General features: G+C 38.2%; 4 protein-coding genes across 4 annotated transcripts; 3 read left to right on the forward strand and 1 right to left on the reverse strand.

The window, feature by feature from the left end:
- Nucleotides 1-20,830: 20,830 nt before the first annotated feature.
- On the forward strand, nucleotides 20,831-67,089 carry LOC139709490 (integrin beta-1-like). Its single transcript, XM_071621451.1, has 22 exons — nucleotides 20,831-20,916; nucleotides 24,370-24,465; nucleotides 31,495-31,579; nucleotides 41,314-41,445; nucleotides 43,061-43,157; nucleotides 44,002-44,086; nucleotides 45,220-45,306; nucleotides 47,442-47,525; nucleotides 48,108-48,188; nucleotides 49,461-49,556; nucleotides 50,574-50,663; nucleotides 50,895-51,082; nucleotides 51,857-51,941; nucleotides 52,714-52,859; nucleotides 53,472-53,544; nucleotides 53,980-54,061; nucleotides 55,424-55,551; nucleotides 56,657-56,749; nucleotides 58,208-58,340; nucleotides 59,296-59,409; nucleotides 62,836-63,026; nucleotides 63,717-67,089. The coding sequence occupies exons 3-22, from the start codon at nucleotides 31,558-31,560 to the stop codon at nucleotides 63,777-63,779; spliced, it is 2,070 nt and encodes a 689-aa protein (XP_071477552.1). The 5' UTR covers nucleotides 20,831-20,916; nucleotides 24,370-24,465; nucleotides 31,495-31,557; the 3' UTR covers nucleotides 63,780-67,089.
- Nucleotides 67,090-71,691: 4,602 nt separating this feature from the next.
- Nucleotides 71,692-221,543, forward strand: LOC139709491 (integrin beta-1-like). Its single transcript, XM_071621452.1, has 24 exons — nucleotides 71,692-71,925; nucleotides 133,380-133,641; nucleotides 177,851-177,942; nucleotides 181,633-181,728; nucleotides 192,599-192,683; nucleotides 194,775-194,906; nucleotides 197,216-197,312; nucleotides 198,164-198,248; nucleotides 199,212-199,298; nucleotides 201,244-201,327; nucleotides 201,910-201,990; nucleotides 203,263-203,358; nucleotides 204,375-204,464; nucleotides 204,696-204,883; nucleotides 205,658-205,742; nucleotides 206,515-206,660; nucleotides 207,281-207,353; nucleotides 207,789-207,870; nucleotides 209,241-209,368; nucleotides 210,475-210,567; nucleotides 212,221-212,353; nucleotides 213,312-213,425; nucleotides 219,501-219,691; nucleotides 220,659-221,543. Exons 2-24 carry the CDS (start codon nucleotides 133,530-133,532, stop codon nucleotides 220,719-220,721), a joined length of 2,433 nt encoding a protein of 810 aa, XP_071477553.1. The 5' UTR covers nucleotides 71,692-71,925; nucleotides 133,380-133,529; the 3' UTR covers nucleotides 220,722-221,543.
- Nucleotides 140,430-143,125, reverse strand: LOC139709495 (uncharacterized). The gene is made up of 2 exons (XM_071621456.1): nucleotides 142,581-143,125; nucleotides 140,430-142,541 (listed from the first exon to the last, which is right to left on the reverse strand). Exons 1-2 carry the CDS (start codon nucleotides 142,686-142,688, stop codon nucleotides 140,430-140,432), a joined length of 2,220 nt encoding a protein of 739 aa, XP_071477557.1. The 5' UTR covers nucleotides 142,689-143,125.
- Nucleotides 144,385-146,026, forward strand: LOC139709496 (uncharacterized). Its single transcript, XM_071621457.1, has 3 exons — nucleotides 144,385-144,891; nucleotides 145,308-145,553; nucleotides 145,971-146,026. Exons 1-2 carry the CDS (start codon nucleotides 144,608-144,610, stop codon nucleotides 145,477-145,479), a joined length of 456 nt encoding a protein of 151 aa, XP_071477558.1. The 5' UTR covers nucleotides 144,385-144,607; the 3' UTR covers nucleotides 145,480-145,553; nucleotides 145,971-146,026.
- Nucleotides 221,544-261,373: the final 39,830 nt, after the last annotated feature.

Below are 261,373 nucleotides of genomic sequence, written 5' to 3' on the forward strand. Positions count from 1 at the left end.
GGCTACAAGTTTTAGAGCTCAATGGGGAAGCAAGGCTGTCATAGCAGAAGTCAGAGTCATAGAATTACTGTATATGTATGATTGATAAGCCTCTAATGTAGCAGCGATAAAAATATACAGAGCCAGCCAGCCCGGCTGGCTGGCTGGTACGTGGTCTCAGTTGGTAACTGTTAGACCCCATATGCCCATACTAGTACTACGTGGTAGAATCGATAGCTACACGCAGGTACCGATGTAACTGTGTTGTAGTGAATGTTTTACTAATTTTTTAGGTCTAGTCTAGTAATGTAACGTTAGAGGTGTTCACTTCATAGTACATTTAATGAGCACACAACTTGACTACATTAAAATCCCTCCGTGATCTTAATTTTACCGACATTGAGTGATGTTCCACTCAAAACGCTATAGACGGAGCTTATCAACCTATCGAAACCGTGAAACTGTCAGTAATAGTAGTGATATAGCAATTATAGGCCGACCAGACGCCGTGCGAACCCTGTCGCGATTATACAGCGCCTGGGCTGTGTATAGTTACGGTACATGTACGATAGCTACTGTATAAGACTCAAGAGTCGTCTACAGTGGCAAAACATACTTGCTTTCTCTCCAGCTTCAGAACTGCTGATCCACTTTGTTTTTCAGCTCCCTGACGATGAGTTTGGCTTCCATTTCCCAGCTTGATAACAGGGATAGCTATGGGCTGCAGGATCCTCTTTTTGGGCGCAAATCCTAGCCGAGTATACAGCCCTTCCTCTACTACTTAGCTCCACTACAAGCGATCACTGCATACGAGGCTGTACAACCTTGTACGTAGTACTGTACATGTACATCGTACTAGTAGAAGGGACCATCTATCCCACTGCACTGGACTCGCGTCAGCATGAAGCAAATGATTCTCAACGAACCCAATTTTTTTGAGTGGCGTCATCTTTAGGGAAGTTGTGCAGACTTACACCCATCTTTTGTGTCTTTGCTGCGGTGACGACACACTTCCTCGGCATTTTCTTGAAATACTTTCTCCAACTTTCCTACAAATACACATGATCCCCTGCACTGTGAAGTACGGTTTGAATAGGCGAGGCAGTCGCACTATGAGTTCCTGTTGGTACGTCACAGTGTCAGCTGACAAGGCACGTGACCGGTCCTTGCTTTTTCTGGGGGCGTTCCCGACTACCCGAAAAATGAGCGATTTAGGCGATTTCAACTGAGTTTTTTGAAGTTCACAGATCTCGTTGAAGAAAAGTATATGCGATTTCTAATATAGGTTTTCCCGGTCAATTTCATACTTTTGTCATTCAAGTTCCTATTCCGAGCATTCGACTTCACGCATTCCACGCTCGCAGCACTGAATCAGCAATCACATTCAAAATCCGGTCATTCGAATTCACTATCCGAGCATTCAAATTCACTCTCGGAGCATTCAAATTCACTATCGGAGCATTCAAATTCACTATCGGAACATTCAAATTCACTATCGGAGCATTCTAATTTAAGAGAGGAGCACGCATTTCATCAAAGAGCATTCAAATTCATGTCAAGCTGGCGACGGAATCTCGTCGGTCATTCAAATTCGTGAATAGGCAACCATGTTCCAAATAACTGCATTCAATTTAAAAGAAGTCCTAAATTTAGTTAGTTTGGGGCCGTGTATGCATTTGTTTCTCACTTGGCTTTCAATATATTGGGATTTATGATGATTATTTATTTTGCAGTAGAGGTCCACCTGTTAATTGACAATTTTGAACTCGCGCTTAGCAAATAGGAATATACAGGCACATTTCCCTGGGATTGGACATAAAATAAAGGTCCCACGTGTAAAAGAGTCACAACTCATGCACGTAAAAGATCCCACTTCATTTATTCATCGCAAAGAGCAAAACATCTAACTGGACCCCAAATGGAAGACCAGCTTTTGCAGCTGAATATGGGTTATCCAGCCATCTTCTTTGATAGAAAAATAAACAAACAAACAAAAATTAGGCACTGTATAGGCCTACAGACGAGCATAATACGGAGGATTGGTTGACACTTTCGAGGAAAAAGAAAACCAATTTCGACTATATTGAAACTGATACATGAGCATTTTATACGTGTTGTCTGTTGTGTATTGCTGCCTTATTGATTTAATTTTGCGGGACTATGTGAGATTAGTGTGTGTCAGTTTGTCTTAAATTGATGAATTTTTATTATATGGTCGGTGTTGGGGCGTTGTCAGCATGCAGTATCATCAAGAAACATGATTACTAGTCGTTGTGTTGTTCGGATGCACTGCTGATTGGACATTGCAATTTGAAATTTATTGAGATGAAAAACAAAGAATACATGAACAGAGAACAATGTAGAACATGTAAACAATCCTAATTACACTATGTGCAAGCATTCATTGGTTGTGTTGGCCCTTTTTCCTTTCTTAAAAGTCTCCTCCATTTTCCTCGTTAAATTGATTGCACGAAGTAGGAACTTGATCGCCTAAAAATGAATTTGAACGCTCCAAACAAGCTCATTGGGACTATCACGTGACTATCATATGAATTTGAATGCACGAGTAAGAAAGTCGATGCTCGCATTTTGAAATTGAATGCCCAATCGTGAATTTGATTTCACGAAAACGAAATAGAACGCTCATAAATGAAATTGATCGCTCGGATTCTGAATTTGAATGCCTTAATATTTTCGCGTGCGTGCGCTGCGTGAATTTGAATGCACATTAATGAATTTGAGTGACAAAAGTATGAAATTGAACGGGAAAACCTATAGTATTGACACTGTATTTTCATATGATCATGCATTATAAAATTAAAAGACCCGGCCTTTAAGGAAGTATGTCAGCTGCTCTTTTAGTATGTTGGAAATATGAAAATATTTCATCTCTCTCTCTCTCTCTCTTTCTCTCTCTCTCTCTCTATATATATATGTATATATGTGACCGTGCACCTCAAAACGAACATAAAGTCGCACACACTGATTTTGCGTGAGGACTGAAAATAAGTGAAATGGGTCAACCTAGCCGAACTTGACTTTTTTATATTTTCTGAAAGAGCTGGTCTTCTTTTACACTATGCTAAAATTTGGTATCATAAAATGGGCAGGAAAGTGTGTTTTTTTAGCAGTTTATCTCGAACATTTTTGGTAGAATAGTGTGATTAGGTTTGTCTTTAGAATCCCTTTTTCATTTCTGAAAAACCTTGTCCACACTCTTCACTTTCAACTCTAATAACTTTTGAAAGAATAGTGCTACTGCTTTGAAAGTTGGCATTAATTATGGACAGAATGTGTTAATGAGGCATGCTTAATTTCAGTTTAATCTAATAATCTCTTCATTGTTGTTACTCTGGTGGTTTACTTCCTGTTTTTTGTTCCATTCATCGCACAGCCAGTACGGTTTGGTAAAGATTAAGCGCTTGAATAGACACTGTACTTCAGAGCCTCTTTACTCAGTTCACACTTTTCCTGAGTTTGTGCTTTCTTTCCAATATTTAGATAGGTTAGGAGAGTCCATTTGATTTGAGTTATACATCATTTTAAAGCTTAAAGTCTGCTCTTTCAGGATATGGTCTTAACTAAAATTTCATGTCTGGCGACTTTTTGTTTGTTTTGAGGTGCAGGGTCACATATATATATACAATACTTATTTCTGTATGTATATTGGATACATTTCGCTTTCGTACTGTAAATAAGATTAAAAGGCATCATATACATACATTTATATATTTGGGTGGGAATTTTGAACGATGTACAATTGCCAATTTTCGTACCTTATGACATTCTTTCCCTTAGAACACGCCAGGATGATCTAAGAAACCAGATTCTTTCATGTCATCTCAAAGATTGGTAAATTTCCTTTCAGGAAATATATGGTTTAGTTGACTCTTGCCTGATATTTTTCATTTCACAAGGACTTAAAGCGTAAAAATACGGTAAAAACGCTATATTCACAATATTTTTTGTTTTTCAAACTAATGATGTGCATTTTTAATGGTTCGTGGCATGTAATATCTGACCATGTTCTGGATCTGACATATCATGGGTATGTACCACAAAATTATAAGAACTTTATGAGCACGTATGAAATTACAGAGAACAATTAAAATATCAAAGTCCTAAACAGACGAACGTCCGTGATGCTTTTATTTCTATCGCTGCTGCAAATTCTACTTTGTTGTCCCAACTCTAACGTATACGAAAATTTGGTGTTCCACCTAAAGAACATATCCTGCAAAAATTGTACGTCTGCTTGCTGTACATGGGACGTAATATTCTTTTATGCAAAATTATACTCAGTTTTCGTCACGGACGTGCTTCCGCTATTTTCTAATAAAGATCGTAGCCCATGAAACGTTATTGGCGATATTGTTCTGAGTTGTAATCAACTAAGATCTAGCAACACGATAATATGTTTGTTTTGAGTTTCTGTCCGTCCTTTGTCAAATAGGAACCGAAATTATATTTTTAGACGAACCTCCTAGAAAAAAAAAAGAACGTCCGTGATGATTAAAACGTTTTCGAGTGGGACACCATCTTGCTTTGATGGCGAAGGTGCATTCTACCTTTGGCTCTCTAGCCGAGGAGCTGCATGCCATTTTTGGAGCGGACTGAGGTTCGTCCGCAGTTTTTTGACCATGCAATTCACCAAAAACCAAGCAAATAATTAATATTTTCTCTGAAAATTCACCTCCTGATCCCCCTCTGAGCAATACATATGTTGTAAGGATGTCAAATTTCTTATAATTTGCATTGACAATACCTTTTCAAACTTTTGAAAGAGTTAGGAAGGCTAGGTACTCTCTGCCGATTAGTTATCCGTCCTGGAACATGACCCTAGTAGTAGAACGAACGTCCGTGATAATTCCAGCGAACGTCCGTGACGTATGCAATCCGTCCGATAGGGATAACTTGTCCCGAAAGTGTCCTGTATTCTTTAAAACTTTTGGCTCGAATAGCGACAAATAAAGTTTTACAAAATAAACAATGAGTTTAGAGCAGTAGTTTCAGAATTTTTAAGGCGGTATATGATTATGACGAACACGCCAGCTCAAAATTTACTCGCAATTTTACGCTTGTTCTCCTTCTAATTATACAAAAAAACAGCTAAACACTTAAAACAAAGTTATAGGAAAATGGAATTTTGCGTAATCTGTAATTTCTTTGCGTTTAAATTTCTTTCTGAGGTTCTGGAGACAATTTGTACTGTTACAGGTTCTGAAAGTTTCGCTCACGGACGTTCTGTCCGAGAAAGGAAATTTCTGACCATTACAAATATATCACTGCACATAAGACTAATGTTATTTGAAAATAATCATTACCAAATCACCGAGCCGCTCATACCCGAAAGTGAATAGCGTTCAGTACTCAATTTACCTGTAATAACAAACGGAAAACGTTTTTTTTTTTTTTTTTTTTTTCACGGATGTTCGTTGGTTGAATAAGTCAATGGATTACATAGTAGGAGAAAGAGGATCAGTGCCACTTTTTAGTGACAGGTGCTCTAAGTGTTTATCTTTTGAGTATGGTAGCTGCCGTCTCAAACAGAACACATCCAGTTTTGGTCTCCATAACGGACGTTCGCTGTAATTGTCATGATATTAAATGCCTTAATTCATTCTTATTTTTCTCTTCATGACGATTTTTCTCTCATTCCCTCAATAGCCTGAACATGCTGCGACCAAACAGAAAACAAAAACAAAACAAAACAAATCCGAAAAGTGCTACGCAATCACATTCAGGATAATGACGGAAGAAGTCTGTAATGAGAATGTGTTGAATAAGATACGGAAAAGTTTCAAAAGGACGTAGAAGCAGTTGAATGAAAATGACTGAGAAATAGAGAAGAGATCGAGCTCCAACACACAGAGAAAAGAATTGCCAGTGCACTCTCGTTATACCAAATTCCTCTGGAGAAGTTTTTGTTTGTTTGTTTATGTTTTTTATTCATCGAAATGCCGTCACAAGCGAACAAAAATCATGCAGTATACAATTATTGTCAGATGAAAACACACAAATCCTCCGCTTATCATCACATGGTGTTGTTTTATACTCATCAATGAAAAGCAATATTCATTTGTAATTTTTTCCAAGATTTTTTTTTTCATTTTACATTAAGAGACAGAGAGATCGTCAATTTGTTTGTGCTTTTGTGCTTACTTTGAAAACACATGTTAAAAAAGTACTGATTAAGAATAGCTTTAAGGTTGCACTTTGATACGTTGGCTCTTCCAAAGATTCGTTACTCCGATGTCCAAAGGTTTGTTATTCCAAAATGAAAAAAAAAATGTGACCTTTTGCGACAGAGCTCCATGCGGAACTCGAACTAGTTCCTAATCCTGCTTTGTTTAGTTTCCTGTGTGAATCCTTGCAGCTTAAAAAGATGGTACCGTATTGGTGAAGATGAGTATTGGGCTTGTATAACTTTTTGCGAGATACCAAGAAAACACATATGATATAGTACAGAGCATACCATTTTAAGAGGAATTCAAAGTTTATTTGATGAAAATCGGGTTTGGAATGACTGAAACATCCAAAAACAAAGCAAAACAAAGCGATCGTAATAAAGTGTAGGTCCCACATTTTATTAGAATCGCTCTCTTTTGGATATCTCAGCCATTTCAAAACCAATTTTCATCAAATAAACATTTAATTCCTCGTCGAATTACATGCTCTTTCATATTTCATAAGAGGTTTCTCATTATCTCACCAAAAAATGTTAGAAACCTGAAATTAGGTCTCAACCAAAACTGTACGATCCCTTTAATACACCTCCCTGCTTATGTAAGCTTGAACAAAAACATAGACAGATTTTAAAACATGTAAGTATACGTAACGCGTTCGTGATTACACGCACGTATAACAGTTCTGCAGTCTGGTGCACTGTTTATTTAACTAAACTTAGAATCCTGTCCAACTCCGTGGCGTGGACTGCTTTGCCATAATCAATATATGGAGGTAGCTCCATGATCAGTGCTTACATCGTGCATGCCAACACCACGTTGTTAAAGAGATGGTACAGTTTCTGTTTAGATGGGGCTTGAACTTTCCAACTTTTTTGATGATTTTTTTTAAGGCAATGAGAAACTTCTTCCGAAATATTATGGAAGAAGATAATAAGGATTCTAAGAGAAATTCAAAGTTTATTTGATGAAAATTGGTTTTGAAATGGCTGAACTATCCAAAACAAAGCGATCGTAATTACAAGTGGGACCCAACGGGTCCTGTTATCAGGATCGCTTTGTTTCACTTTTGTGTGTATATATCTCGGCCATTGCGAATCAGATTTTCATCAAGTAAAACTGCCTTGCTATATCATTGGCGTGGCCTTTGGTTGTTTATACCAGCCACAAGGATATACATTTCAAGGATAAGTAACACAAGTTTCTACATAATACGGGCAACGTGAAGGCCTTCTTTCAATTCAATTTTTTCAATTCAATTCAATTCAATTCAATAGTTTATTTATTTCCATCATCACAGAGAAAAGAAAAGAAAAAGTTGGCATAATCCAAAGTGATACATTTTTTTTTCATTTCTCTTACACTCGTCCGATAAAGGATTTTTTCAATACAATATAAAGTATATTATACACGAATGATGTCGTAAAAAAGAAACAATGCACTTTGTCATGGCAACAAAAATAGTAAATAATCATAATGATGGAAAACAGTGTTCCACTAAAAAAGCCACGCTTGTAAAACGTGGAACACAGGAACAAAACAACAACAGCACCAATTTGTTATACCAATAAGACATATTCATTTTAAATTCTTCTATATACTATTGTACATTTTACTCATTGATATAATAATGTTGATACTATGAACAATACATTACTAGGATTTTAGGATGCAAACGTATAAACTATATAACATATCACATTTGTGGCACAGACACTATGGGGCCAGGTGTGCCAGGAAAATTGAACGGAAAGGAAGATATGCAATCGGCCACAAAAAACATAACGACGACAACAACAACAACAATAACACAATACACAGAAATAACAGAATTTGAGGAAATGCACTCACACAGGTACTGGACAACGAAGAACGAGGAAAAAGGAGCAGGGAAGAATAGAGAAGGAAAAGGAGAGGGATGGAAAAGGTCTGTGGACACACTACAAAATCTCAAGGAAAAGTGAAACATGACTGGTTTTTTCATTAAACAGAATTAACTGGTATATTTAGAAAACAAATATTTTTTGAGTTTATACTTAAATGTAATTAACTTCACAGATTCTTTTAGATCATTATCTAAGCTATTCCAAAATCTGGGTCCGGTATAAACAAATGTATTTTGAGTGTGTACAGTTCTAACTAAGGGAAGATGAAATTCTTTAGATTGTCTAGTGGGATAATTATGTACGTGGCTGTTACGGTGAAATAAAGAGTAAAATATTTTGGGTAGATGATTGCAGTTGTAATTAAACATAAATTGACCAAGTTGAAACAAATACAACTCTTCTATTTTCAGAATTTTGTGCTCAAGGAAAAGCTTGTCAGTATGTGCTCGGATATGAAGGTTAAAAACGATTCTGAGCGCCATCTTTTGCAGAAGAAAAAGTTTATCTAACAATGTCGAATATGTATTCCCCCAAGCAAGAATTCCGTAATTCCAGTACGGCAATACCAAACTTGAATAAAGCGTAATCAAAGCCGAAGAAGGAAGATAATATTTCAATCTATTCATTATACCTATGTTACGTGCAATTACTTTACAAATATTGTTTATGTGACACTTCCATGATAACTTATTATCAACACAAACACCTAAGAATTTAATAGACGAAACCTCTTCTAGAGGAGTAGTGTCAAATATAACATTACCTGGTAATCTGTCTAAAGAATTACTGAAAAACATACACTTTGTCTTCTCAATATTCAGTGACAATTTATTTGCATATATCCATTGTGAGACATTCTTCAATTCATCATTCACTGTACTAATCAAAGTATTAGGGTCAGGGTGGGAATAAAAAAGATTGGAATCATCCGCGAATAATATGAAAGAGAGTTTATCTGAAGATCTATAAAAATCATTAATGTAAACTATAAATAACAGTGGACCTAACAAACTTCCTTGCGGAACACCACATTCTATTTGCTTCATAGAAGAATCAAAACTGTTCACATGTACATATTGAAATCTGTCAGATAAATAACTCGTAAACCATTGCAAGGCTTTTCCGCGAATACCATAATGGGATAATTTAGAAAGAAGTATACCGTGATTAATCGTATCAAAAGCCTTTGAAAAGTCCAGGAAGATGCCTATTGTATGCGAAAATGTATCAAGTGCATGTGTAATCTTTTCCACAAAGGTAAGTAAAGCGTGGGTGGTGTTGTGATTTTCTCTGAATCCAAATTGAAAATTCGTATATATATTACTCATGTTGAAAAATTTTACAGTTCGGATATATACTATTCTTTCCAAAATTTTAGAAATTGAAGTTAATAACGATACTGGTCTGTAATTATTGACATCATTTTTCTCCCCTTTCTTATATGTGACCGTGCACCTCAAAACGAGCATAAAGTCGCACACACTGATTTTGCGTGAGGACTGAAAATAAGTGAAATGGGTCAACCTAGCCGAACTTGACTTTTTCATATTTTCTGAAAGAGCGGGTCTTCTTTTACATTATGCTGAAATTTGGATGGACAGAATGTGTTAATGAGGCATATTTGATTTCAGTTTAATCTGATAATCCCTTCATTGTTGTTGCTCTGGTGGTTTTACTTCCTGTTTTTTGTCCCATTCATCGCAAAGCCAGCACGGTTTGGTAAAGATTAAGCGCTTGTATAGACACTGTACTTCAGAGCCTCTTTTCTCAGTTCACACTTTTCCTTAGTTTGTGCTTTCTTTCCAATATTTAGATAGGTTAGGAGAGTCCATTTGATTTGAGTTATACCTCATTTTAAAGCTTAAAGTCTGCTCTTTCAGAATATGGTCTTAACTAAAAATTCATGTCTGGCGACTTTTTGTTTGTTTTGAGGTGCAGGGTCACATATATAGGTATAACTTTGGCAGTCTTCATTTGACTTGGTACAAGCCCAGTACTAAGTGATAAATTAATAATATATACTAAAGGATCTATTATTTGAAGAATTATATTTTTCAACAAATAATTATCGATTCCATCACAACCTGGGCTTTTCCCTTCTTCCAAATTATGAATAATATCAATAACTTCTTCATTATACGTAGGGTCCAAAAATATAGTTTTAGGATTAGGTATATCTAAAAAATCATAAAACACTTTATTAGATGAAGGGATACTTTGTGATAAATTTTTCCCAATCGATGCAAAAAAATCATTAAAAATTTCGGCCATACCAGCAGGTACATTGCTTGAGGTATTACCCCATCGTACTTCTGAAATACTAGATACATCATTAGATGTATTCATAACATCTTTTATTGTTTTCCAAATATTCTTAATATCATTTTTATACTTCATTATCTGGTTGACATAAAATTTTCTCTTTTGTAAACGCAATAAATTAGTAAGCGTGTTTTTATAAGTCACATATTTTTGTCTGTTTTTATCCGTAGGGTTACTCCTGTATTTATAAAACAAATTATTTTTTCTATTAATCGATCTTAAAAGTGATTGGGTTATCCACGGGAGTCTTGGAGTTCTTTTATAAGAACTTTTCCTTGTGCAAAACGGAATATGTTCATCAATTTTAGAAGTGATAGTTTTCATAAAATAATCATAACACAAATCAAGATCGGTATTGTTGTATACAAAAAACCAATCAATATCTTTTAAACTATTTTGCAAATTAATAAGATTATTGGCCGTAATCTTACGACGTCTCTGATAATTATTTTGCCTAGGAGATAACTTAATTGGCACTTGTGTAAAGATTGGATAATGATCAGAGATGTCAGATAAAACAATACCAGACTCGGGAATTGGGAGAATATTACAAAAAAATATTATCAATTAAAGTGGCAGATCGGTCAGTAACACGGGTCGGCTTAGAAATTAACGGTAATAAAGAAACAGACATTAAGGTTTCTACAAATTCTTGCGAAATATGTTGGGAGTTACATTTCATAAGATCAATATTGAAATCACCCATTAAATATACATGTTTATTTGTAAAAATAGAGTTCTGCATTAAATTTTGTATATACAACAAAAAATCATTCGGATTCGATCCAGGGGGTCTGTAAACAACTCCAATCAGTATATTTTTCCCATTCGGGTTTACCATTTCAACAAAAAGAGATTCAACTACATCAGTCATGACATTCAATTCTTCGTGGATAGAATATTCAAATTTGTTGGGGATGTATAAACCCACGCCACCACCCATTCTTTCTTTTCTATTTCTGTACACGAAATCAAAGCCGGATATAGAAAATAAATGACTTATATTGGGAGTCAACCATGTTTCGGTCAGACCTATAGCAGAACAGTTATTACCAGAGTTTTCTAAAAATAATCGCAACTTATCAAAATTTCTACTTATGCTTCGTATATTTCATATTCGTCTTCAAAAGCTTTGACTTCATATCAAACAACGGGGTGTTAATATGGCTTTCTTAGACAGGAATGAGGACCAGAAGGAGGAAAAAGCTGATAGCTAGATTTTTTTTCTCAAAGTATATTACCTGAGAGCATGTGGTTCATCCAACGAAGCGTTACCAAAAATTGCACATTATTTTTGTGAAGCGACAACGCATTGTATATCTATCAATAAAAGGTGCATTGCAGCATGGGGGTAAGTTTGTGTCAAAAGCAAATGAGAAGACTCGTTTTTCATCTATCAAAGATGACTCGCTGGCTGAAAACTGGCCTAAAATTACTGATCTTTATTTTGATTACGCACTTTTATTACCATTAGGATGAAGACAGATATATTTCCCTCAAAAGTCTAATCGTTAAGCATTAGGCCCATCTTATCTGTCACACTTTCTTTACTAGTGGGGGTACAATGGGTGGGGTTGACTTGCATACATATGTGTTTTCATGCGTATTTTGTTGTTGTTTTACTGAGGGAATTCGGTGATAATTTGAGTTGAGTTAGACTTGACTGACTCTATTACCACTCTCTTCATCACTTTGATAAATCATATACACAGAGTGTAAAACATTTTTCAACGATACAAATAAATACCCTACATTATAATTCATCCTATATGCTACTGCTCACTGTGCAGTTTGTGTAACAATGGTCGTGTATGGTGGACGAACGTAATATGAACAGCAAAGAGTGGTATCCTGAAAAAAGGACTGTAAAGTCAGACATGAATAACGCGTATTAAGAGAATATTAGGAAAAAGAAAACAAAAGGGAAGAAGCGGCCGATGGGTGTAAAAAACAGTAACCGGAAAGTTGCTGGTTGTTTATCACAGATAATGTGACCTCTATACGAAAACTATCCTCCTGCTATAGCTCCGCGCGTGAGCGCCGAAAAGGTGGCGGAGATAATCTCGAGCATCACTCAACCTTGAACTGGGGGATGATGGCTCACGGGCCGTCATGCATACAAATAGTAAAAGAACGCCTGACTGGGAGGAAAAGATGGGAAGCCGGATCGACGAAAGACACATTGGGAGGACAAGATGGGAAGCCGGATCGACGAAAGACACATCCTTTGATTTGAGTTTTAGAGCTTTATCTTTATTTCCCACCCCCCTTTTTTTGTTAAGGATGGGGATTGTGGTAGGTGGTTCTCCTTTTTGCGAGAGGATATAGTACACACGGGACAGAATATTGTGTTGATGGGGTACGGGGAGCTTGTCACAGTACAGACAGAAGGAAAAAAGATGACCCCTTCATTTGCTGAGGCATCTAGGATGATCAACGGCGCATCATGAAGTCCATGAGGGACACGACACAGTCATTTTCGGATCCATTAATCCCCATCTATTACTTACTTCATTCATACGTGCCCAGTTGGAAGGGGTAGGGGTATCAGCTATAGTATTACTATCAAGTGCCTTGATTTAAAAAGAAAAAAAAAGTTGGACAGACTTCGTAGACTGGTTTCTGGATGTTTGTTCTAAATCCTCTATTTTACATTTAGCTGTAAAAAGGGAAAGTGGTTTTATAGAAATTTTCGTGAAAGGATGGACGTCATTATCACTTGAAAGGGTCACTTGTTCGGGGATACATTCCAAGAGACTAATGCAAGGTACAAATGAGATATGCGAAAGTTCGACCGAAAGAAAAAGTACATACCAAAACTTGTACTCTAAGTGTGCATCCTTGTATGTCTTGTTTTGGTGGCACAATACTGTCACCACTTGCGGATAACCTTATTTAGTAGTTCTCAGTTACGGAAACAAGACTCAATAGATATTTTAAACTCTTCTTCTATAATGGTTTGTAACGAATTGTAGATTTTTTCCCCCTCGAGAGACCCGCCCAAAATCAAGTATGTTTTTTTTTTTCATTTCTTTCTTCATTTCCATTTTCATCAATGCATATAAGTGTACAAAGCATATCATTGTAAAAACAAAACAAAAAAAAGTATCTGAATTTGATAATCAAAATATAGTATCCATCACTCAATAGATGTCTGGCGACTTTTTGTTTGTTTTGAGGTGCAGGGTCACATATATCGATTATGCACGTATTCTCATCGTGTCTGGATCGCGTTTTTTTTTTCTTTCGATATGCCCTTGCCTTGAAGTTCTATCTAAACTTACTTATGCTCATAGATTGACATTGTGATGACATTGTATTTAAATCTATGTACATGTAGGCCCTACAATGAAACATGATCAATCCACTTTATATACGTAAAGTCGCTATAAACTTGCTAATACTTTAATCGGTGAATTGACAAAAGAGTAACTCTTTTATACTCTGCGTAGTGAGGGTGTTAAGCGCAAACGACCAACCTCAGGAAGTGACTTGAGTCCATCTTGACCCGGTCTAGGTCCGGGGAGAAAATAATATAACAGTTGCAGGACTGACTTCATTTCGGACAAGCGAGGAGGACGGTCTGGATTAGACATTATTGAGAAGCAAGGGCCAATCGATCTAATTGCCAAATGACCAAGCTCCGACTGACCTCACTCCGAGCAAAACTTACACACAAAAAATTACCCGAGTCAGTTTACTCATTTTAGGTCGAATCTACTGAGTCATTGCTGTTGTGACACATCTTTTAAGTTCTTCTGAGTAAAAAGACTCGTTTTACCGAATCTAACGAGTAAAATGACGCACACCGAATTACAATAATGAGTCACGAAATCGATGACTCATATTGCATCATCTCTATTTGACTCAGTAACTGTTATAAATGAGTCAACCGACTCTTTTATGTGGCATGTGAGTCCAATGAGACGATTATAATCGATCATGTAATAACTTCAAGCAAAAAATGAACTATTTTTCAGAAAATATTTTCTGAAATGTATTTCTGATTTTGTCGCGGATGGTAAATTGCATAATTTTCAAATATTTATGATTTCATATAATTTATGAAATATTCAGCGCTGTTATCAGAAGATAAGTCTTGAATAAATGAATATAAAATCTACTTCAAAACAGTAACCACATACATAAATACAATTTTACGACATGGGTATATATTAGAAGCATTGTCTCGTGATGTGTAGTTAGGCGTATCCGGGCACTTACCCCCTGGGTAACTACCCTCCGGATAACTACCACCCGGATAATTACCCCCCAGGTCTATTCCCCCTTAGGGCGACTACCCCCCGGACAACTACCCTCCTAGGGCAATCACCCTCCAGGGCCATTACCCCCTAGGACAACTACCACCCGGTCATCTACCCTCCTAGGGCAACTACCCCCAAGGGCAATTACCCCTAGGACATCTACCCCCCGGATAACTACCCTCTGGGTAACTACCCCCTGGATGACTACCCCCCGGATAACTACCCCCCAGATAACTACCCCCTGGATAACTACCCCCTGGATAACTACCCCTTGGGTAACTACCCCCCCCCCCGGAGATCTACCCCCCGGATAACTACCCCCCGGATAACTACCCCCCTAACTACCCCCCGGATAACTACCACCCGGATAATTACCCCCCGGATAACTACCCCCAGGATAACTACCACCCGGATTACTACCCCCCCCCCCCCCCCCATTAACCATACCCCGAACCCCCCCCCCCGCCCCCTCCTAATACTTACCTACTGGACAAACCCTCCCTCCCCGCCCCCCGAAAGTTACCACCCGTCGTATATTTTCCATAAGTTCATAACACCATATCAGAAGATGCACCTTTCTCTTACACTGTCATCACTCTTTTGGCTTGTCATTTATTTTCTACCGTTATAACACATGATAGACGATAAACATAAGAAAAGGAGAGTTGATTTCACTGCAATTCATATTCCCTTAACATTAGCGAGGGACTCTTCGATATAAAGCCGTAATTTCTGATAGGATCCGGGCACGGTTTTATGAAAGTTATCAGTCCTGACAAGCTGTCAGTTCCACACAATTACCAATCGCTGTAGGTCGATCAAAGCAGGTCCATGGTAACAAGTCAGTGACTCGAGCTTATCAATCAAGCAGAACCCATGGTTTTATTGAAATTATTAGAGACTAACAAGATATCATAACTGGCAACTTTTATCAAAAGGTGTCCTAATCTGTCCTGAGAGTAAAATTACAGCTTGTTTTACAAACAAGTAGAATTGTGCTAGTTTTCAAATTAAATGTTCTCGACACTTTAAGAGGAAATCCAGTTCAAATATAAGTTAGTGTCATTAGAAAGAGTAAAATATTACGAGTTTAACGGTATTTCTTTCTTCTTTTTTTTTACAAAACACCCCTAGTTGTTAACGAAGTCTTTTGTCCTGCACCCTCTTTTTGAATAGATCTAGGGAGAGTTGTAGTTGACAGAATCCTTTTTACATTATAGGGCTGCTCTGTTTTATCCCGGCCATTTCAAGAGTTTTTTTTTTTCAAAAAATTGAATCCTTCTTGGAATAACATGCTCTTTAATATTTCGTAAGGGGTTTCTAATTATCTCACCCAAAAGATGTTTAAAACCTGAAGTTAGGTCTCGACCAAAACCAGACGATATGAAAAAATGTTGTTTTTTTTTTCAATTCAAATAGCAAACGTGTTCGAAAATAACAATGAGAGACGTAATTTTCTGGGGGAGAGTTATTGTAAGAGGGGTGATTGTTTGGAGCCTAATTTTAATAAGGAGTAATTGTCAAGGGAGGTAATGCTCTGCAGTGATCATACCAAGGAGGTGACAATCTCTTCCCACATCCTTGATATACTAGTTGTTAATATGCCCAATAATGCAGTAGGGCAATTCTGAAATGAGCGTTAACGGTATAACAGTAAAATAGTTACAAAATTGATGAAACAATGCAAAGAAAGCAAATTAAGACAGAGACGAAGTACACAAATAAAGATACAGTGCACTCCCGTTACAACGAACACGGTTATAACGAAATTTCGTTATAACGAAGCAAAACTTCTGGTCCCAAAATTATCGCCATTAAAGTCTATGGTACAAAATTCGCTTATATGAAGACGGTTATAACAAAATTTTCGTTATCACGAAGTCTTTTCTGAGCGCCACTGACAAAGAAAAACAAAAGAAATGCGCTCCGTTATAACGAAATGCGGATCGCATTCGAAAATGCGTAGCGGAACAAGCATTATTAAAGCGTCTCTGCATGAGCGAACGCATCATTGAATGTTCACTCCGTGTATCACGCAAAGTTTCCGAGGGAACTTGCGTTGTTGTAATAAAATAATTTGAATTCAGGTAAGGTTTGTTTCATTGTTCCGAAGTCCTTTAATACAAAACACACAGATTCTGATAAAACTAAATGTCCGTTATTTCGGAAATGAAAGAGGGTTTGTTATTAAGCACATTTTGGCGTTATTCCAAAGGTTCGTTAATTCGATAATAAAATATGGTCCTTATTCTTATTCTTATACGGTTCGTTAGTCCGAAAATGATAGGAATTCAAAACGTTCGTTAATCGGAACATTACAAAAATTATCGTTAATCCATGGTAGAAAAAGGAGAGTACACTAACAAAACTTAAGAATTGCAATCTTTATAATCGTCTTAAGATAAATAAATCTTCGAAATAACTAACCTTTCTCATTTTTTTTTTCATTAACAAAATTTCTTCGGAATAACGAACCTCATTTCATTTTCGGATGAAAAAGCCTTCGGAACAACAGACTTTCTGACTAGTGAACCTTTTTCTTTTTTTGATTTATAAACATTCAGAATGACGAACCTCATTTCATTTTCAGATCAACGAACCTTCGGAAAATGAACAATATATTATTTTGATCTAAATTATGAACTTTCGGAATAATGATTCTGCGGAAATGCGAACCTTCACATAAACAAACCATCGGAATCCCGGGAATGGCGAAACTTCGGAATAAGGAGTCTTCGGAGTAACGTACTTTAGTAACGAAAAGAACCTTTGGAATAGCGAACTGTAACCAAATCCTACACCGTCATTGTTCTACACATGTGTGACAACACAAACAACTTTATGCTCTTTTTAAAATGTAATATTTAAACGAAATTAAAAAGGTATTCTCCCATTTCACATAGCTTTCCAGCGTATGATGAGGATTCAACAAACAGAATTTTTTATGCGTGATTTCCTTCTTTTCGTATACATTGCATATTATATTTGTCGGTTACAACGAAATTTCGTTAAAACGAAAAAAAAAAAAACTGCCGGTCCTGAGCATTTCGTTTTAACGGGAGTGCACTGCACATGAACACACACGAGATAAATCCCTTGTAATGAGAGAAAGAGGAAAGGTGAGTTATGAATGACAGGAATAGACTACCTTCACGGTGGACAGAGAAAAGCGAGAGGGAAGAGGAAGATGATGGGTCAAAACCAGGGCACGTGAGGCATGAGATATAAGCTCCTCAAAATAAAGAAGTGTTACATGGAGTTGTGGTAAACGATAGACAATTGTGGTTAAAAAAATATTGCAAAAAGTTTAACTCATTCTGAAGAGTAACAGTTCTTCAAAATGTCTTTAGTTCAATGGTAAAGGCATTCAAACTTAAAACTCTTTTATACTATACTATCAAGAGAAATCCGAAATTTCGGAACAGTAAAAGAAAATACAGATTTAGCGAAAATAGTTTGGTTAAAGGCATTGACATTTACTGGATTACCGGGTAGGATATGAAGGGACAGCTTCCTTTTTTTTTATGAACATAGAGTCAAAATACAGAGGGAGAAATTAAGCTTTTACATAAATTGTCCTAAGTGCAAACGATACAAATCGTAAATCTTTAAGATGTTGTTTTCATAAAATGATGTATCAGTATGGCATCTCCGTGATTCCTGGCAAATAATACAAAGAACTTCGTTTCCTGTAGTAATGATATTCTTTTTATTAAAGGTAAGATGGGGGGGGGCAATGACCCGGGAGGGTAGTTACCCAGGGGGTAATTGGCGTGGTGCACTGTCCTGGGGTAATTTTCGTCTTGATAGTTATAGGGGAGGGGGAGTTGTAGGCTTGCTTATCCGGGGTAATCATCCATGGGAAGTTATCGAAGGGTGTAGTTATCGGGTGGAAGTTATCTTGGGTCTAGTTATCGGAGGAGGGGGTAATTAACCTGGGGATAATTATCCTAGTAGTAATTATCGGGGGGGGGGGTGGGTAGTTATCCGGAGGGTAATTATCCGGGGGGGGGGGGTGATTATCCGGGGGTAATTATCCGGGGGGTAATTATCCAAGGGGTAATTATCCGGGGGGTAGTTATAAGGGGGGTAGTTATCGGGGGTAGTTATCCTGGGGGTAGTTACCCAGGGGGTAGTTCTCCGGGGGGTAGTTACCCAGGGGGTAGTTCTCCGGGGGTAGTTATCCAGGGGTAGTTTTCCTAAGGGGAAATTGCCCTGGGGGGTGATTGCCCTAGGAGGGTAGTTGTCCGGGGGGTAGTTGTCCTAGGGGGTAATTACCCTGGAGGGTAATTGCCCTTGGAGGGTAGTTGTCCGGGGGGTAGTTGCCCTAGGGGGAATTGTCCTGGGGGGTAATTATCCGGGTGGTAGTTATCCGGAGGGTGGTTTTCCAGGGGGTACTGTTCCTAGAACCGTAGTTAGGTACTAGGAATAAGTTAAGAGTAGGTTAGGAATAGGTTAGGGATAGGATTGTAGGCTACCACAAGATATAGGATCTGATTCCCTACCCCCGTCTACGGTCGTGCTGCATGCGTAGGTCAGCGACTGGATCAGCATGCTGAACAAGAGACGTTTCAATCATTTTGCGTTTCGATTCTCACACAGTAAGTCACTTGACTCAGCATACTGAGTCACTTGACTCATTTAGTGACTTTACTGAGTAAAAAGACTCAATATTTGGCAAAAGTGTGTCACCACACGGACAAACTGAAGACTCACGCAAATGAGTCATTTGACTCAGCTGTTTGACTCAACTGTTTCACTACTGAGTCAAGTGACTCAGTTTTTTTTTTTTGAGTCAAGTGACTCAGTAAGCGTGAGTGAAAAGACTCAATGATTGGAAAAAGTATGTCGCCTCACGGACAAACCTGAAAACTCACGCAAATGAGTCATTTGATTCAGATTTTTGTGTGTGTGTAGATTGATGATTTCGTTAATTCGTCGGGCGAGGCGTGACGTGAGTTTGACGTCTGTTGCATGGATTGTTGTTTTATTTTTGGAAGGTTTAAAAGATTTGACAGCGAAAACATCATGAACAACAAGGCATATATGCGACCGTGCACCTCAAAACGAACATAGAGTCGCACACACTGATTTTGCGTGAGGACTACAAATAAAGTGAAATGGGTCAACCTAGCCGAACTTGACTTTTTCATATTTTCTGAAAGGGCGGGTCTTCTTTTACATTATGCTAAAATTTGGTATCATAAAAAGGGCAGGAAAGTGTGTTTTTAGCAGTTTATCTCGAACATTTTTGATAGAATATAGTGTGATTAGGTGTGTCTTTAGGATCCCTTTTTCATTTCTGAAAAACCTTGTCCACACTCTTCATTTTCAACTCTAATAACTTTTGAAAGGATAGTGTTACTGCTTTGAAAGTTGGCATTAATTATGGACAGAATATGGTCTTAACTAAAAATTCATGTGTGGCGACTTTTTGTTTGTTTTGAGGTGCAGGGTCACATATAAAGAAAAAAAAACTTATCAAGTAAACAGTCCATAAGGAGATAACTTTACTACGCGACAGCAAAGCTGATAATGGATATCTACCGCACGAATGACATATTATTTGTACATGGTATAAACTGACTGGCGGAGCACAGAAGACATTGGATATTCCATCAGGAGAAAATACTGGCATGATATTCGGGGAGCGAGGTTATTTGTCCCGACGTGGCATTGATCCACTCGAAACCTACTCGAAACAAAGCTTTTCAAATCATGAAGTTCGAACTTTTAAACAACTGTCAAAGTAGGCGTATATATACAAGTTATCGGTCATATGGTTATTGTTGGCGTTCGTTAGGTATTTCCTTACACAATGTTGTTATTCCGTTAGAGAACATAAGAATTATTGTGCACATGTTAGCAAATAATATAGGTACCTGTACTTGCTGCATACATAAATTTTTTGTATGATATATCCCGTTATCACGTCGCCATGTTTATCCCAGCGATGGCTGAGGTATAATGTTGCTAATTTATATCAAGATAATTATCAAAGGTGATGTGGACTGGTACTTCCGTGGAACATTACGTGATAGTGTATTCACCAGCCGTGTAATCAGCCAGTGCAGTAGTTCCTTAGGGGTTAGAGATTTGAATTGTAATGACATCATGTTTAATATTAACAATTTATACTTCAGTATGTCTTTTAATTCTCCTTTTTGATGTTCCTTTCCCTTCCCAGCGGCAGAAGAGCTCAGTTCCATATGTCAAGGAGCTCAAGACTGTGGGGCTTGTATTTCAGTTAACCCAAACTGTGCTTGGTGTACGACAGACGTAAGTAAATATTTTTTGGTCTGATATTTTTTTTTCTCTCTGTAATATTGTACTCTAGTGCTTTCTGTATATTTCTGGTACTTTTCCCACTTCTTCTTCCGGAATGGATATAGCTACAGTTATCAGCCTTGTACCGGTTTGATTGCGGAATAGGTCACACAACAGCTTTCACTTTCTCCCAGCATGGAAATTCTAGATTTTGTTAGATTTAGTTTTCTTATTTTTGGTGGGAATTTCACTGGGCTAATCATTCGTAATGGATATTGTGGCGACTGATATGACAACTGCTGCCAGGGATTGTTCCGAGATTGCTGGTTGACATAAACTTCTCACGACTATTGAAGTCAATAATTCATGTTCTCAGATTATTGATTTTGGTGTTGATAGTACACACACACACACAAAAAAAAATCTGAGTCAAATGACTCATTTGCGTGAGTCTTCAGTTTGTCCGTGAGGTGACACACTTTTGCCAAATATTGAGTCTTTTTACTCACGCTTACTGAGTCACTTGGCCCAGTAGTGAAACAGCTGAGTCAAACAGCTGAGTCAAATGACTCATTTGCGTGAGTCTTCAGTTTGTCCGTGTGGTGACACACTTTTGCCAAATATTGAGTCTTTTTACTCAGTAAAGTCACTAAATGAGTCAAGTGACTCAGTATGCTGAGTCAAGCGACTCACTGTGCGAGAATCGAAACGCAAAATGATTGAAACGTCTCTTGTTCAGCATACTGATCCAGTCGCTGACCTACGCATGCAGCACGACCGTAGACGGAGTATAGGAATCAGATGCTATATCTTGTGGTAGCCTATAATCCTACTCGTAACTAGCTATTCCTAACCTACTCTTAACTTAATCCTAACACCTAACTACACATCACGAGACAATGCTTCTAATATATACCCATGTCGTAAAATTGTATTTATGTATGTGGTTACTGTTTTGAAATATATTTTCTATCAATTTATTCAAGACTTCTGTTCTGATAACAGAGCTGAATATTTCATAAATTATATGAAATTATAAATATTTAAAAATTATGCAATTTACCATCCGCGACAAAATCAGAAATTTCAGAAAACATTTTCTGAAAAATAGTTAATTCTTTTGCTTGAAGTTATTACATGATCGATTATAATCGATTATAACTGGACTCACATGTCACATAAAATGAGTCGGTTGACTCATTTATAACAGTTACTGAGTCAAATAGAGATGATGCAATATGAGTCATCGATTTCGTGGCTCATTATTGTAATTCGGTGTGCGTCATTTTACTCGTTAGATTCGGGAAAACGAGTCTTTTTACTCAGAAGAACTTAAAAGGTGTGTCACAACAGCAATGACTCAGTAGATTTGACCTAAAATGAGTCAAGTGACTTGGGTAATTTTTTGTGTGTAATTATGATTATAATGCCTATTTACTATTTATTATAAAATGGGTTCAAGAACATACATGTGTAGCCAATAGGAAGCGCTGAAATGAGTCACGTGGGCTTAGATTACTTTAGTACCATTGCACTGCAGTACCAGTGCGCACTCAATCAGTTGTTACAAGTGCGTCGCGCGCTACTATACGCGCTGTCAATCCTGTAAACAACTTCTAGTTCGGGCTGCCGGCCGGCCTTTCTTGTGTGCATAACATGTGTGGCGTACGTATTAACGATACTCTTATACGTACAGTACTTATATATGTGCGGGATTTCCGAGTGTACAAAATAGCGGGATGACGATCGCGATCCACATCTCGAGTTTTTTTGCGAGCGTCCACACGTACCAAATTATTCCGCTAACTGCCGATAGAGATAACAGCAAAGCCTGCAAACTGGGTCACACAGCGCCCTTCTCTATCACTGCCTGCGCGCACTTACCTTTGTCCATTGTCTTTTACGCGTCAGTGGTGTGGTTCGCGCGCTGTTGTTGTTGTACTCCAAAGAGGTGAAGGACCTCTTCGCAGAGGCCTCGCTGTTGTGATGTGCGCATTACATGATGGGATGTAAAAACTCGAGATTCTAATCCCGACCGTTCACACGTACCAGCGCGGGGCCCGCTAATTGACGAACCAGCGCAAGATTTCTTGGGATTAGCATCGCGATGATTATCCCGCTAATTTTCGGGTTTTTTCTGTCCACACGTGCAAAAAACTCGGGATGACGATCGCAATGCAAATCTCAAGATTTGTATCCCGCTAATTGGTGTACGTGTGAACCCGGCTATTAGCCGGGTTCACACGTACAAAATAGCGGGATGACGATCGCGATGCACATCCCAAGTTTTTTTTGCGAGCGGCTCCAAAGAGGTGAAGGACATCTTCGCAGAGGCCTCGCTGTTATGATGTGTGCATTGCATGATGGGATATAAAAACTCGAGATTCTAATCCCGACCGTTCACACGTACCAGCGCGGGGCCAATTATCCCGCTAATTGACGAACCAGCGCAAGATTTCTTGGGATTAGCATCGCGATGCTCATCCCGCTAATTTTTGGGGGTTTTCTGTCCACACGAGCAAAAAACTCGGGATGACGATCGCGATGCAAATCTCGAGATTTGTATCCCGCTAATTGGTGTACGTGTGAACCCGGCTATTATGTGGCGTACGTATACAGTATGACCAAGCGTTGTGGGACCGGACGCGTACATGGAGTCACTTTGAAGGGGAAATCCAACGATTTAGCAGGTTAATTCTCACGCCGTTTTCAGAGTATGTTGTCTAGTATATGAGGAGTCTATATGAAGTCTTTGAGGTAAAGGGTGCATATTCTATGTAAAATAGGTAAGTTTTCATGCGCGAACTCAAGTGTCCGGAAACCCAACCCCCATCATACTCTTATACGTACAGTACTTACATGTGCGGGATTTCCGAGTGCGACGTGCTTGACTCGACTCTCTCGAGCGAGTGCTACATGTAGCTGACTGGTATTGACCCACAAAGGTACGTGAAAAATGCTGTTAGTTTTCGACCCATTTTATAAAACAAATGATGCACAGGATTATTTCGTGGCGTTAGTGGAGATGCAGCGCACTCGAGGGTATTTACAATTGTGAAACCCTCCACTAACGCACTCTATCCTGTGCATCATTTGTATACTATAGGTATTATAATTAATGTTTGTATTGATGCTGGCATTGATATCGATGATTCATTGTTCACCAAAAAAAAAAAAAAAAACCAACAACAACAACAATGAACAAACAAGTAAGCAAACAAATACCATGATGGCAATTTGCTTTCTACCAACATAACAGTGCGACATAATCGTCAAGATTACGCTGTTCGTAGTCTGATTCAATTTGAAGAAATTTTACATTGTTTACAGGAATCAGCGGTAAATGGGCACTGACAAAGGGCATGGAAGCCACACTATTACTTAAAATACATCAATAGGCACGTGTTTATGTAACCATGGTAACCCAAATTATCTCTTCTCTCTGTTTTATTTTACTTATTGCAGGTCTTCACTGGTCGCCAATGTGATACACTTCAACAGTTACAAAGTGGAGGATGCACAAATATAACAAACCCAGAAACCGTTAAAGAAACTCCACGGGTAACGTTATAGTTATTGTTGCTATCATTGTTTTTCTATCGATGTTGTTATCATTATGACAATAATGCATGATGATGATGATGATGATGACTATGATGATGATGATTATTATTCTTATTTTTATTTTAATTTTCATTATCATCCTTATCATCATCATTATAGAAGTAGTAGTAGTAGTAGTAGTAGAAGTAGAAGTAGTATTAGTATTAGTATTATTATTATTATTATTAGTAGTAGTAGTAGTAGTAGTAGCAGTAGTAGTAGTTGTAATGAGTGTTCATTGGAATAGTTCATTAATCACAACTTCAGTCTGGAAACAAAGACTAGCAATGACATTGAGATGACCTTGAATGCACACAACAAGTAATGATGAGCTACACTTTGTAGTATGTATGTATGTGTATATAAAATTTGTGTATACATCATGTGCTGCACATTAATGTTACACCTTCATTGTCTTGGACACATACAAGGACACACAAAGAGGCCAGATGAAGATGATGGCTGTTGTATCTTCACACCTAAGTTACTTTGTGGAAGAAAACTTCATCAGTTTCTTGCATTTTTAATGCCTTTGAGTTGAAGAACCTGTGAAGGAGGCAAAGAGGTTTGTTACTAAGAGTTTACTGTGTTATTTTGTGATGTACTACGTGTATGCAGAAAATGAGATCAGTATTGTTGAACTTGAACACACATTTCTCCAGAAAGTCACTACATTTCTACTGTCTGTGAAAGTTGCACGATTCAAGTTGCCATTGCATGCACTCTGAATAGGGTCAAATGACAGTTGCTCAGTAACTATTGTGTATATGTAGCATACAGATGCATTGCTAGAACTGAGTACCGAAGTTGTTTTACAGTGCATAAGGCTGCCTGGTTGATTGTAACTGATTGCATACTGTGATTAGTGATATGTTGTTTGGAGACTTTTTGTGTGAAATCTTCAGATACTTAACAATAGTTACATGCAAAGAGTAATTGTATTGATGGATCGAAGTATTTGTACTGTAGGCCCAGGGCTACACTAAAGGGTAAAGTAGCTAGTAGAATTTCTACTAGGTTCTGTGTATGATGTGTTATACCTGTATGAATATGAAGAGGCATTCTTAATGATTAATAGCACGGAGAATGTAATTGTTGCTTGCATGAATAGCTCCTGCCAAGGCTTCTGCTTCTGAAGGTTAAGAGAATGATTAGTTACACACAAGTGAATGTTTGAGTACTGGCTAATCAAAGGAATATCACATTGCATCAGTATTGCACACAGTGAGAAAGTTATAGGCATAAGTCTACACGTATCTCAGTATCTGTAAACGAAGCAGTGTTGTAGGCATGTACAGTGTTTCACTTATGTGTTAATATTTTGCATAGCATAATTCATATGCAATAATTGCAGTTGTTGTGTTTGCTTTTGAAATTCCAGTTTTCACGGAATGTAACACCGAATGAGTACCAAGGTAACAGAGTGTACGAGGAGTACAACAGAAAGAGTGACAGAATAGAAGGAATTACACACATTGTTACCAGACGGAACGAAGGATAGGGAAAGAAGAGAGAGAGAGAGAGAGAGGAAGGTGTGTCTGATTGCGATCCCTAATAAAGTACATTGCGACATTCCCGTAAAAACATTTGTCTGCTTGGAATTCTTGCAATCGACCACAACTATACTTACAGTAGTAGTAGTAGTAGTAGTACGCTCTGGATGAAATTTTTCAGAGCATTTACATAGTGCCGGGTACTGATACCAGAAAGTAGATAATTTATATGAATGTTTATGACGTAAAGGGATTGTGATAGTATTGGTGTGGATGAGGAATGAGCATTTAACTTTTAGCAAGATACTGAGAAACCACTTATGAAATATTACAGAGCATACCATTCTAAGAGTCATTCAAAGTTTATTTGATAAAAAGCGGTTTTGAAATGGCTGAGATATCCATAAAATGAAGTGAAACAAAGATATACTAACAAAAGGTAGGTCCCACCTTATATCGCTTGTTTTGGATATCTCAGCCATCTCAAGACAATTTTCTTCAAATAAACATTGAATTTCTTTGAAATTACATGCTCTGTCATGTTTCCCATAATCTCACACACACAAAAAGTTAGAAATCTGAAACCAGGTCTCAACCAAAACTATGCCGTCCCTTTAAGGTCTTGGTCTTGTTAACTTGTATAACGTTACACGAGTTTGAGAAAGTATATTCCATCCCTTGGCTGCTTAGCTTTCCTCACTGAAAACAGGACAGACTTGCAGGCACTCCCTAAAATAATAATTCTTTAGATTGAGATGAGAGAGAAATCCCAAATAAGAGTGGAAAATCTCAATCTAGTAGATTTAGAAGTCAATCTTTTTTCCCATTGCAATTTTGGATTGGTCCCTCATCACGATCTTATAGATTGATTTCCAATTTATAGGGAATTTCGACAGCAGGAGGACACGTGGGCATCACGTACGAAGAGGCAAAACTTTGTTGATAAATCGAGTGATCGAGAGCGTGCGCAAAATATTATGCTGAAGCACATTCATGCGTCCACCAAAGTAGCACTTGACCGAAGTAACCCAATGAATGGGCAAGGGAGTCACACCTGTTTTTGAAGTGATTGTTGTTGGACGCTTAACACATCGAAAGCGTTAGTAAGCTTACACTCAAGTGGCACTATGTTTTTAGCGAAATTGAATTTCTCTTTTTCCCTTCCTTCCTTTCACTTTCCATCTGTCGTATGTCTCTCTCTCTCTCTCTCTCTCTCTCTCTCTCTCTCTCATCTCTCTCTATACACACATATATATAATATATACAGATAGATATAGATACACAGATAGATAGATAAACGAGTATATCTGTATGTGTTCGTGTGTGTGTTTGTGTGAATGAAAGAGAGGAGAAAAATACATAAACAGAGATAGATAGATAGATAGATAGATAGAAAAGGAGATAAAAAGTGCGAGAACGGAATAGAGGAAAAAACCAAACAGCAACAGTAACGCAAAGGGGAGATAACTGCAGGTGACAAACCCTCGAAGACCCAGTGATGGCGACGACAACCAGAGTTTTTTTTTTTTGTCCCGCCTCTTACGGCTGATAGATGGACGCTGATATTGGCACCTCGGTTTGGCACGGCAAAAATATACCTCCGTCGGTGATGGATTAATCCACGCAGCTCGAGCGTCAAACCCTTGCGAAAGAGACGCAGGTGTGAGGGAAGAAGATAAAGATGCAGTCCCGAACGAGCGCTTCCTGAGCACAGAGCTTGCGAGTCCTTCTTGAGACTGTAAGAACACTCGGATATGCTCGGATATACATGTATATGCAACAAAACGAAGGCATAGCCAGCCCACTGCTAATGCGAATAAATCCTCGAGGTGTGAACAGTGTCCGTCGTGAAATAAAGAGCGCGCGTGCTGATGAAATCGAAGATATATACGAGATGAAATCTGAGAAGTAAAGAAATAACGAGATGTTGTTTACACTGCTATAATATCTCCTGGTCATAATGCACCAGTTACTGCTTATACCAAGGAGATAGGCTTACTAGACGAGCCTTGCCTTGTACCTCCTTGTTTTTATATTATTGTTATACTACTACCATTACTATTACTGCTACTGCAAGGCCTACTACTTCTACTGCTGATGCCACTACTACTACTACTACTACTACTACTAGGCATACTATTTTTACTTCTACTGCTGATGCCACAATAGTACTATATCCTACTACTACTGTTACTGCAAGGCCTATTACTTCTACTTCTACTGCTGATGCCACTACTACTACTATACTGTTACTACTGCTACTACTAGGCCTACTATTTTTACTTCTACTGCTGATGCCACAACGTATGTATATTACTATATCCTACTACTACTACTACTACTACTACTACTACTACTACTACTACTACTACTACTACTACTGTACTGCTACAGTACAACACTAACACCTTTCGTGATCAATACTCCATAATCATAATCCCTGTAATTGTATTGAGCGCAGATGTAATTTTGTTACAATGGATGCTAATAATGTGGGAATTAAACACGCTACGGTTTTTCCTCATCTTACGTAAAAGCCATACACATTGCAAAACAGAGAGTGTAAAGTGTAGAAAAGGTCAATCATGCCATTTTTAGAGCGGGGTGGGGAATGGAAAACAAACATTGCGACGAAATTCCGCCATCACGGGCCAACGTCAACGATATGTTTTCGCAGCACGGGGATAACAGAACGACCTGTTACAGCTGACGATAGTTGAGCAAGATCTCACCCGGTTATAAGTGATGGCGACGATGTGCGGGGTGGTTGCGGGCTGTTTGGACAGCGGCGTGTTGCGGAGGGGGGATCCGATTGGCAAATGGGGGACACTGGAGGGGTGAGGGGATTGCTATGACGCAGGGGAATGCTTTAAAAATGTGATGCGAGCTCGATCGAAAGAATAATACAAAAACAAAATGGAGACAAAAAGGGAGGAAGCGAAAAGGCCAAGCTTCCTTGCACGTGTTGGCTTAAGGTTTTGTTATTCCTCTCAGCACACACACAGTTGCGGTGGATAAAAGGGGGCTGCTTATGTGATAATCTTTCATCGCGTTCAAGACATACCCACAGGATGTGTACCACGTGCGGATGTTGGGATTGGTCTTGTTATTGTTTTCGATTGCGGTGTTACGAACGCACATCTCTTCCGTACATCGTATGTGCATATTCTCTGTGCACCTGTTCGCGTGCATTATAAATTAAGGAGACAAGAAGAGAATCGGGAGAGGGGAAGGAGGAGATAGAGGATTCCTCCTCCTGCTCATTATCACAAAATGAAGCAAATCTGATTTTCTATCTATTTTTGGTGTTTCGTGTTTCAGGGCAGAATTTAAGGATGCAATATTCTCAATGCGCCCAGACAATTGCGCTAATCAGCCCGGTAATCAGCCCATTAAACTGAGGCGGCATTTGCGGATCTACGTTCGCAATATGTAATCACTGTCATTTTTCTTAATCTAAACAATCCCTTAGCATCAAACAAGAGCATTGTACAAGGCAGAATGAATTGCAATATTTTCTGTCCCTTAAACTGACATTGAGCAATAATGTTAGTCTTTATCTTGCAGCGCATCTTTGCGATGACGTATATTATGAATCATGCCGTGTCAAACAAAAGAACAATGCCTGATTCTTGTATTGCGACGCCGCGAACGATCCTAGTGCATTCCCGCCAATTTCACCGTCATGAAATTCGCATCAGAATAGCAATTTGTTGCATGTTTGCCGTGTACGTCATTCTCAACCGTAGCATCGAGTGTACGCTTTCCTTTGTCCAACCATTTCCCGCCGTCTCTCCCTTAAAAAAAAAAAAAGTCTGTGCAATCAGCTACAAGATGCAGTCTCCCGTTACTATGACAACTACATCCTCGGATGCATTCATCCCTGTGTGCCGTGCATTGTGTTGATCACGAAATGCCCGATTCCATATGCTGTGTTTGCTCCGACTATATGGAATACTAGCGCGGTAGCGGCCTTGTTTGTGTATCCGACGTTGTTCGTAGATTCGTATCTTTCGTATTGCTACTAAGCACTTGTCTTTTGGCTTTCCAAGAAAATTATCGTCATTTGTTCGATGTCAGTGTGGCAATATCTACCCCACCCCCTCTATCTCCCTCCTTCTCCTCCTCTTTCTCTACTGCTCTTTCCCTTTTTCCCCCTCTCTTTGTTTCTTCACACTCACTCGTTCGATCTATCTATCTATCTATCTATCGATCGATCGATCTATCGATCTATCTATCTATCGATCAGTCTATCTATCTATCTATCTATCTATCTATCTATCTATCTATCTATCTGTCTATCTATCTATCTATCTACCTACCTATTTATCTCTCCCTCTTTCTCTTTCCTTCCTCTACAATTTTGATCCCTCTCTCAGTTTTCTCATTTTCTTTTTCTCCGTTCTCCATCTTAACATAATCATCACTCTTCGTACATCAGTTTATGTCACTTCTTATGGTAGTATCGCACCAGATGAAGATATGATATTCCGTCTTTGATTGAATCAATTTTCTTCAGATGCTAACCACCCCTCTCAAATCTGATAACTCTCTCTTCTAACTCAATCCACATGATTGCTGGCTGTTAGTCGTGCGAATAATACGTCAGTGCTGTTAATGTTTTATCCAATTCGACTTTCCGCGAAAGCTAACAGTAACTGATATGTAGCGCCTGCCCACATATCCGCTCCTTCTTCATTCCGACCCTCACCTATTCTTTTATACGATCCCTGCCTCTTTTTTTTTTTTTTTGCCTTCCCGTGGGTATTAAGGTACATACGAATTACCTTTCTGTTGAAATTTGCGGAAGAGATGTTCCGTTGATTCAACAGTAAAAAAGAAATGCGTAGATGAATGCTTTGTGCAATTTCGACACACGCACAAAAGATATCCTATCATTTGGCACACACCATCTGTATGTGTGTATGTGTCTCAGTGTGCGACCGTGTGTTATTCAAATTGTCGCTTGAGGGTTGTGCATGCGTGAGTGGAAAAAGGGCATCTTTTCGACAAAATGGCGGTGTTCTTCGAGAAGCTAACCCTTTTGCCGAAGTCGTCGTCTCCTCATTAGAGAGCTTTAGATTTGCAACGCGGACGCTTGAGACGATTGCGTTGACTGTTCTCCTCTTCCCTGCGTCGTGCTGAAAAGTAGCTTTAGATTACGCCGCGAGAACGCAACATATAAAAAATCAACACGGAGCCCCATAAATTTGATCAATGCATCAATTAGCTCTCTACGTCGTGAATTGAGCGGACGTAGAAATAGCCCACAACGCGTAGTGAAAACTAAGACGACGGGAGCTATTGAAAAGATCAATTTTGACAAGCAATTTTGCGCATGCTCAAAACAGGTATTTTTTTGTGTTTTTTCCACTTTGTTTTTTCCGCGTCAGCGAAAATCCAAATCTCCCTATTACGAATGCATTACGTCTCTGGACAGCACAAGCCATAACACTGATTCTAATCGTTCTCCTCTCACTGTATCTTCCCACAGGATCTCCCGTTGAGTAACACCGGAGCGCCGCTGAATGAGATCGTCCAGGTCAAGCCTCAAGAGATGAGAATCAAAGTCAGACCAAGTAAGTCGCGGTCGATACAGACCGCTAGAATAATTTTGAATAGCGAATGACATGATTTTTTTTTTTTCGCTGGCTTGCCGAATGCATTTGAACGCGATGTCCTTGTCTGTTGTCTCCATCATGTGCCGCAGTTACTGTTCACCACTGAAGCAATAATATTTTGGAATTAAATGATTTCTGAAGCCGCGAGAGATTATTCAAGTAAAACAAAATTTGATTTCACACAGGGGCGTATCCGGGCAATTACCCCCAGAGGGCAATTACCCCCCGGCTAAATACTGATTAGTGGTAAGGTTAGAGTAAACATTAGGGTTAGGGTTAGGTTTAGGGTTAGGTCTTTGTGTTAGGGCTATGATTAGGTTTAGGATTAGGATTAGGGCCAGGGGAAGGGTACGGGGTAATTGCCCAGGGGGTAATTGCCCTAGACCCCATAGGGTGAAAGATACCAGTAAACGGATGGATAGAGATTTAAAAAAGAAATACAGATAAAAACGCAACTGTCTTAGATATTGAGTTTGTTAAATGTTTTACCATTCTCGATGTATCGTTTTTAGAACAAAATGAGACGAAAATACGTTGCTTTGGTACCCTGATGTACATACAAAGCACGTGACGATATTATGTGATAAATGCATTTCATGAAACGTGTGAAACAAATGAGTGAGAATATTATGTGATATTCATTAATACACACGTCTAAATAGGGGCAATTGAGCGGGTATTTGTAGGATCATAGGATATGAACTTCTACCGTCCCGGAGATCAAAGTGCGCAATTCTTCATGAGGGCGCTATTCAGCCGCAGCTGCTGGACACTTGATGGGATAGTGGTTCTCTTGTGTAAATCAGTGGGCGGGGTATGATTGCAACACTTACCGTAGTTTACAACACGCTGTTTCCGCTAATTATCACCACGAAGTTATCAGCACAAAATATCATGATTACATGAGCATGCATACATCTATATACGTATGGCATTCATGGAGTAATAATGGCGAAGTGGAATCAAAATGAGATCTTTGATTTACTGTAATCCTGTGGGGTGAAAATTATTGCTTCATGACTGTTTGTTTAATGCTCACTTTAAAATTGCAGCTGCAATGCATTTGTTTTTTTCTTGAGTGAATAACGTTAGATCAGACATTTTGCATGCCTACGTGCAGCCCCTTGTGACACAACTAACCCTTAGAAGTAAGAAAGTCAACATCCTTGAACATTTCTATTCTATGTAAAGGTCGAGACACATATCTTTTTGGCAAAGCAAGGAGGGGAAATTGTATTACTTCAAGCGCATCAGAAGCCCTTCGCAGCGCATCGGAATCATTGTGTTTGCGCTTTATAAATTTTAGATTATCTCATCTATCTTTTGTAGCCTTCGTGTCTGGCTGAGTTAAATCCTGAGTTATGGCAGACGTTATGAGCATTGGGTCGTGTAAAGTTCTCGGTCTGCGCTGAGACAAATGACTACAGGCTACTATGATGGGTGTAAAATGTTGATTTACGACCAATTTAGTAATCACTTTTGTGTGCGAGGGGGAGGGGAGATAGAGGCAAGGAAAGCCGCGTGCTTGCTATCAGACTGAATAGGTGTTTCTAGTATGGCAAACTGCGTGCAGAATAGAATGAACATGGTGCTTGAATATTGGTTGAATACTCGCTCCTTATCAACTGCCACACAAGATCTCCATGGTAACGTTCAAATCGATTGGAAATCGCGCCCACTGTAGGTATGGTTGCGCGGATCTGTCACGACCCAGCGATCCGGGATTCGACGTTCCTTCGATGTCCCAGGGTCCCCTCCTTCCCCCCTCCCCCTCCTTCCCCACCCCTATTCGGATTACCGGAAACCTTGCTATAGCAGTGGAGCGAGGCGAAAGCAGAGCGTGTAGGTCCCTTAACTCTTCTGGCCTCCAGTCGGGGTGATTAGGGCGATGAGATGAAGGCAAGACCTCTAGCAAGACGATTGAAAGAGCGCTCTTTCGGCAGTGATCAAGACGTTTGATTTTCTTGTACATCCTCCCAAAATTCTCAAATTCACTCGCGACTAGTCAAAAGTATAAGGAAATTTGTAAATAAAACCAATGGCAAAGAAACGTCGAGAACAAAATTGATACGTAGAGTAGTACCTACAAAGCAATTTTAGGCCTACTCATTGCTTACTGGAACCAAGCGTATCATGTATGGACTTTATTGGACATAGCAATATCTATAGCGGAAAGGGTTAAAGTATAAAACCATTACTCTTTGAGCTACCCTATTCCAGAAGGCAGAGGTACGCTGGGAGAGAGTAAAACAAAAGAGATAATATATACCAATAGTGTGCCCAAAACAAAAACGCTTTTGCGCACTGTAAGGAAAAGTTGATTCCCCCACCGGTTGCTGGAAATAAGGAAGTGTTGGTGCAGTTTCATTCAGAAAATTATTATGGGATACCAACAGTAACCCCGGATCTTTGTTTGTTTTTCTTTCACTTTGTTTGGTTTCTTTCGGTTTTGGTTTCACCTTTCTTTTCTTAAAGGGATCGTATAGTTTTGGTTGAGACCTAATTTCAGGTTTCTAATATTTTTTGTTGAGATAATGAGAAACCTTATATCAAATATGAAAGAGCATGTAATTCCATGAGTAATTCAACGTTTATTTTATGAAAATTTGTTTTGAAATGGCTGAGATATCCAAAACAGAGCGATTCTAACAAAGTGTGGGACCCACACTTTCTTACGATCGCTTTGTTTTACATTGTTTTTGGATGTTTCAGTTATTCCAAACCCAATTTTCATTTAATAAACTTTGGATTCCTCTTAAAATGTTATGCTCTGTACTATTTCATAAGTGTTTTCTTGGCATCTCGCAGAAAGTTAAAAGCCCAATTCTCATCTCCACCAATACTGTACCATCCCTTTAACTTTGTAAGGGACAATGATACTCGCATGCGCGGCTTTGTTTAGACTGCCATGTATGGGATAGTTCGTGTGTATTTGTGCTGTTCCTGTCTTTTTTTTTATTCTTGAAATCCAAGCTTTTGTTTCCTCATTTGTATGTGCTTGTTTTCCGGAAAAAGTTGAAAATACCACAACGACGTAGGTGATATACCAAGTCAGAAAGAAACTGGATATGCACCAAGGTGCCAATTAAAACAGTGTTGTGGGAGGTTTCGATCATAAACTGGATGATCTTAACTTCATGAACTTGAGTGTTCTGGCGTATCACAAGAATATAGGTATAGAAATATGAAAGTAGTGCTATATTGAGGAAGAAAGATTTGCGGTGACACCATGTGTATGTAGTCCTTAATCGGATCGCTGTTTGGCAGAAGAGCCTAGAAAGAGGAGAAACGAAGAGGGAAGCGACATATGGGGGTTGTGAGGAGGGCAGAAAGTGAAGAGTGGGAGACAGTAATGGGCTAGAGGTTGAAGTTGCACTAGTGGAGACGGTAGAGAAAGGAACACAGAGAGTGGTAAGGAAGAATAGTGTGAGAATCAAGTAGGATGTTCGGACATCGTTAGAAGGGGAAAGATGAAATAGAAGGGAAGAGGAAGAGGAAGGAGTTGAATGTTGGAGAATCATGGAGATAGGAGAGAGCAGTAAAGATTCATCAAACCAAGAGAAGAAAAACGAAGTCGGCGAACAGTGTGACTATGGAATGCGGAATCAATGGAGAAAGGACGAATAATCCCTCGAAGGAAGGGTAAGTAGAGGAGAGATGAGAATATGTTGATAGAAGGGAGAGAGAGAGAGAGAGAGAGAGAGAGAGAGAGAGAGGCGGGGGGGGGGGACAAAGAAAAGAAGTAGAAAAGAACAAATTGAAATTCAATACGTAAATCAGAGGGAGCTAGTATGGATCCTAGAATGAAATGCTGCTGAGAGGGAGAAAAAAAAAATTCAATTTGTTCTTTTCTACTTCTTTTCTTTGTCCCCCCCCCCCCGCCTCTCTCTCTCTCTCTCTCTATCTCCCTTCTATCAACATATTCTCATCTCTCCTCTACTTACCCTTCCTTCGAGGGATTATTCGTCCTTTCTCCATTGATTCCGCATTCCATAGTCACACTGTTCGCCGACTTCGTTTTTCTTCTCTTGGTTTGATGAATCTTTACTGCTCTCTCCTATCTCCATGATTCTCCAACATTCAACTCCTTCCTCTTCCTCTTCCCTTCTATTTCATCTTTCCCCTTCTAACGATGTCCGAACATCCTACTTGATTCTCACACTATTCTTCCTTACCACTCTCTGTGTTCCTTTCTCTACCGTCTCCACTAGTGCAACTTCAACCTCTAGCCCATTACTGTCTCCCACTCTTTAGTCTAGTGGGATTTGGGGAAAATATGACTGTTAGAGGCATTTTTTAGTAAAAGTTGGGAACCGGTCTATTTTGTATAATTCAAGTACGCTGAATCCAAAAATTCCGGTTCCCAAGCGGAATTTAGAGTCTAAGAGCATCTAATTTGCATAAACAAAATGGCCGCCAATTCATTGCTTTTTAAGGTGTTTCGATGATCTAATTTTCATAAAATCTCCCTAGACATGAGGAAATAGTAATAATTTCAGAAATTAAGGTGCAAAGACAATAGCTAGGTCATCAGTTGCTCATGACTTTCACTTATATATGCAAATTAAGAAGTGAAATATGCAAATTAGGAGTTGCCGCTGATACAGCAATGCATTACCGCATATATATGCACATGTATAATATACCTACGTGTTCACTTCTGTTTTTAATCGCTTTAACAAGTTATCGGGCAAACAAAAGGTACTTAGTGTCACCAGAGTCGAATAAAAATTAATCAATTCAAAAGAATTCAATCAATTCAAAAGAATTGAATCTCACTTATGCAAATATCTATGCAAATTGGTACACACGAGGATACATAACTGGCAGGATTAGATTCTACAACGCGTTATATGGATCTGAATCATGATTCTGATGATAGTTATCATTGTATCAAGACCGGTTCACGATTCCCAGTGTGATAAAGAGATACAAGAACCAACTTTAAGTATTAGAATAAAACATGCATCTCATTTGCATAATAAATTATGCAAATATTTTCCCATTTTCTCAACATATTTTCCCCTAAAACAAAGTTTTGCTATCAAAATCTACCTTGGCGTAGTGAAAAAATAGATATGCTATCGGTCAAACAAAGTGTACATGGTGACATCTGAGCCCGAGGAAAATCAAGTACTGGAATCAACCAATTCAGAATAAAAAAAATGAATAACAATATTTGCAATAACGTATGCAAATTGGTATGCAAGAGGCTACACTACAACAGGCTTTCAGATTCTACAACATATTGCCGCGATATATGAATCTGAATCATTATAGTTATAATATCAAGACCTAAGCTGATGATTCTTTTGTGATAAGGAGATACAGGAAAAAAAAAACAGCTATTATAGAAATACCCTAATAATCTAATTTGCTTATAAATTATACAAATAGTTGGCCATTTCTATGGATATATTCCGTAAAACATCAAAAGTTATCAGGTTAAGTTATCAGGCTAAAACAAGTCGCACATTATGATGTCGTCAGAGTCCGAAGTAAATCAAGTACTGGAATCAATCAATAAAGGAGAACTGAATGACACTAAAAGGAAATATGTTTGCAAATTGATATTCAAGAGGCCGTAGACCAGGCAGGTTTCGAGAGTTTACAACGCACTGCCGCAATATATGGATATGTTTCATAACAGCTTTAACATCAAGACCTGTTAATGATTCCTGGTGTGATTAAGAGATGCAAAAATTAACTGCAAGTATACTAAACAACACACGTCTATTATCTCATTTGCATAATAAGTTATGCAAATATTCACCCATTTTCTATGCATATTTACCACCAAAACAAGGTTTTGCCATCAAAGTTATTGGGCAATCACATCACTATACACTACTCTATGGATTAGTGAAAGGTCACTTTATCCTTCCCTATACTTTGTCGTTTTCATTGGATAGATTGGTTTATAATTATTTTCAATCTGTTGAATTTAAAATCAAGTGGCAACTTTCATAAATCTCGTCATAATCGGGGGGGGGGATTATCTATCTCCTCACCCACTCTGCAGGCTCAAGCAAAAAAAAAATTGTAAGAAAAATCCTGGTATCTCGGACAGTGTCGGAAACAGAAACGAAGGATGAACTTTGTAATTCTAGTCATCAACACCTTTATATTTTGGCTTAAAAGAAAAAAAAAGGCAACTTTGCAGGGTTGGAGCTAGATACATCAGTTGTACAGGCTGTAGACCAGATCAAAACGTTCCCACCCATTGTCTACTGGTGAAGAAAGATCAGGTCTGGCACAGTGAGCAGGATTTTCTTCTTTTTATAATCTTTTTTTGATACAGGAGTATTGTCGTTGAACTGCTTCCGCGAGCGTTCAGTATACTTTTGTCGGTAAAATGACGCAACATACATTGTGCCAAACGAGCTTGTGTGATGCATCTTTTGAATGGAATATAAGTTTATTCTTGTAAAGACGACTGATAACAACCATGTTCTTGGAACCCTTTAGTTTTCTTCTCGTACAAGCAGCATCCTTGACGATTGTGAGTCATTGATCACTTGCTTTAATAAGAGTGCTACTGTCAGTATCAGTCTGGCAGAAAAAGCACAACTACAGTATCTATACGGAAGAAGGCCTCTTTAAGGTCGCTATTGGATGGATGTTATCTCTCAAGGGAACAAAAGTAACTTTATGTTTGCAAGGTGGTGGAAAACACAGGTCCTCCATGAAAAGATCCATATCCTAATTCTTGGGCAGAAATTCAAATGAAACGTGGATATTAAAAAACTATACTTGATAAAGCATAATGAGAGGCAAAATGGCGACCATTTACGTCTGATATGAAGTGTAATCTTCTGTATGTATTAGCATGGTTTCTAATGAGTATTCATTATTCTTTAGTTCTTACAATCCACTGGCCCTTAAAGCTAGAGGCCTGTTAGCTGAGAGTGTCATTTCTATGATCTGAATCACACCTGGTGAGATATAATCATAAGTCAGACAGACAAGGGAGCGTGGCATCGTCCAGTTATGAATAAATTGAAATGCATCATACTTGGTGGTTATCACTGGCGTCATGTTATCCACGTATATTGAAAACAAAAATAAAAAAGAACAGGCAGGGGTAAACCCCTTATTTCGCAGATTGCATTGGCCGAGGCAATTTCAGAGTTCAAACTGTCTTGGAAGTTGACTAAGTTACCTTCTTATAACAGATGTAGAAGAATCAAATATAGGTAGATGTGTGCCACACGTCTTTTTTTTTCATTTCTTCTCCCTTACTGCTATTCTAACATCGTTACTTAAGTTTATCATGATAAGGCGCTGTCAGAGTGGCAAAAGATCGCAAAGTTTAAGATCGCGAAGTCTTCACGGTCTTCACGATCACACTGGCAAGAGATCGAGAAGTTTGGCATTATAGCATTATAGCATTACAGCATTATAAAATGAAATATCCCTAGGTGTAGTGGGAAGTTTCGCGGAAAGTTTGTAGTCACACGCACTTGAAAAACTTCAAGATCTTAAAGATTGCGATCTGAAACTTTTCGATAATTTGCCAATTTAGCCGCGCCTTTTGAGATCTTGGAGATCGCGATCTTAAACTTCTTGATCCTTTGCCAGTGCTATTCTACAAGCTTAACTTTCCAGTGGATCCTTCTCCAGTCTTAAATATATATATATATATATATATAAAGATAGATTGATAGATAGATAATTTTCATCTAACGAACTTACAACATAATCTTGTTTATTCATTGGGGCATCGGTAACGTTTGTTGTGACATTAAAGGTATTGTTTGTCGACTTTCAAGAAAAGTAAAACGCTTCAAGAGAAAATAGAATAAAACCACCTATCCCATTTCAACCTATAGACGAATGTTTGCTATATAAATGCTCTGGTTAACTGGGAAATAGAATTTCCGTGCTAATGCTACAGATTTGCATATTGGAACAATACAATAATGGATGTTGCATAATATGGCATTGATCGATGGCATTCCCCCCCCCCCTCCCCCTTAAAAAGTTGAGTCATGATCCGCGTAGAGAGAGTTTTCATCAATTCGTTTTGCGAATATCGATGTACTACAAATATTTTTTCATGGAATTAACAATTTTATGGCAATAATGCAGCTATTTTGTATGTATTATGCAAATTAGATGTTAAAGTTTATTCGCTTGAAAAAGACCATTTCTTTATTTTGTTGTTTGTTTTTGTTTGTTTGTTTTTTGCCCAAGCGCAATCAATTTTTGTCAAGAACTTGAATTCTTTTAAAAAAATCCAAAAGGACCTTTTTAGAGGATTTGAAAAAATAATATTTTACCAGGTTATATAGGTTATTGAATGAAATGCATGCACATAAAACTCATAAAACCTACATATAATTTGCATACCAATATTTGCATTTATTTTGATACCACTGAGAAGGGATCCTGGTTTTATGTAACCCATAGAACCTTAAAGTCTATTATATCTAGTGTTTTTAACTTCCCTCTGAAGAAAAAAAAATATATAAAATCTTCCAGTGTTAATATATGATCTACATATTTCAGTTCAGTGTTACATAATCATGAAAGAGATATACTATTTGCCACCTGCGAAACGTTTATCCGTCAAGTTGCTTATTCCATTCTATGTACATAGATTTCAAATCACTTTTTTCCAGCTCGTTTACCGAAAAAGAAAAATCTAGAAAATGCGTGTCTGAAACTCACAATTTCTGTGACTGGGCAGCCATTTTGTTTATGCAAATTAGATTGTCAAAATCAGTGAATTTCGCTTGGGAACCGGAGTTTTCGTTACCCTCGAAACCTTAAAGTCTACAGATTTAGTGTTTAACTTGCCTCTCAAAAAATTGTAATGATTACTCTTCCGGTGTAAATATATATTTATCTGCATATTTCAATACTAATTTGCATGATTATGAATAGAATATACTATTTACCCTCTGAGAAAAGTTTATCCCTCAAATTGCTACTTCTATTCTATGTACAAAATATCAAATCACTTTTTTTTTCCAGCTCGTTTGCAAAGAATTTCTAGAAAATGCGTGTCCGAATCTGACAATTTCTGTGGCTGGGCATCCATTTTGTTTATGCAAATTAGATGGTCAAGATCGGTGAATTTCGCTTGGGAACCGGATTTTTCGGATTCAGCGTACTCAAATTAGGTAAAAGAGACCGGTTCCCAACTTTTACTAAAAAATGCCTCTAACACCATTTTAGAGAGCCCTTTTTCAGAAATCCCACTAGACTATCTTCACTTTCTGCCCTCCTCACAACCCCCATATGTCGCTTCCCTCTTCGTTTCTCCTCTTTCTAGGCTCTTCTGCCAAACAGCGATCCGATTAAGGACTACATACACATGGTGTCACCGCAAATCTTTCTTCCTCATTTACTTCACCATGCAAACCTTCAAACAACACATAGTGCTATATTGGTTTTTACAAGATTGTACAAGATGCTATGAGAAGTCAACGTGCCACTGGGAGTGGCAAGACAATAAAGTATTGCTGTCCTTACCATTACAGATTGTTTGAATTATGCCATACTTTTGATGGTCTGTGCCGTATCTAGGTGAATCATGTCAAAACTTTGGCGAATTAAGTCAACATTTTGGCGGACTTGCTTAAGAAAAGAACGACGGTCATTTAGCTCATGTAACTCTGGTCTTCTTTCTTTGACGTGTGTAGAAACTGATGAATCGTATAAATTTTCCTCTTTTGCTTGGACAGCGGAGAAGACGACCATCAAGCTGTACGTTCGTCAGGCCGAGGACTACCCGGTGGACCTCTACTACACTATGGATCTCAGCCATTCCATGAGCGACGATCTGGGTAAACTCAAAGAACTCGGCAGCATCCTGGGTAGGTATAGATGGCGCCGTGTGAGCACATGTCACGGACATTGATGCAAATTTCTTATTCTTTGTCTCCTCCTCCTCTTCTCCTCCTCCTTCTCCTTCTCCTTCTCTTTCATTCCACTTCTTCATTCTCCTGCTCGACCTGTCTTCTTCTTCCTCCCCCTTCTCCTCCTTCTCATCTTCTTCGTCTTCTGTTTTTTCTCCTCCCTTTTCTTCCTCTCCGTCGATTCTTCTTTCTGTTCTTCATTGCAGTGCCCTCTTTTTGCCCATTTTCTTCTCTCATCATTCTCTTTCATTTCCTCCTCCAACTATTTCTGCGTTATTATCAAAATCTGGTGCTGCCTATACTTCTCTTCGCTTTCTTCATCCTTCTTTTTTTCATTCCCGTCACATTTCCATTTTCCCTTTCCTGTTCTTTATTCTTCCTGCTGTCTTTCTCCTTGCGTCACTAGTATTTTACTCGTAGTGTTCGTGATCCAAGTCACTGTTTTCCATGTAGCAAGCTGTTAATGATCTACTTCCGGTTCAATGTTTTCCGAAGTGGTCTAAAATACCGAAAAAACATTCTGCCATTGAAAGGAAATGGCACAGACGCACAGAGATAGGATGGATAACTCCCTGTCCCCCCCCCCTCTCTCTCTCTCTCTCTCTGATAAAGTCAAAATAAAAACAGATAAAACATTAATGACACAGTATTTCCGGGTGTCATTCAGAATCTTGTTATATCAGCATTATATGGAAAATCGAAGCCTCAAAAAGGCATCAGATTTGGTTGTTTGGTTTTGAATCGCGGAATGGACTTCCTCACTTGAAGACCACCATCCGAGAAATGAGAATGAAACTCAGCAGGTAGACCAAGGTTATCATAGCCGGATTGAATCTCCTCTCCACATCCGATTCGACTGAAATATCTGCTTTTTAGGCTCTAGACCCCGGGGAAAAAGAAATCAAGAAACACCAAAAACAACATAATAGAGACATGGAAATATCACGCGTCCAAATATGGGCTAACAGCCGGCTCGGCTGGCCTTCATTCGCGATGATTATTTTCATCAGATGTGCTTGTTTAAGTGATTGTGTATTAAAGTCTAACAGTGGTCCCAATCTCTTGTATCTCGTCCCAATGCCAGCTGGATGATGACGTCACGGGTTCGCATCACATCTATCACGATACGTCCATCGGCAGTAAGGTGTTCATGAAGCCTTATAGTCATGGTAGTAACAGTGTGAAAAACAGGAATTGGATTACTAGTACTAGTATCACATCGACGTAATGAAATTCTGAACGCTGATTAGCTGTGGCCATGGTAGTAGGATTTAGTGTTGTTTGGCTATCACAGTGAGAAATCAACACATGGAGGGGGCGGGTACAAGTTCAAGTGAGGCGACTTGATACAATTCTGAAAGTTTAATCTGTTTTGGTCGAGAATTGCAAATTATTTCTAACTTGGGGGGAGGGGGAGAAGGACTCCATGCACTTTTCCAAGACAAAAGTGCCGCTTCCGAATAAAAAAAAAATTATGTTAATAACTCCAAACGCGCCGACTAAAACAAAATAATGACCATTTGATTATTACACTCAACATCACTTACATGATTTTGTTCTGCCGTCCTTGCAGCGGAGGCTCTTGGAGGAATCACCCGAGACTACCGGCTTGGCTTCGGGTCCTTCGTCGATAAGACTGTTCTTCCATACGTCAACACACTTCCAGCTAAGTAAGTTCTTGACTTGATCCCATTGTTGTTGTTGTTGACGATATCCCATTGTTGTTGTTGTTGTTGACGATGATGTGCTATTTTTTTTTCTGACATCAAGTCGTAGCTTTCCTAGCTTTCAATCAGCTCCACTTTCGGCTCTCCATGAACCTGCATTTTCACTGATTTCCAATGCGAGAGCTTTTATGACATACAGAGGACAAACCTTGGAACTTTGAAATAACGAAAATCCTAATCCTTAAGAGTTTGTTTGTCGGGTCGTTCTCTTTGGGGATGATACTTCTTCCGTGTCTAAACTGACACGGGCGATAATGTAAGACATCCATTCTCCTCGTTGTGTCATCAAGTTGAGTCTTTCATCTTATTGGGCTCTTTCTGACACGGTTCAGCAGATGACAATGACAACAGTAATGTCAACTAAAAAGGAAGAGTATCGTTATATTTTCTTACTTGAGCAGAAGTCAGGCTTACGTGTCAGCAAATACATGAAATAAGAATTAAAGTACAGTATGGATTGAGTAAGTTCACATTATCTTTTTATAACATTATAATGGTTCACGTCCGCCAATCTATGTCAGTCTGTCATATTGAAGTCTGATACCAGCAGAACCACCCCCCAAAAAAAGCAAAACAAACAAACAAACAAACAAACAAACAAACAAACAAACACACACACACAATACAAACTTGTGTGCAAGTCTGATCATGGATGGACGAGATGAGTTGACTCATTGAATTGTCGTCGTTACTGTTACGTGCAACTAACGTAGGCTGATGACCTTTGAGGCATAATATTTCGAAAGATCTGAAATCATAATTTCCTCGACTTCTTTTTTCCTTACAGGTTGTTATCACCGTGCTCCGGTTGTGCCAAACCTCATGGCTTTCACAACGTCTTGCCTCTCAACGGGGACCCCACTCTCTTCGCGGTAATTTCACGTTCCGTTTTGTTCTTCCGTTACAGCTTTTAGAGCTAGTTATGGTAGTAAGCAAGTTGATAGTAACGATGATAATGATAACAACAATGATAATCCGACATGTTTGTTAATTTACAGATCAGCAGTTGCGATCTTAACAAATTTAATTTGTAGAGGGAGACAAATTTAAGAAACTCACACCTGAACCTTCACCCTATCTTTCTTTCATTTAACAATATAAATAAATATGTAATGTCAGTCACGCGTCCTCTTCTTTTATTCTCCTTAATCATCGATTCCGAATTTCCTTTTATTTTTATTATAATTCTTATTACGCGTATACTTTTCCTCTTACTCTGTCTCATATCTCTCTCCTTCTTCGGTGTTTTGTTGTTTCCTCTTTTTCCGAGTCTTCTTTTCCTCCTCCTTCATCTGCTTCTGCTCCTAATTTCTGTTCTCCTCCCTCTTCTTTAAATGTTTCTCCTGTTTTCTCTTTCACCTTCATTTCGTTTCTCTCTCCCCTTTCCCTCTCCATCTCAGCTCTCTCTCCTATCTCTCACTCGCCATCGTTGTGTGTACCATTAATCTCTTGTTACCGGTACTGGATTTTCCGGTAAACTGTGCGCTTAGAGACATCCGTATTAAGCACTTAATAAATGTGTTATTATTATTATTATTATTACCATTATTATTATTATTATTATTATTACCATTATTATTAGTATTGTTATAATTATTATCATTGTTATTATTATTATTATTATTACCATTATTATTATCATTGTTATAATTATTATCATTATTATTATCATTATTGATATTATTATTATTATTATTATTATTATTATTATTATTATTACCATTATTATTAGTATTGTTATAATTATTATCATTGTTATTATTATTATTATTATTATTATTATTATCATCATTATTATTATCATTATTATTATTATTATTATTATTGTTATTATTATTATTATTATTATTATTATTATTATTATTATTATTATATTATGTTATTATTATTATTATTATTATTATTATTCATTATGATTGTTGTTATTATTATTATCATTATTGATATTATTATTATTATCATCACTGTTGTTATTATTATTATCTCTCACCCCTTTTCCTCCCAGTCCAAGTTGAATGACACCATCGTATCGGGGAACCGGGACACCCCCGAGGGAGGCTTCGACGCTCTCATGCAGATCGCTGTGTGTCAGGTGAGTTGGCGTTACCTATTACACGTTCTCCTCCTCCTCCTCCTCCTCCTTCTTCTTCTTCTCCTCCTCCTCCTCCTCCTCCTCATCCTATTCATACTCCCTCCTGAAATTTCTAAACAAGGTCGCAGTATGTTTTCCCTGTGTGTGTGTGTGTGTGTGTGTGTGTGTGTGTGTGTGTGTGTGTGTGTGTGTGTGTGTGTGTGTGTGTGTGTGTGTGTGTGTGTGTTGATGGGGGACCAAGGGTACCTTGTCCCTCATGCTTTGAATTTTCACGACACCGCGTTTCCATCTTCAATATAATCATTTTGTTTTGACTATAATAAGATAATCTTGTGTCCTATCTATAATCAATCCCTTTCTGAAATCGTACAGTATTTGCGTCATTAAACAGTATTACATAGAAATCTCGAATGGGGGTGCAGCTGCCCTTGCTGCCCCCCCCCCCCCCTCCTGTGTAGATTGTTCATATGACAATTATCTTTCCAAACAACTGTGAGCGCGCTGAAGAGAAAACAGAGATGCAAAAAGTGAGTGCCGACGAAAATAATTTTTATGCATTTTTTTCCTTTCTATTGAATTATTCCGATTTCATTACCACACATGGCAGCCAGCGGCTCGCTCCACATTTTCCACATACACGCCGCTTCCTCAGCTCTTGAAATGCTATACTTGGATATTCGAGATAGAGGGTTGTTAGAAGATCTATCAAAAACACCAACAACCACCATTTCGTCGTTGCCATGGCGACAAATACGTCAGGTCTACCGAAACATGTTTGTCAGACAATGTGACCGGTAGGAAAAAATCCCCCAGGTGAACTGTCTGCATGCGAGTTTTACCATGGTTGTGTGCATAGACGTGTATTATAAACAGCTCTAAGGTTGTTTTGTAAGCCCACGTGGCTAGACGGCTGTTTTCTCTCGTACTGGTACACTATCGCGCGCAGAAATAGCTGAATTTGTTGTCGGAGCATCATATCTGTTGGCTCTCTGTAAACCGTTTCCCTCGACCCCCGCTAGGCGTGCTCAGCTGTGATCATGTGAGGATATTGAATATGGATTTTCAGCAAACGCTATCTCTTGTCGTCGTCCAATTCTCCCCAAATTGAGGTTGCCATGGTGAAATGTATTTCTCTTTTTTTTTCCCCTATGAGAGAGATTATTTGCTCCTTTCGCCAAAGACAGCATCGGTCCATATGCGAAATCAAAATGATGAATACTATTTATGAGAGCTTGTTTCGCCGCGTTATTCAATACCATGTATTGCCAAGATATTATTCGAGACCTTCCTGCTCCCTCTATCTTTCACACACAAGCACACAGACAGACAGACACACACACACATACACACACGCACACACACACACACACACACACACACACGATGCAAAGCCCTGTTCTTGCCTGTTGAGTGTGCTACATCACGATTCTGTCGTCAAGTGCTGATTAAATTATAAGTTATTACCAGAATAGCAGTACGTTAACACAAGGTGAGAAGAATAATTTATGTTTCACCCTGAATTGACATAGGCATGTAGACGAAATACCGCGTGTAGAATGGAGAGCCTTGTCTACAGGTTATTGATATATTGCATAAGCTAAATATGAAAAAAAAAGAAATATCCACTTTAACATCGATAAGAAAGATGGGAGTGTCAGTTCAATTTTTCTGCTGCCTAAACTTCAGAGATTCACAGTACAGTATAAAATGTGTTACACCTCACAGTTGTAGCACTGTGTATACATATTGAAAGAAGTGCTTCCTCAATAACGTTATCAAGACGACTCCACAAACTTAGCATAAGATTTGCCTTATGGCTTGGCAACAGCTCAGATGTGCAGGAGTAATGTCAGCTCACAGAAAGAACGTGTAGAGACGTTAACGACATGAGAAGTTCTCGCCAATCACTGGAAGAGAAAATGTGCTGTTGATTGGACATTTGAAGAAGGTACACTTGTGTCGTCATGCGTAGAATGTGCGCACGGCTACTCCTCAGTTAAAAAGAAACAAAAAGAAAGCAAGCCAACATTCATAACATGATCCGTTATTATTATTGTTAAGTGTTATTCCCGAAAACTAGATTGCACAACAGCAGTAAAGTTTGAATACACTATGATTTTTACTCCCACCCACAGCAAGACATCGGGTGGCGGCCCAAGGCCCGGCATCTCGTCATCTTCACCACCGATGCCTCCTTCCACTTCGCCGGGGACGGCAGGGTAAGCGTTTCACCTCAACATCCTATCTGTTTAGGTTTCTTTCCTCAGTAGGACTGGTAATTCCCTAAAAATACTTTAATCTCATGCATACCTCTTTGATATAAATGGGTAATCCTGACTACCAGACAGATAACTTGTGTGTGGCTTACCCGAAATATGTGTTGAAAATGAAATAAAACGAAATGAAATGAAATGAAATCAAAACTCATGTGTGTAAAGTGGATTCTCAGTATTCAGTCTGGTATTGAATGATATTTCTTTCCAGAGGAAGAGGTGAATTTAAAAGGTCACTACTAGGTCCTTAAGGGAAATAATGTCCATGAATTTGAATATTTCACTTGACCGATGTAAACGTCGTTGAAATCATTGCCGGCTGCTATATTTTGCTTCATCACCAATAAATTATTGTCATTAAAAGCTGCTATCTCTATGGATCGTTCTCGAGAGCATGGTGTCTGCAATATGGAATGATATTTACTTGTCAACGATGTGAATGGATGTAAAGTGAGGCTGATGTCTTCGGGAGAAATCTTGATCTTATGTTTGTTTTTACGTTTAATTGTTTTCCTGAATGCTGTGTAGCTTGGTGGTATCGTTGAGCCCAATGATGGCCAGTGTCATATGGATCCTGTTGCCAACTTGTACACATGGAGCACACGTCAGGTAAACCTTTCCGCTGACAACTACAATGCAATCATAACCAAAATGTAATGACGACATTGTCTTATCACCCAGGGTAGCATCTTCAGATCTAGTACTGTTCGCTTCATATGATCATTATTACCAAAATATGCTGGTCATCCATTTGAGCACCTGGGTTAGGAGGGACATGGTGCGTAAAGATAGTGTCTTTGCACCAAGAAGGATTTGAACCTATGATCTGTTTGCTTCTGTGTCCACAGCCCTTACCACTTGACCACAGTATCCCCATTTGCTCACATCACATTTGCATTTACTCTCACAGTAAAAATATATCTTTACCACATTGACCTTTTTACGTTTCATAACACGACAGGTAATGGAGGAGGTGGATTTATATGAGAAGCACAAGAAAGCTCGTGGGAACTGATCACTGAAGATAATGAGCAAGAAACAGAATGTCCAAACATAGAATGAATACTGCATAGTAATGCCTTCAAGACCGAGAAGAAAACTAATGTCTGTCATTAATTTGTAATTCTCTTTCATCTTTACCTTGCCTTTGCTTTGCGATGTTGCATGCATGCACTTCTAGACGGCTGTAAATACGTATTTATTTATTGCAGTATGTCAGTTTTCACAGTGGATGGGGCCAATTTGAATTATTATTACGATATGATGATAATGGATAACAGCGAATTAAAAAATGATTGAACATCCAGTTAGAAATGTCCTTTTCGTGGCAATAGACACGCTGGCTCTAAATTCATGATGATTAAGCTGAAGATTACTTACGTGAATGCTCCGCAGCTCGTAGATATAATGACAGCATAATGACTCTAGTCGTGTTGTCACGTATTAGTTTCATCAGTGAGTTCGCCTACTACTATGTTGCCCAAGATGAATATGATGATAACCATGACGATGGCGATAAAAATAATGCCGACAATAATGATGATGATGAGAATGATATAGGCGATGAAGAAGCCGATACTATCAACGGCAATAATGATGATGATAAAAGTCATAATGAATAGATTAATGAAGGCATGATGATGATGGTGGTGATGATGATGACGATGATGATTGTGATGATGATGATGATGGTGATGGTGATGATGTTGATGATGATGATGATAATGATATAGGTAATGATTAAAATGACGATGTTGATGAAAACTACGGAGAGAATGAAACCGTTGCTGCTGCCCATGACCATGTCGATGACTTTAGTCAAACATGGACGACTTATTTCACATGGTGTCACTCTGTTATCGTCTTTGTACCTTTGTACAGGATTACCCATCGATTGGTCATCTGAGTGCCAAGCTACGAGAAAACAATGTCATTCCAATCTTCGCTGTTACACGCGACCAAACATCTCTATATTCCGTAAGTCCTCCTCTAGATTTCTATTCTGAGGAAACTGTTAGAATCTGTCATTATATAGGAATTGTCCGTAGATGTATACGCTTCAGATGTGACGCTCATACAATGTTTGATCCATCGTTGTGACATTCTACCGCCATTTTGAAAACTCGATCATCTACGAAAATCTGGTTTGTAGGGGAAATTGTAGCATACACGAGGAAATAGCAAGTGCCTATTTCTTTTTTTTTTTATTAGGTAGCAGAGCCGCCGAGTCTCCTTGGTTCTAATGAAGCTCCTTTTGGGGAAAACAAATATAATTTCTTATCATCCTCACAAAAGACTACGAGAGCTTTCCTGATTACAGAATGGTGTTTGCCTATTGACGGACTGAGATTCAAGTAAAATATAGTTAGCTCCTTGGTATCTGGTTTGGTTAGAACCTTTACTGATTTTCATGTGTGAATGATGAAAGTTATGATTTTGAGCGTGATATGTACAGATCAACTGGAGGATGAAATATTTGTAACGGAATTCTCCATAATGTTAAAGTGCAACACATTTTGTAGAATATGGTTTTCAAATCGAGAACTGAAAATTGTGGATTAAATGCAGGGAAATTGATAATTTCAATGCTCGATGAGAGAAGTGGCAGGGACAGCACAGAAGTGTATAAAAAGTGAAATAAAAAAGGAGTCGAATTAAACGCGAAGCAAATACACTGTACATTATTTCACGTTTCCAATTTGAACGAGCAATAGCGTACGTAACTCCCAAAGATTAAGGGTGGATCCGATATATGATTGCTTAGGTGGCATGTGGCTGTATACCTTTGATTCCCTGAAAATTGATATGTAGGCCTACATTTTGTTCTACCAGCGTCTTAATCAATGTTGTTATTGAGTTACGACCTGTTTTTTTTTTTCGGTCAGTCTGTCAATGTTATGAGTACCTGATGCTAATGATTATCATTACCATCACTATCCACAACAATTATCATCAACTCATCATCCTTATCAATATTATTCATTCGCCATCTAGAGTCTAGAGACGTACATCGAAGGGGCGACAGTAGGAGAACTGGATGCCGACTCGGGCAACGTGGTGTCCCTGATGAGAGACAACTATGAGGTAAATAGCGCCATCATGCGACATTTTTTGTTCTCACTTGGCTTCTCGTTTACACTAGTTATTGAAAATGCATGCATATACTGTTCATGTATTGTAATTGCAAGTGTGAAACAGGATTAGAAAATTAGAATAATAGATTAGTATATCCAGTTTTCAGATGTTAAGTCCCGCTATTTCATCTACATGATCTTTTTTTTTTCTATTTTCCCACTGTCTTACACCTTCGAATAGCTTATTACGTCACAAGTGAAGCTGACGTCAACCGCTCCGGATGACGTCAGGTTATCCTTCACGGCCAATTGCCTTGACAACGAAGTGACTGAAGACTCCAACGAGTGTCAGGGACTCTCACTCGGCGATACTGTATCGTTCGATATCGGAATCACGGCAGAGCGGTGTATCGAAGGCGGTCAAACAAGGTAGAATAAATGCATGGAGCATGCTTATCCTCTAAAATGTTTCCAGCACATCGTTCTTTGCAGATGTCGCACATGATACTGTGTTGGCACTATGGCATAGTGGGTAAGACTCTTGACTTTCAATCAGAGTACCCGAGTTCAAATCCAGTCCAGTGCTTACGTTATTGGACAAGATATTTTACCTGCCATGTTCCCTCTCAACCCACAAGTGTATAAATGGGTACCTGAAAAACGATGGGGTAATGAAAATGACAGGGCCCTCTAGTAGAGCAGTGGCAACACTGAAGACGAGAGGTACCCTGGATAAAGAAGACCGTATTGGTTGATTAATTAATGTTTGCACACACGCACTGAGCAATATGTCACTTTTAACAGTAGTAGTGCCAAATACGTTGTTTTATACCCAGCAGACAGAATGGCAGTGTTTAATATGTTATCAGCCGTCAATTCTTTAAGATACCAGTGTGTACTAGTATATATAAACACATTTTTTTGATGATGGTGGTATTATTATATATACTATATATTTGCGGGGTTTTTTTTGTGTGAAACATTTCTTAATTGCTTGCTAGGTCTCTTCCATACCTATACACTGGACATGCTTAAGTAGAGTATACTCAAGGCTTATGCTCCATACATCGGATTTCAATATGTGCCAGCAGAGCCTTGCATAACAACGAAATGCCCATTTATAGAAAAGCAATTCATTTGCTAGTTAGTTACACCGTGAGTTGAGTATTTGCAACACCTGTGTTTTTCTTTTCTGTCTGTCAGTTTCACCGTGGGTCCCGTCGGCTTCAACGAGGAACTTCTCATACACCTAGAGGTGGTGTGTTCATGTGACTGCCAAGAGCAAGGGGTAAGTGTAATGTGTTCAGTGTAGTGTATTCAGCATAGGGTGTTTGGTGTTACATTGAAAGTGTTGTAGAGTGATTTATGGAGTATAGTCAGAATGTTGGAGTGTAGTAGGTGAGGTTGTTCAGGGGAGCTGATGTATGATAGGTGGAGGAGGTGGGATAAGCCAGTATGCCACATTGGATGGACAAATTGGTGTCACGGTGACACCATTGCCTAAGGTGAATGATTCGGTGTCATCTAAGGATTATGGTTGAAGCTAGTATATCAGGAATACATGCAGAGTTGCCGTCAATCTTCTTGATTCTGCCGGAGACTCCCTGAAAATCAAGATATCTGCTCATATCCTAACAAAAGTTTAAACTCGGCCTCCATGATTTTTTCCCCGCTGATAAGTAGGTAGCACACAAGAATATCCCTGATTTATCTCTTTTTTTTTCAGAAATGCTGAGCGGCTAGCTTTCCCTGACTGTGATTCACGTGTACGTGTGTCTGCATATGTTTGTGTTTGTGTTTGTGTGTGATATCATGCAAGAAAAAATGGTGAATGAATGAGGTCCGGGGTTGATGTATCTCTCCTATAAAGGCAATTTGCAGCTGCAGTAATCAAATCTCTGTTCATGATAACAATAAGAAATGAGAGATTGTTAGCTGCGGAATGAGGGATGGATATCAAAAGCACACAAAAAGTATAGTGATGCTGTCTACTAACTGCTCTATACAAAACTACATCGATATCTAAATTGTTTTCCATTTTTCCTATTCGTTCATTCTAGGAGGCAAACAGTACGTCATGCAGTAACGGAAACGGAACGCTGGTCTGTGGCGAGTGTGCATGCAACGAGGGTCGATATGGCAGCAAGTGCGAGTGTAGTGGGAACGAGATCAACGCGGAGAGCGCGGACCAATCGCCATGCAGAACGTACGTACGAATAAAACGTCACAACAAACATTCGACCAATCAACGTTCGATGTGTAGATCCATTGTTTGTTCCATGAACAAATGCGTCTCGAACGTTACATCAAGTAACGGTGTTATAATGTAAACCTTGTCCTCCCCCTCCTGATTTCGTTTACAATTAAATCGAATATGATTGCATGTCCGCTTTCAGTGATGATTAATATTTTACGAGAATGGTCGAGTGTCAACAAATGAACGCTTTGAATATCGCTCGATTTAGTTTCTGTAGACCGGCATAATCCTTTTCTTGTGACCATTTTCACGTCATTTCGAAAATTTGCAGTTCTGTTCAGTGCAACTTTATTCCTAATGTAAACAAATAAAACCAAAGAAGAATAGCTTGAAATTATAGGGAAATATTATCCTCATTATCACGACGCCTCATTTTCCGAGTCTTTCAAGCTGGTTACAAACAATTCGATCTGAAAGCTGTTACATTTTGTGAGAGAGCAAACTTTCCCCCAGCACAAAACCTGATAGCTGGTTGATGGGGTCATTCGAGAATGGGTCATATACGTCAGTTGCTATGTCATTTTCATTAAAAGCCAATTTTTCCCCTGTGCTCCTATGCAGTGATAACACCACGGTCATCTGCTCTGGCCGCGGCGAGTGTATCTGTGGCAAGTGTGTGTGCGACAAGACAGGAGTAAGTGCGGGCGTTCGCTCTCGTTTTGTTTTGTTTTGTTTTGCTTTGATGTTGTTTTTGTCTTATGAATTATCAGAAAACAAACAAACAAAAAGACAAACAGGAAACGCTATCACATTATATTGGTGATTCAATGTACATGACGAGTTTTGTTTTTTCAAGCGTGTAGGGGTGAATAATTATTTGGCCTGCGAACATTGTTGATAGCCTCATGGCCTCATAGTCTCATGGTCTGTAAATGCTTTGTAGGTGCATAGCGTAATTACATAACATAAATGGTACTATATTGTAGGAAACGACATGTCTTTTTTTGTTAGTGTCAGATAATAAGCAATTATGGCAGAAAAATTTATTTTCACATAAGACCCTGTTTACAACTTCATACTACACCAAGGTCACCGTTGTCCCTTTTTTCATTGTTTTTTTTTTTATCAGAATGAAGATGAAGTAATCTCGGGGTTGTTCTGCGAGTGCGACAATTTCAACTGCCCATATAGCAGGGGGCTACGCTGCGGAGGTAAGTCATGGGTTAAGGCCCATAGAAGTTGGAAAGGGGAAGGGGATGAGATGTAGCAGTGGTAATGTTACAAATAATGCACGCCGTGCTAGCCGCACAAGTCGCCCGCATGTTTGAGTGGTCTTGCATTTCATTTTGACCGGAATTTTGTGGCGGAAATCTTCGTCGAGACTTCGTAGTAATCATGTTACTGCCTAACCGTAATTATACCAGTGTATACAGTGAATATTGCGAGAGAAGCGCCCTCTAAACCCCAACCACCGCCAGCGTTACATGAACCACCGCAGATAACCTTGTAATCGTTTAAACTCATTGTGATATACTTGATATTGTGTAAGGAAAAAGTTTATGTTTCACCTGCACAGTGAATGAACCCCCCCCCCCCCCCCCCCCCCCCCCCCCCGTTGACTCTGGGGATATTGGAATGATTTCAACAATCAGTTTGGTTTTCGTGAGGAATACAATTGACAGGCAGTGTAATCAACGATTCATGACCATATGTAATTTCGACTATTTGGTGCAGATCAATACAACCAATTTCATCAGTTATGATAAGCTAGTCTCCATTTTAAGCTCCCCGTATATTTGCTTACTTGATTCATAATTATCAATTGTCTAGGTAATAGAGTATAATCACTTCGTGTTTTTTTTTTTTTTTATTCCATACCTAGAACCGCTATGGCATCACATTAGTTCTAGCAAACTTCACGCATGTATTCAATCAAGAAAACACAATGAGCTGCCAAAAGACTGAGAAGAGTTTCATTGTGCTGGTATTACAATTTACACTCTGTTGTTACCGACCTTGTTCGAACCATCGTAGCCTCTAGGAATGAGATGACTTGACCTCAATGCTCAGATTCCTCACGGATACGACCCGTTTGATAATATGCGGATGGCAGGAGGAGTGTACATATCTGGCTGCATGCCTAGCCCGTTCAGAAACATACATTTTCTCCTTAGTGTGTTATGAAGTAATAACGATTGTAATGATCTTAATGTTCAGTGTGAGGATAATGACGCTGATGAGTATTCTTGTCCTTAATTATCAGTCTGATTCTTCTCCTCCTCCTCCTCCGTTTATTTCTTCTTTCTTCTTCTTCCTCTTCTTCTTCTTCTTCTTATTATTATTATTATCATTATTATTATTATTATTATTATCATTATTATTATTATTAGTAGTAGTATTAGCCTAGTATTAGTATCATCATCATCATTATTATTATTATTATTATTATTATTATTATTATGAGCCTGAAGAATATAAAGGGTTTGACAGTTAAGTATTTCAACATTGACATATCTGAAGTTTGAAAGATATCCATAACGTGCGATGTTTGTCTCTTGTCTGATACCCTGCAGGACCGGAAAGGGGATTGTGCGTGTGTGACGTAGCGAGCAGACAACCGAAATGTCAATGTAAGGCAGGGTACGAGGGAGACAGTTGCGACTGCCCGACACGGACGGACACGTGTCGATCTAGTAACGGGGTGAGTGACGGCGGGTGGAGATGGACCAACTTATTGTGACATCATGCGCAGTGCAATTTAGTCTTCAATCAGACTTGACAGAGACGTTAAAATTTTATCATTATTTTGTAATTGTCTGTGTTTGGTTTCCATTGCTATAGTAAACATATCCAAGGCAAGGCATTCGACACACACTCCTCATTTTGGCTGGCCAACCATATTGTGGCATCACACATCATGAAGTTCTGACTAATCTGATAATCCTTCAACGACTTTAACAGTACTAGATACAATGTATATGAGTTCAACTCTGTCTGTGACACTGCCAAAACGAGTCGTCTTGTTCAATAACGGCGCACCAATTTGTAGTCACAGCATTAGGTTGTGAAAGAAAACCTACTATCAAGGTTTTAAATGTTGTTTTACGACCATCTTGTATAGCTCATGCTAGGGCACAAATTATTTTGTATGCACTATGGTTATTTTGTAAAAGGAAATCTTTGCGTTTTTTTTTTCAGTTTGTACAACATTCTTGTATCCAGTCAACCAATACGTATTCACTTCATAAGATTGTGGAATAGCACTTTCGTATGATTTTGTTTTCTTCTTCGTTAAAGGAGACCTCCGGATGATTTTCAGCTTCTTACATTTGAACAACTATGAATTAGTTCTACTGAGGACAAAGTTTCAGAATTTGTAATAATTGGGATGAAGAATAAGAATATTTTCAAAATTGAGAACAAAATATATTGCAATTAACAAGGATGATGACATGGCAGAGTCACCATAAGAATGCATGAGCGCTGGGGCTCAAGGAAGCAGAACAAAAGAAGAAGGCATGCATAGATTATACACAGGTGAACTCGCAAGCAAGCGGTATTGTAATGAAATTACACTGCTACATTTCTGAAATGTGTGAACCTCCTATGTCATCATCCTTGTTCAGTGTAATTTGTTTAAGGTTTTTCAAAGTATTCTTTCTCTGCTCAAGAACCACAATAAATTTCATAAATATATACATAGAGTTGTTGATTTATATACTACATTCTGTGAAATTATGAAAATCGTCTGGAATGTCCCTTTAACGACTTTCTCATTCTTCCTTATCTCTACCTTCTTTCCTCAGTTGGAGTGCAACGCGCACGGCAAGTGTAGGTGCGGTGTGTGCGAGTGCGACGCGGACTCGCAGTTCCAGGGAAACACGTGCGAAAAATGCGCCGTGAGTCACGTGTTTTATTGTTTCCCGTGATACCTGACCATGCTTTGTGTGTGTGTGTGTATTTTCGTTTTCTTTTTCTTCTTCTAATTGGGGGGGGGGGGGGGGCATTTCATGAAGCGTTTTGTCAGATGTTTTCTCTGACAAACTGTTATAAGCTACTGAAATCTTTGCATCTGATTGGCTGAGAGGAAATTTGTCAGAAAAATATATCAGACAAAACTCTTCATGAAATGCCCTCTGCGTTGGAAATACCAGACAACATTTTTCTTAGTTGTATTGTATTGATGTTGTTATGACAGCTATTAACCCTAACCAGGCCGGGCTTTTTGGCCTGTTCTGTGGCCAGGGAGGGTTGATTCAAACCCCCTCCCCCCCCCCCCCCCCCCCCCATCTCGGCCGTCGATCGCGCAATCGTCCTGAAAATTGGCACATGCATTACTTGTCACGTAATCTACCAAACTATGAAACAAAAAATTGAGTTTTTCATTTTTTTAATATTTTATATTAATTAATATGCGTGAAATCATAAATTTTGCTCTAATTCAGAAAATAAAGCTAATGGCATCCTAATTGTTAGTGACATTATTCCTTGTAGCATTCCCAACAATGTACTTGAAAAAAATCTGGTATCAAACTTAATTTCTTGTGTATTCTATTGTTTTATGAATTTTTCATGTCTTTCCTTGTTTTTCGACCTTCGCTTTTTTCGTTTTTTTCCACAAAATTTATTACAGAACCTATTTTAAGCATAATTATACTAAAATTAATTAATTTTAGCCATTGAAAGTGAAAATAATCATATCTTTTTGAATTAAGTGAGAAAACTCTATTTGCATAGACTTTGTACACAAAATCACGTTTTTGAGCCATTTTCGGTCTGACAAGCATGTATAAGAGGTCGTGCAGCGTCGTAACGGTATGTCCGATTTTCGCTAAAATGGTGTCATAAGATGTCCGAGACTTGAAAGTAAAAAGTCAGCCAGCGGCGCGGTCAAAAAAATTCGCGCCAGAATGGTCGTGGAAAATGTCGGGGAGTAGGAGAAGTAGAAGTAGCAGAATTACACCTCATATCATTACTCTTATTTGAATTATCATCCTTACGGGCGTTAGCAGTTTAATACAAATAAATTATTAATTGTTTTGGGGTGTTTTTTTTTTTTGGTCAATTTGTGCTTTCACACCATTATCGTCATCATACAACATAAACATTTCCTGTTTGATTATTAAGTGAGACTATGCAACCAATTCGTCTCCGAAAGAAAAAAATGAGAATCTATGAAGTGAGGCTATGCAGGATCAAGGGTCCGCTACAACATGTCTGTTTGACCCTTTGGTTCCAACTTTGTTTGTTTGTTTGTTTGTTTATTTCTCTGTTTGTGAGTTGTTCTTGTTGTTGTTGTTTTGTTTATTGTTTATAATCTCCTCTATTCTGCTGCCCGCCCTCTACGTCTTCTTTAGACCTGTCCCATGGGTGATTGCCACATTCACAGAGACTGCGTGCAATGCAAGATGTTCGGCACCGGACGTCTGACAGACGAACAGTGCGATATGTGTAACATTGACATCGTCAACGTCACTGACGTCACGCCATGTGAGTACGATGAACACTCATCATAAGATTATTTAGCATTCAATGAGTTCCGTTTAAACTTCAGCAAATTTTAAAGGGATGGTACAGTATTGGTGGAGATGAGAATTGGGCTTTTAATTTTTTGCAAGATACCAAGAAAACACTTAAGAAATAGTACAGTGCATACCATTTTAATAGGAATTCAAAGTTTATTCGATGAAAATCGGGTTTGGAATGACTGAAACATCCAAAAACAAAGTAAAACAAAGCGATCGTAATAAAGTGTGGGTCCCACACTTTACTAGAATCGCTCTGTTTTGGATATCTCAGCCATTTCAAAACAAATTTTCATCAAATGAATGTTGAATTCCTCGTGGAATTACGCGCTCTTTCATATTCCACAAGAGGTTTCTCATTATCTCACCAAAAAAGGTTAGAAACCTAAAATTAGGTCTCAACCAAGACTATACGATCCCTTTAAATGCAGTGAGTTTTAACCCTTATGGTGCTATCTGCAACTACAGCGAAAAGTACTATACAGTGTAAAAAATGTCTGGAATGGGAAATTCTTGGTACTTGGAGATTTTAATAATTAAAATCACATCGCTTCAGACATTGTAACTCTCTAGTACTGATATGGTGTGGAGGGGATAATTTTAGCAGTGTGAAAAGGTGACGTGAATCCAATAATTACAATGAAATGAATTGCATTAGCTGACACTCATTGTAGTCCTCAACCATTTTGATTTCGGCTCTATAGCATTTTTTTTTCCACCATCAACTTGAAAAACAAAACAAAAATTTACTTTTAAATAGATATCTAAGTTATGACATTTAAATCTGTTATTACTGTTCTTTGTCATTTCCAAGTGCCGTGACCATTGTGGTAGCCTTGGTTTGTTGTTGTTCTTTTAATCATATCTTTAAAATTCCTTGTTTAGTAAGTTTACACTGTTTGTGTATCAAATTGTCGCAGTCATTCAGGATATCCCGGCATGCACGTTCCCCGAAGAGAACAACACGTGTACCTTCACCTTTGCCTTATTCTACGAGAATGAAACACTCACTGTATACGTGGAAACAGAGCAAAGTGAGTAGAATATCTTTTTTTTTTTAATAATTTGTGTTCACTTCCATTTAGCTAATACCAAACGCTGGTAATTTAGTGTGATATTACATGTACTTTACAAATGTTCTTAATTGATCACAATAAATAAAACAGTTTCTTACGTGTGTAATACTTTGCACTTTGGAAATAGAAATTGACAAATGAAATGATTGAAACAGCAATTTCATATTTCATTGTAACAAGTGGAATGAAAGTAGTACAGCAAAATTACAATAAGAAGTGAATGTTACATTTGCAACTAACAAGCCCATCCCCCAACTCTCCCTAGCCACTTTTCCTAACCCCATAATACGTGCCCCAAACTGTCCAAAACGACAAAAACGACTAAAACTCACTTGATTATTATCATAACTTTATTGAGAGTGGGAATGAGTTAACGAATAAATGACTGAATGAACTAACTGACTTGAATTGAATTGAATTGAATTGAATTTATTCATTCAGTATAAAAACAACAGAGAAAGACATTGATGAACAATCATGACAGACACAGAGAAAAGACAGAACTTTGGAATACATAAAGCTGAAGGGAAGCAGCCAACGAGAAATTAAGTTTCCTTAAAATCTGGCCGACCCAGAAAATCAATTTAAAAAAATGCATTGGTGGTAAATTATTTCATATTTATAAAAAAAAAAAAAAAAATGAGATAAACAGATCTACCGTTGCAAGAACAAAACATAAAGCAATACAGCATGGTACACAATACACTATTATTTACATTACGAAGACAATACGAACAGAGTGAGTTACAATCATTTGATAGAATACATGTAATGCCAGCCAAGCATGTCAAAAACTTAGGAATGATAATTTTGTATAAAATTCTCGTAAGTTTATGTTTGAATACATTAAAAGAGGTAACTTTACGAATATCATCTGGTATTGAATTCCATATAAGCGGACCTTGATTAAAAACACAGATTTCTGAAATAACGATGTTCTTACTTTTGGCATGTGAAAAATTCTCAGCGTTTCTGGTATAATATGAATGAATATTGCAATTTAAGGTGAAATAATGCATCAGAGAATTGGGTACAAGCTTTCTATGCCATAAAAACATAAGATTTCCTAAGATATACTTATATCTGTCATACAACTTTAAAATCTTTTGGGAATTAAAAATTGGTGAAGTGTGAGCTAAATAAGTTGAATGGTTAATAACCCTTATTGCACGTCTTTGTAGTTTAAAAAGTCTGTCCATGTATATATTTGCAGCACAACCCCAAACAGAAAGACCATATTAAAAAAGGTGCAATAATTGCATTATATATCTTTTTAAGAGCAACAGTGGGTAAAAAAGTTAAGTCGAAAAGTATCCCAATATTTTTTGAAATTTTGTTGCATATAATACTTATGTGATCTTTCCAAGTCAATTTATTCTCAGTTGTGATTCCTAAAAATTGCAAAGACACTTCATGCTTAATTTCAGATCCTGCTAAATGTATACTAATGTCCTTGACATCAACATTTCTATTGGTGAATGTCATAAAATGTGTTTTACTTGTATTTACTGATAATTTATTCATATATAACCATTCAGAAATTTTACATAGCTCATTATTGACTATCATTATTGTAATGCTTGGGGATCATTATGATATATAAAAATACTGATGTCGTCAGCAAACAATATATATCTAAAAACCCCAGATGCATTACATAAGTCATTCATATATAAAAAAAAACAAAATATGTCCCAAGATTGACCCTTCAGTTCTTTAGATTTAGAGTGAAAACCATCCACAACAACATATTGCACTCTGTCGGATAAATAACTGCGGAACAAATCTAAAACAACTTCTCTTATACCATACAAATACATCTTACTAAGTAAAATATCATGATCAAGACTATCAAAGGCCTTGCTCAAATCCAAAAATATGGCGATTAAAATTTCCTCATTTTCTATTGCACACATCACATTTTGAATAAAATTGATTAGAGCATGAGAAGTGGAGTGCCTCTCCCTAAAACCATATTGGTTAGACATGAATATGTTGCACTCTTTGATAAAGGATGATAAACGAACATAAATGCATTTCTCAAAAGTTTTTGAAAAAAAGAAATAAAACAGATATCGGGCGGTAGTTACTTAAATTCTTTTGTGAAACTTTTTTAAAAACACGTATTACACGTGCTATTTTCAGTTTATCTGGGAAGACACCAGCATCTAAACACTTATCAAATATTGCACACAGAGGTTCACATATATAATTAATAACTCTTTCAAAACACAAATTGCAATTCCATCTGAACCTGGGCTAGTATCATTCTTAAAATTCTTCACAATATCAACAATTTCATCAGGAGATATTGGTTTAAAAAATGCAGATTTCTCATTTTTAATAATACATTTTACATTAATAGGTGACTTCTTATCATCATCAAACGTACATTTCAAATCATAACCAACATTAGCAAAATACTCATTAAAAAAACATCAGGAATTATATTCTTATCTGAAATCAATTTCTTATCAACAATAATCTCATCAACACAGGATTTCTTTTTATATTTTCCCAAAGCCCTATTAATAACTTTCCACGTTTTACTACTGTCACCATGTGCAGCTTGAAATTGAATCTTATAATACATTTTTTTTTGCCTGCTTGATTTTATCAACAACTTTGTTTCTAATTTCTTTATACACCCTTTTTCTATAATCAGTTGGATTTTGTAAATGTAACTTATACAAACGATTTTTATTTTTTATAATCTTTCGAATTTCATCATTAAACCAAGGTGCACTTTTATTACTTTTACATACCTTTAAATCAATACGTTTTAAAGGAAGATATACATCATAATAATCTGAAAGTACATTTATGAATTCATTATAACAATCATTGGCACTAAGAAATGTGATATTCCATTGGAAACTATTCAGATGCTGCGCAAATCTAATTATATTCATCTCACTGATTTCACGTTTATAAATATACTTAATAAATGAATGAGTGAATGAATTCATTTATTTATTAATGAATGAATGAACAAATCAATTATCAGTTCATAGATTGACGAATTGTGAAATTATTACAGTTCCATAGATGACAAAATAATTAGACAGATAAAGATGAGATTAAAGTCACCTAAATAAGTGTTCAGAAAATCAAGTAGAGCGTTAGTCATGTGATCAGAAGAATCAGAAGTGATTCTCTAATCTACGAGATACTGACCGCCTGTCTCTCAAAAGTATGCTGGTTTCTCGGCGTAGCTGAAGAATAGCATACTTTTGAGAGATAGGCGGCCAGTTGTATATTGAGTGTAGATACATTGTATACTATTAATAGAATGAGTGCAGAAGTGAAAAAGTGAATAAGAATAATTGATTTAGTATAGTCACTGTCATAATTATGTCGTTTTTCTTCTCTCGCTGTGTATAGAATGCGCTGATGCCAGCCGAAAAAAGATCTTGACCGAGGCGGAGATACGCTGGATCGTCATCGGCATCATCCTCAGCGTGGTGCTCATCGGCATGATCCTGGTCTTCGCCTGGAGGATCTACACATACCTTGAGGACCGGAAGGAGCTCGCCCAGTGGGAGAAGGAGTGTAAGAAGGCCAACTGGGATAAGGTGAGGAGAGGGTCATCGAATTGAGGCATAGAAAAAAAAAATGCTTACGAAACTTAGAAGCAACAAAAATATCAGCTCCTTGATTTTTTGATATTTAAAATCAGAAGCGGAACAGCAGCACCACTACCAAAAGATGAAGAACAATCCCTCCCTCTTTCTCTTATCTATTTTACTGTCTGTCTATCTATCTATCTATCTGAGTTTGTCTGTCTATCTATCCATCCATCTATTCTTCTATCTATCTATTTCTATCTATTTATCTATCTGTCTATCTACACGTATGATTTTATTTTGCCTTTCTAACTCCATATGTTTATTCATGTATTCATTTATTACAATCTACCTCTTTATCTCTGCATTCAACTGCTAGTTTTTCCATCACTCTGTTTGTTTATTTATTTATTTATTCATTCATTCATTCATTCATTCATCTGTCTATCTGTCTATCTCGTTATCTGTCTTTAGTCACGATTATCAAAAACGTTTATTTAGAAGTTCATCAAGTGGGTGGTCAAGTTAGTCCATTCTCCACACACATACTCCCTTACATTGTATAACCCCCTCATGCAGATATGAGGTAATTCATGAAATACATTTTGATGAAGAATTCCAATAGGAAAGCACTTGAAATAAATTTGCACTTCAACGTACTCATAACAACCTTTTTGCTCCTTGTTTGCTTTTTTGCAGATGGACAACCCGATCTACAAACCGTCAACAACAACGTTCGCAAATCCTGTCTATGGAAAATAACGCCACGTCTTCATGAAGTTTGTATTTACCTACTGGACTGCAATCGCGTGTTCCGAAAGCTGAACCAATTGTTCTCAACGGGTAGCCCGAACTGACACCGTGTCGGTGCGTCGCGTAGTGTGCGCATGCGCCAAATGGTGACTAATGCTAAACAGTACGAATTTGCAATCTTGGGCCTATTTTACGCCGCAAGCTGGCTTAGACTAGCTGCCTTAAAAGTCACTCTAGCAAAAATTCCAGACTTTTAGGGACTTTGATTTTTTGTCCGCGATACATCCACTAAATGGATGGAATGATAATGTCCGAATTTACTATCTGCTTTATTGACTACAAAAAAGACGGTTAATATTCTGCAATGCCATTATGCAACCCAGCACAGCTGAAGAATCAAGTTGAGCTGTTTGCTATATGTTCATGTGAGTAAAACCATGGGGTGTATTGATGTAAGACTGTCGACTAGGTTGAATATTTTTTATCATGAACAATCTGATGTGAGGGATCTGCCTTGCCTTCTGTAGTTGAACCAAGGAGCTCGCCTGATACTTCTTGGTTGAACGAATGGTGTCTTCGTAATGTAGATGTATCGTAGACAAGGGTTCATGCATGATAGCTCTATCTGTAGTTGCAAAATTAATGAGAAAGACTTTGAGCCAAATTTTCCATTTTTCATGTACTTGGCGTTAATCTTTCTCTGCACAATGTGTATACTATACGTCTTTAGAAGAAATTGACTGTGAAAAAAAAAAAATGAAGACATTATGAAATACGTGGAGAACCTTTTTCGACTATTGATATGCCAAGAGCAAACTAATAAGAGTATCATTTCACTCGCGTTAAATTTGTTACCTTCAAACTCGACTGAACTAAGACTATTATCATATGGCCAATCTTTGCTAACTAGGTGTGTTTACGGCTGTAGCTCTGATGTTGCAGCTATACTGTGTGTCTGTTCTTCGGTGTATTAGTGTACACAATGTAAATACGCGGGAAATCACGCTGTTAACGTCATATTTTGTATCAAATTAGCCACGGAGGTAGCTTGGTTTTTTAATATGATATCATACAACAATGACAGAATTTAGTTGATATTTTTTGTGCTTTGTAAGAAATGGTAAATAAGATAAATGGCAATTTAGAGGTTGAATCTTGTTATCTTTCGTATTTTTGTATGAGATGAAAATTTAAATCGGTGGCTAAAGTTATGAAGCGTTTCACCATGTAGATAAAAAATGATTTTTGAATGATTATTGAATTGTATTTTTTCGGTGAAGCGGACAGCTGGTGTTTTTTCTTTCTTCCTTCTTCTTTTTTCATCTTTTTCTGCACGGACTGTGACACATAGCGTCGCTTGCCTAGAAGCAAAAAACAAAGTACTATTTGTAGAAGTAATGGAAAGAGTATGTGTATTGCGTGAGCGATGCAAGATATTTATTCATGTATACGAAAAAAAAAATGAACAATGATTGATAATGTGTCACTGTTGTTGTCTATATTCTGTGATTGTCTGTAAACTACGTGCACGTATATTGTATCATAATATGATACTTCATGTCATGTTGTCACGATGTCATTTCAAAGAGCAAGTTTTATGTTTATGAAATATGATTTTTGTTTTATGTATTAACGGGTCGCCTGAACAGAGAGATTGATTTTGATATTTCGTTCTTTTTTGTTTTCAATGCTTCACATGTCTGTATAACATTTACATCCCCTCCCACCTAAAAAAAAAGAAAGAAATAAGGCAGCATATGTTATCTCTGTCGATGTTTTAACCGTAAAAATATATCAGCCCAGCTGACTGGAATTTGGAGGGTATACATCATACCTGAACTTCTTCTCTGGAGTATGCTGTGACATTAGTGACTGCGATGGTGTGCCATTCATTGTAAAGCGAATCTTATATCTTGTTCATTTCAATTTGCTGGTGTGTTTCTTTTCCTGCACCAAGGCTAACATAGAGGACAGTAAAAAAAAATAGACATTGATCATTCTTCGTCCATTATTTATAGCCTGATATTACAATGCGCACACATTTTTTTTTTCTTCCTGTTTCCTTGCAGCTTGCTTGCTTGCTTCGTGCGTGCTCTTTAATTATTTGGGTTTGTTTGAAAAACAGCTGGGAGATCTAAACAAATTATTTCTCCGGTTTTTTACCATATTTTTGTCAGGAGTCAAGTGATTTTTAAGTTTTATTTGTTTACATTTTTTCAGTAAAATACCTTCTTTTCTGATGTGCCTGTCTTTATCGTTGTTTTGCGGTTTGGCCCATTCATGCGATTATTTATGAAATCTACATTATTCAGCAAGTGTTTGATTTACAGTTTGACTGAAAGGTTTGATGTGAAAAGACTGAATATAACAACATATATGCGACGGACATATTATATTAAAATCATAATTCAGTTTAGGATTTTTGTTTGTTTGTATAACTATTTTTGCTGTCTTCATGTGGAGGGGATGGTCATCCACACTTATCAATGCATGCCGAACATGAATGATTATTTCCAATGCATTGCAGCATTTCTGCAGTTGATACAAGTTTCCAATGTAGGGAAACATACCATATATATATCATTCTAAAATATTATTCTTGCAACTAGTATCCTGTGCGTATTTGAGTACCGCATCACAATAGGTATATGCGAAACTCTTCCAAATTAACATCTTCAGACCTGGCGTCTTTAAGTTTGTCCTGTGTTTGTTTTGATTTCATTTGTTTGTGTTTTTTTTTCTTCTATCATATCGTACCCCCGCTATCCTTGTAGGTTGAGTACCTTATATTTCCCTTCCTTGATTTCTACTGTCATTTGACAAATTGTTTGATTCTTTCTGTGAGGCGATATTGATGTTCAAATCGAAGATCTTCCATGATGAGTCGGTGTATGTGTTTAAAAGAAGCGCGTACCATGTTTAAAATCAGAAACAAAAGAAAAAGACAAAAAAGACATATTGACCGACATTCACAAAGGTAATTTAAAATAAGTCCATGGATTCTAATAAGTCCATGGATTCTAATAAGTCCATGGATTCTATAAATCATAAACGCGTAAGTACTAAGTACTCCTGTCGCATTCCGTATACGCCAACTGACACCTGAAAGTATACGGCTTGCAGGCTGTCGTATGGATTTGTGCCGTACGCCTATTTCCTGCTTGTTTAGGCCATGGACTAAATTTTGATTAAAGATACCTTTGTAAATTCGGGCTCTTTGTCTTTGGTGCAGTTGTGACTATGCTGTTTTGGTGTTAAGGTGTTCTTCGGATAGCGAATAAGAAACAGATTTATCCAGTAAGTGAAAAAAAAAAAAACAGCTGTTATTGCGTGTATCTATTCAGCCGGATTTTCCGTTCTAGATATTTCTTTTGTACATCAGTGCATTATCATAGTTATACTTCGCTGCGACGATTTACAATCCAAAACTCACGGTAATCATAGTGTAGATAGTAGAACATAACAGGGCAGCTGCTGCGCATGGAGAGTAACGTTTTACAGGTTGAATGCATGTGTGTTTGAATGTAATGCGTGTTTTCTTATTTTGTGCAATTTTACCACTGTGAGAAGTTATTGGCCTGGAAAGAAATACATTTTTATTATCAGTACATGCAATGATGATCAAAGTTAACCAAGACTCCTTCGATCTGCACGTACATGTTATTGTGTTGTGTGCGACATGAAAAATATTCTCCATTATTATTATTATTGTCAACAATGACCGTAGATTATTATAGTCACTATCAAAAGAAAATTTCATGGCAATTGTAGAAGATGTGAGCAAATGTTAGAAGTCGAACTGAGAAGGAAGATAGCTGCGGCAGTGACCGTATCATGAAGTATGCGGGATATGATTATTATTACTCATCTTGGAAACATAGGGGAAAAAATGTCTTCATATTTACACCCAGACCGCTTGTCAGTTGATACAGTTAATTTCATTTGTGCTCTAATTGTCCTCGTCAACCCAGAGCGGTCATAATGTAATTATGTCATGTAATGTAAATGTAATTAGTCGTTTTACGGTACTCACAGGCACAGACGTGCACACAGACATGCGCGCGCACACACACATACACACACACATACAAAATGGTTGCGCTTCTGTGACGTTTAGCACTAAGCTTGATAAAGGCAGTCTCATGTTGCCGTGACAATATTGTTAATTGAATTATAATCATGATAATGTTCAATGAAATTGTTTGTCCCCACCGTAAATGTTCTGACCTTGTGCGTCGATGTGAACTCGGTTTAATGTGGAAAACTATTTCTGCCGAATTTTTCTCTCTTACACTGTACCGTTCGGGATCGTATGCCCATATCATAGTCAACATACAATAATTATATTAATTTTCTTGACAGGTCATCGTCGTAAGATATTTCATTATCAAAAGTTGGATTTTTAATACATCTGTATCATAATTTCATGGTGAAGACATATCTGAAAAAAAAAGAAGCCAAGAGTAACTTGTACAGCAAAATACCACCTCGAGAAAAAACAACAACAAAACTGGCTACATTTTGCTCTAAAGGGCTCATTGTTCAACATTTCTGATATCCCAAGTGTGCCTGTAGACTCGCAAATTGCTTGACAGACGATGACAATTTCGAACAATAATATAACAGTGATGAGATCATTGTGCTCTTAAAGAGAATCAATACTGTGATTTAAGAGAAGTACCATAATTATTCTTCTGTTTTGCGTATCAAATTGACGTTGACGTCAGAATTGTTATTTTGTTACTCGAGTTATTTTGCACACATCTTTTTGAGGACTTAACTTGTCTGTGTTGTGTGGTTCTGATTTTGCTTTTCTTTCATCTGTGATCGCAAACGAAAAACGAAGTTTTGCAATATATGTATTTTATATAATGTTTCGTTTCCCAACTTTATACTTTGGCATTTATATGTGTGTTGAATTGTCCGAATGAGATGAAATTTTCTGATCATACGCCAATGTTATGTGACATGTAGGTAAACACTTGATGAATTCCTCCGTGTGAAAAGAAAACTTGGAAATTGATAACTGCAGATGTTGATTTATCTTGACCTCGTCGTAAAAGACCTCGAGAGGCTGGGGCAAGAATGAGCTCAGATGGCGCTGCGTGTTGTTGTATTTCTGCATAGCGCCCTCCCTGGTGATGATGGTAAAATTCTCAACAGACTGGAGGGCAAATTATTGTCTGGTGCACTTCACATGTCATTAATGTTATCATAGATTTATTAAACTGTAAACTTTTTACTAAATTACGTGTCTTGTAAAGTCTTTTGGGGCAATATTCGTCTTTTATTCTGGTTTTCTTTTCAGGATCTTTTCTTTTTCAGTATCATCTTCGTCTTCTTCTCCTGACTTCGTCTCCTTTTTTGTTTCGTCTCTTTCTTCTTTGTCCTCTTTTCATCCTTGTGTTGATGTTTTTTTTTTGTGAAATTCACTCTTTCTTCATTTCTTTTACATTCTCCTGTTTGTATACTTGTATAAACTTTCTGGGTCTGTACAGTGTGACTGTGGTGTCTTTGAAGTTCAAAATGGTACGATTTCAGCTATTTCATATTATAATATACATGTACACACACACACACACACACACACACAAACACACGTGATATCATATGATTTTTGCATTCAAACTCCTACATAAATTGTATGCAGTGCAAGGTTTCCACACACCCACAACGCACACTCATATACACACTGACGAATAAAGCTAGAGTACAATAGTCCTGAGCGCTGTTGGTATCAAATTGGAATTTAACCCAAATATGGTGATGGATTTAAAAGAAAATACTAGTACAATAGTAGTACGCCTCAGTGAAACTTATTGAGGAGAATTATGGAGCAGTCTACTATCCGAAAGTTAAAAATTCTTAAAGTATCTGTTAAATCCATTTGTCAGCTTCGCCCAGACAAGAAAACTACAGTAACTAGTGATGCTACAGAAGGGCAACGATGTAAAGAAAATGAATATAAAAAGAATTCAACATAGATTTAATTTTTGTAGCAAAGTAAAAGAACTATTGACTTCCAAGTGTTGACTTACTCTTTCAGAACGAAGAAATACTTTCCCCCATAGCATGATTATGTCAGTAATGAGTCGAAAGTATCCATATGTTTTATCAAAATGCCATTTTCATTGTCCTCTTAATCTGAATAATACAGTTTCAAATGATGTTACTGCTTTTTTCCTAAAACAAGTAAAAACAATTTAAATTTGATAATCAAAAAGCCTTAATATGTTTTGATGAGACAATAATGTTTGTATTAAAGACAACTTAAAAATTATGTTAAACGGTACTTTTCTCAGTTCATATACAATAAAATAATTTTTTACATGAATTCAAGTGATAGTAAAGACGAAATCATTTTACAGAGTTGAGATGAGTTAGCACATTGTGACTTTTTTTTTTGTAAAGGCAGAGGAACGTATTTCTAAAATGCTGACAAAAGCACCTATATTATCTTTGATGAAATGATTTTGATTACTAATCATAATATGATTATACTAATGAGCCAGTGACATCGTTGTCTAATCTAATCTACATGCGTGATTGTGACCAATGTCTTGATTCATGCGTCAAAGTCACTTTTAACATAAAATTATGGTGGTGTTTCCCTTTAATTCATACTATGTCCACGTGAACTCAACTAATCTGTAAAACAATAATTGCTTTACAGATTAGTTGAGTTCACGTTTCCTCTTCAGATAAATTACTTATTTGAAGAGGAAAGTCACCCCAGAAATGAATAAACTTCAAAAGAAAGAGAGAGAGAAAAAAAAAACATTCCCTACAGAACGATAAAAGAATGACGAAAATCAAATTAGAAATAGGGAAGATATAAAATATCGACATTTCAATTTTTTTCGGAAAACATTCCTTGCCCATGAATACTCAAATGAGCAAGTTGATAGTGTCATGCTGTCATAACTTCTTATTCATTTCATATACAGAAATGACAAAAAAAAAAAATCTCATATTTCAGCTGTATGAATATAAAACTTGTCTTAAAACTACCCAAAATTGAAAAGAAAAAAATGTTAACGATATATCGTGGTATGAGAGCATGCTTTTACTTGCATTAACAAAAAAAAAAAAAACAAAAAACAACACACAATTTTTTCCCCGATTTCATGAAAAAAAACCCCAAAAACTTTCATTAAAATTGTGAGGCTGCACGACATCATCAACTCGCCCACTTAAATATTTACAAGAACTGGTAAAGAAATCTAATGTTTTCCGAAAAAGAAAAGCCGTGACATTTCAAAATGTAATTTCTTCCTTACTTCTTATCCCACTTTTGTCATTTTTTTGGTATAATTCTGTAGAGAATATTTTTCTCTTTCTTTTGAAGTTTATTTATTTTTGGGGTGGATTTCCTCTTTAACAACCACTATAAGAGCTCTTATTGGGAGATGCCATAATTTTATGTTGTTGTTATTGTGGTTATTACTATTCTTGTTAAAGATGGTGTTTTTAGTGTATGTGTGTTTCTAATTGACTCGTCTCTTGACCTTGGACGTAGATTTGTAATCAAGGACACGCCTTGACACGAATAGTATTACTGTGACTATTGACCACGAGCTCAGGGTAACGAAAAAAAAAAAGGCCGGTAGAAAAAAAAAAAAAAAAAAAAAAAAAAAAGGTCGAGCCTGAGGAAAAAGTAAACTGATCGATACCAGTATGAGTGCCAGTATGAAAAAGGAGCAGGCAAATGGCCTTGAATAGTGCAATGTGCTTATGAGCTCGTTTCCAAGCGCGAATACAACACGTCCTCAGTACACGCACTAAAATCATTTTTGCATTTTCAGCTTGCCGACAAGCAGAAACAATCCTGACCCAACGGCCGCCACTTGATGGCGCACGATCTATGAGTCCATGCGAAGTCTGCTAACAGTAGTAGTGTCTGGCACTTGCGGGTTATCTGTGCTTCCGTGTTGGAGGTTGTGTCTCGAAAAGAACTAAAGTTGTGTCAGTCGAAGCAAGGAGGAAAAACAAACGCGGTAATCGTGACGACATGACTAAAATCATTTTTGCATTTTCAGCTTGCCGACAAGCAGAAACAATCCTGACCCATACTGGCACTCATACTCATGAATATATATATACGCCACCATAAAGACCATTGCGCAGGAATATATAGTAAAACGACCCTGAATTGGTGAGTTTGTTTGATATCCCTTATCTGTTTAACATTCTGTAATCTACCACCACTAATCCACTGTGTGTTCGTTTACTTGGCAGTGCGTTTTGTGATCCGTGTTGTTCCGTTTAGTCACGACTATAATAATTATTATACTAGCTATTCCACAATATCGATTTGGAAAGGGGAGAAAAGCGGAGGACATTTTAAACGTCTGTCGTGTTCATCAGCATCCTAGCTTTATCAAAAGTTGTATTCATATTTCTAGCAAACTGTTGAGAGACTAGTATCATTATTGCTCTCGAGAGTTTCGATCAACACATTACACTGAGCTGTGCAGACTAAGTACCTCATTGACCGTGATCAGACGATCCACAAGACCAGACTCAATACCATAGCTCGACGCCCGTGATCGAGATGGGGATGGGGTGGGGGTATGGTTCGTATGTAGGGCTGTCCCGCTGGTAAGCCAGCTGAGGTCCGGCTAATTTAACGGCAAACTGCATAGCAGAGTAGGCCATGTGGAAAGGAATTCCGGGATTCACTGGCTTACCTGTGTGATACATGTACTCGGACCCGAACCCGGCCCCAAAATACTCACCCAGATCCTTATAGGTTTCACACCTAAACCTAATTCTGTAAATTTAATAAACTAGCCGAAACCCCATCACTCTTTTTTGTTGCATCAAGTTAGTGAAAAAAAAATAAAAGATTGAAAAACTTGTCAAAAGATAATGCCATACAGGTCCGTAACTAGGATTTTAAGTGGGGGGGGGGGGGGGGCTCAGAATGAGAGAAACTCGACCACTTCCGAGTTTAATCAGCTGACAGGCAAAGAAAAAAAAAGGCTTCACCACAATTTTCTGGTGGCACTACAAGCCCCCTTTCATTTTTTTTTTTTTTTTTTTTTTTTGCCATGGGGGAGGGTCCCGTCCCGTCCCCCTCTATAGACATAGTTACGGGCCTGCCATACCATTATGGTTACAGCCACTAGCTCCATGTGTTTTATGATGGGGAATCAAGGACATGTCCTCTTTACGAACCTCTAAACACACTTTCTTTGGGGCTTTAATGGGAATTTGGTTTGTTTCGGCATAGATTCAGAAACAAAAGCAAGCTGTGACTGATGAAACCACGAGTCTTCCTTTAAGGACCTCTGAGCTAACCCCCCCCCCCCCCCTGCACATTATCCAGAACAAGGTGAAACAAGGTAAATAATTTAGATATGAAACATAAGAGACATCGACTCATTCATGTATCTTTTACTTCAGTGCCTCTTAAGAATAATTACTGGCAGATGTGAGGCTACTAGCGCTAGATATACCCCCTTCTTCTAGGCGGCAGTATTCGGTATCACTATCAGCATTGCTCGCGTCATATTTCAGCTCATAGCTACCGAGTTTCTGAAAACACAGCGTGAAAAGAAAGCAAATCAAAAACTTTACATTTCGCTTGATATTCTTAGGGCGACTTCCAAACGTTCCAAATGAAGAACGTGACTTATTTTCAATGGAAAACTGTTAAAATTTTATGGTTAGGTGATCGAGTGCCACTTTCTTCCTTTTTTTTGTGTGTGTTTTTGCAGAATACCCGATAGGCCTATAGGGCACAGGTGCATTGTCGACGAGGGTAAAAGACAACATTTGCGTTGATGACAAGGGGGAAGTGACAGGCGGTTGTTATGTCCATTATTGCCTGTGCTTTCCTCTCTTTAATCGTCCTAACCCGCAACTGCCTTAGCACTTCCTCATCCGCTGCAATGTTCATTTTTCTTTTAATCGTATATATTATATACGGAATTTATATAATAATAGGCTATGCCTCGCGTCAAATATGACATGAAGCTGATAGTGTGACTTTCTTATCACTCGAACTTGCCTATGAAGTGCACATCAACTCACTTTCTTTTAGATGGATATAGCAGCATGATCCCTCCCCTCCCCCCCCCCAAAAAAAGACATGATGTAAGATATGACTGTTGCGAAGGAGCTGTGGGCTAAATGATTATGACGTCATGATTTATTAAAGGCCGTTATAAGTCATCACTTAGGCCTACCCGTGAGTCGATGGTAAAGATAATTCGTGATTCTTTTGCGAATGAAGTTTTCCAGCTTTCCAATAAAAAAGACGAGTATTCAGTAATCCGTTTTACTTTGATGTATGACTCAACACAGCGAGTATACTTTGCATATGAGCTGGTAAAATATTCATTGCCTTCTAAATTTTAATTATTAATTATTTCGGCTTTATAATCATGCACACTCATATTTGCTAACCAGCAAAGGAACTGGAATTCGGAACTAAAAATAAAAAATGGAAAGGATTTAATGATGAGTTGCACACTTATCATAATTGTCCATTTTTTGCCACAAGTGTCGCTACATGAAAAGTTTTTGAATGCGTTATCTTTGTTTTTTCGCCGCGTCACGCTCGCGAAAAAGAAAATCGAATGATTATGTTTAATAATTCAGTAGGAACATCGGAAGGCATTCTTGTGTCTTATTGCGTGGTTTAGAAGAAAAAATGGAAGGAACGGTTCTCTGCAAAACGGGAAAAAGACGTGGATAGCGTGAATTCGGTTTTCAATGTTTCGTTTGTCGCGTGTTTGAAAGCGACAATTTAGTCAAGAAATGGAACCTCGTTATATCCGATCAAATTGCTTATGTTTTTCTTTATCATGATGCACCGAAATTGTCCTCGTTAAAACCGGAATCTCGTTATAACCGAACTCGTTATAACCGATTCGTTCTGCCATAGGTTTGCATGCAAAGGAAAACGGGACCGTCCCCTGTCACCGACGCGATCACCTCGTTAAAAGCGGTTCCTCGTAACCGAACTCATTATAACGGGATTTCACTGTATACGGTGGCACACACCTTTTATTGAAAGTAGTAGAGTAGGCCTACTACCCGATATGCAAACTCTGGTATCAAATTGGTAAGTGTCCATAATACCATTTGTTTTAATGCATTTTAGCAAGGACTATTTGTTCTTTCCACAAGCAAAAGAGCATAAAGAAGTCAGTTTGTTGTACTCATACGTGTATCTATGACTCCATCAAGTAAATTCCAGGCCATTGTAGCTTTCAAATACCCCTTCAACCACTTGTTTTCAACAAAAGCACTGATAAATATTTTTCCTTGGATATCCTACAGTCAGTTTGCTGATCCTATCGTACGCTTCTTGTCTGAAATGTCTGGTGGCTATAGACCTACACATTGTATTACAAAACTTAAGGTTTTACAGGCACTACAGTACCATCATTTCATCTCTGATCACTTTCAGCTACTTGCTATGGATATGGTTCAATTTCTCTTCCCTCCCCCCCCCCCCCACCTCCCCCCCCCAAAAAAAAAACAAAAAAAAAAAAAGCAACAAAACAACCAAACAAATGTACTTGGCCTTTGTTCATTGTAAGTCCTAGCTTTTCATTGATCCAGCAAGTCAACACTAAATTGGGCAAGCTTTCGTGTCGCATGAACAGTATATAACTACGAAGTAACTAGCCTACAGCATGATCTGTAGGGCCTAGTTTTATACATGTACACGAGGGGAATGAAGCCAAGGGGGTGGGGTAGGCCTATGTATATGGTAGTACATGTAGCATGTAATTAGCTAGGTACCGGTATGTACCAGGTAATCCTTTAGGCGTAGCGGTAGGCCTAGCAGTAGCACTTAATCACGGATCACCATGCACCAGCACTCTACCGATAGCTCCTGAATCCTGCTTGAAAGTAGCGGTTTTTGACAATGAACATTATTTTCACATCCTTTTCACACTTTCATACTTAAAGAAAGTCTAGTTGATATTGATTATATCAATTGACTATACTGTATACTAGACATAGAGCCCTGGCAGCAGAAAAAAGGAGCTTGCCAAAGCAACAACAAAAATGCCAACACAAAAAGCTATGTGTGGGACTATTATTGATGAACTGTGTGCCCACAGAGTGTTCGCGACGGCCACAACTTTGTCAGTTCTAGGAAACACAAGTTTCTCATTTTCACGGAAATTCTTCTAAAAAGTAAGTCTAAGGAAATTGCTCTTTTTATTACAAGACAAAATGAGCAATAAATGGGATCAAAATCGACAATTTTTCAACTTACTCTGTTTTGAATCCCCAGCGATCGCACAACAGACCTCAACCGCAGGAGAAAATCAACACATTGAGCTATGGAGCATTTTTATGTATGAATTTAGTAAGTCGAGGTAACGACTTACGTAAGTCGAGGGAACGACATACGTATAGTCGAGGGAACGACTTACGTAAGTCGAGGGAACGACTTTTAGTAAGTCGTGGGAACGACTTACGTAAGTCGAGGGAACGACTTACGTAAGTCGAGGGAACGACTTACGTATTAAAAGTCGAGGGAACGATTTAGTAAGTCGTGGGAACGACTTAGGCTCCGTAAGTAGTGGGAACGACTTAGTAAAAAGTCGAAGGAACGACTTAGGAAAACGATTTCTTGTCATGTCCCCTTACGGGCTCCGTACAAATCCGATCAGGCTGTGTGGTTTGACGGAGCGAGATTATTGAAGCCATTTACTTACGTAATGCACAGAACGATATAATGTGGCGTCGCTGCTAGCTTATTAGGATGTCTGAAGGTGTGTTATTGGCAGTGGCAGTACACATCGAACCGAGCACAGCGTCACTGATAAATTCGTGATATATCCTTTAAAATCCCGATGAGAAACAGTGTTCCAGTCTTGCTAAATCGATTAAGTTATCAATACAATCATACCGCGCAATGTGTAAGGTAGGCTCTGCGTTAACGTGCGCGGTATACAGTAAGGGTTGGGCTCATGCGCGGCTATCGTATATACCCGGTGGTATCGTAATACAATACGCACTGACACAGGACTGGAATGCCATATTCACTGTACTCTAACCTCAATAATGGTAAATACGAAACACACACTTCGCTGAGCACCTTTCAACTTGATGAATGAAACGCGCATGCGTACATTTAAACAGGAACGGCGCAGTGTTTTCAAAAGTGTGGGGGCCCACTTCCGGGTTTCATGAGCTAACAAAGTGATGACACCTTATGTATTCCTTTGTATGGTGCACAAAAAGTGTGGGGGCCCGAGCCCTCACGGCCCCCACGGCTGCGCCGGCCCTACATTATACGCACGCTCCGCTGCCCTTGTACGAATCGTGGCGCCGTGAAAAGGGTATAATACAAGCACGATTTTTTCTTCTGTCTACAGTATTAAACTGCTTCAAAAAAGGGCAATCCCTAAAAGGTACTGTTTAAAATGAATAGAGTTGATATTGATATTTTTGCACTGATATACGCATCAATGTTACACGTGTATTTTTCACTGGATATAACAATCGCGAAGAAAAAGAAAGCATCTACCAAAATGTAAAAAGGGGTATATCATTTTATTTTACTCGAGACAGAACCCCTTCACACAGGCATCCTGTGAACTGTTCAATGGTGTGTCTCGAAGTCCATAGTACAAGACGGAAAAAGGCTTATTAAAAGAGAATTGCACTATAAGTCCAGGGAGGTGTCTAACATCAGGTGATACTATCGCAATTGACTTTGATGAGAATAATGACCTATAACACTTTTTCGTGACACAAAGACACCAAGCACACGTGGTTGAGGGACATTCTACATTTTCATTCACTTGTGGAGTCACGTATATCATTATGCATTTTCACACTCAACTTGTCGCTTGTTTCTTACATCGTCGGCGTTTTCACGAACCGACGCTATTTCGATTTTGGTCAAAATTGTCAAAATCGAGATATTGGTACCAAATGAAAGTGCTTTCAAAACTCTACCAAATCCCAAAATTTTAGATCACAAAATTAATTATTCTTAATTTTATAAAAGAAAGAAAAAAACGACGGTACTCGAAATATCGAGAAATTGAGAAAAAGGGATTTCACGAACCGACGCAGTAAAGATACGCCGGTTCGTGAAACCCGAATTGCTAGGATGAAGAAGCAAATGCTCCTCCAACGAAAAAAACAATCAATTTTAATTAAAAAAATCATCAAAATACGGGCCAGTTTGTGACGACGGAGAACGAACTTTCATAAATCCAGAAGGACATAGTCCTTCAAATAGGCCTAAACGTAAATTTCGGAATAAGTTTACATTTGAGCAGCGAAGTCCGATCGTTTGGGAGGTTATGTTTTCGTATGGTAGCGGAAAATCGCAAAGTGAGAAATGGGATATTTTCGGAGTGGTCACTATACCATGGGGTCAAAACTTAAAGGTCGCACAGAATTTGCAAGGGTCAACCGATTATCACCAAAATCTAATCGATTCTTTCCTGTCATTATCCAGACATCCCCTGAACATTTCGTGCAAATCCGTTTACCCGTTCTCTTGTTATCTTGTACACAAACAAACAAACAAACAAACAAACAAAAACAAAACAAACAAACAAACAAACAAACAAACATACGGAACCCTTTACATAACCCCCTGCCGATTTTCATCGGCGTGGGTAATGAAGATGAAAACAATGACAACACGCTTTTTAGGACAATCATGAGAAACTGGCTTGTATTATCATCTTAATTATCACTAAATGTATTGTTTTATTTTTATTTATTTATTTATTTATTTCTAATCTTTTGTCAGGGTAGTCCATTCACCAATAAATAGTGGTCTTCCATGGAGCCCTGAATAATATTGATGAACATATGTACATTAAATAGCAAAACGTATATACAGAAGATGACATAATACAGTGTAGATACATACCAGCATACTGTACATTGCAAAGTAACATAAAAAGTACATGCCACAGCAAGAGTTCACCAGAATGCCGAAATAACAATTAAAAACGCTATTATACAGGAATGATAAAGCCCAGAATGAATTTCGTGTGTTACTTACAAATAGCAACTTTGCTTAAACAATCTCTTAAATGAATATATGGAAGAAGCTGATCTAATTGAATGATCTAGCCTGTTCCATTCAAGTACAGAGGATACGATTGGGCTGCACTTGTGACAATCAGAGCGAAATCTTGGCACACATAGATTTCCACTGTCTATTAGCCTTGTATGATGTTCATGTACATCACTAGGCTTAACTAAGTGCACCTGAAGGTACGAAGGTGCTAAGTTATGGACGCATTTATATATCATCATAACGCGGCTGAAATCAAAACGTTTGTCTAGTGTCATCCATTTAAGACTTTTGAATAAATCAGCCGACGGTGTGTCATATGTTTTGTCCAAAATTATTCTTGCTGCCCTCTTTTGAATTTTTTCTAGCTTAGTTGTATGGTATTGAAATCTGTTTGACCAAACAACAGAACAGTAATCAAATTGTGGTAACACTAGACTATTATAAAGTAATTTTAGGGATTGTTGGGGCAAAAAGGCCTTCGCTCTCTTTATCATGCAGACACTTTTTTGGGTACGTTTACATACATTTTCGATTTGTTTAGACCATTTCAGTTCTTCATCTATTAAAACACCTAAACATTTAGTGAACTGAACTCTTTTAATCCGACTACCATCTAATGAAATACTGAAATTTTCAATTTTCCCGAGATTAGCACGGGAGCCGATAATCATGACAGAAGTTTTGTCAGTGTTAAGGACGAGCCGATTTTTCTTAATCCACCCCATTACTTTATTTAGTGCAACAGTTATCTTTTCTTCTAAAACTGTTGCGTCATTAGCACTGACAGTGAGGGTCGTATCGTCAGCGTACATATCTATAACACCTTCTGAAGTACACTCGGGTAGACTGTTGACATATATTGAAAATAAAAGGGGACCAAGAATTGACCCTTGAGGTACACCCAATTTAATAGTTGAAGGGTGGGACTTGGCTCCTTTGAATTGCGTCACTTGCTGTCTGTCACTTAAATAGGATTTAAACCAATCTACAGTCGTCTTACTACACCCTATACACTTTAATTTATGTAAAAGTAGGTCATGATCTACAGTGTCGAATGCCTTCCGAAGATCTATGAAGGCAACTCCAGAAATTTGATTATTATCTATATTCAAAGACCACTGATTCACAAGTTTTGCAAGAGCAGTTGATGTGGAATGAAATGGTCTAAAACCAGATTGATTAGGGTGTAGTAAATCATTCGCATTCATGAATTTGCTCAGTTGTTGATGTACGGCCCTTTCGATAATTTTACTCACTGTTGGTAAGATTGAGATGGGGCGGTAGTTATCATCACAACAATCATTACATGACAATTAATTTCAATTAATAAGGTTATTGTTGATAAGCAGGTATAGCCCTAATAGTATTTGTATGTAAACACATACGAAAATGAAATAGCGACGGTTCGTAAATACACGCGTATTGCACGTTACCTATTGTGCAGGCCCTACCGCGCGGGTCTCACGAACCGGCGTAATACAACTTACGTCGGTTCGTGAGACCTGCGCTTAAGTACATAACCTATGGTGCGCGCAAGAAACGATGGATTTACGAACCGACGCAGTGAGTTTGAAGACAGAAATATCGTAAGTTTTTTGGATGCACACTAAAATTACACTATGGATAGGAAGAACAACTTCCACTCTCATCACCCTGTCAAAATTTTCACACACAAGACAGGAAAAGTCATTGAAAACGTTGTCTAAAACTTGTGAGATCTTTAAACGCGATTTTCTAAGAATTGCATTTTCGCTCAAAAACGAAATAGCGTCGGTTCGTGAAAACACCGACGACATTTCGTACAAGTCCTTTTTTGTTTGTCTATAAAATCAGCATGATGGTAAGGTGGAATTTCTCTCTAAATCCGACGTGCCAGAGGGTTGAACTTGCGCATCTGTTTGCAATATGTCTGCCCATATCACTCACCTCTCGTGTGGAATCAACACATACCTAGCTCTACTCACGACTACCATGAAAACTGGGCATAATACACTAATAGCACTTATACAGATCCGCGTACACAGTACAATCGTGTGTGTGTGTGTGTGTGTGCGCGCGTGTGTGTGTGTGTGTGTGTGAGTGTGTGTGTGTGTGTGTGTATTCAAAACGAAAGAAATTTATCATAATTATTATATGACTAGGTGGGCGATGCACTGCAATGACATTATTATAACTTACTAGGTGACGCTTTTACACTACAGAGAATGAGAGCGGAAATTAGAAAAACACACATCAACCATACATATCCGGGAAGCAGTCTGCACCGATACCGATAAAACGGAGAAACATTTCCGACTAATAAGAGAAAGAAGTAAATAATTCCCCTTAGAGACATGTGTTAAAATTCAAATTTCAAAAAATTCTGTAAAATAGCTGGGAGAAATGAGGAGTTTTATCTTCACTAACCTGGATAAGTGAGATATACTCTTTCATCCATCAAATTTCCAGGGTGGGTTCTTTTGCTCAAATTCTGTCCAGGGGTCCGCAAAGCCAGACTACGAGTTCTTGTCACTCAGAAAATCACCTATTTTCCGTACACGTAACCAATGAAATATAGTCCCCTCAAATTCCATTAGAAAAGCTTTCATCTTCCAACCAAAATGCAGTTTGTAGAGGAATTCATACTCAATATCTACAGCTATTCATGTTTTTTTTTTTTGCCAAACTACATCATTGATTTTTAATCAATATTTTTTCTTCATTTATTTTGGTATCTTTGGTACGAATTTGTTAAGGGGTCTGGGACCTACAGGTGTGAGCCCTATATAGGGGAGACATTTTATATACGACTAGGCGATCACATTCATCAAACAAGTGCATATAGCAGAAAACACCAACCCATGCGAATCATCTGTAGAAGTCAATAAAACCATGATAACAATCATGTTGTACGAGCAACACGGAGAGAGAATTTCCATAATCATGCGCAGCGCGAAACCCGCAAATCGTGTCGCGGCTGTGAGTTTCTTTGTTGTCTAGTGATAATCCCCTTGCAATACACCTTGTGAAAAAAGCTTTGACCTTAAGTTTTGTGAGCTCTGGTCAAGGTGGATTTGAAAATAACATTATCCACTAGCGAAGCGCCCTCTTTGTTCTGCGCACTGACCTCGTATAAGGCCTCACGCTCCTTTTCCAGGCTCCCATAGAAACCTGTGTTAAATGCAGCATATTCTATGAATCATAAAAAATCAATCGAATCATAGAATTTTTTTAAATTGAAGCAGATGAAGGCAAATTTTCTCTGCTTTCAAGCAAACAACATATTTTGGGATGTTGTCCAGCTCTAAAAAAGGTTAAGAGCCTCCATACGAGACTAGTCATACAGTCACTTTCAAAAATGATAAAAATAGCAAATTACCTCATACATCAATAAATAATCATTAAAAATACAAAAACCCTGATTCATTCAACTTCTTCATAACCTGCAGAAGCTCCTGTCCTCAAGCAATGTCAAACACTACCAAAAGTGGCAATTTTCCATTTGACTGATTTTTAATGATCTTTTTTGGTAAAAAATAACATTACCTCATCTTTGTACTGCCTTCCCGGTAGGCAATGCGCGAGTTGAATTAGGAGCGTGAGGCCTATAGAGCAGTCAAGTGCTTCCAAACACTTTTTTAACGCTTTCATCTTGTAGAGATATTAATTCCGACTACAACGATATAAAACTTTCTACATTTCATGCTTGTTTTCAGCAGAGTGGACCCCATCAAGCTACAATGCACCATGTACTGAAATCCAATCAATGCACCCTTGCTGGCATTATACCTTGGGTTTGGTGAAATTGGATGTAGGGCCCAAATAGACAATAATTCAATGACATTCATTCAGTCCAATTTGAAGGTTTAAATGCTGGATACCCTGAAAACCTCCCAAAATATCAAAATAATTATTCATATTATATCAAGGTAAATATTTAAGTTCAATGAGCAAGAAAGGGAAGTTCAATTTCACTGTTCCATGGAGCATTTGAGCCCACCACCAGGCCATAGATATACTATGATGTACTTTTAAAATATATATCATTGTAAAATTCGATATAAGGTAGGGATTAGAGTTCACAGAGGTTAGAATATGAAGGATAGAATAAGATAGGATGGGAAATGGGGGGGGGGGGTCCAGGACATGCCTACAGAATGGCCCTACATAAAGGCAACAACAGAGAGCATGAGTACAGGTTTATACATTTTATGTTTTGTGGGGTTAGTTAGATGCTTGACTGCTTGGATCTGGAGTCAGTATGCAAGTGTTCTTTATTCACTGTTCTCCAGTATTATTATTCCAACACATTTACATGGTCACAGCCTTATTGACTCGGCCTGTAAAAAGCCAGCATACCACTGGATCATCACCCGCACTCTTGTCCATCTTAATTTCTAACTGTTTTGAATAATGTTTGCTCCACTCTTCCGCATTCATATCCAAATCTTCTTGCTTGTTGCCATAAAACACCCCCCCCCTCAAAAAACAACAACAAAGAAAGAAAGAAAGAAAGAAAGAAAGAAAGAAACAAACAAACAAACATTGTTGTATAAAAACGTTCATGAACAAACCTGCTGGCTCCCTCAGATCCAGGACCAGAATATTGTGTATGACAGCCTGCAACACAGATATATTATTCATTAAATGTCAGTAAATGACTATTACACTTTGAAAACTGATAGTCCTGCTACATTTTTCTGAGAGAATGATGCTGAGTTCGTTGTTAGAATGAAATGCAATGGAGTGAATGTGTAGACCATGAGTGGTGAATAAATGGCACATGGCTGGTGCGTGAACATGAATTCGTACTACAAGGAAACTTCCAACACAAAAAACCACTGTCTGCATGGGACCAAGCACGTTCATCACAGTTTTTACACACATTGCTCTCCATTTTCACAGTAAAAGTTAAAATAATACAGTTACACTGTCACTGGGTGCTAGTTTTGAGGTGTACAAGTAAACTTAAGGATATAGGCAAACAGTTAGGAAGAGGGGAAGCTAGGCAGGGTGAGGGCTAGGGCGTAAGTTACTCGGTCTAACTTTAGACTAGAGTTCTACACTAGCTTAGACTGGGTTAAAATTGAGCCTTGTTCAAATTACTAGGCAGCTAGGGTTGAATTTGGGATTAGAATCTGATTTCGGGCGGAAATCTTACTTTGGGTTGGCATTTAGGGCTATGGTTTGGATTAGGGTTAGGGTTAGGTTAGGGTTAGGGTTTGGGTTAGGGCTAATTAGGGCTAGTTAGGGTTAGTTAGGGTTAGGGTTAGGTTAGGGTTTAGGGTTAGGGTTAGTACAGGGTTAGGGTTAATAGGGTTTTAGGGTTAGGGTTTTAACAGCTTTAGGGTTAAATTTGGGGTTAGAATCTGATTTGGGGCTGAAATCTAACTTTGGGTCGGCAATGGATTCAACTTTAGGGCTATGGATAGAGTTAGGGTTTGGGTTTGGGTTAGGGTTAGGGTAAGGGTTTTAGAAATAAAAGCTAATGTTAGGGTTAAATTTGGGGTTAGAATCTGATTTGGGGCTGAAATCTAACTTTGGGTCGGCAATGGATTCAACTTTAGTTCTATGGTAAGAGTTAACGGGCAAGGGCTACCTTAGAAATAGGACTACACTTGTTTACTAGTGGTCTGACTTACCCCTTAAAGAATATTTCCGAATTTAAGCTAGCAGGTACCATGGCAGTAACCCCGGGGACCTTCCCGTACACTCTGCACGCCGTTTGCTGGCGAGAACATCGCATTCTAGCAGACGACTCTCATGCCCACTGCCTACCAGTCTCACAGTATAGGCCTCACGCTCCTTTTCCAGGCTCCCATGGAAACCTGTGTTAAATGCAGCATATTCTATGAATCATAAAAAATCAATCGAATCATAGAATTTTTTTTTTAAATTGAAGCAGATGAAGGCAAATTTTCTCTGCTTTCAAGCAAACAACATATTTTGGGATGTTGTCCAGCTCTAAAAAAAGTTAAGAGCCTCCATACGAGACTAGTCATACAGTCACTTTCAAAAATGATAAAAATAGCAAATTACCTCATACATCAATAAAAAATCATTAAAAATACAAAAACCCTGATTCATTCAACTTCTTCATAACCTGCAGAAGCTCCTGTCCTCAAGCAATGTCAAACACTACCAAAAGTGGCAATTTTCCATTTGACTGATTTTTAATGATTTTGTGGGTAAAAAATAATATTACCTCATCTTTGTACTGCCTTCCCGGTAGGCAATGCGCGAGTTGAATTAGGAGCGTGAGGCCATAACAATTCGAGTAAAAAGAGAAGTCAAACGACTAAATAACTTTCTCAGGTTACGTGATTAAAAAAAAAAAGAAAGAAAAAAGCCCACGTGCAAGTAGCCTTGTTTCGAGGCGTTTTTTGTGTTACTGAGTTCCATTCAATAAGAATAATGTTATAAACGTAAGTCATATTTGTTTGTTTGTCGTTTGTTTATTTCTTAGATTTTTTACTTCTAATGGTCCAATCCTGACATCACACTCTTCTCATGCACATAGCGGACATAATCTGGTCAATATCAATCAGACTTCTCCGCAGTGGAACACATGAATAGTGTGCGTTTCGAGTCTAAGACCCTCTTGAATAAATGCAGCAAAAATAAAAAAATAAAGAAAAAAAAAGAACATAAAAACACAGCATCCTGGAGCTGAGACTAGGTAGATATGACAAAAACAACCGCCACCCCCCGCAGACACGCACAGGCCAAAAAGGTGAGCCGCCGGGGTGCCCCCTTTTTTTTTCCAAGGCTGATGTAAGTAAAGTCGACGCTCTCCCTGCGCAATTACCTGTCAAGTTTGCTTGATGCCAAGATTGTTCTGAGATGAAAAAGGTCTTGGGACCAGCCATCCATCTTCGGTGATTGATATTCAATACAACAGCAACACGTTCTCGGCTGTCTTCATTTTACTATTTGCCGAGTTGTGTGTGTTTCTGTTTTTTTTTTTTCAAGCTCTACATACCACAGTCCATTCTTAGTGGCAATACAATGGAAGAACTGCACGTAAGCCTACGTGTCAGCAAGGTGATTGATGCTTTGAGAGAAATATTCCGAATTTATTATTTCCCCTCCGCCACTGAAACTTCGAAAAGAGTTGATGCACTTTCAAGATTTTTAATGCAGAATGAGACACCAAGACCTAATAATGCATACTTTGCTCGAAGATCTTGTATCCATGGCGCCTGTTAGAGAGACACAGCTAAGCAAAGCCAAGGAGGTGAATTCCGCCCTTTGAATAGAGAGGCAATTATTTTTACACATTCACAGATTCGAAAAGAAAAAAACCACGAAATTAAACTTGTTAAGGAGACTTCATACCAATGATTTATAAAATGAAATTAGCATGATGTCATTGTGCACAGGATAGAGAAAATCGATATGCTTGAAGAGTTAAAATGCAAAGTTAGCTAGCTCTTTTGTTAGGTTGATGTTTAAAAAAAAATCCACCCATACTCTGATTTCCAAGGAAGGTTCTGGTGACGTCATCGAATTTTGTTGTCATTGCCCAACCATTTTGTCGCCTCATCGGGCAGCACTCTTGATGTAGCAGCATTACGTCATCATTATGACGGTATACATGAGATATAGTGTTGCGGTAGAAAGCATGAGTGTATAACACCTATACATCAAACCTCTCCCATCTCCAACATACCAGAAAAAAAAATATACATCATCCACTGTGGTTCCCGTCTGCGTGACGGCAATTGTTTAAATGAGTATAAGTGATATCATAAAAGAGCACACAGGAACAGAAGGGACCGCTTGTATCGTTTGCAGCAAGAGCTGTAAATTGGCGGGAAGTCGTCTAGTCCGCACTTTTTTTTTTTCTTTTTGTGGCATACGAGCTACAAACTGCAAACATATTATTGTGTGCAAATATGCTTTGTGCATGGAGAGAGTAGAGAAGAGACGAAGTATAATACTCACTTTCGGTTCACTAGGTGAGTGGAGTTGTTGAATACGATAAGGTTAGAAACAGAACGAAAGGATATATGACAAACATGTCTCAAGAATGAAAAACAACTAATTTAAACTAAAACTGAACTAAAATACAATTCAATTTTTTAGGCATAGTCTTTGCACGATAGTTAGCTCCTGAACACCACAAAGAATTCAAGAGATTTGCCTAGCATAGCAATATTGAGCCGATGCATATCTAGCTGGAGGTCAACACTCATTATGACGTCTTGGAAAGGGGAATTATCAATCAATATCGGCCTACATCATCGGTAAGCCGGCCAATAGTTACAGCTGATTCATACATGCATTATACAGGTATATCTAGAGGCCTTCATTTATCTTTATGGGAGGGAAACTAATCATAAGAAGACAAAGAGGAATAAGGAGGAGGAGAAGAAGAAGAGATAGAAGAAAAAGAAGATGGAGGAGAAGGAGGAGGAGAAGGGGGAGAAGAAGAAGAAGAAGAAGAAGAAAAAGAGGGAAGGTAATTATGGGTAATAATATGATGACGCTTTCCCTTATCAATCGCTACCTAGGGAATGCAGACTTCCCAACAATTCTGAATTTGGAGGAAAGAATCTGAATTTTGACCATTCCCAGCTCTTGTTTCAATAGAAGTTTCCTATTTTACTTGATAATTTACTACACACTCTTATGGGAACTGCACTATCTTTCCTACTTTTGAAACAAATCATCCGAAATGGGGCCTATTCTGCAGTCAAAAAAGTGTAGGGGTCTGGACTGTAATACTGACAATAAAACAGCCACATGATGATATTCGTGATATGGGTTTTTGAAGGATGATGCATGCCTTTCAAAAACCAGAACCGACTAAAACTAAGTTGTTCAGTTGATCTAAGTCACTGAAATCAGAGTTGCCAAGAGGCGAAGAGAGACGGGGGAAAGGGGGGGGGGGGGGGGTAGCGCATGAGTATTGTATAATGCTCCCGTCTCAATAACGTGTACATTGTAAAAGGGCGAACATGGCGAAGGTCGAGTTTCAAAGGTATCCATTAAAATGTATAACCATAGGCTGAGTGCTGTCTGGACAGTAGACATCAACTGTTGACGTTCAGTGACATCAATAAATGTTATGTCCACAGCTCACATTCTTTCTGGTGTATTAGCTTCCATTGCAGCCCGGGAACGCATGCTGCACCCTAATACCCATTAAACCCATACCGTTGTCATCATACCGACACATTTTGTAGGCCCCATGTCAATAATAATGTATGTCCCACAAAATTTACAATCGGACTTTCCGCAAGGATAACTTTTAGAATAGACAATCAATCCAAATGTAAATTCAAGGTATGAAACTACAACTTATTACCTACATCTTACAGTAAACCCTACTGGATTTGCTTCAGTGATCGAAGAGAAATTAAGATCTTTGTAGAGCTTGTCAGGAATCCCTTCCTTCCAAGTCTGTCCTTTGTGTTCACAGTTCTAAGAGCATCCAACTGCTGGGCTTGGAAGAAATGGACCCATGACATGCTTTACAACGATCCACATTTCTCTGTGATCACTTAAAGACCTAATAAAATGCTTGCAAAATGTTTTAATATGCAAAAGAAATGTAAAATATATGTCATGATTATCAATGTAAATATGTTGTCAGTGTCGTTCCGGTTTTTATCGCTTCTAGAAACTCCCCCAAATATCACATTTTTGGAGGACCCCGTTGCAGCTTCTGCGAAAAAGATAGTCACGTGACCAACACCCCTGAACCGATTGCGTTTTTTTTTAAGACGGCACAGATTGGGGCATGGCGCGTGTTAAACCTATGGGAAAAACGTTGGGTTAGGGTTTTTGGTTATGGTTATGGTTAGGGTTAGGGTTAGGGTTAGGGTTGGGGTTAGGGTTAGGGTTAGGGTTAGGGTTTGATGGTTAGGTTAGGATTAGGATTAGGGTTAGGTTTAGGGATAGGGTCCTCGATAGATTTTTAGTTTCCCCAATCTGTGCCGTCTAAAAAAAACACGCGAACCGATTGATGACGTATAAGCACGGAGTTGTGCTCAGTTAGCAGACGCCGCTCAGCACAAGCACTCAGATTACTAGCTTGGTACACGCGCGTACACGATAGTTAGCACGGCCAGGCCCGGGCCCCGCGGGATGTGCGGCCGACCCACTGACTGTCGACATGTACGCATTACCACGTACATTATCACTAAGTTAGCTTGCACAGATACCTGGTACCTCAAGCATAATGTCTTCCCCTATATGGGTAAACTTCGACATTGATGATGATGATGAAGACTGCAGCTCTGACGATAGCGGAGAAGAAGAGGAGGCACATGAAGTTGAAGGGGAAGATGGGGAGGGAGAGGCAGCCGATGAACCAGAACGTTATCGTGGGGCTGCACCTTACCGATATGAACCAGCTGCATCTCCCCCGCTGCCAGTGCAAGAGCGTATGAACATGGCACCAAGCCCGAGAATAGACCTCACGGAAACGATCGCCTGGGAAATACAGAGTGGTATGTCTGGTATGCCCCCATATAGTTTAACGTTAGAAAGGATATACTGTATTCTACATGATTGACATTGTAAGTTGTAACTGTTTGTCTAGTAGGCCCTAGGAAGATTAGAAGAACAGGCCCAGCTCGCTCACAAAGTGAGCGGCTACTCCGGCCGCAGCAAGCAAGCGGGAGCGTCCCGGCCGTGGCCTGGCCCGTCGGCCGGCGCTTACAAGTTAAACTACCAGTAGTAGTCTAGTAGCAGATCTAGTAGCAGTCTACTATACTAATGATGCACAGGATAGAGTGTGTTAGTGAAGGTGCGGCGCGCTCGAGAGTATTGACAATGGTGCGACATGCACGAGGCGCAGCCGAGTGCATGTTTGCAACCGTTGTCAATACTCGAGAGTGAGCCGCACCTTCACTAACGCCACGAAATAATCCTGTGCATCATTTGTTTTATAAAATGGGTCGAAAACTAACAACATTATTCACGTACCTTTGTGGGTCAATACCAGTCAGCTACATGTAGCACTCGCTCTGATCAAAAGTCAAGATGTCCGAAGATGTTCGACCCAAACATTTACGCACGTCGCACTCGGAAATCCCGCACACTCACCTAGTACTGTACGTACGTATAAGAGTATACGTACGCCACGTACTGTTACGCACAAGAAAGGCCGCCGGCTGTTGTGGCAGCCCGCGGCCCGAACTAGAAGTTGTTTACAGGATTGACAGCGCGTATAGTAGCGCGTGACGCACTTGTAACAACTGATTGAGTGCGCACTGCTAGTGTAAAACATTGTGACGTACGTCAGGCCAGGGAGGTGGAAGAGAGACTCTTCTTAGTGCTTACCTGAAGAAAATAATGCACGCACACGTGACTCATTTCAGCGCTTCCAATTGGCTACATTCTTGAACCCATTTTATAATAGTAGTTATAGAAGTCTACTAGTAGTAGTAGTACTAGTATTACCACTACGGCACTAGGTCTAGTAGACTAGTAAGTAGTAATAGCAGAATCTTTGGTAGTAGTACAGAGGCTACACTCTAACGCCTAACGGTTAGGGGGATATGTTGTTACAGGGTGGGTCGTGGCTCTCAAAAAAAAAAAAAAAAAAGGCTTAACAAGTTTCCCATAGTCAGTTTCTGCAACATTTGTTATCAGTAATTTAGATGCGCCATTTTCTAAGAAAAACGATACCAAGAATTATCGTCAATTTTGGTCGAGTAGTTTTTGTTTTATGCTAAAAATCATACTGTGGAAGGAAGCCCAAACGCCGTGCTTATCTACCGATGAATGCCACGGTGGGGCTGGATTCAAGAGTAGGTCTAGGCCTATAAAGCAGGCGAGTCGCCGTAGTACAGACACGCAGTGGTGGTGGGGCTATCGTAAAATAGGCCCCACCGCTGTGCGCGTGCACCGTACCCGTGCGTTTATAGCAAGGAAGGGTAGGTCCTCCTAGGGTTTAGGGTTACGTAGGGTTGTATTTATGGTTAAATTGGCCGTTAAATTAGTCGAGGGCCATATTATGAAGTCATTTTCGCCGCATTCACGAGTATTCACTGTGGAAGGCAGCCCCATCGCCGTGCTTACCTACCGAGATGAACGCCACACGGTGGGGCTGAAACAGGCGAGTCGCCGTAGTATTACTATCGGTAGGCCTACAGAAACGCAGTGGTGGGGCCTATTTCACGAGTTTGCCGAAAATAATGGATATCCAAGCGTACCACAGTTGTAATCTGTATTATTGGCACTATTAAATCCGATACAGTTCATTAAATATTCTTTTGTCTAAAAGCTTAGCCAATGACAATAGTCCAGCGCAGCACCTGCTATATGCGCTCGCTAGCTCGCTCCCCCGCCAGCGCTAGCCAGTGCAGCCGCCGGCCGGCTGTCGCTGCGCTGCGCTAGCATAGCCTTGCCAGCTCGCTGGCTACGGCTAGACTGGTCGTGAACGACTCCGTTCTTAGACGTCATCACAATTTAGAAGTGATAGTGCGCCGCATGCGGCGAAAGTATAGCAAGTTTTCCAAAACCGAGGAAATTGCATCCATTATGTTGACAAATATAGAACAAAATTCAGAACAGTAAAAAACCCCGCACAACCATAGAATTACTTAGAATTTAACATTTGATATTATTACATCATTGAGGAAAAAATGCCTAAACCATTTTATTAGGTCTTTAACCACAATGAATGGGGCTTTGTGCAAAATGGAGGTAAGAAGCTATAGCTTCATTCCCTGAACTAGTATTCAGATTCAGTCGAGGCTGGTCGACCTGTTTGGCAGAGCGACGATAAGCAGCATTGACCTCACATCGAGAAGAATTTGACCTTTTCCAAGAGACATTGGCCGATACCACCCAGGTTAACACGACACAACATCGCAAGCTGCCGTTTGAGCAGATCATAATCTATTCTCTACAGACAGCATAAAGGTCATGATGGTGGATCGCGTAACATCACTCATTTTTGACGAAGAATAATGCAATACCGGCTGTGCCATGACATGCCGCCATGTGTCATGAAGGTAGCAGTGGTGATGATAATGATGATGAGGAGGAGGATGGCGATGATGACTCTAATGATAATGATGATGATGATGACTCTAATGATGATGACGATGATGATGATGATGACGATGATGATGATGATGATGATGAGTCTAATGACAATGATGATGATGATGAGTCTAATGATGATGATAGTGACTCTAAATGATGACGATGATGATGATGAGTCTAATGATAATGATGATGATGAGTCTAATGATGATGATGATGACTCCTCTAATGATAATGATGATGATGATGATGATAATGACTCTAAATATGATGATAATGATGATGATGATGATGAGTCTAATAACAATGATGATGATGACTCATCTAATGATAATGATGATCATGATCATGACTCTAAATGATGATGATGAGTCTAATGATGATTATGATGATAGTGATAATGTTGATAGATGATGATTGTCGTGGTGATGATGAATTTTTCCACTTCGCTTAGCTCATCAGAATTCGTGCCGAATTTGAGTGGTATCAATATTTCAAAACTCATCTTTCAGTAATGCAGACAAATGTAGAATGTGGGTGGAGGAATGAGGGAGGTGGGGTGAAAGATAGATGACCCTCGCGACCTCAAACATTTTGAGATAATCACGTTTGGGTATTTTGAAGTTCTGCACGTCTAGTCGTTAAGTCGAGTGGGCGCAACATATGTCTGAGGCTCAGAAGGACTCTCGAGATTTATAATACGAATAAAACTCTTGGTGAAAAAGAGTATCCTCATGAGGAAAATGTGAAGGAATGAAAACAAACATCGTTGGATCAAAGGCTGTTCTAGTTCAGGAAATCTATTACATAGGTACGCAATCATCATGAGCCGCTGCAGCTCTTCGTTATTTCATTCCCACATGTTTCACAATCCTCACTGTCATATTTCTCATATGGGCCTAATGTTCGTTTCATTTTCATTTTTTTAATTTCATCATTACAATTATCGTCAACGTTATTGCCATCGTTACTGATGTTATTACTATGGTTATGACGATTATCATTGCCATTATAACAATTTCCTTGACGACTGATATAGGTATTACGTGCACTATTACATCGTACTGCCATTGTTCTTGACAACATTGATGATGTTGATTATTACTACATGTATATCATTTCAATATTATTATCATCGTGACTCCAGATGTTCTGTAATTGATATTGGCAGTGTTTGAGTGTACGTATAAGCTCAATAAAGCCTGTGCCCCCTCAACGTCTATCTTCAAACTATGTGAATACTTAGAAATAATCTAAAGCTTTAAAAATATAACACTAAATAAACTGCGGAAAGCGCTTTCAGATGCCAAACCATTATGTAAATCGTTGTATACAGCGACAAGAACCTGTACTTTAACTTCTTCCTTAGCAGTCTCTTTGTCCGTAGGTGGCGCCCCGGTCACGTGCAATAAGAATGCCATTTCTTATCCTTTGTTTTTTTTTATAGTAAACTGTACCACAAAATCAAACAAACAAAAGATGTACATCCATATACGGAACAACAAACAAACGTGCTTTTGTGAGTTTGGCAATAGTACAAATGGTGAGGTTTTATGATACACGAATTCATATCATTCTCCGTAAAGACAAAGAATTTCTCATTCTCTGCACAATACAGAATGAATAAACAGGTATTGCTTGAAAATGAGCATAAGTGCTAGTACATATCAAGTTGCGGTATGCCTTTATTTCTGTAAAGAATGTTTTCGTCATAAGCCTAGATCATCTCCCTACATACACATAAAATGAAAATGAATCATAATGTTTATAATAACAAAAGGAATGGGTTTGCTACCAGCATTTTTTTCCATCATGCAAGTTTAAATCACGCTCGTCGACTGATTAATTCTTTGTGGCCAAAAGATTACAAATACTCGTCATTATATCTGATAGTTTGGAGTGAAATAAATGTATTCCGGTTTACATTTGTATTCATTGTTTTGTTTTTGTTTTTAGTTAGTTTGTTTTTTCTTGTTGTTGTTTTTTTTTTTTTGCATGACGTTTTAGATCGATTGTCCCTCTCTCAAAATTCTTGTTCCCTGGGAGTGAGACTTGTGCCCCATGGGACTAGGGAAAAGAATGACCCCCATTACCGTCGATTCGACTTTGACCACGTTTGACTTCCACAACAAACAGCAATTCCGACAAGTAACTTGCCGTTGTATGGTAATTGTTATTCTTCAGGGATTGAGGTCATTAACCTCCGTTTTCTCACGGGAAGCTAACTTTGTACAGGAACTTCAACAACAGTATACTAGTAAGCTGTATATTCGAAAGGTAGCATGATTATAACATCAACAAATAGGAATGACATCAGCTAATTGGCTTTCTTCATGATAAACACATACTCTAAATTCTGGACTGTTTTGGTACTTTCCCGTCGTATGTATCGCGATGCGCGCGTATATACAGGCGCAGGACTGTCTCGAAATTGAGTGAAGATGGACACACAATAAAGGAAATGTTCAAATTCGGCTCTGATTGTATAAACTTCCTGTCATTCGTGTGGGCCGATGGAGTTTCTCAGGCTCCGGTAGCAACTTCGTGAGGTTCGTGAGGGCGGTAAAATCATTGGCAAGCCAAAAGGATACCCTAAAGATCTTACACATCTTCGTGAAGCCTTCGGTTCGGGTTTTATCGTGTCACCTTCCGTACACATCGTATTTGCTTCGGAAGTTGATTGGCTTAATAATCAAGTTCGAGGCCAACTTCGTGCGACATTGAAAATCCCATATTCGTATGGCCATCTTGTGTCTCATTGTGACGCCATCCTAGCGAAGTGATGACGAGGCGAGTTAAAAAAATAAATAAATAAAAAAATCTTCGCGGATGCAGGTCGCTTTATCAAAAATATTGCACTGCAGCCCAGAATCCAGATTAGACAACCCATCGGAGCATTCTGTATAAAGTCTATTGTTAACAATAATATTGTTGATAACTAAATTGTACAACTATAAAGCAAAATCGGTTGTACCCTCCGCATCAACTTCTATATTGTAATAGTGCACTTTTCAGAAGTGATATTTGCCAGCATCTCGGAAAACTAGAACTAGAACTAGAAATACATGCTAATTTTGTCGTATCCTCCCCACAAACTTATAACGTAATCTTGTAATGGACTGGCAGGGATGATTTTCTGCGCTAGAAAGGGGGTGAAAATGCTGCTATATCATTGACCAAAATACTAAGATTTTCATGATCCAGCAGTTGGCAAGCTAAGAGGTGATGACATCATCGCTCTAATCTGTGAGTGTGATGGCGACTAAAATCACTATACTCTCTGAAAACACATGAAACTTATAAATCGTATGTCCTTTCAGCAAGGGTCACGAAATTTTGCGTATTTGAAGAATAATGTCTCAGAACATCGTGAATGAAATCGTATACGGTCATACGCCTCAGAGTTTAAAAAAAAAAAAGAGAAGTGAAAACCTAACCCCATGTCACTTCACAATACGCTCCACTTTTGTACCGAGAATAACGGTTTGACATTTCTCGGGTTCTGAATGAAGTCACAGAAAATCTATATTATTTTATTTTAAGGATGCATGAACTTTTATCGTGCCATAACGTTCTTATTTGTCCGATTTTGATAAAACATCTTGTTGTTCATTCTGTTTGTCTAACATTACTGTACCTATTATATTAAACCGGTGAAAAGATGGCATTTCATAGCATTTTTTTGTTCACTTTTTCCACTGGTAAGTAGGCCTATATAGTGTATGTGGAAGATGTCGATGGTATTTAATTAAGTCCGAAGAGGGCTAACGTGCTGTAAGACTGACACAAGAATTGATCCTTCTCTCGTATACAAGTCGACTCCTTGTTTAAAATACAGATAAGGATAAATGTATGGTTCAAAAATGTTATAAAATCCATGTACAATAACGTGGTTACCTGTTATTGCATTGGGTACTTTTGCTTAACTTGGAGTTTGCATCATGGGATGAGACCGATATTTTCACATGACCTTGCATGAACTTTGGAAACAAAAAGTAAGTTTGAGACAGCCGCCCTCGCAATACTTCATCGATGCGTCATTTCATATTCTCAAAGCACAGCTGCAGTTGCTTGTCCATCTAATGCATCATCATCACCATCATCAAAATTGATTGTGAGCCGAACATGCCGAAATACATAAAGATATTTGTTGTTGCCAATTTTATAACACCAAAACTTCTTCATGAACTGGTTTCCTCCGCTTCAGTGTAAGAATAGATAAATATGTGACCGTGCACCGCAAAACGAACATAAAGTCGCACACACTGAAAATAAGTGAAATGGGTCAACCTAGCCGAACTTGACCTTTTTATATTTTCTGAAAGAGTGGGTCTTCTTTTACATTATGCTAAAATTTGGTATCATAAAACGGGCAGGAAAGCGTGTGTTTATTCTTGCAGTTTATCTCGAACATTTTTTGGTAGAATAGTGTGATTTGGTGTGTCTGTACATAGCATCCCTTTTTCATTTCTGAAAAATCTTGTCCACACTCCTCACTTTCAACTCTAATAAATATTGAAAGGATAGTGCTACTGCTTTGAAAGCAGGCATTAATTATGGACAGAATGTGTTAATGAGGCATGCTGAATTTCAGTTCAATCTGATAATCCCTTCATTGTTATCACTCTGGTAGTTTACTTCCTGTTTTTTGTCCCATTCATCGCACAGCCAGCACGGTTTGGTAAAGGGCTTGAACATGGAATTTGGTAAGCGTTTGAACATGTTGAATAGACACAGTACTTCAGAGCCTCTTTAATCAGTTCACACTTTTCGTGAGTTTGTGCTTTCTTTCCAATATTTAGATTGGTTAGGAGAGTCCGTTTGATTTGAGTTATACATCATTTTAAAGCTTAAAGTCTGCTCTTTCAGAATATGGTCTCAACTCAAAATTCATGTCTGGCGACTTTTGTTTGTTTTGAGGTGCAGGGTCACATATGTGAATTAGTAATAATAATAATAATAATAATAATAATAATAATAATAATAATAATAATAATGATAACAATAACAATATAAATATCAGTGTATCGATATACATATATATATATATATGAATATCATTATTCATTTTATCATGAAATACATAATTTATATCAGAATAATATGTGACAGTTGACAGTAAACATGTGAGTTCCGAAAATTATAACAATTGACAGGTTTTGTACAGCAGGGTGCTCTCCACCTCCCATGTCCATCCGTATATCTGCATACTGCAGCAATATGATATTAAATTGCATTTCTAGTTCGAATTACAACTATGCTATTTTCCTGGAGACATCGATTGTGTCTCCTTCCTTGTTATTGTCATTATCATTATCATTTATTCAGAGAAACAGGATATTACAAATACAGTTGATGTACCAGGAAATGGTAAAGTTCACACGCGACATACAAAGTATTGTGGTTCGGGATGCAACACATGAGCTAGGCTTCTTACATTAGACACAGTATTCCGTCCAATTCTATACCCCTCCTTTTGATTGTACTGAGATGCTCCATTATTTTAAAGATCAGGTACCCACGGAACTAATACCAATACGGACTACAGTATAATAGGTAACAATGATAACGATACTACTACTACTACTACTAACTACTACCGCTACTATACTATAATCATGACAAAGCACTAATAGTTATAATAGTGATGATATATCTAATAATAATGGTAATAATAATAATAATAATGATAAAATAATAATAATAATAATAATAATAAAGATAACAACAATCATCATCATCATCATCATTAATCATAATCATAATAAAGGCAATAACAATAACAATAATAATAATGAAAATGATTTCAGTTTCATTTCCCCCGTCAAAATCATTCTAAAGCAATTTTCCTATGCAGCACTTGAGAACATATCTTCAGTTTTAGTTGGAATGCCAACACGTTTCAACAATACCCCCAGGTTATCCAAGCTATCACTTGCAATATATCACACAAAAATGCACGTTTTTATTGACGTTTACGTCCGTTGCACTGATTTATCTTAGGTCATAATTTACTTGAACGTAGAAATACCTCCACAATGTAAAAAGATTTTTATAACCAAATGATTAATAACTACAAAGAAAGATGAAGACAGTTATTCGACAGCACGAGAAGAAGAGGAAGAAGAAGAAGAAGAATACAATAACACAAACAACAGGACGAATCTGTTCTTCGCTGAAAAGAACACGATGTAAACCGACCTCAAGTTTGAAAATAGATTCGATATCCCCGGGAGATTTTCTCATGTATAAATGTCAGGAATAATTATGTTTAGAGGCCGCTTTCAGATGACAATCTCTAGAAAAGGGAAAATCCCGTATGTAATTCTTTCCATCTCGGCATTACCCCATCCCCATCCCACTACCCCCTCCCCATCCTATTCCCTTATACGAACAAAGACAAGGGGAATTCACCAAAACTTTACAAGTTCATAACTTCTGAGCAGATATGCCAGATTTTCCTCGAACTTACACATTAACATACCATTGGAAATTCACTATATGAATCAATCTGCATTTCTCGTCTTGCTGAACACACTTTTACGTTGAGGGGAAAATTTAACATGAACATTTCATACTCTCCTTTCATTTTGTAGAGCAAAAGAGACATGGACTCTTTGAGGGGTGTAGGTGGGACTTTTCTTACGACTTCCAACTCGCCTTGAGCACATAGAAAACAACAGTTAGCACGTCTACAACGAAAAAGAACACCTGCTCGAGCGAAAGGTCAGTTTTGGTAACCGAGAAGGGGTTGGGAGGGCACGCCCCCTTTATGATGTTGTCACGGCAACACCAAGCGTTGTGTGTACAAGTTGTCTCCACCACAGGTTGAGTCGGGGAAAGCAGGGAGGTGAGACGAAAACCTCCCTGTATTAAAGGGATTTTCCCTTTTCTAGAGATTGTCATCTGAAAGCGGCCTCTAAACATAATTATTCCTGACATTTACATTGTACATTTTGCTTCAAAATGCTACTCCTTCGCCATTTCTAACCCAATTTTGATTCTGTTTGCTTTATATGATAGCACTACATGGGAGCTTTGAAACTTCTACACAGAATTTCAGTTGTGACCTTTGACCTTGACCTTTGACCTATATTGTACATTTTGCTTCAAAATGCTACTCCTTCGCCATTTCTAACCCGATTTTGATTCCGGCTGCTTTATGTGATAGCACTAGGTGAGGGCTTCAAAACTTCTACACAGAATTTTGACCTTTGACTTTTTTGATCTTTGACCTTGATGTTTTACCTATATTGTACATTGGCTACAAAATGCTACTCCTTCGCCATTTCTAACCCGATTTCGATTCCGTTTGCTTTAAGTGATGGCACTAGGTGAGGGCTTCAAAACTTCTACCCAGAATTTTGACCTTTGACTTCTTTGACCTCTGACCTTGATTTTTGACCTGTATTGTACATTTTGCTACCAAATGCTACTCCTTCGCCATTTCTAACCCGATTTCGATTCCGTTTGCTTTATGTGATGGCACTAGGTGAGGGCTTCAAAACTTCTACACAGAATTTTGACCTTTGACTTCTTTGACCTTTGACCTTGATTTTTTACCTATATTGTACATTGGCTACAAAATGCTACTCCTTCGCCATTTCTAACCCAATTTCGATTCCGTTTGCTTTATGTGATGGCACTGGGTGAGGACTTCAAAACTTGTACACAGAATTTTGACCTTTGACTTCTTTGACTATGATCTTTTTACCTATATTGTACATTTTGCTACTAAATGCTACTTCCGGCGGGGACATATATTACGCACCGCGTAATTTCTACTTTTCCTTGTTGTTTGTCCATCACTCAGTCCATGTTTGTATGGCAAACAGTGAAAAAAAAGCAGTTTCAGCGGGAACTCCTAAAGAATGCATCACTTCATTATCTATTTAAAACTTTAGATCTCAGTTCACGAACTCGGGGTAACTCCAAATGTCCAAAGGTTGATGAGAGGTTTTACATACTGTAGACAAAACACATATTTAATGTGCTTTGAACAATGTGTCGAAGGCACTCTGAATGATATCACCAGGGCAGGGTAGTACCAAGTGGTCAACAATGAAGTAATATTAGTATACATGTATGTTATCCTTCTGACGTCCTCTGTCAAGCAAGTAGAGCTGCATCTTCTTCTGCTTTCCCTCTTCAAGTGGTGATCAAAACTAGCATCAGGCTGAAAATGTAAGGAAACAATGAAAAACAAACATACATTGTATGAATCTATTACAAATAAAAACTAGACAAATTTGACTGTGACCTTTATTTCGATTCCAAAATGCAATTTGATAGACTCAGTCATACATAGGCTTACCACGTTTTATTCACATGTATGATTATTTTAACAGATTTCAAGCTATCACACACACGGAGGGATGGACTACTCAAAGCCATAACAATTCAGGCACCACTTCTTGGCAGAGGATAATAAATGGATCTTATTCCATTTTACTTAAAGATCACTATAATTTCACAATTAAAACTCACTTATACCTATTTTTTCTTAAAGAAGCTTTGAAATTGATCACTTTTCTCTTATTCGTGACTGATCAAAAAGCAACTTCAAAATTTTAGCCTACATATGGGGAAGACAATCTTTAAAGTTCAAGGATCGACTTTGAAGCACTCACGAGTAAAGTTCTCGTCGACATCAGGACATAAACCTGACAAAGGCAAGTGCGTAAAAATATTCACAACATCCAAAAAAAAAAGTTAACCTGTGAAACATTGAAAAGCAAGTGATCTAAATAAATATTACATTGTCCAACAACACCAAAAAAACCCCCCAAAATTTCCCTTGACCTCTAATTTCTTTTCTAATACAAAAACAGATCATAGAAAGTAGAAAATGTAAAATCAATTAAACTCGTAAAAATCAGTTTCATTTTCAGAATACCAAAGTACTGTGAGTTCTAATTGCCTGTCCAAAATGACTCATAAAGGCTTGTTCAGATATGATAAGACAAACTCAAGCAACACTTTAGTGCACAAATCAATGGGATATGAGATGGTAAAAAACAAACAAATAAACAAATCAAAACACAACAAAACAAAACAAAAACACTGAGGCAAGAGAAATATATTTTGCCACACAGTGGCAAGAAATTATGGTGCAATCAAGCTCAAAAGTTAGTGACGATACAATGTCATGAGTTTATCTTTATCTTATTATTTTTTTTTTTAGTCATGTGCATTCATTAACATAATAAAAGTGAAGTGGTTCGGCGCACCATATCTGAACACTAAAAATGCCAGGGGGTTTGTCGCCTCATATTTGAACAAACCTTATAGTCATGTAGACTTACCTTTTGAAATCGGATAAGGTAGTCTATAGCCAAAGCCACAGAAATCTTGCACAACCCTTGCGCCCTGGTTCACAGGTGGAAGCAGATAGAGTACAAGAAGGATTTGCAGGTTACTTACATTCTATGCTGTGTTGTAAGAAATGCATGTTATATACAATATATTCTACAACTCATTAACAAAGTATCCAGGTATCAACAGAAATTATCAGTGAATTGCACTGCATAATCAGGGAGCATTAAGTAAAACACATGATCCTTCATGTAGGATGAACCCATGGGTTGTTGCGTGGCTTCTTTAACAAAAGAAAAGAAAAAAAACTTCTTTATTTCATTTCATCAGCATCTCCAAAATAACAAAATTACATTACATATTGATTTGTGACTGTGAACTTTTATATTACAAGTGAGTTTGGTGAAATCCATTCATCTGCCTTTGAAAAATCAAAGTCACAAGATATTTCCTTGCATTTTTTTTTCATAATGAAGGGCTCCTGACCCTTGATTATTGACCTCATGACCCTCATTGACTCCAGGAAAACGTTTGATAAAATGTATTGTCAGATGCAAAGATTTCAGCTACTTATAACAGTTGTCACCAATGACAAGTTTTGTGGAACGCCCCCTGGATTTACATAGCCTTACCAAGTTTCATTCACAGATGATTGTTTTCAACTTGCGGCATGATACACAAGAAACGATATTGGATGGATAGACATCTAGAACATAAAAAGGGGCTTTCAAAACCTATAGTATTGTGCATACCCTGACTGCTACCAGGTCTGGTGGTACACTATTTGATTGCTCCAAGTCTCATGAATCCACATCATATGTTCTCCCAGCAAACTCAGCAGCTTGACTGTGGTTTCTGAAGGCTTTCCTCTTGCTAGCTTGACAAGACCTTCCACCAAAGACTGGCCACTGCTCAAAAAAGCTTGGCATCGTTTTCTGGGAGAAGGAGTGAGAAGTACTGTTCAACCTGCAAGTGTAAGGACCATGAACATACATAATTATCAAGTGGCTACAAGTCCGCAAACTGTCAAACTGGTGCGCAAGGTGTGATGCACTGGCTTAGGATTCAAAGTACTGAACATCCACATAACTGCACTAGTGTATTTACTGTATACAAGTGCATGAAACAGATTTATCTTGTGTGCATGGAGGACTTGATCAGAACTGCAGAAAACATTTTTTTTTTCAGGTGGCTTCAAATCAATTCAGTCGGTGATTCCATTACATACCTCCTTGAGATATGCTCATAATTTCAAGTTCGTTTAATTAGTCAGCAGGGGGGGGGGGGGGGGGGGCAATAATATCCTGCTTCCAGGTATTCGTCATCTTTATGCAGTGTTCATTTATGCAACTATTATTTGAGGAGAAATGGAAAAATCAGTTGCCATTTTGCAATAGATCTACTCTCATTTTCAACGTTTTTTAGATAGATAATAAAAGGTCTTTTTGCAATTCTGTCATTTTCAAGATTCTCATTCTCAAGTGTACTATTGCCAATATCATTAAGTGTGGCAATAACATAAGTATGGGGAAGAGGCACATTCCAGAAGGGATTTTTTTTTCCAAGAGATTATTTCAACAAATACTACCATCAAAGTAGACGTATATTCCCTCATCTGAATCATGAAAAAAAAAGCGATGATATTCCATTTTGACTCATTTGTGAAATTTAGGATCAGTTCTCAGACAGAGAACAACTGCCACTTATTACTAGGGGCTGTGATTCTGTTTCTCGTACCATTGAACTCGCACCTAAGATCTAGTGCACTGTCTTAACATGGACTTGGTGGAAATACCGGTTTTACATGCATGTACGTCATCAACTTTATAAGAGCATATTCTTGTATACATGTATAATGTAACTTTGTAAGCGGTTAGCAAACTCAATACAAGTACTAGTAGTACTCATATTAGAAACTAGTTAGTAGATTCTAACGTAAGATCCACGCGCAAACACTAGCGTCCTATAGGCCCCTACAGCTACTGAAAACATCACGTAACCTGTTAGTGGTAAACAAAAATCTTGTACTTGAACGTACAAATACCTCCACAATGTAAAAAGATTTTTATAACCAAATGATTAATAACTACAAAGAAAGATGAAGACAATTATTCAACAGCACGAGAAGAAGAGGAAGAAGAAGAAGAAGAAGAATACAATAACACAAACAACAGGACGAATCTGTTCTTCGCTGAAAAGAACACGATGTAAACCGACCTCAAGTTTGAAAATAGATTCGATATCCCCGGGAGATTTTCTCATGTATAAATGTCAGGAATAATTATGTTTAGAGGCCGCTTTCAGATGACAATCTCTAGAAAAGGGAAAATCCCGTATGTAATTCTTTCCATCTCGGCATTACCCCCTCCCCATCCCACTACCCCCTCCCCATCCTATTCCCTTATACGAACAAAGACAAGGGGAATTCACCAAAACTTTACAAGTTCATAACTTCTGAGCAGATTGCCAGATTTTCCTCGAACTTACACATTAACATACCATTGGAAATTCACTATATGAATCAATCTGCATTTCTCGTCTTGCTGAACACACTTTTACGTTGAGGGGAAAATTTAACATGAACATTTCATACTCTCCTTTCATTTTGTAGAGCAAAAGAGACATGGACTCTTTGAGGGGTGTAGGTGGGACTTTTCTGACGACTTCCAACTCGCCTTGAGCACATTGAAAACAACAGTTAGCACGTCTACAACGAAAAAGAACACCTGCTCGAGCGAAAGGTCAGTTTTGGTAACCGAGAGGGGGTTGGGAGCGCACGCCCCCTTTATGATGTTGTCACGGCAACACCAAGCGTTGTGTGTACAAGTTGTCTCCACCACAGGTTGAGTCGGGGAAAGCAGGGAGGTGAGACGAAAACCTCCCTGTATTAAAGGGATTTTCCCTTTTCTAGAGATTGTCATCTGAAAGCGGCCTCAAAACATAATTATTCCTGACATTTATATTGTACATTTTGCTTCAAAATGCTACTCCTTCGCCATTTCTAACCCAATTTTGATTCTGTTTGCTTTATATGATAGCACTACATGGGAGCTTTGAAACTTCTACACAGAATTTCAGTTGTGACCTTTGACCTTGACCTTTGACCTATATTGTACATTTTGCTTCAAAATGCTACTCCTTCGCCATTTCTAACCCGATTTTGATTCCGGCTGCTTTATGTGATAGCACTAGGTGAGGGCTTCAAAACTTCTACACAGAATTTTGACCTTTGACTTTTTTGATCTTTGACCTTGATGTTTTACCTATATTGTACATTGGCTACAAAATGCTACTCCTTCGCCATTTCTAACCCGATTTCGATTCCGTTTGCTTTAAGTGATGGCACTAGGTGAGGGCTTCAAAACTTCTACACAGAATTTTGACCTTTGACTTCTTTGACCTCTGACCTTGATTTTTGACCTGTATTGTACATTTTGCTACCAAATGCTACTCCTTCGCCATTTCTAACCCAATTTCGATTCCGTTTGCTTTATGTGATGGCACTGGGTGAGGACTTCAAAACTTGTACACAGAATTTTGACCTTTGACTTCTTTGACCTTGATCTTTTTACCTATATTGTACATTTTGCTACTAAATGCTACTTCCGGCGGGGACATATATTACGCACCGCGTAATTTCTACTTTTCCTTGTTGTTTGTCCATCACTCAGTCCATGTTTGTATGGCAAACAGTGAAAAAAAAGCAGTTTCAGTGGGAACTCCTAAAGAATGCATCACTTCATTATCTATTTAAAACTTTAGATCTCAGTTCACGAACTCGGGGTAACTCCAAATGTCCAAAGGTTGATGAGAGGTTTTACATACTGTAGACAAAACACATATTTAATGTGCTTTGAACAATGTGTCGAAGGCACTCTGAATGATATCACCAGGGCAGGGTAGTACCAAGTGGTCAACAATGAAGTAATATTAGTATACATGTATGTTATCCTTCTGACGTCCTCTGTCAAGCAAGTAGAGCTGCATCTTCTTCTGCTTTCCCTCTTCAAGTGGTGATCAAAACTAGCATCAGGCTGAAAATGTAAGGAAACAATGAAAAACAAACATACATTGTATGAATCTATTACAAATAAAAACTAGACAAATTTGACTGTGACTTTTATTTCGATTCCAAAATGCAATTTGATAGACTCAGTCATACATAGGCTTACCACATTTTATTCACATGTATGATTATTTTAACAGATTTCAAGCTATCACACACACGGAGGGATGGACTACTCAAAGCCATAACAATTCAGGCACCACTTCTTGGCAGAGGATAATAAATGGATCTTATTCCATTTTACTTAAAGATCACTAAAATTTCACAATCAAAACTCACTTATACCTATTTTTTCTTAAAGAAGCTTTGAAATTGATCACTTTTCTCTTATTCGTGACTGATCAAAAAGCAACTTCAAAATTTTAGCCTACATATGGGGAAGACAATCTTTAAAGTTCAAGGATCGACTTTCAAGCACTCACGAGTAAAGTTCTCGTCGACATCAGGACATAACCCTGACAAAGGCAAGTGCGTAAAAATATTCACAACATCCAAAAAAAAAAGTTAACCTGTGAAACATTGAAAAACAAGTGATCTAAATAAATATTACATTGTCCAACAACACCAAAAAAAACCCCCAAAAATTCCCTTGACCTCTAATTTCTTTTCTAATACAAAAACAGATCATAGAAAGTAGAAAATGCAAAATCAATTAAACTCGTAAAAATCAATTTCATTTTCAGAATACCAAAGTACTGTGAGTTCTAATTGCCTGTCCAAAATGACTCATAAAGGCTTGTTCAGATATGATAAGACAAACTCAAGCAACACTTTAGTGCACAAATCAATGGGATATGAGATGGTAAAAAACAAACAAATAAACAAATCAAAACACAACAAAACAAAACAAAAACACTGAGGCAAGAGGAATATATTTTGCCACACAGTGGCAAGAAGTTATGGTGCAATCAAGCTCAAAAGTTAGTGACGATACGATGTCATGAGTTTATCTTTATCTTATTATTTTTTTTTTAGTCATGTGCATTCATTAACATAATGAAAGTGAAGTGGTTCGGCGCACCATATCTGAACACTAAAAATGCCAGGGGGTTTGTCGCATCATATTTGAACACACCTTATAGTCATGTAGACTTACCTTTTGAAATCGGATAAGGTAGTCTATAGCCAAAGCCACAGAAATCTTGCACAATCCTTGCGCCCTGGTTCACAGGTGGAAGCAGATAGAGTACAAGAAGGATTTGCAGGTTACTTACATTCTATGCTGTGTTGTAAGAAATGCATGTTATATACAATATATTCTACAACTCATTAACAAAGTATCCAGGTATCAACAGAAATTATCAGTGAATTGCACTGCATAATCAGGGAGCATTAAGTAAAACACATGATCCTTCATGTAGGATGAACCCATGGGTTGTTGCGTGGCTTCTTTAACAAAAGAAAAGAAAAAAAATCTTCTTTATTTCATTTCATCAGCATCTCCAAAATAACAAAATTACATTACATATTGATTTGTGACTGCGAACTTTTATATTACAAGTGAGTTTGGTGAAATCCATTCATCTGCCTTTGAAAAATCAAAGTCACAAGATATTTCCTTGCATTTTTTTTTCATAATGAAGGGCTCCTGACCCTTGATTATTGACCTCATGACCCTCATTGACTCCAGGAAAACGTTTGATAAAATGTATTGTCAGATGCAAAGATTTCAGCTACTTATAACTGTTGTCACCAATGACAAGTTTTGTGGAACGCCCCCTGGATTTACATAGCCTTACCAAGTTTCATTCACAGATGATTGTTTTCAACTTGCGGCATGATACACAAGAAACGATATTGGATGGATAGACATCTAGAACATAAAAAGGGGCTTTCAAAACCTATAGTATTGTGCATACCCTGACTGCTACCAGGTCTGGTGGTACACTATTTGATTGCTCCAAGTCTCATGAATCCACATCATATGTTCTCCCAGCAAACTCAGCAGCTTGACTGTGGTTTCTGAAGGCTTTCCTCTTGCTAGCTTGAGAAGACCTTCCACCAAAAACTGGCCACTGCTCAAAAAAGCTTGGCATCGTTTTCTGGGAGAAGGAGTGAGAAGTACTGTTCAACCTGCAAGTGTAAGGACCATGAACATACATAATTATCAAGTGGCTACAAGTCCGCAAACTGTCAAACTGGTGCGCAAGGTGTGATGCACTGGCTTAGGATTCAAAGTACTGAACATCCACATAACTGCACTAGTGTATTTACTGTATACAAGTGCATGAAACAGATTTTTTTTTCAGGTGGCTTCAAATTAATTCAGTCGGTGATTCCATTACATACCTCCTTGAGATATGCTCATAATTTCAAGTTCGTTTAATTAGTCAGCAGGGGGGGGGGGGCAATAATATCCTGCTTCCAGGTATTCGTCATCTTTATGCAGTGTACATTTATGCAACTATTATTTGAGGAGAAATGGAAAAATCAATTGCCATTTTGCAATAGATCTACTCTCATTTTCAACGTTTTTTAGATAGATAATAAAAGGTCTTTTTGCAATTCTGTCATTTTCAAGATTCTCATTCTCAAGTGTACTATTGCCAATATCATTAAGTGTGGCAATAACATAAGTATGGGGAAGAGGCACATTCCAGAAGGGATTTTTTTTCCAAGAGATTATTTCAACAAATACTACCATCAAAGTAGACGTATATTCCCTCATCTGAATCATGAAAAAAAAAAGCGATGATATTCCATTTTGACTCATTTGTGAAATTTAGGATCAGTTCTCAGACAGAGAACAACTGCCACTTATTACTAGGGGCTGTGATTCTGTTTCTCGTACCCTTGAACTCGCACCTAAGATCTAGTGCACTGTCTTAACATGGACTTGGTGGAAATACCGGTTTTACATGCATGTACGTCATCAACTTTATAAGAGAATATTCTTGTATACATGTATAATGTAACTTTGTAAGCGGTTAGCAAACTCAATACAAGTACTAGTAGTACTCATATTAGAAACTAGTTAGTAGATTCTAACGTAAGATCCACGCGCAAACACTAGCGTCCTATAGGCCCCTACAGCTACTGAAAACATCACGTAACCTGTTAGTGGTAAACAACAATCTTGTACTTGAACGTACAAATACCTCCACAATGTAAAAAGATTTTATAACCAAATGATTAATAACTACAAAGAAAGATGAAGACAATTATTCAACAGCACGAGAAGAAGAGGAAGAAGAAGAAGAAGAATACAATAACACAAACAACAGGACGAATCTGTTCTTCGCTGAAAAGAACACGATGTAAACCGACCTCAAGTTTGAAAATAGATTCGATATCCCCGGGAGATTTTCTCATGTATAAATGTCAGGAATAATTATGTTTAGAGGCCGCTTTCAGATGACAATCTCTAGAAAAGGGAAAATCCCGTATGTAATTCTTTCCATCTCGGCATTACCCCCTCCCCATCCCACTACCCCCTCCCCATCCTATTCCCTTATACGAACAAAGACAAGGGGAATTCACCAAAACTTTACAAGTTCATAACTTCTGAGCAGATTGCCAGATTTTCCTCGAACTTACACATTAACATACCATTGGAAATTCACTATATGAATCAATCTGCATTTCTCGTCTTGCTGAACACACTTTTACGTTGAGGGGAAAATTTAACATGAACATTTCATACTCTCCTTTCATTTTGTAGAGCAAAAGAGACATGGACTCTTTGAGGGGTGTAGGTGGGACTTTTCTTACGACTTCCAACTCGCCTTGAGCACATTGAAAACAACAGTTAGCACGTCTACAACGAAAAAGAACACCTGCTCGAGCGAAAGGTCAGTTTTGGTAACCGAGAGGGGGTTGGGAGCGCACGCCCCCTTTATGATGTTGTCACGGCAACACCAAGCGTTGCGTGTACAAGTTGTCTCCACCACAGGTTGAGTCGGGGAAAGCAGGGAGGTGAGACGAAAACCTCCCTGTATTAAAGGGATTTTCCCTTTTCTAGAGATTGTCATCTGAAAGCGGCCTCTAAACATAATTATTCCTGACATTTATATTGTACATTTTGCTTCAAAATGCTACTCCTTCGCCATTTCTAACCCAATTTTGATTCTGTTTGCTTTATATGATAGCACTACATGGGAGCTTTGAAACTTCTACACAGAATTTCAGTTGTGACCTTTGACCTTGACCTTTGACCTATATTGTACATTTTGCTTCAAAATGCTACTCCTTCGCCATTTCTAACCCGATTTTGATTCCGGCTGCTTTATGTGATAGCACTAGGTGAGGGCTTCAAAACTTCTACACAGAATTTTGACCTTTGACTTTTTTGATCTTTGACCTTGATGTTTTACCTATATTGTACATTGGCTACAAAATGCTACTCCTTCGCCATTTCTAACCCGATTTCGATTCCGTTTGCTTTAAGTGATGGCACTAGGTGAGGGCTTCAAAACTTCTACACAGAATTTTGACCTTTGACTTCTTTGACCTCTGACCTTGATTTTTGACCTGTATTGTACATTTTGCTACCAAATGCTACTCCTTCGCCATTTCTAACCCGATTTCGATTCCGTTTGCTTTATGTGATGGCACTAGGTGAGGGCTTCAAAACTTCTACACAGAATTTTGACCTTTGACTTCTTTGACCTTTGACCTTGATTTTTTACCTATATTGTACATTGGCTACAAAATGCTACTCATTCGCCATTTCTAACCCAATTTCGATTCCGTTTGCTTTATGTGATGGCACTGGGTGAGGACTTCAAAACTTGTACACAGAATTTTGACCTTTGACTTCTTTGACCTTGATCTTTTTACCTATATTGTACATTTTGCTACTAAATGCTACTTCCGGCGGGGACATATATTACGCACCGCGTAATTTCCACTTTTCCTTGTTGTTTGTCCATCACTCAGTCCATGTTTGTATGGCAAACAGTGAAAAAAAAAGCAGTTTCAGCGGGAACTCCTAAAGAATGCATCACTTCATTATCTATTTAAAACTTTAGATCTCAGTTCACGAACTCGGGGTAACTCCAAATGTCCAAAGGTTGATGAGAGGTGTTACATACTGTAGACAAAACACATATTTAATGTGCTTTGAACAATGTGTCGAAGGCACTCTGAATGATATCACCAGGGCAGGGTAGTACCAAGTGGTCAACAATGAAGTAATATTAGTATACATGTATGTTATCCTTCTGACGTCCTCTGTCAAGCAAGTAGAGCTGCATCTTCTTCTGCTTTCCCTCTTCAAGTGGTGATCAAAACTAGCATCAGGCTGAAAATGTAAGGAAACAATGAAAAACAAACATACATTGTATGAATCTATTACAAATAAAAACTAGACAAATTTGACTGTGACCTTTATTTCGATTCCAAAATGCAATTTGATAGACTCAGTCATACATAGGCTTACCACATTTTATTCACATGTATGATTATTTTAACAGATTTCAAGCTATCACACACACGGAGGGATGGACTACTCAAAGCCATAACAATTCAGGCACCACTTCTTGGCAGAGGATAATAAATGGATCTTATTCCATTTTACTTAAAGATCACTATAATTTCACAATTAAAACTCACTTATAACTATTTTTTCTTAAAGAAGCTTTGAAATTGATCACTTTTCTCTTATTCGTGACTGATCAAAAAGCAACTTCAAAATTTTAGCCTACATATGGGGAAGACAATCTTTAAAGTTCAAGGATCGACTTTCAAGCACTCACGAGTAAAGTTCTCGTCGACATCAGGACATAACCCTGACAAAGGCAAGTGCGTAAAAATATTCACAACATCCAAAAAAAAAAAGTTAACCTGTGAAACATTGAAAAGCAAGTGATCTAAATAAATATTACATTGTCCAACAACACCAAAAAAAAAAAAACCCCAAAAATTTCCCTTGACCTCTAATTTCTTTTCTAATACAAAAACAGATCATAGAAAGTAGAAAATGCAAAATCAATTAAACTCGTAAAAATCAATTTCATTTTCAGAATACCATAGTACTGTGAGTTCTAATTGCCTGTCCAAAATGACTCATAAAGGCTTGTTCAGATATGATAAGACAAACTCAAGCAACACTTTAGTGCACAAATCAATGGGATATGAGATGGTAAAAAACAAACAAATAAACAAATCAAAACACAACAAAACAAAACAAAAACACTGAGGCAAGAGGAATATATTTTGCCACACAGTGGCAAGAAGTTATGGTGCAATCAAGCTCAAAAGTTAGTGACGATACGATGTCATGAGTTTATCTTTATCTTATTATTTTTTTTTTTAGTCATGTGCATTCATTAACATAATGAAAGTGAAGTGGTTCGGCGCACCATATCTGAAAACTAAAAATGCCAGGGGGTTTGTCGCATCATATTTGAACAAACCTTATAGTCATGTAGACTTACCTTTTGAAATCGGATAAGGTAGTCTATAGCCAAAGCCACAGAAATCTTGCACAATCCTTGCGCCCTGGTTCACAGGTGGAAGCAGATAGAGTACAAGAAGGATTTGCAGGTTACTTACATTCTATGCTGTGTTGTAAGAAATGCATGTTATATACAATATATTCTACAACTCATTAACAAAGTATCCAGGTATCAACAGAAATTATCAGTGAATTGCACTGCATAATCAGGGAGCATTAAGTAAAACACATGATCCTTCATGTAGGATGAACCCATGGGTTGTTGCGTGGCTTCTTTAACAAAAGAAAAGAAAAAAAATCTTCTTTATTTCATTTCATCAGCATCTCCAAAATAACAAAATTACATTACATATTGATTTGTGACTGTGAACTTTTATATTACAAGTGAGTTTGATGAAATCCATTCATCTGCCTTTGAAAAATCAAAGTCACAAGATATTTCCTTGCATTTTTTTTTTCATAATGAAGGGCTCCTGACCCTTGATTATTGACCTCATGACCCTCATTGACTCCAGGAAAACGTTTGATAAAATGTATTGTCAGATGCAAAGATTTCAGCTACTTATAACAGTTGTCACCAATGACAAGTTTTGTGGAACGCCCCCTGGATTTACATAGCCTTACCAAGTTTCATTCACAGATGATTGTTTTCAACTTGCGGCATGATACACAAGAAACGATATTGGATGGATAGACATCTAGAACATAAAAAGGGGCTTTCAAAACCTATAGTATTGTGCATACCCTGACTGCTACCAGGTCTGGTGGTACACTATTTGATTGCTCCAAGTCTCATGAATCCACATCATATGTTCTCCCAGCAAACTCAGCAGCTTGACTGTGGTTTCTGAAGGCTTTCCTCTTGCTAGCTTGACAAGACCTTCCACCAAAAACTGGCCACTGCTCAAAAAAGGTTGGCATCGTTTTCTGGGAGAAGGAGTGAGAAGTACTGTTCAACCTGCAAGTGTAAGGACCATGAACATACATAATTATCAAGTGGCTACAAGTCCGCAAACTGTCAAACTGGTGCGCAAGGTGTGATGCACTGGCTTAGGATTCAAAGTACTGAACATCCACATAACTGCACTAGTGTATTTACTGTATACAAGTGCATGAAACAGATTTATCTTGTGTGCATGGAGGACTTGATCAGAACTGCAGAAAACATTTTTTTTTTTCAGGTGGCTTCAAATTAATGCAGTCGGTGATTCCATTACATACCTCCTTGAGATATGCTCATAATTTCAAGGTCGTTTAATTAGTCAGCAGGGGGGGGGGCAATAATATCCTGCTTCCAGGTATTCGTCATCTTTATGCAGTGTACATTTATGCAACTATTATTTGAGGAGAAATGGAAAAATCAATTGCCATTTTGCAATAGATCTACTCTCATTTTCAACGTTTTTTAGATAGATAATAAAAGGTCTTTTTGCAATTCTGTCATTTTCAAGATTCTCATTCTCAAGTGTACTATTGCCAATATCATTAAGTGTGGCAATAACATAAGTATGGGGAAGAGGCACATTCCAGAAGGGATTTTTTTTTTCCAAGAGATTATTTCAACAAATACTACCATCAAAGTAGACGTATATTCCCTCATCTGAATCATGAAAAAAAAAGCGATGATATTCCATTTTGACTCATTTGTGAAATTTAGGATCAGTTCTCAGACAGAGAACAACTGCCACTTATTACTAGGGGCTGTGATTCTGTTTCTCGTACCCTTGAACTCGCACCTAAGATCTAGTGCACTGTCTTAACATGGACTTGGTGGAAATACCGGTTTTACATGCATGTACGTCATCAACTTTATAAGAGCATATTCTTGTATACATGTATAATGTAACTTTGTAAGCGGTTAGCAAACTCAATACAAGTACTATAGTAGTACTCATATTAGAAACTAGTTAGTAGATTCTAACGTAAGATCCACGCGCAAACACTAGCGTCCTATAGGCCCCTACAGCTACTGAAAACATCACGTAACCTGTTAGTGGTAAACAAAAATCTTGTACTTGAACGTACAAATACCTCCACAATGTAAAAAGATTTTTATAACCAAATGATTAATAACTACAAAGAAAGATGAAGACAATTATTCAACAGCACGAGAAGAAGAGGAAGAAGAAGAAGAAGAATACAATAACACAAACAACAGGACGAATCTGTTCTTCGCTGAAAAGAACACGATGTAAACCGACCTCAAGTTTGAAAATAGATTCGATATCCCCGGGAGATTTTCTCATGTATAAATGTCAGGAATAATTATGTTTAGAGGCCGCTTTCAGATGACAATCTCTAGAAAAGGGAAAATCCCGTATGTAATTCTTTCCATCTCGGCATTACCCCCTCCCCATCCCACTACCCCCTCCCCATCCTATTCCCTTATACGAACAAAGACAAGGGGAATTCACCAAAACTTTACAAGTTCATAACTTCTGAGCAGATTGCCAGATTTTCCTCGAACTTACACATTAACATACCATTGGAAATTCACTATATTAATCAATCTGCATTTCTCGTCTTGCTGAACACACTTTTACGTTGAGGGGAAAATTTAACATGAACATTTCATACTCTCCTTTCATTTTGTAGAGCAAAAGAGACATGGACTCTTTGAGGGGTGTAGGTGGGACTTTTCTTACGACTTCCAACTCGCCTTGAGCACATTGAAAACAACAGTTAGCACGTCTACAACGAAAAAGAACACCTGCTCGAGCGAAAGGTCAGTTTTGGTAACCGAGAGGGGGTTGGGAGCGCACGCCCCCTTTATGATGTTGTCACGGCAACACCAAGCGTTGTGTGTACAAGTTGTCTCCACCACAGGTTGAGTCGGGGAAAGCAGGGAGGTGAGACAAAAACCTCCCTGTATTAAAGGGATTTTCCCTTTTCTAGAGATTGTCATCTGAAAGCGGCCTCTAAACATAATTATTCCTGACATTTATATTGTACATTTTGCTTCAAAATGCTACTCCTTCGCCATTTCTAACCCAATTTTGATTCTGTTTGCTTTATATGATAGCACTACATGGGAGCTTTGAAACTTCTACACAGAATTTCAGTTGTGACCTTTGACCTTGACCTTTGACCTATATTGTACATTTTTGCTTCAAAATGCTACTCCTTCGCCATTTCTAACCCGATTTTGATTCCGGCTGCTTTATGTGATAGCCACTAGGTGAGGGCTTCAAAACTTCTACACAGAATTTTGACCTTTGACTTTTTTGATCTTTGACCTTGATGTTTTACCTATATTGTACATTGGCTACAAAATGCTACTCCTTCGCCATTTCTAACCCGATTTCGATTCCGTTTGCTTTAAGTGATGGCGCTAGGTGAGGGCTTCAAAACTTCTACACAGAATTTTGACCTTTGACTTCTTTGACCTCTGACCTTGATTTTTGACCTGTATTGTACATTTTGCTACCAAATGCTACTCCTTCGCCATTTCTAACCCGATTTCGATTCCGTTTGCTTTATGTGATGGCACTAGGTGAGGGCTTCAAAACTTCTACACAGAATTTTGACCTTTGACTTCTTTGACCTTTGACCTTGATTTTTTACCTATATTGTACATTGGCTACAAAATGCTACTCCTTCGCCATTTCTAACCCAATTTCGATTCCGTTTGCTTTATGTGATGGCACTAGGTGAGGGCCTTCAAAACTTGTACACAGAATTTTGACCCTTTGACTTCTTTGACCTTGATCTTTTTACCTATATTGTACATTTTGCTACTAAATGCTACTTCCGGCGGGGACATATATTACGCACCGCGTAATTTCTACTTTTCCTTGTTGTTTGTCCATCACTCAGTCCATGTTTGTATGGCAAACAGTGAAAAAAAAAGCAGTTTCAGTGGGAACTCCTAAAGAATGCATCACTTCATTATCTATTTAAAACTTTAGATCTCAGTTCACGAACTCGGGGTAACTCCAAATGTCCAAAGGTTGATGAGAGGTTTTACATACTGTAGACAAAACACATATTTAATGTGCTTTGAACAATGTGTCGAAGGCACTCTGAATGATATCAACAGGGCAGGGTAGTACCAAGTGGTCAACAATGAAGTAATATTAGTATACATGTATGTTATCCTTCTGACGTCCTCTGTCAAGCAAGTAGAGCTGCATCTTCTTCTGCTTTCCCTCTTCAAGTGGTGATCAAAACTAGCATCAGGCTGAAAATGTAAGGAAACAATGAAAAACAAACATACATTGTATGAATCTATTACAAATAAAAACTAGACAAATTTGACTGTGACCTTTATTTCGATTCCAAAATGCAATTTGATAGACTCAGTCATACATAGGCTTACCACATTTTATTCACATGTATGATTATTCTAACAGATTTCAAGCTATCACACACACGGAGGGATGGACTACTCAAAGCCATAACAATTCAGGCACAACTTCTTGGCAGAGGATAATAAATGGATCTTATTCCATTTTACTTAAAGATCACTATAATTTCACAATTAAAACTCACTTATACCTATTTTTTCTTAAAGAAGCTTTGAAATTGATCACTTTTCTCTTATTCGTGACTGATCAAAAAGCAACTTCAAAATTTTGGCCTACATATGGGGAAGACAATCTTTAAAGTTCAAGGATCGACTTTGAAGCACTCACGAGTAAAGTTCTCGTCGACATCAGGACATAACCCTGACAAAGGCAAGTGCGTAAAAATATTCACAACATCCAAAAAAAAAGTTAACCTGTGAAACATTGAAAAGCAAGTGATCTAAATAAATATTACATTGTCCAACAACACCAAAAAAAAAAAACCCCCAAAAATTTCCCTTGACCTCTAATTTCTTTTCTAATACAAAAACAGATCATAGAAAGTAGAAAATGCAAAATCAATTAAACTCGTAAAAATCAATTTCATTTTCAGAATACCAAAGTACTGTGAGTTCTAATTGCCTGTCCAAAATGACTCATAAAGGCTTGCTCAGATATGATAAGACAAACTCAAGCAACACTTTAGTGCACAAATCAATGGGATATGAGATGGTAAAAAACAAACAAATAACTAAATCAAAACACAACAAAACAAAACAAAAACACTGAGGCAAGAGGAATATATTTTGCCACACAGTGGCAAGAAGTTATGGTGCAATCAAGCTCAAAAGTTAGTGACGATACGATGTCATGAGTTTATCTTTATCTTATTATTTTTTTTTTTAGTCATGTGCATTCATTAACATAATGAAAGTGAAGTGGTTCGGCGCACCATATCTGAACACTAAAAACGCCAGGGGGTTTGTCGCATCATATTTGAACAAACCTTATAGTCATGTAGACTTACCTTTTGAAATCGGATAAGGTAGTCTATAGCCAAAGCCACAGAAATCTTGCACAATCCTTGCGCCCTGGTTCACAGGTGGAAGCAGATAGAGTACAAGAAGGATTTGCAGGTTACTTACATTCTATGCTGTGTTGTAAGAAATGCATGTTATATACAATATATTCTACAACTCATTAAGAAAGTATCCAGGTATCAACAGAAATTATCAGTGAATTGCACTGCATAATCAGGGAGCATTAAGTAAAACACATGATCCTTCATGTAGGATGAACCCATGGGTTGTTGCGTGGCTTCTTTAACAAAAGAAAAGAAAAAAAAATCTTTTTTATTTCATTTCATCAGCATCTCCAAAATAACAAAATTACATTACATATTGATTTGTGACTGTGAACTTTTATATTACAAGTGAGTTTGGTGAAATCCATTCATCTGCCTTTGAAAAATCAAAGTCACAAGATATTTCCTTGCATTTTTTTTTTCATAATGAAGGGCTCCTGACCCTTGATTATTGACCTCATGACCCTCATTGACTCCAGGAAAACGTTTGATAAAATGTATTGTCAGATGCAAAGATTTCAGCTACTTATAACAGTTGTCACCAATGACAAGTTTTGTGGAACGCCCCCTAGATTTACATAGCCTTACCAAGTTTCATTCACAGATGATTGTTTTCAACTTGCGGCATGATACACAAGAAACGATATTGGATGGATAGACATCTAGAACATAAAAAGGGGCTTTCAAAACCTATAGTATTGTGCATACCCTGACTGCTACCAGGTCTGGTGGTACACTATTTGATTGCTCCAAGTCTCATGAATCCACATCATATGATCTCCCAGCAAACTCAGCAGCTTGACTGTGGTTTCTGAAGGCTTTCCTCTTGCTAGCTTGAGAAGACCTTCCACCAAAAACTGGCCACTGCTCAAAAAAGCTTGGCATCGTTTTCTGGGAGAAGGAGTGAGAAGTACTGTTCAACCTGCAAGTGTAAGGACCATGAACATACATAATTATCAAGTGGCTACAAGTCCGCAAACTGTCAAACTGGTGCGCAAGGTGTGATGCACTGGCTTAGGATTCAAAGTACTGAACATCCACATAACTGCACTAGTGTATTTACTGTATACAAGTGCATGAAACAGATTTATCTTGTGTGCATTGAGGACTTGATCAGAACTGCAGAAAACATTTTTTTTTTCAGGTGGCTTCAAATTAATTCAGTCGGTGATTCCATTACATACCTCCTTGAGATATGCTCATAATTTCAAGTTCGTTTAATTAGTCAGCAGGGGGGGGGGGGGGGGGGGGGCAATAATATCCTGCTTCCAGGTATTCGTCATCTTTATGCAGTGTACATTTATGCAACTATTATTTGAGGAGAAATGGAAAAATCAATTGCCATTTTGCAATAGATCTACTCTCATTTTCAACGTTTTTTAGATAGATAATAAAAGGTTTTTTTTTTTGCAATTCTGTCATTTTCAAGATTCTCATTCTCAAGTGTACTATTGCCAATATCATTAAGTGTGGCAATAACATAAGTATGGGGAAGAGGCACATTCCAGAAGGGATTTTTTTTTTCCAAGAAATTATTTCAACAAATACTACCATCAAAGTAGACGTATATTCCCTCATCTGAATCATGAAAAAAAAAAGCGATGATATTCCATTTTGACTCATTTGTGAAATTTAGGATCAGTTCTCAGACAGAGAACAACTGCCACTTATTACTAGGGGCTGTGATTCTGTTTCTCGTACCCTTGAACTCGCACCTAAGATCTAGTGCACTGTCTTAACATGGACTTGGTGGAAATACCGGTTTTACATGCATGTACGTCATCAACTTTATAAGAGCATATTCTTGTATACATGTATAATGTAACTTTATAAGCGGTTAGCAAACTCAATACAAGTACTAGTAGTACTCATATTAGAAACTAGTTAGTAGATTCTAACGTAAGATCCACGCGCAAACACTAGCGTCCTATAGGCCCCTACAGCTACTGAAAACATCACGTAACCTGTTAGTGGTAAACAAAAATCGGGTCGGGAGAACCCCCTCCACCCCACCCCAACCAGCCCCTTTAATCGGGTATTTTACGCTCTGTTTAGAGCGATATTTGCTACTAGTACCTAGTACTAAGTTAAACCTAACAGTTTGGACCTAGAACAGTTACAGTAGGCCCTACAAAAAATATAGTAGGCCTAGGGGCCTACCAGTATACCTACGAACATGTACAAACCTACGAACATGTACACACAAACATTGTTCGAACTTCGTCTTCGTGCACGTCAGTTTACCGTAACGCCTATAAACGGGTCGGGTTCATTGGTTACAAATGATTTGCGCGCTAACAAAGATCCGCACCAGAGCCTCAGAGGTAAGAAAATTACATCAATAACAATACAAAATGCCACGGAACCTTTTGCATTGTATATCTAAAATTTGATGATATTTTCTCTTAAAATGCAATTAGTGGACAAAGGAACACTCAATGCACCGCTGCAGCGCGCTGGTGTTATGGCCTATTATGTATGGCAAACACTATAGGCTATGCTGCGCTACATAGTATACTATAGTATTATGTGCCTGCAAAGACAAAGTTGTCTATAATATGCGATGAAATCCGTGAAAATCATGCACATCGTTTATGATAGAAAATAACTGGTACAGGAAATGATTACCTTAAAAGATACTTATAGTGGAGCGGCATAGCCGAACAATTGTGCATTTTGTGATAAAAGCACCAAATTTCGTACACAGGTTGACAATCACGTTCAGATTAAATTTAGATATTGGGCCATCGTAAATAGCGCCCTCAACGTCCATTGCAGCCATTTTTCAAAATGGCTGCCATAAATGCCATGTTTTCGTAAAATTTGCTAATTTTAGGAGAGAAAAGTCAATAAGATTTTGGTTACAAATGGGAAATTACATTCAAAATAAATCTAGATATCGGGCCATCGGAAACAGCGCCCTCAACAGCCATGGCAGCCATTTTTCAAAATGGCCGCCATAAATGCCATTTTTTCAAAATGTTTGCTAACTTCAGAAGGGAAAGCCAGTAAGATTTTGCAAACAAGTGGGAAATTACATTCAAAATTAATTCAAATATTTGGCAATTGTTAATTGCGCCCTCAACGTCCATGACAACAATTTTTCAAAATGGCTGTCTAATGTGCTACTTCTTCGATGATTTTGCAAATTTTAGAAGGGAAAAGTTAATAAGATTTTACCCATAAATGTTAATTACATTCAAGATATATCTAGATATTGGGCCATCGGAAATTGCGCCCTCAACGGCCATGGTAACCATTTTTTTCTAAATGGCCGCCATAATTGCCATTTTTTTTTTGTTAAAAAATGCAAATTTCAGAAGGGAAAGCAATTTTTTTCTTTTTTTTGCAAACAAACGGGAAATTACATCCAAAATAAATCCAGATATTGGGCAATTGAAAACTGCGCTCTCAATGGCTATGGCAGCCATTTTTTTTAAATGGATACCATAAGTGCCAATTTTTCACTAAAAAATGCTAATTTCAAAAGGAAAAGTCAATGAAATTTTGCTTATAAATAGGAAATGACATTTGAAATAAATCTCGATATTGGGACATCGGTAATTGCGCCCTCAACGGTCATGGCAGCCATAATTCAAAATGACCGCCATTAATGCTTTATTTTCGAAAAGATTTACTAAAATCAGAAGGGAAAGCCAACGAGATTTTGAAAACAGGTGGGAAATTACATACAAAAGTAGACTTATTGGGCCATTGCAAATTGCCCAATCAATGGCCATTCCAGCCATTTTTCAAAATGGCCACCATGATTTGGTTGCAGACGTCAATCATAATTTCCACAAAGGTGGAAAATCACATTCGAACTGAATTTGATATTAATAGGCTATCCAAAAGTGCACCCTCAACAGCCATAGCAGCCACGTTTCAAAACAGCTGCCATGGATGCCCCTCTTTTTTTGCAAAAATTTGCTGATGTCAGAAGGAAAAGTCAATAAGGCTTTGCAAACAAGTTGAAAATTATGCTCAAAAATAAATTTAAGTATAAGTTCTTCTTAGAAGGCTTTTTCTCTTTTTTTTGGAAAAGATATGCTAATTTCAGAGAGAAAACCAATGAACTTTGTACATAAGTTGAAAATCATATTCAAAAGAAAATAATATACGAGGTCATTACAAATTGCTCCATCAACGACCATGGCAGCCATTTCCCACATGGCCACTATATATGATATTTATTTCTTGAAAATATGTTAATGCCAGAAGAAGACAAAAACATTTCTTGTGAAAATGGACAAAAGACATTCAAATAAATTCAAGTTTGAATTTGAATTTGAAATGAAGATATTGAGCCACCATTTAAACATCGTCCCCAACGGCTTTGACAGCTCTTTGTCATAATGGCTTCCACACACTCCTTATTTTTATTTGCTTATTCCAGAAGGAGAAAGCAATAGAATACTGCTAAATAGCCATTACATCTAATGCAATCTGGTGTTCAAAGTAATCAAAATCTAAAAAAAAAGTTTCATTGATGGGTTAGTTCTAAATTGTTTTCAGTTTAGTTCTAATCGCAGTATTTCGCGTGTGACGGCTTACAGTATGGATATCAAAGGTATGTGTTTTTATGGAAGCATGGCAAGTATATTAACTTTTTTCATAAATTGAAAGGCCATTTTTCGTATCTGTCTTAAGAATATTTAGAAAGTTACATTTTAGAATAGATACACGTCATATAGTCCCTTATATTCAATTATACGGTGATGCTGTCAAAGTTAATACATGGCGCCATTATCCCTGGATATTCATATTACTCTTTTTCGGAAATTTTTCAGGTTTGCCACGTAAAATATGCATTCATCATTGGTGAGATATAATCGCTAAGCATTTGCCTTGTTTATTTTAGTTGTTTCTCAAATTATTTCTTGAACACCATGTTTCAGATTATATAATATGTCCGTAAGTATTCTACTGCCTTCTCCTTCTGAAGTTAAGCAAATTTTCAAGACAAAAAAAGAGTGTATTGTAGCCATTTTGACAAATAGGTGAAATAGCCATTGAAAACACAGCTAATGATGGCTCAATGTCTAAACTTCTTTGTATGTATTTGTCAACTTGCGCAAAAATGTTTATTGTCTTCTTCCGGCATTAGGACATCTTCATAAAAGAAAAATGGCATCTATGACAGCCATTTTGGAAAATGGCTGCAATTGCCGTTATTAGCAATTTTTTTTCTTCTTGAAAATTTGCGAAGGAACAATTTCTAAAGTTAATGCAATCTAGATATATTGTTTGATTTTAAACATGATTTTCAATTTACGTACACATTTGTTGACTTTTCTTTCTGAAATTACCATTTTTGAAAACAAAATGATGGCAATGGCAGCCATTTTGGAATATGGCGGCCTTGGCCGTTGAGGGCACTATTATAATAATCTCATACAAATATTTATTTCAAACATAATTTTCAAATCGTGTGCAAAATCTTGATTTTTTCCTTTTGTGAAATCAGGAAATAAAGATAATGGAATCCATGGTGGCCATTTTGAAAAATGGCTGCAATGGCTATTGAGGGCGCTATTTACAATAGTGTAATACATAGGCGCATGATCTATTTCAAGCGAAATTTTTAAATTCAGTGCAAGATCTTACTGACTTTTTCTTCAGGAATTAGTAAATTCAGAGAAAACGGTGGTATTTATGGCAGCCAATTTTAAACATGGCCTCCATTGGCGTTGAGGGCGCAGTTTGCGATGGCCCAACATCTAAATTCATTTTGAATTTTATTTCCCACTCATTTGCAAAATCTTATTGATTTTCCCTTCTAAAATTTTTATTTTTTTTGCGAAAAATGGCATTTATGGCGACCATTTTGAAAAAAATGGCTGCCATGACCGTTAGGGGGCGCAATTTTTGATGGCCCAATATCTAAATTTATTTCAAATATTATATCCCACTCGTTTCACAAATCTTATTGATTTTCCCTTCTTAAATCTGAAACTTTTACGAAAAATGGCATTTATGGCGGCCATTTGGAAAAAATGGTTGCTATGGCCGTTGAGGGCGCTATCTACCATGGCCCAATATCTGAATTTATTTTCAATGTTATTTCCCACTCGCTTGCAAAATCATATTGATTTTCCTTTCTGAAATTTTTAATTTTTTGCGAAAAATGGCATTTATGGCGGCCATTTTGAAAAATGGCTGCCATGGCCGTTGAGGGCGCATTTTTGCTATGGCCCAACATCTAAATTTATTTTGAATGTTATTTCCCAATCATTTGCAAAATCTTATTGATTTTCCCTTCTGAAATTTGTAAATTTTTACGAAAAATGGCATCATATGGCGGCCATTTTGAAAAATGGCTGCCATGGCCGTTGAGGGCGCTATTTACGATGGCCCAATATCTGAATTTTTTTGAAATGTAATTGTCAACATGTGTGCGAAATTTGGTGCTTTTATCATAAAATGCACAATTCCTCTAATTTTTTGAGCTATGCCGCTCCACTATTACCCCTGCTGACAGACTTACCAAAGTCACCATCATAGATTCAATGTCATTTTTAGCCCCAGACGACATCGAAAAACTGACTATCGCGATGACAGACGTTGACGACTCCGCGCCACAGCAACAAATTTCAGGCATTGGCATGTGTAACCAATGAGATCGTCGGACTGCGAACACGTGATCTTCTCTGGTGGACAACTAACACCGATACGGTGTTAATAGTTGAAAGTTGAAAGTTGAAAGTTTATTTACTCACAACCCAAACTCTGGGTATCGGAGTCCAATAAAAAACATATAGCACATTATGATATCAATAAATAATAATTGCAAATAACTCTGAAAGTGGACAAAACAACTATAACAAACAAAATAAGAATGAAATGCGATTGATGAAAAAAATGTACAGAAATATACAATATATACACGATATATGGTAAAAAAAAGAAAGGGAAATATGACGAGAGAGAGAGAGAGAGAGGAGAGAGAGAAGGGATATGGAGGTGAAGAGGGAGAGTGAGAAGGACACAAGACTGGTGAATTAACAAAAGATATACGAGTGACTTTTGGTTCAGGAAAAAAAAAGAAAAAAGAAAAACAGAAAAAGAAAAAGGCAAAGACATACGGAAATGAATCCATACGCTAAGTGAACAAGAATGAAGGAAATATGGAGACGGGAACGAGAAGAAGAAGAAGTAGAGAGGGGAAGAAAAAAGGAGGAGAGAATGAAAAGACAAATAAGTTACATATCAATTGTAAAGAATGCACAGCCTGTAAAAAAAGGCATGTATAGTATTTGCAAAAAGGATAAAAAATACTAATAATCTAAACATGTGTCATTATATAATTACAAAACTTGGATAAATTGGAAAGGACTCTTTTCTTTTGACAATTTGATCCATCTTCATAGTGTTGGGGTATTTCCAGTATTATTTTTAAAAGTATTTCTTTCGTTGTTCATTAAAGAGTCTACACTGAAAAAGGTAGTGGAATTCATCACCAATTTTCTCTTCATTACAATGGGTACAAAATCTTTCGTTTCTTGAAATCTGATTGTATCTTCCAGAAACAATTGGCAGTTTATGATTTGCGCAACGGAATTTACATAAAATTTTTGCCTGTGAGTCATTAAGGTGTCGAAAATACTTCTCAAAATGAAGATCCTGCTTAAAGATTCGATAATTCAAACATTTAGAATTTTTGTCTACATTACTATGCCACTCTTGTTTATAAATATCATTTAATCTGGTACTAACTAAACTTTTGAAGCCAGCTAAAGTGAGATGTGATGCTTGGCTGTTCCAAATTGCAGTTAGACCTAAGTTGTTAAGTATTTCTTTTATCTAATTACCCATGTCATCGAATTTTCTTGCCTCGCCGATAAAACATATTGAAAATTATACAAAACATGCGCTATCTTTGACATATTACTGTTAACAAGTTTAAACCAAAACATTAACATCCGAAGGGTCACTGTTTTTTGTAATCTATCTTTAGCTATTTCTCCGTAAACCATACAATTCGGAGTTCGCTTATGTAATCCAAGAAGTTCCTTACAATATCTACAAAAGAAAGTTTCAATTTGGGCGAGATCTTCAAAACCCCAAATTTTACTGCCGTAAAGCAAAATAGGCATGATCAAATGTTCAAATAGCTCTAGTTTTACGTCGATTGGAAGGAGGAGAGGTAAAATTTTACTTTTCATAGAATACAACGCCCTTTTGGCTTGAGTTACTTGTTTGTTTATAGCTTTCTTAAAATTATTATCATAATTGAACGTTGTTCCTAAGTAAACATAATCATCGCAGACACAAATTTTGTCATCTCCAAAAAGAAAGTTAGGAGCTGTTCTAACTTTTCCACGGGAAAAAATAACTATCTTAGTCTTAGCAGTATTAACGGTCAGATGCCACAATTGGCAATAATCAAATAAAGCATCAAGAGCTAACTGGAGTTCCTCAGCATTTTCAGCCAACACAATCGTATCATCTGCATATAGTAATGTGAATAAATCAACAAACATATTCACTTCTTCGATAGAACACGTTTCATTGATACCTGACGAAAGAAAATCCAGGCCAGGGTATCTCTGAGACAGAAATGACGAAAAATCGTTTAAATACAACGAAAATGATATTGGTGATAAATTCTCGCTTTGTTTAACTATGTTACTCTTAAAGAAATCTGATTTAGAATTGTTATAAAAAACGCAGGATTTTGACTTTCTATAGATATCCTTAACGACCCGGAGTAATTTACCATTAATTCCATGGTCAAACAATTTCAACCACAGTGAAGATCTATCAACCAAATCGAATGCTTTTTTGTAATCAACAAAAGCTGTATACACCCTTTTCCTTCTCTGTAAATAATAATCAAGAATAGCATGTAATGAAAATACATGGTCCATAGTTGAATATCCGCATCTAAAACAAGCTTGTTCCTCTCCTAACAGGCATTGTGATTCTACAAACTAAGTTACTCTATCATTTAATACTGCCGTGAATAGCTTCCCAACACAGCTCAATAATGTAATACCTCTGTAGTTGTCAACACAATCTCGTGAGCCCTTCCCTTTATACAATGGTTTTATCAAACCGTTTACCCAATCTGTTGGGACAATGCCACTGTCGAATATAAGATTAAACAATTTGGTTATCAACTTGACCAAATTTTTTGAACTATTCTTCAGAAGTGAAAACCCCCTTTTCATGACAAAACTATAACACCACTTGGGTGTCATTTTGACACCGAGAATCTAACACCCAATGAATGAGAGAATTTTGGTGTTAAATTAACACCGAAGGGTGTCAAATTGTGTCAATTTAACACCACATTTAACACCCACAGTTTGACACCCGGTTGGTGTTACACTTTTAACACCGCATTTTTTGCAGTGTACAATGGTAGCCAAAAGCTTCGAATTGTCAGGTAAAAATAGACACCCCAAGAATTTCTAACATGTACATAGTTAGCCTAAGTGAAAACCAAGGTCTAAATGTACACATTTGCCCAAACAGATGAGATACAATTACAATGCAACAACAGTGTACAGCTGTTTGTACATCACGATTAAAGGGGGTACGACTAGAGGGGTTAATCGACACTTTAAAACTGTATACCAGTGAGCCTACTTATTAGTCACTGTAAAATGCTAGTATTTCTTCGAAATCATGACTGATTCCTTTGTGACATGCAGTGTTAGTATCATCTTGAATATGAAACCATACATTTATTTGTTAGAAATAAGTTGAATATACTGACTACTTTCATTATATTATTGTACTCAGAAAAAAAAAAAAACGTTTTGGTAATTAATTCAACAGCTGTCACTCAAGCACCTCTTCCAAATTCGCTGTATATGGCTGCCTGAGTTATACAATTTCATATCCGTTGAAGCAAAATATAGTGCCAGGATGCAGTGTGTATCTAGCTGCTGCGGTTAAAGGTCGAATGCAAGGATGTAATCAAATAGGTTAATACTTTTTAAGGATCTTGAAGGACAGTATTAATGTCTATCCACGGCGCAGAAGATTTGCTCACTGGATGCTATCTAATCAACCTATTCGAGTGGTAATATTTTATCGAGAGTGAAACGAAGGTTGTTTATGTTGTAATCAAAATGCTACTGTGATGATTGGTAGTTTCAGTTAAGATCATATTCTGAAAGAGTAGACTTTAAACTTTAAAATGATGTATAACTCAAATCAAATGGACTCTCCTATCCTATCTAAATATTGGAAAGAAAGCACAAACTCAGGAAAAGTGTCAACTGAGAAAAGAGGCTCTGAAGTACAGTGTCTATTCAAGCACTTAATCTTTACCAAACCGTGCTGGCTGTGTGATGAATGGGACAAAAAACAGGAAGTAAACCACCAGAGTAACAGCAATGAAGGGATTATTAGATTAAACTGAAATTAAGCATGCCTCATTAACACATTCTGTCCATAATCAATGCCAACTTTCAAAGCAGTAGCACTATCCTTTCAAAAGTTATTAGAGTTGAAAGTGAAGAGTGTGGACAAGGTTTTTCAGAAATGAAAAAGGGATTCTATAGACACACCTAATCACACTATTCTACCAAAAATGTTCGAGATAAACTGCTAAAAAAACACACTTTCCTGCCCGTTTTATGATACCAAATTATATAAGGTTACGGTTTAAGCTCTGTACCCCGGCACGACAAACTGTCTTGAAAATTTTTTAATCTTCTTATCATTACTTGGACACCGAATACGGAATAGAGAGTGCTGTGTAGATCATCTGAAGGTACATGTTAGTTTTAGTTCACTCTCAAAGGAGATGATTAAATGCCACATTGGATGCTGTAGGTGCGCTCTTTTAAAGACTAATTTATAACATTACAGCAGGGCTCGACACTAACGGTGGCCCGATGGCCCGGGACCACCAAAAATGAAAGTCGGGCCACCAGATTTCAAAAAAGGGCAAATTTGGTGGCCCGCCTCGGGCCACCAAAATTTTTTGAAAAGTATGTCAATAAATTCGTAACTTTTTGCGCCGGAAATTAGCAGTTAAATTTGTTTAAAGGATGGATGAAAAGGATTGAATGAGTGCCTTAGAGTGAGTGTTGCAAGTTTGTTGAAGTTTATTTATTAGTAGATGTGTCCAACTTCTAATTCTTACTATCATAAACTTAAATATTTGACTCATAAAACAAAAGGACTTTAAATGTTTTTTTATTGTATTTTTTGGGGGACACCAAATTTTTCTCTCGGGCCACCAAAAATTTGAAACTTAGGATTTTGGTGGCCCCATCGGGCCACCAAACAAAAAAGTTAGTGTCGAGCCATGATTACAGTAATAATCATCATATAAATCGTCGGATAACGGAGCATCAAAACGGTGAGGTAAAAACCACAGAAGAAGGGCAACGTTTCTCATTAGTCCATACACCAACGGGGGTTTTAGAGTGCGTCAATAAACGTATTGTCTTATATTCTTCTCACGAAGTTTCACTATATTCATTTTGTATTTATAGAGATACAGTCATTCCACTTGAAATCAAAGGAAAAATACATTGTCACCTCTTTTTCAATTTCAATGCTAAACCACATAGTGTCACAACCTTTATATCGCTGTGTAATTGATGTCTCTCATTGTCGCCTTAAAGGGTGTGTGATGCACACATGTGCACAAAATGATAAGGAAATGCGTTGACTATAATTCTGCCCGCCTGCATTGGATTGTCGTTTGTTTGTTTGTTTGTTTGTGTTGTTTGTTTGTTTGTTTGGCATTTTGGCTGTTTATGTGTGTGTTGGTTTATTTGTGAGTCTCTCTGCTTTTTAGGATAAGGTACTGGAAAGGTAACTTTGCTTTGTACTTGTGTGGCCGAAACTGAGCATTGCAGCTTTTTCCAAAGTATAAACTGCTGCTTATAGAACAATCACAGTACAGTGTAACACTTTTCTTTTTTGCAGGCATCATTGTTTAATTGAGTACCGCTAACACTGTTTTCATAATGATTATCATGGCTACCATTATTGTTACTTTGATGATGATGATTATTATCATTATTGTACTAAGTTGTAATATTGATTATGATGATTATTATCATTACACAGGTAGTCATTTTGATTATGCTGATGATTATTATTTTTGCACTTGTTGTTATCATTACTGATATTGAAGAGGTTAATGGTAGGGGGGAATAGGAGGAGGAAGGGGGCATTACCTGAGATGAGGGAGGAACTTTGTGATCTTGCACGCAGAGAAGTTATAACTTTGACAGGAGAACATAAAACGAGAGCATTGTTGACCTTTCCATGTTCCGTCATGCCATATCCTTTAAGCAATGACAGTATATATTTCATAACTCATTGCAATAATAATAGCTGTTTAACCCTCTCTGTGCTGGAGATTTGAGATAGTGTGTACAACGCTATGGGATTTTCTGTTCCAAACGGCAATCAATGCACACGAAATGACGAGGAAACTGTGGTAAACTAGACTTTTTATTGTCAGTCGACAGATAGTCCGTTGGTGCACTGTTCTTAAACGCAGCTAATTACTGTCACACTTTAATAGCAACTGGACAACTCGAGTGAAATAAACGCGGTATGTCTTCCTTGATTTACAAGGTAACGACCCCGTCTCCATTTCAGACCTTCAGAGACTATCTGTCCGTTTCCTACAGTTAATGGAGGAAATTCAGGAAAGCATCTCATTCTCGTGCGCGATTTGGAAGTAAGTCTAATTACAGAGCGCCCTTCAATAAGATATATTTTGTTCACTCCACAAATAAATCACTCTTGCACAGCGTAGAATGTATGTGTGTGTGTGTGTGTGTGTGTGTGTGTGTGTGTGTGATGACGCTGTGGTTAAAGGGATGGGCGTGGTGTATTTTTGGTTGAGATGGGGTTTCAGGTTTTAACTTTCTGCGAGATTATAGAAACCACTTTCAATGCTAAGAGGCATTCAAAGTTAATTTGATGAAAATCGGTTGTGAAATGGCTGAGATATCCAAAACAAGTAAAACAAAGTGGTCCTAATAATAGATGGGCCCCACCTTTCATTAGGACCACTTTGTCTTGCTTCGTACAAGCATACCTCACCCATTTCAAAACCGATTTTCATCACATAGACTTTTGATTCCTCATATGATTGAATGCTTTTTAATATGTCGTATAAATTGATGTTTTCAAATTATCTCGCAAAACTAAAGAGAAACCTGAACCTCCATCTCAATCAAAACTACAACATCCCTCATAAAAATAAACTGATTTGAACGTAAACATCATGGCGGGTATACAGTTTTCCATGATAGTCCTATTAATAGCGAAATAAGTTCATAAGGATGGTTGATAAATGTAGGTAAAGAGTTCTCTAAACACATCCAATACCTATATAGTCCTATTGATAGTGCTCAGGTTGCATATTCCGCACAGAGCACGGATAAACACGACGTAGTAAACGAGGTTAAACCTTTCTTTACCATGGATTTTGGACAGACGGTGAATGTGTTCAACAATGCTGAGGTTTTCTGTGCCAAGCAGCACTCAAAACACACTAGGGTTATGGAGACAGAAAAAAGACCTCAATGAATTCCATCCGAATGCACATTTAAAGGAAAGTACAGCATTGTAGTTGTATTATGTAAACCCTGGGTGCTTTCGAGTCACTCTGATTCCTCATTAGAATTATCATATAAATATAGCAATTTTGGTTCCATGAAACAAAGGGTTAAAATTCTGGACCAGTTAAAAGATAGTCGGAAAGAACAAGATTTAAAATTTGACAAGTTCAACGATGCATGCTTAACAAAAATCGAATGAAATCACACAACACTTCTTGAACAGTCAAAATGAAAATGCAAATAAGTGAACCGATGGCGACACCGCCTCGCAACTTTTCCATTAATCGTGTCCAAACTATGACGAAAATCAAATTTTCTGTTATTAACGTGTAAAACACAATATTTGCCCTGGCCGCAAATTCAAAATAATGATCAATATTATAAATTAAACGGGATGGAAATGATGGAAACCCGGATTCAGTGAGTGAACCCACCGCAAAGATGAAATCAATCATTAAAAGTTTTTTTTTTTTTTTTTTTTTTTTTTACATTGGTAGGGAGGTATTGGTGAACTGATATTCGTGAGTCCTTTCACTTTATTTGTAATAATACAATCTATTCTCGTTACCATGGTCACGTTACCATTAGTACCTATTCATGTTCGCACGAGTAGGCGTTTACACAAGGAACATAATAAAGCCTGTAGTTTTCATTCGTGTGTGGTGTGCAGTTTCCGAGGAAACTGGAGTCAACAAGAGGCTACGGTGTTTTCCCTATACGTATTAACATCCCACGTATGTTAACAGCTTATTCAGGGAATACATATCCATCTATTTCATTTTCATTTTCAAATTGTATCTATTTCCTTGAAATACAATCCGAGGAAGCCACTTTGCATCAGGTCAACATTTTCTAAACTCTGTGGATTGTTTAGAAAATGAAAGTTTTCTTTGTAGCTTACGAATACATTATCTTCTTTTCCAGTAACGTTACATGCTCCGTATTAGGAAAAGGGGTATCCAATAAAAGCCCATTGGTCACGTGACCCCTGAGGTGAAAGTAATGCTTTCGTTTCGTCTCTCTGCTCCCATGTTTAGATTAACTTTGAAAACACTGAGTAAAATCGAACAGACTCTTATAGTGAAAGGTTCATCATCATCATCATCATTAGATATGAAAGAAGCAAGTTATGAAAATTGACAGTTAAATATGTTTTCATGAAAGTACAGGACATTTGCAACCGTTCCATAGAAACATGCGACCTTTCCGAATTCTCTAACTTTACAATCATAGTATTCACTACGTTTGATTTTGATGTAACTTATGATAATGTAACAGCTGATATCTCCGCACGAAATTATTGTTGGACGTATATTTCGACAGCCACCTTTCTCCGCAAACCATGTGCCAGAGTTAGAAAGGGGTGTAGCATCTCGGCGAAAGTGTCCTCCACCTACCATTGCAGTTAGCTTCTTCTGATCCCTCCACCTTTGGAGACCAAAATACTTTTGTGCAGTTCATCTATTAAACTCGAACATCATATCATGTAAGGCATCTTCAAGTCCCCCCCCCCCCTCCTGTCAGTTGGCTCTTGTCCTAAGGTATCTTCTCTCCCCTCCCCCTTCCACCACCCCTTCCTTTCCCCCTATCGCTTTCGCCCACTCCCTTCCCTCTCGTTCTCCCCCTCCGTACATTCCTTTACTTCCGGGATTCCCCTCACTCAGCGATCCTTGTCGAACGCGGAAGGTGTTGATCATTGTACAGACACAGATACTTACAGACCTGCGCAGGCGCCGGATAACAAGCCCGCTCTGACTCGGTTTAATTAAAGGTTTCGCTAAATTTAGGGAAGATCTATTTCCATCGCGAGCCGATGGTGTATCATCACTGATGAGTAGGCCGTGTTGTGATTCAGAAAAGGTAGATCTATACGAGCGAAGATGCGGGTGCCTTAAGTTGGCGGGATTTATTGTTTTCGCTGTGGCTTCCAAACAAGTGCAACTATGGAACCAACCTTTTAACCGTCCAGAGAGCAGGGTTCTTCTCGTGAGCTTCTCGCACGTTGTTTCAGGTGCAGAAAATTCGATTCTTCATTAGTCTTACCCAGAGTGTGAGATAGTATATGTGTCTGTGCATTATGTTTCTGTATATGCACTTAGGAAAAATCAGAGCTTTCCAAATTGTTCGTACTTGGACCAGGTTCCAGCTCTTGTAAGATAAAAAAACAAACACTAGTTTCGAAACCGTTGCGGTCGTGCTATTCGATTCCTCACGAAAATAGAGGTCTGCAAAGACCAAAACTGAAACCCGTCTTGCTTCGTCTGCTACAGAAGTCATTTTACATGGTTTCGCCAAGGTCGAATGAGGAGAAATAGAAAAAGCATATCTGTACTTTTATCCCAAAAAAAAGGGAACGAATGTATGATACATAAAATACAAGGCGTGGCTTTCAATATGGATTCCAGGAAATATACAGTATACGTGCTCTCCTAAACTTGATGACTTTGAGTTTGTATGGACATGAAATCCAACCAGCGTAATGCAATGAGACGCACATTTGTCTTCCTTTAGCTTGTATCCTGCCTTTCGCTGTCAATATCGTTTAATATGTCGATGTTTGTAGAGGACAATTCCTGTCCATGCAAGGACTGAAATTGTGGGCACTCTTCACATTGGAACTCTTCCTTCATTTAGGGGCTGATTTTTTATAGCTTCCCTTCCAAAAGCCTGTGATAGGGGGTCACAATCTTGACCCACTTCCATCCCTAAAACGGATATCTCCAGGAATCTGGAACAAGCATATAAGTATGTGTATGATTGACCGTCTGGGGGGGGGGGGGGGGGTAGTAATACTTCGCGAAATGATATTACAACCGACGACAACCGAACTACTGATAAGTCACGTTGCCCTTCATGTTAAAGGTTTTCCCTGTTTCTTGTTTGTGTTTTTCTGCAGATACTTGTAGGGGATCACTGAAGACGGCTGTTGCCTGTACTCGAGCTCTCAAGGGGCAGCGGGACTCCACGCTACCTAACCGGAGGAGGGTATTCACGCACCTACAGTTGCAGCAGACCACAGGAATCTTTACTCTTCCTTCTTACCAAGATGCGGGAGGTGTTTCCGGTCAGGATGCCCCACAGGACCTGGTACTCGAGGGCTGTCTTTCTCGCGGTTTTTGCTCTCAGCTTGTTCATTGTACCCACAGCTAATGCACAGAGTAAGAACACATTTTCCAAATTGATTTTCACTATTTTCTTTTCGAAGAAATTGTTAATGCAGCTATTTCAGTATTGTAGAGTAGCCCATGTAGGCTTATGGGCCTATTTTGATTGTGTATTGAAGGGTCATTTGTGACCCTGCACCTCAAAACAAACAAAAAGTCGCCAGACATGAATTTTTAGTTAAGACCATATTCTGAAAGAGCAGATTTTAAGCTTTATAACTCAAATCAAATGGATTCTCCTAACCTATCTAAATATTGGGAAGAAAGCACAAACTCAGGAAAAGTGCGAACTGAGAAAAGAGGCTCTGAAGTACAGTGTCTATTCAAGCGCGTAATCTTTACCAAACCGTGCTGGCTGTGCGATGTATGGAACAAAAAACAGGAAGTAAACCACCAGAGTAACAACAATGAAGGGATTATCAAATTAAAGTGAAATTAAACATGCCTCATTTACACATTCTGTCCATAATTAATGCCAACTTTCAAAGCAGTAGCACTATCCTTTCAAAAGTTATTAGAGTTGAAAGTGAAGAGTGTGGACAAGGTTTTTCAGAAATGAAAAAGGGATTCTAAAGACACACATAATCACACTATTCTACCAAAAATGTTCAAGATAAACTGCTAAAAAACACACTTTCCTGCCCGTTTTATGACACCAAATTTTAGCATAATGTAAAAATGAGCCGCTTTTTCAGAAAATATGAAAAAATCAAGTTCGGCTAGGTTGACCCATTTCACTTATTTTCAGTCCTCACGCAAAATCAGTGTAAGCGACTTTATGTTCGTTTTGAGGTGCACGGTCACATTTGGTAGCATTAAGTTTTTATATCGCTCCGTTAACTCATTATACATCTCAGCCCCGGAACACACATTAAAATTATGAGGAAGTGGAATTCGAGCAAATATTGTTTGCTAAGGGGAAATTGTCCTGTTGGTACTGGTAGATTTGTCGCGAAGGGTTAATTACCCTGATATGAGCTGATCGTATGTACGACTAGTTTCATACTGTCCAGGTGAGAAATCATGCACCCCTTAGGCTGAATTAGACTTTTACATACCACCATGTAGGCCTATATTTTTATCGTTTATTGGAGGGTCATTACTCGGTAACATTAAGTTTTCGTATCGCGCTGCTAACTCCATATACACCTCAGCTCCGGAACAACATATTTATGAGGAAGTGGAATTCGAGGAAATATTGTTTGTCAGTGGAAATTGTCCTGGTAGCAGATGTGTTGCGAAGGGTTGATTACCCGGACATGAGCTGATCGCATACGATCAGCTACTAGTTTTACTTAGTCCAGGTGAGAAAACATGCATCCCGCGGGCTAAATCAGACCTTTAAGCCCCAGTCACATAATGCTCTGCGTCCGGCGTTACGTCCAAAAAAGTCATTTTTTCCGCGGACCTCAGCGGATCCTTTGCCGTCACCAGAAATTTGTACAAAACATGCGGGCAAAAAATGCGGGCGATACGGACAGATACGACCAGATGCGACTACTTGCGTCCACTTGCGGATATTCTTACGAATTGGAACATAATAGTGAACACTTGCGGAGAGTTGCGGATATTTTTGGATAGTTACGGATAGTTCCAGATTGTTATTAATAATTATGGACAATTTGGTTTTCTTTAACGAGTCCTGCTAAGTCAGTGTATTATGACAGCAAGGTTATCACATTTTGGACTGTCTTACATTGTACACTGGGGAAAACTGAAATTGAATTACGTACAAGTTGTGAAAAAATCGTAATCCTTTAAAATTTGCTTTTCAATAGTAAAAGATATATGAAATTTTGAACTTGAAGTTTGAATTTTGTTTGTGCAACTCAAATATGAATAAACGTCATAAATGTAAAGAATATATGTGACCGTGCATCACAAAACGAACAAAAAGTCGCACACACTGATTTTGTGTGAGGACTGAAAATAGGTGAAATGGGTCAACCGAGCCGATCTTGACTTGGCTACCCTGGGTAAATAAGGCCTTATCATTATTATTATTATTATTATTATTATTATTATTATTATTATTATCAATTTCAGTTTAATCTGATAATCCCCTCATTGTTGTTACTCCGGTGGTTTCCATCCTGTTTTTTGTCCCATTCATCGCACAACCAGCACGGCTTGATAAAAATTAAGCGCTTGAATAGACACTGTACTTCAGAGCCTCTTTTCTCAGTTTATACACTTTTTCTAAGTGTGTGCATTCTTTCCACTATTTAGATAGGTTAGGAGAGTCCATTTTTGATTTGAGTAATACATCATTTTAAAGCTTAAAGTCTGCTTTTTCAGAATATGCTCTCAACTAAAATTTCATATGTGGCGACTTTTTGTGTGTTTTGTGGTGCAGGGTCACATATAACATCACTATACCACAAATAAGATACAAAGTTAAACATTAGAATAAGAAACTATTACTTGCAGTCATGGAATAGACAAACTGTGGTTACGCTGTCGTTGCTCAGCGATATTCATGACGTACTAGGTTATGTTAAGGAGATATTTATGATAAAGCAATGCTTATTAAATTTACAGAAAAAAAAAGATTTCAGAACTTTCAAACACCCCTCCCACACCCAAGTACAATATCAAGTCATCTCTTGAAGTAATGTATTTTCTGTTTGAATTTCTTGTATGCACGTCATTTTGTAATGCGCAGTAGAGTATATTATCATAGTTGCTGCGCAATATAAACGTCCTTTATTATTATTATTATTATTATTATTATTATTATTATTATTATCATTATTATTATTATTATCATTATTATTATTATTATTATTATTATTATTATTATTATTATTATAAAAAATGTAATACACATTCGATGGAGCGTAAAGTGCATGGGTAAGACTACAGAGAAATAAATTCGTTTTCATTTTATATAGTTGCCCGTGTCCCGCACCTTCCCCGGCCAGAAAAGTGAATAAAATGCTATCACCCCATCCCCTACCCAAAATATTGGGTTTTTTTTCGAAAAATATACATTCGAAGAGTACAAGAAAAAAAAAGTTCAGCACCAAGAGTCAACCAATGTTATGATGAGTATACATGGTATGGATGCCACTTAAAATGACCACTAATTGTGGGAGAAATTTCATAATTTGACCATTTAGTTCTGCCTCTCCACCGCTCCGACTGTGTTGTAGCATTCCTTCAGGTACAGGCGCTGCAGCTTGGCAACAGGAGTAGTGTGCTTTCCGAAGAGTCTCTGTGTTCCCATGCGAGTGGAAAACGGAAAACGTCGAAGGACGTAATTGTCCGCAACATCCGTAGCTGTTGACGGACGAAACTGTTGTGATACGTTAACTTGCGGTTAATTTCGGATACTTACGGTGGACGTAAGCGAACGCAAACGGACGGAAGGTAAATTCTTTTACGGATGGTCTGCGTCCAAGCCACGGGTAGTTACGTTCAGTTACGGATAGTTACGTTTGGTTACGGTTACTTGCGTAAGTTTGCGTCCGTGGCGTCCCTCTGCGAAATTTTGAACATTTCAAAATTTCGCAGGTTCGGCGACGTCATTTTGCGTTTCTTTACGGATGAGTTGCGGACAGTTACGTCTACATACGTCCCTGCGGATGCCTGCGTCCACGCTGCGTCCCCCTGCGTCCAGTCATTCGTATCTATCCGCGGCGGACGTAATCCATCGTAAAGCACTGTGTGACTGGGGCATTACATGCCACCATACACGTACGTCCGCTCAAATTAGAGTTCGAATTTCGGAACGAAGTTTCATAGAACGATGAAACACGTAACTTGCACCTTGGCGCTAATGGGATTTGATCCAAAGATTGGTTCTTCGCCATTGAGCTCGCCCGGTCTCAATCACGCTTTCGATGTGAACAGCAGTAGAGGACAATCTCTTACGTTTTTACTCATCTCATTTTTTTTTTCTGCGTCAGTGGTATTTCGGCCAGTTTGCACTGCGATCACTACCATACGTTCAATTACAACTATTTCCCCAGTGTTTTTATTTCACAATAAAATTATGTTCACTATCTTCGTCAAAGTTTGATCTGATGAAGGAAAATGAAAATACAATGCAGGATTTCATTTTAACCATATATTTTGTATGCTACACCAGGCATCTTTGTACGCATTCATGTCAATGTGTTATAATGGCGATATATTCCATTCAACAGAATTCAATCCAAATTATTTCCATATTTCTCAAAGAAGTTACAAATTCTTTGACATTGGAAAACGAATGAGAATAAAAATGTATACAACCACGTGTTTAGATTGCACATTACAAACTAAAGTAGGCCCTACGTAAATGAACACAAATGTTTCTAGTCAATATTGTGGTACGAAGGTATCTCACAGAAGAAATTGAACAAAGAAGCAACAGAAATATGATTGTGCCTACAATAAAGTGCAATATAAATAATTCATAATAATCATATACCTTCTCCTCCAGGAGGGAGAAGAGTGTAAAAAAATGACGAAAGAACAGACGAACAATCAATCAAACAAACAATGATCAGTAAGTGCACCACACTCTCATTTGCAACCAGGATTTGAAAGTTTAACTGGAAGAGGGATTGATGTCTCTCGAGTATGGTTTCATGCCAACTTTCTAAACCCAGTCACCCACTGAGTGTACAGGCCATACTCGCAAATTATTAGTTGTAACCCACCTGTTATCTGCATATAGACCATAAGGTCCTATGGGCATATAGTTTCCTCCAGCTATAGCTACATCGACTCAGTGAATGCAAAATTATAAGACGAGCACATTAGTGTAGTTTCAAGAAATATTTCATGAAATTACGAATGTGTAAAGTTTTTGCTGAATCAGTGTGAGTTCTTTGTTGAATAGAAATGCTACCTCAAGTCGTGATATGGGCAGAGAATTCTATACAATTTATTTTGTTATTTTAAACATTCCCTCTGCATTCTGAATTTAAAGGGCGGGTCTTTTAGGGTGAACATTGGGGTTACAAAGACTCTATACAGGTCCACTAACACGATTTCGACATTTTTAGATTTTAAAAAGTATACAGTAGTCAGAAATCGCTCTAAAACCACCCAAATGTGGGAACGCCCCCTAAAATTGTCCGCTGATTGGCTAGTGCGATTTGACGTACCAACAGGAAGCCCCCCCCCCCCGCGAAGGCAAGGAGTTCTCGCCATTGCACTAGCGTGTCAATGATAGATAGAGTTTCAACTTTTGAATCACAAAATACATAATTTTTGCAAGTAGCACATCCCAAGAAAGGATTTAAATATGTTTGTCACGTGAGTGACTTTTTTTTTCTCTCTGCTACTCTGACACCAAAATAATGGAAATTCAAACTGTTCGTATACAGTTATGTTCGAGTTTAATCTTTCAAATCTTTGCAGCTTTCTCGTTCATAACAATACATTGAGCATAAAATATAATATGAAACAAATCACAAATACATAACTTAGGTTATCTTGGATGACCTGAACTGGTGATTCCCTCAGCTTGGCTCAGTCGCCATCAATGCCGGATACACTCGTCGTCGACCTCGGCACAGTCGCTTGGCTTGTCTCTCGGAAGCACCCCTTGACTTGGCCACTCAGCTAGACGCTACCCTATCGGCGGTCCTCTCAGCTCCTCGGCCTTCACTAGTCCCTGCTACCACGCAGACTCATGCCTTGACCTGCGATGCCCGAGCTCAAACGACGGCGAGCAGACAAATGGAGATTGAGCTCCGTTCCAAAGTTCGGATCATAACTGTCCGAGTTCAGTTTTATCGGCAGCTGGAGCTCGCATCTCACCGACGTGGAAAACCCCCAGAAGAACGACTGCTGCCTAAGCGGAGATCTATGCTGGATGTCTGATTAAAGTGTTTCTCCTGACAATATCCCCCACCTTAAGATATAATTGGGATATTACGATTATATCCTACAAGAAATTTATGAAACATGCTATTCAATCAACCAACATACTATTCACAGTGTATGTCAATATGCATATGTTCAAAAGAGAGACTGATAGACACCAATATCAACAGCATATATATATCATACATTACACTATCCCTTTCTCTTCTGCCATTCTTGTTCTGAAACGAAACAACTTCATAATCATCTCCCAAGCCTTTTAACAACCAACTTTTGCTTTGTTGGCATTCGTAATACTAGTAAAGGCCTTATAGCTTACTTCATACATCATCTTCAAATGCATAAGCTTTAAGTCTTCTATAACTAAAATAGAACCATCAAACATGTATACACAAAATCTTCATTGCCTCTAATAATGATACCTTTTAGCAATAATATCACTACTATCACATATTCCTGCTCAGATATCCTAATATGTTTGTCTGTACCTTTGCTTTCATTTCCCTATACTTCCATGTTGCACAAATCTTACAACAAAATAATATTATTGTTATTTACCTGTTTATCTGGATGAAAATCTACCGAAATACAATCTTGCTACCTGGTTAACACCTGCTACCTCTTAGTACACCTAGTGTTCTAATACCTCATGTATACTTGAATACGTACACTGTCACGAGATTTAACCAAGCCTTAAGCATTATTCCCTACTCTTAATCCCTTTTCATCTACATTGTATTCGCGATTCGCTGTTCCTGTAAGAGAAATAAGAGAGAGAGAAAGGCTTTTGTAGCATTTGCACTTACATGCGCATTATTTCCTTCATGGCAACTCAACAAATATGTGTTTCATCATTATGTTCTTCTCTTTCTTTGAGCCTTACCTCATCAACATGTAATGGAAAAGCAAGGACCAGTACAAACAACAATATAAACAGTTACAGCAATCTACTCATGAGGTCAGCCGTTCGGCCTTTTGACTAGCACAATGGACGGAGAGTTAGAAGGCTCGATTATTCCTAATTTCAACATGGAATCAACTTCCTTGCTAATCTCCTCTTCCATAGCCTGAGGTACCCTATGAGGCGGAGATTGCACTGGTCGTTCAGTCGTCAACGAGATTCCACATTGGACTGGATCTACTGTTACCATGTCAACAAACTCCATCTGCACTACACTAGGCATACTGGACATCTCCCCATTCCAATCAGAACCAACCTCTGCCATATCTTCCTCGTCAGCCATGACCTCAACAACTTCCTCCTTACCTTCGACCCCCTCAACCTCAAAGCAACTGGCCACTGGTACCTCTTCACCTCGACTATAGTACCTCTTCAACAAATTGATGTGATACGTTTTGGCAACACCATCAACGTCGACCACATAGTCATAGTCAAACTCGCACTTGAAATTATCAACATGTCCTCTTTTCTGCCATAGAGGGCGCAACGACTCGTCATCTTTCTGTTCCTTTAGAAATTCACTCGACCGCACATTATCAACAGGATCTGCAACAGTCAAACCTTTACTAGGCCTCGAATCCTTCACCTTTTGTGCACGAGTTTGAACAGCCATCCCTGTATCATCCGGCTCAACCGGGATTGCGACCTCGACGTCCTGTTCTACACCATCATTTGAACTTTCTAGACCCACATCCGGGGTTATGACCTCTACATCCGGGTCAGACACAGCACTCTTTGGGACCCAATGTAGATTGGGGTCACTCGGTTCACGAGCCCCTTCTACATTCCCGATAACTACCTCACTCAAACAATCAGGCATGCACACAGCTTCAACTTCCCCTTCAAAATATGGCGAGTCAACAGCTACCTTAGCCACGGGAAAACGCCTAACCGTACCGTCAATTAACCTCACTGCCTGATGTTGACCTGTTAATTGGTCATTTCTAACCAATTTCTCTTTCACCACGCACGTACTACAACCTGTATCACGCAAAACAGACACGGGTGTATTATCTGGCATCAGTCTTCCAGACACAACCGGCATACGATTCACCATCGCGGCGACATCATTGTATGCCATTCCAACTCTGTCAACCACTTCACTCTTTACACACTCAAAGTCACTGACCACTCTCTCAAGGAGGAAACAACCTGCCGTCGAGCCAACAACTCCCGGCTCAGAATCACCCCGAGACACCTCATTCGCCACATTCATGTCTACTTTTGGGGCCGTACCTTCCCCAGCACCCATCAAACCTTGAGCTGATGCAGGCCTATACAACATGGGACAATCTCTTTTCATGTGATTTGGGTTTCCACACATATAGCAACCCCTGCCCTGAAAAGTCCTATTTCCCATAGCCTTTCCCGCCTTTGACTGAGCATCAGCCGGTTTCTGATACGTACTAGTCCTTTTGACCTGATTTTGTTGGGGCGGTTTGCTTGCCGGCTTTGAATCTGATCGGTTTCTTTCCGATTTCTGTACACCCGAAAATGCATGAGGACCGTGAGCTTCTACATAAATTTCTGCACAATCAACTACCTCATTGAAATCTTTACATTTTCGTTCCTTGACAAACCTAACTACTTCTCTGGGACAATCTATCAGAAATTGCTCTTGCAAAATCAAATCTTCTAGATCCTTTCTAGTATCCCCGATCTCAGCCTCTTCCACCCAATGATCAAAATACCCCTTCATTCGAGTAGTAAACTGTTTTGGGCGCTCAAACTTCATTGGCTTGGCTGATCTGAAACTCCGCCTATACCCCTCTTCAGTGAGATGATAATATGACATCAACTCATGCTTCACTGTAGCATAACTCTGGCGATCATCAGCACTCATCCGATTCACAACATCTAACGCTTTGCCTGTTAGATTGGAAATCAGATACAACACCCACATGTCTACCGGGATATTCTGACTTTTCATCAACATTTCGAACTTTGTGACATAAGCATCAAACTTATCATGTGCGTCATCAAATCGACCTACTTTCAGCTTTAAGCCAGCTAACTGGGGCCTACCAACATTCGCTGTTCCTTCCTCTATACGCAACTGTGCTAATCTTATTTCATGTTCGCGCGCCTTTTCTAGAGCTTCGCGTTCACGCTCAGCTTCGCGTGCTTCATGATCAGCTTTAAGCTCTGCTTCAATTGCCTGGCATCGTTCTGAAACAAAGCTACTCAATTCACCACCCCTAAGGCCCATTTCTCTGCCTAATGAAGAGAACTCTCTGATTTGCTCAACACTAGCCATACTGACTATGTAACTTCCAGACTAAGCAAACGTGTAGTCGTACAAAACAACAGCTGACTAGCACCTAGCTATCAAAGTCCGACAAAAGTACTACCTTGCAGCCAGCGTACTTAACAACAATTTGTATCTCCGAACGAGCATACAATTGCAAATGACAAACAGCTGAAATTCACTCAACAAGTATTCCACATATCAAACCGCTAGTACCGTGTCAAAAGCGTACTGGAATGCAGGCAATGTGAAATGACACGAGTTCACTCAACAAACATTCCACATACCAAGCATGCCTTGTCAATAAGCATACTAGAGCTGTATCTCCCAATGAGCATACAATTGATTTGGGACTGTACAAACCCCACACTACAATCCACCAAACATGCCTATACCAGGCAACACCAAGGGCGTAACCTTGTATAAAATAACTCTCCGCACAGATTCATTCATGCATGCTAACCCCGAATCTATCACACTGCCTCTAACCGGCAATACCAAGGGCGTAACCTTGAAAAAGGAGTAACACTCCACATAGACTCATGCACACAAACCCGAATCAATCAAACATGCATATAACATGCAACACCAAGGGCGTAACCTTGAAAACGGAGCAACACTCCACACAGATTCAATACCCGAATCCACATCACACATGTGCCTCTATAGAGTAGGCAACACCAAGGGCATAACCTTGGGGAGAAAAACTTCAATCAAACTGTCACGTAAGGCGACATACTCGCACAATTCACACTGGGGTAATGTTTCCGATCAAACGTACGAAACAGTTATTATATCGACAATAATAACACATAGTAATACGGTAATGCGTGTGATTGAGCAATGAAATTTCAATGAAACACAAACACCGCATTTAAGCCTAAAACATGTTAAAAGAGTATGTGAATAACCTTTTCTAATCAGGTAGCAGTGTCTCGGTGGGACCTCCAAATTGTCACGTGAGTGACTTTTTTTTTTCTCTCTGCTACTCTGACACCAAAATAATGGAAATTCAAACTGTTCGTATACAGTTATGTTCGAGTTTAATCTTTCAAATCTTTGCAGCTTTCTCGTTCATAACAATACATTGAGCATAAAATATAATATGAAACAAATCACAAATACATAACTTAGGTTATCTTGGATGACCTGAACTGGTGATCCCCTCAGCTTGGCTCAGTCGCCATCAATGCCGGATACACTCGTCGTCGACCTCGGCACAGTCGCTTGGCTTGTCTCTCGGAAGCACCCCTTGACTTGGCCACTCAGCTAGACGCTACCCTATCGGCGGTCCTCTCAGCTCCTCGGCCTTCACTAGTCCCTGCTACCACGCAGACTCATGCCTTGACCTGCGATGCCCGAGCTCAAACGACGGCGAGCAGACAAATGGAGATTGAGCTCCGTTCCAAAGTTCGGATCATAACTGTCCGAGTTCAGTTTTATCGGCAGCTGGAGCTCGCATCTCACCGACGTGGAAAACCCCCAGAAGAACGACTGCTGCCTAAGCGGAGATCTATGCTGGATGTCTGATTAAAGTGTTTCTCCTGACAATGTTAATATATTCCAGTAGCGACTTAATGACGACTCGGACATTTTTCGAGCATTTTACCTATAATAATTTGTCATTTTGGATCATGTTTACATTTTGGAAAAAACTAAACATTTCCTTCAGGAAACAAGACAGGTAGGCGACTGTGTGACAGCCTCTTAACTGCTGAATGCACATTGCAACTGGTGAGTGCGTGTGCAGATCGTAACAACATATTGTTACGGGAGACTGGTTAACAGTCTAAATTTATATCGCGATCCAAGGTAGATGTTAGAGTGGTATATCGATCGTGAGTATCTTGTTAGCTAGCGCTAGCGCTCGCCTCAGCTCTAGCTCTGTCGCTGACCTGGTAACTTAGTTCTAAGATACGTGTGAATAAATGATGGATTCAGACGACGAGATCGAGTCGCCCATTTCAAGCCCCGCTACCGTTTCGAGTGAGTCAGAGCGGGAGTCAGAGTCGGGTGTCGAGCGAGATGGTGAGGACGAAGATCAAGCAGGAGAAGCAGCCGTTGGCGTTGGTCGGCCTCAACAGCGATTGGGTTTACTCCCGTATCAGTATGAACCAGACGCTGCACCTCCCGCCTCCGGAGCTGTCGGCGGTGAGGAAGTTCAGGGACGGGGTGATGACAACGAGCCCTCAAGATTGGGGAATAACAATTGGTAATTATCTACTTGAGAGTCTATATTCTATAAAACCTTAGTAACTCACTTATTTTAGTAGTATATCTATAACGTTAGGCCAAATAGTATAAGTCATAAATGTTGGAAGTACAAAACTGCTGCTTGTAAGTTGCAATAATATTCTAGACTCTCTACAAGTCTTTACCATTCAATACCACAGTTAGTTACTACTTACTGACTTACTGCTATTTGGAATGTGTGGACAAGACAGTAAAGTCACTAAAGACTAAAGTACTGAAGAGGCTGGTGTAGATGTAAATCTCTGTGGCAATAGTTGGCATGTTGAACTTGAAGGACTGGTCTCAATTTATCATTGTGTGACAGCTCAGTACTACATAACTAAGACTAAGTTACACAACAAGTAAACCTGAATTTACCTGTATTTCTTTCTTCAGGTGCCAATGTGGGAACTGCGTGCCAATGCCTACAACATGGGAGTCATTGTGCTGTCACGAGGCTGACCCTGTCTTAGAGAAGGTCGAGCAGTACAATGACCGACATGCAGATGCTCAAATAAACTGTATAACAGCACACCCAGGATTTTCCACCGTTTGCCTTGATGAATGAGTGTTGGAAGCTGCTTATCACCAATATGCTCAACAGTATGGTGAAGGTGCCAGAACAGATGCCACAGATAATGAGTGAGTTTGTTTGTCAAATTTTTCAATTTTTCTTCTGAAATAATGCAAATTTGCCATCTTGTATTCCCTTGACAATATGCTATTTATACTGCCAATTTGCAATTGCACCCATCAAAAGAATGCAATATCTCATTCACAATGTGTGATTTCAGTCCTGCACTCCAGTAAATTATTCAAATATATTGGACCCGTCTTGGTAAATTATGCAAAAGTACATGTAGGATATATTTTATGCTGCCATTATACAGTTGTACCAAAAATAATGACTACCATACTCCATGGGTCCCATTCACGTTGTCTAATTTAAATCCTATTCTCAAGATAAATTTCTAGATGAACACATGATGTCATATAAAAGGATTATCAAATTTTACTCCTTTTGCATTCCATTTCGTTTCACTTTTGTTTCAATATAAGGTGATCAAGACATGTTGCATACCGGCAACTGGTGAGATGATGCTGGAAATTTGTGGGCCAAAATGTGAGAGTCCTACTGCCATCGTCTGCTGTGAGGAAAATCTGATAAACGTATCCATCAGAAAGAGTGACATGTTTTCATTTTGCATAGGCTGTAATAAGACTGTATATGCAGCACTGATATTGGGTGTAGAATGTGACAACTTGTCACATTGCGATCTGCTGAACGGGAACGTGGTTGTAGAAATGCATCAGATAAGTTTGTACATTGCGAAATGTAACATGTATACTTTGTCAGACACCATGGGCCGAATGCATAAAACAAGCTATTGCTTGTAAGCAATTGCTTCAAGCAAAAGCACAAGCTCGTCTAGCAAAAGGTCTAGCTCAAGCAGTTGCTTAAATCCATATGCATAACCTTTTGCTTGTGCCCATACCTTTTGCTTGTCCCGCACAAGCAATTGCTTGCGTTTTCAACAAAAGGAACGTCACGCCTGTGCGAACACAAGAACAAAGGCGAGTGCGACAGCATGTATTTGAAAGGGTGTGTGTGTGCGAAACATTTCCTGACATAGCAACAGAGCTATCAAATGGCACTCATAAATGCGCACACAGACGCACACACACATCAGACTATACACACACACGCACTGGCTGATTCCCATCACTGCTTTTATAGAGATAGCCCGGATCTGCCAGATCTCAGGTGGAGAGAGGTCTCCTTGCTCTCCACCGAAGTCAGACATCTACCTGTTTTTCATCACATTTTGCGTGCTGACCACTGGACTTTCCCGTTGTTGAAATGAAAAAGTTTCTAACACTGCTAAAGAGTAATTTCTTGTAGATTTATACCACTCCTGCACAAGTGTGGTCTTTCTTGCATGAATGTGAAAATGATACTTAAAAGGGAACGTCCCGGTTAAGCAAAAGCTCAAGTTCATTTTCCAGAGCTTGGAAAATCGGAAGCAATTGCTAGCAAGAACAAGCAAAAGGTATGTTTTATGAATACGTTTTTAAGCAAACGCTTGGTCTTTAAGCAATTGCTTGCGGGCAGCAAGCAATTGCTTGTGCTTGCTAGCAAAAGCTTCTTCTTGCAAGCAACTGCTTGTTTTTATGCATACGGATTCGAGTAAAAGGCTAGCACAAGCAATTGCTAGCGTTTATGCATCCGGCCCCTTGTCCATTATGTTGGGCATACTGATGATTATGCAGCTTCCAACACCCACTCATCAAGGCGCACAGCTTCAAATGCACTCTTGTCTCAATTCTTACTCTTGCTATGCTCTCCCTCTTTCTTTTGTAATGTAGGCCTACTGCATGTTTTAGCAATTGGAAAATGACACTTTCACAACCATACAACTGAAGGTAATTTTGATTGTGTAGAAATGACACGTTGAACAGCTATGTTGTCAATCATGGTCAGAAGAAATAAATAATGATCTGATACAATTAAGATGCTGTGGCCTTTCCGGCAATAGCTTCACAGCCTCTATTTAGAGAACAGGACCAAGTCTAGTTATAAACTCATTGAACTGGAATGTAACTGGCTCATATAGTAGTGTTCTGTCATGAACCAGTATTCATTTGTCAAACATTCCTTCCAGCTGATTACACTAATAAAAAAAAAATATATTTTGTGAGCAAATGGAAAAAAAAGTGTGTTGTGTTTTCTATACATAGTTGTAGTAATACAGTACATGTAGTGTAAATTTATCCTTATATAAAAAAAGAAATGGATTAGCTTCATACAGACACATGAAAATGCAAAAACATACACATATACACACACCCTCAGTACACTCATGCATATCCAGGCCTGGCATATCAGATACAAACATGCACAAACACACACCAACATAAGACACACATAGGACAAATATATCATTGATATATTTGCCCTATGTTTGTCTGATGCCCCCGTCATGGAATGGATAGAAATATTCCCCTCATAGATATGTACATACAATGTATTTGAGTAAGATTTCTATGGAATTGTACATCTGTATGAAATTTGCATATTGGTGGGAGTGTTCTAATGATGGCTGTTTGAAAGTGTTTATGGGTATGTGTGTAGTATGGCAAAGGGTATGTGTGTGTGTGTGTGTGTGTGTGTGTGTGTGTGTGTGTGTGTGTGTGTGTGTTAATGTGTGTATAGATAGGAGACTAAAGAAAATCAGTCACAGGGAATGAGGAAAAGATAGGGGAGTGTACTTACAGGAATGAGATTGTAAAACCCTACCAGTGTGTTATCTCCATATCCTAATGTTGGAACAAAATGGGATTTATTCCACTGGAACAATGGCAGCTGGTCAGTCAAGCATGCATGAGTGACATCCACATTTGAAATCAAATCAGCCCAGAAGAGTTATCTCTTCCACATACATGTACATACTGTATATTTCATATCAATACTATGAGACATTCTCATGTAACATTAAATCAAAAGCTTTGTGATTTTTTTCCTCATTATGCATAAATCTATCAGTGAAATTACAGAACTCAAATTCAGGATAACATAATACATGTATGGCAAGTGTATACAAAACAATACAGGTGAATGATGTTATTTAATCTTTCACACAATATTTAAAAATGTGTAAACATGTGTGAATGTATATGTGAGCATATGTGCATGTGGGTGTTTGCTTGTGTGCACGTTTCAGAAGTACCTCTGCATGCAGATGTGATATGAATAATTATGAATGTCTGAGTCCCGGTCATAACAAGATCAATTCATACCAAATTTTCTTAAACTGAGTGACCTAGCAACTGTTCTTTCATAAAGAGACTTCACACCATATTCATAAAAAACAATGCTTATTTAACTTTTAATGCTTGACTTCAATGATTATGTACGGAGAACCATTATAGAAATCAACAGAATAACTCCCCAACTAGACTTAGCATTGCATTGGATCCCCCCTGTGGAGGCATTCCAGGTCTCAGAACTTGAGTAACAGGGCCTCAGTCTGCTTCAACACAGATGAAGATTATATAAAATGTTAATGCTTAGACACACATCTTGTGCTCCTTTTTCATAAATCTGTGAATCATATACCAAGAGTAAATTATTGCATTCCTTCTCAAAACTACAATTTTTTTTTCTCAATCTCTTTTGGGTGTGTTGTGTTCTATAATGAATGCACATTTTGTTGTAAATTACCATGTCAAAAATATTAATATTTGATCGTAAGAGTGAGCTCTAATCTTAATAGCAAACATTCAATGATAAAATCATAGTGAGGGACAGCATTCATGTAGAAATCTTCTAAACTTACCATTACAACACTGAATATCTCTAGAGAATTGTGTTAGCATGCAAGCTCATCTGTCCATAAAAATGGCCATGTATGCTTCAAACATCAACAAAAAATACGGTTTCCTTTTGTATCCACATGACTGCTGTATTGTAAATGAATTATGATTTTGCTATTAAAAGGACAATGTTCAATTGGCAAATAAATGATCTTTGAAACACTATATCAAGTTGGCACCATATTGTTTGTGATGAAATGCAACATACACGTTATACAGACAGAATACAACAGTAACCAAGGTGATCTTATCTTGTCTTCAAATGATCACTCATGAATAGAACGTATAAGAATGCAGGGTATGTTTAACAACATTTTGAGTGTTTGCATCCACCATCTGACAGAAGAACAGATGAAAATAGTCTTCTGAAACATCATTCTGCAACAATCAAACACAATTCACATCGCAATTCACAAGTATCATGTTGTACACTGAATATGAACTTCAATCTCAATTGCAAGGATTCTTGAACCCATCAGATCATTTGTCAGACTGTGCAAATTCTCTCCTGTGATGTTCAATAACTTCCTCCCTTGGATGATACTCAAAGGCACTCACTAGGGCAGAGCTACCAAGTCTCACGCATTGTGAGTTAGACTCAAGCATTTAGGGCCTGTCTCACGATCTCACGCATGGCACCCATTTTTCCCACGCATCGGGGGCATAGCTTAAAGGATTAAAGTGAGAGTTGCAATTGAAGGCATATTTCCCTTTTGTCTTTCTAAATAAGTAAAAAATAGTCACTTAAGTATGCACCAGCTTGCACCATTAAGAGCTAAAAATTGAAAAAGCTCCCTACCGTGGGAGCGCGGACACCCCCCTCCCACACCCTCCCCTCTCTCAGTCGCTTCGCTCCCTTGCTCACGCACATGCGCGCGCCGAGATGCTGAGTCATGAAAATCTCACTCATCAAAATTTTTTGAACTTGGCTTCTATGCTAGGGGAGGCGTTGAAGGCTGGCAGGGTGCAGGAGTTTTGTCATTGTACTCCACAACAGCAGAAAGGACATCATCAACCTGTGCTGTAGAAAATTCAACAGAAAGAAACAAAGGGACACACAAAATAGATGGAATTAAGTTGTTTGCACGGGATTTTAGCAACAAAGTTCTTATGATGTCATGAACAGACACCACCACTTTGATAATGACATCAAAAATCTTTGCAAATTCATATAAAAATTGGGGTTTGCCCTCCTCAAGGCAAAGACTTGACTAGAGAATGCTTAAGTAGCCATTGGTCATGGAAGGTGGAGTGTTGGTCTTCGGAATGGACAACTGACTGCCTCCCTTCTCTGACTTCTGATTAGTGGAACAGGCATAAGACCTGCCCCTCTCCCCCCCCCCCCACCCCCCAAAAAAAGAGAAAATGTATATCTAGACCTTTTAAAATTGATCATTTTATGTGTACTCAGTGGTCAAGAAAGCCATGCTTCTTCAGAGACAAACAAATAATAAAATGTGTAGTTGACAAATTGTCCCATTCTAATATTATCCTCTTCAGTAGTCTTGTAACGTGAATTCATTTTCTTCCAATATTACATAAAATATCTACGCCGTTCTTTACGAACCTTCACGCTAGAAGAGCCAGGCTTGTATTTCGTCTTCACAATCTGGTAGAGCAGATCTCCTGTTGCACCTCGAGCTCGCTGCCTGTCAGAATTTGTGTTGTACACTGTAGTGCAATGCTGCTAGATGACCCTGTAAGTAGTAATGGCACAGAGAGGAATTGAATTTTTTTTTTTGAATTGTCTATGTAGGCCTGTAAGAATGTGGTTAACTAGATGCATGTAGGAACTCTTGGGAGAAACAAATACCGGTATTCAAATCACAAATAATAACTGCCATTAGTACACTTCCCCACATAACCAGGGCAAGTGAAATTGTAATGATGACAACTGAAAATAACTGACTGCAGAAAGTTCCTTGTCTGTTAGGAAAGTGACTTTTTTTTTTGCACATGTAAAATATGAAATTGCATTACATAATCAACTAATAGTAGGCAACATTTTGGGGCAAGAAAAAAAAATGGACATAGAAGATTTCACTTGCATAATGGGCAAGTGAAGACAAACAATAATGGCCAGTCCTGGATCAATTCAATCTAATAATTTGTTTTGGAACACACCATCCAACCATTCGGCTACAAGTTTTAGAGCTCAATGGGGAAGCAAGGCTGTCATAGCAGAAGTCAGAGTCATAGAATTACTGTATATGTATGATTGATAAGCCTCTAATGTAGCAGCGATAAAAATATACAGAGCCAGCCAGCCCGGCTGGCTGGCTGGTACGTGGTCTCAGTTGGTAACTGTTAGACCCCATATGCCCATACTAGTACTACGTGGTAGAATCGATAGCTACACGCAGGTACCGATGTAACTGTGTTGTAGTGAATGTTTTACTAATTTTTTAGGTCTAGTCTAGTAATGTAACGTTAGAGGTGTTCACTTCATAGTACATTTAATGAGCACACAACTTGACTACATTAAAATCCCTCCGTGATCTTAATTTTACCGACATTGAGTGATGTTCCACTCAAAACGCTATAGACGGAGCTTATCAACCTATCGAAACCGTGAAACTGTCAGTAATAGTAGTGATATAGCAATTATAGGCCGACCAGACGCCATGCGAACCCTGTCGCGATTATACAGCGCCTGGGCTGTGTATAGTTACGGTACATGTACGATAGCTACTGTATAAGACTCAAGAGTCGTCTACAGTGGCAAAACATACTTGCTTTCTCTCCAGCTTCAGAACTGCTGATCCACTTTGTTTTTCAGCTCCCTGACGATGAGTTTGGCTTCCATTTCCCAGCTTGATAACAGGGATAGCTATGGGCTGCAGGATCCTCTTTTTGGGCGCAAATCCTAGCCGAGTATACAGCCCTTCCTCTACTACTTAGCTTCACTACAAGCGATCACTGCATACGAGGCTGTACAACCTTGTACGTAGTACTGTACATGTACATCGTACTAGTAGAAGGGACCATCTATCCCACTGCACTGGACTCGCGTCAGCATGAAGCAAATGATTCTCAACGAACCCAATTTTTTTGAGTGGCGTCATCTTTAGGGAAGTTGTGCAGACTTACACCCATCTTTTGTGTCTTTGCTGCGGTGACGACACACTTCCTCGGCATTTTCTTGAAATACTTTCTCCAACTTTCCTACAAATACACATGATCCCCTGCACTGTGAAGTACGGTTTGAATAGGCGAGGCAGTCGCACTATGAGTTCCTGTTGGTACGTCACAGTGTCACCTGACAAGGCACGTGACCGGTCCTTGCTTTTTCTGGGGGCGTTCCCGACTACCCGAAAAATGAGCGATTTAGGCGATTTCAACTGAGTTTTTTGAAGTTCACAGATCTCGTTGAAGAAAAGTATATGCGATTTCTAATACAGGTTTTCCCGGTCAATTTCATACTTTTGTCATTCAAGTTCCTATTCCGAGCATTCGACTTCACGCATTCCACGCTCGCAGCACTGAATCAGCAATCACATTCAAATCCGGTCATTCGAATTCACTATCCGAGCATTCAAATTCACTCTCGGAGCATTCAAATTCACTATCGGAGCATTCAAATTCACTATCGGAACATTCAAATTCACTATCGGAACATTCAAATTCACTATCGGAGCATTCTAATTTAAGAGAGGAGCACGCATTTCATCAAAGAGCATTCAAATTCATGTCAAGCTGGCGACGGAATCTCGTCGGTCATTCAAATTCGTGAATAGGCAACCATGTTCCAAATAACTGCATTCAATTTAAAAGAAGTCCTAAATTTAGTTAGTTTGGGGCCGTGTATGCATTTGTTTCTCACTTGGCTTTCAATATATTGGGATTTATGATGATTATTTATTTTGCAGTAGAGGTCCACCTGTTAATTGACAATTTTGAACTCGCGCTTAGCAAATAGGAATATACAGGCACATTTCCCTGGGATTGGACATAAAATAAAGGTCCCACGTGTAAAAGAGTCACAACTCATGCACGTAAAAGATCCCACTTCATTTATTCATCGCAAAGAGCAAAACATCTAACTGGACCCCAAATGGAAGACCAGCTTTTGCAGCTGAATATGGGTTATCCAGCCATCTTCTTTGATAGAAAAATAAACAAACAAACAAAAATTAGGCACTGTATAGGCCTACAGACGAGCATAATACGGAGGATTGGTTGACACTTTCGAGGAAAAAGAAAACCAATTTCGACTATATTGAAACTGATACATGAGCATTTTATACGTGTTGTCTGTTGTGTATTGCTGTCTTATTGATTTAATTTTGCGGGACTATGTGAGATCATTGTGTGTCAGTTTGTCTTAAATTGATGAATTTTCATTATATGGTCGGTGTTGGGGCGTTGTCAGCATGCAGTATCATCAAGAAACATGATTACTAGTCGTTGTGTTGTTCGGATGCACTGCTGATTGGACATTGCAATTTGAAATTTATTGAGATGAAAAACAAAGAATACATGAACAGAGAACAATGTAGAACATGTAAACAATCCTAATTACACTATGTGCAAGCATTCATTGGTTGTGTTGGCCCTTTTTCCTTTCTTAAAAGTCTCCTCCATTTTCCTCGTTAAATTGATTGCACGAAGTAGGAACTTGATCGCCTAAAAATGAATTTGAACGCTCCAAACAAGCTCATTGGGACTATCACGTGACTATCATATGAATTTGAATGCACGAGTAAGAAAGTCGGTGCTCGCATTTTGAAATTGAATGCCCAATCGTGAATTTGATTTCACGAAAACGAAATAGAACGCTCATAAATGAAATTGATCGCTCGGATTCTGAATTTGAATGCCTTAATATTTTCGCGTGCGTGCGCTGCGTGAATTTGAATGCACATTAATGAATTTGAGTGACAAAAGTATGAAATTGACCGGGAAAACCTATAGTATTGACACTGTATTTTCGTATGATCATGCATTATAAAATTAAAAGACCCGGCCTTTAAGGAAGTATGTCAGCTGCTCTTTTAGTATGTTGGAAATATGAAAATATTTCATCTCTCTCTCTCTCTCTTTCTCTCTCTCTCTCTATATATATATATATGTATATATATATATATATATATACAATACTTATTTCTGTATGTATATTGGATACATCTCGCTTTCGTACTGTAAATAAGATTAAAAGGCATTATATACATACATTTATATATTTGGGTGGGAATTTTGAACGATGTACAATTGCCAATTTTCGTACCTTATGACATTCTTTCCCTTAGAACACGCCAGGATGATATAAGAAACCAGATTCTTTCATGTCATCTCAAAGATTGGTAAATTTCCTTTCAGGAAATATATGGTTTAGTTGACTTTTGCCTGATATTTTTCATTTCACAAGGACTTAAAGCGTAAAAATACGGTAAAAACGCTATATTCACAATAAGTTTTGTTTTTCAAACTAATGATGTGCATTTTTAATGGTTCGTGGCATGTAATATCTGACCATGTTCTGGATCTGACATATCATGGGTATGTACCACAAAATTATAAGAACTTTATGAGCACGTATGAAATTACAGAGAACAATTAAAATATCAAAGTCCTAAACAGACGAACGTCCGTGATGCTTTTATTTCTATCGCTGCTGCAAATTCTACTTTGTTGTCCCAACTCTAACGTATACGAAAATTTGGTGTTCCACCTAAAGAACATATCCTGCAAAAATTGTACGTCTGCTGGCTGTACGTGGGACGTAATATTCTTTTATGCAAAATTATACTCAGTTTTCGTCACGGACGTGCTTCCGCTATTTTCTAATAAAGATCGTAGCCCATGAAACGTTATTGGCGATATTGTTCTGAGTTGTAATCAACTAAGATCTAGCAACACGATAATATGTTTGTTTTGAGTTTCTGTCCATCCTTTGTCAAATAGGAACCGAAATTATATTTTTAGACGAACCTCCTAGAAAAAAAGAACGTCCGTGATGATTAAAACGTTTTCGAGTGGGACACCATCTTGCTTTGATGGCGAAGGTGCATTCTACCTTTGGCTCTCTAGCCGAGGAGCTGCATGCCATTTTTGGAGCGGACTGAGGTTCGTCCGCAGTTTTTTGACCATGCAATTCACCAAAAACCAAGCAAATAATTAATATTTTCTCTGAAAATTCACCTTCTGATCCCCCTCTGAGCAATACATATGTTGTAAGGATGTCAAATTTCTTATAATTTGCATTGACAATACCTTTTCAAACTTTTGAAAGAGTTAGGAAGGCTAGGTACTCTCTGCCGATTAGTTATCCGTCCTGGAACATGACCCTAGTAGTAGAACGAACGTCCGTGATAATTCCAGCGAACGTCCGTGACGTATGCAATCCCTCCGATAGGGATAACTTGTCCCGAAAGTGTCCTGTATTCTTTAAAACTTTTGGCTCGAATAGCGACAAATAAAGTTTTACAAAATAAACAATGAGTTTAGAGCAGTAGTTTCAGAATTTTTAAGGCGGTATATGATTATGACGAACAAACAGCTCAAAATTTACTCGCAATTTTACGCTTGTTCTCCTTCTAATTATACAAAAAAAAAACAGCTAAACACTTCAAACAAAGTTATAGGAAAATGGAATTTTGCGTAATCTGTAATTTCTTTGCGTTTAAATTTCTTTCTGAGGTTCTGGAGACAATTTGTACTGTTACAGGTTCTGAAAGTTTCGCTCACGGACGTTCTATCCGAGAAAGGAAATTTCTGACCATTACAAATATATCACTGCACATAAGATTAATGTTATTTGAAAATAATCATTACCAAATCACCGAGCCGCTCATACCCGAAAGTGAATAGCGTTCAGTACTCAATTTACCTGTAATAACAAACGGAAAACGTTTTTTTTTTTTTTTCACGGATGTTCGTTGGTTGAATAAGTCAATGGATTACATAGTAGGAGAAAGAGGATCAGTGCCACTTTTTAGTGACAGGTGCTCTAAGTGTTTATCTTTTGAGTATGGTAGCTGCCGTCTCAAACAGAACACATCCAGTTTTGGTCTCCATAACGGACGTTCGCTGTATTTGTCATGATATTAAATGCCTTAATTCATTCTTATTTTTCTCTTCATGACGATTTTTCTCTCATTCCCTCAATAGCCTGAACATGCTGCGACCAAACAGAAAACAAAAACAAAACAAAACAAATCCGAAAAGTGCTACGCAATCACATTCAGGATAATGACGGAAGAAGTCTGTAATGAGAATGTGTTGAATAAGATACGAAAAAGTTTCAAAAGGACGTAGAAGCAGTTGAATGAAAATGACTGAGAAATAGAGAAGGGATCGAGCTCCAACACACAGAGAAAAGAATTGCCAGTGCACTCTCGTTATACCAAATTCCTCTGGAGAAGTTTTTGTTTGTTTGTTTATGTTTTTTATTCATCGAAATGCCGTCACAAGCGAACAAAAATCATGCAGTATACAATTATTGTCAGATGAAAACACACAAATCCTCCGCTTATCATCACATGGTGTTGTTTTATACTCATCAATGAAAAGCAATATTCATTTGTAATTTTTTCCAAGATTTTTTTTTTTCATTTTACATTAAGAGACAGAGAGATCGTCAATTTGTTTGTGCTTTTGTGCTTACTTTGAAAACACATGTTAAAAAAAGTACTGATTAAGAATAGGTTTAAGGTTGCACTTTGATACGTTGGCTCCTCCAAAGATTCGTTACTCCGATGTCCAAAGGTTTGTTATTCCAAAATGAAAAAAAAAATTGTAGTTAATTCAGGAGGTTTGTTATTAGAAATGTTCTTCGAAAAATAGATAATATTAAGGATCATTAATTTTAGGTCCGTTCTTCTAAAAGTGGAATGGGCCTGATATTCGTTTAGGTGAAAACGGTTATTATGAGGTTTTGAAATTGGAGGATTTTAGTTGTTAACTTGTTTCTCCACATTTGGATAAGCGAACATAATTTTTCATGTTCCAATTAATAAGCCTTTCGGTTAACCTTTGGAGATCATTTACCGAATGAAAAAGCTTCATAATTATTCGAACTCTATCAATTTTCGTATTGACAAACTGTATGAATAACGAGCCTCCGAAATGATGCGCTACAAAAGGTTTGTTATAACAAACCATATTGTATAATATCGAAGTCACAAACATCCATCCAAGTTATATGGACTTATTGTGTCTTGTTATGACGAAACTCCGCAGTATCGAACCTATTATCATTTCTGACTAATATAATAACACAAATTCTCCTCGGTAACAGTGTGTAACACAAGGAGCAAACACAGAGGGATTTCTTCCTAACGTATTCGTTTGCCCTCCCCAGCTAAACTTCGTATTTCTATAACGGAGCACATTTCTGTTGTTTTTCGATATTAATTCTTTGTCTTTGTGACCATGTTCGTTATATAAAAAGCAAATTTTGCATTTTAGACTCTATATAACAAGTATAGGACCTGAATATTTACTTCATGATAACGAAATTTTGATAAATACATTCGTTCTCAAGGATGGACTACGTCACTGAGATTACACGTACGTTTGTACGTTCATTTACGAGAGATGGAAAATTGTTTTCTTTGATTCCTCAGTATGAGAAGATAAACAAGCTTATATAATTGAGAATTGGTAATATCTATTCAGGATTTTGCTGAGGAGTTTGTTCTCGACATGAAATTGCTGTTTGTTGTGAGTAGAATGCGTTTCCAACTCAAGAGAGCTGCATTGTTCAATATCTTGTTTGTTCCGAACGTCCGTGAGCTACATGCGAACCTCCGTGATGAAAACTATGCTATGTTTGTTGGGTTATAGAGACTGCCCACATGAGATACATCTTAAAAAGGTATATTATTATTTGGGAGTGAGGATTAAAGTATGGGATAGTGAAATAAGAGGTGACAATATTGAGTTTCTGTAAAATGCGCGTAAAGTGGAGAAAGTGTTTAGCGGAAGAGCAATATTTCCACAGAAATGACGAATTTAGTTAAATCATTAGTTGTCTACCATTACGTACAGGTTAAAGGGGATGGCTAGTAACCGATCAGTGGGAATCAGTGGGAATGCTGAGGAATGATTGTTCCAATCCTTGTGGGATTCATTTAAGAGTACATCATATATCTACTGTTGTGTGAAAATTATTTGCTTCAGAACGGTCTCATATTCAAGTAATGTGCAGATTAATGCCCCGTCACTGACCAGGGACGCTTACCTGGATACATTAAACTGCACATTACTTGAATATGAGACCATTCTGAAGCAAATTATTTTCACACAAGAATAGATATATAATGTACTCTTAAATGAATCCCACAAGGATTGGAACAATCATCCCTCAGCATTCCCACTGATTCCCACTGATCAGTTACTAGCCATCCCCTTTAAGAGTACAAGCTTGATATTTTGCAATCACATACACATGTCCCTTAAGATATTTCGTTAGGATTTTGAACTGAATCAGATCTTTGGAAACTATGTTAAATGGTATTCAAATGTATGTGCAGTACTATTCCTCATGGACGTTCGCTGCTCTGGACATGGTAAACTTCAGCGGTGAATAAAAACTTGTTCCTCTGGGAAAATCCTAGTATAATTGGGTTCATATTAAAGCTTAAGTTATACTCTTTCAGGTAAGATGAATGATTTGGAGAATTTCCTACTTTTTAAATTTTGCCTTGTTTTGGCTCGATTGTAGATCGTTCAAAATTCTGACCCATTTATATGTTGATATATTGATATATTTATAGATTATTGTAACATACTTACTCGACCTTATAAATATAAAAAGGGCGTCAATGGGCAAGGGGCAGTGAATCCATCGTACGTCATAGATTCTATGGGACAAGGACTGTCCCGAAGACCCAGCCATGTTGCAAGCTAGTTAACCGCCATAGAGACTTTTCAGTCGTGTTACCTGTGAGGTCACATTGACACTCTTACTTCCGGCGCGTGTCGAATCTTTTTTTTTCTCCACTTTGCTGACGTTTCCTTGAACTGTGTTCAGTGAGTTTTGCTGCGCTTTAAAGTGACACCTAGACCCTATAACTGTCGTGTATATCCAACCTGACGCTTAACTGTGACCTTTTGCGACAGAGCTCCATGCGGAACTCGAACTAGTTCCTAATCCTGCTTTGTTTAGTTTCCTGTGTGAATCCTTGCAGCTTAAAAAGATGGTACCGTATTGGTGAAGATGAGTATTGGGCTTGTATAACTTTTTGCGAGATACCAAGAAAACACATATGATATAGTACAGAGCATACCATTTTAAGAGGAATTCAAAGTTTATTTGATGAAAATCGGGTTTGGAATGACTGAAACATCCAAAAACAAAGCAAAACAAAGCGATCGTAATAAAGTGTAGGTCCCACACTTTATTAGAATCGCTCTTTTTTGGATATCTCAGCCATTTCAAAACCAATTTTCATCAAATAAACATTTAATTCCTCGTCGAATTACATGCTCTTTCATATTTCATAAGAGGTTTCTCATTATCTCACCAAAAAATGTTAGAAACCTGAAATTAGGTCTCAACCAAAACTGTACGATCCCTTTAATACACCTCCCTGCTTATGTAAGCTTGAACAAAAACATAGACAGATTTTAAAACATGTAAGTATACGTAACGCGTTCGTGATTACACGCACGTATAACAGTTCTGCAGTCTGGTGCACTGTTTATTTAACTAAACTTAGAATCCTGTCCAACTCCGTGGCGTGGACTGCTTTGCCATAATCAATATAGTAGAGGCTACTATGTAATCCCGTGAGATTTTTGTGCCAAAATTGATTTTTTTTTTGGCTAACTTTGTCAATTTTGGGGTGCTGAATCCAAAAAACTTTGGTTCTATTTTTTCCGACCACGTCTTCAGCCGCCATTTTGAATTTCAAAATGGCCGCCATAGCGAACTGTATTTCTATCCATATCTCATTAAGTGAGCATTGTAGAAGCTTCAAAATTTGGTGCAAAATGCATGGTTGTGATGTGAGACATTCTGGTTTATCTTTTTCTGATAGTGTGGATTGTTTTGATACAATTTGTAGGCTGCCATCTTGAATTTCAAAATGGCCGCCATAGCAAACAGTATTTTGAACCATATCTCATTCAGTGAGCATGGTAGAAGCTTCAAATTTGGTGCAGGATGCTTGGTTGTGATGTCAGACACTCTGATATATCATTTTCTGATATTGTGGATTGTTCTAATACAATTTACAGGCTGCCATCTTGAAATTCAAAATGGCCGCCAAAGCGTTTTTACCCATATCTCATGTTGGAATTATTGTAGGAGCATCAAATTTTCAGCAATGCACATGCTTGTGGTTTTCAACGGTCCAGTACAGCTGTTTCCTATTGTGGACCATTAGATAGGCCACCATCTTGAAATTCAAGATGGTGGCCATAGAAAAACATATAATACTTTGGTAAGCGCCTTAGATGAATTTGCCAAAATTGTCCTAGTTAGACCGAATTCATTTTCATGTCATGCAGAACAGCCATCTCTTAATTCAAAATGGCCGCCATAAATTCAGACTGTAAGGACGAGGTTCCAATGACGTCATCAAGCCATCCCGAGGGGCAAATACTGCGTGGGGGGGGGGGGGGGGGGGAGGGGTCCCATACCACTTCCCATAAGTGTGGGCAAGCGTGGAAGCGTTACATCCCACATCATAATTACAATAGCCAAGCGGGTATGTGGTTCGCGTACATGTGATTTGTTTTTGCCTCTCAGGCAAAACATTATTTGCTGTCGTGGAACTTCGTTAATAGTTATGTTTAATCCCAGTTTTTGAATATATGTACAAAAGCAAGCATTGATACGATTAAAGGTGATCTCAAAACTTGATGCTGCCTCGAGACAATGAAAACAAACAAGGAAAAGACTCGCAATTGCAAGAAATGCCATGGTCACCCCATTCAAGCTTGTTTGTTGACCACAAAATGAAACAACTCATCAGGGAGCTCATAATGGATGTATTTCTGGAATAACACAGAATGAATAAGGAATGCCAATGAGTAAGTTTTTTTCTGATTGCCCTTTTGTTGGTCATCCTCAATTATCGAGACTTCCAAGATGCTTACTGCTGTACCGCCAATTATTCTAAACCTACAAAGGAACAAGAATAGCTCAGTTCTGTGGCACTTTGGATGCATCAGAATTCTTCAACAACTTAGAACACCATTACACGAGGGTAATCTCAAAAATTGTCACTGCAAACTGGTGAATGTGGTGTTTGGCAATCAGGTATCGGACACATTCCAGGAGGATATTCTAAAAGGAGATGAAAAGGGAAGTTTTCATGTTCTGTACGAAGAATTTGTATCTGAAAGAATTTCAAAATATATATTAACCAAAAAAAAAAAAAATATCTGTCTATGATAATTATGAGAAAGGCCAGACATTCAGCTCTTGCAATTGAAATACACCGTGTAAAATTGGATCAAAAGTTATTAAGCTTAAGAGGACTACTATACCTTCTTATAGCACTTCTACCGGTACAACAGTCTGTAATAGATCTGTCATTATATCCAGTCATTACTGGACGATGCACTGATAGGAAGTTATAAGTTCTACTGTTGTAAGTAATTCCACAATCACTCTTCATCTCACATTTTTATGGCCTTCTCATTCTCTCAAACAGGTTCATGTTTCATACCCATGCCTTAGAAACTCACAAACCTGAGCCAAATAATCAGCCTGAAAGTTGAAATACTAATTAGTCCATACCATCTACAGAACGGGGAAAAAACGAAACAAAGGGTTCATTAAAGATGCCATGGGAGCTTTCACCCGTCACAACGAGGAAGCAGATATCCTCATTCAATTGCATGTATTGGATGCTACTTCAAAAGCAACAGGGAATTTCAGAGATATGGATGATTATTACGTATAGACACTGAGATTTTCATTTTCCGAATGGATCTTTGCTTTACTTTTGATACTGCATCGCATGTTGTCTGCTCCATCACTGGAAATAGACATGATAAAGTACAATCGATATTGTTGAGAGATTGTGTTCTGCAAGTTGTTGCGAAAAACAAAGGTCTGCTTGGTCATGCCTTTTATGGCGGTGGCTGAAGTTGACAATTTGAGGATGTCTCAAAGAGCAGATGGATGAAGAATTATCTAAGCCTTGAATCATGCAGAATGTGCAATGACACCGTCCATGCCTTCTAGAAGTTGGGCGTGGATGACTTCAACCTGGACAATCTCTCATTTGCTTTGACACCAGAATCACATGATTTCCCATTCACAAGTTTTACCCAAATGCAATGCTCTTAAAGGAATGTTTCCCATGGCAGCCATTTTACATTTCAACTTGGCAGTGTACCTACGGGAAGCAGTCCCGCCTATGCAATAATAACACTGTTTATTGAAGTAATTGACTTACATATACATATAGGTCCTACATGAAAGTTCTCCAGCATGCTCGAGTTTGAAGGGTAACGATTCTACAGCACCAAATATGGGTCGAAATCCATCTTGAATTTCAAGAGTGTTTTTTTTTTGTTTTTTTTTTTTTTGGTAGATACTTTATTTTCTGGAAATCAAAATATACATAGATTGAATAATCGTGAACATGGGAAACATACAAAGTATATTTGAAACAGAGTCGTTTGACTTGCATAAACACCGATATAAAAGGAAATTATGCATGTCTATGCAGCTGGGATTACAATAACAATATCATATTTAAGAAGTGATAATGCAGAGGGCCGCCATTGTAAGCATTGCTTGAAAAGATGGCCGGCCCGAGGAAAAGGTAGGTATATAGGTAAATTGGTAACAATACAAAATTCTGCTGCGAAGATAGCAGGGGAAAATAAACTCTGATGTGTGATGGTGGTGAATGTGCGTGCGAGTGCTTGAAAGTGCACAGGGACAGATAGGCTGGGATTTAGAATAATAAAATTGGTTTGCTGGAAGAGGGAATGACTTACGATGTTGCTACTATCGGGAGACCAACATGAGTCATATAAATTATTCGTGCTTAATTCGTATTTGAAGTATACTGTGATAAAATATGCTTCTTTAAGTTTGCTTTGAATGAAAACAAGGAGGCACACTGTTTCATCTCCTCAGGAAGAGTGTTCCATGTATCCGGACCGTGATGTCTAATCGACTTTTGAGCAAGTAAATGTTTTGGATTACTTAAATGAAAATCATGGGAACAACGGGTAGGGTATGAGTGAATATGATCATTAGTTACTAGGGCATTATGGGAAAATGGTAATAAATTTCGAATGTGTGGCAGCCAATGCGAATAATCCATTATTACAGAATGTATATAATTATGTGTACGTGTCTGTGTTTGTAAAAGAAAGTACAATGCACACCACAATAAACATTTATGTATCTGAAAGTTGCTTGTAACCACAGATATTAGCTGAAAAGCAGCCATCTTGAATGATAAAATGACAGCCTCAAAAGTGATCTGCAATTTTAGGGAGGAGATCAAAGTGCATGTGAATGTTCAACATCATGAGGTCAGTTTATGCCCGAAATGTGAACTTTTTGTATTGTTTACAACATGAAATATGGGTCAAAATATACATTCTGGTATGGTGGCCATTTTTAATTTGAAGATGGCCACCTATGATATCAAAAATGGATCATCATTTCAGAAAAATATGCTTCAGAAAGTCTGATAGCATACGCATGCTCTTTGCCCCAAGTTAGAACCTTACACACTGCATACGATATGAGATATAGGCCCAATTATATTTCTTATGGTGGCCATTTTGAATTTCAAGATGGCCGCCAACCAAAATGATCCATCATTCAAATCAAAAATGTATATATTAGCATGTCTGATATCATAGGCATGCTTTTTGCCCCAAATTTATACTTTCCATAATGCTTACAACCTGAGATACTGAGATACTGAGATACATTAAGCTATGGCGGCCATTTTGAATTTCAAGATGGCAGCCCACAATTTGTATGAAAACGATCTACAATATCAGGAAATGGGGTATCAGAATGTCTGACATCATAAACATGCTTTTTGCATCAAATTTGAACCTTCTGTGATGCTCACATCATGAGATCTGAGTCAAAATACAGGTTGCTGTGGCGGCCATTTTGAAATTCAAAATGGCGGCTGAAGACGTGGTCGAAAAAAATGGAACCAAAGTTTTTTGGATTCAGCACCCCCAAATTGACCAAGTTAGCTAAAAAAATCCATTTTGGCACGAAAATCTCACGGGATCCAATATTTCGACATAGTAGCCCGTACTAATACATGGAGGTAGCTCCATGATCAGTGCTTACATCGTGCATGCCAACACCACGTTGTTAAAGAGATGGTACAGTTTCTGTTTAGATGGGGCTTGAACTTTCCAACTTTTTTGATGATTTTTTTTTTAAGGCAATGAGAAACTTCTTCCGAAATATTATGGAAGAACATAATAAGGATTCTAAGAGAAATTCAAAGTTTATTTGATGAAAATTGGTTTTGAAATGGCTGAACTATCCAAAACAAAGCGATCGTAATTACAAGTGGGACCCAACGGGTCCTGTTATCAGGATCGCTTTGTTTCACTTTTGTGTGTATATATCTCGGCCATTGCGAATCAGATTTTCATCAAGTAAAACTGCCTTGCTATATCATTGGCGTGGCCTTTGGTTGTTTATACCAGCCACAAGGATATACATTTCAAGGATAAGTAACACAAGTTTCTACATAATACGGGCAACGTGAAGGCCTTCTTTCAATTCAATTTTTTTTCAATTCAATTTAATTCAATTCAATAGTTTATTTATTTCCATCATCACAGAGAAAAGAAAAGAAAAAGTTGGCATAATCCAAAGTGATACATTTTTTTTTCATTTCTCTTACACTCGTCCGATAAAGGATTTTTTCAATACAATATAAAGTATATTATACACGAATGATGTCGTAAAAAAGAAACAATGCACTTTGTCATGGCAACAAAAATAGTAAATAATCATAATGATGGAAAACAGTGTTCCACTAAAAAAGCCACGCTTGTAAAACGTGGAACACAGGAACAAAACAACAACAGCACCAATTTGTTATACCAATAAGACATATTCATTTTAAATTCTTCTATATACTATTGTACATTTTACTCATTGATATAATGATGTTGATACTATGAACAATACATTACTAGGATTTTAGGATGCAAACGTATAAACTATATAACATATCACATTTGTGGCACAGACACTATGGGGCCAGGTGTGCCAGGAAAATTGAGCGGAAAGGAAGATATGCAATCGGCCACAAAAAACATAACGACGACAACAACAACAACAATAACACAATACACAGAAATAACAGAATTTGAGGAAATGCACTCACACAGGTACTGGACAACGAAGAACGAGGAAAAAGGAGCAGGGAAGAATAGAGAAGGAAAAGGAGAGGGATGGAAAAGGTCTGTGGACACACTACAAAATCTCAAGGAAAAGTGAAACATGACTGGTTTTTTCATTAAACAGAATTAACTGGTATATTTAGAAAACAAACATTTTTTGAGTTTATACTTAAATGTAATTAACTTCACAGATTCTTTTAGATCATTATCTAAGCTATTCCAAAATCTGGGTCCGGTATAAACAAATGTATTTTGAGTGTGTACAGTTCTAACTAAGGGAAGATGAAATTCTTTAGATTGTCTAGTGGGATAATTATGTACGTGGCTGTTACGGTGAATAATAAGAGTAAAATATTTTGGGTAGATGATTGCAGTTGTAATTAAACATAAATTGACCAAGTTGAAACAAATACAACTCTTTTATTTTCAGAATTTTGTGCTCAAGGAAAAGCTTGTCAGTATGTGCTCGGATATGAAGGTTAAAAACGATTCTGAGCGCCATCTTTTGCAGAAGAAAAAGTTTATCTAACAATGTCGAATATGTATTCCCCCAAGCAAGAATTCCGTAATTCAAGTACAGCAATACCAAACTTGAATAAAGCGTAATCAAAGCCGAAGAAGGAAGATAATATTTCAATCTATTCATTATACCTATGTTACGTGCAATTACTTTACAAATATTGTTTATGTGACACTTCCATGATAACTTATTATCAACACAAACACCTAAGAATTTAATAGACGAAACCTCTTCTAGAGGAGTAGTGTCAAGTATAACATTACCTGGTAATCTGTCTAAAGAATTACTGAAAAACATATACTTTGTCTTCTCAATATTCAGTGACAATTTATTTGCATATATCCATTGTGAGACATTCTTCAATTCATCATTCACTGTACTAATCAAAGTATTAGGGTCAGGGTGGGAATAAAAAAGATTGGAATCATCCGCGAATAATATGAAAGAGAGTTTATCTGAAGACCTATAAAAATCATTAATGTAAACTATAAATAACAGTGGGCCTAACAAACTTCCTTGCGGAACACCACATTCTATTTGCTTCATAGAAGAATCAAAACTGTTCACATGTACATATTGAAATCTGTCAGATAAATAACTCGTAAACCATTGCAAGGCTTTCCCGCGAATACCATAATGGGATAATTTAGAAAGAAGTATACCGTGATTAATCGTATCAAAAGCCTTTGAAAAGTCCAGGAAGATGCCTATTGTATGCGAAAATGTATCAAGTGCATGTGTAATCTTTTCCACAAAGGTAAGTAAAGCGTGGGTGGTGTTAAGATTTTCTCTGAATCCAAATTGAAAATTCGTATATATATTACTCATGTTGAAAAATTTTACAGTTCGGATATATACTATTCTTTCCAAAATTTTAGAAATTGAAGTTAATAACGATACTGGTCTGTAATTATTGACATCATTTTTCTCCCCTTTCTTATTTATAGGTATAACTTTGGCAGTCTTCATTTGACTTGGTACAAGCCCAGTACTAAGTGATAAATTAATAATATATACTAAAGGATCTATTATTTGAAGAATTATATTTTTCAACAAATAATTATCGATTCCATCACAACCTGGGCTTTTCCCTTCTTCCAAATTATGAATAATATCAATAACTTTTCATTATACGTAGGGTCCAAAAATATAGTTTTAGGATTAGGTATATCTAAAAAATCATAAAACACTTTATTAGATGAAGGGATACTTTGTGATAAATTTTTCCCAATCGATGCAAAAAAATCATTAAAAATTTCGGCCATACCAGCAGGTACATTGCTTGAGGTATTACCCCATCGTACTTCTGAAATACTAGATACATCATTAGATGTATTCATAACATCTTTTATTGTTTTCCAAATATTCTTAATATCATTTTTATACTTCATTATCTGGTTGACATAAAATTTTCTCTTTTGTAAACGCAATAAATTAGTAAGCGTGTTTTTATAAGTCACATATTTTTGTCTGTTTTTATCCGTAGGGTTACTCCTGTATTTATAAAACAAATTATTTTTTTCTATTAATCGATCTTAAAAGTGATTGGGTTATCCACGGGAGTCTTGGAGTTCTTTTATAAGAACTTTTCCTTGTGCAAAACGGAATATGTTCATCAATTTTAGAAGTGATAGTTTTCATAAAATAATCATAACACAAATCAAGATCGGTATTGTTGTATACAAAAAACCAATCAATATCTTTTAAACTATTTTGCAAATTAATAAGATTATTGGCCGTAATCTTACGACGTCTCTGATAATTATTTTGCCTAGGAGATAACTTAATTGGCACTTGTGTAAAGATTGGATAATGATCAGAGATGTCAGATAAAACAATACCAGACTCGGGAATTGGGAGAATATTACAAAAAAATATTATCAATTAAAGTGGCAGATCGGTCAGTAACACGGGTCGGCTTAGAAATTAACGGTAATAAAGAAACAGACATTAAGGTTTCTACAAATTCTTGCGAAATATGTTGGGAGTTACATTTCATAAGATCAATATTGAAATCACCCATTAAATATACATGTTTATTTGTAAAAATAGAGTTCTGCATTAAATTTTGCATATACAACAAAAAATCATTCGGATTCGATCCAGGGGGTCTGTAAACAACTCCAATCAGTATATTTTTCCCATTCGGGTTTACCATTTCAACAAAAAGAGATTCAACTACATCAGTCATGACATTCAATTCTTCGTGGATAGAATATTCAAATTTGTTGGGGATGTATAAACCCACGCCACCACCCATTCTTTCTTTTCTATTTCTGTACACGAAATCAAAGCCGGATATAGAAAATAAATGACTTATATTGGGAGTCAACCATGTTTCGGTCAGACCTATAGCAGAACAGTTATTACCAGAGTTTTCTAAAAATAATCGCAACTTATCAAAATTTCTACTTATGCTTCGTATATTTCATATTCGTCTTCAAAAGCTTTGACTTCATATCAAACAACGGGGTGTTAATATGGCTTTCTTAGACAGGAATGAGGACCAGAAGGAGGAAAAAGCTGATAGCTAGATTTTTTTTCTCAAAGTATATTACCTGAGAGCATGTGGTTCATCCAACGAAGCGTTACCAAAAATTGCACATTATTTTTGTGAAGCGACAACGCATTGTATATCTATCAATAAAAGGTGCATTGCAGCATGGGGGTAAGTTTGTGTCAAAAGCAAATGAGAAGACTCGTTTTTCATCTATCAAAGATGACTCGCTGGCTGAAAACTGGCCTAAAATTACTGATCTTTATTTTGATTACGCACTTTTATTACCATTAGGATGAAGACAGATATATTTCCCTCAAAAGTCTAATCGTTAAGCATTAGGCCCATCTTATCTGTCACACTTTCTTTACTAGTGGGGGTACAATGGGTGGGGTTGACTTGCATACATATGTGTTTTCATGCGTATTTTGTTGTTGTTTTACTGAGGGAATTCGGTGATAATTTGAGTTGAGTTAGACTTGACTGACTCTATTACCACTCTCTTCATCACTTTGATAAATCATATACACAGAGTGTAAAACATTTTTCAACGATACAAATAAATACCCTACATTATAATTCATCCTATATGCTACTGCTCACTGTGCAGTTTGTGTAACAATGGTCGTGTATGGTGGACGAACGTAATATGAACAGCAAAGAGTGGTATCCTGAAAAAAGGACTGTAAAGTCAGACATGAATAACGCGTATTAAGAGAATATTAGGAAAAAGAAAACAAAAGGGAAGAAGCGGCCGATGGGTGTAAAAAAACAGTAACCGGAAAGTTGCTGGTTGTTTATCACAGATAATGTGACCTCTATACGAAAACTATCCTCCTGCTATAGCTCCGCGCGTGAGCGCCGAAAAGGTGGCGGAGATAATCTCGAGCATCACTCAACCTTGAACTGGGGGATGATGGCTCACGGGCCGTCATGCATACAAATAGTAAAAGAACGCCTGACTGGGAGGAAAAGATGGGAAGCCGGATCGACGAAAGACACATTGGGAGGACAAGATGGGATGGGGATTGTGGTAGGTGGTTCTCCTTTTTGCGAGAGGATATAGTACACACGGGACAGAATATTGTGTTGATGGGGTACGGGGAGCTTGTCACAGTACAGACAGAAGGAAAAAAGATGACCCCTTCATTTGCTGAGGCATCTAGGATGATCAACGGCGCATCATGAAGTCCATGAGGGACACGACACAGTCATTTTCGGATCCATTAATCCCCATCTATTACTTACTTCATTCATACGTGCCCAGTTGGAAGGGGTAGGGGTATCAGCTATAGTATTACTATCAAGTGCCTTGATTTAAAAAGAAAAAAAAAGTTGGACAGACTTCGTAGACTGGTTTCTGGATGTTTGTTCTAAATCCTCTATTTTACATTTAGCTGTAAAAAGGGAAAGTGGTTTTATAGAAATTTTCGTGAAAGGATGGACGTCATTATCACTTGAAAGGGTCACTTGTTCGGGGATACATTCCAAGAGACTAATGCAAGGTACAAATGAGATATGCGAAAGTTCGACCGAAAGAAAAAGTACATACCAAAACTTGTACTCTAAGTGTGCATCCTTGTATGTCTTGTTTTGGTGGCACAATACTGTCACCACTTGCGGATAACCTTATTTAGTAGTTCTCAGTTACGGAAACAAGACTCAATAGATATTTTAAACTCTTCTTCTATAATGGTTTGTAACGAATTGTAGATTTTTTCCCCCTCGAGAGACCCGCCCAAAATCAAGTATGTTTTTTTTTTTCATTTCTTTCTTCATTTCCATTTTCATCAATGCATATAAGTGTACAAAGCATATCATTGTAAAAACAAAACAAAAAAAAGTATCTGAATTTGATAATCAAAATATAGTATCCATCACTCAATAGATGTCTGGCGACTTTTTGTTTGTTTTGAGGTGCAGGGTCACATATATCGATTATGCACGTATTCTCATCGTGTCTGGATCGCGTTTTTTTTCTTTCGATATGCCCTTGCCTTGAAGTTCTATCTAAACTTACTTATGCTCATAGATTGACATTGTGATGACATTGTATTTAAATCTATGTACATGTAGGCCCTACAATGAAACATGATCAATCCACTTTATATACGTAAAGTCGCTATAAACTTGCTAATACTTTAATCGATGAATTGACAAAAGAGTAACTCTTTTATACTCTGCGTAGTGAGGGTGTTAAGCGCAAACGACCAACCTCAGGAAGTGACTTGAGTCCATCTTGACCCGGTCTAGGTCCGGGGAGAAAATAATATAACAGTTGCAGGACTGACTTCATTTCGGACAAGCGAGGAGGACGGTCTGGATTAGACATTATTGAGAAGCAAGGGCCAATCGATCTAATTGCCAAATGACCAAGCTCCGACTGACCTCACTCCGAGCAAAACTTACACACAAAAAATTACCCGAGTCAGTTTACTCATTTTAGGTCGAATCTACTGAGTCATTGCTGTTGTGACACATCTTTTAAGTTCTTCTGAGTAAAAAGACTCGTTTTACCGAATCTAACGAGTAAAATGACGCACACCGAATTACAATAATGAGTCACGAAATCGATGACTCATATTGCATCATCTCTATTTGACTCAGTAACTGTTATAAATGAGTCAACCGACTCTTTTATGTGGCATGTGAGTCCAATGAGACGATTATAATCGATCATGTAATAACTTCAAGCAAAAAATGAACTATTTTTCAGAAAATATTTTCTGAAATGTATTTCTGATTTTGTCGCGGATGGTAAATTGCATAATTTTCAAATATTTATGATTTCATATAATTTATGAAATATTCAGCGCTGTTATCAGAAGATAAGTCTTGAATAAATGAATATAAAATCTACTTCAAAACAGTAACCACATACATAAATACAATTTTACGACATGGGTATATATTAGAAGCATTGTCTCGTGATGTGTAGTTAGGCGTATCCGGGCACTTACCCCCTGGGTAACTACCCTCCGGATAACTACCACCCGGATAATTACCCCCCAGGTCTATTCCCCCTTAGGGCGACTACCCCCCGGACAACTACCCTCCTAGGGCAATCACCCTCCAGGGCCATTACCCCCTAGGACAACTACCACCCGGTCATCTACCCTCCTAGGGCAACTACCCCCAAGGGCAATTACCCCTAGGACATCTACCCCCCGGATAACTACCCTCTGGGTAACTACCCCCTGGATGACTACCCCCCGGATAACTACCCCCCCAGATAACTACCCCCTGGATAACTACCCCCTGGATAACTACCCCTTGGGTAACTACCCCCCCCCCCGGAGATCTACCCCCCGGCTAACTACCCCCCGGATAACTACCCCCCGGATAACTACCCCCAGGATAACTACCACCCGGATTACTACCCCCCCCCCCCCCATTAACCATACCCCGAACCCCGCCCCCTCCTAATACTTACCTACTGGACAAACCCTCCCTCCCCGCCCCCCGAAAGTTACCACCCGTCGTATATTTTCCATAAGTTCATAACACCATATCAGAAGATGCACCTTTCTCTTACACTGTCATCACTCTTTTGGCTTGTCATTTATTTTCTACCGTTATAACACATGATAGACGATAAACATAAGAAAAGGAGAGTTGATTTCACTGCAATTCATATTCCCTTAACATTAGCGAGGGACTCTTCGATATAAAGCCGTAATTTCTGATAGGATCCGGGCACGGTTTTATTAAAGTTATCAGTCCTGACAAGCTGTCAGTTCCACACAATTACCAATCGCTGTAGGTCGATCAAAGCAGGTCCATGGTAACAAGTCAGTGACTCGAGCTTATCAATCAAGCAGAACCCATGGTTTTATTGAAATTATTAGAGACTAACAAGATATCATAACTGGCAACTTTTATCAAAAGGTGTCCTAATCTGTCCTGAGAGTAAAATTACAGCTTGTGTTACATACAAGTAGAATTGTGCTAGTTTTCAAATTAAATGTTCTCGACACTTTAAGAGGAAATCCAGTTCAAATATAAGTTAGTGTCATTAGAAAGAGTAAAATATTACGAGTTTAACGGCATTTCTTTCTTCTTTTTTTTTACAAAACACCCCTAGTTGTTAACGAAGTCTTTTGTCCTGCACCCTCTTTTTGAATAGATCTAGGGAGAGTTGTAGTTGACAGAATCCTTTTTACATTATAGGGCTGCTCTGTTTTATCCCGGCCATTTCAGGAGTATTTTTTTTCAAAAAATTGAATCCTTCTTGGAATAACATGCTCTTTAATATTTCGTAAGGGGTTTCTAATTATCTCACCCAAAAGATGTTTAAAACCTGAAGTTAGGTCTCGACCAAAACCAGACGATATGAAAAAATGTTGTTGTTTTTTTCAATTCAAATAGCAAACGTGTTCGAAAATAACAATGAGAGACGTAATTTTCTGGGAGAGAGTTATTGTAAGAGGGGTGATTGTTTGGAGCCTAATTTTAATAAGGAGTAATTGTCAAGGGAGGTAATGCTCTGCAGTGATCATACCAAGGAGGTGACAATCTCTTCCCACATCCTTGATATACTAGTTGTTAATATGCCCAATAATGCAGTAGGGCAATTCTGAAATGAGCGTTAACGGTATAACAGTAAAATAGTTACAAAATTGATGAAACAATGCAAAGAAAGCAAATTAAGACAGAGACGAAGTACACAAATAAAGATACAGTGCACTCCCGTTACAACGAACACGGTTATAACGAAATTTCGCTATAACGAAGCAAAACTTCTGGTCCCAAAATTATCGCCATTAAAGTCTATGGTACAAAATTCGCTTATATGAAGACGGTTATAACAAAATGTTCGTTTTCACGAAGTCTTTTCTGAGCGCCACTGACAAAGAAAAACAAAAGAAATGTCCTCCGTTATAACAAAATGCGGATCGCATTCGAAAATGCGTAGCGGAACAAGCATTATTAAAGCGTCTCTGCATGAGCGAACGCATCATTGAATGTTCACTCCGTGTATCACGCAAAGTTTCCGAGGGGAACTTGCGTTGTTGTAATAAAATAATTTGAATTCAGATAAGGTTTGTTTCATTGTTCCGAAGTCCTTTAATACAAAACACACAAATTCTGATAAAACTAAATGTCCGTTAGTTCGGAAATGAAAGAGGGTTTGTTATTAAGCACATTTTGGCGTTATTCCAAAGGTTCGTTAATTCGATAATAAAATATGGTCCTTATTCTTATTCTTATACGGTTCGTTAGTCCGAAAATGATAGGAATTCAAAACGTTCGTTAATCGGAACATTACAAAAAGTATCGTTAATCCATGGTAGAAAAAGGAGAGTTCACTAACAAAACTTAAGAATTGCAATCTTTATAATCGTCTTAAGATAAATAAATCTTCGAAATAACTAACCTTTCTCATTTTTTTTTCGTTAACAAAATTTCTTCGGAATAACGAACCTTATTTCATTTTCGGATGAAAAAGCCTTCGGAACAACGGACTTTCTGACTAGTGAACCTTTTTCTTTTTTTGATTTATAAACATTCAGAATGACGAACCTCATTTCATTTTCAGATCAACGAACCTTCGGAAAATGAACAATATATTATTTTGATCTAAATTATGAACTTTCGGAATAATGATTCTGCGGAAATGCGAACCTTCACATAAACGAACCATCGGAATCCCGGGAATGGCGAAACTTCGGAATAAGGAGTCTTCGGAGTAACGTACTTTAGTAAGAAAAGAACCTTTGGAATAGCGAACTGTAACCAAATCCTACACCGTTATTTTCTACACATGTGTGACAACACAAACAACTTTATGCTCTTTTTAAAATGTAATATTTAAACGAAATTAAAAAGGTATTCTCCCATTTCACATAGCTTTCCAGCGTATGATGAGGATTCAACAAACAGAATTTTTTATGCGTGGTTTCCTTCTTTTCGTTATACATTGCATATTATATTTGTTCGGTTACAACGAAATTTCGTTAAAACGAAAAAAAAAACAAAACTGCCGGTCCTGAGCATTTCGTTTTAACGGGAGTGCACTGCACATGAACACACACGAGATAAATCCCTTGTAATGAGAGAAAGAGGAAAGGTGAGTTATGAATGACAGGAATAGACTACCTTCACGGTGGACAGAGAAAAGCGAGAGGGAAGAGGAAGATGATGGGTCAAAACCAGGGCACGTGAGGCATGAGATATAAGCTCCTCAAAATAAAGAAGTGTTACATGGAGTTGTGGTAAACGATAGACAATTGTGGTTAAAAAAATATTGCAAAAAGTTTAACTCATTCTGAAGAGTAACATTTCTTCAAAATGTCTTTAGTTCAATGGTAAAGGCATTCAAACTTAAAACTTCTTTTATACTATACTATCAAGAGAAATCCGAAATTTCGGAACAGTAAAAGAAAATACAGATTTAGCGAAAATAGTTTGGTTAAAGGCATTGACATTTACTGGATTACCGGGTAGGATATGAAGGGACAGCTTCGTTTTTTTATGAACATAGAGTCAAAATACAGAGGGAGAAATTAAGCTTTTACATAAATTGTCCTAAGTGCAAACGATACAAATCGTAAATCTTTAAGATGTTGTTTTCATAAAATGATGTATCAGTATGGCATCTCCGTGATTCCTGGCAAATAATACAAAGAACTTCGTTTCCTGTAGTAATTATATTCTTTTTATTAAAGGTAAGATGGGGGGGGGGCAATGACCCGGGAGGTAGTTACCCAGGGGGTAATTGGCGTGGTGCACTGTCCTGGGGGTAATTTTCGTCTTGATAGTTATAGGGGAGGGGGAGTTGTAGGCTTGCTTATCCGGGGTAATCATCCATGGGAAGTTATCGAAGGGTGTAGTTATCGGGTGGAAGTTATCTGGGGTCTAGTTATCGGAGGAGGGGGTAATTAACCTGGGGATAATTATCCTAGTGGTAATTATCGGGGGGGGGGGGGTAGTTATCCGGAGGGTAATTATCGGGGGGGGGGGGGGGGGTGATTATCCGGGGGTAATTATCCGGGGGGTAATTATCCAAGGGGTGATTATCCGGGGGGTAGTTATCCGGGGGTTAGTTATCCGGGGGGTAGTTATCCTGGGGGTAGTTACCCAGGGGGTAGTTCTCCGGGGGGTAGTTACCCAGGGGGTAGTTCTCCGGGGGGTAGTTATACAGGGGGTAGTTCTCCGGGGGGTAGTTACCCAGGGGGTAGTTTTCCGGGGGGTAGTTATCCAGGGGGTAGTTATCCGAGGGGGTAGTTATCCAGGGGTAGTTATCCGAGGGGTAGTTATCCAGGGGGTAGTTTTCCTTAGGGGAAATTGCCCTGGGGGTGATTGCCCTAGGAGGGTAGTTGTCCGGGGGGTAGTTGTCCTAGGGGGTAATTACCCTGGAGGGTAATTGCCCTTGGAGGGTAGTTGTCCGGGGGGTAGTTGCCCTAGGGGGGAATTGTCCTGGGGGGTAATTATCCGGGTGGTAGTTATCCGGAGGGTGTTTTTCCAGGGGGTACTGTTCCTAGAACCGTAGTTAGGTACTAGGAATAAGTTAAGAGTAGGTTAGGAATAGGTTAGGGATAGGATTGTAGGCTACCACAAGATATAGGATCTGATTCCCTACCCCCGTCTACGGTCGTGCTGCATGCGTAGGTCAGCGACTGGATCAGCATGCTGAACAAGAGACGTTTCAATCATTTTGCGTTTCGATTCTCACACAGTAAGTCACTTGACTCATTTAGTGACTTTACTGAGTAAAAAGACTCAATATTTGGCAAAAGTGTGTCACCACACGGACAAACTGAAGACTCACGCAAATGAGTCATTTGACTCAGCTGTTTGACTCAACTGTTTCACTACTGAGTCAAGTGACTCAGTTTTTTTTTTGAGTCAAGTGACTCAGTAAGCGTGAGTGAAAAGACTCAATGATTGGAAAAAGTATGTCGCCTCACGGACAAACCTGAAAACTCACGCAAATGAGTCATTTGACTCAGATTTTTTTTGTGTGTGTAGATTGATGATTTCGTTAATTCGTCGGGCGAGGCGTGACGTGAGTTTGACGTCTGTTGCATGGATTGTTGTTTTATTTTTGGAAGGTTTAAAAGATTTGACAGCGAAAACATCATGAACAACAAGGCATATATGTGACCGTGCACCTCAAAACGAACATAGAGTCGCACACACTGATTTTGCGTGAGGACTACAAATAAAGTGAAATGGGTCAACCTAGCCGAACTTGACTTTTTCATATTTTCTGAAAGGGCGGGTCTTCTTTGACATTATGCTAAAATTTGGTATCATAAAACGGGCAGGAAAGTGTGTTTTTTAGCAGTTTATCTCGAACATTTTTGATAGAATATAGTGTGATTAGGTGTGTCTTTAGGATCCCTTTTTCATTTCTGAAAAACCTTGTCCACACTCTTCATTTTCAACTCTAATAACTTTTGAAAGGATAGTGTTACTGCTTTGAAAGTTGGCATTAATTATGGACAGAATAATGGTCTTCTCTAAAAATTCATGTGTGGCGACTTTTTGTTTGTTTTGAGGTGCAGGGTCACATATAAAGAAAAAAAACTTATCAAGTAAACAGTCCATAAGGAGATAACTTTACTACGCGACAGCAAAGCTGATAATGGATATCTACCGCACGAATGACATATCATGGTATAAACTGACTGGCGGAGCACAGAAGACATTGGATATTCCATCAGGAGAAAATACTGGCATGATATTCGGGGAGCGAGGTTATTTGTCCCGACGTGGCATTGATCCACTCGAAACCTACTCGAAACAAAGCTTTTCAAATCATGAAGTTCGAACTTTTAAACAACTGTCAAAGTAGGCGTATATATACAAGTTATCGGTCATATGGTTATTGTTGGCGTTCGTTAGGTATTTCCTTACACAATGTTGTTATTCCGTTAGAGAACATAAGAATTATTGTGCACATGTTAGCAAATAATATAGGTACCTATACTTGCTGCATACATAAATTTTTTGTATGATATATCCCGTTATCACGTCGCCATGTTTATCCCAGCGATGGCTGAGGTATAATGTTGCTAATTTATATCAAGATAATTATCAAAGGTGATGTGGACTGGTACTTCCGTGGAACATTACGTGATAGTGTATTCACCAGCCTTGTAATCAGCCAGTGCAGTAGTTCCTTAGGGGTTAGAGATTTGAATTGTAATGACATCATGTTTAATATTAACAATTTATACTTCAGTATGTCTTTTAATTCTCCTTTTTGATGTTCCTTTCCCTTCCCAGCGGCAGAAGAGCTCAGTTCCATATGTCAAGGAGCTCAAGACTGCGGGGCTTGTATTTCAGTCAACCCAAACTGTGCTTGGTGTACGACAGACGTAAGTAAATATTTTTTGGTCTGATATTTTTTTTTCTCTCTGTAATATTGTACTCTGGTGCTTTCTGTATATTTCTGGTACTTTTCCCACTTCTTCTTCCGGAATGGATATAGCTACAGTTATCAGCCTTGTACCGGTTTGATTGCGGAATAGGTCACACAACAGCTTTCACTTTCTCCCAGCATGGAAATTCTAGATTTTGTTAGATTTAGTTTTCTTATTTTTGGTGGGAATTTCACTGGGCTAATCATTCGTAATGGATATTGTGGCGACTGATATGACAACTGCTGCCAGGGATTGTTCCGAGATTGCTGGTTGACATAAACTTCTCACGACTATTGAAGTCAATAATTCATGTTCTCAGATTATTGATTTTGGTGTTGATAGTACACACACACACACAAAAAAAAATCTGAGTCAAATGACTCATTTGCGTGAGTCTTCAGTTTGTCCGTGAGGTGACACACTTTTGCCAAATATTGAGTCTTTTTACTCACGCTTACTGAGTCACTTGGCCCAGTAGTGAAACAGCTGAGTCAAACAGCTGAGTCAAATGACTCATTTGCGTGAGTCTTCAGTTTGTCCGTGTGGTGACACACTTTTGCCAAATATTGAGTCTTTTTACTCAGTAAAGTCACTAAATGAGTCAAGTGACTCAGTATGCTGAGTCAAGCGACTCACTGTGCGAGAATCGAAACGCAAAATGATTGAAACGTCTCTTGTTCAGCATACTGATCCAGTCGCTGACCTACGCATGCAGCACGACCGTAGACGGAGTATAGGAATCAGATGCTATATCTTGTGGTAGCCTATAATCCTACTCGTAACTAGCTATTCCTAACCTACTCTTAACTTAATCCTAACACCTAACTACACATCACGAGACAATGCTTCTAATATATACCCATGTCGTAAAATTGTATTTATGTATGTGGTTACTGTTTTGAAATATATTTTCTATCAATTTATTCAAGACTTCTGTTCTGATAACAGAGCTGAATATTTCATAAATTATATGAAATTATAAATATTTAAAAATTATGCAATTTACCATCCGCGACAAAATCAGAAATTTCAGAAAACATTTTCTGAAAAATAGTTAATTCTTTTGCTTGAAGTTATTACATGATCGATTATAATCGATTATAACTGGACTCACATGTCACATAAAATGAGTCGGTTGACTCATTTATAACAGTTACTGAGTCAAATAGAGATGATGCAATATGAGTCATCGATTTCGTGGCTCATTATTGTAATTCTGTGTGCGTCATTTTACTCGTTAGATTCGGGAAAACGAGTCTTTTTACTCAGAAGAACTTAAAAGGTGTGTCACAACAGCAATGACTCAGTAGATTTGACCTAAAATGAGTCAAGTGACTTGGGTAATTTTTTGTGTGTAATTATGATTATAATGCCTATTTACTATTTATTATAAAATGGGTTCAAGAACATACATGTGTAGCCAATAGGAAGCGCTGAAATGAGTCACGTGGGCTTAGATTACTTTAGTACCATTGCACTGCAGTACCAGTGCGCACTCAATCAGTTGTTACAAGTGCGTCGCGCGCTACTATACGCGCTGTCAATCCTGTAAACAACTTCTAGTTCGGGCTGCCGGCCGGCCTTTCTTGTGTGCATAACATGTGTGGCGTACGTATTAACGATACTCTTATACGTACAGTACTTATATATGTGCGGGATTTCCGAGTGTACAAAATAGCGGGATGACGATCGCGATCCACATCTCGAGATTATCCCGCTTTTGCGAGCGTCCACACGTACCAAATTATTCCGCTAACTGCCGATAGAGATAACAGCAAAGCCTGCAAACTGGGTCACACAGCGCCCTTCTCTATCACTGCCTGCGCGCACTTACCTTTGTCCATTGTCTTTTACGCGTCAGTGGTGTGGTTCGCGCGCTGTTGTTGTTGTACTCCAAAGAGGTGAAGGACCTCTTCGCAGAGGCCTCGCTGTTGTGATGTGCGCATTACATGATGGGATGTAAAAACTCGAGATTCTAATCCCGACCGTTCACACGTACCAGCGCGGGGCCCGCTAATTGACGAACCAGCGCAAGATTTCTTGGGATTAGCATCGCGATGATTATCCCGCTAATTTTCGGGTTTTTTCTGTCCACACGTGCAAAAAACTCGGGATGACGATCGCGATGCAAATCTCAAGATTTGTATCCCGCTAATTGGTGTACGTGTGAACCCGGCTATTAGCCGGGTTCACACGTACAAAATAGCGGGATGACGATCGCGATGCACATCCCGAGTTTTTTTTTTTTTTTGCGAGCGTCCACACGTACCAAATTAGCGGGATAGCGATCGCGATCGGTATCCCGCTAATTTGGCGAGCGTCCACACGTACCGAATTATCCCGCTAATTGCCGATAGAGATAACAGCAAAGCCTGCAAACTGGGTCACACAGCGCCCTTCTCTATCACTGCCTGCGCGCACTTACCTTTGTCCATTGTCTTTTACGCGTCAGTGGTGTGGTTCGCGCGCTGTTGTTGTTGTGCTCCAAAGAGGTGAAGGACATCTTCGCAGAGGCCTCGCTGTTATGATGTGTGCATTGCATGATGGGATATAAAAACTCGAGATTCTAATCCCGACCGTTCACACGTACCAGCGCGGGGCCAATTATCCCGCTAATTGACGAACCAGCGCAAGATTTCTTGGGATTAGCATCGCGATGCTCATCCCGCTAATTTTGGGGGTTTTTCTGTCCACACGAGCAAAAAACTCGGGATGACGATCGCGATGCAAATCTCGAGATTTGTATCCCGCTAATTGGTGTACGTGTGAACCCGGCTATTATGTGGCGTACGTATACAGTATGACCAAGCGTTGTGGGACCGGACGCGTACATGGAGTCACTTTGAAGGGGAAATCCAACGATTTAGCAGGTTAATTCTCACGCCGTTTTCAGAGTATGTTGTCTAGTATATGAGGAGTCTATATGAAGTCTTTGAGGTAAAGGGTGCATATTCTATGTAAAATAGGTAAGTTTTCATGCGCGAACTCAAGTGTCCGGAAACCCAACCCCCATCATACTCTTATACGTACAGTACTTACATGTGCGGGATTTCCGAGTGCGACGTGCTTGACTCGACTCTCTCGAGCGAGTGCTACATGTAGCTGACTGGTATTGACCCACAAAGGTACGTGAAAAATGCTGTTAGTTTTCGACCCATTTTATAAAACAAATGATGCACAGGATTTTTTCGTGGCGTTAGTGGAGATGCAGCGCACTCGAGGATATTTACAATTGTGAAACCCTCCACTAACGCACTCTATCCTGTGCATCATTTGTATACTATAGGTATTATAATTAATGTTTGTATTGATGCTGGCATTGATATCGATGATTCATTGTTCACCAAAAAAAAAAAAAAAAACCTACAACAACAACAATGAACAAACAAGTAAGCAAACAAATACCATGATGGCAATTTGCTTTCTACCAACATAACAGTGCGACATAATCGTCAAGATTACGCTGTTCGTAGTCTGATTCAATTTGAAGAAATTTTACATTGTTTACAGGAATCAGCGGTAAATGGGCACTGACAAAGGGCATGGAAGCCACACTATTACTTAAAATACATCAATAGGCACGTGTTTATGTAACCATGGTAACCCAAATTATCTCTTCTCTCTGTTTTATTTTACTTATTGCAGGTCTTCACTGGTCGCCAATGTGATACACTTCAACAGTTACAAAGTGGAGGATGCACAAATATAACAAACCCAGAAACCGTTAAAGAAACTCCACGGGTAACGTTATAGTTATTGTTGCTATCATTGTTTTTCTATCGATGTTGTTATCATTATGACAATAATGCATAATGATGATGATGATAATGACTATGATGATGATGATTATTATTCTTATTTTTATTTTAATTTTCATTATCATCCTTATCATCATCATTATAGAAGTAGTAGTAGTAGTAGTAGTAGTAGAAGTAGAAGTAGTATTAGTATTAGTATTATTATTATTATTATTAGTAGTAGTAGTAGTAGTAGTAGCAGTAGTAGTAGTTGTAATGAGTGTTCATTGGAATAGTTCATTAATCACAACTTCAGTCTGGAAACAAAGACTAGCAATGACATTGAGATGACCTTGAATGCACACAACAAGTAATGATGAGCTACACTTTGTAGTATGTATGTATGTGTATATAAAATTTGTGTATACATCATGTGCTGCACATTAATGTTACACCTTCATTGTCTTGGACACATACAAGGACACACAAAGAGGCCAGATGAAGATGATGGCTGTTGTATCTTCACACCTAAGTTACTTTGTGGAAGAAAACTTCATCAGTTTCTTGCATTTTTAATGCCTTTGAGTTGAAGAACCTGTGAAGGAGGCAAAGAGGTTTGTTACTAAGAGTTTACTGTGTTATTTTGTGATGTACTACGTGTATGCAGAAAATGAGATCAGTATTGTTGAACTTGAAACACACATTTCTCCAGAAAGTCACTACATTTCTACTGTCTGTGAAAGTTGCACGATTCAAGTTGCCATTGCATGCACTCTGAATAGGGTCAAATGACAGTTGCTCAGTAACTATTGTGTATATGTAGCATACAGATGCATTGCTAGAACTGAGTACCGAAGTTGTTTTACAGTGCATAAGGCCGCCTGGTTGATTGTAACTGATTCCATACTGTGATTAGTGATATGTTGTTTGGAGACTTTTTGTGTGAAATATTCAGATACTTAACAGTAGTTACATGCAAAGAGTAATTGTATTGATGGATCGAAGTATTTGTACTGTAGGCCCAGGGCTACACTAAAGGGTAAAGTAGCTAGTAGAATTTCTACTAGGTTCTGTGTATGATGTGTTATACCTGTATGAATATGAAGAGGCATTCTTAATGATTAATAGCACGGAGAATGTAATTGTTGCTTGCATGAATAGCTCCTGCCAAGGCTTCTGCTTCTGAAGGTTAAGAGAATGATTAGTTACACACAAGTGTATGTTTGAGTACTGGCTAATCAAAGGAATATCACATTGCATCAGTATTGCACACAGTGAGAAAGTTATAGGCATAAGTCTACACGTATCTCAGTATCTGTAAACGAAGCAGTGTTGTAGGCATGTACAGTGTTTCACTAATGTGTTAATATTCTGCATAGCATAATTCATATGCAATAATTGCAGTTGTTGTGTTTGCTTTTGAAATTCCAGTTTTCACGGAATGTAACACCGAATGAGTACCAAGGTAACAGAGTGTACGAGGAGTACAACAGAAAGAGTGACTGAATAGAAGGAATTACACACATTGTTACCAGACGGAACGAAGGATAGGGAAAGAAAGAGAGAGAGAGAGAGAGAGAGAGAGAGAGGAAGGTGTGTCTGATTGCGATCCCTAATAAAGTACATTGCGACATTTCCGTAAAAACATTTGTCTGCTTGGAATTCTTGCAATCGACCACAACTATACTTACAGTAGTAGTAGTAGTAGTACGCTCTGGATGAAATTTTTCAGAGCATTTACATAGTGCCGGGTACTGATACCAGAAAGTAGATAATTTATATGAATGTTTATGACGTAAAGGGATTGTGATAGTATTGGTGTGGATGAGGAATGAGCATTTAACTTTTAGCAAGATACTGAGAAACCACTTATGAAATATTACAGAGCATACCATTCTAAGAGTCATTCAAAGTTTATTTGATAAAAAGCGGTTTTGAAATGGCTGAGATATCCATAAAATGAAGTGAAACAAAGATATACTAACAAAAGGTAGGTCCCACCTTATATCGCTTGTTTTGGATATCTCAGCCATCTCAAGACAATTTTCTTCAAATAAACATTGAATTTCTTTGAAATTACATGCTCTGTCATGTTTCCCATAATCTCACACACACAAAAAGTTAGAAATCTGAAACCAGGTCTCAACCAAAACTATGCCGTCCCTTTAAGGTCTTGGTCTTGTTAACTTGTATAACGTTACACGAGTTTGAGAAAGTATATTCCATCCCTTGGCTGCTTAGCTTTCCTCACTGAAAACAGGACAGACTTGCAGGCACTCCCTAAAATAATAATTCTTTAGATTTAGATGAGAGAGAAATCCCAAATAAGAGTGGAAAATCTCAATCTAGTAGATTTAGAAGTCAATCTTTTTTCCCATTGCAATTTTGGATTGGTCCCTCATCACGATCTTATAGATTGATTTCCAATCTATAGGGAATTTCGACAGCAGGAGGACACGTGGGCATCACGTACGAAGAGGCAAAACTTTGTTGATAAATCGAGTGATCGAGAGCGTGCGCAAAATATTATGCTGAAGCACATTCATGCGTCCACCAAAGTAGCACTTGACCGAAGTAACCCAATGAATGGGCAAGGGAGTCACACCTGTTTTTGAAGTGATTGTTGTTGGACGCTTAACACATCGAAAGCGTTAGTAAGCTTACACTCAAGTGGCACTATGTTTTTAGCGAGATTGAATTTCTCTTTTTCCCTTCCTTCCTTTCACTTTCCATCTGTCGTATGTTCTCTCTCTCTCTCTCTCTCTCTCTCTCTCTCTCTCTCATCTCTCTCTATACACACATATATACTATATATATATATATATATATAATATATACAGATAGATATAGATACACAGATAGATAGATAAACGAGTATATCTGTATGTGTTCGTGTGTGTGTTTGTGTGAATGAAAGAGAGGAGAAAAATACATAAACAGAGATAGATAGATATATAGATAGATAGATAGAAAAGGAGATAAAAAGTGCGAGAACGGAATAGAGGAAAAAAACAAAAAGCAACAGTAACGCAAAGGGGAGATAACTGCATGTGACAAACCCTCGAAGACCCAGTGATGGCGACGACAACCAGAGTTTCTTTTTTTGTCCCGCCTCTTACGGCTGATAGATGGACGCTGATATTGGCACCTCGGTTTGGCACGGCAAAAATATACCTCCGTCGGTGATGGATTAATCCACGCAGCTCGAGCGTCAAACCCTTGCGAAAGAGACGCAGGTGTGCGGGAAGAAGATAAAGATGCAGTCCCGAACGAGCGCTTCCTGAGCACAGAGCTTGCGAGTCCTTCTTGAGACTGTAAGAACACTCGGATATGCTCGGATATACATGTATATGCAACAAAACGAAGGCATAGCCAGCCCACTGCTAATGCGAATAAATCCTCGAGGTGTGAACAGTGTCCGTCGTGAAATAAAGAGCGCGCGTGCTGATGAAATCGAAGATATATACGAGATGAAATCTGAGAAGTAAAGAAATAACGAGATGTTGTTTACACTGCTATAATATCTCCTGGTCATAATGCACCAGTTACTGCTTATACCAAGGAGATAGGCTTACTAGACGAGCCTTGCCTTGTACCTCCTTGTTTTTATATTATTGTTATACTACTACGACTACTATTACTGCTACTGCAAGGCCTACTACTTCTACTGCTGATGCCACAATAGTACTATATCCTACTACTACTGCTACTGCAAGGCCTATTACTTCTACTTCTACTGCTGATGCCACTACTACTACTATACTGTTACTACTGCTACTACTAGGCCTACTATTTTTACTTCTACTGCTGATGCCACAACGTATGTATATTACTATATCCTACTACTACTACTACTACTACTACTACTACTACTACTACTACTACTACTACTACTACTGTACTGCTACAGTACAACACTAACACCTTTCGTGATCAATACTCCATAATCATAATCCCTGTAATTGTATTGAGCGCAGATGTAATTTTGTTACAATGGATGCTAATAATGTGGGAATTAAACACGCTACGGTTTTTCCTCATCTTACGTGAAAGCCATACACATTGCAAAACAGAGAGTGTAAAGTGTAGAAAAGGTCAATCATGCCATTTTTAGAGCGGGGTGGGGAATGGAAAACAAACATTGCGACGAAATTCCGCCATCACGGGCCAACGTCAACGATATGTTTTCGCAGCACGGGGATAACAGAACGACCTGTTACAGCTGACGATAGTTGAGCAAGATCTCACCCGGTTATAAGTGATGGCGACGATGTGCGGGGTGGTTGCGGGCTGTTTGGACAGCGGCGTGTTGCGGAGGGGGGATCCGAATGGCAAATGGGGGGCACTGGAGGGGTGAGGGGATTGCTATGACGCAGGGGAATGCTTTAAAAATGTGATGCGAGCTCGATCGAAAGAATAATACAAAAACAAAATGGAGACAAAAAGGGAGGAAGCGAAAAGGCCAAGCTTCCTTGCACGTGTTGGCTTAAGGTTTTGTTATTCCTCTCAGCACACACACAGTTGCGGTGGATAAAAGGGGGCTGCTTATGTGATAATCTTTCATCGCGTTCAAGACATACCCACAGGATGTGTACCACGTGCGGATGTTGGGATTGGTCTTGTTATTGTTTTCGATTGCGGTGTTACGAACGCACATCTCTTCCGTACATCGTATGTGCATATTCTCTGTGCACCTGTTCGCGTGCATTATAAATTAAGGAGACAAGAAGAGAATCGGGAGAGGGGAAGGAGGAGATAGAGGATTCCTCCTCCTGCTCATTATCACAAAATGAAGCAAATCTGATTTTCTATCTATTTTTGGTGTTTCGTGTTTCAGGGCAGAATTTAAGGATGCAATATTCTCAATGCGCCCAGACAATTGCGCTAATCAGCCCGGTAATCAGCCCATTAAACTGAGGCGGCATTTGCGGATCTACGTTCGCAATATGTAATCACTGTCATTTTTCTTAATCTAAACAATCCCTTAGCATCAAACAAGAGCATTGTACAAGGCAGAATGAATTGCAATATTTTCTGTCCCTTAAACTGACATTGAGCAATAATGTTAGTCTTTATCTTGCAGCGCATCTTTGCGATGACGTATTATGAATCATGCCGTGTCAAACAAAAGAACAATGCCTGATTCTTGTATTGCGACGCCGCGAACGATCCTAGTGCATTCCCGCCAATTTCACCGTCATGAAATTCGCATCAGAATAGCAATTTGTTGCATGTTTGCCATGCACGTCATTCTCAACCGTAGCATCGAGTGTACGCTTTCCTTTGTCCAACCATTTCCCGCCGTCTCTCCCTTAAAAAAAAAAAAGTCTGTGCAATCAGCTACAAGATGCAGTCTCCCGTTACTATGACAACTACATCCTCGGATGCATTCATCTCTGTGTGCCGTGCATTGTGTTGATCACGAAATGCCCGATTCCATATTAGTACAGTCTACTATGTCGAAATATTGGGTCCCGTGATATTTTCGTGCCAAAATTGATTTTTTTAGCTAACTTGGTCAATTTGGGGGTGCTGAATCCAAAAAACTTTGGTTCCATTTTTTCCGACCACGTCTTCAGTCGCCATTTTGAATTTCAAAATGGCCGCCATAGCAAACTGTATTTTGACCCAATTTGCATAATGTGAGCATCATAGAAGGTTCAGATTTGATGCAAAAAGCATGTTTGTGATGTCAGACATTCTGATACACCATTTTGTAATATTGTAGATAGCTTTGATACATTTTTTAGGCAGCCATCTTGAAATTCAAAATGGCCGCCATAGCTAAACATATTTTTACCCATATCTCAGGTTGTAAGCACTATGTAGAGTATAAATTTGGGGCAAAAAGCATGCTTATGATGTCAGTCATGCTAATATGTACATTTATTTATTTAATGATGGATCATTTTCCTTAGCGGCCATCTTGAAATTCAAAATGGCTACCATAACAAATGTAATTGGACCAGTATCTCATATCGTATGCATTGTGTAAGGTTCTAATTTGGGGCAGAGAGCATGCGTATGTTGTCAGACATTCTGAAACATCTTTTTCTGAGTGAACGATGGTTCATTTTGATATTAAAGGTGGCCATCTTGAAATTTGAAATGGCCGCCATACCAGAATGTATATTTTGACCCATATCTCATGTTGTACGCAATACAGACAGTTCACATTTCGGGCATAAACCGGGCTCATAATGTTGAACATTCAGTTGCACTTTTCCCCTCCCTAAAATTGCAGATAGGCCTAACTTTCAAGGCTGCCTTCTTAGAATTCAAAATGGCTGCTTTTCAGCTAATATCTCTGGTTACAAGCAACTTTTAGACATATCAATGTTTATGGTGGCTTACAGTGTACATTCTTTAAACACACACACACATAGGGCCTACACATTCTGTAATAATGGATTATTTGTATTGGTCGCCATTCTAGAAATTCAAGATGTATTTCGACCATATTTGGTGCTGTAAGATCTTTAAACTGCAAACCCAAGCATGGTGAAACACTCATGTATAAGTCAATCACTTCAAGTGTTTCCTGTCCTGTAGGTACACTGTTGTGTTGAAATGCAAAAATGCTGCCATGTGAAACATTCCTTTAAAAGCATAGCATTTGGGTAAAATTTGTGAATGGGAAATCATGTGATTTTGATGTTAAAAACAAATGACTTTCAAAAAAAAACCTCTCAATAACTGTGTCTGACTGACTAAATAATGCCCCATTTAGACGATTTGGTTGTAAGAACTTACAATATTAGCCCTATATACTCTAACAATTCATGGGATAGTCACTTAGATAATTAAATGTTTTCTAGGCTCATTCCCTGCACATGTTTAAAAACGGCACTCTAAAGCAGTACACAGGGGAGAATTAGTTCTAAATTCTTCCAGAAATCATGACTTTTGCATTTCTTGCTTTTCAGCATGATAATGAATTCTGTGGCTACCGTTGATGTAGGAAGCTGGAAGCATTTTATAATAATTGAACAATTTATGCATACCCTTTCGAAATATCTACAATCTAATATAACGTATGTATATGTATTAGAGGCACAAATTAGGTTGTGAGAGTTTACAAGGTTCGTTCTCTGGTTATATCGTCAAGTCTCTACGAGGGTAAAGCCGGAAATTGTCCTGGTTGAAGTCATCCACGCCAAACTTATGGAAGGCACGGACTGTGTCATAGCACATTCTGCATGATTCAAGGTTTAGATACTTCTTGGTCCATCTGCTCTTGGAGACATCCTCAAATTTTCAACTTCAGCCAGCACCATGAAAGGCATTAAAAAGCAGACCTTTACCTGTTCCTGTTTTTTCGCAACAAACTGCAGAGCATAATCTCTCAAAATTGTCAATTGTACCTTTATCATTTCCTTTTCCAGTGATGGAGCAGACAACATGCAATGCAGTAAGTGAAGCAAACCTACAAGATCCATCAGGATAATTGAAATGTTAGAGTCTACGTAATAATCATCAATATCTCTGATTTCCTCGTTGCTCTAATACATACAATGGAATGAGGCTATCTCTTGTGAAGTGACGGGTGACAGTAACTCCCATGGCATCTTTGATGAACTCTTTTTTTTTCTTTCCATGGTCTCTGTGTCAGATGGAATTGACTGCTCAGTATTTCAACTTTCAGGCTTATTATTTGGCTCAGTTTTGTGAGTTTCTAAGGCATTCATGGGTAGGAAAAATGAACCTTTAATAGGGAGAATGAGGAGAAGGCCATAAAACAATGAGATGAAGAGTGATTGTGGAATTGCTTAGAACTTGTACCTTTCAATAATTGTATCGTTCAGCAATGACCGGATAATGACAGGTCTACATGTATCAGGCTGTAGAACCGGTAGAAATGTTATGAAGAATTTGCAATTCCTTAAGCTTAATGACTTTGGATCCAGTCTTACGTGGTGTATTTTTTTTTCGCACGAGCTGAATGTCTGGCCTTTCTCACAATATTCCAGAGATTAATATATTCTAATTCTCGCAGATACAAATTCTTAGTACAAAACATTAAAACTGCCCTTTTCATCTCTTTCTAGAGTATCTCCCTTGAATGTTTCTGATACCTGACTGCCAAACACCACATTTATCAGCTTCAAGGCAGTGTCAATTTCTTACATTACCCTCGTGTGATGATCTTCTAAGTTGTGGAGGAATTCTGATGGATGCAAGCGCCACAGAACTGAGCTATCATTACTCCTTTGTAGTTTTAGAATAATTGGCTGTACAGCAATAAGCATCTTGGAAGTCTTGATAATTGAAGATGACCCACTCAAGGGCAATCAGGAAAAGCCTACTTATTCCTTCTTCATTCTGTATTATTCCAGAAATAATTATATCTATCAAACCTTAAGTGTTTCAGTTTATGGCCAACAAACAAGCTTGTGAATGGGATGCCTGGTAGGGTGACCATAGCATTTCTTGCCATTGCGAGACTTTTCCTCGTTTGTCTTCATTCCCTTGAGGCAGCATCAAGTTTTTTAAGATCACCTTCAATTGCATCAATGCTTGCTTTTATACAAATATTCATTGATTGGGATTAAATATAATCATTAACGAGGTTCCACAACGCAAAATAACGTGTTGCCTGAGAGGCAAAAACGAACCGTTTTAGCGCGCAGTTTGCAAACCGCATACCCGCCTGGCTATATGGGTTGTAACGCTTACACGCTTGCCCACACTATCGGACAGTGGTATGCCCCCTCCCCCCTTACGCAGTTCTTGCCCCTCAGCATCTCTTGATGACGTAATTAGAACCTCATCCTTACATTTTGAATTTATGGCGGCCATTTTGAATAGAGAGATGGCTGTCATTCTGCGTGAACTGGAAATAAATTCAGTCTAACTAGGACAATTTTGGCACATTCATCTAAGGCGCTTACCACAGTATTAGAATTATGTTTTCTATGGCGGCCATCTTGAATTTCAACATGGTGGTCTATCTAATGATCCACAATTAGGAAACAGCTAAGCTGGACCATTGAACACCACAAGCATGTGCATTCTTCAAAAATGTGATGCTTCTACAATAATTGCAAACAGATATGGGTAAAAACGCTATGGCGGCCATTTTGAATTTCAAGATGGCGGCCTACAAACTCTACAAAGCAATCTACAATATCAGAAAATGATATATCAGAGTGCTTGACATTATAACGATGTATTTTGCACCAAGTTTGAGGTTTCTACAATGCTCACTTTATGAGATATGGGTAAAAATACAGCTTGCTATGGCAGCCATTTTTAAATTCAAAATGGCAGCCTACAAATTGTATCAAAACAATCCACAATATCAGACAGAGATTTATCAGAGTGTCTGACATCACACCCATGCATTTTGCACCAAATTTTAAGCTTCTACAATGCTCACTCTATGAAATATGGGTCAAAATACAGTCTGCAAGGGCGGCCATTTTGAAATTCAAAATGGCGGCGGAAGACGTGGTCAGAAAAAATGGAACCAAAGTTTTTTGGATTCAGCACCCCCAAATTGACAAAGTTAGCGAAAAAAATCAATTTTGGCACGAAAATCTCACGGGATTACATAGTAGCCTCTACTATATGCTGTGTTTGCTCCGACTATATGGAATACTAGCGCGGTAGCGGCCTTGTTTGTGTATCCGACGTTGTTCGTAGATTCGTATCTTTCGTATTGCTACTAAACACTTGTCTTTTGGCTTTCCAAGAAAATTATCGTCATTTGTTCGATGTCAGTGTGGCAATATCTACCCCACCCCCTCTATCTCCCTCCTTCTCCTCCTCTTTCTCTACTGCTCTTTCCCTTTTTCCCCCTCTCTTTGTTTCTTCACACTCACTCGTTCGATCTATCTATCTATCTATCTATCTATCTATCGATCGATCGATCGATCTATCGATCTATTTATCTATCGATCAGTCTATCTATCTATCTATCTATCTATCTATCTATCAATCTATCTATCTATCTATCTATCTATCTGTCTATCTATCTATCTATCTATCTACCTACCTATTTATCTCTCCCTCTTTCTCTTTCCTTCCTCTACAATTTTGATCCCTCTCTCAGTTTTCTTATTTTCTTTTTCTCCGTTCTCCATCTTAACATAATCATCACTCTTCGTACATCAGTTTATGTCACTTCTTATGGTAGTATCGCACCAGATGAAGATATGATATTCCGTCTTTGATTGAATCAATTTTGCGGAAGAGATGTTCCGTTGATTCAACAGTAAAAAAGAAATGCGTAGATGAATGCTTTGTGCAATTTCGACACACGCACAATATCCTATCATTTGGCACACACCATCTGTATGTGTGTATGTGTCTCAGTGTGCGACCGTGTGTTATTCAAATTGTCGCTTGAGGGTTGTGCATGCGTGAGTGGAAAAAGGGCATCTTTTCGACAAAATGGCGGTGTTCTTCGAGAAGCTAACCCTTTTGCCGAAGTCGTCGTCTCCTCATTAGAGAGCTTTAGATTTGCAACGCGGACGCTTGAGACGATTGCGTTGACTGTTCTCCTCTTCCCTGCGTCGTGCTGAAAAGTAGCTTTAGATTACGCCGCGAGAACGCAACATATAAAAAATCAACACGGAGCCCCATAAATTTGATCAATGCATCAATTAGCTCTCTACGTCGTGAATTGAGCGGACGTAGAAATAGCCCACAACGCGTAGTGAAAACTAAGACGACGGGAGCTATTGAAAAGATCAATTTTGACAAGCAATTTTGCGCATGCTCAAAACAGGTATTTTTTGTGTTTTTTTCCACTTTGAACGTCCGCGTCAGCGAAAATCCAAATCTCCCTATTACGAATGCATTACGTCTCTGGACAGCACAAGCCATAACACTGGTTCTAATCGTTCTCCTCTCACTGTATCTTCCCACAGGATCTCCCGTTGAGTAACACCGGAGCGCCGCTGAATGAGATCGTCCAGGTCAAGCCTCAAGAGATGAGAATCAAAGTCAGACCAAGTAAGTCGCGGTCGATACAGACCGCTAGAATAATTTTGAATAGCGAATGACATGATTTTTTTTTTTCGCTGGCTTGCCGAATGCATTTGAACGCGATGTCCTTGTCTGTTGTCTCCATCATGTGCCGCAGTTACTGTTCACCACTGAAGCAATAATATTTTGGAATTAAATGATTTCTCAAGCCGCGAGAGATTATTCAAGTAAAACAAAATTTGATTTCACACAGGGGCGTATCCGGGCAATTACCCCCAGAGGGCAATTACCCCCCAGCTAAATACTGATTAGTGGTAAGGTTAGAGTAAACATTAGGGTTAGGGTTAGGTTTAGGGTTAGGTCTTTGTGTTAGGGCTATGATTAGGTTTAGGATTAGGATTAGGGCCAGGGGAAGGGTACGGGGTAATTGCCCAGGGGGTAATTGCCCTAGACCCCATAGGGTGAAAGATACCAGTAAACGGATGGATAGAGATTTAAAAAAGAAATACAGATAAAAACGCAACTGTCTTAGATATTGAGTTTGTTAAATGTTTTACCATTCTCGATGTATCGTTTTTAGAACAAAATGAGACGAAAATACGTTGCTTTGGTACCCTGATGTACAAACAAAGCACGTGACGATAGTATGTGATAAATGCATTTCATGAAACGTGTGAAACAAGTGAGTGAGAATATTATGTGATATTCATTTTAATACACACGTCTAAATAGGGGCAATTGAGCGGGTATTTGTAGGATCATAGGATATGAACTTCTACCGTCCCGGAGATCAAAGTGCGCAATTCTTCATGAGGGCGTTATTCAGCCGCAGCTGCTGGACACTTGATGGGATAGTGGTTCTCTTGTGTAAATCAGTGGGCGGGGTATGATTGCAACACTTACCGTAGTTTACAACACGCTGTTTCCGCTAATTATCACCACGAAGTTATCAGCACAAAATATCATGATTACATGAGCATGCATACATCTATATACGTATGGCATTCATGGAGTAATAATGGCGAAGTGGAATCAAAATGAGATCTTTGATTTACTGTAATCCTGTGGGGTGAAAATTATTGCTTCATGACTGTTTGTTTAATGCTCACTTTAAAATTGCAGCTGCAATGCATTTGTTTTTTTCTTGAGTGAATAACGTTAGATCAGACATTTTGCATGCCTACGTGCAGCCCCTTGTGACACAACTAACCCTTAGAAGTAAGAAAGTCAACATCCTTGAACATTTCTATTCTATGTAAAGGTCGAGACACATATCTTTTTGGCAAAGCAAGGAGGGGAAATTGTATTACTTCAAGCGCATCAGAAGCCCTTCGCAGCGCATCGGAATCATTGTGTTTGCGCTTTATAAATTTTAGATTATTTCATCTATCTTTTGTAGCCTTCGTGTCTGGCTGAGTTAAATCCTGAGTTATGGCAGACGTTATGAGCATTGGGTCGTGTAAAATTCTCGGTCTGCGCTGAGACAAATGACTAAAGGCTACTATGATGGGTGTAAAATGTTGATTTACGACCAATTTAGTAATCACTTTTGTGTGCGAGGGGGAGGGGAGATAGAGGCAAGGAAAGCCGCGTGCTTGCTATCAGACTGAATAGGTGTTTCTAGTATGGCAAACTGCGTGCAGAATAGAATGAACATGGTGCTTGAATATTGGTTGAATACTCGCTCCTTATCAACTGCCACACAAGATCTCCATGGTAACGTTCAAATCGATTGGAAATCGCGCCCACTGTAGGTATGGTTGCGCGGATCTGTCACGACCCAGCGATCCGGGATTCGACGTTCCTTCGATGTCCCAGGGTCCCCTCCTTCCCCCCTCCCCCCTCTTGCCCCCTTTATTATCTTGCCACTGGGAGTGGCAAGACAATAAAGTATTGCTGTCCTTACCATTACAGATTGTTTGAATTATGCCATACTTTTGATGGTCTGTGCCGTATCTAGGTGAATCATGTCAAAACTTTGGCGAATTAAGTCAACATTTTGGCGGACTTGCTTAAGAAAAGAACGACGGTCATTTAGCTCATGTAACTCTGGTCTTCTTTCTTTGACGTGTGTAGAAACTGATGAATCGTATAAATTTTCCTCTTTTGCTTGGACAGCGGAGAAGACGACCATCAAGCTGTACGTTCGTCAGGCCGAGGACTACCCGGTTGACCTCTACTACACTATGGATCTCAGCCATTCCATGAGCGACGATCTGGGTAAACTCAAAGAACTCGGCAGCACCCTGGGTAGGTATAGATGGCGCCGTGTGAGCACATGTCACGGACATTGATGCAAATTTCTTATTCTTTGTCTCCTCCTCCTCCTCTTCTTCTTCTCCTCCTCCTTCTCCTTCTCTTTCATTCCACTTCTTCATTCTCCTGCTCGACCTGTCTTCTTCTTCCTCCCCCTTCTCCTCCTTCTCATCTTCTTCGTCTTCTGTTTTTTCTCCTCCCTTTTCTTCCTCTCCGTCGATTCTTCTTTCTGTTCTTCATTGCAGTGCCCTCTTTTGCCCATTTTCTTCTCTCATCATTCTCTTTCATTTCCTCCTCCAACTATTTCTGCGTTATTATCAAAATCTGGTGCTGCCTATACTTCTCTTCGCTTTCTTCATCCTTCTTTTTTCATTCCCGTCACATTTCCATCTTCCCTTTCCTGTTCTTTATTCTTCCTGCTGTATTTCTCCTTGCGTCACTATTACCTTACTCGTAGTGTTCGTGTTCCAAGTCATTGTTTTCCATGTAGCAAGCTGTTAATGATCTACTTCAGGTTCAATGTTTTCCGAAGTGGTCTAAAATACCGAATAAACATTCCGCCATTGAAAGGAAATGACACAGACGCACAGAGATAGGATGGATAACTCTCTACCCCCCCCCCCCTCTCTCTCTCTCTCTCTGATAAAGTCAAAATAAAAACAGATAAAACATTAAGGACACAGTATTTCCGGGTGTCATTCAGAATCTTGTTATATCAGCATTATATGTGACCCTGCACCTCAAAACGAACATAAAGTCGCACACTCAGATTTTGCGCGAGGACTGAAAATAAGTGAAATGGGTCAACCTAGCCGAACTTGACTTTTTCATATTTTCTGAAAGAGCGGGTCTTCTTTTACATTATGCTAAAATTTGGTATCATAAAACGGGCAGGAAAGTGTGTTTTTTAGCAGTTTATCTCGAATATTTTTGGTAGAATAGTGTGATTAGGTGTGTCTTTAGAATCCCTTTTTCATTTCTGAAAAACCTTGTCCACACTCTTCACTTTCAACTCTAATAACTTTTGAAGGATAGTGCTACTGCTTTGAAAGTTGGCATTAATTATGGACAGAATGTATTAATGAGGCATGCTTAATTTCAGTTTAATCTGATAATCCCTTCATTGTTGTTACTCTGGTGGTTTACTTCCTGTTTTTTTTTGTCCCATTCATCGCACAGCCAGCACGGTTTGGTAAAGATTAAGCGCTTGAATAGACACTGTACTTCAGAGCCTCTTTTTTCAGTTCCCACTTTTCCTGAGTTTGTGCTTTCTTTCCAATATTTAGATAGGTTAGGAGAGTCCATTTGATATGAGTTATACATCGTTTTAAAGCTTAAATTCTGCTCTTTCAGAATATGGTCTTAACTAAAAATTCATGTCTGGCGACTTTTTGTTTGTTTTGAGGTGCAGGGTCACATATGGAAAATTGAAGCCTCAAAAAGGCATCAGATTTGGTTGTTTGGTTTTGAATCGCGGAATGGACTTCCTCACTTGAAGACCACCATCCGAGAAATGAGAATGAAACTCAGCAGGTAGACCAAGGTTATCATAGCCGGATTGAATCTCCTCTCCACATCCGATTCGACTGAAATATCTGCTTTTTAGGCTCTAGACCCCGGGGAAAAAGAAATCAAGAAACACCAAAAACAACATAATAGAGACATGGAAATATCACGCGTCCAAATATGGGCTAACAGCCGGCTCGGCTGGCCTTCATTCGCGATGATTATTTTCATCAGATGTGCTTGTTTAAGTGATTGTGTATTAAAGTCTAAAAGTGGTCCCAATCTCTTGTATCTCGTCCCAATGCCAGCTGGATGATGACGTCACGGGTTCGCATCACGTCTATCACGATACGTCCATCGGCAGTAAGGTGTTCATGAAGCCTTATAGTCATGGTAGTAACAGTGTGAAAAACAGGAATTGGATTACTAGTACTAGTATCACATCGACGTAATGAAATTCTGAACGCTGATTAGCTGTGGCCATGGTAGTAGGATTTAGTGTTGTTTGGCTATCACAGTGAGAAATCAACACATGGAGGGGGCGGGTACAAGTTCAAGTGAGGCGACTTGATACAATTCTGAAAGTTTAATCTGTTTTGGTCGAGAATTGCAAATTATTTCTAACTTGGGGGGAGGGGGAGAAGGACTCCATGCACTTTTCCAAGACAAAAGTGCCGCTTCCGAATAAAAAAAAAATTATGTTAATAACTCCAAACGCGCCGACTAAAACAAAATAATGACCATTTGATTATTACACTCAACATCACTTACATGATTTTGTTCTGCCGTCCTTGCAGCGGAGGCTCTTGGAGGAATCACCCGAGACTACCGGCTTGGCTTCGGGTCCTTCGTCGATAAGACTGTTCTTCCATACGTCAACACACTTCCAGCTAAGTAAGTTCTTGACTTGATCCCATTGTTGTTGTTGTTGACGATATCCCATTGTTGTTGTTGTTGTTGACGATGATGTGCTATTTTTTTTTCTGACATCAAGTCGTAGCTTTCCTAGCTTTCAATCAGCTCCACTTTCGGCTCTCCATGAACCTGCATTTTCACTGATTTCCAATGCGAGAGCTTTTATGACATACAGAGGACAAACCTTGGAACTTTGAAATAACGAAAATCCTAATCCTTAAGAGTTTGTTTGTCGGGTCGTTCTCTTTGGGGATGATACTTCTTCCGTGTCTAAACTGACACGGGCGATAATGTAAGACATCCATTCTCCTCGTTGTGTCATCAAGTTGAGTCTTTCATCTTATTGGGCTCTTTCTGACACGGTTCAGCAGATGACAATGACAACAGTAATGTCAACTAAAAAGGAAGAGTATCGTTATATTTTCTTACTTGAGCAGAAGTCAGGCTTACGTGTCAGCAAATACATGAAATAAGAATTAAAGTACAGTATGGATTGAGTAAGTTCACATTATCTTTTTATAACATTATAATGGTTCACGTCCGCCAATCTATGTCAGTCTGTCATATTGAAGTCTGATACCAGCAGAACCACCCCCCCAAAAAGCAAAACAAACAAACAAACAAACAAACAAACAAACAAACAAACAAACAAACACACACACACAATACAAACTTGTGTGCAAGTCTGATCATGGATGGACGAGATGAGTTGACTCATTGAATTGTCGTCGTTACTGTTACGTGCAACTAACGTAGGCTGATGACCTTTGAGGCATAATATTTCGAAAGATCTGAAATCATAATTTCCTCGACTTCTTTTTTCCTTACAGGTTGTTATCACCGTGCTCCGGTTGTGCCAAATCTCATGGCTTTCACAACGTCTTGCCTCTCAACGGGGACCCCACTCTCTTCGCGGTAATTTCACGTTCCGTTTTGTTCTTCCGTTACAGCTTTTAGAGCTAGTTATGGTAGTAAGCAAGTTGATAGTAACGATGATAATGATAACAACAATGATAATCCGACATGTTTGTTAATTTACAGATCAGCAGTTGCGATCTTAACAAATTTAATTTGTAGAGGGAGACAAATTTAAGAAACTCACACCTGAACCTTCACCCTATCTTTCTTTCATTTAACAATATAAATAAATATGTAATGTCAGTCACGCGTCCTCTTCTTTTATTCTCCTTAATCATCGATTCCGAATTTCCTTTTATTTTTATTATAATTCTTATTACGCGTATACTTTTCCTCTTACTCTGTCTCATATCTCTCTCCTTCTTCGGTGTTTTGTTGTTTCCTCTTTTTCCGAGTCTTCTTTTCCTCCTCCTTCATCTGCTTCTGCTCCTAATTTCTGTTCTCCTCCCTCTTCTTTAAATGTTTCTCCTGTTTTCTCTTTCACCTTCATTTCGTTTCTCTCTCCCCTTTCCCTCTCCATCTCAGCTCTCTCTCCTATCTCTCACTCGCCATCGTTGTGTGTACCATTAATCTCTTGTTACCGGTACTGGATTTTCCGGTAAACTGTGCGCTTAGAGACATCCGTATTAAGCACTTAATAAATGTGTTATTATTATTATTATTATCATTATCATTATTATTATTATTATTACCATTATTATTAGTATTGTTATAATTATTATCATTGTTATTATTATTATTATTATTATTATTATTATTATTATTATTATCATTATTATTATCATTGTTATAATTATTATCATTGTTATTATTATTATTATTATTATTATTATTATTATTATTATTATTATTATTCATATTATGATTATGATTGTTGTTATTATTATTATCATTATTGATATTATTATTATTATCATCACTGTTGTTATTATTATTATCTCTCACCCCTTTTCCTCCCAGTCCAAGTTGAATGACACCATCGTATCGGGGAACCGGGACACCCCCGAGGGAGGCTTCGACGCTCTCATGCAGATCGCTGTGTGTCAGGTGAGTTGGCGTTACCTATTACACGTTCTCCTCCTCCTCCTCCTTCTTCTTCTTCTCCTCCTCCTCCTCCTCCTCCTCATCCTATTCATACTCCCTCCTGAAATTTCTAAACAAGGTCGCAGTATGTTTTCCCTGTGTGTGTGTGTGTGTGTGTGTGTGTGTGTGTGTGTGTGTGTGTGTGTGTGTTGATGGGGGACCAAGGGTACCTTGTCCCTCATGCTTTGAATTTTCACGACACCGCGTTTCCATCTTCAATATAATCATTTTGTTTTGACTATAATAAGATAATCTTGTGTCCTATCTATAATCAATCCCTTTCTGAAATCGTACAGTATTTGCGTCATTAAACAGTATTACATAGAAATCTCGAATGGGGGTGCAGCTGCCCTTGCTGCCCCCCCCCCCCTCCTGTGTAGATTGTTCATATGACAATTATCTTTCCAAACAACTGTGAGCGCGCTGAAGAGAAAACAGAGATGCAAAAAGTGAGTGCCGACGAAAATAATTTTTATGCATTTTTTCCTTTCTATTGAATTATTCCGATTTCATTACCACACATGGCAGCCAGCGGCTCGCTCCACATTTTCCACATACACGCCGCTTCCTCAGCTCTTGAAATGCTATACTTGGATATTCGAGATAGAGGGTTGTTAGAAGATCTATCAAAAACACCAACAACCACCATTTCGTCGTTGCCATGGCGACAAATACGTCAGGTCTACCGAAACATGTTTGTCAGACAATGTGACCGGTAGGAAAAAATCCCCCAGGTGAACTGTCTGCATGCGAGTTTTATCATGGAAACCGTTTCCCTCGACCCCCGCTAGGCGGCCGTGCTCAGCTGTGATCATGTGAGGATATTGAATATGGATTTTCAGCAAACGCTATCTCTTGTCGTCGTCCAATTCTCCCCAAATTGAGGTTGCCATGGTGAAATGTATTTCTCTTTTTTTTTCCCCTATGAGAGAGATTATTTGCTCCTTTCGCCAAAGACAGCATCGGTCCATATGCGAAATCAAAATGATGAATACTATTTATGAGAGCTTGTTTCGCCGCGTTATTCAATACCATGTATTGCCAAGATATTATTCGAGACCTTCCTGCTCCCTCTATCTTTCACACACAAGCACACAGACAGACAGACACACACACACATACACACACGCACACACACACACACACACACACACACGATGCAAAGCCCTGTTCTTGCCTGTTGAGTGTGCTACATCACGATTCTGTCGTCAAGTGCTGATTAAATTATAAGTTATTACCAGAATAGCAGTACGTTAACACAAGGTGAGAAGAATAATTTATGTTTCACCCTGAATTGACATAGGCATGTAGACGAAATACCGCGTGTAGAATGGAGAGCCTTGTCTACAGGTTATTGATATATTGCATAAGCTAAATATGAAAAAAAAAGAAATATCCACTTTAACATCGATAAGAAAGATGGGAGTGTCAGTTCAATTTTTCTGCTGCCTAAACTTCAGAGATTCACAGTACAGTATAAAATGTGTTACACCTCACAGTTGTAGCACTGTGTATACATATTGAAAGAAGTGCTTCCTCAATAACGTTATCAAGACGACTCCACAAACTTAGCATAAGATTTGCCTTATGGCTTGGCAACAGCTCAGATGTGCAGGAGTAATGTCAGCTCACAGAAAGAACGTGTAGAGACGTTAACGACATGAGAAGTTCTCGCCAATCACTGGAAGAGAAAATGTGCTGTTGATTGGACATTTGAAGAAGGTACACTTGTGTCGTCATGCGTAGAATGTGCGCACGGCTACTCCTCAGTTAAAAAGAAACAAAAAGAAAGCAAGCCAACATTCATAACATGATCCGTTATTATTATTGTTAAGTGTTATTCCCGAAAACTAGATTGCACAACAGCAGTAAAGTTTGAATACACTATGATTTTTACTCCCACCCACAGCAAGACATCGGGTGGCGGCCCAAGGCCCGGCATCTCGTCATCTTCACCACCGATGCCTCCTTCCACTTCGCCGGGGACGGCAGGGTAAGCGTTTCACCTCAACATCCTATCTGTTTAGGTTTCTTTCCTCAGTAGGACTGGTAATTCCCTAAAAATACTTTAATCTCATGCATACCTCTTTGATATAAATGGGTAATCCTGACTACCAGACAGATAACTTGTGTGTGGCTTACCCGAAATATGTGTTGAAAATGAAATAAAACGAAATGAAATGAAATGAAATCAAAACTCATGTGTGTAAAGTGGATTCTCAGTATTCAGTCTGGTATTGAATGATATTTCTTTCCAGAGGAAGAGGTGAATTTAAAAGGTCACTACTAGGTCCTTAAGGGAAATAATGTCCATGAATTTGAATATTTCACTTGACCGATGTAAACGTCGTTGAAATCATTGCCGGCTGCTATATTTTGCTTCATCACCAATAAATTATTGTCATTAAAAGCTGCTATCTCTATGGATCGTTCTCGAGAGCATGGTGTCTGCAATATGGAATGATATTTACTTGTCAACGATGTGAATGGATGTAAAGTGAGGCTGATGTCTTCGGGAGAAATCTTGATCTTATGTTTGTTTTTACGTTTAATTGTTTTCCTGAATGCTGTGTAGCTTGGTGGTATCGTTGAGCCCAATGATGGCCAGTGTCATATGGATCCTGATGCCAACTTGTACACATGGAGCACACGTCAGGTAAACCTTTCCGCTGACAACTACAATGCAATCATAACCAAAATGTAATGACGACATTGTCTTATCACCCAGGGTAGCATCTTCAGATCTAGTACTGTTCGCTTCATATGATCATTATTACCAAAATATGCTGGTCATCCATTTGAGCACCTGGGTTAGGAGGGACATGGTGCGTAAAGATAGTGTCTTTGCACCAAGAAGGATTTGAACCTATGATCTGTTTGCTTCTGTGTCCACAGCCCTTACCACTTGACCACAGTATCCCCATTTGCTCACATCACATTTGCATTTACTCTCACAGTAAAAATATATCTTTACCACATTGACCTTTTTACGTTTCATAACACGACAGGTAATGGAGGAGGTGGATTTATATGAGAAGCACAAGAAAGCTCGTGGGAACTGATCACTGAAGATAATGAGCAAGAAACAGAATGTCCAAACATAGAATGAATACTGCATAGTAATGCCTTCAAGACCGAGAAGAAAACTAATGTCTGTCATTAATTTGTAATTCTCTTTCATCTTTACCTTGCCTTTGCTTTGCGATGTTGCATGCATGCACTTCTAGACGGCTGTAAATACGTATTTATTTATTGCAGTATGTCAGTTTTCACAGTGGATGGGGCCAATTTGAATTATTATTACGATATGATGATAATGGATAACAGCGAATTAAAAAATGATTGAACATCCAGTTAGAAATGTCCTTTTCGTGGCAATAGACACGCTGGCTCTAAATTCATGATGATTAAGCTGAAGATTACTTACGTGAATGCTCCGCAGCTCGTAGATATAATGACAGCATAATGACTCTAGTCGTGTTGTCACGTATTAGTTTCATCAGTGAGTTCGCCTACTACTATGTTGCCCAAGATGAATATGATGATAACCATGACGATGGCGATAAAAATAATGCCGACAATAATGATGATGATGAGAATGATATAGGCGATGAAGAAGCCGATACTATCAACGGCAATAATGATGATGATAAAAGTCATAATGAATAGATTAATGAAGGCATGATGATGATGGTGGTGATGATGATGACGATGATGATTGTGATGATGATGATGATGGTGATGGTGATGATGTTGATGATGATGATGATAATGATATAGGTAATGATTAAAATGACGATGTTGATGAAAACTACGGAGAGAATGAAACCGTTGCTGCTGCCCATGACCATGTCGATGACTTTAGTCAAACATGGACGACTTATTTCACATGGTGTCACTCTGTTATCGTCTTTGTACCTTTGTACAGGATTACCCATCGATTGGTCATCTGAGTGCCAAGCTACGAGAAAACAATGTCATTCCAATCTTCGCTGTTACACGCGACCAAACATCTCTATATTCCGTAAGTCCTCCTCTAGATTTCTATTCTGAGGAAACTGTTAGAATCTGTCATTATATAGGAATTGTCCGTAGATGTATACGCTTCAGATGTGACGCTCATACAATGTTTGATCCATCGTTGTGACATTCTACCGCCATTTTGAAAACTCGATCATCTACGAAAATCTGGTTTGTAGGGGAAATTGTAGCATACACGAGGAAATAGCAAGTGCCTATTTCTTTTTTTTTTTATTAGGTAGCAGAGCCGCCGAGTCTCCTTGGTTCTAATGAAGCTCCTTTTGGGGAAAACAAATATAATTTCTTATCATCCTCACAAAAGACTACGAGAGCTTTCCTGATTACAGAATGGTGTTTGCCTATTGACGGACTGAGATTCAAGTAAAATATAGTTAGCTCCTTGGTATCTGGTTTGGTTAGAACCTTTACTGATTTTCATGTGTGAATGATGAAAGTTATGATTTTGAGCGTGATATGTACAGATCAACTGGAGGATGAAATATTTGTAACGGAATTCTCCATAATGTTAAAGTGCAACACATTTTGTAGAATATGGTTTTCAAATCGAGAACTGAAAATTGTGGATTAAATGCAGGGAAATTGATAATTTCAATGCTCGATGAGAGAAGTGGCAGGGACAGCACAGAAGTGTATAAAAAGTGAAATAAAAAAGGAGTCGAATTAAACGCGAAGCAAATACACTGTACATTATTTCACGTTTCCAATTTGAACGAGCAATAGCGTACGTAACTCCAAAGATTAAGGGTGGATCCGATATATGATTGCTTAGGTGGCATGTGGCTGTATACCTTTGATTCCCTGAAAATTGATATGTAGGCCTACATTTTGTTCTACCAGCGTCTTAATCAATGTTGTTATTGAGTTACGACCTGTTTTTTTTTTTCGGTCAGTCTGTCAATGTTATGAGTACCTGATGCTAATGATTATCATTACCATCACTATCCACAACAATTATCATCAACTCATCATCCTTATCAATATTATTCATTCGCCATCTAGAGTCTAGAGACGTACATCGAAGGGGCGACAGTAGGAGAACTGGATGCCGACTCGGGCAACGTGGTGTCCCTGATGAGAGACAACTATGAGGTAAATAGCGCCATCATGCGACATTTTTTGTTCTCACTTGGCTTCTCGTTTACACTAGTTATTGAAAATGCATGCATATACTGTTCATGTATTGTAATTGCAAGTGTGAAACAGGATTAGAAAATTAGAATAATAGATTAGTATATCCAGTTTTCAGATGTTAAGTCCAGCTATTTCATCTACATGATCTTTTTTTTTTCTATTTTCCCACTGTCTTACACCTTCGAATAGCTTATTACGTCACAAGTGAAGCTGACGTCAACCGCTCCGGATGACGTCAGGTTATCCTTCACGGCCAATTGCCTTGACAACGAAGTGACTGAAGACTCCAACGAGTGTCAGGGACTCTCACTCGGCGATACTGTATCGTTCGATATCGGAATCACGGCAGAGCGGTGTATCGAAGGCGGTCAAACAAGGTAGAATAAATGCATGGAGCATGCTTATCCTCTAAAATGTTTCCAGCACATCGTTCTTTGCAGATGTCGCACATGATACTGTGTTGGCACTATGGCATAGTGGGTAAGACTCTTGACTTTCAATCAGAGTACCCGAGTTCAAATCCAGTCCAGTGCTTACGTTATTGGACAAGATATTTTACCTGCCATGTTCCCTCTCAACCCACAAGTGTATAAATGGGTACCTGAAAAACGATGGGGTAATGAAAATGACAGGGCCCTCTAGTAGAGCAGTGGCAACACTGAAGACGAGAGGTACCCTGGATAAAGAAGACCGTATTGGTTGATTAATTAATGTTTGCACACACGCACTGAGCAATATGTCACTTTTAACAGTAGTAGTGCCAAATACGTTGTTTTATACCCAGCAGACAGAATGGCAGTGTTTAATATGTTATCAGCCGTCAATTCTTTAAGATACCAGTGTGTACTAGTATATATAAACACATTTTTTTGATGATGGTGGTATTATTATATATACTATATATTTGCGGGGTTTTTTTTGTGTGAAACATTTCTTAATTGCTTGCTAGGTCTCTTCCATACCTATACACTGGACATGCTTAAGTAGAGTATACTCAAGGCTTATGCTCCATACATCGGATTTCAATATGTGCCAGCAGAGCCTTGCATAACAACGAAATGCCCATTTATAGAAAAGCAATTCATTTGCTAGTTAGTTACACCGTGAGTTGAGTATTTGCAACACCTGTGTTTTTCTTTTCTGTCTGTCAGTTTCACCGTGGGTCCCGTCGGCTTCAACGAGGAACTTCTCATACACCTAGAGGTGGTGTGTTCATGTGACTGCCAAGAGCAAGGGGTAAGTGTAATGTGTTCAGTGTAGTGTATTCAGCATAGGGTGTTTGGTGTTACATTGAAAGTGTTGTAGAGTGATTTATGGAGTATAGTCAGAATGTTGGAGTGTAGTAGGTGAGGTTGTTCAGGGGAGCTGATGTATGATAGGTGGAGGAGGTGGGATAAGCCAGTATGCCACATTGGATGGACAAATTGGTGTCACGGTGACACCATTGCCTAAGGTGAATGATTCGGTGTCATCTAAGGATTATGGTTGAAGCTAGTATATCAGGAATACATGCAGAGTTGCCGTCAATCTTCTTGATTCTGCCGGAGACTCCCTGAAAATCAAGATATCTGCTCATATCCTAACAAAAGTTTAAACTCGGCCTCCATGATTTTTTCCCCGCTGATAAGTAGGTAGCACACAAGAATATCCCTGATTTATCTCTTTTTTTTTCAGAAATGCTGAGCGGCTAGCTTTCCCTGACTGTGATTCACGTGTACGTGTGTCTGCATATGTTTGTGTTTGTGTTTGTGTGTGATATCATGCAAGAAAAAATGGTGAATGAATGAGGTCCGGGGTTGATGTATCTCTCCTATAAAGGCAATTTGCAGCTGCAGTAATCAAATCTCTGTTCATGATAACAATAAGAAATGAGAGATTGTTAGCTGCGGAATGAGGGATGGATATCAAAAGCACACAAAAAGTATAGTGATGCTGTCTTCTAACTGCTCTATACAAAACTACATCGATATCTAAATTGTTTTCCATTTTTCCTATTCGTTCATTCTAGGAGGCAAACAGTACGTCATGCAGTAACGGAAACGGAACGCTGGTCTGTGGCGAGTGTGCATGCAACGAGGGTCGATATGGCAGCAAGTGCGAGTGTAGTGGGAACGAGATCAACGCGGAGAGCGCGGACCAATCGCCATGCAGAACGTACGTACGAATAAAACGTCACAACAAACATTCGACCAATCAACGTTCGATGTGTAGATCCATTGTTTGTTCCATGAACAAATGCGTCTCGAACGTTACATCAAGTAACGGTGTTATAATGTAAACCTTGTCCTCCCCCTCCTGATTTCGTTTACAATTAAATCGAATATGATTGCATGTCCGCTTTCAGTGATGATTAATATTTTACGAGAATGGTCGAGTGTCAACAAATGAACGCTTTGAATATCGCTCGATTTAGTTTCTGTAGACCGGCATAATCCTTTTCTTGTGACCATTTTCACGTCATTTCGAAAATTTGCAGTTCTGTTCAGTGCAACTTTATTCCTAATGTAAACAAATAAAACCAAAGAAGAATAGCTTGAAATTATAGGGAAATATTATCCTCATTATCACGACGCCTCATTTTCCGAGTCTTTCAAGCTGGTTACAAACAATTCGATCTGAAAGCTGTTACATTTTGTGAGAGAGCAAACTTTCCCCCAGCACAAAACCTGATAGCTGGTTGATGGGGTCATTCGAGAATGGGTCATATACTTTCAATATGTCAGTTGCTATGTCATTTTCATTAAAAGCCAATTTTCCCCTGTGCTCCTATGCAGTGATAACACCACGGTCATCTGCTCTGGCCGCGGCGAGTGTATCTGTGGCAAGTGTGTGTGCGACAAGACAGGAGTAAGTGCGGGCGTTCTCTCTCGTTTTGTTTTGTTTTGCTTTGATGTTGTTTTTGTCTTATGAATTATCAGAAAACAAACAAACAAAAAGACAAACAGGAAACGCTATCACATTATATTGGTGATTCAATGTACATGACGAGTTTTGTTTTTTCAAGCGTGTAAGGGTGAATAATTATTTGGCCTGCGAACATTGTTGATAGCCTCATGGCCTCATAGTCTCATGGTCTGTAAATGCTTTGTAGGTGCATAGCGTAATTACATAACATAAATGATACTATATTGTAGGAAACGACATGTCTTTTTTGTTAGTGTCAGATAATAAGCAATTATGGCAGAAAAATTTATTTTCACATAAGACCCTGTTTACAACTTCATACTACACCAAGGTCACCGTTGTCCCTTTTTTCATTGTTTTTTTTTTTTTTTAAATCAGAATGAAGATGAAGTAATCTCGGGGTTGTTCTGCGAGTGCGACAATTTCAACTGCCCATATAGCAGGGGGCTACGCTGCGGAGGTAAGTCATGGGTTAAGGCCCCATAAAAGTTGGAAGGGGGAAGGGGATGAGATGTAGCAGTGGTAATGTTACAAATAATGCACGCCGTGCTAGCCGCACAAGTCGCCCGCATGTTTGAGTGGTCTTGCATTTCATTTTGACCGGAATTTTGTGGCGGAAATCTTCGTCGAGACTTCGTAATAATCATGTTACTGCCTAACCGTAATTATACCAGTGTATACAGTGAATATTGCGAGAGAAGCGCCCTCTAAACCCCAACCACCGCCAGCGTTACATGAAACCACCGCAGATAACCTTGTAATCGTTTAACTCATTGTGATATACTTGATATTGTGTAAGGAAAAAGTTTATGTTTCACCTGCACAGTGAATGAACCCCCCCCCCCCCCCCCCCCCCCCCCGTTGACTCTGGGGGATATTGGAATGATTTCAACAATCAGTTTGGTTTTTCGTAAGGAATACAATTGACAGGCAGTGTAATCAACGATTCATGACCATATGTAATTTCGACTATTTGGTGCAGATCAATACAACCAATTTCATCAGTTATGATAAGCTAGTCTCCATTTTAAGCTCCCCGTATATTTGCTTACTTGATTCATGAATTATCAATTGTCTAGGTAATAGAGTATAATCACTTCGTGTTTTTTTTTTTATTCCATACCTAGAACCGCTATGGCATCACATTAGTTCTAGCAAACTTCACGCATGTATTCAATCAAGAAAACACAATGAGCTGCCAAAAGACTGAGAAGAGTTTCATTGTGCTGGTATTACAATTTACACTCTGTTGTTACCGACCTTGTTCGAACCATCGTAGCCTCTAGGAATGAGATGACTTGACCTCAATGCTCAGATTCCTCACGGATACGACCCGTTTGATAATATGCGGGTGGCAGGAGGAGTGTACATATCTGGCTGCATGCCTAGCCCGTTCAGAAACATGCATTTTCTCCTTAGTGTGTTATGAAGTAATAACGATTGTAATGATCTTAATGTTCAGTGTGAGGATAATGACGCTGATGAGTATTCTTGTCCTTAATTATCAGTCTGATTCTTCTCCTCCTCCTCCTCCGTTTATTTCTTCTTTCTTCTTCTTCCTCTTCTTCTTCTTCTTCTTATTATTATTATTATCATTATTATTATTATTATCATTTTTATTATCATTATCATTATTATTATTAGTAGTAGTAGTATTAGCCTAGTATTAGTATCATCATCATCATCATCATCATCATTACTATTATTATTATTATTATGAGGCTAAAGAATATAAAGGGTTTGACAGTTAAGTATTTCAACATTGACATATCTGAAGTTTGAAAGATATCCATAACGTGCGATGTTTGTCTCTTGTCTGATACCCTGCAGGACCGGAAAGGGGATTGTGCGTGTGTGACGTAGCGAGCAGACAACCGAAATGTCAATGTAAGGCAGGGTACGAGGGAGACAGTTGCGACTGCCCGACACGGACGGACACGTGTCGATCTAGTAACGGGGTGAGTGACGGCGGGTGGAGATGGACCAACTTATTGTGACATCATGCGCAGTGCAATTTAGTCTTCAATCAGGCTTGACAGAGACGTTAAAATTTTATCATTATTTTGTAATTGTCTGTGTTTGGTTTCCATTGCTATAGTAAACATATCCAAGGCAAGGCATTCGACACACACTCCTCATTTTGGCTGGCCAACCATATTGTGGCATCACACATCATGAAGTTCTGACTAATCTGATAATCCTTCAACGACTTTAACAGTACTAGATACAATGTATATGAGTTCAACTCTGTCTGTGACACTGCCAAAACGAGTCGTCTTGTTCAATAACGGCGCACCAATTTGTAGTCACAGCATTAGGTTGTGAAAGAAAACCTACTATCAAAGTTTTAAATGTTGTTTTACGACCATCTTGTATAGCTCATGCTAGGGCACAAATTATTTTGTATGCACTATGGTTATTTTGTAAAAGGAAATCTTTGCGGTTTTTTTTTTCAGTTTGTACAACATTCTTGTATTCAGTCAACCAATACGTATTCACTTCATAAGATTGTGGAATAGCACCTTCGTATGATTTTGTTTTCTTCTTCGTTAAAGGAGACCTCCGGATGATTTTCAGCTTCTTACATTTGAACAACTATGAATTAGTTCTACTGAGGACAAAGTTTCAGAATTTGTAATAATTGGGATGAAGAATAAGAATATTTTCAAAATTGAGAACAAAATTAATTGCAATTAACAAGGATGATGACATGGCAGAGTCACCATAAGAATGCATGAGAGCTGGGGCTCAAGGAAGCAGAACAAAAGAAGAAGGCATGCATAGATTATACACAGGTGAACTCGCAAGCAAGCGGTATTGTAATGAAATTACACTGCTACATTTCTGAAATGTGTGAACCTCCTATGTCATCATCCTTGTTCAGTGTAATTTGTTTAAGGTTTTTCAAAGTATTATTTCTCTGCTCAAGAACCACAATAAATTTCATAAATCTATACATAGAGTTGTTGATTTATGTACTACATTCTGTGAAATTATGAAAATCGTCTGGAATGTCCCTTTAACGACTTTCTCATTCTTCCTTATCTCTACCTTCTTTCCTCAGTTGGAGTGCAACGCGCACGGCAAGTGTAGGTGCGGTGTGTGCGAGTGCGACGCGGACTCGCAGTTCCAGGGAAACACGTGCGAAAAATGCGCCGTGAGTCACGTGTTTTATTGTTTCCCGTGATACCTGACCATGCTTTGTGTGTGTGTGTATTTTCGTTTTCTTTTTCTTCTTCTAATTGGGGGGGGGGGGGGGGGGGGCATTTCATGAAGCGTTTTGTCAGATGTTTTCTCTGACAAACTGTTATAAGCTACTGAAATCTTTGCATCTGATTGGCTGAGAGGAAATTTGTCAGAAAAATATATCAGACAAAACTCTTCATGAAATGCCCTCTGCGTTGGAAATACCAGACAACATTTTTCTTAGTTGTATTGTATTGATGTTGTTATGACAGCTATTAACCCTAACCAGGCCGGGCTTTTTGGCCTGTTCTGTGGCCAGGGGAGGGTTGATTCAAACCCCCCCCCCCCCCCCCCCCCCCCATCTCGGCCGTCGATCGCGCAATCGTCCTGAAAATTGGCACATGCATTACTTGTCACGTAATCTACCAAACTATGAAACAAAAAATTGAGTTTTTCATTTTTTTATATTTTATATTAATTAATATGCGTGAAATCATAAATTTTGCTCTAATTCAGAAAATAAAGCTAATGGCATCCTAATTGTTAGTGACATTATTCCTTGTAGCATTCCCAACAATGTACTTGAAAAAAAATCTGGTATCAAACTTAATTTCTTGTGTATTCTATTGTTTTATGAATTTTTAATGTATTTCCTTGTTTTTCGACCTTCGCTTTTTTCGTTTTTTTCCACAAAATTTATTACAGAACCTATTTTAAGCATAATTATACTAAAATTAATTAATTTTAGCCATTGAAAGTGAAAATAATCATATCTTTTTGAATGAAGTGAGAAAACTCTATTTGCATAGACTTTGTACACAAAATCACGTTTTTGAGCCATTTTCGGTCTGACAAGCATGTATAGGTCGTGCAGCGTCGTTTGTCCGATTTTCGCGAAAATGGTGTCATAAGATGTCCGAGACTTGAAAGTAAAAAGTCAGCGAGCGGCGCGGTCAAAAAAATTGCGCCAGAATGGTCGTGGAAAATGTCGGGGGGTTGATTCAACCCTCCACCCCCCCTCCCCCCCCCCCCCCCCTTGCCGGCCTTTTTAGGGTTAAGTGTACTGGGAGAGTAGTGGTATTGATGATATCTGCGGTCACATTTTAAGTAGGCTAATTCGCATTCACGACATTACTTTGATTATCATTTTTATTATCATTACTGTCGTTATCGTCGGTAATAGTATAAGGAGTAGGAGAAGTAGAAGTAGCAGAATTACACCTCATATCATTACTCTTATTTGAATTATCATCCTTACGGGCGTTAGCAGTTTAATACAAATAAATTATTAATTGTTTTGGGGTGTTTTTTTTTTTTTTTGGTCAATTTGTGCTTTCACACCATTATCGTCATCATACAACATAAACATTTCCTGTTTGATTATTAAGTGAGACTATGCAACCAATTCGTCTCCGAAAGAAAAAAATGAGAATCTATGAAGTGAGGCTATGCAGGATCAAGGGTCCGCTACAACATGACTGTTTGACCCTTTGGTTCCAACTTTGTTTGTTTGTTTGTTTGTTTATTTCTCTGTTTGTGAGTTGTTCTTGTTGTTGTTGTTGTTGTTTTGTTTATTGTTTATAATCTCCTCTATTCTGCTGCCCGCCCTCTACGTCTTCTTTAGACCTGTCCCATGGGTGATTGCCACATTCACAGAGACTGCGTGCAATGCAAGATGTTCGGCACCGGACGTCTGACAGACGAACAGTGCGATATGTGTAACATTGACATCGTCAACGTCACTGACGTCACGCCATGTGAGTACGATGAACACTCATCATAAGATTATTTAGCATTCAATGAGTTCCGTTTAAACTTCAGCAAATTTTAAAGGGATGGTACAGTATTGGTGGAGATGAGAATTGGGCTTTTAATTTTTTGCAAGATACCAAGAAAACACTTGCGAAATAGTACAGTGCATACCATTTTAGGAGGAATTCAAAGTTTATTCGATGAAAATCGGGTTTGGAATGACTGAAACATCCAAAAACAAAGTAAAACAAAGCGATCGTAATAAAGTGTGGGTCCCACACTTTACTAGAATCGCTCTGTTTTGGATATCTCAGCCATTTCAAAACAAATTTTCATCAAATGAATGTTGAATTCCTCGTGGAATTACGCGCTCTTTCATATTCCACAAGAGGTTTCTCATTATCTCACCAAAAAAGGTTAGAAACCTAAAATTAGGTCTCAACCAAGACTATACGATCCCTTTAAATGCAGTGAGTTTTAACCCTTATGGTGCTATCTGCAACTACAGCGAAAAGTACTATACAGTGTAAAAAATGTCTGGAATGGGAAATTCTTGGTACTTGGAGATTTTAATAATTAAAATCACATCGCTTCAGACATTGTAACTCTCTAGTACTGATATGGTGTGGAGGGGATAATTTTAGCAGTGTGAAAAGGTGACGTGAATCCAATAATTACAATGAAATGAATTGCATTAGCTGACACTCATTGTAGTCCTCAACCATTTTGATTTCGGCTCTATAGCATGTTTTTTTTTTCCACCATCAACTTGAAAAACAAAACAAAAATTTACTTTTAAATAGATATCTAAGTTATGACATTTAAATCTGTTATTACTGTTCTTTGTCATTTCCAAGTGCCGTGACCATTGTGGTAGCCTTGGTTTGTTGTTGTTCTTTTAATCATATCTTTAAAATTCCTTGTTTAGTAAGTTTACACTGTTTGTGTATCAAATTGTCGCAGTCATTCAGGATATCCCGGCATGCACGTTCCCCGAAGAGAACAACACGTGTACCTTCACCTTTGCCTTATTCTACGAGAATGAAACACTCACTGTATACGTGGAAACAGAGCAAAGTGAGTTTTTATGCCTCCGCCAACGAAGTGGCCGGAGGTATTATGTTTTCGGGTCGTCCGTCCGTCCGTACGTACGTCCGTCCCTTTTTTTTTTGGTCGATATCTCAAGAACCGTGGTGTGGTTTTACATCAAACTTGGTATGAGGGTATATCCTGGGGGATAATACTTTGTTTGGATTTTAGGGTCACGGGGTCAAAGGTCAAAGGTCACAGGTTATTTTGTGAAAAAAAAGGTTGAAAATTCATTTTTTCTCCATATCTCGCAAATGGTTCAAGGTATCTTCATGGAACTTAGCATATATGCTTGTTCCAATGGGCAGTGATTATCTAGGGAAGTTGGGGGTCATGGTTCAAAGGTCAGGGGGTCAAAGGTCAAGGTCAACTCCTCAAAATATCACTACTTTCCTTATATTTATGCAATGCCTGAAGGTTTTTTTTTTTCAACTTGATGTATACATGTATTACCCAATATATATTCTGTGGGAAGTTTCTTGCCAATAGGTCAAAGGTCAGGTGAAAGTGCTGAATTGCACTTTTTCCTCCATATCTCAAAAGTAACTCAAGGTATCATCATGAAACTTACATATTTATGCATGTTCAACCTAACAGTGATTCTCTTTGGAACTGTGAGGTCAAAGGTCAAAGGCCAGGTTTAGATAATGCTATTTTCCCATTTGATACTGAAATTATGCTTTTTCTCAATACCTTGAAAATTACTCAATGCATAAACTTATAAAAGGGTCAAAAGTCAAGTAAAAATCATCAGTTCCCCAAATACCTGCACTCTGACATTTTAATCATTCATCCAATTGAACCTAGTTCTAGGAAAGTGAACATTCAGCACATTTGTGTCAGACCTGTCATTTTAATATTTTGCCAATTGTGTGACACTGTCATCACGCATTGTCAAGACATTGTACTATAGACCTATTAGGAGAACCGTGCATTATGGCGGAGGCATATCAGTCGCCGTAGCGATATATCTAGTTTTTTAATAATTTGTGTTCACTTCCATTTAGCTAATACCAAACGCTGATAATTTAGTGTGATATTACATGTACTTTACAAATGTTCTTAATTGATCACAATAAACAAAACAGTTTCTTGCGTGCGTAATACTTTGCACTTTGGAAATAGAAATTGACAAATGAAATGATTGAAACAGCAATTTCATATTTCATTGTAACAAGTGGAATGAAAGTAATACAGCAAAATTACAATAAGAAGTGATATATGTTACATTTGCAACTAACAAGCCCATCTCCCAACTCTCCCTAGCCACTTTTCCTAACCCCATAATACGTGCCCCAAACTGTCCAAAACGACAGAAACGACTAAAACTCTCTTGATTATGATCATAACTTTGTTTAGAGTGGGAATGAGTTAACGATTAAATAACCGATTGAACTAACTGACTTAATAAACAAATGAATGAATGAATTCATTTATTTATCAATTGAATGAATGAACAAATCAATTATCAGTTAATAGATTGACGAATTTTGAAAGAACAGATGCAAGATAGGCAGTTGAAATTATTACAGTTCCGTAGATGACAAAATTAATAGACAAATAAAGATGAAATTAAAGTCACCTAAATGAGTGTTCAGAAAATCAAGTAGAACGTTAGTCATGTGATCAGAAGAATCAGAAGTGATTCTCTAATCTACGAGATACTGACCGCCTGTCTCTCAAAAGGTTCAAAACCACTAAATATGTACAATTCAGTGAAATACTTGTCGCAATAGTTTTACCGAAGAAAAAATAAAGCAACGACCGATTTTCATAAGTTTCGGGTAATAGTTACCGTTAGTACATTGTTAACTAGAACTGCCGAGAATTTGAACATCCAGTTATGATTCTTTCGGAAGTTATGCATTCATAAAGATGGTAAACCCGCCAAAAACAGCATGTCGCAAATCAATAGTTTTGCCGATATGTTACTATTATGCAAATGAAAGCATGATCTTTTTTCATTAAAACTTGTTCTAAAGCAAATTAAGCCATTTACCTACACGTTAGAATAAAAAGAAATACAATTGAAAACTATTTAGTTGAATTATTTTACAAGTCAAAATTGTCGCAAAGGCCTGTGAAACATACGTTACCATGATTTCAAGTTTTCCTTTAAAACATTCCCTGGGGTTGAAATTGTGAATTATCTGTCCTAAAAACTTAGAAAATGTCTCGTCCAATGCTGTAAACAATAGTTGTGCCACCTGGTTATCTGCTGCAGAGAAAAAGCTTCAAGCACTAACATGTTTCAGACCGTATGGTTAAGAAATGAAACATACGTTACCACCGCTATGGAAAATTAAAAATGAAAATGTTACAAGGAAGATACCAAACATAGGCATACGGTACCCCAATCTCTCCACTGAGTTTTCAATTATGAGCCATTACTAATCGCTTGAAAAAGTCACATCGAAGGTCAGATTTAACTTACGTTACTGAAACATACGTTACCCCCGAAAAAATAATCTTAATTAGATTCACTAACATTGCAACCATTCATTGATAACAAGTGCTATCTAGAACCATCTTACTCCATAGTTGCTTAGAAACAGTCCTTGCGACAAAATGGCGCATCACGTTGACGACTCACAGGGAATTGACTGCACGAGATCTTTCTCAGTATCTGAGCGAACGGTATATATATTTTCAAAGTCATGTTTAGTGTAATTACATTCAAATATTGGTACACTTTTACTATAAGCAAGTACTTTGGTGTTTGTTTTGTCGAGGAGAATAACAAGTGCACACCTTACTCAGATATTTATACAACATTAAGGTACCTAAACATAGGGTCAATGTTGTAACGTAGGTTTCACTTAAGGTAACGTAGGTTTCAATTTTACATCTGCATGTACACTGTCGTACTTTTCACCAAAGCTTTATCCTAAAAAAGACTAATATCCATAAATAAACAGATGAAAAACATATTTAACTTTTAGGCTTGAACTAACCATTCTTTTTGGCGATAATCATTGTCAATGAGGCCCTGAATACCCTGGTAACGTAGGTTTCAATCACTCTATCAAAATCAATCCAATATGTATGTTAATGATATATGAATGATGAAAATAATGTTTTTCATTTTGATTATCATATCATTTACTTCAAAGTTATAGTGATTGTAGTCTACCAAATTCATTATGTGACATTTCATTCCTTGAAATTAGAGGTAACGTAGGTTACGTAATTATGTAAGAATATCTTATTACTGATTTGCAGTATGGATTTTCTTATTTCTCTGTGAAGGAAATCTTATCAGTACTCCTTGGGTTCCAAGAGGTCAAAATGGGAAAATCAAGAGCCAAGATTCAGGCCGATTACTGAAGAAGGAAAAAAGGAAAAGATTGGAGAAGAAGCCTTCCTTACTCTCTTAAAAAATTGAGTGAAAATATTCACTCTTCATGAAGTGAATACAAAAAAGAGTGAACTTAGAGTAAAATTGGAATGAATTTTGAGTGAAAAAAGTTCATTTTCACTCATTTTGGGGTGAGCTCAGGGATCCCTCGAAGATTTAGGAGTGGTCCCTGAGGTCACTCTAAAAAGAGTGAAAATGAACATTTTCACTCTAAATTCACTCTTTATCTTATTCACCCCGTTAAGAGTGAATACTTTCACTTGATTTTTTTTAGAGAGTAAATCCGAGAAACAACGTGTAAAAAAGTATTACGTTCCTGTGGAAAATCTTAAGAGTTGGGAAAAACAAGAGCGCAGATAAAAAAATGAAAGAGTTAAAAAGCACGGAGCCTTCGGCAAGAAAATAAAAGAAGACTTAAACCGATCTCAGCAAAGGGAAGGTGATAATGTCGACTTGATTGACAAGGATTGACAGGGAAATTGATTCACAAATTTGAAAAATTGCTAATGATATATACTTATGAATGCTTTACAATGAAAGGTACTGGATAAAAGTGTTGGCTTGTAGATATCAAATTGAAAGGATGAAATGTATGTAAATTTCCTTGTTTATGCACCGAAAATCATTCATAAAAAATTCTACCCAATCTAAACTCTTCCGAGATATTAATGAAAATATGACGTTTAACCAAGAATATAGAAGAAAGCGTCATACTAACGCTTTTTTACCAAATTTTATATAATTTCACTCTAATACAACTCGCCACTTTTGCATTATTCTCTCCTATACACTGGCTTACCCACTAAACCTTTTATTGAAAGTTGCCTTTTGCAGAAAAATACCAGATTGTGAGTTTACAGTTGTCTTTTACAATGATGTAATATACATTGAAGACATTTTATATGTAACCGAACTTTTATTCTATGTAATGGAAATAGAAGAATTGCAATTTGTTCTTCTGACATTTCTATGCCTTTTCCATTGCCTCCCCCCCCCCCCCAAGAACAAAACAAGGGGGTATCCAAATTATGAAAGGTGCGCCTTTTTGTGTTTATCATTGTCTTTATAGACTAGTGTGTCATAGGTCAGTTATACTCTCAATCTAAAACCGTGAGAAAGCTGTCAATTTACCTGTTTACGTGACCACTCTTAAATTGTTCATAATTCTGTATTTTTGTGACTATTACCAAAACCATGCATTATCGTTGCTTAAAACTTACCATGGCACATTATTGAATAATGTGCCAAGAAATCTGTACGTTTTAAGCAACACTAATGCATGGTTTGTTCATTAATGAAACTCGTGATAATCATGCATTATTAATCATAAAGCAGTGCTGGTGTTTGAATTTTAAACTTCATGGGCTCGCTGTGATTTATTTCCCATTGTTCACTCTTATGCCTGATATACCTTATTGATGTAAACTTTGATATGCTAAACAGTTAAGTGCTGACCAGCTTGTGCACTCACACTGTGCAATGTTGCTTAGCGATGCATCATTCCTTTTTAATGCACTTTCCAATGCATCTCCACTTTCGAGTGATAAATATTTCAATCTGGAAACATTTGAAACATACGTTACAATATTGTTTAAAGTACACACTGATACATTTTAGGGGTTCTTGACAATGTCTTTAGTGACTCTTATATAAATGCATTCCTTTGGTTTTAAACAGGGCACTTCAACAGGTAATTTTGCAGTGAAACTCATAATATTCAGACAAAATAAACTCTTGAAATTTGAATATCTTATTCCAATTTTTCATATTAGGCCAAATGTATGGTACATTATACTTTAAGGACGATAACATCAGACGGCAATTAAATAAATCTGCTTCCAGAAGTACTGAAGGTCTTGCAACGCTGGTACTCTTGATATTTATTAGAACTCTTAAAATGTATCTTCTTTTTTAGTGTTTAATATATTTATGTAACATACGTGACTCATATGCGTAACAAACGTTACCAAGGTTTAAACAGTCACATTTTCATTTGTCATATGGTTCCTGAGATTGTTTGAGAATATGTGTAGGACAAATCCATCTAAAATCATTTGGCAGTTTTCTGCAAGTTCTATGTGTACGAATAAAAAAAATATAGGAAACAATCTAACTTTACATAGTTAACAACCTCCATCATATCTATCAATATCTTAATTCACGGTTACAGTAACTCCTCAAATGATTGAAAAATATAGCAGGCACATTGAAATAAGATTGGTCATATCTTCGAAACTATCCACCAATAGAAGGATAGTTGCATTGTCCATCCCTAAACAGAATGAATATGGTCAAAGAAAAATAAGCGCAGTAACGTAAGTTACAGTGGTGAAATTTTCATGTTCAGCTTCAAATTTCAGAACATAAAAAGTTTGCAACATTTGTTGCTCATTTTTGTTTAAGTTGAAATTCAGTGTATCCTCTAGCAATTTTTCGTTGTCGGAATGTTTTTGAGAAAACTTTATTTTTTCAAAATTTCAAAACCTGAATTGTACATTTTTAATGGTTTTGGCCCAAAAGTACGCTGTTTCTCGGCGTAGCTGGAAGAATAGCATACTTTTGAGAGACATCAGGGTGCCAGTTGTACATTGAATGTAGATACATTGTACTATTAATAGAATGAGTGCAGAAGTGAAAAAGTGAATGAGAATATATGTGTAGTCACTGTCATTATTATGTCGTTTTTCTTCTCTCGCTGTGTATAGAATGCGCTGATGCCAGCCGGCAAAAGATCTTGACCGAGGCGGAGATACGCTGGATCGTCATCGGCGTCATCCTCAGCGTGGTGCTCATCGGCATGATCCTGGTCTTCGCCTGGAGGATCTACACCTACCTTGAGGACCGGAAGGAGCTCGCCCAGTGGGAGAAGGAGTGTAAGAAGGCCAACTGGGATGAGGTGAGGAGAGGGTCATCGAATTGAGGCACAGAAAAAAATGCTTACGAAACTTAGAAGCGACAAAAATATCAGGTCCTTGATTTTTTGATATTTAAAATCAGAAGCGGAACAGCAACACCACTACCAGAAGATGAAGAACAATCCCTCCCTCTTTCTCTTATCTGTTTTACTGTCTGTCTATCTATCTACCTATCCATCTATCTATCTATCTATCTATCGCTCTGTGTTTGTCTGTCTATCTATCTATCCATCTATTCTTCTATTTATCTATCTATCTATCTATCTATTTCTATATATTTATCTATTTATATCAAACATCTAAAAACCCACTTGTTCCGTTAACCCGTTCACTACTGGATTCTGAAATCCCCATAGACTTAATACACAGGCCACCAGGTTCCCGTATGGAACGGGTTAATATCAATAATCCACTGGTAAAGCGCATTTGAACATGAATGTTTATGGAAAATGCGCTATATAAATGTATTATTATTATTATTATTATTATTATTATTATTATTATCTGTCTGTCTATCTACTCGTATAACTTTATTTGCCTTTCTAACTCTATATGTTTATTCATGTATTCATTCATTACAATCTACCTATTTATCTCTGCATTCAACTGTTAGTTTTTCCATCTCTTTGTTTGTTTATTTATTTATTCATTCATTTATTCATTTATTCATTCATTCATTTATCTGTATATCTGTCTATCTCGTTATCTGTCTTTAGTCACGATTATCAAAAACGTTTATTTAGAAGTTCATCAAGCGGGTGGTCAAGTTAGTCCATTCTCCACACACATACTCCCTTACATTGTACATGTATAACCCTCATGCAGATATGAGGTAATTCATGAAATACATTATTTTGATGAAGAATTCCAATAGGAAAGCACTTGAAATAAATTTGCACTTCAACGTACTCATAACAACCTTTTTGCTCCTTGTTTGCTTTTTTACAGATGGACAACCCGATCTACAAACCGTCAACCTCAACGTTCGCAAATCCTGTCTATGATAAATAACGCCACGTCTTCATGAAGTTTGTATTTACCTACTGGACTGCAAACGCGTGTTCCGAAAGCTGAACCAATATTGTTCTCAACGTATATTATACTATACTTCTAAGAAGGAATTGACTGTGGGAGAAAAAATGAAGACATGAAATTCCTGGCATGCCTGGAGAACCTTTTCGGCTATTGATATGTCAAGAACAAAAGAGTGTCATTTCACTCATGTATACCTTCAAACACGACTGAACTAAGACTACTATGGCCAATCTTTGCTAACTAGGTGTGTTTACGGCTGTAGCTCCGATGTTGCAGCTACTGTGTGTCTGTTCCACGGTGTATTAGTGTACACAATGTAAATACGCGGGAAATCACGCTGTTAACGTCATATTTTGTATCAAATTAGCCACGGAGGTAGCTTGGTTTTTTTATATGATATCATACAACAATGACAGAATTTAGTTGATATTTTTTGTGCTTTGTAAGAAATGGTAAATAAGATAAATGGCAATTTAGAGGTTGAATCTTGTTATCTTTCGTATTTTTGTATGAGATGAAAATTTAAATCGGTGGCTAAAGTTATTAAGCGTTTCACCATGTAGATAAAAAATGATTTTTGAATGATTATTGAATTGTATTTTTTCGGTGAAGCGGACAGCTGGTGTTATTTCTTTCTTTCTTCTTCTTTTTTCATCTTTTTCTGCACGGACGGTTTTATGTATTAACGGGTCGCCTGAACAGAGAGATTGATTTTGATATTTCGTTCTTTTTTATTTTCAATGCTTCACATGTCTGTATAATATTTACATCCCCTCCCACCTAAAAATAAAAGAAATAAGGCAGCATAATGTGTCGATGTTTTAACCGTAAAAATATATCAGCCCAGCTGACTAGAATTTGAAGGTTATACATCATACCTGAACTTCTTCTTTGGAGTATGCTGTAACATTAGTGATTGAGATGGTGTACCATTCATTGTAAAGCGAATCTTATATCTTGTTCATTTCAATTTGCTGGTGTGTTTCTTTTCCTGCACCAAGGCTAACGTAGAGGATAGTAAAAAAAGAAGACATTGATCATTCTTCGTCCATTATTTATAGCCTAATATTACAATGCGCACGCATTTTTTTCTTCCTGTTTCCTGCAGCTTGCTTGCTTGCTTCGTGCGTGCTCCTTAAATTATCTCGGTTTGTTTGAAAAACAGCTGGGAGATCTAAACAAATTATTTCTCCGTGTTTTTTCAACCGTATTTTTGTCAGGAGTCAAGTGATTTTTAACATCGATTTTAAGTTTTATCTGTTTACATTTTTTCAGTAAAATACTTTCTTTTCTGATGTGCCTGTCTTTATCGTTGTTTTGCGGTTTGGCCCATTCATGCGATTATTTATAAAATCTACATATTCAGCAAGTGTTTGATTTACAGTTTGACTGAAAGGTTTGATGTGAAAAAACTGAATATAACAACATATATGCGACGGACATATTATATTAAATTCAGTTTGGGATTTTTCTGTTTGTTTGTATAACTATTTTTGCTGTCTTCGTGTGGAGGGGATGGTCATCCACACTTATCAATACATGCCGAACATGAATTATTATTTCCAATGCTTTGCAGCATTTCTTCAGTTGATACAAGTTTCAAATGTAGGGAAACATACCATATATATATCATTCTAAAATATTATTCTGGCAACTAGTATCCTGTGCGTATTTGAGTACCGCATCACAATAGGTATATGCGAAACTCTTCCAAATTAACATCTTCAGAACTGGCGTCTATAAGTTTGTCCTGTGTTTGTTTTGATTTCATTTGTTTGTGTTTTTTTTTTCTTCTATCGTATCGTACCCCCGCTATCCTTGTAGGTTGAGTACCTTATATTTCCCTTCCTTGATTTCTACTGTCATTTGACAAACTGTTTGATTCTTTCTGTGAGGCGATATTGATGTTCAAATCGAAGATCTTCCATGATGAGTCGGTGTATGTGTTTAAAAGAAGCGCGTACCATGTTTAAAATCAGAAACAAAAGAAAAAGACAAAAAAGACATATTGACCGACATTCACAAAGGTAATTTAAAATAAGTCCAGGATTCTAATAAGTCCATGGATTCTAATAAGTCCATGGATTCTATAAATCATAAACGCGTAAGTACTAAGTACTCTTGTCGCATTCCGTATACGCCAACTGACACCTGAAAGTATACGGCTTGCAGGCTGTCGTATGGATTTGTGCCGTACGCCTATTTCCTGCTTGTTTAGGCCATGGACTAAATTTTGATTAAAGATACCTTTGTAAATTCGGGCTCTTTGTCTTTGGTGCAGTTGTGACTATGCTGTTTTGGTGTTAAGGTGTTCTTCGGATAGCGAATAAGAAACAGATTTATCCAGTAAGTGAAAAAAAAAAAAAAACAGCTGTTATTGCGTGTATCTGTTCAGCCGGATTTTCCGTTCTAGATATTTCTTTTGTACATCAGTGCATTATCATAGTTATACTTCGCTGCGACGATTTACAATCCAAAACTCACGGTAATCGTAGTGTAGATAGTAGAACATAACAGGGCAGCTGCTGCGCATGGAGAGTAACGTTTTACAATTTGAATGCATGTGTGTTTGAATGTAATGCGTGTTTTCTTATTTTGTGCAATTTTACCACTGTGAGAAGTTATTGGCCTGGAAAGAAATACATTTTTATTATCAGTACATGCAATGATGATCAAAGTTAACCAAGACTCCTTCGATCTGCACGTACATGTTATTGTGTTGTGTGCGACATGAAAAATATTCTCCATTATTATTATTATTGTCAACAATGACCGTAGATTATTATAGTCACTATCAAAAGAAAATTTCATGGCAATTGTAGAAGATGTGAGCAAATGCTAGAAGTCGAACTGAGAAGGAAGATAGCTGCGGCAGTGACCGTATCATGAAGTACGCGGGATATGATTATTATTACTCATCTTGGAAACATAGGGGGAAAAAATGTCTTCATATTTACACCCAGACCGCTTATCAGTTGATACAGTTAATTTCATTTGTGCTCTAATTGTCCTCGTCAACCCAGAGCGGTCATAATGTAATTATGTCATGTAATGTAAATGTAATTAGTCGTTTTACGGTACTCACAGGCACAGACGTGCACACAGACATGCGCGCGCGCACACACATACACACACACATACAAAATGGTTGCGTTTCTGTGACGTTTAGCACTAAGCTTGATAAAGGCAGTCTCATGTTGCCGTGACAATATTGTTAATAGAATTATAATCATGATAATGTTAAATGAAATTGTTTGTCCCCACCGTAAATGTTCTGACCTTGTGCGTCGATGTGAACTAGGTTTAATGTGGAAAACTGTTTCTGCCGAATTTTTCTCTCTTACACTGTACCGTTCGGGATCGTATGCCCATAATCATAGTCAACATACAATAATTATATTAATTTTCTTGACAGGTCATCGTCGTAAGATATTTCATTATCAAAAGTTGGATTTTTAATACATCTGTATCATAATTTCATGGTGAAGACATATCTGAAAAAAAAAAAGAAGCCAAGAGTAACTTGTACAGCAAAATACCACCTCGAGAAAAAACAGCAACAAAACTGGCTACATTTTGCTCTAAAGGGCTCATTGTTCAACATTTCTGATATCCCAAGTGTGCCTGTAGACTCGCAAATTGACTGACAGACGATGACAATTTCGAACAATGTAACAGTGATGAGATCATTGTACTCTTAAAGAGAATCAATACTGTGATTTAAGAGAAGTACCATAATTATTCTTCTGTTTTGCGTATCAAATTGACGTTGACGTCAGAATTGTTATTTTGTTACTCGAGTTATTTTGCACACATCTTTTTCATTTTTTTTCATTTCATTTATTTCATTTCCAACATTTTCATACACAAGATAACACAACATCAATGCAATGTAGTAACAAAGAAAAATACGTGAAGTTGACAATACTACGCATCACAAAAGCAAAGTAAACAATGAAAATTGAATTGAAACTAAAGTTGCAGGAAATGGAGGAGACATGCTAAAAAGCTAAGCTTGTATTTTGCAGTCTCCTCGTGGACAAAAAGACTAAATAACATAAAAAAGCAATTAGCTAGACATAATATATCGGTGTACAACACAACAGACCTATACATATAAACAAACAAACAAACAGACGGACAAGCAAACACAAGCAACCTCTCTTGTAAAGAGAAAGATAAGAGAGAAAAAAAACAAAACACAGTAAAGGAAAAAAGAGGAAAAGAGGAAATTATTTTGAAAGAAGAAACAGAAAGAGACAAGAGGACAGGGAAAGGCGAGAAAGGAGAAGAGATGAAGGGTCTATACCAGCACACGCGAGGCACATGATGCGGTGGATCACCGAGGTATATGTACATAATGTAGGAAAGGAATAGATAAAAGAAAAGAGTGAATATAACGAATATAAAAGAGAGCTCAGAATTAAGGCTAATTAAAATATAACTCATTCAACTATATAAGAATTTATGAACAACTTCTTCAGTTTAATTGTGAATGTGTTTAAACTTAGAACTTGCTTCATACTATTATCGAGAGTGTTCCAAAATTTGGGGCCAGTAAAAGAAAACATGGATTTAGCAAACATATTCCTAGTTAATGGCAAATGAAATGAGTTGGATTGCCGGGTAGGATAAAAATGAACAGATCTATTTTTAGTGAACATGGACTCAAACACAAACGGGAGAGAATTATTGGTAAGTTTGTACATGAATTGTCCTAGGTGTAACAAATACAAGTCCTTAACTTTTAAGATTTTGTTTTCACGGAATAACACATCAGTATGACTTCTCCACGATTCATTGCAAATAATGCGAAGAGCTTTTTTCTGTAACAAAAGTAGTCTTTCCAAATGAGAAGAATGTGTGTTTCCCCAGGCGAGTATACCATAATTCAAATAAGGTAAAATCAGAGATGAATATAACATTAAAAGAACATTTTTGGGTAAACAAAATTTAACTTTGTTTATAACACCTATATTTCTTGAGATGATACGGCTTATGGAATCAATATGTAAATTCCAAGTAAGTTTACGGTCAATAATCAAACCTAGGAATTTGATTGAAGAAACTTCTTCAATAACTGTATCATTCAGATATACATTTCTAGGTACATTTTCTAAAGAGTTACTAAAAATCATACATTTAGTTTTTTTAATATTTATGGACAATTTATTTGCTCTTATCCATTGAAGTAATTTATCCAATTCAACATTTAAAACATCAATTAGCATATTAGGATCAGAATGTGACAAAAAACATTAGAATCATCAGCAAATAATAGAAAGGAAAGAATACTTGATGAATTCGGCATGTCGTTAATGTAAAGGATGAATAAAAGAGGTCCAAGCAAACTTCCTTGAGGCACTCCACAATTAACATTTTGCATGACAGATGTATGCCCATTAACATAAACAAATTGCTTACGGTTAGAAAGGTAACTTCTAAACCACTCCAAGGCCTTTCCTCGGATACCATAATATGATAATTTATAAAAAAAGTATATTGTGGTCAATGGTATCAAAGGCCTTGGAGTAGTCCAGGAAAACGCCGATTGTATGATGAAATTGATCGATAGCTTTTGAAACTTTATCTAAAAAGGTAAGTATTGCGTGGGAGGTGTTGTGGTTTTGCCGGAAACCAAACTGATAATCAGAAATTATTTTATGAATATCCAAAAACTTCAATAATCTAAAATGAACAACTTTTTCAAGTAATTTCGAAATAGTAGTCAACAAAGATATAGGTCGATAATTGCAAACATCTTCCCTATCCCCTTTTTTATAAATAGGAATTACTTTAGAAATTTTCATATCCTCAGGGACAACTCCGTTACACAAAGACAAATTAAAGACGTGTACTAATGGATCAACAATAAAATTGATAATATTTTTCAAAAGAACATTATCAATACTGTCATGCCCGGCACTTCTCTAGTTTTTCAAATTCTGAACAATATCTAACAATTCATTTCTCTCTAAAGGAACAAAAAAAAAACAGTGAGTTAGGATTACGAGTTTGTAAAAAATCAAAAAAATTATTTTGACTATCCGGAACATTGTGAGCAAGATTATTGCCAATTTGTGAAAAATACTGATTAAAAATATTTGAAATGGATGTAGCATCATCGATAATCAAATTGTTATGTTTGATTGTGGTAATACGCGGTTTCTCCGTATTTTTATTAAAAGCTGTATTAATAATTTTCCACGTATTTTGAATATCATGTTTAAACAAAAATAACTGATTAATAAGATATTTCTCGCATCGTATTACTTGCGTGAGAACATTCTTATATGAAGTATATTTATAATGAGATTGCTGAGTGCGTTTAAGTTTATCAACATAATACAAATTATTCTTACGGTTAATCGATCGCAACAAAGATTTAGATATCCAAGGCAGCCTAGGATATCTTTTGTAATTGTTACATTTTTTTCTAACAATGGGAACATGTTTATCCAAAATGGAAATTAACCTTTGCATAAACAAATCGTAAGATTCAGTTGGATCCTCTTTATCATAAACATCAGTCCAGTCCACTCTGTTTAGCTCGTCTTGTAACCTAACTATATTGTCAGGTGTTATTTTCCGGAAACTTACCATAGGAGGCTTTAAAGAAATTCTACGGTTAAGGGGTATATAAGTGAAGATGGGATAATGGTCAGTTAAATCTGATAAAATAATTCCAGAGACAGGTAAAGGGCTGATGTTACAAAATATATTGTCGATAAGTGTTGCAGAGTGATTGGTAACACGAGTTGATTTTGTTATAAGCGGTAAAAAAGACGAGGAAGTCATTATATCCAGAAAATTTTGGGCATTGTTTAAAGTCTGAAACTTTGACAAATCAACATTAAAATCTCCCATAATAAAACAATCTTTATTATTAAAAGTTGGGTTTGATAATAAGGATTGTACGTAATCAAAGAAATCATAGATATTTGAATTAGGAGGCCTATATAATACTGACACAATTATATTCTTTGAATAAGGGACCTTAATTTCAATAACAAGTGATTCAACAATTTCACTCATACAGTTCAATTCATCATGAATAACATAATCCAGATTTTGTTTTACATATAAGGCAACGCCTCCGCCCATTCTCTGATTTCTACTATTATGTATGAAATCATAACCTGGGAGTGAGAACATAGAAGTGATAGAACCCTGAGTGGTCCATGTTTCACTAAGACCTATTACATTAAAAAAGGATCCATGAGTGCCATCCATGAATAAGCGAAAATTATCAAAATTATGATTCAAACTCCTTATATTCAGATGCATTAAAGACAGATTATTGTCACAATCATTACCTTCAACGAAAGATTTGATATTGTTAATAGTGAAATATTCTGAACTTGGATATTGTCCATTGTTATTCTGACAAAAATTAACACTATCCTCATAAAAATTAAAAGGTAACTGATAATCTTTACTAGAGGGGTCATTATTTGCCTGTGTTTCCGTGTTATTACTGAACATTTCAAAGAACTCATCACTGTTTAATGAATGAAAGGCAAAGTCTTCGACTCGCATCATCTAGGAGTCAGAAAGAAATAGGACGTACTCGGTGCCATCGAGCGCCAGTGTGCGTTCGAGCATGCATGGCAGAGACCCCAGGAGGATGAGATAAGAGAGAGCATAAAAGAATGTAAGAGGACGAGAAGGAGGAGGAAGGTACAGAAAAAGTGGTAGAAGTAGAAATAAGAAAGAAAACGTAAATACCGGAGAATTACAAGAGAGCAAAAGACAAACAGTAGACAAGAACAAGACAAACACCACAAAAAACACATACCTATCGACTCATTTCCGAAAAACTAAACCTAATCATCGCTCTCCCTGCCCCCCCCCCCCCCCCCCCCCTCCCCAGAAAAGTATGTCAAAACTGGTCAGGCAAGATAGACTCCGAATAATGCATTTACAATCCTTTTTGTGAGTACAGTATTCAGTTAGTGCACTGGATGAAAGTTGCCAGTGAACCCAATGTTACACTTGCTCGTATGGGCTAGGCTGAAGCTTTTCATTGGTCGAGCCTCGTCACGCCACTCTACTCCGTCTCCCAACACACAACTTGACGAGAATGCGTTCACTGGTGCATGTATTGTAAACCTTCGGTATGTGACAGTTATTGTTCCATCTCAAAACTGAACAAGATCAAAGCGTTCGTTACCAGTACATTGTCAAATATATCGTTAGATTTCAGTGCATCTGGGCAGGGGTTCACCGAACCACGCCCCTCTGTCATTTACATCTCAGTTCACACATTATCATATTAACGAAGTCTCATTACGAACACACTATACAGAAACTTGTCCAATTGTTAATTTCTGAGTTCAATGCCTGTACCAAAGTAACAATGATATATTCCCGGGCGGATCCAGAAATTTGCGACAATAAAAGGGGGTGCATGCACCCCTCCCCCGTTTTCTTTTTCTGTCTTTTGTTTTAACAAAGTATGAAGGGGGGGGGGGGGTGCGCCCAGTGCAGTCTTCTCTGGATCCGCCATTGTATCCGGAAGTCATCTGCCCGTGACATAGGTTGTCCATCAGTGCTCCTATAGAGCATAGTCAAATAAGATGACATTGTTATAGAAAACAAGAACAAGAACAAAGCTATTCTCAAGGACCTCATACTATAGAGGACTATTTTCCACAAATATACATAACATTTTAGTAAAGATGTGCAACTCAAATAACTCGAAGCACACCCAGCCAACACAACCGATTGGAATCAAACATTAACAAGTATCTTAAATTCAAACCCTCAGTTGTTTGTTGTTTATAACGTAATAAAATTACTGAATAAAACGTATTTATTTCAAAACTATCGAACAGTGTGTGAAAAAAAAACAACAACAGCTTTCTCAAAATTGCTCTCAAAGCTTTACTGAATGTCTAGCATTAACCCCAGGTGGATCAATGGCAATGCACAACTGCAATACACAAAGGCCCAGTGAAATATAAAAAGAAAGATCAACAGCAACATCAGGCCATTCTTTTCAAAATATTCAAATAAAAGGTATGGTCCCTGTAGTCATGATATCTACATAAAAGGATAACAAATACGAGACCTGTGTTTATTGGCTTCAACTTGACTTCCGAAATGCTATGCTTATTTGAGGCCATTGAAGTTGTCATTGGAGCAGTGAACTCTCGATACATCCGAATTGTCAAATAGCCTAAGACCGCCTAAATAATCACACATAAATGAAAGGCGGTCGGTCTTACGTGATAATGATTTGAACATGAACATTAAATGTAAGAGAGAGAGAGAAAAAAAAAGAGAGAAAAAAAAAGAGAAGCAGCCAAGCCTGAAAGTCTCAAGAGAATAGAGAGTAAATACTCTGAGCGCTAAGAATACACAAAGACAAACTTGGAGTTCATGATGTTGGTATATAAAGACAAAACGAACTAGAGGGATTCTTTTCTACACTCTTGCCACGGGGCTTATCGGGCAGTGAACTCTCAATTATATGACAATAATCACAAAGAAAATCGAGTGCGCTGAAGTGCGCTGAAGTGTAAGGCGGTCAAACCTTACGTAATAAATCAGCATTTAATAGATGTAGTACATACGCAATGAACGAGTAAAATGAACTGAACCAAGCCCAAGAAGCCTGGAATTCTCAAGCGCTTGGAGAAAGAATGCTCGGAGCGCCAGTAATAATATGCACATAAACAAATTTAGTTGTTGTTGCAGGTACACAGAGGAAAGAACGAAAAAAGCACAAGAAATTCCCTTTCCATATTTGTCATGGAACTCACAGGGCAGCGAACTCTCAAATACCGCATTAACAAAAAGAAGAAGAAAAGAGAAAAACAAAATCCAGTGCACTGAACTGAAAGGCGGTCGGTTTTACGTAATAAATCGAAATTAGATGTTGAACATGGAGCATAACGTCGGGTGCAAGACCTCGCATCAACAAAATGTCAAATGTTCAGGAGAGCCAGAAAACATGGCGGCCAAAGCACTAGAGTGAATGGGAAAGCCTTTCACTTGACCTGCCGTGGTGGCTTCAATTTTTGGAGTAAAACACTTGGAATTGAAACCGGACATTACTTAACCCATGCATTATCTGACCATTAATCCAGAAGAGTCATTTTCACCAAAATTTCAGATGCGAGGTCCCGTCACCCCAGCGGCGATACCCCCCCCCCCCCCCCCGGAAATCTAAGGCTCATGAGAAGAAAGTGCTTAAGCTCGAAGCGTCAATAATACGCATTAACAAACTTGGGGATCTAGTTGTCTTAACTAAAGACCTATAGGAGAGAGAGAGAAAAAAAAAAGAGCGATTCTTTTCACAAGTACACGAAAACCACTTTGACCACGACACCCATGTTCGCAGTGCACTGTAATTAAAGGCGGTCGGTCTTACGTAATAAGAGTTTGAACATGAACATTAAATGAAAAAAAAAGGAATAAAGCAGCAGTGTCTGAAAGTCTTAGGCGAATAAAAAGTGAATGGTCGAGGTGCTAAGAATACTCATAGACAGGGATTTACGTATATAAAGAAAAAACAAACAAACAACTAGAGGGATTCCTTTCTACAATTGCCATGGGGCTTATAGAGCAACGAACTCTCGATTACCACCTTGCTTGACCTGGAATAATAATACTAGTAATAATACAAATTCTAGTGCACTGATCTGTAAGGCGGTTAATCTTACGTAATAAGTCAGAGTTAGATGTAATACATGAGCAATAAACAAATAAAATGTGTTGAACCATGCCTGGAAGTCTCAAGCTCATGTAGAAAGAATGCTCGGAGCGCCAGGAATACACATAAACACTTTGGAGTTGTTGCTGTAGGTATATCAATAGAAGAAAAGAAGAAACTAAGCAAATTCCTTCTGCTAATTACTATGGAACCTATGGGACAGCGAACTCTCAAATACCGCTTTAACCAAATAGAAGACTGTTGGTAAGAAAAAGAAAAAAAAAATCCAATCCACTGGACGGAAAGGTGGTCAGTCTTACGTAATAGATTACAATTATTAGATGGTGAACATGTGCTTGGAGTTCTTTTAAAGGAAAAATCCTTGAAAGAAGAGAAAAAAAGAAAGAAAAAAGGAAAGGTTCTTTTACATACAGAGTCATGTGTGGTCACATAGTTGCAGGCAACGTCAAAAACATGACTTGAATTCTATTAAATAACAATTATGCATTTGAAAATCAGAATCCAGTGGGCTATCAATCAAATTAAATTTTTTTTTCAATATATTTTGCAAAAAATCTTATCGAAAGATGTCACTTCTTAAGGGGATAATTTCGCGGAAGAAGAAAACGAAGAAGAAAAAAAAAGGCCAAAAAAGCAAATCAAATTCCTCGATGTTACATTACCGTAACAGAACTAAACAAGGGAATCAAGGCAACAGTAAAAAGGAAAAGAAATTCAGTACCAAAAGCCGATATGTCGTAGGTTATCAGAGTATATGGCTTTGGCCGATGTGTGAGAAAAGGGCAAATAATCAGAAATCCAATTAAACATATATTTTATTGTAAGGAAGTTATATTTTTAGTGTCGAAATAAAATTTGGTGGTCAGAACACGTTCAACAAAATTATCAATTATTTCCATGTATATTTTAATACTCATTACTGTCAACACTAAAACCTACGTACTGACAGTTATCATGGTGAATCACGATAACAACATGACTATTCACTCCATGACGCATCAAATCATGAGCCCAATTTTTCACAGATTAAATAGTTCAGATGAAATTATGAGGCGTTGGCAAAGAAAATAGTTACCTGATCAACACCGTTCGATTATCTGTTAAACTCAAAATAGAACAGAACATGGCTTCCATCGACTATCTTCACTCCGCTCAAATAGTTGGTGCTGGCGTTGGACTTTACCGAAGGCTACTCCTCCTAGACAGTTTGGCGGGTGACGATATTGTAGATGTTCCTTACTCTATGATCCTCACAATTTATGCTTCCAATCAATGCACAGCGAAAAACAAAGAAAAATAGAAGAAAAAAAGCACAAGAAACGCACTGAAATCCATGGTACCATTGCCTCCGCGGCTTACACACTTCCAAATAATTCCGGAAAATTAATGTAGCTAAAGTAAGACCTTAGCTGTTTCCGCTTCCATCGACTTCCATCCCTCCACTGGCGCTGTCTCCAGCTTTGTTGGTTGAATTGGCGGACGGCCTGCCGAACGGTCGGCCTGTGGCGATGGATGATCCCTTCCCCTGGCTGCCCCATCTCTCAACGAATTCCTTTTGGTCGGATACTGGTAGGTGGACACGGTCTACAAGAAGTTTCCATGGCTCTGATTTGGAGAAATAAGCCAGCTTGCCCGCCGAGCGAGCCGTTCTCAGGGCTGCTAGCTGTGGTTGCCTCTCACGTCTAATGCGCAAAGGAAGATCTTCTGCAATATACATTGCAGTACCCTTGAGATGTTTGGCGTTTTTCAACACCGTTTCTTTTTCCTTGTAACGTAGGAAGCGAACTTTGATGGGTCGCGGTCTCGTCGATGCTGGCAGGCGGTGAGCTCTTTGGTACTCGATATTGTTCACGACCTCAGTGGGGATTTTCAACTTCTCCACGTAGAACTTGGCCAGCACACTCTCGATGTTTTCGTTTTCTGACTCGGCTAAGCCGAAAAACACCAAATTTTCCCGGCAGATGTAGGCATTCAGTTTGTCAATTTCATTCTGTAGTAGCTTACTCTCCTCCTTCATTTTGCCTTGAATTTGTGGAATTACTTCTTTTTGCAGCGTTTCCAAGTTTTTGGAGTTGAAATTTCACCGCCTTGGTTAGTTCCGTCAGCTTCTTGTCGACCTGGCGCATTTCAGATTCCATCTTTCGTTCAAGATCTTTAACTGCATCCTTAATTTTGTCCGTTTGATTATCGAGCAGTCTTTGAATGGATGGGAGAAGTGGTGGACTGTCCGGGGTGCTAAACACAGGGCTAGCGGCCTTGGTACTGGAGCGTTGACGGGGGCGCTTCCCGGCAATTGACGCCATTCTCCTCGTTAAGACTCAGGAAACACGGAACAGTTTATGGAACCTGTAGCTGTCTATTGAAAACTTGCGGGAGGGGGAGAGAGCAGGGCAAAGACGTCCTTACGCTTCGACGGTCATGAGTTAAAAGCGAGGACTTAAGTCTGTGTTGTGTGGTTCTGATTTTGCTTTTCTTTCATCTGTGATCGCAAACGAAAAACGTTTTGCAATATATGTATTTTATATAATGTTTCGTTTCCCAACTTTATACTTTGGCATTTATATGTGTGTTGAATTGTTCGAATGAGATGAAATTTTCTGATCATACGCCAATGTTATGTGACATGTAGGTAAACACTTGATGAATTCCTCCGTGTGAAAAGAAAACTTGGAAATTGATAACTGCAGATGTTGGTTATCTTGACCTCGTCGTAAAAGACCTCGAGAGGCTGGGGCAAGAATGAGCTCAGATGGCGCTGCGTGTTGTTGTATTTCTGCATAGCGCCCTCCTTGGTGATGATGGTAAAATTCTCAACAGACTGGAGGGCGAATTATTATGTCTGGTGCACTTCACATGTCATTATTGTTATCATAGATTTATTAAACTGTAAACTTTTTACTAAATTACGTGTCTTGTAAAGTCTTTTGGGGCATTATTCGTATTTTATTCTCGTTTTCTTTTAAGGATCTTTTCTTTTTCAGTATCATCTTCGTCTTCTTCTCCTTCTGACTTCGTCTCCTTTTTTGTTTCGTCTCTTTCTTCTTTGTCCTTTTTTTCATCCTTTTGTTGCTGTTGTTGTTTTTTTTTTTTGAAATTCACTCTTTCTTCATTTCTTTTACATTCACCTGTTTGTATACGTGTATAAACTTTCTGGGTCTGTACAGTGTAACTGTGGTGTCTTTGAAGTTCAAAATGGTACGATTTCAGCTATTTCATATTATAATATACATGTACACACATACACACACACACATACACACAGACACACGTGATATTATATGATTTTTGCATTCAAACTCCTACATAAATTGTATACAGTGCAAGGTTTCCACACACTTACAACGCACACTCATACACACTGACGAATACAGCTAGAGTACAACAGTCCTGAGCGCTGTTGGTATCAAATTGGAATTTAACCCAAATATGGTGATGGATTTAAAAGAAAATACTAGTACAATAGTAGTACGCCTCAGTGAAACTTATTGAGGAGAATTATGGAGCAGTCTACTATCCGAAAGTTAAAAATTCTTAAAGTATCTGTTAAATCCATTTGTCAGCTTCGCCCAGACAAGAAAACTACAGTAACTAGTGATGCTACAGAAGGGCAACGATGTAAAGAAAATGATTATATAAAGAATTCAACATAGCTTTAATTTTTGTAGCAAAGTAAAAGAACTATTGACTTCCAAGTGTTGACTTACTCTTTCAGAACGAAGAAATACTTTCCCCCATAGCATGATTATGTCAGTAATGAATCGAAAGTATCCATATGTTTTATCAAAATGCCATTTTCATTGTCCTCTTGATCTGAATAATACGGTTTCAAATGATGTTACTCCTTCTTTCCTAAAACAAGTAAAAACAATTTAAATTTGATAATTAAAAAGCCTTGATATGTTTTGATGAGACAATAATGTTTGTATTAAAGACAACTTAAAAATCATGTTAAACGGTACTTTTCTCAGTTCATATACAATAAGATCATTTTCTTTTACATGAATTCAAGTGATAGTAAAGACCAAATCATTTTACAGAGTTGAGATGAGTTAGCACATTGTGACTTTTTTTTTGTAAAGGCAGAGGAACGTATTTCTAAAATGCTGACAAAAGCACCTATATTATCTTTGATGAAGTGATTTTGATTACTAATCATATACTAATGAGCCAGTGACATCGTCGTCTAACCTAATCTACATGCGTGATTGTGACCAATGTCTTGATTCATGCGTCAAAGTCACTTTTAACATAAAATTATGGTGGTGTTTCCCTTTAATTCATACCATGTCAACGTGAACTCAACTAATCTGTAAAATAATAATTGTTTTACACATTAGTTGAGTTCACGTTTTCTCTTCAGATAAATTATTCATCTGAAGAGGAAATCCACCCCAGAAATGAATAAACTTCAAAAGAAAGCGAAAAAAAAAAAACATTCCCTACAGAAGGATAAAAGAATGACGAAAATCAGATAAGAAATAAGGAAGATATAAAATATTGACAGTTCACTTTTCTTTTCGGAAAACATTTCTTGACCAGTGCTTATGAATACTCAAATGAGCAAGTTGATAGTGTCATGCTGTCACAACTTCTTATTCATTTCATATACAGAAATGACAAAAAAAAATCTCATATTTCAGCTGTATAAATATAAAACTTGCCTTAAAACTACCCAAAACTGAAAAGAACAAAATGTTAACTCCGATATATCGTGGTATGAGAACATGCTTTTACTTGCATTAACAAAAAAAAAAAAAAACCCACAATTTTCCCCCTGATTTCATGAAAAAAAACCCAAAACTTTCATTAAAATTGTGAGGCTGCACGACATCATCAACTCGCCCACTTAAATATTCATAAGAACTTGTAAAGAAATCTAATGTTTTCCGAAAAAGAAAAGCCGTGACATTTCAAAATGTAATTTCTTTCTCACTTCTTATCCCACTTTGTCATTTTTTGGTATAATTTTGTAGAGAATGTTTTTCTCTTTCTTTTGAAGTTTATTCATTTTTGGGGTGGATTTCCTCTTTAAACAACCTCTATAAGAGCTCTTATTGAGAGACGCCATAATTTCATGTTGTTATTGTGGTTATTATTATTATTGTTAAAGATGGTGTTTTTAGTGTATGTGTGTTTCTAATTGTCTCGTCTCTTGACCTTGGACGTAGATTTGTAATCAAGGAAACGCCTTGACACGAATAGTATTACTGTGACTATTGACCACGAGCTCAGGGTAACGAAAAAAAAAGGGGGGCCGGTAGAAAAAAATAAAAATAAGGTCGAGCCGGAGGAAAAAGTAAACTGATCGATACCAGTATGAGTGCCAGTATGAAAAAGGAGCAGGCAAATGGCCTTGAATAGTGCAATGTGCTTATGCGCTCGTTTCCAAGCGCGAATACAACACGTCCTCAGTACACGCACTAAAATCATTTTTGCATTTTCAGCTTGCCGACAAGCAGAAACACTCCTGACCCAACGGCCGCCACTTGATGGCGCACCAACCATACTAAATGCCACCCATTGCTAACCCAGAGAAAATGCCAACAACAACAATAAAAGCATCGACAACTGTGAGCGAACAGTGGAACAGAACGTGGGCGTGTGCATGAAACACTATAGCGTTCAATCCGATTTTGCTCTTTGATCTTTTCGCTCTCCGCACGAGGTTGTTGCTCACTCAAACAGCATACCACCACTGTTGCAAGCGCCGCCCGCTGCTCCGGGCCGATCTATGAGTCCATGCGAAGTCTGCTAACAGCAGTAGTGTCTGGCACTTGCGGGTTATCTGTGCTTCCGTGTTGGAGGTTGTGTCTCGAAAAGAACTAAAGTTGTGTCAGTCGAAGCAAGGAGGAAAAACAAACGCAGTAATCGTGACGACAGGACTAAAGGGGGAATATAATATGCCATCATAAAGACCATTGCGCAGGAATATATAGTAAAACGACCCTGAATTGGTGAGTTTCTTTGATATCCTTTATCTGTTTAACATTCTGTAATCTACCACCACTCTACATTGACTAATCCACTGTGTGTTCCGTTTACTTGGCAGTGCGTTTTATGATCCGTGTTGTTCCGTTTAGTCACGACTATAATAATTATTATACTAGCTATTCCACAATATCGATTTGGAAAGGGAGAAAAGCGGAGGACATTTTAAACGTCTGTCGTGTTCATCAGGATCCTAGCTTTATCAAAAGTTGTACTCATATTTCTAGCAAACTGTCGAGAGACTAGTTAGTATTTGTTAATGCCCATTGAAACACATTGTCAAGTGTTTATCCCGTCTGATGTGACAAGCTATCAATGAAAGTTTATCATTATTGCTCTCGAGACTTTCGATCAACACATTACACTGAGTTGAGCTGTATTCAGACTAAGTACCTCATTGACCGTGATCAGACGACACAAGACCAGACTCGATACCATAGCTCCACGTCCTTGATCGAGATGGGGATGGGGTGGGGGTATGGTTCGTGTGTAGGGCTGTCCCGCTGGTAAGCCAGCTGAGGTCCGGCTAATTTAATGGCAAATTGCATAGCAGAGTAGGCCATGTGGAAAGGAATTCCGGGATTCACTGGCTTTGAATACCTTTGTGATACATGTACTCGGACCCGAACCCGGCCCCAAAATACTCGCCCAGATCCTTTTAGGTTTCACACCTAAACCTAATTCTGTGAATTTAATAAACTAGCCGAAACCCCATCACTCTTTTTTGTTGCATCAAGTTAGTGAAAAAAAAATAAAAAATTGAAAAACTTATCAAAAGATAATGCCATACAGGTCCGTAACTAGGATTTTTAAAGGGGGGGGGGAGGGGGGGGGGCTCAGAATGAGAGAAACTTGACCACTTCCGAGTTTAATCAGCTGACAGGCAAAGAAAAAAGGCTTCACCACAATTTTCTGGTGGCACTACAAGCCCCCTTTCATTTTTTTTTTTTTTTTTTTTGCCGTAGGGGAGGGTCCCGTCCCCCTTTATAGACATAGTTACGGGCCTGCCATACCATTATGGTTACAGCCACTAGCTCCATGTGTTTTATGATGGGGAATCAAGGACATGTCCTCTTTACGAACCTCTAAACACACTTTCTTTGGGGCTTTAATGGGAATTTAATTTGTTTGGGCATAGATTCAGAAACAAAAGCAAGCTTTGACTGATGAAACCATAAGTCTCCCTTTAAGGACCTCTGAGCTGACCCCCCCCCCCCTGCACATTATCCAGAACAAGGTGAAACAAGGTAAATGATTTAGATATGAAACATAAGAGACATCGACTCATTCATGTATCTTTTACTTCAGTGCCTCTTAAGAATAATTACTGGCAGATGTGAGGCTATTAGCGCTAGATATACCCCCTTCTTCTAGGCGGCAGTATTCGGTATCAGCATTGCTCGCGTCACATTTCAGCTCATAGTCATAGCTACCGTGTTTCTGAAAACACAGCATGAAAAGAAAAGAAAACAAAAAAATTACATTTCGCTTGATATTCTTAAGGCGACTTCTAAACGTTCCAAGTGTAGAACGTGATTTATTTTCAATGGAAAACTGTTAAAATTTCATGATTAGGTGATAGAGTGCCACTTTCTTCCTTTTTTTTCTATAACTTATAAGGCACATTGTGACACTGTCGACGAGGGTAAAAGACAACATTTGCGTTGATGACAAGGGGGAAGTGACAGGCGGTTGTCATGCCCATTATTGTCTGTGCTTTCCTTTCTTTAAATCGTTTAGGGAACTACTTAACATCGACATCATCTTCAGTCCGCTTCACTTCCTATTCCTCCTCACCCCCAACTGCCTTAGCACTTCCTCATCCGCTAAAATGTTCATTTTTCTTTTAATCGTATATATGACATATGGAATTTTTTAATAGGCTATGCCTCGCGTCAAATATGACATGAAGCTGATAGTGTGACTTTATTATTCTCGAACTTGCCTATGAAGTAGACATCAACTCACTTTGTTTTAGATGAATAGCAGCATGATCCCTCCCCCCCCCCCAAAAAAAAAGACATGAAAGATATGAGTTTAAGAGTGACTGTTGCGAAGGAGCTGTGGGCTGAATGATTATGACGTCATGATTTATTAAGGCCGTTATAAGTCATCACTTAGGCCTACCGGTGAGTCGATGGTAAAGATAATTCGTGATTCTTTTGCAGATAGGGTTTTCCAGCTTTCCAATAAAGAAGACAAGTATCTAGTAATCCGTTTTACTTTGATGTAGGCCTATGACTCAACACAGCGATTTCATTATGCTTTGCATATTATAAGCTGGTATAATATTCATTGCCTTAAAGTCAACCCTCCTGTGACTAAAGCGCAACATTGCTCTTCTTTTTTTTCTCTCCCTCATTGATTGTATTTTTATAGGCCTAATGGTTCGTAAATGGTAAGTCACGTGACCCGCTGCTGAATGAGGCTTAACATCAGGTCACATTTAAATCGAGGCTTAAAAATTCCAGCCGTTTCGCAAATCTTTTGCCTTGATTATTGAATGTAAATAGGGGATTACCTACAAGCTATAGGGTTCGGGTCATTATTTCGTGACTAACCCTAGGCCACAGCCATGCTGAGGTCACCCGTGTTTAATTCAAAGTGCAGCCGGTTCTTAATTATTCGCGTCGTGACTTTACATTCATTATACAGCTGAAGGACACGCTAAAGTACCTATACCGTCTCGCCACGTTGGCGTAGAACGAATGTCGATGCTCTTTTTTAAAAAGAAAAAGAAAGAGGAAAAAAGAGGGGGCACCGTGTAAGGATTGCAGTCAAGTAACGATCGTTCGCTGATGTCTGTGCATGATTAGGGTCATCACATCGCAAAGGGAATCATCCCCTTGGGACAACAGTTTACTCAGTATTCCGTTACGCCGACGTCAGACGTGTGTTATTACAACAATATTTCATTGATGCGTGGTCAAATGGAATACGTGTTTAAAGAATAAAAAATATTACCCCCCCCCCCCCCTCCGGTAAGTCTTGGTACAACCACTGGAGGATGCCATACCCACTGGTGAAAAAAAGAAAATATGATCCCCCCACCCCCAATCAGGTAAATCTTGGGACAACCGTAGGATGTCATGCGCATTGGTGAGCAAGAAAAAGCAAATCCATATGGAACGCTTTTCCCCTTCTTTTCACGGAGTTGCCCACAATTATTTCCTTTGCCAGAATTCAGCTCTTTTTGATCCAGAATTATAGACACATGGTCTTCCGACGATTATTGTTGTGTCTACAGATCTACTTGCGGGAGATCGAGAAGTATAGCGAAGAGGGGGAGGGCCTCCGGTTGCCGTCGTGTTACCCTCTTAGTCGGTTTCCTTTCAAAAACCGCCTTGGCACGTAGAATTGATATCATTAACCCTTTCGGCATGAATCGTCAGCTCCACATGCTATTTACTTTACATGATGCAGGCACGTTGGTATCTATTTCACTCAGGATAGTAACTCGGGATAGTACAGCAAGGGCTGTAGTCACCGTGTGCGTATTCGTGCACCGCCTCGCAAGGGGGCAAAACAATTATAAGAAGAGTTTGGTTGCAAAATGGGCTGAGAACCATTTGTAATCATTTTAAAGGAAGTCCATCAGCAGATGGAGCAAAATAAAACCTTTCTTGTGATACCTCACCTGTGATATAACATGGGATATTCTAATTATCTTATCATTTTGTTGTTGTCGTTGTTTTTAGCAGGTTAATCGCAAACATCTCAACCTTACAATTAAGAATGGAGTTACAAACTCGTGCGATTAAACTCTCCATTATTATAGTATCAGGCGAGTTGAATTTTATGACCTAAGATCCATCATACAATGATAATGTCACCTATCAGTTTTGGGCCACTGGTTGAAGAGAATATTCCTCTAGGATTGGCATCCATCTATATGTAGCAAAATAAGAGATTACTCGTATTTAGTTATGAAGTTAGTTAGTTTTAGCTTTATAGCAAAACGCAAATCTCGACGTATTACTGGTGTAATTTCTCTTTCCATAGGTATGATAGGTATGTGGCAAATGTCAGAAACATGCTGCAAAAGCGACAATCGAACCGTTCAGTGCTGACTATAAGGTCGGCCGTGACTCACCTTTTATTTCACCCCACCCCTTTTTTTTTGTTCCTAAAATTGAATTTACGCCACAAGACCGCTTGCACTTGGGCAGGTTTGAGCTGTAGAGTAACAAACACGACCCGATGTCAAGCAGCGGTCGGTCGGCTGAGATTGACAGCACGTTCTCGCTCCTGGCATACATGCCTGGCACGAGATGTCAGTGTTCGACCTTTAGGTTTAAAGACAGAATATTCATTGGAAAAGAACAAAGAAAAAAACCCAAAGAATATGTCACTTTGAAAGCCTTATTCATGTTCCAGAGTTATCTCTCGTTTCCCGTGTCAATCTTACATTATACTTTAAATGATGACACTGTTCCACATACTGTGGTAGCAAAGTATCAAGATTTGCTGATTTAGCTATAAAAATGGATGATGTTCAGAGAGATGACGAAGCACGGAAGTATAATTAAGTTGTTGTTTATCATATCATACCGTCAAGTTTTCCACGAACAATCATCTCCACGTCAGTAACGTATATATTCATAACGATTTAGGTATATAAAAGCTTTTCTTTTCTTTTGTCTAGCACGCCAATGTTATTATTCACAGATTTCCCCAGTCCTTCAACAGTCATTTCTTACCTCGTGTTTTTTATACCCTCATATTCTTTCCTTAAAGGGGAAATCCAGTCCAAATGAAAGTTAGTCTGATAAGCACGAGTAAAATATGACGAGTTCAATGGTATAATTTTGATCGAAATCGGATGAAAAATAAGAAAGTTATGACAGTTTAAAGTTACGCTATTTTTTTTTTCGGGAAACAGTTCTTGAGCGGTCAATATGAATATGCAAATGTCATAGTGAGCATTGCCATCCCATCACAACTTATCATATAAAATTTTGAAATTTCCAGTTTTTCATTCAATGTCAAACCCAATTATGCCCTAGGCTCAAATCATCGTATAACTGATCACTATATTCTGAAGTTATTCAACGTAGGGATAACATCATGTTTCAGACTTCAATGACAGGAACATTAAATTTTCGTCATTTTTTTGTACACGATCAATGGAAAATTGTGTGAGGGTATGTCATAGTTTGTTTACTCATTTGCATATTCATATCCACTGCACAAGAACTGTTTTGCAGAAATTAACAAAACTTCAAAATGTCATAACTTCCTCATTTTTCGTCCGATTTCAGTCATTTTTTTTTCCGTTGAACTCATAAGATTTTACTCTATTTATCAGACTAACTTATATTTGGACGGGATTCCCCTTTAATATCAAAGACGCTGATGAAAAAAAAAACATAGGACCTTGCGCCTCAGATTTTTCTTTTTTAAACTGGAAACAGTATATCAAGCATTGCCTGTAAAGACGGGAGTTCTTTTTATTCTATTTTTTTTTATTGATTACAAAACACAGTGATTATTTGAATATTACGTTTCAGAGTAGAGTGTGGCAAGTGTTGAAATAATGTTGTTCGACCAATTTCCTCTCTTTTGGGTGTGAAGCTAGAGTACTCTTGTAAATAACTTCAATTGATTTTTTTTTCATGATTTCATTTGTAAAAGTCGAGAAATAAAACAAATTGAAACTGAAATGTCTGTTGTCTGCTTACAAGGAGATTCCGAATGCACTTTCAAAGTAATCATCTTGAAATAACTGATATACTCGAGTTCTATTCCTCCGATTTTTACATCATTTGTTGTTGCATTTGGAGTAGGCCTATCATGTTATGCTCACCACAATTAGTATACTTCTGGTATAATACCCTCAAAACTTACAACTCTGTTGAATTCGTCAGCGACGTATTCATTTTGAGCAAACGTCCGATTCCTTTTTCCCACTGAAAGTGAAAACTACAGGTAATATTGCATTCGTTTCATTTCCTTAAGTGTCATAAATATCGTGCCCTTGTCTTTCGAGTGTAAACACCATCTATGCTTCTCAGAAAAGGAGTCTTAGGCGTTCTCGATCGTCGATCATGATATACGTCATCTCTTTAAGTTCAAGTTCAAATTTATTTCAGTTTTTCGACAATAGCATGATATACATCTCACTTTCTTTAGTGACGGAAAGAATGTAAACAAGGCAATGTGGATTGAACAGAGTAAACAACAATAACGGAAACCTTACAGTAACGATACATCGTAATGGAACTGAAGTAATCTTTTATGAATTGTGGAATCAGGAAAATGATGGCAGGTGTGAACGTGAAGGAATGACGGACATGAAAAATCCGGAAAGAGATTAAAACACTCTCTGTACGTATTCAGAACGTATTCATACGTACACAGAAAGCATGAAGAAGTCTTTTTAAGCAGAGCTATATTCTGTTCGTTTCAAACGAAGAGATTGCCATGACGACGAAACGAACGAAAAAATAAACATATAAATAAACCTATAGTTTTCAAAATACTATTCACAAAGGCTTAGAAATAGACAATTGCCCTATAACCCCACGCACAAACACACACACAAACACATACTGGCAGCTGCTAGCCTACCCCCCCCCCCCCCCCCACACACACACACTGTGTCTCACATACACGCAAACACAGACACGCTAACTATATCGGCAGTCTACTGTAAACACGACATTTGTATTGCTCCGGTCTATTTTGTCTAAGGACTTAGGGTTAGGGTTAGGGTTGTGATATCGAATTTACGCTTTGCAGATATATCATGTAGATTGTATGTCATGAACACTGTAAATGATTGTCAGCTAGAATCGCGAGAAGTTTGCCCTACATTACTCTAATAAATCTGTAAAATACGATCTTTAAACGGAAATGTGATCTGACCCCACTGGGGTATTTTGTTTCATTTGTGTGTTTCTTTATCCGTTTATCTATTATCGGGGTGAATGTTTCCAACATAACATTAGTATAAAATCAGCAAAAACAACCAAGCACACAAAAACAAAAACAGAATTACCAAAATTGATAGGTTTTATAAGAATAAAAGGTCTGTGGGCATGAAGGAACTCAATCAGGAAGCTCTCCCCTCCTTCGAAAAATCCTCCTTTCTCCGAATACAGCACTCGTAAAGGTTGATATATGGCTATAGATGCGCGGCACGTTTCCATAGTAACTCATCATCTTTAGCAGAGTGCACGCTGACCCTTCCTTCCCTCGGTCGCCTCGGGAGGAAATTTACCTCCACCGAAATGACTACATCACCGATGAATTTGATTTATAAACCTCATCACTGCGTCTCTCTTTCCACTGCATAGTATGTCACAATCTTCGGTTGATTCGAGTTATTCCTGCTCACCTTCCGAGGCGTACATACCTCTGATAGCTTCACACGTCATTATCAGGTCAATTCCCAAAAGGATAGGAATCTGATGACGTCACTTAAGCCGTGAGTCACGGCGTCCGACAAATCCACCGTAATAAATCCATTGACTGCACTTCGTGTTTTCCTTCCAAGAATAAAGTCAGATTCATCCTTCCACCACCCCCCCCCCCCAAAAAAAAAAAGAAAAACAACAACCAACATCCTCCTCGTATATGATCAAGCGGATTCACAAGTTCATATTCCAACAATCAAAACATATCATCCATGCATGAGAAAAGAAACAGTAGAAGAAAAATAAACATAATATGATAGTAGGAAGGCTGCCATTTGGCAGTGTGTGCTGATGGCAGTATAGATGTAACCGAAGCAACAATAAGTTATCTCTGCTCTTACGCATAAAGGTGTGAAGTCAGTACTTTGTGTGTGTGCGTTGTGTTTGTGAATGTTTATGTGTATGTGGTTTGTTTGTTGTTGTTGTTTTTCGACTTGTAACTACGGGGTACGGGAAGAAGAACAGCGATGTATGTCTGGAGATAGATTGGATTTTAGAGTGAAGGGAGAAGTGAGAATGGGAGGTTCTTTTTAATGTTTGTGTAGTTTACAATGGTTAGGAAGGGTAGCTGGTATGGAAAGAGTTTTTTTTTTTTTTTTTAGGGGGGGGGGTTCAGATTTCCATTTTTTGGCTGGTAATGTGCTGTCACTTGTCATAGTATTGAAAAATGAAATGTATATCTCAATCGCTATTTTGGTTAAAGGAATTACTCTCTTATATTGTGTAGTAAATACAAAAGTGAATTGATGTTTCTGGTATTATTTGAATTGACGTGAAAAAGTAGGCCTATTATTTGAGAAAAAAAAAGTATATCCATGTAGGCGTATGTATGAGTATTGTGCGTATGTGTGTAGCTATATATGACTGTTTGTTTTACGTTTGTGAGTACGGTCGCACCTTAAATGTCCCAGTCATAGGGTTATCTTAGACAAGGCATAGTTATGAGCTTCTCATGAAAACAAACCGATTTTGGTTTATCTTACCAAAAATTATGATTTTGAATTGAATTGGAATTGAGTAGGCCGATATCAAACCCGCTTAGAAGTATTTGGAATATACACAAAGATAGTGCGCTCCATATACTTTCTTCAATTTAAGGTGGAAGGAATATTACTGAAATTTCTCCTGTGAAAGAAAAGCACTTATTTCACATTTTGTCACTGTTGTTTTTGAACGCGTATTCAACCAGTCTCAAAATTGTCTCATATTTCCAAATCACTAAATATTATAATCGCGAAAAGTCGGGGTTCAGGGGGGAGATTCCGCTGGCAGCAATACGAACTCCCGTCAACGACCGCAACGTTCTGTTAGGCCTACTGTCATTTGCCAGATTGTATGGGGTAAAACATTCTTGTCTTTAAAAACTTATCAACAAACTCGCCATGCACAAGCACACATACATACTAACACACACCACCACATGTGGAGCTCCCTATTACACGTAATACTTGGCCGACAACCAAGGAGGCCTCCTAAAAATTAATGACTGCAAAAACATGATTCCACGCAACATAATAGTATTCAGGCTCTGAACAGTTGGTTCCAAATCTCAGTGCTCACCCAGTCACTTCAGCTGCACAAGGAAATGACCCCGGGAACTATGGGGGACTGGAGGTGTTGGAGGGGTTAAACGTAGGGATGGGAGTGGCGATAGGGGTGGGGATGGGAGTGGGGATGGGGGGTGGGGTGGGTGGAGGTGGACAGGAGAGAGAGACGAGGCCAACAAGTGTCATCTTCTGTCCATTTAACATAACACCTATCATGTTGCAGCTGGTGCAGCCATGCCATTGCGAAATGAACACCGCTTACGTCCTTTACGCCAGATAATGAAAGGTAATAGACCCTACACTCTCACATGGGACTTCACTTTATTATGACTTGTCATTTCACGGCTAGTGCACGCCATCACCAAAAGGACAATGACAACGTCCTTTTGCTCTAGATAATTTAAAGGCATTGGGTCATCGCACACAATCTTCCTCAATTTGTTCAGAATATTATTCTGAAGAAGGGCAAATGCCGTTGTGACAACTAACAATGTCCTTTTTTCTGGCTTTAACGTGCAGAATAATATATTTCAACCAAAGGTTTGGTTGTCTCGGACATAGAATAACAAGGTGGGCTAGGTCCTTATGGTATTAGGGCCTATATCGTGTATATAGGCCTACCGTATCTGAAAGAGACATTACGGAGAACATGCAATCACGCTCCTTTACTAGTGACGAGAAGTTGACCACACAGACTGACCAATGACCAATACTTCGGTTACCGTACGTTATGAAACCACGAGGCATCAGTTGTTTTACTAAGTGTCTATAATGCCATCACTCCAACCCTATGGCCGCATTTCGTCATTTCATGAATTATACAAAGAATATAAGTGTTCGGAACATATTATCATGAATAGATAGTAGTATTTACATATTCTACGTACAGCGAAATATGATATAAACACAATGAATTGAGAAGGCTATATATATCGAAAAGTATATATATATATATATATATGCATGAAATGTTCCAAATTATGTTTGAAATGTTGAAATTCTGCCATTCCGTTTTCCTTCCGGTGACTGTAATTATTAATCAATCAAACAATTAATCAATTAATTCATTCATTCTATTATTAATTAATTCATTCATTTATTTATTCACTCATTTATGTATTTTTCATTATTCATTCATTCAGTAATCGTTCATGTGCATTGTCTTTTGCAAATTATATTTTCATCTTTTATGTATTTTGTTTCTATTAATTTATTTTCAATCTTTAATGTGCGTGTTAAACTTCAGACACACGGGGAGGGGGTTGCGGGATATATTGCAGGTGTGTGAAACCTTCACATCTTGTGTCCAGAGATTGCTAAGGACAACGCGTCGTGCTATGGGAGTCCAGACTCCCAGAGGACTGGCAGGTGTGCTTCCGCTGATTTTGGGTGACATGGCCGGGGGGCAGAGGTGGGGGACGGAGGGAAGCTTGAGACGGGAGTATAATGTTTAATGTGTTGGACCATGACTGACACACGAAATAGAGCTTAAACACTGTGACTCCATGGCTGATTGACGAACGTAATTGACGCTATACATTTATTTTCTATCCATCTACATATCTGCCTGTCTATTTATTTATTTGTTTATCTATTATTTATTTATTTATTTATTTATTTATTTATTTCTTTATTTATTTATTTATCTATTTATTTATTCATTTATTTATTTATTCATATATTCATTTATCTCTCTATCTATCTATCTATCTACCTATCTATCTTTCTTTCTATCTCGTGATTTCATGAAGATCAAAATTTAATTATGTAAATCACGTGTATTCATGTGTGCTTGTAGGTGCAGCTGTCCATACGTTATTACATAATGCATACATTATATCTTTGTGTGTTATACTGTTGTATGTGTAACTTGTATTTGCTTCCATGACATTTCACCTTCTTGTACAAATCGTTAATGCTACTTTGCAATAATTTTGCATGATTTGGATACGGAAATAAACTAATGTGAAATGAAATGAAATATATCTATGTATATATCGATAAGACTTCGATGATTCACAAACGTTTCTTTAAAATGATAAATAAGAGACAACGGTAGAACGAACACCTGATACACACCATGTTATTCAGATTGCATTGGATGATGTTATACACCAAACTGAAATCTCTGGTGAGCTTTGGTATAGACGAGACAGTTATAGACCGGATATAAACTTATCTTGCCTGTACTGAAGCCTCCTATCTTCATCGACCGTCAATGTACGGGCAGAGTACACGATTAGTCACAAACAGAAAATAGCACACCGTATTGTTTATCTCAATACCATACATGTATGTGTTCTCTCACTTTTCCCCTCTCCTTCTCCCTCTTTTCCTCTCTCTCTCTTCAGTTCTTTATCTCTATTATGCTTTCAATATGATTTATCATAGCTATAGCTGGAAAAAGAAACATATACATGCATTCTATATCTTCTTCTCTCGCGCCCTCTTCCCTGCTCTCTTAATTCATCCAGACATAAAACAGAGAGATCGCATCTTTTCTCCGAAATCGGAAGAAGCGAATGGATGACATCACAGCGTGTCACCATCTTACTCTATCCGGATCATTCCCGGAATTCAGCAGACTCGTTATTCATATATTATTGTACTTTTATTGGATAATAGCATAGGCCTAAATATTGCACGACACTATTGATACGGTAGCCATCAATAATATTTGTCGCCCATACTTTTGCGATGCTGACGGTTCGTTGAAAAGGGCAGAATTTACTCACTGACATACAGTACTCTATCTCCAGAGAAGTTTTCACAGGTTAAGAACGAATGAACAGCAACAGAGAAATGAACACCCATATTAATGAGGCTCAAGTTGTATAGCAGACATTTCTCTGGAAAGCGTGTAGCAGACAGATACGTAATAGTTTGGATTTTTAACGCTGCCAATAAAATTGATAACCTTATAATACTCAGTATGTAGACAGTCTACACACAAGCATAATATCGATTGCATAATCATGGAGCTATGCTCGTGGTTGTAGCTCCATGGTCTTTTCACCTCCGCTAAAGTGGTTATGGTTTTGCCGGCGTTGGTTTGTTTGTGTGTTTGTTTTCTTTGTTGAATGAATATAAACATTATGAACGGATTTGGATGATTTCTTTTTTCTCAGGAAAAGTTGATAATGATACAAGGACCAGGTTTTTGAATTTGGGTTGTAATCCGGATGACCGTCTGCACAGGTCTGGATCCAAGAATTTTGTCGAATATTTTGAAAACTTCATTATTAGGGAATAGGGTCATTTTCGACATACCAATGTGTAGACTATAGGCCTATAACTCAACAATAAAAAAGCCAGATCCAGATCACTTACCATCACTCTTTTGTATATACACTATGGTATGATGATGACCCGACCTTTTATTACGCAGTGGGAAACCCCATTAATTTGCATATTGCACTGCTGTAGACTCAGGAGACAGTATGGGGGAACTCCAAGGCGGGAAACTTGCAGTGGTAAAATATCTATTAATTTCCATATTGTTATCGTAGACAGAACAGACAACGAGAATCCAATAATGTAGGCCTACGACTATAATTTTAGGGTGGAAATCGCAATATGGGTGGAAATGAGCTACTTGGAGGACTGCGCTCAATGAATGTTTTTGTAGTCTTTAAGAGGTTGAGGGTCACAGGTGGTAAGTCCACTTATTGCCACTGAGAGATAAAAGCTGTGAGACTATAAAATCTTCTGGACCCTGTAACATTCATGTGAACATCAAGGGACATTATGTGTCTGTAGCATACCCAGTCGTGCAGAACGAATGAAGTCCGTCAAGGCTATAACCCCCCACCCCCTGTATCACTTTCATGACATGACAATGCGAAGATCTGAAGTGTCCCAGTGTGCATGGTGTGGGCAGAATGCTGGCCAGTCACGTGCTGAGTCAGGTGATGAGTCACCCAGCCGGAAACATTTTAGTCTCTTTCAAGGCGTCACAAGTGGAATACATTACGTCCGATGAAAATTCTGCGCAAATAGCTGACTGAGTGCTTGAAAAGAAATGAAATGCTTTGTGAATTAAAACTTGCTGATTTGCAATTTTTAGGTGCGTGAATTGTCCACTACAGGAATCACTTGGTTACGCTATACGTATACTCTGATCGCTACGCACAAGACATAGAATACCGACCCATTTTTGGTATGTGGTAATCGTGCAATTATACACTCGGCCATAAAAGACAACCACACTAAAGGTTGGGGTTTTCCGTTTTCCGTTTTCTTTGTCTTTGTCTCTTTTTTTTTTCCTTTTTTTTTGTCCTCACCAACACCTCACTCAGGAAATATGGGGAGCATGTGTGTCGCGTTTTGGAAGCGGAAATGCCTTCGGACGGGTGTAAACAGATTCCACGGTGGATTTGCCTTTCATGCAAACCCAAAGTCCAACACCACTTTCGTCTTATACCGGTTCCTCTGCGATGGAAAAGCATTCTAATCGCACAAACCTTTTTCGACTTTATACGCTGTGACACAAGACTCGTTCATGGCAGACCTTTAGGGCCTATACACTCTTTGGAGAGAAGAATGATTGAACATATTGGTTTTTTAACTGATGGTGTCATCCAAAGAAACCCATTTTCCGATTTCCATACCTAACCTCTCCTTCGTCTCTCTTTCTGTATGATCCCTTGTGTCGTTTTGTCTCTTCTCTCTTACCTCTTCTCTTTTGTATTCACTTCCCAGGTCTATTTCTACTCTCCCCTATCGAATGCTAAACGATTTGTTTAACTTTATATCCGTAATCTTATCCCTGAAGCAATACGTACAAATCGGATCACCAGACAACACATGAATGCCCCTCAGAGGATCCGGTATATTCATGAATGTAGCAGGTCAATCACAAAAGCGTCATCGCAATGCCCTTCTCAGAAAACGAAACCTTCCATTTTCGTACGTTCTCAACATCCGATTTTGAACAAAATAACAAAATTCTCATCATATCTGCCAAACCACTTTGCCATGCAATTTTCTCACAGCTGTATTTGTAAATGCCAGCGATTTGAGCAAGGTCACTGTTGTGAATGCTTTGTCAGCGAACCAAGTTTAATTGAACAGGTTCGCAGGCTCAAACAAGCGTCATTATGGTGTACATAATTGCTGACCCAAACCAACTCAGCGAAAAATGTGGTCATACATGTAGTTTTACCTTTGAGCAAGGCTGAAACAAGCGTCATTATGGTGTACATAATTGCTGACCCAAACCAACTCAGCGAAAAATGTGGTCATACATGTAGTTTTACCTTTCAACAAGTCCAGTATGTCTGAAGATATCAAGCACAGTGTCACACTGTAATGTAAAGGGCCGCGGGACAGTGGGGGCAAGGAGACTGCAGCACACCACTCCCTTCCCCCTCTCCCTCCCTCCCCCAGCGGATCTCAACACCCCCAACTCCTCCCCCCCCCCCCCAAAAAAAAAAAACATGAAAAACGAAATCAAAACAAAAACCATGACTCCTCGAGAGAGGGTTACCACTGGAGATTCTTGGGGGGGGGGGGGGGGGGGGAAGGAGAGTTACCATTGACCTTTGACCCCCATATGCTCGCAGCCCCCCCCCCCCCCCAATAACAAAAGAAAGCAAAAAAAAAGTTGTCTTGCCCCTGCAATAGTTTTTGTTCAGTACATACACCTTGAGCTTCAAGTATTTTTCAACACCCAATTTTTGTTATTACATGCGTAAGGCCTACTTCTTTTTTATGCTATATAACAATGTCAAGTTGACTTTTATTGTTAGCACAGTATTGTTCCTTTTGTTAATTAATGTTTTTGCCTATTTTCAAAATTCGAAATGACTGTCATCCACCCGTCATAAAAAAAAAAGATATTGCGCCATATGGTATTGAGTTTCGTGTATCTTGTTTTTGCCTATTTTCAAAATTCGAAATGACTGTCATCCACCCGTCATTAAAAAAAAAAAAAAAAGATGTTGCGCCATATGATATTGAGTTTCGTGTATTTTGTATTGTAGTGGGAAGGCAATGGTTAAGCATGTCCCCATCACGAACATGTTCAGCCCGCACTGCAACGGATCCGGAGAGAAACGTAACAATTGATTTTTTTTCTCCAATTTTACTTTTCTTTTCAACCAGTTTCTTCCTCATGGAGCTGGTAAAAACATCACGCGCACCCTTAGAATTTGTTCATGAGGCATGTATTGGAATCACGTGAAGTACATTGTATATACAGTGCAGTGAAAAGTGATATCTCAGAGACATATAGAATAACACCGATTACCAACATTCACTTTGTCGCGCAACTTTGGTCTTACAAAGTGGGAAAACCCGACGGGGGATTCCCCGCACTGTAATGAGGTAATATTTTCTGTGTCTGCCCCTCTGTTCTCTACTCCGCTCCTTCTTTTCCTAACTTGTTCTGTGTCCTTACAAGTATCTTTCACCCTCTCCCCTTCCCTCCTATATTTCTCTCTGTCTATTACATACCAGGTCAGGTTGTCCGTTTGTAGCTTCATGGTTGCCCCAATCATGTTTATTTGTTTATCTATCCATCTACCTCTCACCATTTTTATAGCTACAAATAGCTCCATGCTCTCACTATGTATTTATTCATGTGTGTACCAGGTATCTTTGTGTATGTGTGTATATCTACCTAATCTATTATCTTTTTCTCTCCCTCTATGTCTACATACAAGATATTATTATTTTTTAGAGCATGATTACATTCCGAATACGTTTTCTGTTTTGATAGAGATTATGATCGAACGTTTTGAATCCATCTCAGACTTAAATAACCGTGATGCAGTAGTCGCTTGTCTAAATATATCACACGCTTGATTCTGATAAAATTGCGACAACACTTTGATAATGTTATGATTATCTTGATTTTGCAGGTGTTAGATGAAGCAATAAAGTTTCCCCTATTTCATCAGCATGAGCAAATATTAAACCTGCGATTATTGTAATAGTATTGCTAATCATAATTATTGAAAAGAGAGAGAAAAAAAAATAAGATGTAACAGATTACTGGACTGGACACTACAATTATATAAAGGTTATTCTTTCTCCCCCACGTTTATAATGTATGGCGCCAATCAATCTGAACAGTATGTTAGGATTGTGCAATGTGAACTTTCACTTTCAGAGCACAGAATTTAGTTTTCAAGATGTCGTCGCCTCTTCACGTGCCGGATATTATTTTTTGATCCATCATAGCGAAAGACCGGAGACCAGAACGGAAATCATCCCTATGAAATTGGCCCGACTATCAGGCCTGGAAATCCTTGCAGTCGGTATTTGGACGATGTTAAAGCGACGGTAGAGATTTGGTTGAAATGGGGATTTGGATTTTTACTTTTTGCGAGATAATTAGAAACCACATATTATGAAATATCAAAAAGCATACCATACCGAGATGTATTCAACGTTTATTTGATGAAAATTGCGTTGAAAATGTCTGAGATATCCAAAAACAAAGTGAAAAAGACGTTCTAATTAAAGATGGGTCCTACCTTTTATTAAAACCTCTTTGTTTCTGGATATCTCAGTAGTTTTAATACCAATTTCCATCAAATAAACTTTGAATACATTTAAGAATTGTTTATGCTCTTTCATACTTCATAAGAGGTTTTTCATTATCTTACCTATAAAGAAAAAAAAGTTGAAAACCGGAAGCCCCATCTCAACCAAAACTATACAATCCCTTTACTTGGTACCATGGTTTATCATTTATACCTATATTTCTCGGATGTCGCTAGACAGACTTCATTATGTTGTGTTGTGAACGTGGGGAACGAGGAAAGGAAACGCCTGGAAATCAGGCTAAGATAGTTTGGCCCCTAACGGCTGGCACGGAGTGGAGAATTCGGCTTGACCTGGATAGTGGGTTACCCGATAGCTGGGGGAGACGACATTAGGGAAGTCCCCAGCTCGTCAGACGAGACTCCTCTTGATTTGTTTGCCCAAGGTTTCGAATTATCATCGCAATGCCAACAATGCAAGTCCCCACCCCTCCCAACCCCCACACCACCATACGACCACCACCATGAATTTTTATACCAAACCAAGGAGGTACCTCTTATACCCCTCACCCGAAACCCATCTATACTCCCCACCCCATCTCGTGGTGCAGGGAGATGATTGTTGTCTCACCTCCCAGTATGGTGCAAACATTATTTTTGGCAAGGACTTGTGTCTGAGTGAAAATCCCTTGGATTCTATTCTATAGCAAAATTTGAGGAAAATCTGACAATCCGTTGGAAAAAAATAATAATAACTTCTCAACGGATTGTCCGATTTTCCTAAAACGTCACTGATATGTTCCACTAATCTTGCTATATTCACTCAATCCACATGTACATTTGTTTTTCATTCCGCTTGAACCATCTGAGTGCCACATAATTTCCTGTCCATAATTATCCATAGAATATGTGAAATTTGTGCACAGACTCATTGGCATAGTAAGGGGTAAAGGATTGACGCCATTATGTATGCATACAGTATACAAATTAGCACACAAGCTTTGTATACTTGCATATAACTCGGCATATAATACATGCATTAAACGATGTGCTAACGGAAACTTCTCTACCGGATTCTCTTGTGCAGGGTATGTCGTTGTGGATCCACTTTATTTGTGGTTAACTGCCTTTAAAAAAAGTATCTCGTTTTTATTTTCGATCGTGGAGAAAAGTGTTGGTCTTCACAATAACTGAATGATATGTCTGCTGTAGAAGAATGAGGAAATGTAAGATAAATGCTTGACCGTTGCCAGTTGTGTTGATAAGCTCCTCAGCTGGTCAGAGTCAACGTTATAATTTTTTTTGAAGTTTTTATTGAACAGATCAAGAAACAAATCAAACAAATCAGAGTAATTATTCACATGATTATACAGAGCAGCAAAAAAAAAGAAGAAAAAACATATACATAGCAAGTCACAAAAAAAATGAGTTCAAGATGATATCACAGCAGTTGCTAAATAAAACACAAAGGTGAAGTTATATATCAAACTTCCCTTTTTAGCTCACCTGAGCCAAAGGCTCAAGTGAGCTATTGCGATCGTCCTTCGTCCGGCGTCCGTCGTGCGTCGTGCGTCGTGCGTCGTCCGTCGTCCGTCGTCCGTCGTCCGTCGTCCGTCGTGCGTCGTGCGTCGTGCGTCGTGCGTCGTGCGTAAACTTTTTACATTTTCATCTTCTTCTTGAAAACCCAGGACCGATTTTCATCAAACTTGGCAGGTAGCATCCCTAGGGGGTTAGGAACTCAATTTGTTAAAATGGGCACCATGCCCCACCCAGGGGGCCCCCAGGGGGGCCCAAACCCCCCAAAATTAAGGAATCTGTAAAAATCTTCTTCTCTAGAACCAGAAGTGATAGAGCTAAGTTAATACTATGAGTTAGTACATTGATGACTGTAGTTTCAAGTTTGTTCATGGCAGAATCAGGGGTGCCCCCCTTTGGGACCCAGGGGAGGGAGGTGGGGAAGGGTTCTAATGGGGCCTAAATTGTACATTTTCATCTTCTTCTTGAGAACCCCATGACCCATTTTCACCAAACTTGGCAGGTAGCATCCCTAGGGGGTTAAGAACTCAATTTGTTAAAATGGGCACCATGCCCCACCCAGGGGGCCCCAGGGGGGCCCAAACCCCCCAAAATGAAGGAATCCGCAAAAATCTTCTTCTCTAGAACCAGAAGTGATAGAGCTAAGTTAATACTATGAGTTAGTACATTGATGACTGTAGTTTCAAGTTTGTTCATGGCAGAATCAGGGGTGCCCCCTTGGGACCCAGGGGAGGGGGTGAGGAGGGGTCCTAATGGGGCCTAAATTGTACATTTTTATCTTCTTCTTGAGAACCCCATGACCCATTTTCACCAAACTTGGCAGGTAGCATCCCTAGGGGGTTAGGATCTCAATTTGTTAAAATGGGCACCATGCCACACCCAGGGGGCCCCCAGGGGTCCCAAACCCCCCAAATGAAGGAATCTTTATAAATCTTCTCTAGAATCAAAAGTTATAGAGCTGAGATAATACTACAAGTTTGTTCATAGGAGATCCAGGGGTGCCCCTCTTGGGTAGGGGGGGGGGTGGTTGGAAGGGTCAAAATGGGGGCCTGAATTGTACATTTTCATCTTCTTCCTGAAAACTTCATGATGGATTTTTGTCAAACTTGGCAGGTAGCATCCCTAGGGGTCAGTATCTCAATTTATCAAAATGGGCACCATGCCCCACCCAGAGGGCCCCAGGGGGCCCCAATCCCCCCAAATTAAGGAATCTTAAAAAAATGGGCCCTTGATATTGTACATTTTCATCTTCTACTTGAGAATGCCTGGTCAAATTTTGGTAGAGCTGTGAATGATTTAGATTAGTGACTGCGTGAAAGGTGAACTTGCGATACTCAGGTGAGCGCTAGACCCGCGGGTCTCTTGTTTAACCCTATAAAGCCCAAGGGGGGGGCACATTGTGCCCCCCCTACCAGATTTTCGTTTGCCACTCCTTCGTCCTTAATCCGATTTCAACCAAATTTGGTGACTTTTCCTGAAATCTTATTGCGAACATTTTGATATATAATTTAGCTATATTTGATGTTGCTGGTTGCCATGGCAACCATAAACTGACAACCATGTCAGTCAGATTTTGCATCTTTTTTCTGTTCCCATTTCATTTAACAGCATTACAGTGTATGAAATGGGTGTTTCTTGGCTGAAATTTTTTGAACAAGCAAAATTTGAAGTAATTATGGTTCTGGAAAGTTTTTCTTATTATTTCCTTTGTTTTTATGTGACGAAGGCATAAAACAATAGATATAATAGAGATAATTGAAAACAATAATATTATCTACAGATTGCCCTTATATTTTGAGTTATTTTGATTCCTTCACCCAAGTTATGCCTCTAGTATCATTAGTTTATCATATTATCAATTTGCAATCTCAAAATTCCACTATTATGCAAATATGAAATGTCATAACTATACATGTACCCATCCCAAACATTTCATCTCAGGTCTCATAATGTATCACTATGTTGATATGACTAACGCCCCCATGTGGTGACCTTGAGAAATTTCAAACATAAAAAATAATAAAATTCCACTTGCTTATCATTTGTGGCAAATATGAAAATGATTGGTCTATAATAAGTCATATGTAATGGGGATAAGGAAATTATACCGAAAAATCATGTTTTTAGCATATTTCCTATGTATTCCTTTATATTTTTGTAAATAGCGCCCTCCATGGGTGACCTTGTGAAAATTCAAATGTACGGTCATGTAGAGTATGAGTTACTCTACCCACGTGCCAAATATGACGATGATACATCAAATAATACAAAAGTTATATAGGGGGGGCACAATGTGCCCCCCCTTGGGCCTGTGAGGGGTCAAAATAGCTTGGGCTTAATAGGGTTAAAATGCAGAGGCAATTTACCATTTTTCTTTGATATATAAGATTCTGTGTCCTTAATACCCTTCAAACGTGCTCTGAATTCCATACACAAAATTGGGGATTTTGGTACGAAATTTATTTATTTATTATTTATTTATTCACGTTTTCTTTAAAAATACAGGGTAAGTCTCATTCAAGCCAGAGGCCTGCTTTTCAAATTAGCCCTGTAATTTTGCAGCAGTATATATAATATTTCAAAGCCAAAAATATAAAGGTCAAAAATGTGTCACCCTGAATCCCAAACATCTTCTCAAAAGGGGAGATGGTTATATTTAGTGGCTGTTTCTGATTAATTGATAACAGCAGCTTATTCCATGAAAGTTTAAGCACTGAGGCATTCACAAAACACATGAACTATAGTTTCAGGTTCTTTCTCACAAAACGAACAGTTGGGGGGGGGGGGTGTTTCTTATGCAATGGATTTGTGAAAATTTTTAAAGTAAAATAATCGAAGTCGACTATCTATAGGACATTAAAAATTCGAAATGTGTATTTTCTTCCAGTCATCATCCATATTTCCAGGAGGTGGACAAGAATCATTCTAAAATGAAATACTTTTGTCGGGATTACATTCTTCAAAAAGTATAGAATATGCATATCTGGTAACTTTCTTACACTCTAATAATTTCTTAGTTATCTCAACATGAATGTCTATATCCACCGTACCTGAAGTTAACCCATCCAGCCATGGGGCAGGAATATTCTGTAACAACAACAACAACAACAACAACAACAACAACAACAACAATTATATTTCCTTCTTCCTAAAGGTGAAATATCATAGTCAAGAACTAAGTCCTCAAATGACTTCCAATCAGGATGGGGTGGATTAAGAAGATCACTAATAGAAATAAAAATAATACCTTTTTCAAACCAATCTTCATAAATAAAAAAATATTGCTTAGACTTTGATCGAATGTTTTTGTTGAACCAGATGCATTGCAGCGAACCCAAATATAAATGACCATAACCAAACACTTTCATGCATGCCTTTAACGTTATGATGTGTTGTTCTTAAAGGGAAATACGACCCACATGATCAAGTTCACTTTAATGTGTGGAGCAAATGAGACCAAGAAAAAACGAGTGGAATTTTTATATGTTTTTGACGAAGAAGCAAGTATATATAGACCTACCTAAGTCAGTAAGGTATTTTAAGATTCTACGTAATCGCTATTTCAAAACAGTCATGTCGATCACAATCACAATCCATATCTATGACGTCATAATGTAAAGGCATCACTTTGCAATATACAGACCTGAAAGTGTTACGAATCTGCATGAATATACATTGTGCTATGCAGTATTCCGTGAGTATGAGCGATCCCCTATAAACAGAAGAAAGTTTATCCCCTATGTCATATCATTCCAGAGCTGTATAATGATAACACAATGGTGAAATTTTGATAAGTGAAAGTAATTGTTGCTAAATCACTGGCAGCGGAAAGGGACGTTTATTATTATTTTGTGAAGAGATGACGTCATCAATTCACCTAGTAGCCTAGTAATGTATGACATCATGCTTATGACTGCGATTGTCACTGCCTGGGGCCTGTCTTATAAAGACTTGTGATAGAAATCAATCACAACTTTCTTGTGAGCTGCAATGCAAGTTGCGACTGATTTGGGGACTTGTGATTGATTTGAAGGCTTTATAAGACGGGGCCCTGGTGTAAACTTATCAAATATCTTGCGGTAAACATATAATGTATTTATTAGTGTACGTGATGTATTACTCTATTGAGTATTGAGGAAGAGAAGGAGAGAGTCTGTACATAATATCAATATGCATGATATCTTTAGGTGTATGCGTATGCCTAATTGCATATATTTATCATTATAATGATAGTTTACCTCAGACATTTTACCCTCTGAAACACATAGCTTTTTTTAAACCTCAAACGTGTTATTTCTGATATTTCACATCTGACATATATACCCTCAGGTATTTTACGTTACCCTACTGACTGTAGGACAAGGTATTTTGAGATCTTCAAGGACCTGGCATGCTCTCCCACTACAGTAAACGTAAAAGAGCTATATTGATGATACAAATAGGGTCAATATCGCTATGAATAGATGGCGGATATCCCAATTTATCTTAATCGCATTTACAACCAATGTTTATCATTCTCGGAATTTCAGACATGAATTAATGAGGCACAGTTTCCTGGCAATTACTAGTACCTATATAAATTATGAAGAGTTTGAATTTAAGAACAGATAAACGCCATATCCATAATTTTCAAAGTGAGGTTATCATCAAATGAAGAGAAAAGATTCTTTTCAGCGATTACGCATTCGTTACATAACAAGGAATGTTTTTTGAAGATGTTATTAAATTGTGATCACATATTATATCTTAATAATTTTCTGAGTTTTTCAGCAGATTTAATCTAAAAAAAAAAAAAATCATATATACAGTTAACTGTAGACGGTTTATTCTAAAAGGATTTTAATAAAACTGATGGTAGTTATTGATATCTCCTTATATTTGAGGCTTTATTTTGAAGTTTTAATTGACAGGATGGTTTGTGATATAAGTGGAGTATACATAATTCTGAATAATTGCCTAAAACAAAATAACTCGATTTTTTTTTTTAGATCACTGCTCCTAATTTTAAACAGTGGCTTAACTGGAACAGGTTCCTTCTTTTGTTGTTGCAGCCGGAATATCGTTGTTCCCTCACTTTTCGTAAAGTTATTAACGACGAGACTCAGGAGGGATTCCTCTCACAGCTTGATTTGCTGTGCCTTAAAGGACAAGTTCACCTTCATAGACATGTGGGTTGAGTGAATGCAGCTATATTAGTAGAACACATCAGTGAGAGTTTGAGCAAAATCGGACAATCTGTTCAAAAGTAATGAATTTTTGAAGTTTCTGCTCAGTCACGGCTGGATGAAAAGACTACTTTAGCTTGTGATGTCATATGAGTACAACGATATAAAGAAAATATAAAGAAAATTCAACATATTTCCATTTTTCTCCCATAATAAAAGAACACTCGACTTCTCTCTTTCAGAAGGCAGGGGGAATAATATTACCCTTAACATACGTCAGTTGCAAGTCGAAGAACTGTGCACTTTATTCAAAAAGCAAAGTTTTGTGAAATTCTCTTTTTATTTTCCTTATATAGTTGTACGCATGTGACATCATACACTGTAGAAGTCTTTTCTTACAGCAGTGACTGCGCAGATACTTAAAATATTCGTAACTTTTGAATGGATTGTCCAATTTTCCTCAAACTTTCACTGATGTGTTCTACTAATATTGCTGCATTCTCTCAATCCTTATGTATATGAAGGTGGACTTGTCCTTTAAGTTATAGTCCACACGGATTTGGGATTCCGGATGTTGAGTCGGAGTGAGATCGTATGCTTTTGTGCCGAGACTACGCGGAAGGAAGTGGTCTGGGAGTTCGAGACGGTGTCAGTGTAGAAAACTATTGCCAAAGGAGGGAATGGCGGGGGGGGGGGGGGGGGGGAGGAAGATTAGGTCTTGCCCCATTAACCACTTTGACAATGGACGAGACTACAGGGGTATAAAATATCCGTTTGAGATCCCCTCACCGCAAAACCGACCA

Source organism: Diadema antillarum, unplaced genomic scaffold, assembly GCF_040938485.1.
Source record: "Diadema antillarum isolate AM-2024a unplaced genomic scaffold, OU_Dant_1.0 seq00001438_RagTag, whole genome shotgun sequence".
Taxonomy (NCBI): Eukaryota; Metazoa; Echinodermata; class Echinoidea; order Diadematoida; family Diadematidae; genus Diadema; species Diadema antillarum.

What these genes read in the sequence shown, in the direction of transcription:
- LOC139709495 (XM_071621456.1), bottom strand. Translation starts at nt 142,688, where the DNA reads ATGGCTAGTGTTGAGCAAATCAGAGAGTTCTCTTCATTAGGCAGAGAA. An exon ending in AACGATGCCAGGCAATTGAA is followed by an intron (nt 142,542 to 142,580) that starts GCAGAGCTTAAA and finishes CGCGAAGCTGAG; the next exon opens with CGTGAACGCGAAGCTCTAGA.
- LOC139709491 (XM_071621452.1), top strand. Translation starts at nt 133,530, where the DNA reads ATGCGGGAGGTGTTTCCGGTCAGGATGCCCCACAGGACCTGGTACTCG. An exon ending in ACCCACAGCTAATGCACAGA is followed by an intron (nt 133,642 to 177,850) that starts GTAAGAACACAT and finishes TTCCCTTCCCAG; the next exon opens with CGGCAGAAGAGCTCAGTTCC. An exon ending in AGAAGGCCAACTGGGATGAG is followed by an intron (nt 219,692 to 220,658) that starts GTGAGGAGAGGG and finishes GCTTTTTTACAG; the next exon opens with ATGGACAACCCGATCTACAA.
- LOC139709490 (XM_071621451.1), top strand. Translation starts at nt 31,558, where the DNA reads ATGAGAATCAAAGTCAGACCAA. An exon ending in TGCAGATCGCTGTGTGTCAG is followed by an intron (nt 45,307 to 47,441) that starts GTGAGTTGGCGT and finishes TCCCACCCACAG; the next exon opens with CAAGACATCGGGTGGCGGCC. An exon ending in CAGGGGGCTACGCTGCGGAG is followed by an intron (nt 54,062 to 55,423) that starts GTAAGTCATGGG and finishes GATACCCTGCAG; the next exon opens with GACCGGAAAGGGGATTGTGC.
- LOC139709496 (XM_071621457.1), top strand. Translation starts at nt 144,608, where the DNA reads ATGATGGATTCAGACGACGAGATCGAGTCGCCCATTTCAAGCCCCGCT. An exon ending in AGATTGGGGAATAACAATTG is followed by an intron (nt 144,892 to 145,307) that starts GTAATTATCTAC and finishes TTCTTTCTTCAG; the next exon opens with GTGCCAATGTGGGAACTGCG.